This window comes from Trachinotus anak, unplaced genomic scaffold (assembly GCF_046630095.1).
Source record: "Trachinotus anak isolate AG129_WGS33_773 ecotype Australia unplaced genomic scaffold, CSIRO_AGI_Tana_v1 ptg000003l, whole genome shotgun sequence".
In the NCBI taxonomy this organism is placed as follows: domain Eukaryota; kingdom Metazoa; phylum Chordata; class Actinopteri; order Carangiformes; family Carangidae; genus Trachinotus; species Trachinotus anak.
In genome coordinates this window covers 17155180-17443537 of record NW_027273854.1, presented here as the reverse complement: position 1 = coordinate 17443537, position 288358 = coordinate 17155180, and the positions used below count along the sequence as shown (strand labels likewise).

The window sequence follows — 288358 nt, the reverse complement described above, 5'->3', positions numbered from 1 at the left end:
GCCAATAGCTGCCTAGCTTAGCTTAGCAAAAAAAATGAAGACAGAATGACATTCACAATAATATAGAGTGTAAAACATTTCTTTGTGTCATTACAGCACTTGTGCTTTGACATAATGTACTTTTTGTACAGCTTACATGCACACACACCTGCTCTTAAGAGCTGCTTTGGGAGACACATGTAGAATAATTGAAGGCCAAGCATAGAAACACTCATAGAAAAACTCTCAACTTAAAAGGTCGATCACTGTCGGGGAACAGGGGCCCAGATTTAAGTGTGTTAATTAGTGAGCTTTAGAAGTGCTGGTAGACAGGTTTTTGTACTTTCGGACAGAGCCAGGCTAGCTGTTTTTCTTTATGCTAAGCTAAGCTAACCGGCTGCTGGTTGCAGCGTCTTCATATTCAGCATACAGACATGAAAGTTGCATTGATCTCCTAATCTAACTCTTAGCAAGAAAGCTAATATGCCTACTAACTAAAATGTTGAACTATTCATTTAAAATAAAATGATTGAATCAGACTCGCTTCAAATTGTAATTTTCTAACTTTTCAGCGAGTACTGGTCGGATGCAATGAGTGAGGACTCATGTATGATTTTGCAGCTTCTGCTTTAATCATTTAATCTGCACGTTGGCTAACATACCAGCTGGTTCATTGCTTTAGGAACATGTATTCCTTGTTACATGCTCAGTATAGAAAATGTGTATGGAAAATATCCTGGTAAAATCAGATGACAGTTTTCCAACATGTGTCATAAAGTAAACTTCTCCTCTGACCTGTCCTGCCCTCTCAGTGCTTGTTTTTTCCTTCCCTCTCCTTCTCTGGCACACTTACATGAAACGATGTGACATATACGCCACTTGGCTGTTCATCCAGTGTGCCCTACAGTTCCATAAGTGCACTCATGTTAGTCTGTGTGGCTAGCAGGACTCAAACTCATATCCCTTCTAGTTGTTTAATGCATAGAGCATTGCATTAAACAACTAGAAGGGATACAACTTTATAGTTTGAGTTGTTTAATGTATGCATTTGACAACACAGGACTTTTCTCTCTTTCTTCCTGCCTGTTACCAACGCCACTTCCTCCTCCGTGCATCTTTTTTCCTTTCTTGCTCCCTCCATCTCTCTCTCTCTGTGTGACAGTAGTCATGTCAGAGTAAGGCTGGCTGAAGCCCTTGCAGCAGTCAGCCTCTTTGATGTTGAGCCCTGCTGAATTAGGCCATCACCCAGCGGTGCTCTGCTGCCTGCCTGCACACACACACACACACACACACACACACACACAGTAAGCTTGCAAGCACACACATACAAACAAAAACAAACGCATGCTGGCAGGAAAGCATGCACATGCAAAACAAAGTATACATGCTGCTACTCACACTGAAGTAGTGGGCACACACACGTAAACCACCAAATAATATGCACTAAGTAACAGGTCCACAAACATTTCCTGTTCTCAATCTCACAGTTTCTGTCTTCACATACACATTGTGGATTACATTCATATACTGTAAGTCCCCATTTCCTTCACCGCTTCTCTTTAATAAACATAAATTTGAATTTTTATGAGTGCCTGTCCTCTGAGGCCTCTATACTATAGCACATCAAAAAACACGCACACACTGATGAACGCACACACACACACAGGGAAAAATGTAGGACATTCAGAGAGAATTTATTCAAGAATACAGAATACAGGGAAGAATTTATTCTCTTTCAATCGCCTCTCTCCTGCTCTTACAGTACGCTGGTATGAATAGTACCAAAGTGAGTAAGGCAAGAAGCCTCTTGAATTACACATAAAACAGGCTGGTGACCTGACACTCCATAAAATGAGCATGATGTGTTGGAAATGGAAATATACACTCTGTGCACAAAAGGGAGAAAAGAGACCAGGCTCCCAAATCATATAGATTTTTACTAAGTGAGATTCTCATGTTTCCCCAAACATTAAAGATGCACTAATCAATATATTTATAGTCGAAATGGGTTCAATTATTTTGTATAATGTGAAACTTGACACTCATACTGACAAAACCGCAGAGAATTATAACTTGACTGCAGTTCCTCTCCGCTCTTTTTAGCGTCTTTCAGCTGATTGCCGTCATTTTCCAGCCCACAGCTTTACTGTTTTGGTTCACGCTCACTTCTCTCATGGCGGTGTCGGGGTGTGGAGGTGAAATCCCTTTGATGGTCCTTTAACTTTTTGAATAATGTCGTCATCAGGTCAAAAGTTTAACTAGTACTTTATGTGAAAATGCTTCATCCTTAGCTGTACTTTGTGTTTCATGCTCATTAGCTACAGTTAGCATGTCAGCAACACTTGCTTTTTCACTCCAGTCAGAACAGCAGCCCATCTGCATCCTAAAATCATACGCTTGAAGCTGATGACTGTCATGTTCATATAACTTGTGATTTTATTCACTTTGGATACAAAAGTGGAATCACGGAACTCTTTGAGACGTTCAGCAGTTTTCACCTGACAAAATTAACAAATAAGCCAAACCATCTCTTCCATATCCAGTATTCCCTATCCCATCCAATGCCTTGTTAGCGTGACTCACTACGTAGTATACTGTAACAACACAACAAAACCTCTCTCTCCGTCTCTCTCTCTCTCTGTGCTCTCTGGTGGCCGGGAACAGCCCTGTGGTCAAACTGGAGACCGGCCAGGGATCTTTCCGTCAATTAGTTGATTTTTTTTCCCTTGTCTATCTCTGCCGTCAACTCTCCCTCTCTCTCTCTGTCTATTTTTCTGTTCTTCACTGCGTCTCCCTCTCTGTCTGTCTCATTATTTCCACTGTTGTTGGCTAGATAACGCTTGAGAACATAACATCTGAATGTAGGGCACTTAAAGAGCAAAAGCTATTTCTTTAAATATGGTTATTAAACAATCACTCAAAAACTCCTGTGAACCATACTTATGAAGAGCGTACAGGTGATTTTTAATCAGTTTTTGTTTGTGTTTACTTGTTTGGATGGTTGACTGAAGGTCATGCAGCTTTACATTTTTATTTTTGAAGCGTTGCTGATGATGAGCGAATGAAGAGAGCAGGTGGTACCAGCCGTTCACATAAGACAATAGCAACCCACATTTGACGCACACACGCAGTTACACCCACATAAAATTACAACACACAGTTGTGCCTCCCTGCACTCCACGCCGCACACAGCGTGTCATCACTGCATATCAATTACACGGGGAAGTGAAGATCTATTTCTAATTCAATCAGTCAGCGCTGGTGTCACATCCCTCGCTCTCTGGCTTTCTCCCTGCCTCGCCCGCACTCTCCGCCTCGCTCTCCTATTTCCCCCTCGCTTGATTCTCACTGATGCGTCTCAGTCATCATGGGGCTGGTGGACGCGGGTGTCAGGTTTGTGTGTTTGTTTATGCCTGTGTGCCTGTGTGTGTGTGTGTGTGTGTGTGTGCTTTTATTACCCTGTGGGGAACGGTTTAAGTTTTAGACTTCTGGAGAAGTGAGGTAATCCTGGTCTGACCTTGTTTCTTCAGAGCCGGGAGTGTTTTACAGTTAAATATGCTATTTGGAACATTTTTAAAGTGGCGTATCATTCTCAAATTAACTTTTATTCCTTGGTTCTGTAACATAATAAGGCCACAGAGACTGTTTGTGTCCTGTGATACAAAATCAAAACTTAACTTTCCTTTACATTTTTTATGTAAAACTGTCACCGCTTGACACTGCATTTACTACAACTGCATTATCAATTTAGCAAACAGTTGCCTATTTACTGTACACATCAACACTCCTGGAGCAACATGAGATCACCTTCATCACGCTCCCTTTAGCTCTGTTTTGTTCTCCAAACAGAATATTATCTGGCTCCTTAGCTTCCAAATGCTCCACTAAGTTCACCAGCTACTCACTAACAAAAACCAAAACAATCAACTGAAAGACACTAAAAAACAAAAAGCTCTGTAGAGTTGAGGGGAACTGCAGTCAGGTGATACTCTCTTGATACTCTTCTCAGCCACTGCGTTCCTCCAAGCATTTCAGTCCCTGCACACAAGGCAGTCACAGTCCAGTGTTCTCGTCGGTGGTTCCCCGATGGTGGAATGAGCTACTAAATGCTATCACAGCAGGAGCGTACGCCCCTCTCTATCTTCAAAAATCTCTTAAAGACTCATGTCTTCCAAGAGAACCTTCTCCGTCTAACACCCTACCATGCCTAACTAGCACTCATTACACACTTTCAGTTCTCCTCTTCACCTGATCTCCTTGCTCTTATTGAACAGATGTAGTACTTAGTATTTACTTCAGGCTCTTCCACTGCACTGACGCTTTAGTGTTGTCCCTCTTCTGTAAGTGGCTTTGGAAAAAAGTGTCTGTCAGATAAGTAAGTGTATTGAGTGGTATGAGTAAATGTAAATGATTTTTGTGTGGATTTGTGACACCTTGTGAATTGCACATAGTAATTTGATCCATTGTCATAAAAACATTGACTAGTGCGGCTTTAAACTCAGTTTGAAAGAATGAATATCACCCTTTCTGGAGCACGAATATTTTTTTCTAATCCACCTGCAAAACAAGAATATTTTCCATGGGCTGCTGGGAGTCACATCAATATTGAAAAACTTTGAATGAAGAAAAAAAGTTTTCTGCCATGAACAACACATTTTGCATCTAGCTCCATCATTTACACTCATCAAATTGTCAACACATCATCAGGTGACATATGCAAACACAGATAATCAATAACAAAATGATTCGAATTACCAGGATGTGGGCTCTCAGTGCACCAAAGTGTATGAATATTAGCACCAGTCGCCCGGACCATTATAAATGCAGTGTCAATGTTCAGATGTACCTCCAACAATGTTTCAGATGACACTCAAGTCAAAGAACTGATCGCTTATACCAATGAGGACTCTTATGGGAGGATAATAAACATATAATAAACATTACATTTTAGTTAAATCAATAATACCAACGCATGGGGAGAAGGTTGTGGTGTTGACATGAGTGCATCAGCAGAGTGTGTGTGGTTATAATGGCCACACTTTACACCTGCATGAATATAATTGGATGTTAAGAGTCAGCCTGTAGCCAGACAACTGATCAATCAGCCAATGATTGTAAAGCATGAATGAAGCAGCTGATGCTAATCAGCTAATGCAGTTACTTCAATGCACAGCCTTAACAAACTCAAAGAAATGTTAATCAGTGTGAAAAATAAAATAATCAGAATCAGTTTAAGACACAACATAAAGTATAAATGAAAGCAATTTAATATACTTAACTGGATATTCAACAAATGACCTAGTTTTTCTTCTCTACCTGACACCTTGTTAAGTGCTATAATATAATACTGCAGATATTTCACAAATCCAACTCTGTGGCACATAAAGTAAAACTGTCGCTGTGGTTACATATATTTACAGGAGCAGTGATATAATCAGATCTGTCATCTTTAGTGTTTAATGTAATCTGTAGAAAGAGGGCATATACTCATTACCTGTTTACATATTTCATGCAACATTATGTTTGTGTGTTATTTTGCCTGTCAGCTGTCCTTGTGTGTATTCTAACTGTGGGCCTATTTTAAGTACTGTTTGCCTCTGTCCCTGGTAACCTGCACATCTAAAGGCTTTATGAATATATTTGTTATTTTCAGCAGAAACATTATGTAATGAGGACAGATAGAAATGCACAAATGGTTATCGAGCCTCAGCTAATCATTACATCCATTCTCTCTAACAGGGCTTATCTTATGTCACATTCTGGGTACAGTGTACAAACAGTGTTTATAGACAAAGTCTCACAAAGTTAAGTCAGGAAAAAAAAAAAGTCATCTTAAGTCAGTCCTCAAATGCCACGTGGACTTATTGGTGTTCTTTTAATTGTGTGATGTTGTTACTCACAACACTAGTTTATGGAAACATAAACTGGTTTGGATTCTCTGGCTGACTTTTCAGATATTTGTTTAATACATTTCTCTCTCTCTGTCTGTCTCTCTCTACCTTAGATCACAACCATCTGAATAATGCAGCCTTGTCTCCCCTGGGTCCAGCCATGGCCTTGTCTCACCCTCATAACAACCTGGGAATCGGCTTCAACAAGTACACCTCACTCAAGGCCGTGGGTGAGTAGGATTACACACACACACACACACACACACACACACACACATGTACGCTGACTACATGGAAACATATATTACAAACACATGTATGCATGTTTGAATGAGGTCAGTGAGACCAAACATTGTACAGTGTAAATAAACCTGAGTTAGGATGACAGAAAACAGAGCATGTCCTCATCCTGATGCACACTCTGAGCGGGAGAGTGGTGAAGGGAGAGCGAGCGCCCATTAAGATAATATATTTTTTATGAGTCTGACTCCCTGTTTAAAAGCTACAAATTATTCCTGATTTCCTCCAACCTCAGGATAACTACATCATGGCAGTCTTGATGTCAATATTATGACCAAGTTATGTCGCTGAGAAGAAAGATAGCACATCTCCTCAGTTTCAGCAATCTCCCCTTCCTAAATATGTGTGTGTGTGTGTGTGTGTGTGTGTGTGTGTGTGTGTGTGTGTGTCCACCAGTGTAAATATATATAACTGAAATCCAGTGTTTTTAAAACAATGACTAAATGATGTTCTTTACCACCACAGTGTGTAAAACAGTGCTGCAGTAGATGTATAGATGCAAAGGGAAGAAATTTCTTCTTCAGTTAGAGGGAAAACCTGTTTGCAAAGCTCTTCTTAGTGAAAGCAGCATAAATAACAAGACTGGAAACAGACTGATCATGTAGCAGAATGTAAACTTTTACTCTGTCTGCTACAGCTAAATACAAACTACTTAAAAGCTGTCACTGTTTAACAAGAGATTAGCAGCTACATATGCAGACACACACACACACACACACACACACACACACACACACACAACAGAAACACACAAAGGGTTGGTTTTATTCTGTTTGAAACCACGTGTTCAAATACTCCAAAAATAAACATAAAGAGCAAAACCAATACAAAAAACAAGGTAAACTGAATCCAACATGGACCTGGACATGCAAAGACAAAAAATTAAATTAAATACAATACACAGCAATTGTGTGTTTTTCCACTAAAACTAATGAGCTACATAAACCATTAGACATATTTATACTGTTTATAGACCCACTTATAGACCCAGGCTCTTTGGATTAAGTGGGTGTTGACTGGTCCCATTCACATCAAGTCAATCTCTGCCAAAACTGCAACACACCACCACTTCATCAAAATCACACACTGGTGTTATCAGTCAGATCAAACTGCAAATGCTACGACACTGGTTTCCTGACATATCTGTGTAACTCAAACTCAGTATATTCCCGTTTCATAAGGCCTCATAAAAAATTATAGTTTGTAAACACAAAGGACAAAAATATTGGGTTAATGAATTGCTTATGACATAGCTAAATAAATAAGTGCAGAAATGTAACTGATGTAGTTTTCAGGGAGCAGGACAGGTCTCTTAATGTTCAGACTTTTTCTGTACTTTGGTCTATGTTTCAGAATTGTCATTAACTACCTCCTGTGATCTGAATGACGTGGTGTTACATGAATGGTGCATTAGCTTTATGAAACTGGGGAAGTCCTGTATTGACTAAAGCATTAGGACATTAGGATCACTGCTGCTGAACAAACATGAAAAAAAATCTGTCTCTGTCAGCCACTATAATGCTGACAGTTAATGACAGCTTGCCTCTCTGTAAATAGTAATTGTAACTTGGCTTGGGGGGATAGGGAGGTACGACGATGGTACTGATGACATAACTTGTACAGGAGTGGTTCACAATATAAAACAAATAATATATGGACATGTTTTTTTTTCTAATAATCATACAGAGTCTAATTTTAGCATTTTTTAAAAATCACTAAATGAGTACAAATAAGCATCACACTCCAAGATACACACGGTTAGTTGGGTATTAGTGGGGAGTGAGTAACAGTATTCTGGACAGCAGCAAGTTCAGGCCTCAAACTTGCCCTCTGGCCACACTGACACACACACACACACACACGCACAAAGAAAACACATAAATAAGCATACACACCATGTCCTTTGACCACAGAGCCTAAACACACACACTTCTCCCTAATGTACAGGCACACATGAGGGGCGCAAGCATAAACATGTACATAGACACACATACACACTTACATACGCTCTATCATCCGATCACTGCAGACAGATAAGGACACGGCGACGATGATGAGAAGCGACAGCCTGACACATGTACATTTACTGTTCTTTGGCACAAAATACAAAACGGAGACAGGGCTGCCCATTATAGCTGAAGATCATCAGACAGAAACTGAACACGTGAGACATCCAAAGTTTCAAAGGACAAGGTTGTTGTCATGTGAGTTTTTGCAGAGCGAATAATGCTCTTTAAAATAATAACAGTGGCACATGTACAGCTTCAAATTCCTGATAATCAACCTGATTTCAGACAATGGTAGAAAAATGCAGGCATCTCATTCCTAGGTAAGAACCATTGATTTAGCTTAAATTCAAACTCTCACTAGCAGATTTTATCAGCGTTTGCAAGCTAATCTAATTAAGCTAACGTTAGCTCCATGAATCGGTTGAAAACACTGTCTCCAAATGACTCTTTAATGTTGCTATTAAAAAAAGCAGGCTATGATAAGGAAAAATATAAGATCAGGCTGTTACTGTATCTTCCTCTAAGACCCTTATTCCACCAAAATTAGCGAGTATAAGTGGGTTTTCCAAGCATGGGTAAACCCGCTAATAAAAGCCAAATCACCCCTTTTCTACTGCCAGTTGAGTTTGCCTTTCTGTTCGGACTGAGGACACACACAACTGCATGGAGCGATGTCATCACGTGCACTTAGAGCACACACACACACACACAGTGGAGGAAGAGTGAGCTGCTAGCCACCCTGCAAACTGCTAAAAGTCTGCAAAAGTGTTGGTACCTCAATATGAGATGTTTCGATTGGTGTTTGTGTTTTTAGAACTTTCGGAGCTGCAGCTCACTCTTTTACCTCTTAGCGTAGTGTAGCCGCGGTGTTTCTGGTGTAACAACACCGTGCTGGACAGGTGACAGGCCTGTGTCTGTGTGCTCTGAATGACATCACATCAGGAAAAAAGGCGAAAATTAGCGGGTTCACCCGGTAGTTGTGTTTACATCAATCCTGATCGGAGCCGATAAATACCCAACGTTAGCGAGTGTTAGCAGATTTTTTGACCAGTGGAAAACATAAACCTCTGTAGTTTGGCTCACATGTTTGCATTTTCAAAAACTGTGCTTTCACTTTTTCCCATTTCAAGAGAAAAGGGCTTACAGGATGAAGATGTGGTTGCCAGAGGCAACTCCACATCTCAGATAACGTTGCTGGACTATACATTTGCCCAAATACAATATAGAGCAAGAGCTGCTAAAGTTAGCTTAAAACTCTGATAGTTTCCAGCACTGGCTTGCACAGTTGTTGAAGTAGCCTTGAACAAGGCCTTTATCTCTAACATAACCTATAATCCTACATATGTAATAACATGGCTTTACTACTGTAGCTAGAGAGTTAGCTAGCAGGATATGTTAAAATATGCTGCTTATGGAGCAGATAAATGTTTAATCTATTTCTTACATCGTTACTATTGTGTTTTCTTTTTGGAAGTCTAAAAAAAAAAACCCTCCAATCTCAAGATACTCAGCACTTCAACATATGGAGAAATCGAAACCTAGTCCTATTGTGTCTTGTTACGACTGCTAAGCTATGTTTAGCCAACGGTCAATTAAGTCCTGCTTTGAAAGAAACATTTAATCACTACTGTAAAATCTAGTTTTTAAAACTCACAGGCAGAAATTGCAGCCATTATGACATTTAAGTGATGACTTACAGGCCACAGTCAACTGGCCTTTTTCAGTGTTTTTTCTTTTTTTTATTTTCGGAAACATGTCATTAACAATCAACATTAAAATAGAATAGGACAGAAAATAATTTCAGATAAGACAATAAAGAGAAAAACTGAGGCCAGCAAATCGAGCTAAGCAAACTGACTGAGCAGGAGAAGAGCAGGAAAGAGAGAAGCACATCTCATTATTCTGCTCAGTGAGTGAGAAACAAAGGCCGATTGCAGCAGCGGCAGCAGCAGCATCCCCCCATCCACTGAACGATGAGCATCAGCCACATTTCACCGAAAAATACTTCAAAATAACAAATCCCTCACACAGTGAGGTGCAATGCTCTTGTCTGTTCTCTCTCGACATCTACGTATCTATGTTCAGACACTGAACTGCTCCTCTCTGCGCACATTTGTTTGGTGAGTGTTCTGTTTTTGTTGTTCTGTCTCTATCTAATACACACACACAAACACACACACATACGCACACACACACGCGCACACACACACACACACACACACACACACACTTCAGTCCCAGTACAGTGGTGTATCATGCTTCCTGCCATCAGGGACGCATGTCCTTATGTGCCTAACATCTAATACAACACAGGTACAACACACACACACACACACACACACACACACACATACACACACACATCAACATGCAGACAGTACATTTTGACACACACTTAAATTCTCATCTTCTTTTATTGTCTATGTCACCAGCTGTTTCTCTCTATCTTCAGTGCACACACCCACATGCATATGCAACATATGAGTAGACTCACTATTAGATCCCAAATAATGACAATGGCAGTAAAATGAATAAAAAATAAAATCAAATAATAGAAAATAGAAAAAACAATGGCATACAGTCATAAAGTGTATCTATTTTACTGCTTTATGTTTTATAAGATGAACAATCAATTGCCCTTTCTTCATGACCATGCCCAGTAACCAAATTCAGGGCAGTGGTGAAATATTTCACCATAAAATAGATTCACATTGTGACAGAAGGTTCAGATCTATTTTTAATTTCTGTCTTATAATTTATTCACCCCACTCAGTAGACTTGATGTACAATTTTAAAGGAATCGTTCAACATTTTTGGAAATATATATTTTGCTTTCTGCCAAGAGTTAGTCGAGACTGATACCACTCTGATGTCTTTCAAGTAAATACAGATTTTCTTTAGCTTTGAAGGTTTATCTTTAGACAGAGCCAGGGTAGCTGTTTCCCCCTGTTTCCACTCTTTATGCTGAGCTAAGCTAACCAGCTGCTGGCTGTAGCCTCATATTTACCACACAGACATGAGAGTGGTATCGATCTTCTTATTTAACTCTCAGGGAGAGAGATGTCATCCCAACATGCTTCAAGTCAACCACCATCATCCTGGTGCCTAAGCCGTCACCTGTGTGTTGTCTGAATGATTACCGCTGTGTAGTGCCCACATGTGTGTAAGCTGCTATTCATTAGGTTTAGCTAAGTCTTCAACACAATCAACCCACAACACCTGACTGTGAAGTTAGACCTCCCTCTGCAAGTGGGTCCAGGATCCTCCCTCCGCCACTGTCCTACCTCACAGGTAGGCTGCAGTCAGTCCATATCAGCTTCTACACCTCCAGCACCACCTGGACTGTGTGATCAGCCCACTCCTGTTCTACAAATGACTGCACTGCATCAACCAGCTCCAATGTCATCATTAGCTTTGCTTTGCAGTGGTGAACAACAACAATGATGAAACTGCTTACAGAGGAGAGGTTGACCTGCACTGTGGGGTAAGACCAACAACTTTCCCCTGAACATAGGGGAAATGAAGGTGGTTACCATCGACTACAGAAAGACACGCTGACCATCAATAGTCAGGAAGTTCCTGTGAGTGTAGATCACAGAAGACCTCTCCTGTACCTCACACATAAAAGCAACAAAAAAGCACAGGAGCGTTTCCACTTCCTGTGTCAGCTGAAGGGGCTGAACCTCCCTCCAACTGTCCTCACCTCGTTCTGCAGCGGCATCACTGACAGCATCCCCACCACCTGCACCACTGACTGGCAAAGTCTCCGACTGTAGGACCTCACAGTGAACAGTGAAACAGCAGGAAAAAAAACATATCACAAAGCACAGTGCACCTGCAGGGCCCTCAGCATCTTAAAGGCCTCCACCCACCGCTTCACCCTACTACTATCCTGCAGGAAGTACCGGAGCATCAGGACCTTCTCTACCAGGCTCTGCAACAGCTTCTTCCCTCAAACTGTGAGAATCCTCAACAGCTTGCACACCCCGACCAGCACCTGCAATCCCCTCCCAAATGCTCCATGAGAATCGATATTTTGCCTCTAGAAATTAACAACAATTCAAATTATTCCGCTAAGCATGAATAGAGGAATATTGGTCTAATTTTCACCACCTCTGTCGTTTCGCTTTAAGAAACTGGCCACCTATGGTACACAGAAACAAAATGTACACACAATCCAATCATCTTTTCACACATGCTTATCAGTTCTCTTGCTGGGCTATAAACAAGACACCAGGTCCAGAGATCCTGGCTGTGTGGGCAAAGTCATGGCTAGGACACACAACAGCTTGGCTGGGACTGCTGACTATTTGCCAAGCGAACCAGCAGGAATCTGGACTAAGCTGCTTCCTTCTTAAAAACATTACAGCGGTTAACAGCTCAAGTTTGATTACTAAAATGTCTCTTGAAAAGCAAGACAAGAGAGGCGAAAATGGAAAAAAGGAAGCAGTAAGTACAAAAGGAATAAAAAAGAATAGAAGAGTGGAAGGGCAAAGCAGATCAAAGAGGTCGGGGAAACTGTGTGGCAGCAAACCTGTGCCAGGTGTGACAGCAGGACTCAAGGCCCGAGCAGCTGTGATGTATCTATCTTAAATGAAGTAGTGAAAGGAGTGAGGAAAAGTGGGATAAAGATGTAAAAGGTTAGTAAGACAGAGATATAATGAACAAACAGAATCTGAGACCAAGAGGAAGAAGAAGTAAACTTAGTAAATTTAATCCAGGTTGGTCCACGGTAGCCATGGAGACAGGCTCATAAATTGTTCATCTTTGTTTTAATTTATTAACCTCATGTTCATTTGGGTGTCATGCAACTTGGAGCTGTTTTCATTGAAGATGGAGTTTGAAAATACAAACAAATACTTCATGTGTGATTCATAGGGCTCGATGCATGTTATTCCCCAGTGAATGTCAGGTCTACAGGAAAGAGAAAAGACAACACAAGACAGAAGGCGGAGGGATTTTCTTGAAAAGGGTGTGAAAGGCTCTGTGCCAGGCAGCTAGGACTCCAAGTTCTGGGCCAAGACAGCCTGAAGTCTTTAATTAAAGTCTAACGATCCAAAACTCTGAGCACTATTGGAGATAATGTAGAAAAATGGCTGTGAAGTTAAATAATATCCAATATTTCTTGATGCAAGATCACCTAGGACAACATTTTTCAAAGGTCAAAGAAGCCAAATTAACAAAATAATTCGATTTTTACAAGGAAACATCTTCCTAACAAGCACAATGAATTACTTTATAAAACATTGTCATGAAAATGTATCCAGGGACTCACTGATGAGGTGTTTCACTCGTTTTAGCAAAAAAATATTTTACACTCAGTGAGAGATTTAATTATTAGATATTTCTGCAGTGTGGTTGCTGCACTTTTTTTTAAATAAGTGCTTCAGGTGAAAAAAATGGGTGAAATAAGTTTTGGTAGATTTTTAACACCACATGAATTGGAGCGATCTCAAATTCCCCAAAAGATGGCTTTGAAGATGAAGGCATTCCTCCAACTTTCTCTGGTTCAAAGTTTTTTTTCTGTTTCTTTTTTTTTTTTTTTTTTTTTGTTTTGCACTTCAGGGTGGAGCTCCTTTATAGGCAGTTATCAGTGATGAACCTGTGGAGACTAATGAGGTAAAACATGTTCTTGAATTCTTCTTCACTATAGTGAGGTGGGAACATACGAATTTGAGGAAACATTTGCAAGTTGTGATTTTGTGGATTCTCTTGCAGGATGTGATGTTCTCTTTATTTAAAACTCCAAAATGTGCAGGACTTTCCTGTTCCATTATTAACAGAGTAAAATGCGCTACCATGCATTGCTTAGAACCCACAGAAAACTATTTTAAATCATGTGGACATCCTGAAGTTTCCAGAAGTATAAAATATATCAGTCTGAATTTCATCAAAATGTGATAAAGTGGTGCAAACGTAGACATAAAATATTTCAATCTGATGCAATAAGAACATGGCATCTGGGGTTTAAATATTTCATTCACTTTATGACGTCATACAGCTGCAAGGAGATGTTGAACAACCAGTTACAGAGCACACTGTCATGAAAAACATGGAAAAAGAGGAAATACAGAGGCAAAATAGAGTGTTTAAGAGGTTAAGGGTGCAGCTCAACATACATTGCGTGGCCTTACATTACAATGGCCAGGATATTGCATATGCTGTCCTCAGTTTATTAAGGTTAGGAGGGGGTGGAAAATGTCTATGAAGAAGTTGTGAATTGGACAGAGAAAATATAATAAAACATAAATGATAGACCACAGGCCAAAACCACCAGAAAGCAGAGAGATTACTTGGTTAGCTCTGGTTCCATTATGATGTTAAAATATATACTGAGCAGGTTTCCCCAGAATAACTGCTCAAACATAATTAAATAACATTAAAAATAGAGCAAATAGAATACAGTATGTTGTCAAACTATGAAATCCTTTGGAGGGCCCAACTTATGCAGTTATAATGCGGTGGCCCAGATTGGGCCCACGGGCCTCGCTTTAGGCTGCTGCTGGATAGAGAGCGAAAAGCTGATGTGGTTCACTATGAAATAAATGAAATACAGGAAGAGAGAACGGAAAAGTAGAGAGAGAGAGCGAGAAAGAGAGAGAGCAGATGGAGGATTCTGTGAAACGGAGAGGAAGGCACATAACACTGTCAGGTGCTACTGCTGACAACATGTGTGGAAACACTCAAATGGACAGCAACAGCAGTTGTTGTGGGAAGAAAGGGTGTGTTTTATTTATTGTTTCTGTGCCGCCCCAGATTTTCCTGCCCTGTCCAGAGACTTGGAGCAGTTTACCTTCAAGTTCTGATGCTGTACTGTAGTTTCAGCCGCGGTGTATCACAGCCAGGAGACGGACACTGTGTCCACAATAATGAATGGACGTTCCCACAAAACTGATTAACACTGAAACTGCACAAAATGTATCTATATCCAAATATTTTTTCAGATATCTGTAGAAATACTGCTGTCGTTCCATGAGCGTCACATTCTGTACACACACATATGTATCAAGCCGCTTATTCCCTTTTCAGTGAGAGAAGAATGTATGCAAATGTGTTCGTTGCCACACAATGCCTGAGTTGCACACACGTGTCCATAAACGTATGAACCCACAGACACAGACACACACTCTCACACATACACACTAATCCTCAACTCGTTCCTATCTTGCAGAATTTGAATTAAAGCAAATCAATTCCCTTATTCATTCCTTCATTCCTAGTCACCAATATTGGGACACTGTATTTTTTTCTAAAGAAAAATATGCCTCATGAAATAGGCCACTTTAATTGTTCGGCTATTTGAGTGATTAAAGTGATTAATTCCATTTTTCTTCCTCTGTTTCCCTTCATGTCTCTTACATCCACTTCCACAAGTCCACAGGGCAAGGACCTCGTCTTGACTTGGGCACGCATTTTGATAACTGATCATATTTAACCTTGGGACAAATACATTTGCTATTGCTGCTGTTTTAAACATGAGCCTGCCACGACTTACAAAAAATAATTACTGAATTTAAATGCATCAAATATATTTAATATTCAATTGAACATTTTATACCTATTGCAGAAACAATAATTACACATTCTTTATACATAAATAGTATAAAAATGGGGTCAGATTTCTTGAACATCTCAAAGACCAGAACTTTAAAGGTCCCAGTATCACTCTCCAGTGGGATGCAAATTCATGAGATGCAAAACAAATTTCAGTTTAGCTCAAATCAGCTGCTTGCATCATCTTGTTGGTTTAACATTTAGATTGATTGATATTAAATTGATTTGTTTGTCCTGGAAGTGGAAATAGTTTAAAATATTAAATATCTTGAATTAATAAAACCAATTTCTATATCAATAAACCATTTAACCTTTAAAGGTGCTTTGTCATGTTTTACGAGAAAAGATCCAGTTAGCAGGGCTTTGTGATAAACAACAATTGGTCACACACTGGTTCTTGTGTTATTTGATGGTGTGAAGAGAAAACCAGGACTGTATTTAAATCCTTGGAGCAGCATCGAGAATTTTACAGAAGGATTAAGTCTGTCTCCATCCTCAACAGCTGGTGTTGAAGTGCCCCGGAGTTACGCAATGGACCCACAATGTGAAATGTTCAATAAGCAATTACCAGACAGTGATAGCGCTGAACAACTCTCTGACGTGTGAGCATGAGACTACTCCTCCAGGTGTTTTCTAGAAGCACAAATATAAGAAGGTGCTCTCAGTCATCTCGGCTACTGTAAATTGTTGGAAATGACTCAGCAGCGGAAAAACAGGCCTCTGCAAAACTTCATCATTTTTTCATGAAAATAAGACTTCTGTTTGTGGTGTTTATCTTTTCATTTGTACAGTAAGTGAATCGCTGTTTAAGCTTGAAAAGAGTCTTAATCAATTTTCTTTCATAAGATATTGGTGTATCAGCAACCTTCCTGTACAGTATGGAGTCCAATCTGACTAATAAATAACCAATAAATGGCTATATCAGATTTATAATAATGACTAAATATGTCTGGTATCGAGGATCCTGTATGTGAGTGTGTGTGCGCGTGTGTTTTGTTTTTTTTTTTCCCTGATTGAGCAGAGCATGATGTTTGTGCATATTATTTCCTAATTTGGTGCCATGGTGACTTTTGTGTGTGTGTGTGCGTTTGTGTTTGTGTGAGAGTGCGTATATGCTTACAAACATCAGGTTTTTTCTGAATGATTACCATCAGGTGGAGTGGCTCCTGCGTGCGCGCAAACACATTTCAGATCGTTATTGTTCAGAGGTGCTCCAGCTTCCTGTGTAATAGCAGAGAGAAATGTGAAGCAACATTCAAGCATGACACCATTTGACAGTCACACAATGAGTCACACAGATGAGCCACCTGCATTGTTAGATGCTGATATTTGGCTGAATGTACGTCGCAATGTCGTGGTAGTGGTGTACCTTCAGTATGCTGGAATTTGATGACCCTCACCTCAAAATGTGTCTTCCTCTGTTCAAGCATTTGATACTAATCCACTGTGATGGATAAAACAATGTTACCTGTGGAGGGAGGGAGATGGCATTAACAGCTCAGCATGGATAGCTGCTAATTTTACACTCATCCTAGACCACCTACCTTTGTGTCTGTACTCATCTGAAGTGATTACTTATCTGTCCAGAGTTTGGACAAGACAGGATGTGAGGATGGACTGAGACAGATGCATGCAGGGACTGATAGTATTTTTAAACAAAATTTTTCTATGAAATGTGGAGAGTGTCTAAGGAAACGTTATTTTTCTAGTATAATGACTTGTTCTGATATCAATCATTTCCACCATTGCAATGCTCATACAGGGAAAGAAAGAAAAATTGCTTAGTACTGGGCATCCCATAGTCATACATCAAAATAAAATTATGTTGCTCAGAGTTAGCTTCCAAATCCACTGCCAGTCCAACGGCAGAAAAAACAGTCACTGCACCAGGCGCATGGTTCAAAAGGGTTGCACTTAATCTCTTAAATAAATATAAATATATATCAATATCAAAATATCAAGTCATAACTAACTAGTCTTGAAGATGAATGAAGAGGTGTGTGTGGTTACAGTTTAGCCTGGTTCCATTTTCAGGTGATTAAATGAAGGTCATGTGTGTAGCACTGTGATCCGGCACAGGAGTCTGGAACAGGTGCACAATGACGACAGTGGTACAATTATGCCAGGATGTGCCCTTAACGTAAATACATTTATACTGTGCGACTGACTTCAGATCAGGCTTTTACTGGTTAGTTGTGCAATGGCTTTCTGCTGCTTTAAGACAGCAATGTGCAAAAAATGCGCCTGACCACACCTCAAGACACCACACCCATGGGTGCTCAGATGGGTGCAAGGCTATTTGCTTTTTAAACGACGTTGCCGCTGGATGGGAAAATGACGACTACGTCGGTCTGAAACTACCAAAGACATTTGAGTCATGCTTAGTACAACTTTGCTCTGGGTGTAAGATGAGGCCATCATCATGTGCATTTTAAATTTGTCAGTACTGTGGTTTATGACCAAATGCCTGCCAAACTGACCTTCCCATTAGCTTCAGCTTTACTTTGTGCTGATGTTAGCATTTCACTCAAAGCACTGCTGTTTAGGTACAGCCTCACAGATCTGCTATCGTGGCTGTAGACTCTTTTTCCAACATCATCCATGCTGAAGCCATAGAACTGCTGCAGAAGCAGCCTTTGAAATATATTTACAATAGACCAGTTTTAACATTTTCAGCACCACAGCTACAGCACAGTGTCAGATATCAGAAGATGAGCACTATAGTTTCTCATCATAACGCAAAAATGTGTTGTTCATATGTTGAATAAGAAAATGACATGTACACTTTGTCTGGACAAACTTTTGAAAATGATGAACCAGTGTTGAGTTCCCAGCTCCATAAACTTAAAGTCTGACTATGATATGAGAAACTGAATCACTAGCAGCACCCTGTGTGTGTCAGACCGTCCTGGAAATGAGTAAACATCATGAAACCCGAGATTACTCCCCTGGAAAGAAGAGGGCCATGAATACGTTAAAAACCTGACTAGTTCAGATTTTGGTGCTAGTTTGACACAATTTGAACCCTGAGTCACCTGCAAAATGAAAAAATGCTGAAGTACTGCGACCAAAGGTCCAACTAGTTCTGACAAGGACTGAACTAGAAGAGGAAACTGATGTCTGATATCAAGAGGATGCAATAAATGTTCAAACAGCTTTCCATACATATGTCAATCAAATAGTGGTGCCACAAGAAAAGTCAGAGGATCACCAAAGTCTGTAGGACTCATTCTGTGATCATGAATCAATGTACAGAATTTCATGGCAATCCAAGCAACAGCTGTTTTGACATCGTTTCGTCTGGTGGTGGACTGACCGGCCAGCCAACATCACCATCAATAAAACCACACCACTATCATGGCTACAGATTTAAATGGCCCTAAATTTGGTGAAGGGTGCACAATCACTTGCATTGGATTCAAAACACACATTTTAAGACTTGGACTTGACTTGGGATTTTAGCAGTGATTTAAGGCCTCGCTGAATAACACAGAATAACTTCGACCCTTCTCTGTGACACACTGGAGGTCAGTGCTGACGCCTGTCGGTCACTGTACAACCTGCATAACTTGAAATGTTTGAATTTTACCTTCCTTACAGAGAAGCCTGCTTCCAGTTCCACATGTCAGAGGCAACACAGTTGAGTAAATGTGAACTGTTCTCAGTGGTGATAGGACACTTACAAATGTCCTCACTTCAGCCTCTTTCTTCTTACCTTGGATTATCCTCTTCTATTCAAGAAGATTTTTCCTCTTTTTCTAAATAATGTTTTCACAGTCAGTTTTATCAGCACACAGTGTAAGTCATATAATACAGGACATAACCATCACTTTGGTGTAGTTACCCACATCTTAGCTATTTAATAACAAGTGCAGTTATAATGTTTTCAATGTAATAAAGTTTTATTTAATATTAAAAGTTGCATCCAAGAACAGAAATATAAAAACATTAACATAAACAATAACAACATACATTTTCTTCAGACCATGCTCTATCAGGGACGGGGGGCATGGGGTAAAGGGAAGGGTAGAGAAGGAGGAAGGGGGTTGGGGGTGTTGGAGGGAAGGGTAGAGAGAGGGAAGGGAGGTGGGGGTGTTGGAGAGGGGAGGGGGGTTAAAGGGAAGGGTAGAGAGAGGAAAGGGGGGTGGGGTGTTGGAGAGGGGGGAGAGATATTCAGAAGAAGGATTTTTTGAGGATGCTGTTCCTGGACAAGCAGTAACCATTGGCCTGCTCGTACAAGTGGCTCCTGTTCTTTCCATACATATCTTTGAGTCTGCAGGCCTCTCTCTTCCTCTCCATGTCATCCTGTTTCTTTACAAACAGTCCCGACTTCAGCCTCTTCTGCAGCCAGTGCAGGGCCCTGGAGGACTTTGATGTAGCTGTTCATTCATAGGGGAAAGAAAAGGTGATGAGAATATTAAAAGATGCAGCATTAGATAAGTAGAAAAATGCTATTTGAAACAAATGGATACAAATGAGTTACATACTCTCAGACTTGAGGCTTGTTCTTTCAGCAGTGGGCTGGAGGGTGCAGTCAGTTGGGTGGATCTCCTCTTGAACAGTCACGCTGTGTGTTTCCTGTTCTCCAACCCAATTGTTAATCAGAGTCTTTCTTTTACTCTGCTCCTCGCTCCTCACCTCAGAGGTCAGGCTCTTTAAGCTGGTTTCAGCCTCCTGAGCCTCCTCGCGCCTCCTCTGCTGCTCCTTCTTCAGATCACTCAGAGTGAATCTGGGTCTTGTGATGGGCTCCTCCTTTACCATCATCACTTTTTTCCATCGAAGCCTCTCGTTTTTAAGTTCCTCCAGTTTTTGTTTTTCATCATTTGCTCTCCTCTTTGCCTCCTCTCTCTGGTTGGCCTCCTGCCTCCTCCTCTCCTCCTCAACTGTTTCTCTCAGCCTCCTCATTCTTTCAATTTCTTTGTCTCTCTCTTCTTTTTCTCTCCTGCATCTCTCAAGCTCTTGCTGAGCAGCTCTTGTCCTTCGCTCCATCTCTATTTCTCTCAGCTCTCTGAACATTTTTTCTCGGAGATGCCTCATTCTCTCCTCAGGGGTCAGGTTGCTGATGCTCTCAGTAATCTCCATTTCAGCGTGGAGTTGACTCTGGTTCCTTACCATGTTGCTCTTGTTCACTTGTACAGGTGTGCTCACTCTGTGTCTGTGTCTTGCAACGGTGTTTGGTAAAGTGGTGCCAACAGAGAGGAGAACAATACAATAAGAACAGTGTTGGAACCTTGGAACAGTTCCATCCATTATTACGATGCTTTTATTTCATCACGCTTCTGCTTCTGGAATGATCAGTGTGTTAGTGCAGATCTCCAGTAAGCAAATGTGTAATATGCTTCAGCCACTGTAAAAGCACTTTTAAAAAGTACCCCACGAATGTAGCAGTTGAGGGTGTCATAAATGTTGAAGGTAACCAAGCTCTAAAAACACTGGAACCTACATTTCCCATAATGCAACTCCCCACACCTCTAGTTTGTAGCTCAGACTTTGTCAAAAAATTGTAGTTGTCATGCTGTCACAGACTAGTCATAGCTTTCCCAGAGCCACATAAACATAATACAACTTTTCACAGGCTGAGCTGTACTCATCATCACTAGTAACTTGACTCTGACATGTAAAATTGTTGGAGTGCAACTTTATAGACTCTTGCTTGTGATTTTAGAATGAGTCTGTGGCTTGCAATTGACCTCAGAAATTCAATAAATTCAATGTTTTTAGCCACACTAGCAGCATGGTCATACTGGTGCAATGGTGATGTTGGTTGGAGGGTCAGTAAGTTGTTCAGTCGGCCCACCGTTTTGATTCAGAGTGAAACAGTTGGACAAATATTCAATAGATTTAAAGTTAAATCAGTACCCCATCATTACATCAAATTTTCTATTTGTCCAATAGTGTTTCTTATGACTAAATACCTGCAAAACTAACACAAAAACTGTATTCATTAGCCTACATATTGGCCAATGTTAGCATGCTAACACATCAAACTACACAGAAACTACAGAGAACAAGGAGAACATTATATGCATTGTCATTGAGAGGCCACCAAAATTAAAGAAACTCAGACAACACAATATACGTATGTGTTATTTGAAATGTATCCACAACCATTTTGGATTCAAGGCCTCTCCACAAGATAACAATCCATCTAGCTATTAGCTGAAAATGTTACTGTGACCACCATGAAAGCCAAAAACCAACCATTACAGCTGTCTTGCTTTGAGGAAACATCTGGTGAGTGAAACATGGTGTACAGTTGCGCAATATGCTTTATGTTTTAATTCATTAATCATTAGTGAATATTATACCAATGAGAGTGACTACAATCTCTCAGTATAACTTGGTTGTCAAGGGGCGCTATCCACCCCTCTTTTGACACCCCAAGCACCACAGCACAACATAATACACAGTGTGTGCCAAACTTCCTGAGGTTTCAAGCATCCCACAGGGTTTGATTAAAACTCAAAAGCTTCACTATTGAGCATCATCAAGGTCTTAAGACCTTTCTCACCAAATTTTAGGTGGATCTGGTTAACCTGCTAGGAGCCGTTTGTATAGGTAAAGGGACAGGGTATAGGTATAAGTATGGGGCCAAAAACTTCCAGTTGCCAGCACATGCATTTTGACAATGAGTCAGTATTGGCCGGTACAAGTGTTCAGGCCAGGACTCCTATCCAACATGTGAAACTTGGAAACAAATCTGATGATGTGAAGTCGAGTTATAACTGTTTCTTTTTTATCTGAAGTTTAGAGCAGATTTGACCATGCACAGTGTCCAGCTGCTAACCACTTCCTGTTTCCTGGCAATACATGAAAATTGAATGCCTCACCACAGATGTGAAACAGTGGGGCTTTTGTTTTGAAGGGGTGCACCTTGCCACACCCATGCCCAAGACCCATATCAGACATTTTCACCACATCTGACACATGCCAACCTTTGAGTTTTGGAGCATCGCAAGCACCTAATTTTTGCTTTTAAAGATATAAAATAATAATAATAACAATAATAGTAAATATAATCATAATTATAAAGATGAGACTGGAAGAGCAGAAGGAGGAGGAGCAGGAGGAGGACTAGATGATGAATGAGAGATGAGCTTCCTGCAGTAGAGACAAGAGATGTGGTTTTAAGTCCATACAGCTATGAGACATAGTAGAGTTTTAAAATAACTCTGAGTGTGTTGTGTTGTGTGTGTGTGTGTGTGTGTGTGTGTGTGTGTGTGTGTGTGTGTGTGTGTGTGTGTGTGTGTGTGTGAGCTGTGATTCACCAACACATACTCTGAAACATACTTTTTTGCAAGAGGTGTGGAAATGTAGGATTTTTTGCTATACCTTGTGTGTGTGTGTGTGTGTGTGTGTGTGTGTGTGTGTGTGTGCGTGTGTGTGTGTGTGTGTTTGTGTGTGTTCAGTTGCTGAGGTGATTTACAAAGCCTCTAGAAGTGAACAGCTTCTCTCACTTGGTTTGATCAGCTGCTAAGTGAATCAGAGAGAACAATGAGATGGTCAGAGAGATTGTTCATTGTTTTAAGGCCATCTGGAGCAATGCCCTGAGAGGGGCCCACACACACACACGCACACACACACACACACACACACACACGCACAAACACACACACACACACACACAAACTAATTGGCTGTTTAATATAACATGTGAAAAGATGTGTCTATGTGAGATGAACTTTTTCTTCACCATCAGTTACAAAAATAAAACTGTTACTTTGCACTGAATAAAACTGCTTATCATTAGTATCCTGTAATTACAGCTTGATACACCACTGACTGATTTTATCACTAATTGTCTCAACTTTTCATTGCTGTAATTTAACCATGACTCTGTTTTGCTTTCCCCTCCTCCCCTGTCTTTCTGCCCCCACCCATCATCCAGATACGGCTGCGAGAGACTACTACAAGAGCTACCCAATGGTAGATTACACACATCGCCAGTCCCCTCCCACTTTCCAGCCAATCAACTTCCATCCCAAGGACAAGCCCTTCCTCCCGCCACCCGACATCCATGCGCCACTGGCCATCACCATCAATGCCTCCCAAATCCCCAAGCCTAAGATCTCCAAGACCAACACCCACCCGCTCACCTCCAGCTCAGCCTTCAAAGTATGGGACCCCAGTAAGAGCCATGCCCCACACCCGGTGGGCTCCCACATGACCCTCCAGGGGCAGCAGCATCATCCCATCCAGCAGCAGCAGCATCAGCCGCTGCACCAGCAGAATAGCCGTCGCCAGGCCTACTCCAACAAGAGGCAGTTCAGCATCGAGACACTGCCGGAGCTCTTCTCTCAGCCGCTGGGCTACGGCCACTCGCCACACATGCACCCGAAGCACAAGGGACTCCCCACCAACAGCAAGACCGAGGTCACTGTCTGAACATGGGGGTGAATGGGTGAGCAGACAGAAGAGGAGACAGTAAGGGAAATGTTCAGATATCTTTTATATCCACGGCCGTCATGGCGAGACGGGGGCAAGAAATATCGTATCTGGAATTTTTTTAACTGCATTCTCCGCATCACTGTTGACAATACTAATGATAATGTGAGTGATATCCTCTGTACTTTCATTACCACTGGATCATAACAACAGCAGCAGCAGTGAAGCTGTGCAGGTGGTGGTTTGGCAGGTGCTGGCTCTGACTCTTTGAACCCGACGGCTCTTCTAAATAATTGAGTGGCCTCTCAGTGTGTTGGCACAGCTCTGTCCTCCTTCTCCTCTCGACCCCCCCCCCCCTGCACGTCAATGACACCATGCGCAAAATGTTCAAAAAACACTGAAGACACTGTTTACCACACAAACTAAACCAGACTCCGAGGCTGTCAGTGAGCCTGGTAGGAGAGTGTTTCCCCTAAGACTTTGGCTTCCCATCAGCAGAGACAATGCCATTGTGTTGTCAGCTCCCATTGCCCTCCAGCACTCCGGAGAGTGAGATATCAGCCTGGCAATTTATACCAGGGAGGAGGGTGGTGGTTTTGGGGTGGGGGGGTTTTGTTCATCTTATTCCAGGGGCAAATGAGATGAGAATGATCTGAACCATGTGCACACACGCACACACACACACACACACACACACACACACACACACACACTGCTCACTTTTCAACAACTACAGAAGGTTCCCAGCAGTGTCAGAGACCTCTGGCGCACAAGCAGACACACACACTTTTCTCTCCACATGCTGATCCTCACAAACTGGGGAAATGAATCAGCAGCTTTTTTTTTGTCTGTATTTGTAGTGGTTTCTTGAGCAGCTAATACCAGCTCCTGTCTATTGTGTTGCTACAGATGTTTAACTCTAAAAAAAAAAAAACCCCAGGATGTGTTAAAATGACTAAAAAAAGGGGGGAGGGGGCAAAAGAGCCCATGTATCCAGAAAGGTCATTTCAATGTCAATGCATTCTCTCTTCACACAAAGAGTTTCACAAATGAGACTTTGTTGAAGACAGAGAAATATCAGCCAGTGCTGCATGCTGGCACAGGCATTTTGTCCCCCAAGATCCACCATTCCAGTAATGATTAACTCCATGGTGTGTGTCTGTGATGTAGGAAGAGAAAGCAGTGATGCGTTACAGGAACACCTTTCCCCAGTACGGCTAAGCCTAAACACAGCTGTGTGAGGTGTGTGTGTACTGCTGCAATGCTAACATAATCTGAGTGGCTGAAACCACTTGTCAGTGCGCTGCAATGTACTTCACCCCCCAGTTAGTGGAATGCTTCAACACCCGCAATCAATGACTTGTAGAATGAACCGAATCCATTCAAACAAAGATCCCGTCTTTGGAATGGAAATGGTCAAATGTTTCACTTTAAATCTGTATCATTTATTCACAGCGTCCACATTACAGTGATTGTTTTTCAGTAACGAGTAGTGTTAAGGATCAGGTTACAATTTGTGGCAGGTGCGCACACACCTGCAACCCTTTTTAAAAAAAACCTTGTCTGTGGAGCTTCTTGTTGATGATTGGTTCTATTTATTTCCCAAACACTGATAATCAGAAAAACAACATAGTTGTAAAAATCAGAAAAACACAAAAGAAATGGTAACATACAGTCGCTTTAAGACTTTTAACAAAGAAACAGCATGTTCAGCTAGTTTAGCTGCGTACTTCTACTGTGAGCTTACAGTAGATTTGTCCATGACAGTGTCAGAGGTCACTCCGGTTTGTGACTTGTTCGCTGTCTCAACAGGAGTCTGATGGGGCATTGTTATAGGTTTGGTCTCTCTGTGTTCAGCGGACAGACTCGGTGTAAGGAGTGGAGGCGCTGGACATGTGAGAAGAGGATAGATGCACCTCTCGCTAACTCCAGAGTTGTTGTATCCACATGTTGTATCTTCTTAGCTAGTTAGTGACTGGTAGGAATCCCCAGGTTTGGTATATTGCATGCAGTCATTGGGCAAACATTAAGATAGCTGTTGATGGTTAGTATGTACCTCCAAACAATAGAACAAGCATACTGTGTATAAAACCCAAATCATTTATGTATCTACCTGTTTAAATGCAGACATTTTACATATGGGTGTAGAGGCTTTGAATTTGTTGAGAGGAAAGTTCTGGTATATTTAAAGCTGGCGTATTTCCCAGGTGAGCAGTGACCACAGGAACGCCGCCATGTTCCTGAGGTACATTATCTTTTAGGACGTTCCTCTGCCTCCATTCTTCGCCTTTCCTCTTCCATTGGATTTAGCTCCTCGTCTGTATCCAGTCCGCCATCAAAGTGAAATGATGCATGATCATCCTTGTGATAGTCCTCAGGGTAATCCGCCATAGCACGCAGAGTTTTTTTGGGTCTCCTTAGAAAATTTTAACTGCAGTGAAAGTAAGATTCACATATGTAATCAAATAGGCACATGCAGATGCATAAGCAGGGTGTCCTGGATGTAGGTCCTTCTGCAGTTACCCTGAGTGACTTTTACAAGGAGCCAATCATGTTTACCTGAAAGCTGTTGGAGACAGATGTACCCAGATATATGTTGCTTTGCATCATTCCTCATTTCAGCAAATCTCTATAATGGAGGTAGCAAGTGTAAAGTTAGCACAATAGACGCATGTATACACTAGGATGAAATATACTGAAATAACTCTTTAAAGGCACCGTTGAAGGAGCTTGGCAAGTTACAAAAGCAATGAAATGACTTATCTAAGCTATTACTTTTGCTGACAAGTAATTAGTAATGGCTTTTTCAGTGAGTAATATATTACACTTGTCAAGTAACTTGTCCAACATTGGTTATTGATGGCTTCAGTCTAGAAATTCAATATTGCTCTCAGCCTTCAGAATCCCTTACTTCCACACCACATATTCTCACCTCCACCACACAGACCAGTCTGTCTCACTGATTGAATTCACCTTCATTTGTTATCATGAGGACACCAGCTATGCTGCAGTGCATATGCCTGGCACATGCTATAGCACATTAGACAGGTGGTGGAACGCAATCAAACAGCGGCGCTTACCAGAGTCACACACTGTTTAGCACTTTTTCTTGTGCTCTCTGTCTCTCTTCCTTTGGTGATCTGTGTTTCTCTCACTCTGTCATCTACCCCTTCGACCTCCCTCTGTGCTTCCACGTCCACGGAGGGTTGAGCGATGGGTACTAAGCGCTTGTCTGATTTTTGGTACCCAGTGCACCAAGCTGTTGTAAACCATGATATTCTCACTGGGTCCCCTTAGCATGTGAGTGTAAGTGTGTGTGTGTGTGTGTGTGTGTGTGTGTGTGTGTGTGTGTGTGTGTGTGGGAGAGAAGTATAATTAATGACAGTCAGTCACAGCATGGCAGACTCCAGATTTCCTCCCTGGTACACAATCACACTCACACACACATGCAATCACTCACACAAACTCCAGCATGATTACACTCACTATATACACACAAAAGGAAACACAACCAAACTAGCATCCACAAACACGGGCTGAGACGTGAATGACCAGATGCTTCGCGATATATTATTCACATCTGGAGATTTTAAAGTGCCAGCAGGCAACCTTAAAAATGAAGCACGTGGATTTTATGTAACAGAGATTTTAATTTTTGAATTCATTGATTTAATTTTTTTTTTTTTTTACCTGCTAGCAGAAACGTCAATCACCTAAATTCTCTAATTTGCATCTCAATTTTATGGAGCTGTTCATGTACACAAGCACATAAAATGAGCAACGGAGTAAAACTTTCATGAGAGAGAATAAATTAGCAATATAATGCGGGTTTGTAATGCTGCAATGGCTTCTCCACTTTACCACTCCAAGATGTGAAAAACCTGTTAGGCAAGCTGTTGGAGTGGTGCTCGGAGCTGCTGGCATGCTTTTGTAATAAGGGATCAGCAGAGAATGGGGATCATGAATACAAAAGCATCAATGGGATATGCACAGTGTGAATATGCATCAAACACATCTGCGCTTATGCTCACGCCAGCACTGCACAGTATGTAATGTACCATGTTGCAGGAGGTTTCTTCTCCTTGGCTTCCCAGTCTCTTTGACTTTTATTCCCACGAGGCGCCACACTTCTAATGGGTCACTTCATATGAAGAGCTTTCTGGCCTCTAAAAGCTCTACCAAAATATTCTGTAGGGTCTGTCCTTAATCACTTGGAAAGCATTAGAGGTTGAGAATTAATGAGGAATGACAGCGAGTAAACAAGCAATATGCGTCAGTAAAGCAATAAGCGTCCAACCGTCCTCGCCCCATCTTATCTCTCTGTTTGTCCATCTATCTGAAGCCCCCCTCTGAGTTTAGGGGTGGGTGCTAATGAGGGGGCGGGTGTTGAAACCAACGGGAGAGCTGATGAAAGAGACGAGACAGAGAAGAGAAATGGAGTTGCACGGACACAGCTGATAATGGCCATGGTTGTTTTTCATTCAGATTTCTCTGGGTCATCTGAAAACATCAATTCTGGGTTTTATCTCTGAAACAACCAGCTTTCAAACGCATTCTGTGACTGTGGTTGAAAGAGAAAGTTGATCTCTGAATTGCACAATTTCACAATCAAATTATTGTCTTGGAGGAACAGGACCTTTTCAAACTCAACTTCTGGGGTTTTAATGCTACTGCTAACAAATAGCACTGGAGGGTTTAACACAATTGCAACACTGGCACCAGGAGTGGAGTCCTTCAGGACCAACAGAGCCTGAGGACAAGCTACCAGCAAAAGTTAAAGAGACTGACAACCTCTTCTCAACTTCCCCCCACATTCTGTTGGCTGGCACGACTCAGAATGATTGGCCTACAGAGTTAAAGTTTTTATTAAGCACTGTGAACGGCTGATTCTTGAATATCCTTTTGCTCTTTGGGAGATCCACATCAGAAGTGCCACAGTTGCACCAAGTGATCGTCCTGAAGTGCTGGAAAGCAGTGTCACCTTTTCATGTTAATTTCCCTGCGGTCAGACATCCTGCATCCAGGATTTTTTTTTTTTCATCCACTGCTGGATGGACTTCTATGACTCCCTTCAGGCAAAGCAATGTCTGGAAAAACAGCTGGTGAAGCTGAATAAATTGGACTGAAAAGCCTCCGATGAGCCACATATTTTGCCTCTGTCATGGACATTGTAAATACTTGAACACGTGCACAAACATACATGCACATACACAGGAAACAAGGAGGTGTACACAGAGGTGTAACACTAATTATATCTTCCATACAATGTCCACAACTTTGTGGTATGAAACAGGACCAAAAGCCTTGAATCGGGAGAAACTGAGTACACCTAACTGATGCTGAAACATCCAAAACAGTGAGAATGCTGAGACTGTTTTGGGTCATCAGCTTAGAGTGCATTTACTCAATCTCTCCTGATTTTAAACAGACTATGGCGTCGCTTGCTCATCTCAGAGCTAACTGACTGTTGTTTGTAAAACTTCCTCTATCTAAAAGAAACAATGCAAGTATTCTACTGCAGGTTATCTGAATGCAACCTAGTAGACATACTTGGGCTCCATGATCCCTAGCAATATATAGATTATGGTGTATGGTTCAATTGTTTCTTTGTTTCCTGTCAAGTTTGTTTGTTTTTTGTACTGTGTTTTTTGAGCTCCTGTCAAAAACAACAACAACAACAACAACAACAACAACAACAACAACAAAAAAGTTCATTTGACCAATGGAAAGTTAAAAGTGCTTCCAGATTTTAAACTCATGGCACCCTGCGCACCCTTCAGCCTTCCCCCTGACTCACCTTCCCTAACCACCAGAGGATGTCATATGTTTGAAGCTTGTGATCTTTTGAGTTACATTGTATGGCATACATGCATACATGTGTTTGATGTTAAAAGATATTGCATTGTATCCAAGTGCTTTGCCAACACATTAGCTGAAAGATGAAAGGAAGATTCAGTGATTTCTTGTACAGCTTTTGCATCTGCAAAAAAAATGAAAAAAAAAAAAAAATCATGCGTTGTTTCATGATAATTTGTAACAGGCAGCAATAGGCTGCCTTGGATTGCTATGTACTACTTGTGTATATATGTATGCTGTACCACTTGTCTGCTGTGAAATTTGTTGACTACTCAGCTTATATAAGGGCTTTTTATAGATATAAAAGCAGACTGGGCAATCTGACGTCACTCTCTGTAACTCAATACAAATTTCTCTAGAGGTTTTTTTGTTTTTTAAGGGATGAAGGGATATGAACTGAATTTTCATGCATACAAAATGCTATATAAATAAAGTTTTGACTGACTGACTGAAATGTCCATAGGCACTTATACGACGTTGGCCCATGTGTCTTGTTTGAATAAATCTTTCAAGAAATACAGCATTCATTTGTTAATCGTAACCATGTGTACTGGCTGTTTCTGTTCAGCAGCGGCTCCAGGTGAAAAAAAAAAGAAAAAGAAAAGGTATGTTATGTCTTTGTTATGTCAAAGTCCAGCCAACAATATTTCCTTCTTACAGGAATTGGTCAACATTTGCCACTTCACTTTCTACACAAGAGTTAGATGAGAAGATTGATGCCACGCCTACTTCTGTACAAGAAATATGAAGCTACATCCAGCACGCAGTTAGCTTAGCTTAGCATAAAGACTGGAAATAGGGCAAAACAGCTAGCTTGGTTCTGTGCGAAGGTAATAAAATTAGCATTCATGCACTTCTGTAATATTTAGTTTTTTTAAACTTGTACCACTTGTACGACCACTGTGTCAAAACCACACATGATTGTACACTGATTTAGTGCTGTACTGTTTTTTGGCCAGGCGCAATAATTTCCTGGAGACTTTATGTGAACCACAACATCTCCAGTTCATGTTGGGCCAGCGACCTTCATTGCATATCATTTTCCTTTTCTCTCATTTCTTGACATCTAACTTCTGTGGGCTCTCAAATATAGGCATAAAATCAAACAATTAAATTGTTGTCACATGAGTTTGCCAGTCACCCAGCAGAGACTCCTGGGCGTCACTGTGCTCAGTCAAGAAATAGGCCATAACCTCCCCTGAAACCACAGCCTGTTCTTTGTACAATTTGTTTTTTGAACAAATTAAACAGATATAACAAGGTGCCCGGTGAGCTTTATACAGTAACATGTCTACACAGAAATGTTTCAGTCACATTTTTTAGTCGTTCATCTGTGCAAGTCTGATGAAACTCAAACACTTCTATTTGAATAAATTCCAGCTGTTTAAAGCTCACATTTTACTCAGATTAGCTGCCCAAGCCTAATTTTCTTTAGTTTTACATGGGGTGCTACAGTGATCATGTACTGGGCCTTGAGCACTGGAACAAACGTGGGTGACGTACAACTCCACACTGTGTTTGAACAAATCCTGCGTAGACACACACGGACTACTGAAGCTGCTCCTAACATGTTGCTCACGCTCCTGTGTAAATGTGGTGTTTGAAGTGCTAGTATCGAGATTGTGTTTCCTTAGGACAGAGCAAGGCTAGCTGTTTGCCCCTTTTTCCTGTCTTTATGCTAAGCTTAGCTAACCAGCAGCTTGACTATACAGACATGAGAGCGTATTGAACTTCTCATCTAACTCTCAGCAAGAATGTCTCCCAAAATGTCAAACTGCTCCTTTAAAGGAAAAATCTACTCTAAAATACACAATATATTATGTACTATTTATATCATTATTGTGACAACAACATTTCAATGCATTGGGTCTTGTGAAGTTCATTCTAATATAAACTATAATGTGTGTGTTTAAACACATTAAATCTGTTCAGTGTTTAAATTGCTTAGCACAGACAATGTGACATCATGTTGAGTCATTTTTGGGACATTTACGAATTTGTGTGATCACATAAAACATTTTAAAACATCAATAGCAGACGACGGTTTTTGGTGTCATGTGTAGGTTCAATATTTTATTGATATAGAGCAGTTATACAAAAATAAATCCAAAAGACAGCAACAGTAGTCTGACCTGAATGCAGTCACTTTATATAAAAACGTCAGCTGACATTTATCAAGTTCAGGCTTGCTGGGGCTTGTCAAAAAGTTTCCTGAGAAACACACACACAGAAAAAAAGTAACTTAAATGAGTGGGGAGGGAAAGTGGGTTCAACACCAGGGTAAATTGCAACGCTTCATCACAAAATAACCCTACAAGCGATGACGGCAACAGACTGAAGATATAAACAACAACAGAATTATCCAAGAATCAAGGTCTCCTCCAAAATTTCCCCTGATGAAATGGCTGTGACGGCGACGCTTGTGACAGTACCAGCAAGGGAACCACCACCTCTTACAAGCAGCAGCCCAACAGATCTGCTTCAAGCTTTCATTTGACCCAGTTTGGGATTTCCCAAGCAGAACAAGCTCTCAGTTTGCCTGGTAGGTGACACACATCAAAACAGTAACAACAGAAAGTGTCATCCTCTCACATCACCTGTGTTCATTCTTTCTTTCTTTCTTTCTTTCTCTCTTCTCCTTCCACACCTCATCTCTTTGTCATACACAGCCTAAAGTCTGAGTCTCCAAAAGAGGCATGTTGTCGCTTAATTTGTTCTGACATCATCTGAGACTTGACTGGATGTGTTTCCTGTGGGTTATGAGCGAGCTGGCAGTCTGTGTTTTAGAGCCCTTAAGTGTGTGATGTCATCCGTCAGCACGTAAAAACCTTTTGCGTTTGCGCCTTGCTTCCTGCAGCCTGTCAAAAAGACCATTCCCCTCTTTCTCCATGCACACACACACACAGACACATGCACGTAGTGGAGGTTAAAGCTCAATGTTAATGCATTAAGAACAGTAAAAAGCCAGTTTAATTAAGTAGCAAGTTGCAAGAGAGACGATACACATTTATTGCAGGAGTCAGTTTCAACCGCTCATAATAAGTCTGGCCACTGTATTTCACTGACATGCTGTAACTAATTGTTTCGTACTTCCTGCCACAGCAACTTCACGGCTGGATCGATACTCAAATCCAGTTAAGGAGGTCTGACTCAATTAATTGTCAACCTGTAGCTTAGATTAAACATCTTCTAGATGAAGGAGTTAATTGGTTTTGACACTGATAATATGATTGCCCATCTCTCCCGCAGTAAAGATACAATGTAAATTAGACCTTTAATCGTTTTTGACCTGGAGAGACGTTACAGTACAGAGAGAGGATGAGAGACACAGACAGAACAAGAGAAAGTGATTTGACCTCTAAAAGTATTGTGTTGTCTTTATATTGACCATGTGTACATGCAAACATTAGAATAGCTAATGCTGTCCTTTATGCACACGCCCGAAAGAAATAGAGCAAAATAAGCATATCTAATGTGCAAAAAGTAAGCAATGTGTAAAAGATGGGAGTGAAATGAGCACAGATATTCACACATGCGGTCACACTGCAGCAGAACAAGGTAGAAAAGCGTGACATGTTTATTGTACATGCACATAAACATGACAATAGCTGCACAAGCAGTCGACAACCCAGGAGGTAAAACAGGATATATGTCACTGGAGGCACATTGAGCCTTATAGAAAGACAGAATGGGGAGGCGCTTTTGAGTTTTGATACATGATGATACACTTTCCTGTTGGTCCTCCCAGAGGCTTAAAAGGCAAGTTCACAGCCTTTCTGCATATTTTATTTCAAAGAGCTCTTAAAAAATAAAAAATAAAAAACTACAAGTAGTGCAGAATAACCCTCTAATAAAGCCTCTGAGTTTATGCATATTCTCTACATGGAAAAGCCTTGTCCCATATTCATTTTCATCCAAGTAATTTAACCCACTGGAACAAGTGGTCACATTTATTTATTACTGTAAGAAAATTACAACAATACATAACAAACATATCAGATGCCCAAAGCATGTAAAATTCATTACTGAGTAACATGTAACGTTGCTTGATGATGAATGTAAGATAGAACATATTGAGGTGTTCATCAGATAGAAGAAGACTGCTGCCTCAAGGACGACATTTTGAATTTGTGTAGCAACTTGAAACAGCCGTCCAAGGATGCAACATACTACTCTTGTGTATGTACGTGTGTGCATGTGTGTGTGTGTGTGTGTGTGTGCAGGCAGGGCAGCGGGCATCATCTCCAGCTGTCATAGATGTCACAGTTCATTTGTGTGTCTCAAGGGTTTGGACCAAATCCATCACAGAGAGCAAAAAGCCAAATGCCACAAACCATGTCTCTCTCTCTCTCTCTCTCTCTCTCTCTCTCCCTCTCCTGCCCATGGCGGGCATCCTGGGGCACAGTACCAGTGTATAAATGTTCTTATTCAGGTCAGAGGATACTGGAATATTGCATTACCGCATTCCCATGACTTATTCAGCCATCCAGCTAATACCAATGCAGAGACTCTGCTGCATTTTAGCAGCAAAAACAAAACCTCTCAGTGACTCTGTTGTCTAGAGATTTTCAGCAATATAATTGTTGTCTAGGAATCTATTACATAAAACTGTTTTCTGTATCCAATCAATAGGCCTCTTTTAACAGCAGACATTTTTTTCATTGGTTGGAGAAGCACTAGTGTCATAACAAGTGTTACAAGTGTTAACTAATAACGTCGACAATGACTGAGTGAGTCCTGACAGTGAGGCAGCATTTTTCTTGTTGAGTTAGCGAAGACCAAAACAGAACCAAAAGGAGACTGAATATTGGACTTCACCTGGTAGCCAGAAACACAACTGACAATGAATGCTAATAATGTTAGCATTAGGTGTAAAGGTATCAGGTTGCCAGTGTTGCAATTTGTTTCTTGGACACAAGTGGCCAAGTTCATGTTGGTTTAAAGCCCCTTTGTGTAAGTTTTATGTTTGGAGGAAAAGATATATTCTGAAGAACAGTGGTTTCCAACCTGTGAGCCTGGGCCCACTGGTATTGGCAAGTGGGCCGACAAATCATTTGCAAAACAGTACGATTTGGGTGATTTTGGTGAAAAGATGTTTATTTTTAGCCTCCATTTTGTTACGGGGTCGGAGGCGGGCCGCCTGCATTACTGAGATTTAAATGTGGGACTTGGAAAAGGTTGCGAACCACTGCTGTAGAAAGTGTAGCACATAGGAGGTTAATAGATGAAAAGTTAAAGCAATCTTAAAGTAAAAGAAACAGTAAAAGTGCAGTGTTGATCGACAGTCAGATGAAAATAAACTGAGAAACAAGGAAGTCAAGAAACATTTAGTGCTCTATGGTGCGTCCAGCCAAAAATATTCCTCCCATTGCAATATGGAGGCAGCACTGGCATTTCCCCAGCCCACCTTTGTGCATCCTACTGATGAATGGATTTTAACCAGCACCTGACAGACCCAGATAAGACAGGAGCCTCCACACAAAGCCACTCTGTGCAGTCGATAATGACAGGACAGAGAATCAAATGAACGAAAGAAAAACACACACACACACACACACACACACCAAAAACCCATAGGAGAGAGGAGGGTGAGAGGGGGATGAAGAAGGGGAGGAAATATCCCCTCTCTGAAGAAATATTGTCAGAAAGAGAATGAGACCGTGCCAGATAATAGCAGGAGAAGAAAGGGAGGACAAAAGAAATCTTAGAGAAAAGGGAGATGACATTTCCCGCTGCATGGGGAGAAAGTAGGCGAGAGACAGAGAGGCGAGCACAGTTGCCACAGAACTAACAGAATAGCACATAAGCTGTGGAGAAAGAGCGCTGGACTGGCAGAGGCAGGAAGAACCAAGAGGACAGCTTTAAGTCTGGTGCTGCAGGAGAGAGACAGACAACCAGAGTGAGCAGCAGGCGTGTGGAGGTTAATCCAGCTAATGCTCTGGTCGACTGGGGAGTTCACAGCTGGAAACAGGGCCACAGAGAGCTGAGGAAGTGCTGTGCCTGGTGGTTTGATGGGCTAAGTGACATGGAGAGCTAAAAGCATGTGGGTTTTATGTGTTTCATTTCCAACCAGTGGCCAGTCCACTAAGCTGTTCCATTACTCAGACCCTTACCCCCTTTTTTATTTTATTCATTATTCATTCATTCATTATAAGGAAAGTTTTCTTCTTTTCTTTTCCTCTTCTTTTCTTTCCTTTGCATCTTTTGTTTTGTCTAGTCATATCCTGGTCTCCTTTGCTTTGTTAGATCGGATACATTTTTGACTATTATCTTCAGTTTTGGTTATAAATCTGAATACATGCAGCATGAATTCATTAATAAGCTGCTGAAAATAAAAAATAGATGTTCAACAGAACTGTGATGATGCTGTGTAGGGTGGGGATTCATAATCGCAGGGGTAACAGTGTGACACTGAATATAATCAGAGACAGAAGGAGACTGTCAATTCATGTGCTCATGGAAAGAAAGACACACACTGGTGCACACTACACAGGCTTTTTACCACACTCACACACATATTCAATCTGTGCTCTTTTATTCATACAGTGTGCAGTCATCAGCATCCTAAAGACATCTCTCTCTTTCTTGCTGTCTAATCTTCAGTTAGTATATTCTCTCTCATACAAGACACACACACACACACACACACACACACACATACACACCTCCACCAATCTGGTCAGCTCTCTATCTGCAACCAGCTGTCAACACACAGTCAGGAATGTAACAGGCTGACAGAATATCTTTAACTGTATTGGTGCATGAGTGTGTAATTGTATCATTTAGTGTGTATGGTGTTTCAGTGAAATGCCCACTGGATACCTATACACTGATTAGAAGTGTGAACAATTTTGTCTTCAAGAGGCACTTAGAAGGAGACAACACTACAAGTATTTCTTAAACGCACAGTATGTAACATCTGCTGCTAGAGGTCTCTCGATCAAAACAATATCAAAAGACGTAAAGTAGCATGGGATCATGGGAGTCTTCACCACCATTGCATCAGCTTCTCCTGGTTTGGATTCCTTCAGTGTCAGTCATTCAGGGGGGTTTTACTGGGAGCTGAATTATCTGTAGAGGTCTCCTTTCCAAAACAAACAGACTATATTGATGATTATAACCATTAAAAACACTGAATAAAGCAGTTTCACATTAAAAGTCATGGGAAGGGCTGGGAGCTGAGACTGCTAACCTTTGTTTCCATTGTATCTCTGATAACTTATGAACCAGACATTCAGGAATTTTTTACCAGCAGCTGAATTATTCACAGAGATATCCCTCTGTTCAGAACCAACGGACCAAGAGATTAAAACTGGTAGAAACACAGAATACAGCAGTGACGCCACTGACAGGCGACCAAATGAAACGGACAATACAATGATTAAAATCACATATTTTGTTAGGTTTGAGAATTGCTGGAAACATTTGGGATAAAGTACACAACTCAAAAAATACAGAATATAACATAGGACTAGTCATTTTAGCCAGTGTGAGAAGTTACATATCATAACATTAAATTGCCAATTATATCACTTAATAATTACAGCGAGCATTAATATTATCACTAAGTAATAAGACACAAGCACTGAAATAACAGGAAATGATTTCTGGTGAGTTTGTTGCAAACTAGCTTACAGCTAACATCTGTGCACAAAAAAACAATCAAATTCACAAGGTAAAAATTCACTTTGCTTTTAAATTTTCTGGAGGCATATTGCTGTTGTCCATCCATCCATACATATGGCTCATTCTCGTGGACATGATAGCTCGGTAATGCCTTGAAAGAACTCTTCAAATTTGGCGCAAAGGATGAACTGATTAGATTTTTGTGTTCAAAGGTCAAAGGTCAAGGTCACAGTGACTTCACAGAACAGGGATTTGGCCTTGTGAACGGAATATCTCCGTAATACCTTGAAATTTGGTAAAAACGTTCACATGGACTCATGGACAAACTGATTAGGTTTTGGTGGATAAAGGTCAAGGTGACAGTGACCTCACAAAACATGTTTTTGACCTTGTGAATGCAATATCTCATTAACACCTGGAGGTAACTTCTTCAAATTTGGCACAAATATCCACTCGAACTCAAGGACGAACTGATTAGATTTTGGTGGTCAAAGGTCAAAGGTCAAGGTCAGGTTTGTGAGGTGTGACCTAACAAAACACTCTTTAGCCATTACTCAAGACTTCACACAGCAATTATGACAAAATTTCACACAATTTATATGACCCTGGATGAACAAGGACGTAATCTGAAACTAGTCTGAGTCACGGAGGCATACAACTGTGAGGCGGTAATTTTAGTTTTCTTTGTTTTTGACTTTGTTTACTACATACCCATTGTGATATGACTGCATAGGCTACACCTGTTAATTCCTGTCTGCACCCTGTAATTATTTCATATGTAATTTAACATATGCAATTTTAAAGTTTTTGCAGTATGATTTATTTCTGAAATTTGCCCTGAAATGTAAAATCTGTTACCAACCTCACTTCCTGTTACCTATAGTCAGCACCAGTATTTTACTGGTGCCCCTTATGTACAAAATATTTAAACCATAATTTACAGCCTCTAATCTCAAGTGTGGCTCTATGTATGCATTGGCAACTAACATTGGCATTTTAGTACTTGACTGTGTATGTTCTTTTATTTCTGTATGTAAATATGGCAAAAAAAATTCCTCAGTGGACAAAACTAACAATATGGACAAAAACAGAGAAGGAGGTGTGTCATGAGGAAAGAGAGGTAAAGATGAAAATGAGGAGAAGACTGAGACCATTTAGGGAAAGCAGGACAGAGATACAGAGATGGTTGAATCTGTAAAAGTGATCCTCACTTTTACAGATTGGCTGCGAAGGATCTGGCCATAGGGAAAAAAGGAAGAAAGAAAAAGGGAGACAGAAAGAGGCAGAACAGTAAGTGAGATCAATAGAGGAAGAATAAAGGAGAAAAAGAGAGATCAGGTGAAAGATGGCGAGCAAGAAGGAAGACAGAGTTCCACAGAGATCATGGTGCTATTAGATGGATGTCCTCCATCAATCTGCTCCGTCCAGTGCTTCATAAACTCAATTAAACTGGAGGCCTCCTGAGGAGGAGCACTCTCTTTCTCCATCTATCTATCTAAATCTCACTCTCCACCCCTCCCCCTCTGATCTGGTGGGAATTCCACCAGTTTGCGCCACTAATTCTTTACCTCTTCAAAAGCACAACCTGCCTCAATTGTCAGGGGCAATATAACAAAGGAAGATCCACAACTGTTCATATATCATCTACTCAGCAGCTTTTGTTGACCTCAGATTTAAAAAAGCAGGTCCAGGCTTTTCAGCATTTATCTTATTCTTGAATGCTTGATTTCTTTATCTGCTTTCTATCAAAAACAAAATGTTGTTTAAGGCCAAATTTTACAGTTTAGATCAAGAGACCCAGATTTTTATTACTGCAGTAACAAGTCAAATTCCACTTGCCTTCAGCGCCAGAACAACAGGGATATAAAAGAAAGAAAAATAGAGACAAGCTCTCTGGACTACTTCATAAAACGCCGACAAGCCCCGATCAATACATCTGCTTTAAAGGGGAAATGATAGGAGATGGAGAGGTAGGCGGCAGACAGCACATAAAACCTGATGGATAGACAGAGCCAAGACCCACTGCACAAAATTAATTAAACTTAAGGAAATTCATGGTGATTGGACACATCCATATTACTCTGGCTTGATCAGTGTGTGTGTGTGTGTGTGTGTGTGTGTGTGTGTGCGTGGATGATAATGGAGACTTTACCATGGAGTGAACAGGGTTGTGTATAGCTGAAAATTGAATGGAGAGTGTGTTTGCGTATGCTCTCACTCCCAGCCAGTAAACCAGTCAGTCATCAGGAGGCAAACCACTAAGTCTGTCTGGTGGTCAGTCACTCTGGCCTGAACTGGAAATCAACCACAATTAATCACTGAGTGTCCACTGGGAGCGTTTCTTCCCATATGTTAACTTTTATGTCTCCACTGAAGCTTTGCTGAGTGTGCAGCCGATGCCCGCTGACTTGCTGGGAGTTGCTTTGGGAAACAATGACCACACACACTGAGAGCGGGAAGTACACACCTCCTTCAGTTTTGTGCTCTGCATGGGGAGTGAAGCAGCAAACTGTCTATCACAAACCTGCCTTTAATCCTTGGGGTTACTGGTGAACCTCATGTTCCTGTACTCCAGTTGACCTTCAAGACATTTTTAGCCATGCTGGCAGCACAGCTCTAAGGATGGCACCTGTCTATCTGTTGGCCAGTCATCAGTCCACCATTCTGGTCCGGACTGAAACTTCTCAGAAACTACTGAATGGATTGCTATGATTTTTTGTGCACTGATGGTCCACGGAGGATGAAATCCTACTGACCTGTACTGTGGCGATCACCATTAGGTTGACATTTTGTTTTCTTTTAGCAAAATATCTCAACAGCACAAACATCCATGTTGGTGATTAGTGTCACAATAATTTGTCCTTTACTTTGGTTTAAGACCAAATACATGCAAAACTGATGACTTCCATCAACCTCAGCTGTACTTTGTCCTCAGTGCTGATTAGCAAACGTTAGCATGCTAACACATTAAACTGTCTCCGAAATCACCCTCTACTCTCTATATATTACACTATATAGTGAATTCCCCCTTGTCTGAATGTATAATGATAATTATTATACCCTGTATAGTGGACTCATAGTATCCCACAATGCATCATAAGTAGTGTACAACCAATAGTCACTGACCAAGCAATATATACCATCATGCATTGCGCATGAAAGATTGAAAAATTTAGAAAATTACCCATGTAGTGTCCGAAAGTGTTTTCAATTTTACAACTGAGCTTGCTATAAAGTCCTCTACATAAAACTCCTGTATAGTGAGTAGGGAGGAGTGAATGAGTGAGTGATTTCGGACACAACCGGAGAACATGGTAAAAATTATATCTGCTAAACAAAAGCATGTTAGCATGCTGATGTTAGCATTTATCTCAAAGCACCACTGTGCCTGAGTACAGTCTCAAAGTATGGTTGCACACCATCAGTCTTCATTATCAGCAATTTATTAGCAAATCTTTAGCTGTTGTTATAAAATATTATATTATTCATATTCTGCTGGATTCTCAAATAAATAGTTGACTCGAGAAGAAAGCAACTCTTACAACCACAAAGGAACTGGGGTGAAACTTAAAATTGGTAAATCATTTTTTTTCTATCTGAAGTAATTAAAATAATGAGACATAAGTAAATAATAGCACCACTGCTTGACTGCAGATGCTTTAACAGCTTCACAGATTATAGTGATTCATGTTCACACAAACAGAAAATGGAAACATTAACTCAAATACACTCAAATCTAGTTTGATGCTCACATTAAATGCCATCTGCAAAAACAGTCCCTTCCTACTTTTATTTAATTTGAACAAATACCCAGAGCTCTCATTCTGGTCTAATGTACAGAACTACAAATACAATGTACAGCACGATATGACTCATGAGTGATTATGATTGCATCCTGTCACTCTCCATCACGACTCTCTTAGTGTCACTTTGAACTAATCTACCCTTGCACCACTTGCAGGAGCCGCAATTTTTCCACTCAATTACCGCCATTTATCTGCCTCATCTGAAGCTGTTGTTTTCCTGCTCCACAACAACTAACCTGTCTCCCACAGTGATTCAGTCAAAAGAGCTTAGGAATTGGCAGAACAAATAAATACATGAAATACACGGTATCAAAAAAAAAAAACAGGTCAGAAATGTACAGAATATCTGATGTTTTAATTAGATTTTCAAGGTTTGAAGTTACTGGAAAAACCACACTGATGTTTTCAGTTGCCCTTGCTGATGAAATGTATTTTCAGGCCACATACAAGTTGTACTTAGGGTGAAAATAAATTGACTTTGGTCTTAAAAATGAACAAACATGCTTTGTTTTTCTTCCTCTCACAATAAACTGAACAAAAAAGCTGTTACAGCTGAAAAATACAGAAAATTCAAGTTTAAAAATTGAAGTTGTCTGATGTAATTTATCTGCGACCAAGTTTCTAGGCATATTATTGTTAAATGTGAAACATGATGGAGACTTGAGATTAAAGCTTCATTAATCAACATTTCTATATTAACTATGAATCAAATGATTATTACCAACTACCTACCAGTTTGAGATATTTCCCCGAGCAGTTGGTGGCAAACCAAAAAAGAGAGTGAAGAGTAAAGATTGGACTTGCATACATCAGGTGGTCGATACATGACCCAAAATGATTGATTCCAACCTTGAATAATCACATTGGAGGTTGATCTTAATGATATTATCATACTAAAACCATAAGATAGCTGAGGATAGAATAACTAAGACAGTGTTTATGTGGAGAAAATTACAGTTCTTCATGGGTGCTCTAAATCTATGCTCAAATGTTAACTTAATTAAAAGTAAAGTATGTTGTTAAAGCCAAAATGAAGCATATATATGTTAAAAAAAATTTTTAAATGGTTCTGATCATTTAGAAACCAAAAATCTTTGGTTGCACAGTTGAGAGCTGGTATTCTTCCTCTGACCACTGAGGTTAATCAATTCAGAAATGCTCCAGAGGAAAACAGATTTTGTGAGCCGTGTGATGTAGGTGAAGTGGAAGTGAGTCCCATTTTCCTTTGTACTGCACAAACTATGATGATTTAAGAGAGGTCATTTTCCATGAAATATTTTGGTGCTCAGATCATCAAAAAGTTGAACGGCTGTTTCATTCTGATGTGTTACATTTGCCAACATTATTTCTAAAGCCTGGAAAAGAGGGCCAGATGGATTATTCATTCATTTATTATTATTATTCATTTATTTCTCCATTACATAGTGTATGTTTACTGTTGTCAGAAATGTATGGATTTTTGTCCTGGTTTATGTGAATGTTTGGTATCCCATAAGCCCACGTGGGCTCATACTTCATGCATTCTTTTACGGAAGAGGTACTCTAGGTACAAATACCAAGGTGCCCTCTCACAGTATTATCACAAAGACGTCTCGTATCATTGTAGAGTTGTCTTCAGTTTTGGATTTGGAATAAGGCATCGCAGCATTATCGTTTTCACTGTCACAAACAACATACAGTTGCTTTCACTTCGGCTCTCTCCACTTACATTGGATAAACACAAAGCATGTCAAATGACATTGGGAGAAATGTAGGAAATCAGCAACTGAAATGCAAATACACAGCAGCTTCAGCTGAATAGATAAGTGGAGACAATCAAAACCAACAGAAAAAATAACTTGGCAAGTATTGCACATCACAAACAGCAGTTTAACAGAGTAACATAATGCCACTGGGAACATTTCCTAACACTAGTTAAAAGCTTAATTGCTGTAGGCACGCCTGTCCATAATAAACCACTTCTACAGTTCTTCCACACTTTTTCCATTCAAATTGGTCTCTTTTATTTAACAATACGTCAGATTAGATTTACATTTAGATTTACAAAGCATCATTATTCTGATTCCTCATGCAGCTCCCACATTTTAATCAACCACTCTTACTTAAAGACATCTGGCACCTGTGAGCAGCTGAATTAATTTATTATGCTCAGTTTTACAGTTGGTCGTCCTGCCTCTCACCATGTGCCGCAATGAACGATTCGATCCCATTCACTTAAGTTTAAATCAGTTCAGTCCAACGGTCTTTGTGATTGCTGAATGAGGAACAGTAATGCTGACGCATTCAAGCGCATAAGCAGCATTGTTTTAGAGACTAAATGAATCCCCTCCCCTGTAGCGGAGGATTAGAAATTAAAGATTGAAACCATGCAGAATATTCTGACACTTTAAAGCTCCAGTGTTCATAACTCAATAACATGCTATTATACCAGTTAATGTTAGATAATTATTATCAGAGCAGGTATCTAAAAATGGAGAGTTAATAGGGAGTGTGTGTCTTTCGCAGCTTCTGTGTTGAAAGTCTATCAGTGCGTGTGTGTGTGTGTCTGGGTGGGTGGGTGTGTTGGGTGAATATCTGTTGTTTTGGGGTCAGGTTGAGAGGATCCGACTGCTGTGTTGTGCTGAGTTTGGCTCCAATTAAAACTACAACACTTGACAGCAGCAGACTACAAAGTCGGAGAAACTGCAGCTCAGTGCCTTGTATACTCCCTGCGATACAATTCTCCCTCTGTTTTTCCTTCTTTAGCCTCTGTCTCCCTCTATATAAGATCAATCTTTCATGATCTGGGTTGGGAGGAAAATGCCACATTGGAGCAGCAAATAACAAAACGCTACAGCAAAGAAAAAGATCGTTAAAGCAAGAGTTGAGCAAATTTGGGTGAAAGGAATAAACTGTTAGACAGAAATGTATGAAACAAGACGGTATAAGGCTTTGGGATGATGTGACAAACAGCAACAGATGCAGCAAAGGACAAAGAAATGTAGAATAATTATAAACACACTCAATAATGTGTACTGTAAATGCAGACACGTGAAGATACATAAATTGAGCATAAATATTTGAATCTGTGCAATTCTGGCTGTGTTGAGTGTGTGTGTTCCTCCCCTCAGGTCTGTTTCTTTGTGTGGATCTATCTAATTCTGTTTGTGTCCCCCTCCTCTCATTCTCTTGACTCCGCTCTCTGTTTCTTCAGTGTGCCTCCCTATCTTTCGCTCGCTGCTCTGTCATTTAGTTGCTCAGGGCTACTTGTTTCAGCTCATCAGTAAAGTCAACTATACAGCGCAGGGCTCGGCTTTCTGGCACTTTGTTCACATCTGAGAGAACATCAAAACCTTCTATGGACCCAGCTGCTGTCTTTATCCACCCCAAGAAACTATACCACAGTTTACTTTGAATTTGTCTGAACTGACCCATTGCCATACCCGTTGCCTGAGCAGCGATTGTCCAATTATAGCTTAGCAAATGAAACTAAAACAAAAACAAAAGAGCCGCAGTGGTGGCATAATGATTAAAGGGGTTATTTGTACATTTTCTGTGCTGCCAAACATGGTTTCTTGCGGGAGCGGGCAGTGGTGGTGATTGTCACTTGTCAAGGGCTTCGGGCCATGTTTGCATTTACCAGACAAGAGGTTGTGACATGCCCTTTGAGCAGCACCACGTCTTCATGGCAGACAGGAGGCTGCGGTGAGTCGCTATCGGAAAGACAAGGTGAGCCTTTCTACCTCTGGAGACAGCTCTTGGTGAGTAAAGGATCTCACAACCTTTTTTCTGGACTGGTAAGCAAACAGCTGTTAATGCTAACACAGGCTGTGTGGCAATAGCAAAATACAAATCGCTCCTTTAAGGTGCATGCTGCATAACCACAACATCCATGGTTTGACACTAATTATTTTGTATTAATTTTGAAGAATCATCACTGTCAACTGTAGAGATCTTTGAAATGTGACACATTGCACTGGGGGAGTGTTAGCAGAAAGTAGCGTCCATGTCATGGACACATTCATTTTTATGGGCACTATGCTGTATATTGTATACATTTACACACTCCAAATTCAGACATTGAAATAAAATGCCAAACAATAAATGTAGTGCACTATATAGGAAATTAAGAGTGAAATCAACCTTAGCTAGCAATCAAGTAACATAAGCTAGCATTGTCCTACTCAGCTAGCTAGATACAGCTAATAAAATCTGCCAGCAACAGTTCATTTCTGTCAAGAAAAACGACAGTTGGCGGTTTGAGAAGAGAAGCTTTCTATAATTTACATATTTCCAAAATGGAGGACCCATGGTTTCAAAAATGTTTAAGTTATTGTAAACCAGAAAGCTTGACAGGCCGCGTTAACAGTAACTGGCGGCTGAGCTTAGCGAAGGGTTAGCGCTCTGACTTGCATTTTGAGACGGAGAGAATATGTTTTAGTTGCATGACAATTTTTTTTTAATCTTGTGAACTGAAAAACGTTCCAGCGTTGGCGGTGCGGAAGTGCATTCTTCATGAGCGAAGAAAGAAAAATGTCTGCAAAAAGATGAGACAGGGGACTTTTTTGTTTGTGAGATCATCACTCATTCATGGTCGCTGGAAGTCAGTCTCCGACTCTTGGATAAATGATTGCTTGGTTTGCCATGGCAAGAGGATTGTGGCTTGCTGAGGAACAAAATATTTTTGTGGTGGTACTTTTAGTGGGGAAAATGTCCTCAGTTTACATTAACTGAATGCAGCACTCAAGACATGGTAAACTACCTAAAGGGGAAAGAAGTGGTCTAACATTACAATTTGTCTGTTCACTATTTCTGATGCTTCCCTTTCCTCCAACCACAGGAACTTCTGTTTTACTCTTTTTTTTTTTTGCCTTTCTGTTTCCTGTCATCTGGGGACGCTCCTTTATCACATCTGTCAACCCCTGAATGCGTTGAACTTTTTTAAACTTGATATTTCTTCGTGCACTTCTACTTGCTTCCCACTGTTGTCTGTCCTTGCCCCTGCTCATAATTTGTCTTTGCTCCTCTGTCTTTGTAAAGTATTAGTTCAGGTTTTGTTCCACAGACTTTAACCTTTTCAAATTGACAGACAAAGTAAGTCAAAGAATTTTTTTCTCAGAGGTTGAAAAACACAACTTGCTTGGATAGTCAAATATGCTGTTGTGCGTCGTGCCCTCCTCTTCCTGATGGACAGGCTCCAAAATACTCCACTGCCCACCTGCACCTAATCATTACCTTTGGTCCTAACTCAACCCGTGTGTGTGTATGTTTGACAGAGTGTGCATTCAGTGATAGCCCTTGTCTTAGCTCATCTTGATGCTAGTGCCTTTATCACAGTTTACAAGTACATTTTGTGAGTTTAGGTTTCACACCTAAAGAGAGAGGACATTAGTGGAGTCGCTGTCAGGGCAGTGATGTCCAAGCATCAGCCCAGTAAAGTTAGTTAGAAGGTCAATGGTTTGTGTTGTGCTGGTAAAGAGATGCAAAATCCTTTCAGCAACACCTGAAGTACATAACATTTTTGATATGATCCAAGAAAATATATTGTATGGCACATAATGACTCCATTCACACACGACAGTAATACCACACATACACACACTTGATCCCACTAGTATGTGTGAAAGTTTGAATTATCCACATAAAACTGGAGTTGTGTTTTGTTGATTGTTCAACAGTTTTGACAGAAATATTTATTGTTACAGAGGCAGCAGGTAAAACTACCTCTTCCAGATGAAAAAGGAAAAAGCCTCAGTGTGAAATGTTTTTTATTTACTGCTTTTCCAATTTTTTTTAGTTCATGATGTATTATCTGAAGATACAGGGCATGTGCACTAAAAATGAGAATTTCACAGTAGCGTTATTAACAATAGAGATGCTGCATTTCTCATCCACTGCAATGGGCATGTGTAATGACTATTTTAAAAGGACAAAAAACTAAACAAGGAGAAGAATTTATTTTTTTAAAAACTGACTTTACTCCTTAAAGAGACATATAAAAGTGTATGTTTCTGTGCTTTATAATTCTCATGCTGGTGCCCTTCACCCAACAAACTGTTGTAATTACAGGTAGCAGACTTGGCAGCGCTGGACCATATTTGTAGCCAGACTTTCTGTAGTTGATCTTGCAGGACCAAAGAGAAAAACAGAGTACCATTGTCCATATTCATTCTATTTTCAGTGACAATTTTATAACCATTGTGAAGGTTTTCTCTGAGGAGACATTACAGTGTTGGATGCAGAGAATTGTCTTCATGAGGACTGCCAGCTGGCTGAACTTCTCATCTTTCTCTGAAATGCCCCAGAATCTGTCCACTCTCTCTTCCACTGGTGCAGTATCTCCTTCCTGTCAGAAATCTGGTAGTCTACCAGCTGCTCTCTTAGCCTATCTGCGTCAAGCCTTAGCTCAGGAAATATGTATGTCAGTCAGTCATACATATATGTTCATGTATGACTGATCATTAAGTGTTTTTGTGTTTTTTGTGTCCTAATAATTTCCTAGTGGCACATTTGTTTAATGAGCATTCACATCAAACAGAATATATGTATCATGTTTAGAAATTGGAGTGGACAAATCACATGCAATACATCACTACTTGTAACCCACATTGCACACACACACATTTTCTAGTGAAAGCTTCTGGCTCAAAATATGCAGGATTCTGGCTGTTATCCTTCAGTGTCAGCTCACAAGATTTTGCGTGTGTGTGTGCCAGAATGGGTCCAGATGTGGAAGTAGCATCTAACAGTCATGCTGTATGTGGGCGAGACTCAGGCCCTGTATACTGAGAAGAAAGAGACACAAATATGTGGGCCAAGTATTTTTTAGAATAATTTTGTTGTCCGAGAAGTGGCCTCACAATAACCAGCCACATCAGCATGCTAACATGCTCACAGTGACAATGCTAACATGGCAATGTTTATCAGGTACAATATTTGCCTTGTTAGCATTAAATATGAAATACAGACTTGGCATTAGCCTCATGTATTTAGTCATAAATTTGGTTCATCATGTGGGGACATGAATCTGTTGAAATGGTAGAAAAAATGGTGACCAAACAGACCAACAATGCCATCCACAGAACTGCGCCACGAGCATGGCTAAAATAAGCTTAAAGGTAACATTAATTGCAGTAACACTTTATTTCAATGGGTCAAACGGGTATTACATGTATATTAATACTGCTAACTTAGTATTAATTGTAATACAAATGTGGTTCATTAGTAGCAAGGGTGCTATCATAATAGCTCCCTGTTATATCGTTTCCCCAGACTTTCTGCTGTTCTCTGACACTGCACTTTGTCTTTTAACAGGAGATTACTTCTACCCTCAGAGTGCCTCTCCTCCCAACAGATACAGCATCCTCACGGCTAACACGCCAGTGTGCACTTATCTGATGCATTGAAGTGGATGCTCCAGTGTCACATCTTTTCACATGGTCAAAAATTTGTAGTGACACCCCTAGTTACAGGTTTCATGAGTGCAAAGAGATTTCTCTCACAGCCTCCACATCAGTGAGCACATGGTGTGTATGCTGCAGTTGAGTCAGCTTGTGCAGTTTCCATCTAAAATTTGAAGAGACGGTGGAAGGTCCAAATTAACGTGCAATAAGGATATACTGTATTTATATCTTTCTTGTCTTTTCTAGTGTCTTTTCTTTTTGTCTTCTCCTGAAGGAATAGTTTTGACATTTTGGGATTTACGTGTTTTCACTTTCTTGCTGAGAGTTAGATGTCCATACAGTAAATATGAAGCTTCTGCCAGAAGCCAGTTAGCTTAGCTTAGCATAATAACCGAAAACACAGGGAAACAGCAAGCCTGGCTCTTTCCAATGGTAATGAAATCTCCCTACTAGCACCTCACCAGTCACCAGTGGTTCACCAAGAGCTGGCAGTAGCTTCATATTTACTGTACAGATATAAGGGTGGTATCAGTCTTCTCATCTAATGAATAAAAAAAAATCCCAAAATGTCTCATTGTTCCTTTAAAAGGTAGCATCACACAATACAGCCATCAATGATTCGCTATCTAACTGCAAGTAAAAAGACATGAGAACAGAGATTTATCAACACATTTTGTTGACTGGATGCATATCATATTTGATCTAAACTAATCTCATTTAAATAAATGAATGAGGCTAAATATATTTGCCCTGATGTAATCACAGCTGACACACAACAAATACTTTCTTCATGTGTTATTAGGCAATTAAAAGACATAATAAATGCCAATGACATTGATGATTTTAATGAGTTTGTTTTCACATTTTCTAGCAAATTTGATGGGTTGGTTGCTGTGAGTAACACTATATGTTTCATATACAGAATAGTTTGAGTTATGAAGGGCAACAAAGTGCAGCGATGTCTTACACTAACAAACAAGAAATGACAACAGTAAGGATGACTAAAAAATATATATATATATATATATATATATATATATATATATATATACATACACAGAATCCAAACAGTGAATGTCCAGACTCAAGCACTGTAAGACACATACATTTCAGAGAAAGTAGTACATTAAAAACAGTCCAAACTACACAAAAAGCTACAGCATTTTCAATCATGATCAGAATTTTAAAATGTTCAAAATAAGCCCAAATTCCCAGAGGATTTTTAAATATGTATTGTAATAGTCTTCAGTCCAACAGTGTTTTGTGTGTCCCAAGCATGATAATAAACATTAATCCACTGTGTTGGTGGTGTTCACTGTGCTTTATATCAAAGAACACCAAAAGAAATTTAAAATCCCTGGGACACATTGTTCCTTCCAGACAAACACAACCCCATTCAACTGAAATCACCACCATAACAGCTGCATATTAACTCTGTAGCCAAACTATATAGCCTCTGTGGTTAATACTGCTCTGAACTGGTGCCATCAAGTGGAAATTTTGAGTAATGCAAAATGACTGGTATGATGAATTTAAAGCTTCCAGGCTTGTGCTAATTTTAGTAAGCTATATCACAGTCTGAATCAAAACAGCATCTAGTATACCAGTGTGACTGCAACTGTCTTGATATGATGTTTTATAATGTGAAGATATTATTTGGTAAGATGGCCAAGTGAGTAGAAAGATATTTCATGTGATTGACAAAAAAAATCAGGTCTCATTGTTGCAACAGCCAATGTGTCATTAATACCCATTCAGACCTCAGGTGTAATTAGTGTTACTCCCTCTGTTATCTCCTGCTCCTTTCTCTCTTTCTTAACCTCCTTTCCTTCTCTCCATCCATCATCGTTCCCTCTCCTCCTCTGTCTTCCACCCTCCCTCTTCTCCTCAGGCGGAGTCCACAGGCCCCAGATCAGGTCCCTGTAGACAAAGCCACCACAGTTCTGCGACTGCACTTCTCCTAATGAGGGACAAAATGGGTTTGCTGTCCTGATTCAACTGTAACACTGGCTCTATAGCGGATAAGACCACAGATCGATTTAGCTGTGGAAATGTGTGTGTGTGTGTGTGTGTGTGTGTGTGTGTGTGTGTGAAGCTACATCCAGCAGTCAATTAGCTTAGTTTATCATTAAGACTGGGAACAGGGGAAACAGCTAGCCTGGCTCCGTTCAAAGGTAACAAAATCCACCTATCAGCACCTCTAAAGTTCTCAGTTGTATAATCAAAATCTGAAAAACAAGGTGTAAGAAATTGTGGACACCCAGAGGAAAGGAAAATTCAAAATAAGATCTCTTTGTCTAGCCTATTTCTCCTTGACATAATTGAGCTCAAGTTAACATCAGCATAAGATTTTGACCATGTTTTCGTATTTCTTAATCTCAACTCCTAAGAACCAGACTTCCTTGCATCTCAGCCCAAGTCCAATTTAAGTTAAGCTTAAGATACTCTTTTTCTCTTTCACTGCTTTGATCTTTTCTGAAATAATCAGCTCTTCAGATAACACTAGGATCCTACAGAAAACTTGATTGGCTTATAAATGACCCTGCACAACACCTGAAAAATGTGATTGTGACCAAATGAAGGCCTGTAAACACAGCAAAAGAACTCCTGCTTTTCGTGTGTTTCTCATGTTATTCTCAAACTGGACAGGATTGATTTCTTAGATCTTGATCTTTTCTTTTGCTTCTTATCTCTCCTGAAGGTAGTTTGGGAGAAACAGGTCAGAATTTAGTAATCTCCAAAGAAGAGCTGATTTATTTCTTAGACAAAGAAAAGACAGCAAAATGTTGCTCTGAAACTATTCCTTCAAGTGATATTTTGATGATCAAAAGTCTAGGTCGCTTAAAGTTCTAAATAGTAGATTAAAACAGGCACAGATCATCATGTGCACACACACACACAAACACACACAGACACGGGCGTATTCACAGATGTACTCACCAACACACACACACAATGTCCAGATGGGACAACCCAAGGGCATTTCAGGAAACAGCTGCAAATGGTGACTGATGCAGCAGAAGGTCTCGAGGACAGTTCAAGTCTTTATATACACTTATGCATCTATGTATTTATGCAAGGACATAGCAGTTATCCTGGCCTTAGCTTGACGTAGACAAGGAGCACACAGCAGCTGTTGACCCAAATGATTCCAAAACGGTGACCTGGCCAGCTGGTTGGCCATTCCCGGGCTGGTTGCCTGTGGTGGGAGCTGACAAGTTAGAGGGGGGAAATAAAGGGAGCGAGGTAGAGGTGGTCTGAAGGAACAGATAGACTAACAGTAGCAGAGCGGGACGAATTCAAAACAAGAAGGACACACCCTAATTATTTTGCTTACTTCTGCAACTCAGCGTCAATCACTGACAATGTTCTTTCATTTCAGCTTTAAGCTAACACCAGCGTGATATGTTTCTGCCTGAGATAAAAACAGAATAGGGGCGACTCATACATTACTCAGAAATGATTGTTCTGGTTGTATGCGTTTGACAAAATCAAAAACCGTGACAGACAAAAACATAGTGACATGCAGAAACCCTGGTTGCTGATATGCTTTTGCTTCACATGACTGCGTCTCTAAAGTTATCTTAAAAACTCAATGGAGTACTTTGTAATAGCTGCAAAGTCTAAGCCCATTAGAGCTGGCAAGCAAAATGGATGATGGAAAATGATAGAGGTTAAGGAACAAGGTCAAGAGAGTCGGAGGAGGAGGCGAGGAGAGAAATGAGAGGAGGCCTAGAAAGCGGAGGAGGTGCAGCCAAGCAAAAACTCCATGGGTAATTAAGGATTTTGAGAAAGAGCAAATAAGGAAGAAGTGATGAGAAGGCAGGAAATAGGGGTGCGACAGAGGAGGCCAGAAAGAACAGGTGGAGGAGATAAGGTTGAAAATAAATATGGAGAGTGATGGTAGAAAGAAGGGAAGAGGAGCAAGAAAAAGAGGGAAGAGAGTTAAAGGATGCAAAGAAGGATATCGTCTTTTCGTACATGCTAGAAGAGGTTGCTGCAACATATTGACAGTCATTCAAACAACACAAGAAAGTATCTGTCATTGCAACCAATACATATTTTAACAGATTATTTTAGCATCAGCCTGGTTTATAAGTACTGCTTTGGCCAAGATTGGCCAGAAAATCTGGTTCAGATATTTTACTGTGGTTTAGCTGCTTGAAATAGTTTGACTGGTTTTGTTGCTTGACTTTACATCAAAAGAGATTTGAGGACTGTCCATTTTACTGTACGAGCTTTTGCAGTGCACGTGTGCAGATTCATACATGAGATTTGGGATTATCGTCTTGCAAAAAACCAAATGCAGGAAACATGACAAACTAGATTTTCAGTTACTCAAAAGTAAGAACCTGACACTCGCCTACTGTGCACTGCATACATCAATTATTCCTTGCTCAAAGTGGCAGGGTAACCTTCAAAAATGGTACATGAATCCCTTAATTATGCATATCAGTGCTAAATGAAACATTAAGCAGTGGTGATGTAGTTCTCCTGGCAAAACCTTCAGGAGAGCGCACGAAGATGCAGCTTTTAAACACTTACCTTTTAAAAGCATCCCTCTATTCTCTGCCTCTCACCTTTGATCACGCTCACAAACACAGACATCAGCACACACACACACACACGCACACGTTGAGGACACTCTTATGTAGTATATCAGTAGTTCTTCTCAATGGGAGTGCAGTTGCTGTTAATTATATCACTGTTGTTTTCACTGTCACTCAAGCTGTTAACAATTTTTTTCACTCATATTGTGAAATTCCTTAAAGCTTCGCTAACCAATATTAACTCAGTGAATGGTAATATTGGTCTGTTTGTCAGTGGGTCCACCTCTGAACTCACATTTCCATTTGTCTAATACTTTGGTTTATGACCAAATCCCTGCAAAAGCAGTGACGTTCCAAACAGCATTATCCTTACTTTGTGTGTAGTGCTAGTTAGCAAATGTTACCACGCTAACATGCAAAATTAATGTGATGAACATGGCAAACATTTTACCTGCTAATTGCTGGTAGTAGCATTTATCTAAAAACTCAGCTGTGCCTAAAGCCTCACAATGTTTTGAGCATGGCTGACTCATTGGCTGACTTATTATTATTACTTACTATTATTAGTAGTAGTATTATTATTATTATTAGTATTATTATTAGTATTATTATATGTACATACACTGTATGTAATGTGAAAGCATCACTATTGGTGACAGATATTTTAATTAAAATATTTTAGCAACTTGCAGCTCATTGTGTTGGTTTTACACCCTGCACATTCACCCTTTTAGTTCAGTGTCACCTTGTCATCAACATCTTTCCTAGCGACAGCAGGCAGCTGTTCTCAGTGAAAAACACTTTTATAGGGGTAGCAGGAGCTAATCAATGACACAGAGAAGAATACTGGACTTTTTTCACTTCCAAAATCCCAAAAGACACAAAATAGAAACAGAGCAAGACGACATGGTGTCCAATTGCAGTATGTGTGTCTGCTGAACCCGCTCACTCTGCTCAGGACAGTTTTGGAGCTGCTTTTTAGATCCATCAAATTGCTTGGACACAAGGGACTTCCACTGCAGGGCCATAACCATCGGGATGGAGTTTTATGGTAGCTAGTAAGGGTGGACGTATGATTTGCTCAGGGCACGTGACCGGCTTCAGTAAAGAGATTACTGGATGTCTGACACCTAACGATATGAAATACAGTGCTGCAGGAATGAGTCCTAAAACCCAGAAAAAAGTTTGCAGCTTTGGACCCTGGTTCCCTCATTCCAAAGTCTATGATTTCTTTTTGAAATTTTTCACATAAATTCTGTGACATAAAATATGTCAGCAAATACCCCCATTGTGATTTTCTTAAGATTTAAAGTTTCTTAAATTAGGCAGTTGCTAAGAAATGGCTAAAGGAGACTACAGAGGCTGTCTGGCACATTAAACTTCATCATGCCAAACATGAAAATGAATCTACTTAGCAGTTCGCCTTTACTGCCTTGATGGGTTTATACTTGGGCAAAGGCTTTTGTAGAGAAGGTAAGTGTGCTAAAGCAATTACAAGCTGGTGCTGGTGACAGTGAAGTCATACAAATATGGTGTAATTCTTTTGTAGCCTAACATTAGCTTTTGTATTTAGGCTTCAAAAAATCTGTCAAGTTTATCTTGCTGAACATAAGAGATGGAGGCTCTGTGAACATTTTTAAATGACTGCTGAAAACGTATTTATTTAACTTGGTTTTTAATTAACTCTCTCATATTTTACAGTTCTTACTGGTCCCTGTTTTTATTTTTCCTGTTTCATATTTGTTTTGTGTAATTTGATTGTCCTTCTATTCCCTCTTATTTTATTGTACTATTCCATTTTTTACTGTAAAGCACTTTGAGGTACATCTCTTGTATGAAAAGTGCTCTATAAATAAAGTTATTATTATTATTATTATTATTATTATTATTATTATTAACAAAACGTGTAAGTATCATAAACTTTTGTTTGTCACAGAGCTTATTTTCTGCAGTAATCTAAAAGCCAATGTAAAAATCCCATTGGCTTTTTGTCAAGGGAACCAGGGTGCATGACCATGTTGGCTTACAAAAATATGTCATACCTACAGCACTCAAGAAATTTTTGTACATATTGTCCAGAGGGACTGCAAACTATCCAGACATGGAACCACCAATGTAGGTGCGTCTGAGCAGTTTTCCTGTAGCCTAGCTTACAGTAGGTGGAGAAAAACTTATCAATCTCAAATGTTTTCCTTGGTTTCTACAGTGCTCCTAATACCATGGTAGAGACAATTTTACCCTGCGTCAGAGACATTTTTATGTTTGAACTTGTTCATGGATCTTTTATTTTGATGGCACAAGCAAGATGTCTGAAGATGCTAATGTACAAGAACTTGTAAAAAGGGGAATGCATGTGCAGCACAGAGAAATTTACAAATGCCCAAACCACCAAGAAGCAGCAGAGCTTCTGTTTGTTTACACAGATGGTGTACACCATGGTCACATCATGCACACTACATCAGCAGTGGCAATGTGAAGTCTTTCAGGTCACGGACTTTGTAACATCAGAGCTGGAATACTGATTTGATCAGCCTGGAATAGTTGCCCCCCAGAGAGAGAAAACTATAATAGATAGTGAGAAGTCTCACCTAGACATGCAGCTCTCTTGTGGGTGATCTTACTAATGAGAGAAAACTCAGAACAGCCACTGACAGGGCACATTTTGGGAGGACTTCATCCACAAACTCAGGAATTGCTGAGAGAGGTGGAAAAGTTTATGGAGCTGTGAGGTCCTTCTATACAGTTCAGTGGCTACAAACATGGTGAATGAGACCCATACCAAAACAAGACAAACACACATGGCTTTGCTGCATGTCCATCAGGACAGGTTAGACACGAAAGTTAGTCCATAATTTTTGTATTTTTTGTTATTGATGTATGGTTGTAATTACTTTGTACTATGAATGAATGATGTTTTATTTAATTGTGGATGTTAGGAATCCATAAGAACATTTTATATCAATAAATAATAGGTGACTGGTCCAAGATAAGTTACATTGAGGGCAGTTGGACTTGTAGATCTTCATCAAGCCCAGTTGCCCTCAATTAAACTTTTATTGGAAAACCATGACCTGGATGACTAAGAACCTACACAGAGACCTTGTAGTAATTTAGCAAAGTATTTACAAAAATATGAAAATTGAACTGAACTTGATTAACTGGTATTGTTTGTTATTGACAGTTGTTATAGTTGCTAAAAAAAAAAAGGTAAAAGGTATAAAAGAAAATGTGTAAAGATATATATTTGAAGATTGTATAGAAAAAAAGAAAAATGGACTGAACTTGATTAACTGAGGAACTAAATGGATAACAGGATGTATCTAGTGTTTGTGCCTATACTGGTAAATTATGATATTTAATTGTTCTTGGTCACTTCAATGTTTGCTTCATTTTGAAGATATTTCATATTTCATTTGATTACGGTGGTCAGGTTGTTGATAGAAAGTGAAAATAACTTGTAACCCTCTTGTAATGTGTGTGTAAGGAATGTGTGTATATGTGCATACATAGTCATGAAATATTTATTCTGTGTAGCATCCCTCAACTGCATGCTAGCTGATCAAAATGGTGGAGCTTTTAGCATTTAAGGAGCCAGATATGTTTCTCAGGAGCTGGTGGAGACCAAAACAGAGCTAAAAGGAGGATGATTATTGGACTTCTAGCCTGAAAAAAAATGTTATGCTAATGCTAATGTTACTTGGTATCTCCCACATGAGTGAATAGGCATGTCCACAATATAAAGTTTATAAAATTATAATATTAATGTTTAAACAATAGCATAATGTAATTGACTTGTAATTTTCTTTTATTTAACTGCTAGACTTTATTTATTCTTGTCCAAAATGTAAGCTAGTTGTTTTTTAGGGACAAACTAGCTAAACTGTAGGGCACCATGCTTCAGTTTTCATTTAATAATGTCCTACTACTCTTATACTAATAGTATGCAGTGGCATGTGGTGACTTTTAGACATAGGCAAGCAGAGCCAAAGAATCAGCTACAAGCACCACTTCCACCTCGGTATCGTTGAAGTTAATGTCTTTTTTTAGCTTAGGTCAAGCACTGCTCGCCTTGCCTGTCCTGACAGCACACTGCTAGTAAAATGAGCTTTGCACCACAGCTAAAACAGAGCCCATAAGAGGAGAGGCCAAGTCACCCCTATGTGTCACGGAAGGATTTGTCACCACAGCAGGACGGCCGGTGTGACTCACTGGGTTTTGTCACAAAGGTACTGCCCTGCTAACAACTTTGGCAAAGGCTGACAGTACCCTTGAAGTTGGAGAGAAGGTGAACGTTTGTCAAATGTCACATGAACACTCATAATTGTGCTACTAACTGAGCTGATTCAGCTACCCACCCGTGGGTAGCAAGGACAGGGTAGGTCTGTGTGCATTTATTATCCACTCTCTCATAGGAGGGGATCCTGATCTAGAGGCCATGGACCAAGTTTGCTTCACATCTGTTTGCACAACAGTTTTGCTCCACAGTGAGATATCAGCCATCTGGGAAAGTGATACCGTCTTTGACATCATGATTGATACACACAGAGTTTAGGGGACAAAATGACAGCACAGACGAGACCTGGTATATTTGAAAGTCAAATAACTGAAGTGAACAAAAATTATTAACTTTAATTACTATTGTGAACTTGTGCCATTTGTAAAATCTATTAATCCATATTAGAAGAAGTTGGTTTTAAATGGCATGGGGGGGGGGGCTTAGGGCCACGGAATACAGCCAACATAACATATTTCCATTCACATTAACCTTCATCACTCATTAAATTGGTTGTTTGTCAGTATTAAACCAATTAAAAGTATTATTTTCCATTTTTATTTTCAGTACATTCCCTTTCTTATTAACCTTTTGTGTTTTCCTGAGAGCATTTAGCATTTTACTTCCCCCAAAACACTTCAACAACTGGGGGTTGTTGCAGCATCATTTATTGCTGGTTAGTGCCTGGCTTATTGGGTCTTGATGGCAATGTATGAATACAAAGGGGGATACAGTGATATTGATTCACTACTTGGTTAAAAATGTCATGGTTTGTCCTGGGGTTTGAAACAGCAACCTCCTAATCAAAATCCATCTGTCTTGAAGATGCACCTGTAGCTACAGACAGAGCAACACTGCCTCTCTGTGGACACTCCGAGAGCTGCAGTAAATTTCTAAGTGGGCACTGTAGAAACATCAGAACAGGTGACATTTCAAGTCAATCTGTCCCTATATTAGCAATATGACATACCTGGGCATTTAAAAGATGAGGCTCCCTAGAGGGGGTGATCACAACAAAACATTCTTGCCATGGGAAACTTACTGGATCTTCTGCCTCAACACCTTGTCCCCTCATGGTTTACATTAAGCCTTTTTTGTTAGCATATCCTATTATTATAGCCCCTACATCCATTTCTAGTGCCTCTGACACAGATATATTGTTTTCCTTTTTCTTTTTTTCCTGATTCCCCCCACGATAGATATGTACATATGGAAAAACAACCTGTAATTCAAGAATATTTGTGATATTCCACTAGGTCTATTTGTAGTTTTTTTATATTTGACTGTCGTTGTTAACGTTATTACTTAAATTATATTTGTATTGTATCTCTACCTACCTACTAACAAGGATATTTTGACACATATCAATGTGATGTGCACATGACTTCTTTTATGTAAATTTCATTAGACCCCTTTTTCTTTTTTACATTGATTGGTTTTTACAGTTAAATCGTAACATAAACCTCTAAATAGTCATACTTTTGCAGTATTTTGAAACTGTGAAGTCCTTCAAATATAATTCCAGAAATGTGGAATCTGTCATTGTATTTCTGTCATAGGTTAAATGTCACTGAAGATAGCCTGAAGCTATTTAAAATGGTCAAGAATACACCAGAGTCACAAATTTGCAGTCAATGGCTTTATGTATAGGTCGAATTACAAAAACAACAAAAACAATTACACAAACAATACAAACAATATGCATAGGCATATCTACAATAGTTAGATTACTCAAATAGGGAATAATATCCATAAATATATCTGTTGCAATTTCACATTACAGGTAGCAGCCAGCAACAACACACATTACAGCAACAAATGGTGACTTGTGCAGTAATACATTTCAGTGGTCTGGTCAGCATGTCAGTTAGTTGGTTGGCAGAAGGCAAAATAACAGAGCCCAGGTTCACCTGAGCTTTCTAGCCTCTTAAAGGGGAATTAGGTGTAATATGTTAATCTCTAATAGTAGCCAAATACTTACAAATGTCAGGTTACACTTTCAGTTAGTGACTGCTTGGAAGGTAAAGAGTGTGTAAGGTTTATTTATTGCAGGAGAACATGATGAAGGTTAATGCTGGTTTAATCACTCTTTGAGACTTCTTGTTTTCCTGTGCTTCTTTCATCCTTCACTCTGTTTGTTTAAGCAGGGAAAGGCTCATGAGGTTCAGTGTGGTCCATGTGTGTAACATCATCTTAATCAGATAAACCCTAAAGCATGAGATCTGCTGTGTGTATTATCTTGAAATATGACAGCTATGTGCTCTCTCTGTTGGCAGAGTGCAGCGGATAATGCACTCAGATTATAGGCTGTGAGTTACAGTACTGGATCCAGATGTTGTTCAGTCTGGAATATTTTCAGCTGCTTATGTTTGTAACAGTTGAGAATTTAATTCATTATGTGCATCACATGATGAATATTAGTGAGTGTTACGTTCAACTTTCTTCTAATTTCTTAAGATTTTTCTGGACCAAGCAAACTAACTATCAGATCTCTAATGCAGACTGCATAGGAATATACCATCTGTGCTATACTATAACCATGCCAACACCCAACAGTGTGACTGGAACCAAGTGGAGGGAAATGAAGGCACAGAGGTGTGTTGTATATCAAACACACTCTGGTGGCTGTTAAAGGACTCGAGCAGGTTGTTAATAAGTCGACAGTGCAGGACGTTGCCCCGCATACGGTCACCTCTACGTTAAAAATATCTGTGGATGTGCAGTTGTTTAAAATTTCCCACATGGCAACTGGAGCACATGTATTCTAAATAATTATAGAACAAGTGTATCTGTGATCATCAGCTCCCTCTGGAGCTGGTAACACAGGCCGAGAGGCACAACTTATGTGATATAACTGGGCTGTGATGCAGGTCACTTTTAATTATATGACAGAGTAGATTTAAAACCTAAAACCATACATCCTTGGTCATTTATGACAAAGAAAACTGGTTTTATTTACTTAAACTTAAAAAAAAAAAAAAATGGACCAGGATTGTCTGGAAAATGAATTACAACACTGTGGAATTGTATCTTGTGTTTTCTAACTCTGCCATTAACAAATGACACCCAGTGTTTAGTTTTGTATACACAGAAATAACTGAATTTATAGTGAACTGATCCCAGCCCTGCTATAAAGATAGACACTCAACAAAAATCATCTCTTATATAAGCTTATAACCTCTGAGCTAGTTAGGCATCAATCACCTGCTGTATCACAAACTCTGTGACAACTGGAATGATAATGTAAGGTACAGAAAGTAAGCGGCCGCAAAGGAGCAGGATTCAACAGAAACACAGACGATTATTTTAGGTACAGGTAGGTGGGTTGCTGATGGGAAAATAAATACAGGCTACCAAATAACAAAAAGTAAAACAAAGCATAAAAAGTGCAAAATTAACATCTGATTGACAATAAAAGATTCAACCATCTTTTTCTTCATTCCGTTGAATTGAATATTTTAAACATATCTATGCAAAAGTGTACACTCAGATTAATTCCATTGTAGTCAGCAGCAGATGATTCTCACAGCAGAAACCATGAATGAAACCTGATATGTCGGGAACTAATTCAAAAAATGTGGCAATACCAAATTGGAAAAAAAACAAAACAAAATTATTTTATAATAATTAGCTTGATGCACTAATGTGCTAAGAGGTATTTTAATGTTGTAGATGCTTTAATTATAGCTATAAGATATGCAGTATTTCCATATTGAGGAGTCTAGGTTATATAGTCTTGTAAAATGTAAATACTAAAAGTTGCATTGCCTCAAATCTGTTCAGTAAAATACTTTGTGAAATATACTTTGTTACCATTCACCTCTAAAAAACCTCTCCACAGATGTATTTCTGAGGAGGCAACATTCATCAAACTGAACTTTCAGTGTCGGAAAATAAATGATGATATCAGGCTGTGCTGGTATAATGCAAGACTCCATCTGGCCTTCATTACTGTCCAACTGCTTATCAGTACATTGCATTAGATGTCAACTGACCAAGGCACCCTCAAGCTTCATGAAGAGGGCAGTGAATTGCCACTAAGTAGTAGTTCATCAGCCAACTAGATTTTAAGGAGGAAATGATACTTAAATAATGAATTTTAAGGATTAACTGATCATCTGTGAGTTATAGCAATTACCTTTCTAGTTTATTTACAGAAAGAAAGAAAAAAGAAAGAAAGAAAGAAAGAAAGAAAGAAAGAAAGAAAGAAAGAAAGAAACTTCTTGGTGACTGACTACAATGGAAGTAATCTGGTGAACACTGTGACTCGGCTGCTCTCTCAGGTTAGATGTTTCTTCCCCCGTTGATGACGTTACCTCCTGGAGGAGCGATGTGGATAGAGTCCAGAATGGGCCGCAGTATCTGGCCAAATGGCCTGGAGATAGAAGGAAGAGATTTGATTTGATATTTTAAACTTAATCATAACACAGTTGTTGCACTTTTGTGTGTGTGTGTGTGTGTGTGTGTGTGTGTGTGTGTGTGTGTGTGTGTGTGTGTGTGTGTGGGTGGGTGGGGTGTGAATTTTGGTAACAGTTGTATCACTGTTCTTTCAAGGTTTTGCCAGTAAAAACATTTGAGGAAACCACTTCATGTCCACACCATACCCCACTTTGGTACCATGCACTGGAGCATCTGTGAGGCAAATTTGTCAGGGCATCTGAGCACTTATTGTTAATTTTCTTAAACGAGTGGTTGCAGTTTAGTATATTTTCATTATTAATTCAAATCAAATTGAAATTAGTTTCTGTTGCTGGAAATCAGGAACAATAAGGCAGATTGCTGCGCTGGAATGATGAAAAATTGCCTTCTCAGAATATACATGAAACAAGTTTATATGCATTGAGAAGAGGTTGGAAACTTTTACAGAATTTGAATTGTTGAAGAAAAAAGTACTCAATTAATGACTGAAACTACTCAGTAAGCAGATTTTGTGAGTTGTACAATGCGTTACATTTTAGCAACTCTGGTGTCAGATAAATGTAGTGGAGTAAAAAGTAGCATATTTCCCTCTGAAATGCTGTGAAGTAAAAGTATTATTAAAAGTATTAAAAATTAAATACTTAAGTACAAGTATTTTAATGTTGTATTTGAGTACAATACTTGAGTAAATGTACTTAGTTATTTCCCACCACTGGTCTTAAGGAGGAATGAAGAATATTCTATGCTTACTGCAGGTGAAGCTAAGGTACTCGTTACGCTTTAAGCATCAACTGTAATTCCCATTTTTGCTGGTGCAACTAGTGCTGCCTGTTCCCTCTGAAGTGTAGCAGAGTCACTCTGAGTTTGCAGTAGAACTTGTGTTTCCCCTATGACTGACCACGTGACGGCTAAAAAGAGATCAAAGTGAGCCCAGAAAACTAGTCCAAATAAAACCCCTCCGAGGGCCACATCACATTAACTTTTTGGTTCACTTGCAGGGTTTGAAATTTTCTGCATTTTAAAGTGTAACTTCAGTCAAGATGGCATGACAGCATTTTGAAACAGACATGTTTTATAATTAATCCAAATGTTACATGATTTAGTTAGGAGGATATTTTAAGTGCATTACTGCATCTGCTGAGCCACTGTCTTGCTAAGACTTTATTGGGGCCCAGACATGATCATAAGATGATTTGACTGAAGTCAGGGGCAGCTGAGGGACTGACTCACGTGGAGAGGACTTCGGATGGAAGGTCAGTGATGTAGGAAGGGATGGTCCTGCCCGTCAGAAACTGAGCCACCTCATTGGTGAAGGTGTTGCAGTTGTGCTCAAACAGACGATACCTGTCACCTCTAAATCAAGAAGGAATAGAAGAGGGTAATTCAATAAGATAACAGCTTTCATGCATTGTGACAAGCATGAAGTCGTAATGATTAGACTTCATATATAAACAACTAGTTGCTTCTCTATATGAGAGAAAAAGGAAAACTGGTATAAAGAGGAGCCGAAGAGCAGTCACCCCACCTGTATGTGCTTTCTCCCAGGGAAGAGAGGTAATCCATGAAGATTTCCTCAGACACTTCGGTCTCACCCAGCTCCACTACCGTGTCTGGAGGTCCCAGCATTGTCCCACCCTGACAAACATACAACATACACAAGAAAAGTGTGTCACAAAATTTGATACATTCTGCGAGGGCTATTGAAGAAAATAACCAAGTCACTGATATTGGATTGATCCAAGACTTACTGTCTCTGAGAACTGAAAATTCAGAGGTCTGAGGATCATCTGACCTTGATCCTCAAAGACAGATTTGTATCACTCTAATCTCAGTGCACCCTGTGATCATGCATTACAATCTAGTGGCTTCAGGAGGAGACATTCTTTGTGGATATTTGCTAAAGGCTAGATCACATTGAGGGAAGATACTGGCAGCACAGTTGGACTGGTGTTTGATAGCAGAAAAGTGTTCCGCTATTTCAGACATCAGATTTTATCAGTCCCGTTACAGAACAAGGGTGTCTGTCTAGAGCTGTCATTTTGCACAATCATGTAAAAAAAAAAAAAAAAATTTAACTCATAAGAAGAAGCTAACATACCAGTTTCTCTACCAACATTTATTTCTGTGGTCTAGTTCATTTACCATTATAATAAATGCAAACATATCTTTATAATTTATATATTATTTTGATTTTTCTATCTTATTTATTTGATACTCTATATATTTTCTTATTGTCCTTGAAAAGACCAAAACCAACACGTGTGTATCCCATCAACAAGTATCTCCTTTGTAACCACAGTCTAATATTTCTTATTCCTTTGGGCCATAGACGTCACTGTCATCCAAAAACTATTAAACACACATCAATGAGCCACACTGTTGCACTAAATAGACACTGTAATTTATTTTGAGTCACTCCCAGCTTCACCATCCTGCTGCCATAAGCACTAACAAAACCACCAAATGTGTATTAATCCTCAACTGAAAGTAGTCCCAAACAAATACACTATTTACTTTTGTTTTAATAACATTTGATAAAAACCACACTGCCCAGCTGGTTCTTGACTTAGCAGCAATGAAACTACTATAAAACTAAATAAAACTACTGTATGTGTCTGTAATACAAACAGGGTAGGGAAGTCAGAAAGTATTCACAGACCGAGTAATGCATTGTTGATTTTTGGTCATTTCATGGCATTTATAGACAACAAGAAAAACACCAGCACGTTCTTTTAAAAATGAATCTCGGAAATGCAGGAAATTACAAACTGAATTCAGGCAGGTCTTAACACATCAGCACAAAATAACACCGGAGAGCATGGAAGAGCATGTGCATCATTGGTGATTTCCCTGCAGGCTTTCTCGCGACTGGCAACATCTCAAAATAGATAAGTTTGTATTATGTCTTGAGCATGACAAAATTGTATTTTATTAATATGTGGATTTATAAACAAACAGCCCATATGAATTTTTAATGATTTAGTTTTAGCAGAACTGTGTGCTGACAGTCGGAACTCATAATCTGAATGACAGGAATCAAATCAAGCCCTTCCAGGGTATTAACAGGTCTCTCTGTTGTACCTCTTAGTTTGCAGGTATAACGTGGCTGTTTCGCTTACCAAGAAACTTCCTTAGGATTTCATATCTAGTGGAAGGAGGCCACAGGCTTAGCACTAAAAATATTTGACAGTCTGTTATCGTCTGTGTGTGTGCAGCAGTCTGAGATAGATGGCCTACATCTCCTTCATGAGCTTGTTTGATGAGACTTGTGAAACAGGAGTCAGTCCCCTTGTTACAGACTTACCGGTGAACAGCTGGAGATCCCCTCCCCTCCAAAGAAGAACTCATCTCCATATGCCACTATAGCCGTGTGCCTGGAAGAAAAGCACAAAATTAACACAGGGGGTGTATCCAGGTCAGAGCACCTTGGTGTTACTCAACATTTGCAGTCGCAGCTATTTAAAATTCCACTCAGTGCATTTTTTTAAACCAAGTAACAAGCTGCAAATATTCCAAGCTTACCATGATAACAGAATTTGGCATCATTTGAATAAATCCTACACTTCAAAACAGTCCAGCCTTGGCTAGATCCATGCTTCCTTATGTGTGATGTGCTATTTTGTGACAAAGCATTGCAATTTATTTTTGTGGTGTCTCCCCTATCCTACAGCCCCCTTGTCTAACTCTGCTTTACTTTGTGATTTCTTGAATTTGACAAAATCTCTTTCAGCAAAATCCAAAACAACGCTAAGCAACAAATTGAGGATAGACACAGACACACTTCCAACAGCTGTTTTCAACTGTGCTCTGTGCTTTACGGGAGATTTTTCAATCTTAATTGGGCCTACACCTGACTGAGCCACACATTACATGAGAGGCAATGTTTTCATGAGTCAGAGGGCGACCCAGTTATGAAAAGAGCAGAAAGGAGAGTCATACCATATACCGTCCAGTTGCTTTCCTGTAAGAGAAAGGACGGAAAGTAGTGAGAGGAAGCAGGTAGCAGATGATATTTTGTGCAAGCACCTCATGCGAACTGAAACTAACAAGTGGGGCAGTTTGATGTCAGCCCACAGATGTCAACGATCATAATGCATATGAATCAGTCACGCTTTACTAGATATTAACAAATTAAAATTAGTTTTAAATTTACGAGCTTTCGATAACTTAAGGTCGATACAAAGCACGACAGAGAGGGAATCTCCACCCGGTATTTGTTATCATCACTTATTTGTCCCCAAGGCCAGGCTGCATCGGATTTTTTATCTGTACTTACCTAACATGATGGGGCTGAGGCTGCGAGCCATTCCTCTCGATAAATCATAAATATACAGTTGTACATTGTATCGCGTAGCATTTTTATCCATATTGTAAACCTTCAAAATATCTTTTTTTTAATGTTATTTTTCTGTTAGCTGGCTCAGCTGAGCTAAGGATCTAAGAGCACAGCTGACTGGTGGGGGGGGGGGGTTCTACAAGAATGATGTCATTACGTCAAAACATCGTTTCCGTTTCAATTGCTTTCAAAATAAAAACTTTTACGAGCGATTCCAATAACACATGGAAAACTTTCTTGAGGAATACCTTTATTTTGAAGGAGAATACATATTTTCCGGTTTTACCCCGTTATCTCTGAATGACTTGACACAATTTCATCACTACAGTTGACAGCGGTCTTTTGTTGCATACGTATGTTTAAAGATGTTGATACAAAGAAATAAACAACTCTGGGACTTTTTGTTTACTTTTGTCAAAAGTGTCAAAAGTAGGACGCTCACACTATAGTTATATGTGTGTACGACATGATTACACTCTCCGGTCCACACTCCGGAGCAGGGGGTGGCAGTAAAGGGCATAGACCGCCGTTAAACACCCAAATTAGAGCAGTAGTTAACACCAGCCACAGCCCTCTGTGCTTCTGGACCAAAATAGACAGTTGAGTGCTCAGCAGCTGACATCAACTAGAAATGGCTGCCACCGGAGTTCTTCCCTTCATAAGGGGGGTAGACCTCAGTGGAAACGACTTTAAAGTAAGGATTTTAAGCAATGATCTATGACTTTGTATCCATAGCTCTTCAGCTTAGCTAGGTGGCTAATGCTAAAGTTAGAGGCTCTGAGCAGCAAACGGCTAAGAGCTTAGCTCGCTGAATCATTAGCTTAGCTTAACGTTAGCAGCATTGGGCGTTAGCCAGTTGTCAGATGTTTGACTTGGACAGAGCAGAGTCTGACTGGTTTTAGCCACAAACGTCTCGTCTGGCGGTTAACACAGTTATGCTTAAAGGAATTGGTCTCCTTTGTTATATTTTATTAACTCTTAGATTGTACTTTGTAGTTTGGGATAACGTAGCTCCTATTTCCAGCGTCACATTAGCTAGCTAATTTAGCCACAGTTAGCCACAGTGTTGGCTAACTGAGGCTGTCTGTTAGAAGCACAAGCTCCGTGTCAAAACATGTCAGCTTTATCCGCGTTTAACTTAGATAACGCTGCGGCCCAAACCAGCGTTGGCTGATATCGCAGAGTTTGTTGAGTAGCTGCAGTCGCACAGTGTCGCCATACTTGTAAATTTTGACCCACTTTGTGAGCTTGGTCTGGAAGGCTGGAGAAGCAGCCCGGCAGGCAGCAGTGACAGCTGAGATCACCTGGCACGAACCGACTGTTTGTGTACTTAACGCTAGCTGCCATGTCAGTATTTAAGCAGTAGATATAAACTGGCGAAATAACTTGTTTATCTGTTAGTCAGTGAATGCCTGTCGGTTAAAATCTATTTTCAGCCAGTCTGGGATGACATCATTTCCTCAAAATGATCTAGGGCCAAAATGTGCCTTAGATCAAAACGACTGTTAAAGGAACTCGACAAGTTTCCTGTGTACCATGACTGTAAAAGATAATATAGACCGATTATCACAGCTGGCCACATGTCTGCTGCATTTACTCATCTAGCTGATTTGCAAATGACTGAAGATGTCCAGATTTGTGCTCTCACACTCAGCCATAATGACAGTGAAACCAACGGGGCTTTGAATTGCATACGTCGAACAAATAGATGGAAATTTACTATGATTTTGTAATTCTTATTTTTTTGCACAGTGTTTTACTTCATTTGTTGTTTGTGTATTGAAGAGATTAAACAAGTTTTAGTATGAGGGATCTCCTGTATTATCATAACACTACATCCACATGTCCACACTTCAGGTACAAATGGTTTTGGTAAATAAATGTCACTTGTATGTTTTGCAGGCATTTTAATCTAGTTTTTTATTGCAGGCTCCTCCTCTCCCATCACACTGCTGTACTGAAAAAAAAACAAAGCATTGGTAACCACAGTCAATAGAAGTATTATTGTTATCAAAAGTCATTTATATCTCTCCCACTTGTCTGTCCTTACAGGGTGGATACTTCCCAGAGCACGTCAAGTGTATGAGCAGTCTGCGATGGCTGAAACTGAACAGGACAGGACTGTGTTACCTCCCAGAGGAGCTGGCCTCTCTGCAGAAGCTGGTGAGACATTCAGGCCTGTTTGCTCATTATTAGCTTTGCCTCACATCTTTATACATAGAGGCATTGAGTCAAAACGTTTTATACATGCGCCACCTGATCCACAGCTGATTACTTTGAAGCTGGAGAGAATTCAAAAGTACCACAATCATAGCTATGTAATTGTATTGGTATTGACTTAAATATTTGTAGAAGTAGTACTAATAATATTAATAATAATAATAATAATAATAATAATAATAATAAATGTATATTGTTAGTCTATTGAAGGTATTTTCATTGTACATTCATTTGTTGTACATTTGTGTTGTGATGTCAGCCTAGATGACCTAATTCATTTTACCATTTATGAGTGGTTTGTTGAGGGCAGTGTTGTTAGTGTCTGGGTCAAAACATGCTAATATTTAACTTTCTATGTGTGGGTAACAGAGGAGATCACACCAGACTGATGCATTTCACCAGTGAAACCTCACCTGACCAAGAGCACACACAGCCCTGCTTTAATCCTCACTATCTCTGATAGGATTATGTAATCTAAGTCTCCAAAGCAGTGCTCAGCAGGCCTCGCTGAAAAGATGATCTATGCTAGCATGCTTTATCTCACCAGGTGTAGGCAAACAGATGAGTGTGTTACCATGGCTCACAGTTGCTGTTTCTGGGGTGTGTTGAACTAAACTTCTGCTTTGGTTTTATCCTGTTTGCTGTGAAATAATTCTGTTTAGAGGCAGCCAGGCATCTGTGTACATGTAGTACATTGCTCAGCAGTGACCAGGGCACCTTGTAGGGTATATTTATGATGTTTTAGATTATTATGTCGAATTTGTGCAATGTATTGTGTGTCTGTTAACAAAACCTCTGCTTTTCCATCTTCAGGAGCATCTTTCAGTGAGTCACAACAGCCTGACCACCTTACATGGGGAACTGTCCAGCTTACCGAACCTACGGGTAACTGATACATGCATCAGAAAATATGTATAAAGCACATGCAGAATTATTTTTATTAAATACATTACAACCTTAAGCACAACAATTATCAATTGTTTGCTTGTCATGATGATTTCAGTTTATTTCTTTGACAAGTTTACGTGGCCTAATCACCTTCTTACCAGATTTATCCAACTACACTGCACTAAAGGTGTTTCATTATGTGTGCAGGCGGTGGTAGCCAGAGCAAACAACCTGAAAAACTCTGGAGTCCCAGATGACATCTTTCAACTAGATGATCTTTCTGTGTTGGTATGATAATCTCACACCATCTCTTCTTTTCTGTTTACTATACCCTTTAAGACCTTCACCCACACTTATTCCCCAAATATGCTTTCTTTCCTTTTTATCTGATACACCTATCTACACCTGTCATCTTCCCTTTTTTCTATTGTCTTCTATTGTCTGTCTATCTTTCCTGTGCCAAAAATAAATCTGGCTTGACAGTATTAACAACAAAAAGTTTTTTCACACTTTTCCCTTCTTGTCCTTTAGGACCTGAGCTACAATCAGCTGACGGAGATCCCCAGGGACCTGGAGAACAGCAGGAACATGCTTGTGCTGAATATGAGCCACAACAGTATTGACTCCATCCCCAACCAGCTGTTCATCAACCTGACAGACCTGCTGTACTTGGACCTGAGCGACAACAAGCTTGACAGCCTGCCACCCCAGATGAGACGCCTGGTGCACCTGCAGACTCTCATCCTGAACAACAATCCACTGATGCATGCCCAGTTGCGGTAAAAAAGACTTTGTTTCTAAATGTTATTTTTGTAAATGTAATTATTCTTTGACATCTATTCCTCATTTCACACATTTACACAAACACCCAGAACATGCTAGGTCCCATGTTAAATCTAGAAGTAAGTAATGAATGTAGTGATTTATCTAGTGCTGCTCTGACTGTCTTTGTGTATGTGTGTCTGAGCAGCCAGCTGCCAGCCATGGTGGCATTACAGACCCTGCACCTGAGGAACACCCAGAGGACCCAGAGCAACATGCCCACCAGCCTAGAGGGACTGACACATTTAGCAGGTAATGCATGTACACAAACAAACACACACCTACATTTTTCACAAATACTTTTTTTTTTTTTAAACAAACATGTGCTCCTTCCCACCTCCCCCAGATGTTGACCTGTCATGTAACGACCTGACGCGGGTGCCAGAGTGCCTCTATTCACTGGGCAGTCTGAAGAGACTCAACCTGAGCAGTAATCAGATCTCTGAACTCTCCCTCTGCATTGACCAGTGGACTCAGCTGGAGACGCTTAACCTGAGCCGCAATCAGCTCACCTCACTGCCCGTACGGACTATAAACATTACACAGCTGTATTTATAAACCACCCCTTTCCCGCTAACAGTGTGTAGGAAGTTATGTAATTGGATTGCTGCAACATTAAAACCACAAATGAAATTTCATTCATTACCTATTTTAACAGATGAATAGCTCAAAATCAGGGAAAATAAAACCAAATATGTAATACGTGGATTAGTGTAAATCAGCTCTTAGAAGACCACATTGATTTACTGACTAATTTCTTAATCTAAAAGCCTTTGTTGCTAGAATACTGTGTTGTTGATCAAGTGGTTATTTGATGCACTTCCCTTTATAATTTCTGTAGCATTTAAACTTTTCTCATGTGTCTCTATCCAGTCTGCCATCTGTAAGCTGTCCAAACTGAAGAAGCTGTACATAAACTCCAACAAACTGGACTTTGACGGGGTTCCCCCGGGCGTGGGCAAACTCTCCAGCCTCACTGAGTTCATGGCCGCTAACAACAACCTGGAGCTCATCCCTGAAGGACTCTGCAGGTGGGCTTTGGCAGAGTTGTTCAACTGATATATTCTGAATTGGCTGATCATACAAGCCAATTTTATTTGGCAGAAAAGGTCAGGTCAGCATGAGTAAGTCTTACAAACTGAATTCAAGTGTTCATCTCATCAGAAAATAAGCTACCTACCTCTAAGGCTGAGTCAAAGTGAATTTTACACAGCCGATTGTGGAAACTTTTATCATCACATGTTATGTGAATAACAAGATAATTGTGGTTTCGTGTTGTTTTCTAGGTGTGGCAAGTTGAAGAAACTGGTGCTGAATAAGAACCGTTTGGTGACGCTGCCTGAGGCCATCCACTTCTTGACTGACTTGGAGGTAAAATATTACCCTGCTAGTCAAGTATATTGCGTTAATATTAGGTAAATGGTGGATTTATGTGGGTTTCATTACTTTTTAAAAAATGTCGAGCCTGCAGAAAAAGAGAAGTAACCTGGTACTAACCTCCCTCAGGACTGGAGAAAAACCTGAGGATAGTTTTCATCTCATTGAGTAAAACACAAAGCATGTGACTATAAACATAAGATATGGTAGAGAAAATAAATGGGATAAAGCCATTTAAAGTAATTGCAATAAAAAGTGACATAGGAACATTTTAAAGGGAAAAAAGTGCCAGTATATAGTGTTGCAATAAATTAGATGAAAAGAGAAAAAATCAATATATGATACATTTCAACTTCCTGTAGGAATATTATACAGGAGTTGATGATTGTTTAAGTCATTGAGAGTAGTGCTCTGTGATAATGATTACATCATTGCAAATTTCACAAATGTCACTTTGACTCCACAGATTGTTTAAACCAGGGGATCTCTGTCAGCTAACCTGATCTCATTAATGTTACTTCCCGTAGGTTCTGGATGTGCGTGAGAACCCCAACCTGGTGATGCCTCCAAAACCAGTCGACAGAGCAGCAGAGTGGTACAACATTGACTTCTCCCTACAGAACCAGCTCCGGCTGGCCGGGGCCTCGCCTGCTACTGTAGCTGCTGCTGGAGGAGGTGTGTGTGTGTGTCTGTGTGTGTGTGTGTAATTGTGTGTAACTGTGTGTAGAGCTTGTATATGACTGCGTCGGACTATATCAATGCTTTTGTGTATTTCTTTAAATCAGTATCTGTTTCTACACGTGTCCAGGAGCCAGCCCGCGAGATCACTTGGCAAGGAAGATGAGGCTAAGGAGGAGGAAGGACTGTTCTCAGGATGACCAGGCAAAACAGGTGCTGAAGGGCATGAGTGACGTCGCGCAAGAGAAGAAGAACTTAGAGGTAAGTGGAAAATAAATAAATAAATACATAATAGTGGAAAGAAAAATAGATACGAAGGCAGGATATGTTCTTATTAGTTTGGTTGTTGTTTTCCTGAAAACTATAATGGAATAATATTGGCGAGAAATGGATAACAACATCAGTTTATTTAACTACTCTGTGGGGAGTTTGATTGTTTAGAAATCTCTCTGTTAACCTTGAGGAGTTGAGGAATGAGTGGAGGAAGAATAAAAAACGCATGAGGTTTGACTTGTGTCCCATTTAGCAGGAGAATGGGGATTTGAAATATGGTGATTTAAAGATCCGACGCTGGGACAAGAGTCTAGAGAAGCCTCAACTGGACTACTCTGAGTTCTATATGGAGGATGTGGGGCAGGTAATGTATGTGTGTGTGTGTGACAGTAGTCAGCAACTCCCAGATATACGTGTGTGTGTGTGTGTGTTTCTGTGTGATTAAGAGGATGTAACCTTGACTTTCCTGCTTCCTTTCTTCTTTTCCACATATTTGTAGAGAACCCACCAGGTTATAAAAGTGTATAATATTTTTTTTTTTCTTGAATGTTTATTAGAATCTGTTTACATATCTCTCTACAGGTTCCAGGTGTAGCGGTGTGGCAGATAGAGAACTTTATTCCCATCCAAGTGGATGAAGCTTTCCATGGCAAGTTCTATGAGGCAGACTGCTACATCATCCTCAAGGTAACATGTAAAATCTGTCGACATTTACAGTAGATATTTGTCACAGACTGTCATTGCTTAGATTTGCATCAGACAAATGCGACTAATCAAACAAAAACAAATGAATTAGTGGAACACTGTAAGTTTTCATGTACAGTTCATCCTCAGTCAGAGTCCCTTCTCTGTGTATCCCGCTCATCTGTCTCGCATTCTTCTCTTTGTAACGTAGACCTTCCTGGATGATAACGGAGCGCTGAGCTGGCAGATCTTCTACTGGATCGGCCAGGAAGCCACACTGGACAAGAAGGCCGGCTCTGCCATCCACGCCGTCAACCTCCGAAATTTCCTCGGAGCAGAATGCAGGACGATAAGGGAAGAGATGGGAGACGAGAGCGAGGAGTTCAGCGCTGTATGTATAAACATGATGTACATATAAATAAATATATACAGAGACACACACACACACACACTCACACACAGATAACTGTAATATTTAAGAAACTTCTGACACTTTGATAAGATAAATTCACTTGATATAAAACTTTAAAATGCTCTGGAGCTGCATAGACCTTCAGCAGTTATGTGCCTAAATGAGGTTTTGTCTTGTGTGCAGGTGTTTAACAATGAGATCTCCTACATTGAGGGAGGAACAGCCAGTGGATTCTACACTGTGGAGGACACACACTACCCTGTCAGGTTAGCTGGAAGAAAATATATCTTGCACTGATTTCATTTGTTGTCTTTATTCCTTTGAAGTCGAATCAAACGTCAATCAAATCTTTTGTTATTTACCTTTGGCTTTTATTGTCTTAATATCATCAGTGATGAGCTTTGTAGCTTTGTTTTGAAAAGCTGTTCACAAACCAGGTTCATTTGATGTCTGAATTAATTGCATTTGCCTGCATATTTGGCTATAATTAAGTGATCATTCTGTGACGTGAGCTCAAGTATCTGTTTGGTCTGAAAACATTTTCATCACATTTTAACCCTTTTGTGTTTTCATCAGGTTGTACAGAGTCTACGGCAAGAAAAACATTAAACTGGAGTCTGTACCTGTGAAGGCCTCCTCCCTTGACCCTCGGTAACTTACAAACCCTGCCTTTTATACCATATGACACACACACTTGCATATTTTGCCTCACCCTCCAGCATTCATACACACACACATACACATACACACACACACACACACACATACACACACAGACACACTCTCCATTCCTAATGCTTTTGGTATCCATCTTATCTCTGTTTGACGTAATTAGTGCATTTACTGTCAACTGGCAGTTGATTTGTTGCTCGTTTTATTCCACTGCTGTTTGATGCTGTATGTACACTGTCTCGTTTAGTGTAAAGCATTGTGTCCATAACGTCCCGTCTTTCTCTTGCTTTGGCAGCTTTGTCTTCCTGTTGGACACAGGGCTGGAAATCTTTGTCTGGAGAGGAGCCAATGCCACACTCAGCAGCACCACGAAGGCCAGGTGAGACACAAATCAAGTCCTAACACAAACTTTTCTGCCACTTTGTTGGCAGATCTCAGGTCGGTTTCCTTGTTAGGGACACAACCAAGCAGCCCATTACTGTGGTGATTCAATGTAGTGTCCATGCGTTATTGTCATCTTCCAGGTTATTTGCAGAAAAGATAAATAAGAATGAGCGTAAGGGGAAGGCAGAGATCACAACCCTCATGCAGAACCAAGAGCCTCCAGGATTCTGGGAGGTGCTGGGAGGACAACCAGAGGAGATCAAGAAACACGTACCAGATGACTTCTCTCCCATCAGACCTAAACTATACAAGGTAAATCCTTTTAATAACCTTTTTTCAGTTTGTTGTGGACTACAGTAAAGTATACATGCAGATTTGAGGTAGTGTAGGTGTATTGCAAAATCCTCAGTGTTGTAGGAGTGTGTGTGTAGGAGGTTTCCTTCTGCTTGATCACTGGCTTGAAGTCACGTGTAACCATATTTTTGTAACTGGCCCGTGATTCTTTACAGTATGTGGGCTCAAAAAAGTTTGGAGTCAGTTAACAGCATGTGTCAGCCTTAAAAAAATGCTCTTACACTTGCTCCAGTTTTTACATGAGAATTTTCAGGCAACAGCAGGTTGCCTGAAAATTATGTGTGAAAAGAGGCGAAGTAGCTGGAGGCCTAAGTATCTCTGTTACATGAGATAGGACAATAAAAGGCACAATACCGTTTGATGTGTGTGAACAGATAACGATGCTCAGCAGCAAATCACAGTTTTGTTTATCACTGTCCCATAGGTGGGCCTGGGTCTGGGCTACCTGGAACTGCCTCAGGTGAACTACAAGCTGTCAGTGGAGCACAAAGACCACAAGATCAAACTGGACACCCTCCCAGAGCTCAGACTGGTATGTTTATCTGCTCCATTATCACCAAAAGCCAGTGAAACCTACATCCCTCGCCCACTTCTTGTTGCACTGCTCTGTTTTCTACTTTACTTCCTATTTCACACCCTCCTCTTTATCTTATTTCCTTCCCTCTCATCAGGTGCAGTCTCTGCTGGACACCAAGTGCGTGTACATCCTGGACTGCTGGTCCGATGTGTTTATCTGGATCGGGAGGAAGTCTCCCCGTCTCGTCCGAGCCGCTGCCTTAAAGCTGGGTCAGGAGATCTGCTCCATGCTGCACCGGCCCAAACATGCCTGTGTCACGCGCAACCTGGAGGGCACCGAGTGCCAGGTAATAAATACAAAACAACAGCCCTGCTTTACCTGCTGTACTGGTCTTGATCTTTTGTGTGTGGATGTATCAGTGCATTTTAATGGCCACTTGCAATCATGCACAACTCCGCATGAAGGAAGAAAATGCACATCTTATGTAATGATGGTCTTTAAATCATATATTTTACAAATACTTCATGAAATATATTAGCATACTAGCAGTTGTTTACTATTGCATTGAATTTGATATGTACAATAATATGTTTTAAACTTGTATACTTCACTCTGCAAAATGGACCTTTGTGTGTCTCTATCATAATTTCTTGTATTCGTCCTCTTCCTCAGGTGTTTAAGTCCAAGTTTAAGAACTGGGATGATGTGTTGAAAGTGGACTACACCAGAGCAGCAGAGACTGTACAACAGAAAGACAACCTGCAGGGCAAGGTCGGTGATGCATGTGTGCGTTTGCTCAAAAATCTAATTGTGGATTCTTTGAATAGCAGGCTACCAGTCAAACACTACTGATGAACTGAAGCAGGTCCAGTGGCTCTTAAGACACTGGATTACTCTCAAAATATTCAACGACAAAAACAGTTATAGAGATCCATAGTTATAGACATAAACGTATTTATGTTTACATAAATACATATTTTATGATATGATCATTTTAAATAATATTATATAATAATATAATATATTATCATATTACATAATATTTTTTATTATTACTGTTTGTTTATTCTTTGTTTTAAGAGTACACTGGCTCTTTAATATCTGACATATTTAATATTTGAATAATAAGTGTGTGTGGCCTCTTATGTCTGTCTACATTAAGTGTTTTCCATGTTTCCTCTCACAGGTGAAAAAGGATGCAGAGAAGAAGGATCAGATGAAAGCTGACCTCACAGCTCTCTTCCTTCCCAGACAGCCAGCCATGCCCCTCACTGAGGTAAACACACACACACACACACACACACACACACACACACACACACACAGATAATGTGTCTGATAATGATAATGTTTTCTGTCCAGGCTGAGCAGTTGATGGAAGAGTGGAACGAGGACCTGGATGGCATGGAAGGATTCGTGTTGGAGGGAAAGAAATTTGCTCGCCTGCCGGAGGAAGAGTTTGGGCATTTCTTCACACAAGACTGCTACGTCTTCCTCTGCAGGTGTGTGTCTGTGTGTGTGTGTGTCTTTGTGCTGATGCCTAGAATCAAGGAGGAAATTTGTGGCTTGAGGTGCACATGTTCTGTGAAATGTTCATTAATACAGACTGAGTGTTAAAGTGAGCTCTAATGTCCCTGTGCTCTCTCAGATACTGGGTGCCTGTGGAGTATGAGGAGGAGGAGAAGGAGAAGAAAGAGGGTGAAGGTGGTGGAGAAGGAGGACATGGAGGTAAAGGAGAGGAGGAGGAGGAGGACAAACAGCCGGAGGAGGACTTCCAGTGTGTGGTTTACTTCTGGCAGGGCAGACAGGCCTCCAACATGGGCTGGCTCACCTTCACCTTCTCCCTGCAGAAGAAGTTTGAGAGTCTTTTCCCTGGAAAACTGAAGGTGTGGGGAAAGATGACCTCTCTTAAAAAAATGTTATAATCCTATGTACTTTCATCACTGTGATTTAACAGTTTTATATAGCATTGACAACTGCTTCCTGTTTTTGCTGTTCAGGTGGTGCGTATGACCCAGCAGCAGGAGAACCTCAAGTTCCTGTCCCATTTCAAGAGGAAGTTCATCATCCACAAAGGGAAGAGGAAACAGAAGACCGACTCTGCCCAGCCCTCCCTCTACCACATACGCACCAATGGCAGCGCGCTTTGCACCAGGTTGATATGCTGCCTGTTGTCAGATTTCTCCACACCAGCAACATCACAAGCACTGATGTCCTCCAGAGATTATTTTTAACCTTGTATCTCTTTCTCTTAGGACCATCCAGATTGGGACAGATTCAAGCAATCTCAACTCAGAGTTCTGCTTCATACTCAAGGTTGGAATATATATATAATTTATTAAATCTCTGTATCCCACCAGAGATTTTAGTTCTCTCCTTCTTCTCTGGTTTATTTGTAACATGGTGTTTTCTGCAGGTACCATTTGAGAGCACAGACAATCAGGGCATAGTTTACACCTGGGTGGGCAGAGCTGCTGACCCTGACGAAGCCAAACTGGCCGAGGACATCATGAACAGCATGTTCGATGACACATACAGCAAACAGGTAAGTTTGCATACACGTGAGGAGCATGAAATTCCTCTATTCACTTCTCTTAATTTCGCTTTTAATTTTCAGTCTGTGTGCAACTTGACATTCTCCCAAAAAAAAAAAAAAGATAACTTCCCCTCACACTTCAACTATCAGAAACTTCAGCTGCTTTCATCTCTTACTCTCTGATGTTTCAACTTTTAACTCTGAACCATCCAGTTCTCCTTAACACACCCGTGATGTCATCGCTGCTCTCTTTGTTGTGATCTCAAAATCAAAAACAATACTACAACCTCCCCCAGTGTTACCATGGTAATGTGTAGAAACACACAAGGAAGATACTCCATTTTCAACCAGGGATGAATAGGCTCTAATCTGCCCCCTAGTGGAAATACTTTAATCTTCCAGATGCACACAAACTAGGCAACCATGTGAACAATGACACTGGCTTTGCAGCTAAGTGACCACATGAATTCAGTTTCTTTCAGTTCTTGAACTTCAAGTGAATCCTCAACTAATTTCTGTACTTTCATTTTAACTGCCACTTAGACTTCTTTCATTATTTTAACTATTTTAAATGATCTAACAACATTTCAGCAGAATATTTTCTTTTTTTTTCTACTTTTGTTCCATTCTGTGTACAACTTGAATCACTCAAAACATCCTCTCACTGATAAATTCCAGTGTGAAGTATTCTCATCCATTGTCAAGATGGATGTTTTAGCTTTTGTGTAATGTCTGTTTTTTTGATGTGTATTTCTGCATGTCCCATGATGACTGTCCATTATCTATATGAATGTACTTATGTATGGTTCATGCGTGAGCTTGAATCTGTATATTTTGTCATAACTAATGAGCCAATTTGTCTCCCAGGTAATTAATGAGGGGGAGGAGCCTGAGAACTTCTTCTGGGTGGGGATTGGTTCTCAGAAAGCTTACGATGAGGATGCAGATTATATGAAACATGCTCGGCTCTTCAGGTGAGTGACCATTACCTGTTTTACAAGGGGTTATTAGAAATTAATATGTAATACTGTCAGTTTTTTTTTTCTTACCACCACTAATGCTTCTTCTGTGGTGTCCTCTCTCTTTTTTTTCTTCCCTCCCTCTTTCAACACTTTCCTCTCTCCTATATTCTTCTTTCCCACCCCCTCGCTGCCTCAGGTGTTCCAATGAGAAGGGTTATTTCTCTGTGTCGGAGAAATGCTCAGACTTCTGTCAGGACGACTTGGCTGATGATGACATCATGCTGCTGGACAATGGCAAAGAGGTAACAATAAATGATTTGTCTGACTCTCCGCAGTTGGATTTCATAATCTCATTTTGTACAGTACAAGTGATTCTCCTTGTTTTCTCTCAGGTGTACATGTGGGTCGGTACTCAGACCAGCCAGGTGGAGATCAAACTTAGTCTCAAAGCCTGCCAGGTGAGCGACAACCTCCCGTTTGTGTTCTCAAATTTTGGTTTTATACATTGGTGTCTTTCTAATCCCTCTCCTCCTCTTCCTCACCAGGTTTACATCCAGCACATGCGCTCCAAGGACAGCGAACACCCGAGGAAGCTGCGACTGGTGCGGAAGGGAAACGAGCCCCACTGCTTCACACGCTGCTTTCACGCCTGGGGAGCTTTCAAAACTCCCCCCTCATAGACAAACACTCTCTGAACCGCGCACATGCTCAGAAATGCTCACACCCTACGTACAGATTGATTCGCTGCCATGCTATTTTCTACCAGTAAGATAATGATGATGTCTATGCCTATAACCCAGCTTTACCTGAGCTTCCTACCTTCCATCCTGCTCGTCGCTGCTGCTCAACATCGTTCTGGCCAACAGGTTACTGTCTGAGTCTGCAGACAAAAACAGTTTAGCACAACACCCCAGTCCGTGAGATTTCTTCTGGTTAAAAAGGCTGTTGTCTCCGTTTCTGTCTTTGGGACAAATATCAGTTTTTCTACAAGTTTTTGTTTTTGTTTTTTTTTGGGGGCAACAAGTCTAAATACTGATGTTGAATGAAAGAAGAGAATTATGTTTTGAGATAAAATAGATCTAAGGTGTACAGAGGCTTTATAAAAACCCAAAGGGAGGTGAATCCCTGAACATATCGATCTGTTTTGCTGCTTTCACATGGCTCGTGCTGCATGGTCAGTAGTTTCCAGTGGAGGAGGGATGAGAGCTCATGACGACAAGAGTCACTTCTCTGTGCTTTAGTGCCATTTTTGCGCAGCTCATTGGAAGCAGTTTAGGCCAGATAAATTGATTTTACAGTTTTGTTTTTTCCCATCATTGAGGGACTGAACAGAAAACAGCACTATAATTGTTTTTCTGAGGAATGTTGGTTTATATAAATATATATATTTTTCTGTTATGTGGACTATACATGGTATGTGTGTGTTTACCCCATGCGCCTTTACTGAAATCAGTCTTGTTTGATCTCTGTCCTCACCTTCTCTAACTTGACCACTGATCTGAAACTTTGTTGTATGAGATCTGTTTCAATTGTGCAAAGATGAGGCGACAGTAAATTCCTTAGCCACATTAAAGTTATAACAGTTACATTTATTTGGCCAAAGAAATCTTGAGGTCAGCGTGCAAGTAATACATTGTGAGACAGAGCTTTGTTTTATGTTTAAATGTGCAATCAGTAGAGCTCGGGAGATCCTGAAATGAAATAACAATACTGTGTTTTTCTACATTACAGGCTGCATTCAACTAAATGTTTTAATTTCTTGCTTTTCTGGAGTGGAGGAGATAGGAGGAGGAGCTGGAGAGCTTTTTTTCCAAAACTTAAAGTAATCATTTTTGATAAAGTAAATGCATGATGTTTGAAAAGTAAGACCGTTTAGTCAGACATCTATCTTAGAGTGTGGCTTTCTTTTTCAAACAGGTTTTGGAACAAAACTCGACTTTTATTAATTTACAAATTTTAATGGGAGATCTCTTGAACCATATCAGAGACATATCTTAACATAGTGACTTCAGGTTCCACTGATCTCGGATCAATAGTTAATTTTTTACGGTTAACTGGTGATCAGTGGAGCCAGCGTCAACTTTGGAGTACAAAACTGCTGCATTGTGTTTCGTGATCATGTGACCTGTATGCAGGCATTGGTCCAAGCAAGATATCTGTTATTCCCAAATGGCTGCAACTTTCATTTAGTTTCTTTACACTATATTTTGTGGGGTGAACTGTATGCCTGTTAGTGTGTTGGGTCCTACACAGGTGTATGTGTGTATATGTGCACATGCTCCTGATGCCACCTGCAGATGCTTTATTTATGTATTTTATATAAAAATAAAATCTCACATCGCATATTTAGTCATCTGGCTTTGATTGGTATCTAGTGTTCATAATTCAGATGTTTGAATTAATTAAAAAACAAATCCAATGAGAGCACATTAATTTATTCAGTGTTTCCTTTACACTGCCAACAGAACGTCTCCATCTACCATCAAACTCTGCTCACCAACATAGGTGGTTTTTGCTTAATTGGACCATTTTTGGATGAGGTTGGGAGTTTTTACGTCATTGAACCCATTATGCTAAAAAAAAAAAAAAAAATCAGTGGTACAGTGTCCTACCCTAGTCAAAGGAAAAGTTCAACATTTAGGAAATACACTTATCAGTTTTCACTTTCTTGCTCAGAGATAGGTGATTCATGTTACCTGTAGCCAACAGTGAGTTACCGCAACCTTAGCATAAATAATGGAAATTTGAGTTCAGTTAGCCCAACGTGTAAAACTCTAAAGTAACCACACAGGAGACCAAGTCCCACAGAGAGAGTAAATAATTTTATTAACATTCACAATTCTTCAGCCAAAAATGCTAAATGACCCGATTAAATTCCTACCCACGAAACTGAATCACAAAGTAGAAACAAATTCATCTTAACTGTGGAGTTAAAAAGGTGAACCGTGCCATCTGTAGTATGAGAGGGTTAATTCTTTGTGTCAACCAAATAACCAAAAAAAAAAACGAGTAAAAAAAAAAAAGCATGAACATGATTCCTACCTTTTGAGCTACATTAGTTAGTAGTGAGGTCCCTTTTTTGACTTTTCATTTCCTTTTACATAAGGTGATGGAGAAGCTAGGAGTACTGAGCGGTTTTTAGGCTACGACAGGTTCTAACTTTTTACTCTATCATCGGCTTACCGTTATAAACCTGTCTTTTCAGGACCTAGATATAGATATTGTATAAATTTTTGTTTTTTTATACAGTGAAATTTAAAAAGAAAAAAAAAAAAAAACACAAGGGGGTCAAAAGTACTGGTGATCAAAGCGCTGCATCTTGCCATTATTACCCAGAATGCACCAATTCACAGAAACCCAAAACAGAAATCTCCTGGGTGCATCACAATACATTACACTTAGCATCCAGACTGACTTTGCTTCCCCCGCCACACTTCCCTGAGTCCCGTCAAGAAGATTTCTGCATGAGATGGTGAGGAGGGAGGATTTAACATAAGACACTTCATTTTACCACATTCTTTACCTTCATCTCCTTCTTTAATTCCAAAAATAATTCATCAATCCTGATTTTACCAAACAAGCAGAAAATGAGGATAAAAACTGAAATTTTATTCTCAAACTGGTCACAATGAGCTTTGAGCTCTTCACACAGGCTGTCGATCTGAGGGGTTACACAGCGATACTGTGACTTATCAAATGGTCCCAATGAGCAGAGCCTTTTTATTGTAAAACTGAGAGGACAGTGCTGCGGTCACACAGATGTTTCACTGAGTGAGGCTGGTTAAAAAATTCACTGCGGCTGTGTTGTACCATAAACCCCCCATGTCATACTTATGTGACATCACCGCTCTCTCCCTCCTCACATTGACACTTGAGCAGTTTTGCCTGATAAAAAGCAGAATTTAACAAATTTAGATTGCAGTTTAGAGAAAACAAGAATGTATTCACAACTTAGACTATGCATTTTGCAATAAAGGTATTTCAAAAAAGTGTCAAAAATATTACTTCACCAAAATATGCTCTAGTCTTAAATCCATAGCACCACCTTCACGTGCCTCTTCACCAGCTGGTTCCCTTTGAAACCACTGTCAGTTCTTTCCTCCTGCATCTCCCCGCTCTCATTTGTCATTAAAATGTCTTTACTTTCTCCAAAAGCCATACAAAACATATTTAACAGAGCACCAATCTCTGCGATACAAAACACCTTCAGTATCTCAGTCCTCAGTTTTTTTCCTTCAGTACCCGGAGAGTAGAGAGCTTATTAAAACCTTGGTGAAAATGTGCTTCTGTGGAACAACTCTGGTTTGGAAATAGTTGATTTATGCACCACCTCCACCCACATATGACACTGGGTAAGGCAATTCAACTGCCCTTACTGGCACCTTAGAGGGGAAGAGTAGAAATGCTACAACTTGTAATACTCAAATATTCAAAATACTTCATTTGCAGGTTTTGAACACCACAATGCTCCCTCTTTCAGTCTCGGCTGGATATCTTCAGTTCATACACAGGGTCATTCACAGGGCTGTGGTGTTGTTAAGCACGGTGCAGAACAATTCATCACATCTACTGTGCATGAGGAATCAACAGGCGCGTTTGGCAGCAGAGCACCAATTCCAGTTCCAACTGTGGGGGAAAACTCGGACCGATACAGGCACACCACAAAACTGTGGATAGAAAAATAAAAACATAGAAACATCACCATTAAGTCTCCTATGCAGAAGTTGCCAGCCCTTTCTTCGAAGGCTGAGCCACAGTCATTAACATGACCACCTCCACTGGCTGGGGAATGCCCTGGAACCATTGAGTCGCCCTGGCTGACTGATCACACTGAGCGCCAAGATGGATGACGGAAATCTCAGCCTTAAGTTCTTGAAATCCAAATCATCAGCTTCTAGTCCGTCCAGAACCAGGCTATCCTCAGTTGGACTTTGTGTCTCCAAGCGGGACGTGATGTCATGTTTCCAAAGTGGTTACAGAAGAAGAAGATGATTTAGTTCTTCCAACAGAAGAAGCCACAACAAGAGTCTTTAATGTTTTCTTTGTCCATAGTGAGGCTTTCCTCCCAGTTTGTGCCAGGAGAGTGCAGAGTGCTGGCTGGGGGCTCCACAGTGGGCTGATGGGAGGTGTTTGTGGTGCAGCACTGAAATCCAGTCCATCCAGTCCACTTGAGCCCCTCCCTGTAATACTTCAACGGCAATCAGAGGATAATATGAGCAAAAACATCACCATGTTACATTAAGACAACTTGTTTTAAAGACCTAGCTGAAGGACTACAAGGTGACAGACTGACTAGTTAGTCCAGGTAAACAATGAAGCCTCCTGGTTTAGCACATGACAGGACACGTGTTAAATGACCCTGGCGAGAAGCAGGTATACCTTTAAATTTGTATATTTCTTGAAATTTTAGACCTTAAGATGTGGTGTAAACCGTTCTCGAATTGTTTGTTGAGATCTATTACTACTCTTATGTTCATATGTAGACAGATCAGTGGAGGCCAGTCACAGTTCAAATTTTATCAGAATTTTAAAACTAAATTACACAAATGCAAATCACAGGCAAACAGAATATCAGGAGCAATTTACCTGATTACTGAAACAGCCAATAAATCTAATAATCTAATAATTCTAATAATGAAGTCACAATTAAAGTCATTTAACAAGCAAAATGCTTAACATTTGTTAGCCTTGCTCTCTTAAATGTGAGGATTTGTTGTGGTCCCACTTTTGGGTTTTGGGTTTGGGTTTTTCAGACAAATAAATTTAAGGATTTCACTTTGGGCTCTGCTAAATTAAGATGACATTTTTCACCATTCTTTGGTGTGAATGATAAATGATTAATTAAAAATGGAAATATATGATTGATATATATATATATATAATTTAAAGACAAAATTTCAAATGTGCACTTAAGGTGTATCACACTGTATTTTCAGAAGGCGCCACCAGGGGGCGGCATAGTTTAAAAAATGAAGCAAAAAAATGTTTACAAATGGTTCAGGGAAGGAGATGTAAACAGCAATCACCTACTGATTAATGACTCGTGTGAGTGCAGAGGACCGTAACTGGATGGATGAGTGCAATTGGTGCAGAGTAGGTAAAAGTCTCCACCATATACTCATCACGTCACACCATGTAAGGCTTCTCTCTTTCACAAAATGTAATGATGAATGCGTCAGCTGTGATGATAAGCCCCTTTTCCCCTAATTTCTCCTGTGTAAAAAACACACTGCTTTATGAGGAACTCAGGAGCTGCACAGAGCTGCACAGTAGAAGGTAAAGTTCTTTAAACTGGATAACGTTGTCTGTTCTACATCAGGGTTGAGCACAACTGGTTAAAAAAAAACTGAAAAGAACACTAGAATAAAATAAGAGATAAATGTGAACACTTCTATCTTGGTAAACTGGTCCTACGAAGAGGTTACACACAGAAATAAACCCCGGTGCAACTCCAAGTAGAGTACAAAGAAAGGGAACAAATTACCCAAGCTTGAGTATGAGACACAGAAATGAGCACAAGTGTGTTGGTTTGCCCTCAGTGGAAATGATTTCTGCTCCACTGGCTTTTCAAAGACACAGAGTGGGAAAACAGAGTGGACGGCTTGTTATTGGAATGCAGCGCTCAGACAGAACAACTCTTTGAAGTTTGCACACTCTGGACCAGCTCCATTAGAAGCAGGTGTGTGTGTGTGTGTGTGTGTGTGTGTGTGTGTGTGTGTGTGTGTGTGTGTGTGTGTGTGTGTGTGTGTGTGTGTGTGTGTGTGTGTGTGTGTCTTATACACAAGCAAGTGTGAGCACATGCATCTTCTAACACTGTTGAGTTTATATGAGTATACAGCTGAGTATACGAGACTTCTTCTGTCTCTGTTTGTTACCTGTTCAGTTGATGAGGATGCCAGTCGAGCGTCCCTCCTCCTCTTTAATGTTCTTTAGGTTGTTCTCTGCTTCGTCCACAGTGCTGCAGGACAGACACGCAAACCACAAATTAATTCATGAAAATCAAAAGGCTAAGAGTAATATGAGCTGAGTGAATGTGTACATGTAAATGTTTATGCCTACGTTAGGAAATCCGACGTCCTCCACGGTGAGTTCTCCAGTGGAGTCGAGGGTGAGGTCAGCACAGCTGAGGGGGGAGTCCAGTGGGGTGTCCAGGACAGGAGAGGACAGGGAGCTCAGAGGCTCCTCTGTTTGTCCTGTAAGGGCGAAACCCAGAGAGTCAGGGGCTGAAGTAGTTTCTGCAGTGGGGTGACCCCAACCAAGAGTTGAAATAGAGTTGAATGAAATAAAGCTGAACAGAAACATGGAGGTCAGCAGCACTTGTAGAACAAATATACTGAAATCTTGTCTGCAGTTCTTTTTATAAACTGTGTTTTGTTCATTCACTGGTTGAGCTGGAGCTGAACTGGTTGGTCAGTGAGCACAAACACATGGTTTGATATTAAAGATTATTTCCATGTTTTAAAATCAGGTGTAAAAATTAAAGCTACTTTTAACATATTTTTATATAAACAATGGGTTAAATAACTACTTGTAATTTGAGAAGAGTCATTCATAAAGAGAACACCACAGAAACTAATCACCCAATTCTGCAGTTTCGCTCAACTCTGCCTAGTTTTTTTGCTTCTTTTAGCTGTTGTGGTTTTCTGCGACCTGCAACTTTACCATTTTGGTTCATTCTCACTGGTCTTGTAGCATCATTGCCAGACACAACAGGCTACTGATTTCAGAAAAAAAAAAACTGTATACTACCTGCCCAGCACCAGACAGAAGACACACACAGTTAGCGATTAGCTGGTGAACAAAGTGGAACATTTGGCAGCTAAATAGCCAGATACTTCCCTCAGGAGACCAAAAACAGAGCTAAAAAGGAGAGTGAGAAACACAGCTCTAAATGAATGCTAATGCTGCTCTGTGTCTGATGGATGTGTAAATAAGCAAGTGCTTGGTAACACATTGACAAATTATCACCTTTTATAATGTTGATATGTTCAGTGTTCTTTGTTGTCCCCCCAAGTGGCCAAAAAAATGCACATGTAAGTAATTTGGAGGTCAGAGCTCTCTGAGACAGTGGTAAAGCAGATTTGGGAAGTGACCATTTCACAAAAATTACTCAAGTCAAGCTGTTCAAATGCTGCCACAAACCCTTCCTCCCGTACTTTGAGAAAATAAATTCATTTTTTACAACACATTTTCAAACGAGGGTGGTTAAAAATTCCCTTTTGTGCAAAACAATTTGTGGCAAGTCAGAAGTGGATGGGTCACCATCAAAAAGAGAAACTTAAATGCTAGTTAAGTCTTTCAAATCTGCATTCTCTCCTATAAACTATTTTCATGGTGCATTAATGCTTACAATTAGTCCAAATGGGAAAAACCATTAAATCATTCTGTGTCGCCTGCCTGGATAGTTATTAAAGTCTGAGGTTTTGGTGACAGGGCTTCTAGGACATAAACAAACCCTACTCCGGTCGCCACAACAACCATCACTTCCTGCCAGGGAGGGAGGTGCTTGGCAAAAGAGGGCAACTTGGGCATACTGAATGGTTACCATGGAGACAAGATGGGAACTCCTGCAAGGCCCGGTTGGGGTTTAAGAGGTTCTGAGAGACAAGAGAGTGATGAAGTGGGAGAATAAAAAGGGGGAGAGACATAAAAAGAGGAAAGCATGTGTGTGTGTGTGTGTGTGTGTGTGTGATGAGACCTACCCTCAGCCTGACCCGTCTGGTTCTTGTGGGTTCCATTGGCCTGCGGCTGCGTTGTCGTACCATCGCTGAGGAGACACATGAGCACACAGAGTTTACTTTGGCAGTAGACGGAGTAATAACAAAGCAATAACAGTAAAAGAATAATTTCTTTGGTTTCACATGGAGCTGAGTGCCTCAAGCTGGTAGGAACCCAAGAGAAAGTATTATGAACAATAGGTTTAGTGGTTCCCAATGTGGGGTCCAGGGACCACCAAGAGTCCTTAATAGGCTTACAATGGGCCCTCAGAAAATATGAAAGCTTTTATTTCAGAGGAAGATGAGAGGCAGACTATTTTACCATATTCTCCATATGGAGGCATGAGTCCCTGTAACATTTCTGAGTGTAGAACATATTCAATGATTTCCCTGAAAATGTATTATCACAATACATAAATATTATATAAAATGATATATTGTGATAGAGGTTTTTATCCATATTTCCAACCATTACTTTGACTTTACAATTTGCTACTTCAAATCAAGAGATATGCAAGTTATCTAAGTCAGTGTAAGAAAACTTCAGGTGTCCTAGAACCAAATTTTGCCCAACAGGGATCTGCAAATGTTCATGTACGTTGGGGTCATTCAAATGGAAAAGTTTGGGGGCTCCTGTAGGAGTCAATTAATACATCAGGGATGCAAATTGGTAGAGGACAAGCATCTAATTTTGACCTATGTGGGTAAATAGAAACTGTGTCCTAAGTGTGTGTGTGTGCGTGCGTGCGTGTTACCTGGCAGGTGTGGGCTCTAGCGGTCGGTCCAACTGAACAGAGAAGAGCGGCTCAGTGAGGACCTTGGCAGACAGTGAGAACCTCTCGTACTCTGAGGGAGAGATCAGGTAAAAGCCTGTGGGGAACAACACACAAACAATTAGACAGTTACGACTTAAACTGTGAAAACTGTCCACAGTAAAATGTCCTCATTATCCCATGGAGAGAGAGGTGCTGTTGTTAGCAATAAAACTAAATCTGTAAGGCTTGAAACCAGTGTGAGAAAATACTTTTCTGATCTGAGTGAACTGACCCTTCATCTGGTTTAACTTTCCTCATCTCTCCCTGCATCATGTCTCGATGTGTTGTCTTGTTTCGCTGAGTTAAAATGTTAGTCATTTTCAAAATACAAATATCTTGTGACTGCCAGTGTGTGAATGAAAGTATTTTCACTTTTATCAGTCCAGCATTTTCTCCTCACCCTGTCCGTTCTTGGTGAAAACGCAGGATGCAATGCCGCTGATGTCTTCTTTGCGGATGCAGTCGTAGCGCACCTGAGGGCACACAAAGAAGGCATCAATAAGATGTAGGGGTGGAGATCACACATATGATAACAAGAGGGTATCACAATATCACGAACACATTAGGTGCCCCATAAATGTACTGCATCTACCTCTGTTTTAAAGATGGAATATTTTGATTTTTAAAGATAATATTTCTGTAATGTGATGAATCTATGTCCGTCTGCACATAGGCCATCATTCCAAAGTAGAAAAGCCATGAACTGGCAAAGTACATGATTTAAAAAGATCTGTAAAAGTATGCACATAATCATACTTTTGTCAGTGTTACCAATAACACAATCACTATAAATAGCATTAAAATGCGAATGCACACACGTAAACCATTGAAGTCAGGCTTGTGTCACAAACACAGCCGTACCCCTGAACCCCACCTGTGGTCGGAGGCCTGGTATGTTGAAGAGGTGCATGTCTCCCAGGTTGGTCAGACACACCAGTGTGTGTTCACTGTAGTCTTCCTGAGCTGTGGAGCTGAAGACCACCAGGGCCACCTTCCTCACCCGACAACCTTCATGTGCCGTCAGCTTGAACTTGGTCTTTGCACTTACCTTGGGGAGAGAGAACACCTGGAAACAGAGAGTGAGAGAGAGAGCAGAGGAGAAAAAACAGCCAAGATTTAAATTTTAACTTCATTAGTCTTTGACAGTTTCTCAAAGACAAAGAGTTTCTCAGTCTCTACCTTGAGCTGTTCCTCTGATGCAATGAGGACAGAGTGAGCGTTGGTCATATCGGGTGCGATGGCGAGGTCCTGGGAGGCTTCGTACGGGTCCGGTAACGGTTTCCCCCGGCCGTCCAACACACAGATTGACACCACAGGAGCTCTGTGCATCAGCTGAATCTCTTTACCCAACACTGCTTCCACACACACACTGCTCTCACTCGCTCCACCCCGTTCACACACACGTCCTGAGCCCACACCGGGAACCTCCAGAGCGTAGGCGTACACACTGCCCGAGTTGGTGCCTGCCCATAGTGTGGGGCCATGGTGTGTACCTGGTGCAGACAGGAGGATAATAAATAATGAAAAGTCATGAAAATAATTTAAAAAAATACAGAATCAAGCTGTACTGTCAACGTTCAGTCCATAATCTCCACCAGTCAGTAAACACACCATCACGCAGGAAGGTGTCAGCGAAGCAGAGACATCGGACCACTCCAGACAGTGAGTCGTCTGCTGACCGGGGTTCAATCCTTCGCTGTACCGGAGCCACTTCCTCCTGCTCTGCCAAAGCAGCGTTGGCCTCTTGGACCTGCACATATCACAATCATAACATTCAGAAATTCATTCAGTCCTCTCAGTGTTCTGTTCCCTCCTTCAACCAAAGAGGGTCATTTACCTTGCTGGTGGGTGTGGTGATGGTGCGTTTCTTCCCCGACACCCTGCTCTTGCGGATGCGTCTGAAGCTCTGCCGTAAGGACTTTTTCAAGGACTTGACTCTAGACAGGGGGCCCTCCATCGCAAGCGAGTCATTAGGGTGCAAGGTACACCTAAGGGCACATCGAGAGAGGTAGAGTTGCTTTTTGAGATTGAGTATAAATGCTGAAATGCCTGGTGAGCTCAGAAGAATGAATATTAACATCCTGAGCTGTGTCTGTGTGTCCCTAACCTGGCCAGCACAGCGTTTCGTCTGTGGTAGTCAAACAGGCCGAATCCATGACTCGTTCCGAAGGCTATCAGGTTCCACTCTGCATGCAGCGCCACCGCCGTAACGGAGGCCGGAGGCATGCACTGCACCAGCACCAGCGGCTGGAAGCCTGGGGGGAAGGGGGCGGGTTTAAGGCGCGGCTCCAGTCTGTCATGGCCCTTCCAGGTGAAGCCTTCCCTGTCCTGCAGCAGATCAACCACGGACACGTCCACCAAGTGGTCCGAACGCTCGTCGCTCAAACCCAACACGATCACCTGAAGAGATGGAAGAAGTGGGTCATTCAGTTCCTATGCGTTTAAGCACTAGCTTTTGTTTTTAAAAGTATACGAGTATGCAGGAGACACCTGTAGCAGACGTTAGTGTGACAATGACGCAGTTTTCAATTTATTAGCACCTAAATGAGCTCCTCTGCTCCAAAAAGCAGAAGACTGAAAATCCACTAAAATCAAAAGCATTTCAAAAAAGGAGCTTTAACAAAAAGCCAATAATAGCCAGTTAATAATCAGCAGGGGACACTGTCAGAGGTGTGCTCATTTTACATTTAGTTGTTCATCTGTGAGCTGTAGTTTTTACAGCATGCACCTTTCAGTGCACCAGAGCCTGAACATTCACTTACCAGAGAAGTGATTTTCTAAATGTGGTGTAGTATTCATCCATATTCATGTTCTACAGAAGATGAAAGCTAATGTTTTCAGATCCCCTGACCTTTCCTCTAGCACCACTATCAGTCCAGAGTTTCCTCTTCTTCACAGAAATATCTGAATCTCAGGGGCAGACAGTCAGGAACCCAGCTGGGGCAGAACACTTTCATTTTGGACACTTTCTGTGCTTTCTTCTAGCATCACCCTCAGCCAAAATGTCAACTTTGCACACAAGACACCTCACGCCTCAGTGGCATGAAATTTGCTAAGCACTCTGAGGCTCCCAAAAGAATAAGCCTTTTTCATTTTGACCCCAAGGATTTTCCTGTTGTGTTACCATCGAGGACAAACAGGACATTTTCAATCCCACTAATACAACAACCATATCAGCAAAACTGTTCGTACGTTGTTTGTTCTTATTTAGTTTTTTGGCATTAACACTCACATACAGTTTTAGGGGATTTTCAGTCTTGTTACAAATAACATACATCTGCTTTGCTGAGTGCCTAATAAAGTGTAAGAGCTCTTTTCTGATTGCAGCTGCAGCTCTCTGCCTGCCGATCTGATCAGCCTGTGTGTGTGTGTGTGTGTGTGTGTGTGTGTGTGTGTGTGTGTGTGTGTGTGTGTGTGTGTGTGTCTTTACCTGTCCAGCAGTTCCAGCCACCACCAGCTTGTTGCTGTATTTGCACAGACTGATCTTCTGGATGCCCAGCCTGGGGTCATCACTGTACGGGTCAAAACAGCCCACCTACACACAAACCAAACAAACACGTAAATTGGAGTTAGTTGGATATAAGTTAAGAACACCATGCACGGACATCTTTATTTGGAGTTTGTGGTTTATGTGCATCAACATCTTAATCTGTTTTACTCCTTTCTGGTGATTGTTGATGCTTTGACACTTTGTTTTTCTAGATGTGCACAACAAGAAAAAAAGGGTGATGCAGCGACACCAAGCCACTTGATGTTATTGCAGCTATATCAGTGCCACCAAATTCTGAGGCACATGATCTACAGCCAAGCAGTGTTGCTGCAGTGGGACAAACACTGTGCGCATTTATGTCAAACAAAAACTGTGATGCGTCTTCTCTCACATCTATTTGTGCAGCAAGGTGGCAGCTGCTGTTTGTTTCTGATGGTCCAGGATGCATGTTTTCTTCTAAACTCTTCACCCCTTCACAAAACTTGTAAAACAGTGTTGGTTCCCTCTGAATAACTGAGCTGAACAGGCCATAAACAAATTCACTTCAGGCAGATAAATGTCAACATGCCCATCTGAAGCTCTCCTCCTCCTCCTCCCTCTACAGCAGCCCCTCTCCACCTAATCTCTGCCAAATGCCAGGACAATCCCCCGTTTCCCCTCATACATACTCAGCAAAACATGTGCATTAATCTGTCTGTCTCACACACACACACACACGGAGTTGGAATTCCAACAGAATCCCCTCTCGCATGGGAGCTGTGTCTTGGCAAAACAAGGAGTAGGAGAAGTTGGTCACTAACACACACACACACACACACACACACACACACACACACACACACACACACACACACACACACACACACACACACACACACACAAAGAGTGGGCTGATTGGTCTGGTTTTCATTAAAGAGGAGGAAAAAAAAGGAAAGGCTCTTCATCCCATATGAGGGCCACATTCCTGAACATGCTGCTCTGTTACCACAGGATACATGTGGAAAGGTGGGTGGAGGTGGGAGTTGGGGGGTGAAAGAGTGAATAGGAAGAAAAGACGAGAGTAAAGGGAATGGGAAAACAGGCCTGGGAGGTGTGTGTGTGTGTGTGTGTGTGTGCGTGCATGTCTGTGTGGACACTCAAGATCAGCCTCTACTCTTTTTTTATCCATTTATGATGCCAGATAATATGTTTGTATCTCAAACCTCCACCTAAACACAGAGAAACATTTCCAACTGCAGAACTAGTTCATTAAAATATTCATTTGCTTCATGACCCATCTTCCATTTCCTGTCAGCATCTATCTGAGCCAAATTTCTCAGCCAGAGTTCCTCCCTTGACATGAAGTCCTGCTTCCCGGTGATGAATCACTTCATTTCAATAAAATTCTGCTCAGAAAACAGACCATTAAAACAGAATCCGACAGTGGTTTCTTAAGAGTCAAGTCTTAACAGGAACAATGGGGTGGGATCTGTCTGAAAACCAAACACATGAAAGCATTCAGATGGGAAAATTAGGCCACAGATGTAGCGTTACAGGACTGAGTGTGTGTATAAAACACACACAGTTTGTATTCCCCAGGCCTGTAAAATACAACCCCGTGCCTGATCTTTAACTCTCTTATCCCTGCTTCCTTTTAGCCTCTTCTCATGCACATCTCCTTAGCTCTCACCTTCCTGAAGGGAGGCCATTCCTCCTCCTGCTGCATGTCGGGGTCGTCGCTGGGGTCCTGAGGGTCGTCACTGGGGTCACAGTCAGTGTGGAAGACGTTGGCTGTGCTGAGTTTGTACAGTGGAGTGAGAGCAACGCCTGATGCATCCCAGAAGCGAACAGTGCCGTCCTCATGGCTGTAACACACACAATTCAAAGAAATATTAATACAAAAATACAATGACGATCTAAATGTATTCCAGTGCAAATCGATCAGGATTGTGTTGATCTGTGTGTATGTGAGTGTGGCAGTTACAGTTTTGTTTAAAATGTGATGTCTCCACAAATTCCAATCAAACTGTTTCACATCCTTTATAAAGTTGTTTCTTATTGTGCTCTGCACCAGAGCTACTGCTGCTGAATGTCTGTAGAAAATTCTGCCAACTGTCCCAGGATTTTCTTACTGTCATGGCAATGCTCAAAAATTTCTGGTTTCAGGACAAGTCACATGTAGATCCAGATTGATTCAGTATTTTCATGTGGTTCAGATCAGAAACAGAAAAAAAACATCTCCATGCAACTTTTAGTCAATTACACTGAACTAGAAAGCAACAGATTTGTGCCAGACAAAAAAAAAAGAAAACTAGATGCATCTGCAGTGTGGATGTAGCCTGTGAGTGTTTAAGTGTCAGTGTCAGTGAGTGTGTGTGTGTGTGTGTGTGTGTGTGTGTGTGTGTGTGTGTGTGTGTGTATACCCTGTCAACAGCAGCTCTTGTTGTTTGGGTGGAGGCGCCAGGTTTTTCCCTCCACATATGGGCCAACTCTGCACGAACACAAAAAGATGGGAGAAAATGTAGGACTTCACCATATTGAAAAAAGCTGCAGAAGAAAAAATTACAGGATTGAACTTGACAAAACAACAACTTATTTCCTAACCCTTTCAATTTCCACTGCAACCCCAACTCAAAATTAACTAGCCCTGACACATATGTATGAGCATGTGTACACAGAAACACACAACTAACACTGATTCTGTTGACTCTCCTCTGTTATAGTGCCAGTCTCTCTGGTTAGGCCTCACACAGGCAGACGCAGCCGTGATTTATGAGCATACCAGCTGTGTGTCTGTGTGTGTCTGTGTGTGTGTTTAGTTCAATCTGCCACTGATCAAACAGCTGATCTGAGCTACAAAGACTTTGCAAAGCCCTTAACTGCCAACACCTGCTCTTAAAGTTCACACACTACCAGCAGGCTGATGGTCGCACTCCTGTTGGTTTCCTCGGAGCTGACGAGCTGCCAGCCCCTGAGCTCATATGAATGAGCACCATGAGTAATAACATGCATTTAACCACAACATCCTCACTTGGATCAGTTTCACTTCATTTATTATCCATCTATAAAGCTCTCAATTCGTGAGGAGAGGCAGCAGCTGAGTCTTGATATGACACCTAACAATCATTTGGTGGAAAGCCAAATTAAATGCTGCAGCTTGAATCTGTGAGCATGCAGGTTTGTATGTACTAAGTTCATACTGATTAGTGTCGATGGCTATATTTAAAGCATGAGTAGCTTGGCTGGCGACACTCTGTTTAAGGTGTTCTCACGTTAAGCTGCTTACATACATCCTTGGTTTGCTGTAAATGAATATCCCTACTGCCATGAATAAACCAATTTACAGAAGAATCCAGTTCAGCAGTGTCCTGCCAACAGCTGCAGTGCTCCACCAGTAACACAGTATCATCTGACTGAGCAGAAATCAAGTCTAGCACATGGAGAAGAAACTTTTTCATGATGCCAAAAGAATGGGTGAGAAACAAAAGATCAAAAGCAACTAAATCAATGCAAATAACAGTACTTTTTTTCTTCAATACAAGAGTTCACTGAACATATTTCTGGAAAATTCAGCCGTATTATATGTTTTCCAGCCAATGTAGTTAAAAAGAGGCAAGTGAAAGACACAACTAAACCACGAAGCAGGGAAAGTCCACGATGTATGAAAAGATAGCTGGCACTCTCACACTTCTGATTTCATAGTGTTTCACACACTCTGATAATGGGCTTACTTGGGATATTCTGAGATATTTAAGTTAATGGAAAAAAATGGGTAAAGAATTTAGTCAAGCAAATGGTTTAAGAGAATAATTCAGAGTATTTAAAACATTTTAAAGAGTACTGACAGCTACATAGTAAGGAACTTTAAGTTAGGAAACATGCACTCACACACATAACAGGTGGACAGTGACTTATTTTATATTTAACTGTACTGTGCAGATTGCAGTCTGCTTCTCACCCTGTGCGTGTGTTGCAAGCCCTGCTGAGCTTTGCCGGCATTGACCAGCCTCTCCCACAGTTTAGGAGGGACGCTGGAGATGTGGCAGGAGCAGGTGATGGCTGAGGAGTGGAGAGGAGCCAGGTAGGGAGTGGGCAGAGAGGGCCACCCAGGGGTTTGGAGGTCGATTACAACCAGCTCCTCTTCTAGTAACACTACCAATGCCGACGGGTCATCAAACTCTGTAAGAATGAGAGATGAGACAGAAAATGTGTTGAAGGGTTGTTGTTTCTGAAAACAACGTAAATTCTTAAATCAGTGCGGGAGAAAACACTGTCAAGAATCCACAGGTCACTGATGTTGGCCAGATCCTCACCTTTCTCTTGTTCTGTGCTCTGGACAGTGAAGAAGTCGATGACTCGTGATGTGAAGTCGAGAGTGACGTGGTCCTTGTCCTGCTGAATGGTCAGACAGTGGCGGTCACCATAGCTGGCTCTGGGCATCCCTCCACTGTACAACAGCACTGGAGAACTGGAGCGAGGAACACACAGAAGCATTTTACCCATCCATCATCAGGGTCAACACAGCAAGAGTTTCCAGTATAAGAGGAGAGGAGAACCATTAGTTTTTCTAGAATTAGCTTTGATTTTGAATTTTAAAAACAAAAATTTTATTTGAGAGAAAAAAACATAAATCAGTATGACAAAAATCTAGGTGAAATCCAGACCATAAAAATACCATTTACCATACAAAGACTGTAGTTTTCTTTGTAACTACTTAAAGGGACTTGAGTATTCAACATCTCATTTTCTCACAATTCCTCTCTTCAGCTAAACTAAAGACAATATTATTCTTGGGGCAGGAGGCAACAACTTTTGGATTTAAAGGGACAAAAAAATCCAAGTGAAAAGAGGCAAAAAGAAAAAGAATAAAAAGAAAGGAAGAGTAAAAATGTTCTGGCACTGGGAACTAAAATGCTCAGTGTGACTGCAGGAATCAAATGTCCTCATACAGGAAAAATGTCACAACATAAGGCTTCAGCACTCACCCTGTCTGTGTGGTCCTGTACAGGATCTTGCTGATGGCCTTGCAGGGAAATGGACCTGGGACAGAAAACCATGAACAGTGAAGTTACAAAACATTAAGAGACTGCAACCACTGAAAGCAGTCAGAGGAAAAATGTGAGTTAACAAAAATTAACAAAAATTTTCAGGCAGAGGTTTTTAAAGCTTTAACTTTCCATACATATTATTTAGAATTATCACGTGTGTGGATCATTTTTTAGTCACTCCAGCAACAAATCTGACTGAACAGACCCACCCCCTTAACCATGACCCTAACTGTCACCATAACAACAAGCCCCTATGAGTAACAATATGTCATCAGACATGGTTCATTTTACCATTGTCAAACAGACCGTCACCTCCACCAGACCTGGGTGATGCTGTGCTTAAGCATGCCTTCAACATACATTTGCTGGGAAACACAAATGTGTGGACTGTGTGTGCGTTTCTCACCATATGGGATGGTGGAGGACACTGGCTGGTGATTGTAGGTGTTGCCACTGGTAACGGGCCACACAGAGTAGCCCCCATCATTATGGGAACTGACAAACAAGCTTCCAGAGCGTTCCCACACCAGACTCTCCAGCTGCTGCAAGGGGGGGGTCGCACAATGGCGCGCGCGCACACACACACACACACACACACACACACACACACACACACACACACACACACACACACACACACAGAATTGCAGCTTAAAAATATGTATATAGATAGTCCATTAATAATGTTAACACGCTGACACCTGAAGGAGTTACTACTGCAGTAAGATTACAATCAAATGCATCCTTCAGGAACTAATAGATTACTTTATGTACTTTTTCAGGAAAGTACATCAGTGTGCACTAAACTTTTCTCTGTAAACCAGGTACCTGCTTGCCCAGGAAGAGCTGGTCGGCATGACGAGTGCTCAGGTCCCATAGGACCACCAGGCCTCGACTGTAGCCAATCAGAATCTTCCCTGGCTGCTGAGGATGCTCCTGAAGCGATTCCACCGGCCCTAAGGATTTCCCACATCTGTAGTCATCTGGCAGGCTGCACACAAAAAAAAAAAACAAAAAAAAAAAACATCACCCATTATCCCGCATATGTAGTTTAACTGTAATGCTGCATATTAGACATTACAACTATGAAGGAGCCTGGATCAATGATGGCTGATGCTTTTTCACATATTCTGACAGATTGAAGAGAAGATTGACTGGGAAGTAGATACAGTAATTGATCACGAGTCAGTGGACGACTGGAGGAAGATCAAGGAAAACATCCACATCTGACAACAAACAAGACCATCCTTGAGCACAGACAGGAGTTATCATGTGACTGAAGATCCATATTTTGGTCAAATGATTATAAGAAAGCCAAGAAAGCTCCACATATTGGTTCCAAAGGTCAAGACTGAACTTCAGTGCTCAGGTTTATTTCACACTTGCTATCATCCAGGCTCATCTGAATGCATGTTAAGGAAGGGGGCTTGATGGAGAAACTGTCTAAATCCTGACTGACACGATGAAATGCACAATCACTTCTCAACAGTTTCACAAAATGTGAAAGAGGGAGCTAATAGAAGGAGCAAAGGAAAGACATGTGCATATTCATAATCCAGTTGGTGAGTGAAACAAGGGAGTGGACATCAATGAAACTCCAAGAAAAAAAACAAAATTATATATAACATAATCAACACAGAGCACAAACCATCTGTACAGACTGATAATACAGCAGACTGCTCTCTCCCAACAACAACAACAACAACAACAAGCTGGAGCTTCTGAACTAGACATTCCTCTGAGGCAGCAGAGGAATGTGGAGCAGGACACACCCGCGAGATGTCAGAGGATTCCCTCAGCGAAGGACAGAGAACAGAGCGGGAGAAGACAGAGGAGGAGAGAGGAAGCAGCAGAGACGCAGAAAATGACTTGAAAATAAACAAACAAAGAGGGAGGGGCAATACAGCACTGCAGGTTTCTAGGCTCTTAGCTGTGGATGAGGCAGAACCATCGCAAAAGAGATAGGCAGACTGGGTGAAACCCACGCGCACACACACACACACATACACACACACACACACACACACACACACACACAAACACACACACAAACACAGACAGACTTCCGATTGCTTTGGTAGGGTTCACTGAGGAAGCTCCTACCTCCGGAAGTACAGAGGCAGAAACATTCCCAACAAAGCATTCCATTGTCTCTGTCTCTCCGTTCACAAGTATTTTTAGGGAATCCAGCATCCTGCTACAGAGTCCCGATGACGAGTCTCTGTGTGTACATGTGTGCGTGTGCATGTTCGTGTGCACATCGGAGAAACAGCTGAAACACTTCCCCAACCGGAACACCACGTTTTGGCAGCCGGTACAAAGCCTCACTGTCTAAAAACTACCCTCCTTTGCACACACACACACACACACGCCTTATCAGGGCCCTCGTTAGGCCTCAGTTCTGCCCACTTCCCTAAACAAGCCTAGTTAATGAGGGGTTTGGCCAACCAGTGAGACAGTCACACAGCAGAATAAAAAAGAAACACAACAGAGGCTCTGTGATACACTGCCAGAGTATCAACACAGGAATGCAGCAGAGACGGTTGTAGCTCGAAAAATAAATAAATAAAAAAAGTTTCTTGTATGTACAAAAAGAAAAAAAAATGAATAAAAATAAACACTACAGCATGCATGTGTACAGGTCCATGATAAAGACACTTTGCCAGTTTATCGTTGGGATCTGCGCCTGTGCTCTGACACCACCATCACACAGGGTTTTACTCAAGTGCAGTTCTGCTCAACTTTCACACATGGCTGCACACGACTGCATGAATGTTTGGGGGGGTGGACAAAATAACAGTTTATAGTCTGTAGCCCTGTAGAAAAACATGAAATGTCTCTGACTGAGTGTTGGCAGGGGTCTGTTTGTGACAGCAGTTTGCCCTTGTTTATGCAGTTTCTCAAGGTTTCCAGTGTGTTTTGGCATAGTACGAACTGTCAGCCATTCCCATTTGCCACATTATGTAAGTTTATGTAAACTGATGCATCTGTTGTAAACAGATGAATCAGCAGTTCATGCAGCCTTTTGTGTCAGGTTAAAAACTTGGTTCCAAACCTTAAGATTTTCTTAGTTATATTAAATGTTCATGTCTGAATAAGCAACCTGTGTCAATATTTGGCAAGACAATCTGTTTACTATTTATTAAGAGTTTAAAACATTTAGCAGCTTTGTCAAGACAGATGCCAACTATCAGATTTGAATCAGAGCATCAATAGACACAAACAGCTCTCCAACATTTTAAATCAAACGTTGCTAAATCCTGATTGGTACACTGCAGTATGTCATAACTTTGTTCAGCCCCCCCCCCCCCCGCCCGCCCACTGAGAAAAACATTCCCAGGACCTTAAAGAATTCAACATATTTGCAAGTGAATTGTCAAGCAAAAAGCCAAGGTTTTCTGAGTTTAACTTCACTGATATTTTCTACAAACTGTAGATATTTTGTTGCACTGCACCTTACTTTTTCCCCCCCAAACATCTAGTCCTGAAAAACATCTGCTCAAACTCTTATCCAGGATTTACCATAAATATCCAATGCAACAATGACCCAAAACAGGTGCCTCTACGTGTCAAGTCTGTGCTAGTTTCAGCAAGTGCAACAACCCAACCAAATCACTAACTGCATCTGACTCAGTGCTCCTTTCTCACACCACATCCATAAAACGTCTATTATTTAGTACGACTTGACAACTGGCACTGAGAATATTGTTCGCCAGTTTTACAATATGTGATGTCTCTTGCTCCCTTTTCTCTTCTCCTGACAGTGTACCAGAGATCTGACTTTTCTCATGATCCCTGAACCACATGACCCTGACCTGTCTGCTGCTGCGAGGGTCAACAGGGATATTTGTCTCTGTGTGCACGTGTGCATCCGACCTGCTCAGCTGGAGCTGTGAGTGGAGGAAACTAGAGTGTTTCAAGGGAAGTCGTACTGTGATAGGGATGGAGGGGAGAGAAGGTGGCCAGAGAATGAGTCAGGAAGACAATTTTAGGCAGAGTGACAGAAAAAAATACACAGGATTAACATGGGAAGCACTTTACAATGATTGTTATCGAGTGCCGATATAAAGAATATGAAAGATTATTATTCTTTCGATGTGGATTGTTAATAGTGTTGTGTCTCATGGTCTCAGTGATGTTTCAGAGGGTTTTTCTGTCCTACACTCAATAAATGTCTGCGCTAAAAACTGAATACTTGTAATTTATTCCGTCAGAAAATCAGTTTAACAAATTTATCAAACAACAGTGTCACTGCAGAATCAGCAGCATCAGATTTCAAAAAGATCTAATTGAAAATTTTTCCTCTGTCCACTGACTGTCTGTGGTGTCATTGACGCCAAAGACTCACCTCTGCGTGACCTGATCCTGCAGCAGCGTCTGGTTGTCTTTCAGTGAGAGGCAGGGCAACTGCAGGAAGTACACGCCCCCTCCTTCAGTTCCAATGCAGAGCAGGTCACATGACCTCAGCAAGAGGAGGACAGTCACCCGAGTGGCACTGGGAGGAAGAGGAGGAGAAAGAGGAAGAGTGAAGCTGTAATCGCATTCGCTCCCCATATATGTATCTGGTGATAACTGTGACACGCTCAATCACAAGACCAACGCACAGACAGATTGAGAGAGGGAGGTGGGACTAACTCCTCAAATTCTACAGGCAAAAACCAATAATACTAACATCTAAAACAGGATAATCAGGCTCTCATGTACCTGCAGCTCTCAATGCCAGGTCTTCCTGGGAGGCTGTAGTTGCCCACTTCCTGGAGGGAGACCACACCCTCTTTCTTGACCCCTCCCACCTCTCTGGGGACCCCTGCCACCAGCTCCCAAAGGTGAATTGTGTTGTCATCCAGCAGTGACAGCAGACGGCCCTACGACAGAGCAAGTCGGACATTAATATCACAAATCAGTTTGGCCACCATTAACATATTGTTACTCACATAACAGGATTTTTTTTTATTTTAACACTTAGAAAATACTGGCATGGAGCTCGCTCACCTGTCCAGGCAGGAAGTGGATCTGTGTAACTGCAGTGGTGTCTTTGTGTAGCCCCGTGAACTCAACACCTGGGGCCCCATACCTGCAACGATCCCGTCAAGGAAATACACAGCATGGCAAACGTTTACAGTGACAAGACCAACGCTGAGAAGAGCTACACAACAATCCACCACCAGCAGGGGGTTGAGTCCTTATGATGGTTTTTTGACATAAATTTGGTGGGTGTAACCACTTTTTAATACAGTATAATAATACACGCATTATGAAGGTTGTAGACATGCAGAAACACTGACACAAGTTACTTAGAGCTTGGAAATATTCACATGTCCCATTATTATATTTTATTGACTCAATAGCTCAGAGTTGATAATATGATGTGGGTGTGACTGTTGGCCCCTAATAAGAAAATATCACAGGAGTGCAAGTGATGTCTGAAGAAGGTTGAAGGGTCGATTGTTCATTTTACACATTAAGAAAATATGGTATAGTCACACCACCAGGAAGAAACAACATTTAAGAGTTATCACAATATGTATTAAAATCTAAATCTCATAATACTGACAATTCTTTATAATAATACTTATAGTATCTGCCCCTTTCTACCAGCTCCACTGTAACACTGTTTGCTTATAAAGTCCAACAGAGACACAAAACATCAGACCAGTTTATTCATTCCTCTTCTCTCTCTTCCTGGCCAGTCTCTGTCCTTGTGACTCTCATAGCTGCAGCCCAGTATAGCACTATGTGTCAAGCACGGCACAGACACTGCCAGGGTAAGCAGTTAAGACTCCCATCATGGTTTAAAAATATGCATTACTGGTAGGGTAAGAGATTTTGGTCAAAAAATGCCAACCAAATGGCAGATGTTATTTCTGGCTGCGTGGAAGGTCACGGGCTGCACAGGGACCAGTCACAGAAAGCACAAGTATACACCTACCATATTCCTCTGTCTCCTCCAGACAGGCACACACTGTACAACACAATCTGTACACAGTGGTGACACACACACACACTGGTGATGGAGGGAAATCTTAAAGCATCTTTCCTCTCTTCACGACATTTTCTTTCAGTGTAGCATTAAAAAGTGTGACTGTGAGGACAGAGCTCAAGTCTATGAGCGCAGTTAAACCTGGTGATTCTGAGCTGTAAACCAGAACAAACATACTGGTGAGGTGTAATAGCAGGGAAGAAATCTCAACACTGTAACAAAGCTCATAGTAATTACCAACACCAGATGACGCAGATGCCGAAAACCACCACTCTGTATGTGTGAGTGGGTATAATCAACAGCAATCTTCACAGAGCTCGTCCTTTGTTAGCCCAGTAAATGAAGCCGAGCTGATAAAAAGAAAGACTACTCTCCAGAACTGTGACGCCATGCGCACAACTAGGCTAAATTGGGCTAAACTGTGAATTAGCACACACCCGCTAGCTGCTACACACAGAGACAGAGACGCACGCACACTTGTGAGCAATACTGACACACTTGAGCACACTGCTTACATAAGCCTGTAGGAATGTGGATTAAAAATGCAGAAAAATAAGAGGAAATCTGAGAGTTCTCATGTTTGTATACGATTGTGTACAGAGCTGGTTTTCTCCGTTCTCTTCTTCTCATTGCCTTCATTATTCTCAGTTCGATCTGAGAAAAAAAATAAATATCTAGACAAATGTCCTCCTCTTTTCATGTTTTCACTCTATCAGCACTGGTCTTTTCTTTCCTGTTCTCAGAATGCCCAGAGACAACTATCCCCAGATCCAGTTATTTTCAATTCCACCATCCTCTTATTTCCCTCTCAGCTTTGTCCCTCTATTCTGTTTGATATGCAGGAAATCGTGAAGGAAGTCAGTGATATTCCTTCAGCACCGTTCCCCACTTTCAATTCAACCTCTCTTCTCCTCGACTTAAATCCCTCTTTGCTCGTTCCCTCCCTATGCTGATCCCCTGGAGGCCTGGCTGAGTGTTATAACAGCATTCCTACAGTGTTGTCACTTCCTGTCCCTGGGTTTTATTCGCTGCAATAACACATGCCTCAGACAGCTGGAGGTGGAGGTGTGAGAGGAACATTCACTCATGGGTCATAAACCACAAGTCCAGATAATGGGAGAGGTAGAGAGACCAAGAAAGATAAGTGAGAGACAAACCAAACAAACCACAGTTATACAAATATGTCTAGTACACTGAAAGGAATAGTTTGACATTTTGGGAAAAATGCTTTATTTATTTTCTTGCTGAGACTTAGATGAGAAGCTTGATAGCACGGCTACAGAAAATAGCTGGTTAGCTTAGATTAGTATAAAGACTGGAAATATGGGGAAACAGCTACCTTTGCTCTGTCTAAAGGTACCAAAACCTGCTTACCAGCACCTCTGAAACTCACGAATTAACTCATTATATTTTAATCCTTACAAATACCAAGTTTAACAATGTCAATTTGTAGTTTTAAAGGGGGCTATGCCAAGAAATTGTTAGTTATGATTGTCATTTTAACATTTCAGCTTTTGTACTGGTGGGCAGATTTTGGCAACCTTTGACCTTTGGACACACATAAGCAAGCTGTTTCCAGTCTTTGTGCAAAGCTAAGCTAACTGGCTGCTCATATAACGCTCAGCAAGAGCATATTTCCAGATAGGGATAAGTGATATAATGTTAAATATTGTGTGACAATAGAAAAACGTTTATAGCTTAATGTACTGCACACTTTTCATGGTAATACTTCCATCAATTGGACGTCACTTTGTGTTCTTCCCCGCAGCACAGATGCAGGCAAGAAATGTGCGTAAGGCAACACAAACAAACATGGTGGAGAGTGAACGTGACACAAAAAATAGGTAAAATCTCATTAACTAGTTTCATTGTCAAGCTGCACACAGCGCATTGATTGGCTCAGCCGCTGAGCTCAGCTACCGCCTCAAGTAGAATCTGTGGGAAATTCTGATTAAAGAGCATTATGATTGGTTTTGATATTTTTGATCATATTCACATTTTAGACCTATACTTATTCTGTTTGTATCTTTAGATGTAGTATTTTCTATTCATTTACATAGTTTAAATATTTTTAAATATTTTATTAATATTTGATTCATATCACACAGCACCATTTCCAGGAGGAATGTTCAATAAGAGGGGAAACTGCAAATACCACATGTTGTAGGCTGTGTTACAACAAAGATAATTAGAGACCAAAGAAAAGAGAGTCAGAAAAATGTGCATTAAAACAGTGCCTCGAATATGAAACTGACAGGAGAGTAAGTGATCAGAGAAAATCAGAGCAGATTATAAAAGATCAGAGGGACTGAAAACAGATGGACAGCAGTGGTTTGTGCCTGTATCCCAGCTATGTAATGATGACCACAGCTCATTCATCACAAATCTATACAGCAGCTCCCCCAAATTTAAGCTGGCTGGGCCAAAAAAGAGCGCAAAGAAAGCTGTCAGCACGTGGAGAAAAAAATAAGACCACTAATGACTATTTAAGACTGTGTCAGGGCCTTGACACTTGGCTGGTCTGTAGCACCTCTGACAAGAACCAGGCCACTAACCATCTCCGATTTCAGATGGTCATTCCACAGAACCCCAAATAAATATGTCTGACAGTCAGGAGAACAGCTGTACAGCAGAGGTTTTTATTAAAAATTAAGAGGGAAGTCAAATTAAATGTACTTGATGAGCACAAGTGAAAAAACCTAAAAGCTCAAATATGGCACATGGTTCTCAGATGACACACACACACAAACACACACACACATTTCCTGGTCCTGGTGATGTCAGAAGACAGCTGGTGGAGGGATTCCCGGTGATGATGTCACCACATCCTCACTGGGGACGGCTGTGCATATGTGTGTGTGCCACCTCAAATTAAGCTCCCTCCCCCATTTGCTGATTGGCCAATATTACAGGTCCTCTACAGTGGTGGGCAGATAATAAATGTGTCACCCTTCCTCCCTGCAACCAGAACAAAACAAAAAAAAAAATCAAAGTAATTGTTTTTTAACTTTGTTAAAAATCACAAAGGTTTCAGTTTCTCAAAGCTGCTGCTCAATGAGAGATTACAGTGAGTGTTCCCATATCACCACATTACCATCTTGGGTTAGCCTGTTAGCATGCTAACATTAGTTATTTAACACTAAACAGAGTAAAGCTGACACTGATGGGACTGTCATTACTTTTACAGGTATTAAACCAAAGTATTGGACAAATAAAAAGTTTTGCAAACTGATATTGAGAGTAAACATCAGTGGATCACCAAAGTTATCACAATTGCTTTTTGGGGGGGGACAATGAAACTAGTTAATGAGATTTTACCTATTTTTTGTGTCACGTTCACTCTCCACCATGTTTGTTTGTTTGTTGCCTTACGCACATTTCTTGCCTGCATCTGTGCTGCGGGGAAGAACACAAAGTGACGTCCAATTGATGGAAGTATTACCAGTGCCAGTTCCCTTCCTTAGTTATTTCACTTCTGATAAACACTGAGGACTGATGAATCTGCCATTTCAAGATATGCCACATAAAAATATACTTAAATTCAAGATGTGGGAAAAAAAAAAAAAAAAAAAAAAAAGAGAAAAGAAAATACGGAATGACAGATGAAAGAAACTGCTGCTAACTCTCAGGATGCCTCACTAGAAACATCAGAGGCTTCTTCCACTTTTCAAACACACACACACACACACACACACACACACACACACACACACACGCCATAATACCAAAGGCTAAAGGCAGGCCGGTCAGTGCTGAATAAACAACTAGAAACACTGACCCAAAACAGTAACTCAATGAACATTGAGCGCAATAAGCAGCAAGCACACACTCAAAAGTTGCACACATATATAAACAGTTTTGAAATAAATATTCAGCGTGTTCCTTAAAAAGTCACAAAAATCTTTGAGCGACCTGTTGAATGACACTGGTTTAAAAGTGCTGATCTGTGCAAGGAAACCATTCATCCATCTGCATGTTCTGAGTGTATAACACACAAAGATTTGCTACATTGCTCAGCAGACAACCCTGAAACGCACACAATGGAGGCCTACAGTAACTCATAATCACTCACACACACACACCCACACAGCCACACAAGTGCAATTGCCCGGTGATGCAGAGAGCGAGCGTTAGCAAGGATAAAGCGATTTCACGGTCTGAATACAGACAAACAGAAGGCATTGTCCTCCATGCGGACACACAGACAACAGCCAGCACACCCTCTCTCTCTCTCTCACTGACACACACACACACGCATGAACGTGACAGAAGAAAGGGATGGACAGGAAGGAAGGATGGATCGCTAAACCCAAGCATGAAAGTTGTCCACACACAGAAAGACAATGAGACAATCTAGGCCAGAGAAAGGGTCAAAAAAAGTTGAAAAATGCATCTTAGAGTTTAAACTTCTGAGGAATCATCTGCAAGCATTTTCTCCAACTCCCTTTCCTCCCTACACACATAGCATCACACACACACACACACACACACAGTTACAAAGTCTACAGACGTCTGGCAAAAGGCAGTCTACAACGAGACAAGCCAAACAACTCCACCCACACACTAGAGAAACAATCCCGTCTCATTTGCATCCTCTCCCTCAGCTAGTACCTCTCCACCTCCCACACTCCCATTTCTGTCCCACTCACTCAGTGCACGCTCCCCCCTGTCACCGCAGCGCTCAAACTGGATGTACACAACTGTCAAGTCAGCAGCAAAACACTACACCAAAGTACAAACCTTAACTACAACACTACAAACATTCACAGTCCCCAGAGGATGGACTGTAATAATGAATTTAATGACTGGAACAACTTAGGAGAGTGCGTTCAACCATGATGTCGCACCAGAAGAACTGAGCACCACTCCTTCACTTCTCTGAGAAAACTGTCACTACCTGTGCTGCCTCTATCTACAGGATGCCATACACTATATGAGTAGTGTCATGGGAAAAAAAAGGTAAGGTAAAAAAAACAGAAGGTATAATGAAATATTTCAGGAGGTCAGGGGTCAAGATCCCTAAGTATTGGCTCCAGGGATTGTGATGTCAGTCAGTCTTCCACTTTGGTCCAGACCGAAATATCTCAACAACTATTGGATGGGTTGTTAAAAAGTTTTGTTCATTCACTTATGGGGCCATGAAGATGAATCCTACAGATTTTCCGGTGATCCCCTGCCTTTTTCTCAAGCCGCCAACATGAGGTTGGGGTTCTGAGTGAACTATCTCAGCAACTACTGGATGAACTGCCATGGAATTTGGTACAGATACTCATGTCTTCCTCAGGATGAAAAGTAGTTACTTTGCTGATCCCTTAACAGGTCAAGATACAAATTTGTACAGCCCTTTATAACCTGAGACCTGCAAAATGAATGTCAATTCAGTGAGCCTCAGCTGCACTCACCTGTGCCAATTCGGAAATGTTAGCGTGCTAGCAAACATGTTTAACATTGCATTTTGGGATTGTTAGCATACATCATTTTTTCTATATAGTGGATACATTTCTATTTAAAATTTCAACACTCAAATAAAATGCTGCCCAGTAAATACACTATAGAGTCCATAGTATGGAGAGATTTCAGACAAACTCATTGTGAGCGCTACGATTACGCTGCAATTTTTTTTTCCCCTCACTTTCTCTTGTCGAATTCAGTCACCCATCTCCACTGTTTCAACCCTTCAGCGGTTGATTGTTTTTACACAACTGTGACTTGCCAGTTCAGATGAATGTTTTCTTTTCCTCATCATTCAACAGCCTATCCACTCTGTGCAACTCGGTGAGACCCCCCCGCCCCCCTTTATCCCGACAGACAGATCCCTTCAACTTGTTGCCAACTGGGCAGGCGAGTGTGTGTGTCCATTCATCTGTAAGTGTGTATAGGTGTGGGGGCTGAGGCTGAAGAGGAGGCCAGCATAGACCAAAGAGAGGGAAAGAGGGGGGTGAAGAGGGTGTGTGAGGCAGAACAGAATAGAGACGGGAGGGGGGGGTTTAAAGGTCCTGCGATTCTTCAGGAATATCAATGAGGAACAAGCCACAGCCAGGGGACCAAGTGACAAATGGAGAAAAAAAAAGACAAAAAGAGAGACGGACAGGAGAGAAACAAAACAAAAACATCACAGAAGGAGCGAGGAACAGAACAAAGGACCAGAAAGAGTGGGCAGTGCAGTGACAGACAAAATACTTTATATGGCAAAATAAGCGGAGAGTAGGCAGCGTGTGGGGGAGAGGAGAAGTAAGGAGGAAGAGGTGAAGGGTGGGAGGAATGAATTGCAATGATTCGCTCGTAACTATGCCATTGAATATTGACTTACAGATTTATTCAACACAAACAGAAAAAAAAGAATGTAGGTTATATAACATGTGATATTTTGTAGTAGTCCACAAATTAGTCTGTAACACAAACCACAGTCTGTGCAGCTAAGCATGAAAACAAATTAATGTGACAAATGAAAAGCTGGAAATGGCAGGAAAAGCTGGAGCTGTAGTATAACTGAAAGGGAAATGAGTGGTACCAACAAGCACATGGGGAATTTACTGTTTTCACCACAAACTACAAAAATTTTGTTGACTTCGAGGAGGGATAAACAATTCAAGATTCCTTCACGTTAAGGCAAAGCAGCTGTCAGAGTCAACTTGGGGCACGGGTCAAGTAACCAGGGAAGCAAGAAGAAGATTTTTTAAGTCAAGTCAGTATTCGTCTGTACTGATGCACTGCAAAAGAGGATGATTCACGCTGCGACAGTGCAACTTTCCTTTGAATTTCAGACGTGTCCAAAAGTGACGGCCAAATGGCCACAGGATGACATCAGCAAACACAGCTAGACCACAGTAACTATGAAACTGTTGCAAAAATCTGAAAGAAAAAGAAAACAAAGATGTTAAAGGCAAACACATTGCAGAGCAACTAGTCAAGAGATAAGACCCCATGAATCAACGCAGGGTGATCACGCAGTGTGTGTGTGTGTGTGTGTGTGTGTGTGTGTGTGTGTGTGTGTGTGTGTGTGTGTGTGTGTGTGACCGACAGGATGTCAGACAGACAGGGAGAGCTGACAGCTGGAGCACACCCACAAGCACACTGATCAAAGCTCTGCTGTGTGTGTGTGTGTGTGTGTGTGTGTAAATATTAGCTCGTTCGTTGGTTGTTGGATCATCGATACTGAAGCTTCACGGCCACAAAGTTTCAGTGCGATTCAGCACGTACTGCATTGCCCTGATGAAACCATGGCACAATCACAGTTTCATACTGTTTTAGACAACAGATGTTTGTGTGTATGTGTGAGTCTGTGTGTGTGTGTGTGTGTGTGTGTGTGTGTGTGTGTGTGTGTGTGTGTGTGTGTGTGTGTGTGTGTGTGTGTGTGTGTGTGTGTTAGTAACAGGTACAGTAAGCTGTATTTTTTGACCTTTTTACCCATAACTGATGTATTTCTACCAACAAACTCTGGTGTGCTGAGCTGCAGACTTTTAAAATCCTCCAGTCTGCAAGCTCTTCTCATCCCAGGCAACTGCGCTGGTTGTCTTGGAAACCAATTCAAAAGCTCCCTTTATTAAGACTAGACTCAGCAACAAAGCTCTTACTCACCCAATCTGCGCACACTCACTCGCACACGCACACGCGCGCACACACACACACACACACACACACACACACTAACACAGAGGGAGGGTTAACCCAGGGCAACGCAACATGCATTCCATGACAGGAGACAGACCCCTCAAGATCACCCCGCCACCCCCACACATGATCTCTATCGACAAACACACACAAAAAACTCCACACCACATTGTCCCCTTCCCTCTGCTGAGCCCCAGTCTGTGGTCGAAGCAGAAACTCTCAGGACGTAATATGACTCTGCCTTTATAAACACGCAGAGAGTGAGAGAAAGAGAAAAGGAAAGAACAAGTGAGAAACTGGAGCGAGAGGCTGAAAGTGAGCACATGTGAACAAGAGGAGAGGAGGAGAAATCATGCCAACACCGTACACAGTAGTTCAGACCAAAAAAAAAGCTCCTCAAATTGTGCAATTTTCCACTCCTCCTTTGTAATTGAGTCAATAAACCAATAAACTCTACATCTACTCAGCCAAACTTTCTGCTCCGACCACTCAACACACACTGTACGGCACAGCTCAGGCATCAGTGTGTGAGAGTCGAACCACACATCTGGAACTACAGGCTGGAGTTGTGTGTGTGTGTGCGTGCGTGTGTGTTACAGTGCGAGCAGATATGCTGGCAGGAAAACTCTAGGTCAAACCCAAGTCAGTCAGTCTGTGAGATTATCAGGGAATCTGGACACACACACACACACACACAGACGTAAAAAAAACCACACGTTTGTTAAAAATGAAGGCTGTTGCTTCAACTCAACCTGATTTTCAGAACAAAAACTGTCGATCGCTTGCTGAGGCCCAACATTAGTGATGAAACTATTAGTTGATTAATAGATCAACAATCAAGTAATCATTTCAGGAATCAGGAAAAAAAAAATTCTGCTTCCAGTTTCTCAAATGTGAGGATTTGCTGCTTTTCTTGTGACTGTAAACAGAATATGTTTGAGTTTTGGACTGTTGGTCAGACAAACAAACAATGCCCCCTTGAAGACAATGGTAGAGGAAACACTGGATGAATATACCAACTGTTTTCTTAATTAATCAATTCACCATTTGGTCAGAAAACAGTGAACAGTGCCCATCTGATGATGTGATGGGCTGAGCTGATTCATCTGTTCATCTAAATGATTTTACAGGGCTGAATAGGTGAAAAGAGGTAAATGCAGTATTTGAGGGTTTTTTTTTTTTATCAAAAAAAGTAAAATATTAATCATCATTTTGTGGCTGAGACCATCTGATCTAATGAAATGAACATGTGAAACAGGACACTGCAATCAGTTACATTCTTCTTCCAAACTTTGCAGATATTCCCTGAGGGTCTGCATGCTGACTTTCCAGAAATTCCAACAGCAGCTGGGACCTTGTTAAAAAGTAGCATGGCTGGGCTGCAGTACAAGTCATTCTGTAGGTGTACCATGCAGTCGAGTTATTTGGCCTCCCCCTCTGTCTTTTTCACACTCCCTTGTCTTCACTGCCTCTGTTTATCTCCATCTCTCCCCTCCTCCATCTCTCCGTCCATCCATCTTTCTCTGGGGTGCAAGTGCCTGGTACCACCAGTCTCTCTCTCTCTCTCTCTCTCTGAACACTGCATCTCAGAGAGCCAATTCTCCAGCCTAATGCATCTGCACACACACAACCAGCCTCCCTTCACTCACTGATAAATCTGTACATACTGGCTGAATAACCATACACAGTTTGTTTGTATGTGTCTGTGTTGAGAAATCCTGTTACATGCTGTCCACTGCAGCTCATACACTCACAGATGAAACATGCGAGACAAACGTGAAACATGTGAGGCAGACATGCAAAACCAACATACTTAACATCCTGTACGCTTCCACATATATATGCCTTTCCTGCATTTTCTAAGGTAAACAAGAGGGAAACCAACACCCAGCAAACCTACCGACAACGACACGTCAACAGACTGATGTTAACCTGACACTAGCTACAGAACCATCATGACAGAGTTGGCAGCCACAGAGAGATAAGCCTCTGAGCTGCTGGAGTTTTTGACACAAGTGACACCCTGAGTCAAATTATGGCTTTGTCGCAATGCACATCACAAGCCAAACCAGTGCTCATATCCACAGCAGCTCCACTCGGCTCTCCAACTCATTCTGTTTTGCTCAAACATAAAGAGCCTCACACCGTCACTGCCAGGATTGGTGGTTCAATTCTCACTGACCACAAATTACAAAAATGCATTTATGGTTTCTCTGGGACTCCACAGTTTTTGGGGCCTTAAGTCTCATTTTCATAATTCTGGCCAACGGTTCAACCAGCCATAATAACATTATACTCATCACGTTAATTGCAATGATCTGCAGTTGTGGTGACGGTATTACATCAAGAGCAATCTGATGATCACACAAGTTGTAAACAAAGCCCCATTTTGACCATATTATCTAAACCTCTTAACCAGTATTTACACTGAAAGTGAGTGCACCTGAAATGCCCAATGAACAGAGAAACTGAGTGCTCACACTACTTCAGTTAATACTGTAAGGCTCTCTGTTTGGGTAATAATTCATGTTTGCCTTTAATTTGTCTTCATAAAACTGATGGTTTGTTTACAACGTGCCCGGTCATTCATGCTGCTTGCCGTATTAAATTCCTCTCTAGAAACATCACCATATACCTCAATATCAGGCATTTAGTTAGATTAGTTAAATGTTACTATAAACCATTGAAATTACGGCCACAACTATGAAAATATAACCCAAAATGAATAAATAAGCAGTTCTTGAGAATTGTCAGTTCAATAGGGAATGACAGATCAGTCCTCTTCACTTCATTGGTGCAGACAGTGCAACTTCCCCCAGAGACAGACAGCACACACACAGCAACGCGCTGCTCTCCTGAACTGTTATATAAACAGCTCTGCTGCAGACACAGCTGATCAGTTTTTCCTCAACATTCATAGCGCGCTTTGAGCAAGAAATCCCAACAGCGCTGTGAGAAAATGGTAAACGCACAACCCAACTTATAGCTCAATTAGCCTTAAACAGAACTAGAGTGTGAAACTTCTGTGTTGTTTGAATCACAACGACAGCAGTGGGGTCTCATCCTTCAGCATGCACAAGAGACAAACTCACTGCAGAACGTGAAATCAAAAGAGCATGACAGATGCATGAAACAGTGACAAACCTACAGCAGAAGACAGCGCGGCGGCTGCACTGCAGAGCTGATGTAGAGATAAACAGAGCAGCACTTCAAAAGATGCAAAGTGACAACGCTGGAGGAAAAACAGTTTCTGTTCTCTACTCGACACTGTTCAAAGGGTTGCTTAGATAGTTTCTGACCTGCAAGTCTCAGTCGGCTGGATTTTCAGTCGCGCGGTCCAGTCGTATGTCACAGGCTGTCACAGCAGTTTTCAGTTTTAATTAGATGGGATTTAGACTATTAAAAGGTACAATCTATAAGATGCATGAGCTCAGTGATGATAAAGGATACACTTTGATGGCTCCTGACTTTGTGCCGATGGCCATAAGTTGCAACTTGGGGTCAAAGGCCAAAGCGCTGGGCTGATGTGGAAACCCATGCTCCACAGTCTATAGGAGAGAGAAAGAGTGGGAAAGACAGACAGATGACAGAGAGATTAACAGATGACACAAGAAAACACATTTAAATTTCTGACATTTTCCCTAATGCACCCTTCTATGTCTGTGTGTGCTTCTGCCTGTCAGACTGTGTAGCCAGTGAGGCGTCTAAAAGGGAGTACTCCCTTAATAAAGTTGGAGGAAAGTTCTTAAAAAGCCCTGATGGCAGCAGCATTGCTTTATTCTAACGCTCTGTAGGCCTTGTTAAATGAGATTAACATAAATTCACAGCTTTTCCCTCTGCCCATGTGAGTAGAAGGCAAGACAGCTGGGAAAGCATTTAGCTCTACAGAGAAAAAAAACATGTAGAGAGATACCTAAACCTTTCTTACAGAGGTGGAGTGGACTTTTAAGTTTTTTTTAGCCATAGACCACTGAGCAGCTTCTGTGACAAACAAATCTAGACGTACACTTGGCAAATCAGATATGAGGTAAAACATTAACCTCATGTCCATCTTTCTTTAAAGTGCCGATCCAATTACACAAACACACACAGTCAGACAAACAAAGTCACATCAAAGTAACACTCCTGTTGAGAGACCACCTCTGTGATAGTTGTAGCAGCTGGTGCCAAACTTTAAAAAAGCGTGTGTGTGTGTGTGTGTGTGTGTGTGTGTGTTGTCACAGAGCAACATACACTTCATGGACATTATTCACCAATTCAGCCAACCTGAAGACACAATGTTACACTGGGAAAGCAAAGAAACGTGTCCCCCTACGCACAGTAAATGAAATATCTTTGGGTTTTGACAATACATGCAAACTGAGGATGTTGGTGATGGATGGAATTTTTGACACTTTATAGACACTGGTGGACCAATCGAGGTGTAGAAACATGTCAAACACGATCAGGAGAAATGGGAGGCACATGAACTAAAGTGTCACAGCAAAGCGTCTTAATACGTGTGATATTTCAGTTTTTCCTTCTTCAGAAATTTGCAAACGATTTCAACATAAGGCCGCAACACAAAGTGTGAAAAAATTAAAGGGTCTAAATACTTTCTGAAAGCAGTGTGTTTGAGGTTGTATTTGTTCGTGTTTGAGTCAGAGAGAGTTGTACTGTTGAAGGTTTTATAAAGATTGAGGCCATGAACCAAAGCATGACGAAGAAAACAACCAAAAAATTATTCATAATAATTCTTAAAACCAAACTGAGAAAATCAATAGTGTCAAAATTTTGCAGTTGTATATTTTTTGTCATATTTTCCTATACATTTTTGCACTGTTTTTCTAAATGCTCGTGTTTGAGTAGGGGTCATTTCGTTGTGTCACCCACTATGCGTGATAAACTCTGGCTTTCAACATCAAAAAGTTTGGACGGCGCTGTGCTCAGGAACACTCTGCTCTACTTTTTGAGCGACACAGTGTGCAGACAGACAGCGGCCTCAAGGCCACCGCAGTGCTCAACTTTGCACAGTGCAAGTGTGTTGTGTGTACACTGTAGACAAGTCCAGACACTTTTGGCTAAGTTTCAGCTCCTCCAAAAGATCACCTGCAGCTGGTATTTGATATGCACAATTATCAATACATTCGTGAGGCTTGACAAATACGTGCTGCAACCTACTTTTAGGCAGAGACATCATCAGTTATGGGAATCAAGATCTAGGTTGAGTTCAGAACTGGTTCCAAATTGTCCGAACCAGTGGAATCGTATGCCTCCGAGCTCATCGATTCCTTTCTGTCAATGCTGGCATGTTTTTCTGACAGCTGTGCATCGCAAACCGACGACGTCAAACTCGTGCGTCTATGCTGCTGGAAACTTGCAACAAGAACAAGTCAGAGTGGAGAGACAGAAACGGTCCCAATGGTGGCTTCACTTCACAAAGAAAGATGACGACAGTGCTGGTTGTGATGTCTGTAAAATGGTCTTTTCAAGTGAGAGCGGAAACACCAGCAATATGCTGAAACATCTTTCTTCACAACGAAGCCTTAAATTCCAGGAATGCCATGTATTTGACACTCTACGCACTAGTGCCACTGCTTCCCAACCGAGCAGCACTTCTGTTATCCAGCGTAAATATCCTGTGTTATAATGACATTATCACCACACAGACAGGCTTAGCAGATTTTTCTTTCATTAAGGAAACCTGGATGAAGTCGAACGCTGTACAAATATTCAATTCAATTTCATCCATTTTAGATGATGATGATGCTACAGCATCTCTCAGACCACAGTTGCATTGATGCTGAAAACCCAGGTAGGCCTACCTTTTTTGGCCCAAACTTAAAACTGATCAAGCAAGAGATTAAAAAAAACAGACCAGTAAGTAGAAACAATATTGGCATTGGTATCAATAAAATCTTATTGATTCCCATCCCTAAACAATATGCCGCTTCCTAAAAGTGGATCTGAAAGTTGTTCAGGCCAGGGAGTCTTCAGCAGACATCAGCACTGGCCAGGGGGGAATGGTGCGTTTAAATGTTAATTCAAGCTGCAGGAAGCTGAGATTTACTGTACATGAACTGGTTTATATCCATGTGGACTGATGCCAGAGTTGAGCTGTATGAAACCTGACACTCGCGGTTTCACCCACAGACCCTCAAAAACTGAAACTAGAAGAGGTCTGAGGTCTCAGCACAAGAGGCAGCAAGGAAAATACCTCTGCAGGCTGATACATACAGTGCTGTGGTAGCCTCTGTGAAAGAAGAGTTGACACACTGACAGCCATCTTGATCAATACCTGAAGTGGGGGTCGCACTGCCCGCATGAAGCATCAGGCTGCTGCAACACAACTCACACTGATGCTGTTCATCTGAAGCCTGGTGATCCCTGCGGCTGACACGATCAGCTGCTGGTGATTAACTGCAGTAATGTCAGGTCTGCAGTGGCAAGTCTCCCTGCTTCACTTTGAACACGGGCCTCATTTGGGTGAAAGCCAATTAACACGCCAATTAACAGCTGAACAACACACACACACACACACACACACACACACACACATCAACAAAGCGCCCTGCTCGTTTAAGTCCGGCACTGAAACCTATGAGCAGCAGTAAACAGCTCACGGTGCTTAACTTCAAATCCGGTCCCGTTTCCAGAGAGAAGAGTGTTTTTAGTTTTGGGGAGCAGCAGGGGAGGAAACCCCCTCTCCCTCCCTCCCCTCTTGTCCCGTTACTTTACCTTGTTGAAGGCGAAAAGCTCCTGTTTTATCTTCTCTCTCTGCGGGTCGGTGCCCTGCCGACGAAACCTAAACTTCATCATCTTGAAGCCGGGCGGGGGGTTAGGCGGGACCCGGTGGGGGGACGGAGAGGAGAACACGGAGATAACAACCCGGGGATCGGCGGCAGGAGCGGACGATGCTAAGCTAGCTAACCGACTAGCCCATGCAGGCTGAAAGCGGGGCTGCGACGCTGCTGCTGCGGGCTGCGGCTCTCCTCCCTCCTCTCCTTCCTGGAGCTGTTTAGGTCGTGGTGGGTTTGACCACAGCCCCCTCCCCTCTCCTCCTCCTCCCTCCCCCCCCCCCCCCCCCCCCCCCCCCCCCCCCGCCCTCCGTTCCTGTTCCCGGTTCACACGGACCCCGTTATTGTTAACCAATGAGGGCGAAGAAATCTGCGAGCAATTTACACGGAGACGCCCACGCAGCCCAGCGCTCCGCAGGGGGACGCTCGGTTTGCAGCACAGGACGCGCCGACTACCACAGTCCCGGCGGCGCGCATCAATACAAGGAGATAAACGGCGAGTCTGTTGCATTGAATGAAGCTGTCAGACGGTAAATAGAGTCGATTAAAGCAAAGCAAGTGAACTTGTTCACCTTACATTGACTAATTGTTAATCGTTTACAACTGTACTTTTTGTCAGACCTCCTAGGATTTTTTTTTTTTTTTAAAGTTTTGCTTTCATCCAAAAATAAAGGACATGAACTAATCCTAAATATTATACCATTATTCACCTCTCTTATGTTGTTTATCTGTTTTTGTCTTGTATTTTATCTAAGTAAAATAAATAAACAATTATTTATGTTTATTTACTTTATGTCCCAGACTGGTCTTTGCTCTCTTGGTGTAAATGTTTATGTTTGTGTTGTTGATGAAGTTATTTAAAAAACAGAACCAAATTCAAACCAAGATACTTTATGCTACAAACTTTAATGTACAACATTTTTCACATTCCCATCAATTATGTACAGCAACTATTTACAAAAATATATACACTGTATAATATATATAATATAAATCATTTTTCTTAGTGCAAGTGTTCATGTGATGTGGCCTCTAATGTTGTGTGAATGTAATGTAATGTAAATTAAGTTAAATTTAAAAAAAAAAAAAAAAAAGAATTTATTGTAACGTGGCCCCAAACCTAATAAATGATGTCAAATATGTCAAATTACAGGCATCAACTTATGTTAAAGGGCAGCTATGGTTAAACTAAGTTTGCCGGTCATTTACTTCAGTTTCACACATTCTAGTTTCTTTGTGCAGAGCCAACTACAGCAGGGGTTTTTACCCTTGTTTAGTGCAAGACCACAACTATTTTAATTCAGTGTTGCCCAAGGATCAAGGCTAATCAAATTATACTATTCTTCTGATGTGGGAAAGTTAAAGTTAATTAAAGGGGGCTTGTCCATTGTCGTCTCTGCCCCTTGAAGCAGTCATCGCAGACAAGATCTCTAGCAGTTCTGGCTAAAAATGTCAAACTAAAAAACATTCATAATGAATCTGACTCTCAGTTTCTATACCTTAAACAGCATCATACACACATACATGTGTTTCACTCATTGGTGTGCATGTGTGTACAGGTCTCTGCACAGAAAGATGAGTGAATTATATACGCCCAGAGTCCATTACATGATTAGTCAACCAACAGAAAGTTAATAACCAATAACTAATTCTTTTAATCAAATATGCCTATAATTTTCCAGGTTCCATCTTCTGAAATATAAATATTTGCAGGTTTTCTTAGTCTTTTATGACAGCAAACTTAATATCTTTTGGTTTTGGACTGCTTGTTTGATTCAATGAGCTCACAAATCAAAATTATTACCCCAAATAATTAATTGAGAAAATAATCAGCTGATTGTTGATAATAAAAATTCAATACCACCCTTCTGGAATACAGCTTTTCCCACCAACATCATCACTGTACATTCATTCATCACAGAAATATTATCTTTAAGTATCAAAATATTCTATCTTTTAAACAGAGGTAGACACAGTATATTCGTGAGGCTTATAATGTGATTTCTGTGTGTGTGTGTGTGTGTGTGTATGCGTGTGCATGTTTGTGCTATAGCAGTGTGATTTCACTCGGTGGCAGAGTGAGTCTCTTTTCTCTGACTGACAACATGTTCTCCATGTGCATGGCAATGACTCGGCACAGCTCCAGGCCCTGGAAAACACACACACACACACAGATATAGAAATAACACAGCACTTAAGGTACGGATGAATTACATATAAATATTTATATAAATATTTTTACCACGTTTCGAACTGCATGTATTTGATAAACCCCTCCTTCTCTCTTTGCCTCTGTGTCTTATACACGCACATACCTGCTCCAGCTGCAGCTGTGTGATGCGCTGGTTGAGCAGGTCTCCTATCATGATCTCAACGTATGGATAACTAGAGCCTGAGGTTGGTCTCTGGGTGCGAGTTGACTGGACCTCCTTCAAAGGGAAACGCACCATGGCCTCCTGGTCACACACACACACACACACACACACACAAACACACACACACACACATATGCATGAATATGTAAACAAATAGACATGCCAAAAATACACAAATATAATATACTGACATATATTGAGAGTCAAAACATATAAAACACAAGATTTAGTATCTAGGAAAATGTTTTTCATGTTACATTTCCTCCTCTGTGTGGTTTGTGGGTTATAAAGTCAACAAATGAAAGGAAGGACAGAGGCAGAAAGAAAACAGCAAAACCAGCAGAGGGAGCCAAATACTTTGTTTTGAAATGATTAAATCACTGCGGAAGTTGCTTTTTAACCTAAATAAGTAAATACAAAGTGAAATGAGCACCTGTCCTGTATCATATTCATTCTATTACACACATCCAGTTGCCCACTTCCATATTTTGCCAGCTGGTCCTGGAATATGAAGCATGCGACATTACACAGACTGGATTTGTGTTTGAGTGAATGATCTGTGAGTGTTTGTCTGTAACATACATGAGTATCCTTGTTAAGAAAGTGCAGTCCGTTCAGATTAACAGCCAGGATGCACGGGGCGTGGACAGATGCAGAGCTCGAACTCTGGATGTAGAAGAAGGAGGAGCCGAACATGGGGAAGGCACTGACCAGACCTGGGCAAAAAAACACATGAAGATGTCACTTCTAATCAAAGTCAGTTATTGTCATCACCTTCCAATACAATTTACTAAGTCGACCTACTATGCAGCACTGTAACTTACCATACAAACAATTATCTGGGATTAAATTTGTGCCTTGTCTGTCAACTGTTTCCGAGCAGATGTTTTTGCTCAAATATGTTTATCTCCCACTAGATATGAACGAGAATATCCAAGTGGCCTCTCTATTAATTATGTGAAACTGATGAATAATATAAGTGTCTATGGAGGCTGATCTGTCACAGTCATATCATAAGTTGCTTCTAGAGAGACACGCATACTCTAACATGCAGAGCTGCAGACTTACCAAGGAACTGTGCACGGGCCTGGTGCGGGTTTAAGGGCTGGACCTGCTGCATGTGTTGAGTTGTCATGTTCAGCCAATGCTGTGAACCTTGTTTGCTGTAGAACTGTGGGGGGACACACTCCTGCACCTCACGACTAATAACACACACACACACACACACACACACACACACACACACACACACACACACACACGTTAGTATGCGAGGATGCATCTGTGAGTGTGTATGTGCATGCTCAGTATGTGTTCATGTGTCTGTCTTTGTAAGTCCAGCTGTTTGTCACTAACACTGCTAGAAAGGACAGAAAGTAAGTATTTATGATCATGTGATGTATCCAAGGAACAGACATTGGTGAATGAATGCTGTACGTGTATGTCTGTGTATATTTACAAGGTGGGCAGGTAGATGGTGTCCTTGGCACGGTGCTGTAGGGCAGCCAGCCTGGCGATCTGCTGCAGGTGCTGTTCGCTGGCTTTACCCTGAGGAACCACACTCAGCAAGGCCTTCAGGTAGTCTGGCAACACCTTGGTGAGAGACACTGAAAATGCTATTTTGTCTGTCTTGCAGTGATTATTACACTGAATGTCATCCGCTACAAACGACAGCAGTCAATGGTCAAGTAAACTACACAGCGATATTCAAATTACATGTTTCAACAAAGGCAACATTTCCCAGAGGGAGAGAAAAGGAGAAGGGTGTTGATCTAGTCTCCCCATGGCATATTAGGAGAAAGTGGGATATTGTAATACTGCAATAGGGACTATAGAGATGATATCTCCATGTTATCTGTGTGAATTGCTGGAAGAATATGACACTGAGTGTGACACTGCCAGAACTGAACAATGTGGATTAACTGGAAACAGGAGATCAGCTGTCCTTCATTTCATATAGGAGATCTCTACCTGGTTATAGTGCATGGTGACATAGAGTTCATTGTCTAGCTTGAGAGCCAGACTCCATATGACTCTTCTGAACCACAGGCTGTAGTTGGCGTCCACTGGTTCTGCCTCTGTAGCAATGTCCAGGATGTACTCGCGCTTGTTTAGAGGACGCACATTCTGACCTGAACAGAAATACAGCTCACTGAATATCTACTTATCCATATATTGTATCCTACATGTACTGTAGAACAGTGGTTCTCAACCTTTTTCAAATCAAGGACCCCTAAACACAAATTAGATCACAGACCCCCTTTTCATAAGATGTTGTCCCAGGGTCCCCCATTTGAGGAGACTTTTGATTTTAGATGTTTTATTACAGGAAGTATTTGAAACCTGTGACCAAAATAGTCATACAATCCGTCACTGTGTAACTTATGGAAGGAATTATAGTGAAAATAAATGATTCCCCTTTTTGCTGGGGAACCCCAGGAACCTCCTCAAGGACCCCTGGAGGTCCCCTGACCCCACTTTGAGAACCACTGCTGTAGAATACTGGACTTGATCAAGAGCATTTGAATTTCAGATCTTCACCGTAACGGCTTGATCACGTCAAGCTAGATTACCTCTGTGTGTGACCAAAAAGATGGCGTATTCATCCAAAGCCTCCACCCTGTGTAGTCCCATCTCATAGCAAAGCTCCTCGATGACATCCAAAGCTACCTGACATGAAAAACATCAATTCACAGTAAACAAAGGTGTAGCTTTTATGTGTAACACTTACAGTCAGCCGCTCTCCAGTGAGGCCGTGTTTTATCTAAGAACACTACACAACAGTGTAAGGTTGTCTTCTGAATGAGCACAGTATCTGTTCACTGGATGTGTGTGTGTGTGTGTGTGTGTGTGTGTGTATGTCTGTGTGTGTGCCACTCACAGAGCATGTCTTGATTTTCAAGTGCCTTTCGATGCCACCTGGCAGCAGGAACAGCTGTCTCTTGGAGCTCCGCCCAGCCTGCACACAAACAGCGAATCAGAGGGAGACGTCATATCAGTTAACGTCTGTACAGCTGAGAGCTGGAGAGCAGCTGCTGAACAATGTCACATTTAAACATGAAAGATGCTTTAAGTAGAAAAGTATTAGTAGTTAATGGCAATATCACCATTGTGTACCAATGCATTATGCTAACTGAATGCTGAACAAACTACTGTGAAATAAGTTTTACAATGTTCCATCCTTTTAATCAATATATTGACAATAACAGCAGCATTTATGACCATATTTTGACATATTCAGGGGAACATATCTTTACATTTAAGATGTTATTCAACCGTACAGCAGTTATAAAAACATCAGTTCCTATAGTCATTTGGGCTTGTGGGTTCCTGATTGGTTTAGTGGATATTTTAACAACATAAACAAGTGATCAATCCATACATAAGAAGAACACTGCATGGCTGAATTAGAGACCAACCAGCATAGCTTTGAGTTCCATGCTGTTGGGATACTGTACACGTCCGCCATATTGAAAAGTCCTCCTCAGATTCTGCTCACACGCCTTGGCAATACCTGTCAAGTCAGAACAGCAGCCAGTCAACACATACAACTCTGATTAAATCACTGGTGAAGGTTGTTGATGCATCTTTTCCACTGATGGATGGGTGGTCTACCTTGGTACTGCACCCCGGGGCTGGCGCACGCATCCTGCAGAAACTTCAACAGAAACGGCTTCATGACGTCAGAGCAGCGATGGTAAGATGTCAGGATGTACAGCAGCCTCCATCCTCTCTGACAACTATCCCTACACAAAACACACGCACAGACACGACTACAATTTACAGCCTCCCCCCCCTGGACTGTGCAGGTACTGATTGCATCTTCTCTGGTCAGCATTTGATGTAACGTGTAGATAAGTCTTACGATTTGGAGCTGGTGTTGGCAGTGACTTGTTTCATCACCTGGCAGTAGGCTTCATCCTTTATCAGGCCATGGTCGCCACTTAACTAGAAGATCGATTCATGAGCACAGGAATGATGAGACACATGAAGACACACATGTACACACAGGAACACACATCCATGTGTTCAAATAAATCTTATAAAAATATTGGGGATATTGTATTATACTAATAAATGCATCATGTGTAAGTCAGTTTATCTTTTCTCTTTATGATCTGAATAGTGTGTGTGTGTTTGTCGGTGTACCTTCAGTATGGTGGTGACCAGATCCTGCTCAGTCTGACCTTTCAGTGGGAAGTCTCCCATGAACTTCATTATGGCTGGACAAAAACAAGCCAGTGAACATGGAACACCATGCATACAAATTTATTCAGATATAACAGAAATATAAAACAAAAATCTCAGATAATCTTTATTTCTCCTTTTACTTCCCTTCACCTCTCCCTCTCTCAAAGATCTGATCTGATCTTAAGACCTGTATTGCTTTGCTGCACCTCTTGTCTACCTCCTATCTGCATCCCTTCCTCACTCTCATACTCTCCTCTCACCTAAGAAGATGTCAGTGGCGACTCTGTTCATCCCGCTGTCTGAGAAGTCGATCAGAGACTCCTGGATCGGAGACTGGAGAGACAAACACATAGGAAAATTCAGGTAAGCTTATAAAAGAACACAAATATATGGATGTTGTTTCAAGATTGTGCTTAGAGGTGAGCGCAGATGTTTTACCTTGGAGAATTTGACCATGTCAAAAGGGTCCCTGCCCTCCTTCCCCTTTTTGGCTTTCTGATCACTGTGCACAAAATACAGGCAGCACTGTATGTGTATACATGTCTATCTACTTTAGACCTTTAAAATGAGACACATCATTTCACACCATTTGGGCAGTTTGTGTGCGTGTGTGTGTGTGTCTGACCTCCTGTTCCTCTGTGCCTCTCTGAAGTACTTCTTGGCAAACTCAGCCATGTGGTACTGGCCGCCGTGTAGAGGCAGATCGTCCAGTTCGATGCTCAGACTGTCCCCATACATTTCATTTACTACCTGATCCACACACATGTACCCACAGAATAAAGAGCTCAGCAACAGTGCCACTCAAAGGAACACCAGAGATGTAATTATCTACAAGATATTTCCATTCCTGCAAACCTAAACATTCCAATGCATACTGTATAAACACCAGCTGATACCATAATGTAGGGGTATTATTGCTGCTGAACTTGCTCTGGCTTTGAGCCTGTTATTCAGAGTCATTCAAGCATTTTACTCTATCTACTGTTTTTCTGTAGTGATGATGATTCTTTGTTGCACTGCAGTTTGAAAAATGCTTCTGTAATGTGAGTAAATAATGTCCTGATGTGCACCTCTGTGGATAGGTCAAGTTCATGGGCGGCTACCGCTGAGCCCATTGCTACAGCAACAGCAGCAGAGGCAGCGACTCGTCCCTGTCTGTCTCGAGGCTCCACACGCTCAGCAGGGAGAACCAGAAAGTCTGGAGCAGCCACAGGACGGACGTACTCACTGGGAAACACTCCAGACTTTCCATACACAGCCCCGAACCGCCAGCCTATACACACACACACACACACAACATATGTACTGTCACTGAGAGGTTCATATGCAAACACAGAAATGCAAGTGTTACGCACAAAACCAAAATGGTCACATGCATCACACAGATAAAACCTCAATTAAATCAATTACATAAAATAAAGTTTTAAAAAAAACAGAAACACAAAAGTTGAGGCTCTGCTATAGAAACAAACACATACCAACCAGCGAAAAAGAAACAGCAAACCAAACGCACACTCAGACACACACAGCAGAGAAACAGCCCTGTCAAACCCACCAAACTCAGGAGTGTCTCTCTTTAGCTCCTCCAGAAGCATGACCTTCTTCCTCACTATACAGCCGTAGTGTTTGCCTGAACACAGATGCACGCATATGCACATGGACACGTGTGCACGTGCACACACATACACACAGTGACATGAAGCACAAAGAAACAGAGGCATACTGTACACGGCTGACACAAGCAGAAAGCAAGTCTGCAAAGTTACCACTGTGCAGGTTCCTGTGTGTTTTGTGTGTTTTTATGCGTCTCACCAGCCTCCAGCCCGTCCATGTGCTGCAGTCTGATGATGTCTCCTTTGTGGAAGCTGAGCAGAGTCCTGTCCTCAGTGATGTAGTTCCTCACCGCCACCACATACTCTGAGTCCTGACACAGACATGACATGCTGATACTGACATATACAACTATACACAGTGACAGACGGTGGAGGTGTGAGCAAGATATTATCACGTTCCTCTGTGTCTGTGTGATTTACAGTTTGCATTCATGTGTTTGCTGGTGTTTGAGTAACCTACTGTAATTTAAGTTATACAAAAAATGAATTTTGTACCTATTTAAATTTAAAAAATAAAGAAACCAAGACAGCAACATTTCAAATTTAACACAGCTTAAGTTCTGAATGAGGTGTAGGGCACCACACCAATTTGACACACAAAGATTAATTTACTTGTTATGGAGAGCACTATTCAGCCTTTGAGAACAGTTTCTTCCTTAGGTTTGAGAAAATAACGCTAATGATGTCGTCATGACATCATCTGGGTTATTGGACTTGAGATTTTAAATTTATGACAGACAGCGGATGTTACAAATTTAAGGCGTGGAGTTTAAAAGATGTGGACATTTACCAGATAGGAGAGTCTAAAAAAGATGCTATTAGTTACATTATGGTTGGTATGGTTAGTTGCATTATGGGAAATGTAGGATCCAGTATTTTTAAAGCTTGACTTATACTCTGTTCTGGGAGTGAAAGTTGGGATATCTTCACCTCTGCTGCTTCAGTTTTGGTCATTTGATCAGAATCTGTCTCTTGTGAGTCCCCCGGCTTCATGAGAGTGCAATGTTAAATCACTGTAGCACCTTTAAAAGAGCTTTCCGTCAAATCATCCAAATTCAACAAGCTGGCCGCACCACACAGCTGTTCAGCTGATGTGAAAGTCCAGACGTCAGAGAACTGCTGTGTTGTTCTGTTATTGTTTGCACGATATTGTTCTGTCATGCTACGACTTTATTTTATATTTCTATCTTAGCAACACTTTTAACCTTCTTTGTTTTACTTAATATGGAGATAAAGTTATGCTCAAATATAAAACCAGACTCTCTCTCTGTTTCTCTCTCATACACACACACACCTTCTTGAGCTCTGTGAGGAAGTAGTCGATCATGTGTTTGACCTGCGGGGCCTTGGCGGAGAACAGGATCAGCTTCTCGTTGGTCAGGTTGAACTCCAGCATGTTCTTAGATGGAATCGACACAAACAGGATGTCCGAGTAGCTGCAGAGGAAGTCATATGCAAAGCCAGGGAGTCAATGTAAAGTCACACAGAAAGGGAAGAGGGGTCTCAGGTCACATCACTTGGGCATTTAACACAGAATGACACACAGTGTTAGATAAGGCCTCGAGACTGATCATGTATCTGCATTTTATCACTATGGATGTTCCATTAATAATAAAATAATTAAAATAATCAATAAGGTTTTATGTTATTTTTTTATGATGACATCACACACATCATGTCTGTGTTTTACTGTGAGTCTCACCTGTAAGGCCTCAGCACTCTGAAGTAGTCTGACGCGGTAGAGCTGCTCCTCACCATCTTCAGCAGCTTGATGCCTCTATGAGACACAGACAATACCTGCACCCCTGTCCCCACACTGCCCTGGAACACACACACACACACACACACACACACACACACCGTAACAACATACCAAGACATGAAACTGAGGACAGGCACGTAATGTAAGCTGTCAAGTAAGAGCCTACCTACAAGCCAAGAGGAGGAAGTAAGCTGCCTTGGATTAATTACTTTCAGAGGGAATCTTTGCACTTGGTTCTGTGTTGAATTTAACTCACAAATGTCAAGAGAGGGACGAGAACTCACAGAGGCTGGAAAGAGGCGGGAGAAGTAGATCTCCCACGAGTCTCTGGCCATGGTGACCACTTTCTTCTTCACGTTCTCATCATGTGTTCCTGAAACCTGATCCACCTTGTTTTCCGCTGTCAAAGAATCAAATGAAGAGTTTAAATTATCAAACGTGTGAAGTGACACCCTAAGGGGGTTCATCTTTGTGTCACAAAAAGGCTTTAAGACTCATGGAGAGAAGTGTACTGTCTGGGGTAGGGAAAGTCCTTCAGGGCTGTGTGTTAGTTTTCTCATACCAAAGAGAGCTTTCATCTTCTGTCTCTCCTCCTGGGTGATGCGGATGCAGGCCTCAGAGAAGGTGTCATGTACAACCTGCAGAGCAGATGCAAATTCATTCAGAAATGTCTCATTCATTTATTCCTGCTGTAAATTACTTAAATGAACATTAAAGCAAAAGCCAAAATCATAATGGGGCTAGATGTACTTTTTCCTTTACAATAATCTTGACTCTTAGATGCTAGATTAAAGCTTGTCAACTTTTAGCATTTGAGTGTCAATAAATAATTCCCATCTTAACTATTCACACAATTACAATAAACTAAACTAGACATTCTGAGGTTTGTGCTATGATGAAAAACTAAACCTGTGATTTAACATGATAAATGAAAAAATAAACTTACTAAGAAACAAATGGAGAAATGTAAATGAATATTGAATACATAAATCAACCTGTTTGAAGATCAGGTCCAGAATAAGTGGATTGTTGAAGGTCTCTCTAGGATAGAAAACCTGCAAACAAAAAAAGATCAACAATGTGAAATACTTATTTCCGTGAAACATGCTGACCTTTAAGCACAGTAATGTGGTTAAATGTTCAGTGGAAGCAGATCTAAAAGGAGAACACACATTTTTACAGTGTTTGACTGGCAGCTTCAGTGCACTTTGTTGTAATGCTGTGAAATTTCAATATCCAATAGATTATTTTTGAATTCCTAAACAAGAAGTCCCAAAACCTCTGCAAATTTTGCGCTTAAACATTAAACTTCACCTGACTTCACCTCCTGTGAAAGAAGATGGAATATTCTGGCTTTTACAACAGCTGAACAGATACTGCTCAGACACCGGAGGAGGAAACATCCACCTCCTCATGAAGAATGGGCTACAGAGGGTCACATCTCTCCACAGAACAAGTTCAATCAATGTTACGTGTCAATATTTTTCTTTTCCCTATTTTGGATGTAGGGTGTGGGTGTATGTGGGTGTTTTGTTATGTTTCCTATTAAGTGAACTGATGTTTGTCTCAGTTTGTTCACTTGTGTTTGTGTGTCCTTACATATGTGTGTGTGTGTGCGTGTGTGTGAGTATATACACCTCTTTCCTCATGTAGAGCTTCCAGGGGACATTGGAGTATGTGTAATAGTCATCACTGGTTCTGCTGTGGAGTTGAGTCTGAATGATCTCCTCCTCTACTGGCAACTCTCTAGAGACTGGAAACATGCACACACACACACACACACGCACACACACACACACAAGTATGTTCTTCCCATAAATGTTCACATGCATGTGGAATCATCATGATCCTTCTACCATTTTGTCTGGGGATTTTTAGAAAAGTTCACCTGGAGAAGGGGCGGGGCCTATGTTAAAGCTAGTTGGCCCTGCAGGACGAGACTTAGTCGTCTTGGTAACCTTTCCACTTCCCTCCTCTTTATGTAGAGAGGACTGAGGCTTCCTTTGAGTCTGAGACATTAAAGAAAGTCAGATATTATTTCAGTTTGTGCGTGTATTTTTGTTTGTGTGTGTGTGTGTGTGTGTGTGCGTGTGTGAATAGTGCTGTAGGAGGACAGGTAGGGTACCGGTTGTGGTGGGTTTGCCATCTGGTCTTTAAGAATCTCCATTGCTTCATCATGAGGGTCTGACTTCTTTGTAAACATCTTTCCATCACCTTTTCTACACACACAGGACAGTAACAGATAAGACACCACAGCAATGTGATAGTTATCAATCCTTCTTTTAGCTGAGAAAACCACGTTTGTGTTGCTGTATGTGTGTGTGTCTGTGTGTTACTTTTGTGTGGCAGGTCCAGTAGAAGTTGTTGCGCCGGCAGGCTGGTGCTGTTTGATGATGTCTTTGATATCGTGGCTGGGCTCCATGCGCTCTGTGTTATTCACACTGGATCGGACCACGTCCTCAGGAGGGGGGCCGCGTGTTGGACCTGGAATAAAGACCTTCTATTAGATCAAGTGCAGCTGTGTAATTCAACAACAGATGAAAAGGCAATTTCAATTATTTCTGCAGTGTTTCATTAAATCACACACCGCCAACAAATTGATTCATTGAGTTTGGTTGATACAAAAATGTTACAGCTCAAAAAATGTAAATTGTAAAAAAAAAAAAAATAAAAAAACTGAAATCAATTTAGTCAACAGGAATTCATATCTGCAAACTTGACAACACTTTCGAGGAAAAATTAATAATAGTAATAGTGTCAAAACAACAGCTCAGTATGGGACTAGCTCTATGTCAAAGCAAGAGGAAAGCAGTCAGTATTAGTATTTGAATAAAAACAGACACAGTAAAGTGATATTTTCTGGACATTTTATATTTTTATCAGAAAGCGAAAACAGAGAAAGGAGGTCAGGAAAGGAGGCAGAGAGAAAGATGAAATAGAGGCTGCCAGTTGGATTCAAACTGAGGTGGTTCATGGTTGCAGTCTTATATTTCAACAATGGCCCCTTACAGTGATATTTTTGGACTTCCTACACTCAGACTCAAAATTCCAGTTGGATGCAATGGATCTTTCCAACCTCAGATCACAATGCATTAATATTTTTCTTTCCACTCCTTTTTGAGTATGTGAGTAACTTTTTCATTCAGAGAACCCAGCTAAAAAATGCAGAGGAGCCTCTGTAACCATGGCATTCACACCACACAATTAAACCTCCAGTATCAACTTTAATGTTAAACATACTCGTTTTGCGCTCTACAGCAGCAGGGCCGGGCTTGTGCGGCGACCGTTCACTCTCTCTGGCCTGCAGAAAAACGGGAAGCGATAGAGCAGGGTATGTATTTATTTGCAGTATTTCTGATTTTCATACATACTGGCAGGCGAACCCACATGTGTGTATTCACACAAACAAGATATAATGTGCTAATATGGGAAAGCCCTGTGTGTGTGTGATTACTCACAGGACTGGGTGTGTGGGAGCGCTGCTGTAAGTGCGTGTGATGTTGTGAAGGCGGTGACTGGGGGGCCGGGGCAACGGGGGGGAAGGAGGACAACATCTGCTGCTGGATCGCAATGGCCTGCATGGTCATCTGCTGGGCCTGTCACATGCACACACACACACACACACACACACACAAACACACATACACACACACACACACACAATATATATATATATATATTTCATGTATATATCATCATTTTACTGTACATTCTTAAAATGAAAAATATACATTAGAATGGATTGTTTTATGGTGGTTTAGTGGTTTTACTTCATGTGAATGGTCCGAAAAGCAACGAACAGCTGGGATTTAAAATTATAATTATACTTCACTTAGTATCAGCTTTTCTCATGTCAATTTTTCTTTTAACTCAATTTGTTTAGTGTTAAAAGAATAGTTGGACATTTTGGGAAATACATTTATTTGCTTTCATGCCAAGAGTAAGATGATAAAATCGATATCTGTCTCATACAGTATCTGCGCAGTAGATATGGAGTCAATTAGCTTAGTTTAGCATAATTAGCTTAATTTAGCATGATAACTGGAAACAGCTATCTGGCTCTATCCAACGGTGACAAAATGCAGCACCGATGTTATCAGTCAAACAGCAGAAATTCAGGATTTAGTCCAGCACATATCCCCTACTAAAGTGGTGAATTGTAATTTTTACATTTCATTTTCTGTGTGAATTAAACAAAGAAGATATAACACTCTAATTAGTGAGCTTTCTACAAACAGGCTGCTAGCTGTAGCTTGATATTTACTGTACAGATGTGAGAGTGGTATCGATCTACTCATCTAACCCTTGGCAGGAAAGTGAATACATGTATTTTGCAAAATGTTGTGAACTTGACCCAGTTAAATATTACAGTTTTACAGCCAGAACTTCAGCCAGAAAGTCATTTTACTGAATATGTTTTAATTTTAATATCAGAGCTGTTGAGAGAAAGGATATGTGACAAACCAGAATGATGGCTTGCTGGTTGATAATGGCCTGCTGCTGTTGAGTCAGTACTGCCTGCTCCGATCCTAGAGAAACACAAATACATAAATATAGACACCATGCAATAAAGATGATTTTGCAGATGCAAAGTCTCATACACAATCCACCACAAAGGACCCAGTAAACTCCTCGGCTTCAAACAAAGCACACAGCAGAAGCTCGCATCCTATAATATAGATATTAAAACATCGGGTAATTATTTGTCATCTAATTTACTGTAGCGTCACCATGCCCACACGCTTCAGGCCAAACATGCTGGAAAACCGAACGCACATCTGTTTATTGTACCTAGTACACCTGTCATCCCGGGCAGGCCTGGGACTACAGGTGTGGCTGGGAGAGAGGGCACCCCTGGCAGACCAGGGACAGCAGTGATATGAGATGTTACATCAGCATCTCTATCAGCAGCAGGGGAAGCAGCGGGTACACGAGAGGGTGACGGGGTGGGTGCTACAGGTGTGGCAGGGGTGGTGGTGGGAGAAGTCTGCTGGTGATAGGGGTGTTGGGGACGGTTGTATTGGTGGTATTGTTGCTGCTGCTGCTGCTGCTGCTGCTGCTGTTGTTGCTGCTGTTGTTCATGGTGATGGTGGTGGGAGGAGATTGGCATGGCAGGGATGGGTGGCATCATTCCTCCTGCTACTGGAAGCACGGGCACAGCTTGAGGAGCAGCAAGCGGGGAACAGAGTAAGAGTTAGGAACTGTGTTGCCTCCAAGGATCTGCCTTTGTTTTAAATGGACTTAATGGTCATCCTGGACAGGCAAGACCTGCCAATCAGCACTTCACAATAACAGAGTAAGACTCAGAGTAAGTTTTGGCATTTTACACCAGATATTTTAACAATATTTTAATTGGAAACTGTTGCCAACACCAACGTTTAAGAAAAGTTGTCAGAATGTTCATTCTAGTGATTATTTTTCATATTAACATACTGTGTGTCCACTGATATGTCATTCAGTGTGCTATGTAATAATTGCAGTTGAGATTTGTCTTAAACTAGTGTATTGGGTTTACAGTACACTGCCATTGTAGTAGAAGAAATGTTATAGACAAACATTTATTTCAAATAACATAATGGATGCTTTACCATGATCTCAAGGAGTAAAATGTGTTCGTAAAATGTGTTGAATACTGGACTGTTTTAAAAATAATAAAATAAAATAAAATGAAGGTAATGTGGTATGGATTGGGTTTGATGGGTTTCTTTTTTTCTATAATAAAGTAAGGTCTCGACCTTACCCTGTAAAGTGCCTTGAGAAAATGTATAATATGATTTGGAGCTATACAAATAAAAATGAATTGAACTGATAAAAGGCTATCAAAATGTATGTGAGATGCAAAGATTTAGAAATAAACTTTTGGATAATTCCCTCCGTCTTTATTTCTTCCTGTCACTAACATCACTGTTGTTGCTCTCTGTACTGTACATTTCCAACAGGGAGACATGATTAGATTAGAAATTAGCAGCTCAAGTTCGTATTTTTGATACAATGGATGATCTAAAACTTGACACCTGAACATTCAGAAGCCTGAAAAAAATCATGGTGAAGAACAGACGGAAAAGGGCAGGAAAAAGCAGGAGCTCCGCTGGTTAACAGAAAAAGAGCGATATATGGTAAATGTGTCCAGATGTTTGGAAAGGGATTTTTAATTGTGAAATGTAAAGTTTTACACAGCCACTAGGAGACACAGACAAACAAAACACCCGATAGAAAGAATGGCAGAGAGAAAACGAACAGAGTAACCAGAGTGTGTTTGCTTGAGATAAAGAACAGTATGTGTGTGAGAAAGCGAGGGACAGATGCCTATAGACAGGGAGTAAAGGAGTCACCTGTGGTTACAGTGAATGGCTGCCTATGCATTATCCATGAGGCCAGGCTGCTCATTACAGCCTCTAAACGACAGATTAAGGTTGGTGAACCGTGCACCTGAACCTTTACACTTACGTCCTGTTCAGCATCACTGAGCCGCTTCACCCCTCACCCTTAAACATGATGGGAATAAGTACTATAATAAAAATATTGCTAATCATCTGCATCACATGATTAGCTTTTTCACTGCTGTATTTTTAATCATTCATCTGTGTGTGTGCTTTCTCCTGGTGTGCTTATTGTTTCACTTTTTACTGTTGACCTGATCTCAGCAATTGCTTTACAAGTGAAAATGGAAATGAAAAATGGAGTGAAAAAAGGACAGATGAAAGAAGAGGGGGGAGGAGTGCTGACAGTGGAGTCAGTAGGAACACACAGCTGAGGACAGAAAACTAGATGTCAAAGAAAAACTCGTGGAGAATCTGCACAAACACCAGACATGACAAACAGAGACACATATCTTTTACCTCCAGGATGTATTCCTGGTGGGTAAGGCCGGCTGGGGGCTGCATGACTCTCCCCCTCTCCTCTTCCTCCTCCTGTGATGCCTATACCTCCTCCTCCCTTCATCCTTGCTGACAAACTTCCAGTTTTTTCCATGTCCTGGTAGGCAGGAAGAAGCAGGCGACAAAGACTCAGCGGAGGGAAAAGGATGAACGCAGAGTTTTAGAGTCATGAAGAGTCAGACAAAAGTTTGTTAGAGAGAGAGAGAGAGAGAGAGAGAGAGAGAGAGAGAGAGAGAGAGAGAGAGCGACTAAGGGAACAAAAGAGAGGGAGTATATTGAACTGGTTGATTCAGACCCTCGCTGCATGAGTCAGCAGAGCTGGAGGAACTGAATACGCTCCAGGAAGTACCGTACACACTGGAAGAGAAGCCCCAACATACACATGCACACACAAACACACACGCACAAGAAAGTCTGAAAGAAAGGTGTTTGCAACATAACAAACGTGGGGTTTGTTATGTTCCAAACAATTTTTGTCTCAGTAAAACAAAACCAAACAGTTATTTTCCTGGGAAAAAACTAAACTTTAAAAATTCTCATTTCAAGTAGCAGCAGCTCTGTCCTGCTTCAACAGAAAGTCCGAGTGAATCCAAGGTCTGATAATACCACCCAATTCTGCAAAACAGACTTTACAACAAGGTCTCCGGGACAATATTTATACACGAGGTATTTATGTCACTTTAAATAGTTTCTTTGAGAACTCCTGGTTAACACCCTACACATACTTGCACTGACTGTACTTCCTCCCTGTTTACTCCCTATGACAGGACTTTTTTTTTCTACTTCTTCTGCTAATAAAGAAACATTCTACCGACAGTCGTCCCAGGAGAGATGTGCATGTGTGCTGCCTGCTGTTACAGTCAAATACGGTAGGTCACTCAGTAACCTAATCATCCCTCCTGTCTGCCCCATTCATACACAAACAGAAGCGGTGGATCACATGTTCCATCCATCCATCAACACCCCACCTCCATTCACACTCAGATGGCAGATCAGGTGGAGGGGGAGCATGACGTGACAGTTTTTGTTTTTAGCTTTTAGTTTTTTGTTTTTTGTTTGTTTAGACTAACAATATTTCCCTTTATAATTATTAAGTTCTGTCTGCTTCATTGATTTATTAGTGTGAAAAATGTGGTTTTGAAATTGCTTTGTCCAAAACTAATATATTCAGTCTACAGTGATATGATATGATATGATATGATGATATGATATGATATGATATGATATGATATGATATGATATGATATGATATGATATGATATGATATGATATGATATGATATGATATGACAGAAAGAAACAGCAAACGGTCATATCTGAGAATCTAACTAGTAAATATCTGTTTTACAGTGTAAAACATCATAGGAGAATTTAGTGGAATCAACTTTTTTTTTCATCACTAGCCTTTTTTCTTCAAATTCAAATTTCCACTAATTACAGAACTAATAAAACATGACTTCTTCTGACTTTTGTGGCCAAAGCAGAGGTGGCTTCTCAAACTGCAAATGTGACTGTAATGTTTGTCAGTGTGATGAAACGATTGCTGACTGAACTTAATTTCTTAAGCTGAACCAGCTTGCAGTGTTTTAGAGTGTACTTGATGATGAAGTAATTAAGGAAGTCGCCATTTGAGCTCTGTAGTATTTTCGAAGCAGAGGGGAAAGTATAGTTGGGTGTGTAGTTTAGATGTGTGTGTGAGTACTCACTATGCTGCTGTCTGACAGCACAGGGTCGAACAGACTGTCCAGGTAGCGATCCATTCCTCTCTGAGTCTGACCGTCACTGAACGCATCTGACTCTACTGGACACAGAGAGTAAACAGAAACCATAATTATCTGACCACAGTAAGGTGTGATTGCTGTTTACTGGTTTCACATCAGCAGATAACTATATACACCATATACAACATACACTCTGTACTCTGTCTTAAGAATATATGTCCACAGAAGCGAAGGTTTGTATATATTTGGGTGTGTGTACCATGGCTGTAGTAACCGTCGGAGTCAGGCAGACTGTAGGCCGGTCTGCTGCTGCTGCTCAGAGGAAAAGATGGAACAAGCTCCTCATCTGAGTCAAAGCCACTGCCAACCAAAGCACTAAGAAGAAAGGAGAGGAGAGGTTCATTAGTTAGAAGTAAATTGATTTCTTTTCACATTCGTGTGTGTGTGTGTGGTTTGTGTACTGACAGGCTGGCATTAGCTCTGACTCGAGCCGGGTCGTCAGTGCTGATGACAAAGTAGCTCTTCTGCTTGGGGAAGTCGGTCGGAAGCTCCAGGTCTGCAATCAGGTCCATCACGTAGTCATGACCCGCTAACTCCACCCATTGGCCGCGCTCCTTCATCAGAATTGAACTCCCCCTCCACCAGTCAGACACTCCCCTGCAAGAGCACACAATTCAAATACCTGCATGTGCCTGTTAATGCTGCACTCAAAGCAGTTTGTACTTTACAGTGTTATATGTTTGGACATTTTGCAGTAAAATCTGGTCCACAGGGAGGTTTTTGTTTTAAATTACGGTTAGAAAGACAACAGACATGTAGGTTTGAGCAGGGCAAATAAAAAAAATATAGAATGGTCCAAGAGATTAATTCACACACATAAACAAAAAGAGGGCATAGCACTACACCCAAAAAACATGAGCTGAAAATCAAGTGACCATCCTTAAATGAACATGCGATAGAATGAGCACCTGTGGCGCAGGACGTCTCCTGCTAAATCCTCTCCACTGGTCCAGGAATGGACCGGACACAGGAACGACCCTCCTGCAGAGAGAAATGAATGAATAAGGAAACTAAACAACATCTGCAGCTGTTTACTTCCATTGTGGTGTTGAAGTCACAACAAACCGTTCAGAACAATGCAAGAAATGGTGCAATTTAAAGACAGAGAGGGTTGAAGATCCATCACCTGATCCTGTATGGCAATAAATAATCAATGATCAGGGGCTGTTATTGAGCTCACCCAACTAAGGTGATGCCAGCAGCCCCTGCCATGCAGTTATCCTCACTTTTCTTTGAGCTGTGAGCTCATTTAAAACGAAGGTGAGAACAATGCTAACATGATATTTAATCATCCTTTAGTTTTCCTTTGCTCATTTGAAAATAAATTTAGAGAGATGTTTGCATCTCAGCGTAAAAGGAAAAATTACAGTTAAAACTACATAACGTAATGTTCAACGAGGCAAGATGCAGCTCACCATCAAAACAGTGCACGTGTAACACCATGTTAGCCTTCTTCCTATTGGCCGTCCACTCCAGCAGCGACAGCGGATAGGTCCTTGCTGTCTCAGGGGTGGAGCCTGAGCCTAATTGTGTCTTCTGATTGGCTTGGATGAGTCTGTGTTGCAGTAGTGCCTGGCAACCAGCAGGGGCGTGGTCTGATACAAATCTGGACATGAAAAGGTGAAAATGAGGTTTTACATTTTATTGGAAAAGAAACTGCCTCCACGTCCCTGTTGTGTTCATGTTTTACATTAAAGTTACTTATTAGATCTTCAAAATTCTAACTAGTGCCTAGGAATTACCCAAATCCTGTAATGTGTGTGTTTTTGTTTTTTTTTTATAATTGAGGTATAAAAGTAAAACTGAGAAAAAGGTGATATTACAAAACTGAGGAACTTTCCTGAAATTTTGTTTTGTGCTTGTTAAAATATATATTGACACTCCCATGAAAATCAGTATGGTTTGTGGACACACATATATAAGAATTATTATTATTATTTTACTTCAGTAGATATTTGTCCATCTTGGGTGACGGGGTAAAGCTGCAGACGCACGCCAGCAGCAGCAGCCAGCCTCTTTCAGCGTTGTCAGGGTTTACATTCCTCCACACCTGGTTGACAACCTGAGACAGGATCTCATCCCGTAACCCTGGAGACGTCAGGCCCCTTTGGATGATGTAATTCCCAAACATGTTTTCCTGCGCCCCGTTCAAATGAGGGTCCCCCATGAATCGTAATACCTGAAGAAAACAAATTACAGGCACACGTACTGAAAACCAGCTCTGATTAGATAGGTGATATTCAAGTGGCAACCTCTGAGGCTGAGAAATGAAGCCTCTGCAGTCCTTCAAATGGCCACTTGAGGTTGGCGCCAAAAGTGAGTCAGTCCCCATAGACTCCATTGTTAAGATGCCCAATTGCAGAGCAGAAATAAACATGCTTACAGCCAAAAAAAAAAAAAAAAAGAAAGAAAGAAGTTTTTGGTCCCTATAGCTAATTTCCTTCTTCATGACGTCCAGGTGGTGAATTTTTGTATAACTTACCTATTTAAGTTTTATCAAGTTTTAAAATTATGCATAATTAAGGGCGTGGCTGTTTTGAGTGACAGGTGGGTGCTGTCACAGTTGACTAGGAGCTGAGTGTCTAGCTGTTAGCTGTTTGCTTGTTGTCACCTCAGCTAATTTGAGTCACTGAATGTGACCTCTAGGTCATCCTTGTGGTGTTTGTGCCTTTTGGTGGATTTCTGCTCCTGCTTATTGAAGTGTGTGAAATTCTGCTTTTATTTTATTTATATGTTATCACTAATTAGCAGGTATTGTGTCTGCATTCACCATACTATACCTGGCTTGGCTTAGCTTGTTAACTAACTAATTAGCCAGCAAATGAATTAGCCTTTGTGCCTGTGTACTGTGTACCATATTTTCACTTAGTCTTGAGTGTGTTGTGTTGGGTAATACAAACCAATAGCATAGAAATGGCAAGAGAGAGAAAGGAAATGGACATAATGTAATTTTTTTCTGATGTCCTGTTTGCCTGCTGTCTTCTCTCTCTTTTTGTTGCATTTAAAAAGGTGTTTCACAGAACAACAATGATGTGGAACCAGGAGACTGTCCCTGGTGTATAACAAAAAATACGACACAGTGTGAATCTGTATCATTGTGAAGTGCAGCTGTTCCAGATCCACTTTTCAGGGAAGAGTTTAGAAAAGCAGCCAGCCTACCATGATGAAGAGCTCCAGAGCCTCCCCTCTGAGATCCTCTTCTACACGGGTCAGGGGTGACTCCAGAGGAGCCATTAACATCCCAAACTTTGGTTCCTAGAGAAACAAAAAATGACAGTGTCGTTAGAAAGCACATGAAATCTAGACATCTTACACAAATACTAGACAATCTAAAATCCATTTCAGGGTGCAGTAACACAGTGATGTGGAGGGGCAATGTTGGGGAATCCTCATCCTTCAGTCCTCCCTCATTTATTTGCATTGCATTTATGTCTTAATTCCTCAGTTCCACTCTAGTGGGATAAAAGCCTTCACCTCATTGTTGTGATTTTTTCACAAGAAAGTTTTCTAAGTGAAAACCCTGAGGAATAGCTACACACGACTGCTGAAAGGGCAGCTCAAAATAACACACAGCACTATTATTTAAAGCTCATCTGCAGTCCTGAAGCTGACTGTAATATTCTCATCACACTGATGCACATCTCACCCTGAAGTAGATCTGTACATAGCGGTAGAACGGGTAGTTGTTGATGTCCAGAGGCAGAGTGAGTTGAGCCTCTTCCTGGATGTGAGGAGCTTGAAGCAGAGCCAAACAGTCTGAGTGCAGCTCCCTCCTGACTAGAGACAGAAGTGTGAACGACAGGTCAGTCACCGTACAGTGGATTTATCATTCATTACATCACAATGTATACAGAGTTTACTATTACATGTATTTTGCAGATTTACATGACTGTATTATTGCTGTTTCAGCCGACTAGACATTATAAGATTTTAGGACATAAATCTGTTCCAAAATCTTTTTAAAAATGAAGGTAAGTTTAACACATTTCATCATGGTCTGGAACTAAAGTGCTCTCAGGCATTTGGCTTATGAATGATATGTATGTATATCAGACAGACAGACAGACATCTACTCACTTCCTGCTGTCTGCAGTAAAGCCCCAAGCTCTGCAGGGATCACCAGGTGTGTCACGTTCACCACTTCCCTCTTGGTCAGCTCCTGGAAGAGTTACTGTTTTGAATTAATCTGCAAAGGGACCATGAATTTAGAGAGGTTCTCAAGTGATATGTTGGTCTCCTCTGCCAAAACCCTCAAGTATTGTAAGAAAGAAAAAAGAAAGTGTATCCTGTGTCCTGTGTAAATCCTCTCCAGACTTCCATCTTACCATCTCTCTCCTCCTCCTCTCCTCTTCAGCCTTCCTCTGTGCGTCAAACTTCATCTGCAGAAGGATCACACAAGTCAGTGTGTAATATATTCATGTTTATTTACAGATTTTCTTTGACAGCACACACATGACTGAGAATATAGTCATGGTCAGGTTGCCTCATCCCCTAAATATGAAAGAAAACATAATGTCATTTTAAAGCACACCACATGTACCTTGATGTATTGCTTGCGGTTGACATACATGTGGACGAGGGAGCGGAATCGCACCAGACTCTCCCTCATTTTCACGTAGTGCTTCCTAGAAGGCAGAATGAGAACTGGAGTACCATGATATCTTACATCACACTTAACGCTCTAATAAACTGCTTCAAGACATGTGTTTTGTGACACATACAAAGAGGCAAACTTGAAGACATGCTACAAGTATTTTCTTACAGAGGCCACCGTTGCAATGTTTTTGATTTGATTCAGTAGTTTTCCATATCAAAAGTTTGCATTGAAGTTTCCTTCCCTCGGTTTGTTGATTTTGTCATCATTATCTTAGAGGCATAATTCATTATTGCCTTATTTCATCGCCCTTTTAACCACAACAAATAGAGCAAATGAGCCATAGCTGAAATGAATGTGGGCTCTAAATTTGCTTCTTTAACATCCAATATGATAAAATATGAAGGTGTTGTTTAAAGAAGTTTGGGGCGCTTTGTCTACCATCGATTTAAATGATGATCCCTTTAAAAGTACCATAATGTACCATAATTTTGATAATTATAATATATATATATCAGTGTATTTGCGCATACCTTAATTTGACTTTCTCACTGCTACACCATGTAATGAAGACGAAATGTAATGAAGTTTTCAATACCACAACTTGTTTACATAAATGCTTGTCTGTCAAATCAACGACACAAGGCTGTTTACTTGATATCCTCAGATTAGCCGATGGTTATGAAGGTGGCAGAAGGGCTCACCTGGTGAGGAAGCCTCGGCAGCGCGCCTGCAGCCTGATGATCTTGTTGCGGAAGGCCACAAAACGTTTCCTCACAAAGAACATGCGGGTGTAGCGCTGCAGGGTGAGAGCGGCGAGGTGACGGGAGCGCTCCCGTTTACACTCCAGCAACTGGTAGATGTCCTCCTTCAGAAATATCTGGCATTCACACACATGCGTACATGTCACATTCATGCACTATTAAAAAAATAAACCATGGCATACATCAAAAGTTGGAGTTGACGGTTCTCATTCAACACCATGACACCTTGGATTGCTGTTTTTTTTTTTTTTTCATTTGTGAAAAGGATCGACATCAACAACGTGGAGGAGAATCTCACCTTTGTCACTCCGACATGGTAGACTCCTGGTCTGAGGGGACACAGCTTACTGAGCATTATCACACAGTTCTCTCCATTTGCAGCTGGAAGCTCTCGAATCCCCACCAGGGACTTATACCTGAGGGGGGGGGGGTGTCATTCACATGTATGTACACACACACCTACAAACGAAGGCATGGGCTTTAAAAAATAAAAGCAATCATCTTTTGGCATGTAGCTCACAACAGGCCCTCCTGGTAATCCACCTTATTATCTTATTTCAAAATGTTCTGTTCTTCTGTGTGTCCCACACAAACCGCTGACACTTCTGCCTGAAAGAAAAGTGTTTCTCCTTCTCTGTGGAAAAAAATCTAAGAACTGTCTACCAGATACTTGATGTTCACATTCAGAGCAAATGAAAACTTTTTCATTAAATGCAGTTGCAGATAAGTAAATTAAAGTGTCTTAGGCCTCCAGAGCAGCTTCAATGCTAGATATTTCTGCATTTATTTTGATGGTTTATTTCATGTAATGTTATTGTCCACATACACAGCTGTGGAATGGTACAAAAACAGTGCAGTCAATAAGTATGAATTCTCTTAGAGATTAACATGTGCCAACAAATTTGTCTCAGAGACGTGTGTGAACCGGAGACCAGTGTGCGGCAGAACATTAAGGAGTCAGACATCATTTTGATGATGATTTGCTTGTGCATTAAACAGCCAATCACAGAGCTCCCCCTGTGGAAACTCTTGCTCTCTCATATGTTAAAACATCTGTTTCATCCTCAGGGTTTGTATATTCTGCAGACCGGTGTGTATTAAACCTTCATTAGAGCCTTCCAGGTTTCAGTGATCAACGCTGTGTGGACGTTACCTGAACAGGAAGATGTAGAATGGCATTCTGACCGGATATCCCTCCCTACGGATCCTGATGGTTTCCAGTACACCAGAGTGTCGCAGCTGGCTGCTCACCAGGTCGTCTTCAAACACACCTGGTTGCTGAGGTATACATACACATGTAAGCAAGAAAACTGTGATGTCATATCCTGCATGTTACATGCCTGCAAATGATCAGCACAAATATAAAATGTTTGAAAATCTACCTTCATATTGTTTGGCTTAATGCAGCGAACAAAAAAAGGATTGCACCTGAAATGGAAGAATAAACCAAATGAGCAATAATATCAATTACCAGCTTATTTTCTTGTTAATATAACTAATGTGCAGCTTAAATAATAATTAAAAACATTACTGCTCATTACTCATAACGAAAAAAAATTTTGACATTTTAACATTTTTAATATTTTGATATCAATTATTTATCTCCACTTCTCTCTGCTTCACCTCTCCATCTTCTCCACTAGCTCGAGCAGGGACTGTTGGAACTTGTTGCTGACGGTGGGCGCTTGGTATTTTCTGGTGACTGTGCTGCTCTTCCTCATGTGACCTCCTCTCTGCTGACCCATGACCTCTGCGTGAACCAGGAACAGGTTCGAGACCATCTGGATGCACACAAATGCACACACACACACACACACACAGCATTTCTATGTTTTACTGTAGTTGTTAATGTACATATGAATGAGATGAAACATTGCCTTTCATGCTCCTCTCCTCTCACCTTGTTCTTGCTCTGGATGAACAGATCCAGGACATCCTGGCGGACCTGGTCGTAGTTCTTATCGAGGAACTTGTAGACCTGCATCACAGATTAATGCAAGATCTGTCAGGGTTCAGAGGAGGACTCCCTCTCTTTATGTTGCTGCTTGTCTTTATTTGCTCTTCCTTTATGTATTTATAGCCATGATAGTGGCATTTCTCTATGGATGTCAGGCAGTGTCATCTGGTCGGTTCACCACTTTGATGATCCCCTGATGTTTTTAAGTTTATTTTATTTTCCGATATGTTTTATATATGACTGTTGTATTATTCTTTATTGCTTTTACATTGCTCACGTGTGTTTAGACTGTACAAAAGATTAATCCTTAATGTTGTTATGCCTTTTCTTCCATGGAAAATTGTGCAGTAAATGCTGGCAAAAAACATCTGGTGAGAATGAATATTTGGTTATAAACCAAAGTGGGGGAGAACCAAAGTGAACGTCTGTACCACATGTCATAGCAATGCATTCAATAGATGTCGAGATATTTGGATCTGTTTGGATTTGATAGTTCAGTCTGGATTCAATGATGTTAGCATGGCTAAAAACAGGAGCATACAGATCAAATGATATCAGTGACACAATAGATGTCAGCCAATCAAATGCATCGATTGCCAGCAGCAGGTTTTGTCACTTGAGACGATCCAGTGACGAGCTGTTTACCTGGTAGGTGACCCGGCCAGCAAAGTGTTTGATGGTGAACTCAGGGAGTGGCATCTTTGGCTTTAGATACAGTGGATTGTTGCCGTGGTGATAGTGACACTTTTGGAGGAAAGTGTGATCCGTTGCCTGGCAACCAATCAACAGAATCCAAGTGTCATGTACAATAATTTACTGTGAGTCTGTAACAGATGTATGAATGTGTTTCCCCTCGCTCACCTGTGGGAAACAGCTCTGGTCATCCAGAATCCTCAGTATCCCATGAGGCTTAGCAGCAATGAGGTCGATGCAGGGCTGGTTGTCACTGAATGGGATGTCCTGCCAGGGGATCTGTTCCCTGCTGTACTCCTCCTGCATGGGGGATCACATACAGTACATGTACAGTATGTCATGTACAATGTACCTCCACACAAGACTTTGTGTGTCTTGTCGTTATTTCTGTCAATCAATAAATACATTATTTTATATAATTGAGATCATTTTGTATGAATCTGCATGTGTGTGTTCAACCATTTATGTGTGTGTGCATGAGCAACGTGAAAGATGTGTGCATGTGTGTGAGTATGTCCCCACAGGTGTATGTGGACTCACCTGTTCTCCCCTGAATACGATCCTGTTGAAGAAGAACTGCAGGTACTCATTTGCATAATTAATGCAAAGCTGCTCAAAGCTGTTGAAGGCCAGATCCTGTTGTACCACACACACACACACACACACACACACACACACACACACACACATTCACAAATACACACACATGTAGTTGGTGATTCTTCATGTCTAATGATTATTCTGTCTACTGTGAAACACCAGGAAGTGACAAACAGGTGACAAGAGGCCTGTGACAAAGCTGACTTACCTCAAATCCGTAGATGTCCAGGATGGAGATGGAGAGGGAGTGTTGGCGAGGGTACACCTGACCGTTGATCCTCTCAGTTAACCAATGGAAGAGCAGCGAGTACAGGATCTTGGCAACGGCATCTCTGAAGAATAAAGATTTGCGTGTGAAAGACAGACAGAGCGTGGGACAAGAGTTCTGGAGGGAAAAGTCCCTTCATAGGAACAGATACACAAAATGCACATATCACATGTCACTTTACAAAAAAAAAAAAAACAAACAAACAATGGGAACAAAAGATCTAATCTGGTGGTATTTCCCTTTCAGAATGGTATTTCATGTGAAATACATCTGGAGGGAAAAAATTAATTGAGAATACAGTCCACGTCTTGGGTGTGTGTGGTGTGGGTACTGTCTCTCACCTGGCATCAACAGCACTTTCCACAGTCAGTGGAGTGTAGATCTTGTCCCTCATTGTCTCCTGTGGAGAAGAGGTTTTGATAACACAGCGGTCATTAAGGCAACACATGTTATGTAGAGAAGAGGATGGTGAACTATTTCAGCATCATGACACCTACTTCATAATCTAAATGCACTCAAATCTCCTTTTGTCTTGTTGGTTATGAAGTTTTACTTGTAATCCTTCACCTCCTCAAAGCCTTATAATTTATTTCAAATATTTTATTGCTTAATGTTTACAAGTAAATATAGAAAGTCCATACACCCTCTATGTTGCCTTATCAGACCTTTTCTCAGGACTGTGTGGGCCTGTGCGGATTCAGCTTGACTGACAGGTGCCTCGCTCTGCTGATAATAAAATAATAAACTGAATAATGGCTGAATTCTGTTGAGCTGCTTCAGTTTTCTGGGTCCTGGCATTTATTTGTCTTTGACTCTTTTGTCCTCTCCTTTGCCTCCTATCTTTTCTACTCCCCACCCTTCTCTTTCTACTACTGTCTTATTCATTGACATGAGTATCTGGGACTTGGGGTCCAATCAGATAAAGAATGTTTTGTGGCTTAAGCTTAAGTTTTGTGGCCTAAATGCACTTGATCATCACACACACACACACACACACACACACACACACACTTCATTCAGCCATAGGAAATTCTTGGGTACAACTCTTCCTCTCTCCTGTTACATAGGAGCCACCTTTGTAATTAGAAATTCAATTACACAAAAGGCTCTTTGCATAGCATATAAGAGCCTGTGTGCATGGAAAACATATGGTGTACCAGTCTAATGTGATGTATTCGTCGGGATGAGTGGATCTGCTCCTTCTTTTAAACCGGACCTTAAAACAGGATGCTTAAAAATCATCAGGGAAAAAAGTGATTTGTCAAGAGGACATTTAATGTGGATGACAGAAAAAAAGATTTTTCCTAGGATTTGCACTTGTTGGCTTATACGATGTAAATGGAACAAGTGGGAGAATACAGTGAACATTGAACTGGGTTATTGTACCAGATTCTTTTGCCAGTTTCTTTGGGTTTTTGGTGTTCGAGCCACTTATGCCAGCAGGGTAGATCAGTCCGAAGCAAAGAGGAGCAATGCAGCTTAGAGAGCTCTGGATGGGAGAATGACATCTCTTCTGCTTATTTAACACAGCTGACAATGACCGGGAGAGAGAAAGTAATCTAGTGAAGCCAAATATCTACAAAGGTTTTTTTCTGATTGTTGGTGTTTTCAAGTGAGTTCTGGACTTCAACTGTTGGCTGGTAGGACTCTGAGGATTTCAGGAGATTTAATATAGAGACAACAAGTGGCACCGGCTCCTTCCTTTGTTTTTCTTATGTGACTAAAGCTGCAGTGTGGAATATTTGTCTCCCCCTTCTGGCAGTGAAAATAATTACACAAACAGCACTCCTAAAGGAGTAAAAGCCACACCAATGGTAATTTGTGTTTGTTCTTGGTGTGTATTATTTTTATTTATTTATTTTTTTTTATGTGGAGCATCAGAAAATTTTCTTGGCCGCTTCCTAGATTTTTTCCACCGTACTCCAAGTTGCTCTAATTTACTAATGGTTGCTCCCCTCTTCAAGCCCTGGCAAACCAGTCATTGCTGATTTATGTAAAATGTATTGCTACAGGTGATCCAGTGCGTCGCCACAGAAACCAGATTTAAAACACTGGATTGTGTGAACTCACTTGGCAAAGACTTGAATGTAAAGAACGTTTATTTATATGTAAAAGTCCAACATTCCAGCTTTAGGGGATCAATCAAACAACAGCTACATGGATCAGAATTAATCATATGGAAATCTAGACATAATTATGCTCCAGTAAATTTGAGCAAAAAAAAAATCTCTATCTTTGGACAAAGAAAGCATGATTCATATTTGTGTAATTCTATGAGAAAACAGAATTATTAAAAACTGAAATAGCAACAAACAACATAACTGCAAAGCCCTCAAGGCACAGTGCACTCACTACTGGTGAGTGTAGCTATTTATAAGAGTAATACCATCCACAATGACAGACTGCAAACAAAAGGATGCCTACATTGCCTCCAAAATAGTCAACAGTAATTGCACAAATACTGTGTGTCTATTTATGTCTGCATACTACATATGTACAGGATTGTACCTGTGTGCATTCATGCTTGTTTGTGTGTTGTCAAGAGTGTAAGAAATATGTCCAAATAATCTAATAATCTGATTCTGTTACCACATAGAAACTGATCTGCACCATGGATAACGGACACTCCGCTCTACATGAGGTCAGCTGTGATTTGAGATTTGACCAGCAGGAGGTCAGAGTTTAAGACATCTGACTCATACAGGAACAGGAAACTTAAACGTCCAAGACGCAATGTAGAATGAAAGATGTCAGTATATCAATATAGATGAGAGTAAAGTTAAGGCTCATTATCCTCAGTTTTAAAAAATAAGTAATTTTTCTGTTGTAACATGCTATCCAGATCTGCTAGTTACTTTAGCTTAGTAGTGGCAAGGTGAATGCCCATAACAAGAGGTATAGCCCTGGGCCCATGGCTGGCACCCATACACAGTCCAACCATGTACTAGGTTTATACCCAGTTTGTTTGGAAAAAGTCTCTAAATCTAGCAACAAATGCGCTACGTTGGTATCACTCTGCCAGATCATTTTGAAAGAGGCAGTCAGTCAGTCCAGTAGCTGGCCCCACTGTTGCAGTCCAGCCAAAAAACAACAGGACAACAGGCATTAAAGCTTATCCAAACAAAGAGCACTGACCTTCATCAACCACTGATTCATACTTTTTAAAATGAACAACAAATGAGAAAAGCAGGAACCTTTTCATTTTGCTGTCTCCTGTTGCCCACTTTTTTCTGTTCCCACTGATTGAGTTTGTCCTTGGAGTGTTAGACACCTGTTGTCAAACATATCCCAAAACTAATCTTAGCTAGACCAAGAAACAAACAATACACCTTCCACCTGCATGCAGAAACTATGGATCTATGAATTTCTCTATTTCTCTTGCTCTGACTATCATTCCCCAGTGGAAGAGAAGTATGAGGTGCGACAGTGAATTATCAACCTGTTACATACAGTACGGATGGTTAATTATAAACAGGAGAGCAGTCAATAGACGATAATATCCCACAAACCTCTGGTGTATAAGAGTTGTCAGCTTGCATAGAAAAAGTCCACCAGAGGAAGTCAGCAGAACAAGACAACCACACAAGGAGATTGGTGACAGCAGCCTGCCTCTTTCTTGTCTTTCTTTCTTTCACTCAGTGTGGGAACAACAGGTGTGTTTCCTTTGTGTCTGGGTAAACGACACTGGGAGCCATACAATGGCTTTAACGTCAGTACATATGTGTGTGTGTAAGCAAGAGGGAGAGACACTGGCGTACTGTCATGTTGGCTGCCTGTCACCATTTGGTCAAACTTGACTGACAACACAATAAATAATCATCCATCACAGGAATCACATGATTTCAACCTTCAACACTTTTGGTTTTTAAGCAGTCAATGAAAACATGATTCTCACATTGTTCTTAGTGTAAATATAAACACACAGATACAGATATATTAATGTACATGCACATAAAACACTTAAATACTGACTGTGACTTTGTAGGTGATGGCTTTCTGTAGTCCTTCTGGTGAGATCTGCAGCAGCTCTGCCACCACTCTGATCTCCTGAGCACTCACCACTGATGCCACCTCCTGGCCATCAGCCTGCAGTGCAGCAGGGAAAGGAAAAACAAACTGAAAAACAGAAAAATGACTTTCCTTTTTTTCTCTTGAAAATCACCATGTTCTCAATAAGAAACTGCATAATAAATCCATGGAACTAAAATCTACAAATCAAGTCAGGAATCATGGTGCATTTATGGACTTGGACCTAAATATCAACAGCCACTTGATGACAAGTACAACATCAGCCTATTAGCACCTTAAAAACAGAGCAAGAATTAAAGGACAAGATACAGAAAAAACTTGTTTTCATACATTTATTTTCAGCAGGCTAGACTATTATAATGGTGTCCTCATAGATCTTAGTAAAAAATCAGCCAGACAGCTGGAGCTCATCCAGAATGCTGCTGCCAGAGACCTCACTAACACCAGGAAAGCACATCACCACGGTCCTTAAATCACTGTGCTGGCAAAGGATAGATTTCTAAAATCCAACTACTTGTCTATAAAACACTAAATGGGGACCTCAGGCCTAAATACATATCTGATTTATTTGTATGTTATGAAGCATCCAGAGCCCTCAGGTCATCTGGGACAGAGTTCCCAGAATCCAAATCATGCAAGGTGAAGCAGCTTTTAGTTTCTATGTTCCCCACCTGTAAAAGAAGCTTCCTGACTCTGCTAAAACTGTCAGCTCATTTAAATTGAGGCTTAAATCATCGTTGTTTGTGTCATCTTACCAATAAATTACAAATGTAACCTCAATGTAACCCTCTTCTTTTCTTTAACAATTTATTGTCTGGTTTTTATTGTTTTTAAATAAATTTTTATGTCTTGTTTTTGTTTTATTTTAAATGTCCGACTGGTGCTATATAAATAAACTTGCCTTGTCAGAAAGATGAAGAAAGATCATGAATGAAATAATACCTCATGTCTCTGAAAGTAGACATTGCCCAGGTGCAGTATAGAAGAGAGAACTCTAAAGATGGCCGACTGATCATCGGGGGTAAAGTGAAGGATCTCCATGGCGGCAAGCAGACGCAGGAAGTCTTCTCCATCTTTCTTTCCTGTTATTCCACAATCCCCACCCTGAGAGTGAGAGAGAGAGAGAGACAGAGAGAGAGAGAGTGCAAGGTAGTCAGAAGTGAAGATTTAATTACAATATGTGATGTACCTCTTGATCTGAGTGGCTCCATCTCCACATGACACTCCTGAAAAGTCTTTCTCACAAACAGGGAAGATATCATGCTCCACTGTGTCTTCTACCTGGTTGAGGTAATAGTAGGTCTCCGCCTCTTGCAGATAGAAAGCCTGTTTCTGCTGTGGGGGAAGACCTGCCAGCATCTCATAGAAGATGTGATAGTTTCTCTCATCTTTGGCCTGAAGCAGAAAGTACACATTCACCTCAACACTTCAATATACATTAAAAAGTACAACATATAAAGTGTCATCTTGTGTCTGTGTGTCTGTATGTGTCACCTGGAAGACGATACGGGACTTTTCCAACAGATACTGAGAGGTTATGGCACCACTGATCACACCACTGGAGACAGAGAGAGTGAAGGTGGGGGGGGTCAAAAACATCAGCAGGATTAGATTAAAGGAGAGATGGAGGGAGATGGGAAAACAGAACCTTTGTGTATTTATTTCATACTCACTCCTCTAGAAAGACCTCTATGTATTTCCCAAAGCGACTTGAATTATCGTTGCGCACAGTTTTGGCATTTCCAAAAGATTCCAGCAGAGGAGCTGCCTCAAGTATCTACCACATATCCAAACATACAGTAAATCAACAACCTTTGGCAGGAGGGGAGCAAAAAATAGGTAACATGACAGAAACTGCAGCCTTTTAGCACTATTATTTAAATCTGACGGTCTCTGTAGCATCAAACACAATCAAACCTTTAAAACCTATTTGAGCTGAAAAATTTGAGAACTTAAATCCTTGTCAGTCAAGTTGTGCACAGATTGTATAAGAGAAAGAAAATTCACAAAACAAACAAAACATCTGGAATGAATATTGTCACACACCACAGCAAAACACAGCAACCTGCTATTCTTATGGCCATAAGTGAAGATGAGTTGTAAAATGTAAAGCACAAGTCATGCAGGGAACCCCACTACCTCAATCTGCACCCGGGGAGAGCATCAGAGAGACAGACAAACATTACAAAGACACAAAGAGGTATAAGTCATGCTTCAAGGTACAAATGTGTGTTTGTGTACCCAAATCTGCTGGCAGTGTGTGTGTGTGTGTGTGTGTGTGTCTGTGTCTGTGTGTGTGTGTGTGTGTGTGTACCTGTTGCACAAGATTGTATTTGTGATGTATTGCTGCTAGGTAGCGAAGGACTAGCTTGGTGGCCTCGGTTTTCCCCGAACCGCTCTCCCCACTGAAACACAGTAGCACACATTCACTGGACAGAGGTAACAGCCAAGTAACAGACTCAGTGATTTAAACCGCTAATATATAATAAATTGTTCCAGGGCTCTGCTGAAGTGATCACAGCTTTTTTCTTTGCATCTCGGATATGCAAAGAAGATTTGAATATTAGAAGCAATGGAAGATCAGTGTAAGAAAAAACTGCCCTGTTATCAGTTTCATGGCAATGCATTTTTCCACTAATCCAATGGGTTTTTTTTTTTTTAATCATAACAAGTGGGAGAATTTTCTCAGACAATTCCTCAGCATTTAATCCTTCAGTATGTCTGCAAATTTGAAAATCACCAAATTAGGGCAGTGATGTTTTGAACCCTTTATTGATATTGTAAAATTTTATTGGTAAAACAGCAAAATAAGGACATTTCATGACATTTCTGATTCACATACTAACGATAAGATCAACCAGAAGCATGAAATAAACTACTACTATTTTTAAGTGTTACAAGAACACTAAAGTGTCACTTTATCATGCACACCTCTACAATCTCACGTAATTCAGTAGAACTATTCAGCCATAATGTCTAGTTTTATGATGCCTACTAATATAGAGAAGTTAATAAAATTAGATGTTTTAGCACTGGGGTCATAGTTAGTAATGGTGTTTTAATGGATTATATTGAGAGTCACTGAGTGTAGAGTGAACAGAAAATCTCTAAATTACTGTATGTGTGGTTATTAAGTGGTTGGCAGAACAGACAAGCATCACAGCTACAGACAATTAGCCCTCGACAAGTGGTTAATGTTTTTCCTGATTCAGACCAAATCATAAAACAACAGAGAAAAATTGTTATTTTAGAGACGACGATGGCAGACCACTGTTCTACTATCCACATCTACACATACTTGTTTTTGGATTGCCTCATGACAAACCTAGTGCCAATACTTCGTACTGTTTAATACTGGGCAGGATGAACTTTCTCAATTTGCATACTAGCCTGCAAAAGTGTGACAATCCATTTGCTAAAAGTTACAATACAGTTATTTAAATGGCAGAGTCAAGGCTCTCCAAAGCCAAAGTGTGAACATTATCCGCACTTTGAGCAGCACTACACCCGGCTTTTATTAATCACTTAGAGTGTGCATGATCCTTCTCACTGCCGCATGTGGCGTGTTTGCCTTAATTGACTAAGTGATGTGAGACCAGGCTAATCTTGCATTAGGCAAGGCCTCAATTCCACTTTTGCGTTAAACCACCTGAAACGCTCTACCACACACACACTCACACGTCCTGTGCTGCCAACAGCTTAATGCTAAATACCACCATTATGTAAGCTTGGCCGAATGGGGGGTGAAGGTGTGTGTGTGTGTGTGTGTGTGTTTACGGACACCAGCACCTTGACCACATTCCAGCATAAGGTTTCAGCTAACGGGCTGGTTAGCTAAAAACCGGGCCATTACTGGTCACTGAACACCAGACCTCAGTTACCCCATAACACGCACTCAGTGACACACACACACAAACACAGGGTCCACACACATGCACTCGGACCCACACACACACATCTGAAACATAACCTGTTCCTGGCCCAGACCTGGCTGGGCTTTCCTTACAGGTGTCTCCTTCCGAACACGGCTAGAGTGTTCCAGGTGTGTGTGATTGTGTGAATGTATTGATGTATTTGTGTATTGTGTATGATTTAAAAGTGTGTAGAGGTACAGTATGTGAGTTCATGCTTACATCTGAGTTTGATGTAAATGTATTTTTTGTCTCAAAATGTAAGCTTTTGTCTGGTTACTTCTTGAGGAGTTTTGACATAGAGTAGGTCTGTCTGTGAGAGACTCTGTCTTAAGTTTGCTGGCCAGTAAACCACAGACAGACACTCATGAATTTACAAACACTAATCCAGCTGGAGTTGGAAACCTTACTGTCCAAGAAGCCTTGTGAACATTTTGTACAACAAAGTTAAACCGTTACAAAACCTTAGAAGCCCACAATTTACAAAGCAGCTCCAACTCATACTTCAGTGTAGCTACAGTGGACGAAAACAGTATGTGGAAAAGGGAGAAACAATTCGGTATTTTGGAAAGGAAATGAGAAATAAATTACACTCCAAGTATTTCTGTAAATAGTGGAGATCTACATGGTACAGCACTGGGAAACAAAACAGTAAAAATGGTCTTAACAACCTTTTTCTAGTTGTGTAGTTAAAGGGTCAAAGGAGAAGAACAGTCGACACTTCACTGTGTAATCTAAAGAGTTGACATCATAATTATAATGGTCTTAGTGTAATATTAAAGATGTTATTTATGTTGGCTGGGAGCAAAATTTCAGCCCTGTTTATTTCAAATAATGCTGTGAAGAAGAAGACAAATATGACATAAGTAAATCTTTGGAGTGTGGATGTAGCTCACATACGTACCCAGTATTTACAAAAATATGTGTAAATTACCTCAACTTCCCTCTAATATACCCACTTGTTTCCTCCTTGTTATCCACAGCCTTGTTTTCTTACCTACATTTAAGTACCAGTAAGAATCAGTAAGTGGACTGTATTATTAAGTGGTACCAAAATTTAGAATGAACTTCAGTGAACTTTTATGTGTGATTTAACGTTGCCCGGAAAGTGATTATTGTGAATGAAGATTATAGATTCAGCCTCTTACCTGATTATTATGACCTGGTTGTGTTTGGCATCCATCATTTTGGAGTAAGCAGTGTTTGCTATGGCAAACAAATGCCTGAAGAAAAGAAGAAAGAGTAGTTCCAAAAAGATGTCAGATACTTAAATAGATCACAGCAATGACCTCAAACTCTCTGTGTCAAAATATTATTGATCCATTCTTTCCATCCTCATGTCTTTTGTTTTTACTAAAATTCCTATTTACCCTTTCCCAACTTAATTATTTACCAGCACCATTCTATTCTTTACTGCATCCTTTACTTATAACATATCAGTTAACCACACAAACCACACAAATAGAAATATTCTGTTCTGCTTTAAAATACAAGGGTAATGACAATTCTAGCGTTCAGTTTGTTTGTTTTCAGTTTACTGTCTCTGCAATTTGAGAGTGAACATGACTTACGGAGGGCTCTCTCCCAGAGCATGACCCTTGTACAGCAGCACCATGTCCGTGCCATAGATGTTGTACATCTTATAGGGGTTCACAGACACCAGAATACTACCTATGTATGTCTGAAGCCAACAAAAAATTAAGGGATTAAGAAGAAGCTCATAATAATCGGATCTGAGTTTAGATAGTTACCTATATGATTTGATGTTCAGATACTTACATAAATGAGCTCTCTCTCAAACCTTTTCCTGATGTTCAGCAGAACAGCCCCTTCATGCATCTCCCTGGTCAGAGGCAATAATGCAGAGTTACTAAAGGATGTTATGGAACAGTACAACTCATACCACCACCCTGACCTTTTCTGCATGTTTGAGCAGAAAACCAACTGAATTCACATCTGGCCTTTCGTTAAAAAGGACTTCGCCCATCCCCTTGATCATTCTTTAGTCATGTCCCACCACTAGACAAAACACCTTTCAGTTTCCAGAAGTAATCCACAATTGTCATGGCTTTGAATCTTTAAATCTATTATTATTGGTGCACATTTCCCACAGAGCACACTGCAGTACCATTTTTTGAGTTTCCATACTCTGATATGACTGAAATACACTGAGTGCAGTTTATTACTTCAAATCCTGATGGAGTACTTGGATCTGACTTTTTTTTGTGTGTGTGTGTTTTACTGTTGCACTTTCCCCTTGTAGGGCTCTCCCAGACAAACATAACTCATGTGGGATTTTTTTTTACTTACTCTAGCTGTGTCATATCCTCCACTCCATCTTCCTCTCTTTGCTCTCGGTGAGTAATGGTGGGCAGGCTTCTGATTGAGTACATCTTAAACACATACAGTGCATACACTCAGAAACAAGGACGTGATACAGGTACATAGGCCATCGGATAATGGATACATGCATAAATACAGGCACCCATTCATTCACAATCAAGTGTTGATTCTCCTTTTTTAACTATTCCAAGGTTTATTCTTACCACAGCCCCTGTTTGCCTGCCCCTCACTGAAGAAACATTTTACACAGTTTATCTTATTTGTTCATTGTGCCCTAGTCATGTTCTGCTCTTTCAAAAACTATCAACACATCCCCTAATAAGTTTACATTAGTCCCCCTTCTGAAAATCTACATGTGTGCCAGGTTTTCACCCTAACATTACACTTGCAACTGCATGATTATACCATAAAGAAACACTAAACAGTCTTACAGGAAAGAGCCCAATGTTAACTATTGCGCCTACTTGTAGTGTGAGTCATTAAAAACTTTTACCTTGTCAAACCAGTTCCCCTGTGGTTCCCCCTCCCTGCTGAGATTCCACTCCCCTGGTTCATGCCCCACATGTCCCTGTCCCATCAAGCTGTGGGGGTCCAGCAGCTCCCCGTCTTTATACATGGACCACTTATTGAGGTTCTGTACTGTCCCATGAGGTAGAACCCTCTCTGCGTCCCACACATCCACATCTTGCTGCAGTCCCAATCCTTCAACTCCAGAGCCATGTGCCCAGTGCTGTTCAGGGCCGGATCCCTGGACCTGGGGTGATACTACAGCATATGAGGAGGGGAGGCGGAAAGAGGCCCCTCTTAGGTGAGGGTTCTGGAGGGCACCAGAGAGGTCAAGCGAGCGAGGTTCTGGAGTCTTTGGGGCACCAAGCCGTGTCATGATATTGCCATCAGGGAGACGGTACTTTGCCCCACGAAGGTTTGGGTTCTTCGATAAAGCATTAGACAGGTCAAGTGTTTGGGATGCTGAAGAGGCCTGAGAATGCATCATCAGAGTTCCATCTGGCAAACGATAGGTGGCAGAGCGCAGGTTCTGGTTGCGGAGAGCATTGGAAAGGTCAAGAGAGCGTGGCTCAGTGGTATCAGCAGAACCAGGCTGCCTCAATAGTGATGTGTTTGGGAGTCTGTAGGAGGCCCCCCGGAGGCTGGTATTTAGCAAGGCACCAGAAAGGACAGGACCAGAGGAGGCAGAGGAGGAAGCTTGAGTTTGGTTCCTTGAAAACAGTGAAGATCCTTCTGGGAGTTGGAATTTTGCTTTATGCAGGTTAGCATTCATAAGGGCACTAGATAGCCCTGGTGATGATATTGCATGTTCAGCATTCTGAGTTTCCTCTCCTGGACGTGTCAGAATTGAACCATCTGGTAGTCGATAAGAGGCCTTACGAACATTAGCATTGAGAAGAGCTGAGGAGAGCATGGGGGAGGAAGGGGTGACGGGCTCAGCAGCTGGCTCATTTCTTGTAACCAAACTGCCATCTGGCAGACGGTATGTGGCTTTACGTACACTGGGGTTCAAAAGTGCAGAGGAAAGCATAGGTGAGGAAGGGGAGGGTGCAGGTGTGGGCTCTGTTCTGGTTACAAGAGTGCCATCAGGCAAACGATATGTGGCCTGTCTCAAACTGGGAGTGAACAAGGCAGAGGACAGCATTGGGGAGGATAGTGGTGATGGACCTGAGGAAGGTTCAGTTGGTTCAGTTCTGGTGACCAATGAGCCATCAGGTAGTTGATAGGTGGCCTGTCGTAGGCTTGGGTTCTGTAGGGCATTGGAAAGCATCAAGGGTGACAGCCTCCCACCACCACTAACACCACCTCCTGCATCAGTGGTAACTGAAGGCTCAACAGAGCCGCGTGGCATTGTCAAAGTGCTGCCTGGAAACCTGAACATGGATCCCTGGATTTGGGAGGTCCGGAGGCCACCTGAGAAGAGTGGGGATGAACCTCTGATAGTCCTTTGTTGAGGTGTAGGGGGAGGAGGAGCAGGTGAGGCAGAAGGCATGGGAGAAAGGTGTCGCTGAAGTGGTGAGGCAAAGGAAGCATTACGTAGCTGGGAGGTAAGCATAGCGGACGACAAGTGTGGGGAGGAGGGTAGAGAGGATGTATGAGGGGCCTCAGCCTGAGGGGGTGAGAGAACTGTTGTATAAAGGTTGGCATTGCGTTGTAGAGGAGATGAGTAGGAGGCACTGCGCAGGCGGGAGTTCTGCATCAAAGCACTGGATAAACCAAAAGTGGCATGGGGGCCCACCTCCTGGCTTACCTGTACTTCAGCTGATATCTGTCCTTGCCCACCAGGTATAGGGGAAGTGCTTCTCTGCAAAGATGTTGTGTTACTGGTATTCTGCAGATAAGGGTTCTGGAGCGTGCGTCCTAGATAAGGTGACGTGGGTGCTGGTTGAGGGAGGTTTTGAGCATAGACTCCATGCTGTGTTTGGGGGGAGGTTGGTCTCTGTAAAGGAGAAGAGTAAGCAGTGGTGGAGTAAGGAATGGAAGATGGACCAGGAGAAGGATGAAAGGGAGGACCTACAACCTGAGGGTTTGGTAAAGCATTGGTAAGCATTGGGGATGGGCCTGGTTCCATCATTGTGTAGTCATATTGAGTGATACTCTGAGATGATGGGAGAATGCCAGGAAGAACACTGGGCTGAAGTGCTGAAGGTTGAAAAGATGTTGGTCCGAGACTCTGGGAGCTCATAGCCCTGTGGGGCAAGGGGGAGGGAGGTTGAGACAGATAGTGCATGGGAGAGGCTGAACGGGAGGGCAGAGGAGATGGATGCTGCAGTGGTTGTGGAGATGGAGGCCTACTCTGCAACCTACGCACTGATATCTGGGAAGAGAGAGGGCCACTCTGTTTCAAAGAAGGCTGTGGTGAGACAGGAGGCCCTGGAGGATGCGCCCTGAATGACTGCCTAGATTGAAGAGAGGGCTGGTTTCTGGGCATACGGACTAGTGGCTGCCCCCTACCGACAGGTCTATGGAAGCCTCCTTGGGGAGTACCAATTCGCTTTGACTCTCTTAACCCTGTAGGCCGGGACCCTGTCCTGGCTAACATGGGTGTTCTGGCTATGCCCCCTATCTGTCCTGAGGGAGAGGCTGGGCCACTATGGATAGAGGACCTGAATGGAGCTACATGCTGAGTGACAGGTGCTCCATGTCTACTGCGTCTCTGTAAGTATGGGTTTGCTGGAGAGGGTTTTACAGCCCCCATGGGCACATGACTTCTACTTCCTACACTTCCTCTCAGCCTGCGAGTAGAGGACCGGGTGGGGAGGTTGCGACTGGTGATACGTGATGAGGAAGGAGAAGGAGGACGATGGGGAGAGGTGGGACGGAAGGTTTGGGGGGGAGACTGAGATCTCTCTGGTAGAGGGGGGCTCCGTCTTTGTGGGGATGGTAGGGGAGGAGAGGGGGAATGCCTCATCTTGGATGTTTGTTTTCTACCTTTGAACAAGTGTGGTCTGGTAGATGGCAAAGGCATCGCATCTGGAGGGGGATGCTGTCTGAAAGAGAGTCTTGGGGAAGGTGGTGTGCTTGCTCTCTTCCGCAATGATCCACGGGGTGAAGCTAGGGGGCTAGAAAGTGGGGATTGGGGTCGGACAGTTGATGGACCCCTGCGCAACCCAGTTCCCCCCTTCCCTCTTACCAGGGATGGTTGAGCCCTAGCTGGCATCCCTCTCCTGTGGTGTGGTGGAGAAGCAGGTGGACTGGTTGGTCTCCGTCTGTCAAGTGGGGAAGTTGGCCTTTGGCCTGCCACTGAGGCCCGGTGTGTAAGCCCTTTTCTATGTAAATGAGGGGAGAGATGGGGGTCTGGCTGGATGCCTGTTTGGAAGGTCAAATGTTGTGAGAGGTGGGGTGAAAGAGGTGACATTGCCCTCACTGATCCTGGCCTCAATGACAGCTGTGGGGATGGAAGGGGACTCAATCGTCGCATTGGCCTAGGTGAGGCCACTGGTGAATGCATTGGTGAACGCATCAGTGGGGGCATCGGTGGCTGTTTTGGTGTGACCAGTGGTGACATATACCCCATCTGGAACATTTGTGGGTCTTGGGGGAGGGATGGTTGGTAAACTTGGGGGCCCAGTTGTGGTGGTAGGGGAGATGGAGGCAAGTAGCTGGGAGAAACAATGAGAGGAGGGTGAGTAGGCTGAGGGAAAGGGATGTGCTCTTGTTGAATGATCATAGCTGTTGGCAAGGGGGCTTGTATAGGAGGGATTGGGGTTTGCTGTTGGTTCATGACAGTAGAGTAATGGGATTGCGAAGGAAGGTATGTGGGGAAGGGCTGCTCATATTGTATATCTGAAATCATTTCCAGATTGTTGAGGGCAAGAGCTGGGGAAGGAGAGGGACACATTTGGGAGGATGGTTGAGAATGAACAGGAGGAGGTGGCAGGGTTTCCACCTCTAGTCTGTCCTTTCCAAATAGCCTAACCTGGGGCCTGGGGACCCTAAACTGCTCAGCTGAAAATGGTTCAGCTAGAGGGTAAGACAGCTGCTCCTGTCCATATAGCTGCCCTGTCTCAACTGGATCCAGCCCAGCATCCATACAGAAAGGTTGCTGATAGGGGTTGTACATAGCAGCAGGGTCTGTATATCCCAGCACTGTGTTGTTATATAAGCCTGACACAACATCATAACCACTACTCATCATGCCATATTGGCCTGACATCCCATAGTCATTACCCATATTATGGTCAAAGTAATCTCCATACAGTTCAGGGTCATATGAGTCATAGAAACCATACATGGCATCACCATAGTAACCATATGGCTCCAGTGCATACAGCATTCCATCTTCACCATAGTAATACTCCATCCCTTCATCCTCATAGTAATCTTCATACTCATCATCGTAATAACCATAAGGGTAACCCAAGTCATCTTCATAGTAAAACTCATCATCGTAATAGAAGTTGCCCTCATCATCATAGTAACCATATTCATCTTCCCACTCCTCATCATCATAGTAATCCACTTCCTCTTCATAAGGGCTGTATGGGTCATAGGTCATGGGTTGTCTCAGGAAGCCTCTCGGTCTCCACCTGTCTTGGTAATCTTCTTCATATCCATACTCATCATCATCATACTCATAGGCCTCATTGTAATAATGTGTCTGTCTCCCTCTAGTGTCCCTGTTAGCAAATGACAGACGCTTTCGCCCCTGTCCTCCTGCTCGTGCCCCCAATCGACCTTGAGCCTTAGTAGTCAGGAACCTCCCTGTCAGCCAGTTAGTTGCTGCAGCAATCCTTCCTAACATCCAACTTTTAGTCTTAAACTCTGGTCCTACTTTCTTTTTCCCAAACATGCCTTTGAACTTCCCTCCCAATCCCTTTGCTTCTGTTGCCATTTTTCCCTTCCCCTCTAAGCTGGACAGATTTAATGTCTTTTTAGGAGGTGTGGTTTCTTTGACAGTATCATTTTTTTTATTAAACATGCTGAAGCCAGACAGACCTGGCTTTTTGTCAGCGATAGCTGATTTAGCCCCAAACCCAGAAAAAAGCTTGTTGGTGCCTAGAAGTGGTTTACCATCCGCTGGGGGCTTCTTTTTCTTGGAGAGTCGAAGGAAGAGACGGGAGGTGCTTTTAAGGTTTCTCTTTGGTTTTGCCTTTTCTGGTTGCTGTTGTTTAGAGGCCAAACTAAAAGGAGATGCTTTTCCTGTGAGACCTGTGAGGGCTTTGGAGGCTCCTTTGAGTTGAGACTTGGCATCTGCTGTCTTCTGTGCTTTTGCTGCACCTATGTTCTTTTTCTGTCCTTCTGCAGCAAAGCCCATCATGGCCTTAGACGCTCCTTTGATGTGGACATCACTCATCTTTTTCAGGTTTACTGCACCCATTCCTTTCTTCACCTGGGGCTTCCCCTTCTCTTGGTCCACCTCTGGTGACTGTTTAGGGGGAGGTTTAAAGCCCTTCATAGCCATGGCCTTGGAAGCACCTTTCAAAGCTGCTTTCCCTTTACCTTTATCCAGCTGTGCTGGCTTCTTGGTAACTATTTCCTCCTCGGTCTCATCGCCCTCTTCTTCCTCACTCCTCACCTCTTCTTCCTCCTCCTCTGACCCCTCCTCTGACTCGCTGACAGGTTTCTTTCCCTTTCCCTTCTTCCCATCATCCTTCCCTTTCCCCTTAGCTGGTGGCTCCTCTGCCTTTTTCCCCCCTTTCTTATCATCTTTTCCTCCCTTCTTTGGCTCCTCTGTCTTGCCTTTCTTTGCAGCTGATTTTGGGTCACCTTTTTTAGGTGGCATGTTGTCTCCTAACTCAAATCATTCTAAACAAGATAAGAAAGGACAAGTTTCGAAAATGTGCTAATGCAAGTCAGTATCAATGTCAATGTTGATATGCAGTCTTGAAATAATCCAAGTAGTAGCAACATCCTCTCATTCCCATTTCTTTTTTACGTTTTCTCTCCTTTTTCCTCCCTCTGATCCATCCCGGTGACACCCTAGAATTACAAACTCTGTCCCAAGTCAGTTCTATAATGCACAGTGAAACAAAAACAAACCACAGGCCTTCAAAATACGATCTAGTAATGGAGTCGGAATCTCAGCCATCAGTGCTTGCTCGCATTACAGTACGTCTTCAATCCTCAGCAAAAGAGCTGTTGTCTCTGTGTGTGTAAAAAGAGGTGGACACCTGTCTGGGAGTGTTCAATTTTCAAAAGCAGGTGCTTATTGAATCTAAAATGTTTTATGAAAAAACATAATCTTACGGATTACAGTGTCCCTCAGTTTTATCCATTATCCGTTAGACTTTTTCACTTCGTCCTTAAAAATGTAGTATCCACCATAACAAAAACTTTTCTAATTCCCAGCCTTGAACCTCTTCATAGATTTGTAAGTAACTGCCCGGGGTCGTACATTGAATAAAAGACCCTGCTATCCCAGTGACAGAGTCTGTGTAGTCCTTTGTGTTCCTCCCATTGTTAGTGCGTCCTGTGAGTCCAGCAGTGAATCCTCATCTTGGCCGCCGTGCCAACTTTGGCAGGATGTCCCCCCAACAAGGAGAACCGATGAGTGTGCGTTGGTGCGAGTCTTGGCCTTCAGGGGTGTCCTCTTCTTTGTCTGAGAGTGAGTGTGTATGTGTGCTGTATTTGTGGTTGTATCCTCCCACATCCACGTCAGCTTGCCTTTGTGACCTCCTGCAACCTTCTGCATGTCTCTCTGGTTACTGCGACTTCATCCATTGCCACGTTTGCCTCAGCTTGAGGCCTCCCCATATCCTCAGCACATGTCTACACACATATGAGCATATGTATTGTATGTCTGTGTGTGTGTGTGTGTGTGCATTTGCATCAGAGTGAGTGCATCTTAGGTTATAATTGCAAAAGGCACCTTAATGTCCCAGCTATACTGCCACGGGGTAACCCTATCTGCACGCTCGCTCCTGTATGAATAATGCAGACTGGCTGAGCTGTTGCTAAACTGTGTCTGAGAGGCGAAGCCACGCACAACCAAAACACACACACACACATACACACACAGACCCCTAGCAGCAGCAGGGATCACAGCTGAGAGTGATGATGTTAAAAGATACAGTTTATAGTTTATTTTTAACTGTTATACGACTCAGTGTTACATTTCATTCATTCACAGCAACCTTCCACTTAAGTCATCACATAAATCAAAAACCACTCACCAGAATTTATATATTAGAGGCTGATTTAGAGGGATTAAAAATAATTAAAAAGCACCAGTCTTTTCATGCCATTTTCTTCATCTAGATACTGCGAAGATCTTCTAAATGTTCAGTTTTTTTAATGACCCTATAAAGGCCATTAGGCATAATTCACTCATACTATGCTTCTAAATTTTAATATTAATGGCTGTCATTTAACAACTACGAGATCCATTGGAATTACGCTTAATTAATATAAACCTTGTCATTATTGTTGTCATCACTGTGGCTGTTTGTTATACTTGCCTGTCTAAAAAGAAAACACACACATACATTCCATTTGCATACATCTCAGCCCCATCAGTAAAAGATGTGACATGGAGTTGCGGGTGTGAGGTGTGATGGTATTACAGGATTGATGATGCTGATGTAAGTTCATTGGGGATGGTGTGATGTTAGCTCATTGCTGATGCTACTAATGCTGATTCTTTGATGATGGGCTGATATTCCAGGAGGTCATCTCAGTGGCAGATATGAATGATTAAAGACCTGCCCTGTGTTCTGCCTACGCAGCATGGATAAAACATTCATCGCAGGCTGCTCTAAATATATCACAAAGGGTCAACCCTGCCCTGGCCTGCTCTCCAACCAATATATTATACATATGGGCTAGAATCAGGGGTTAACAGCCAGACACCACGGGCAGATGGAAGATAGAAGGCAAAAGGCAAAGCAAAGAAAAACAAACTTGAGCTTTTTCTAATAACTGTAAGATAAACACTCAGACATTGAATGTAGGCATTTAAAGACATTGATCTTCATGAAAATAGCAGATTATATCATATAAAAAACAGAGAGATCTTTATCACTTATGTCAGTTGCAGTTAACAGGTCCACCTTTTCCACTATCTAGACTTTGAAGCACTAATAAGCTTGACCTAAGATAGCATCTGTGCAGAAATCTGTATCACATATCCCCAGGGGCAACGACCATGACAAAACTCTAACTGTCTGCAGGCTGCACAGCAATAACAACAACAGCAGCTGCCTGTATCATCTAACTGTAGACTAGGATGGGGCACCGAGGAAAGTTCAAAAGTTCCTTCCTGCTCCTCAGATGCACACACAGTGAAGGTTGTTGGTCGCCAAACAGGCAAAGAGACACACAAAGAGATCTATCTGATATGTGTGATATGTACCTGCTGTCTGGCTGATGTGGTCTGTTGATTGAGTGAAATAGTAATGAATAGAGCGCAGATGACAGAAATCGAGGAGGTGGAGTAAGGGAGGGGAAAGAGAGCTGGGCAAGGGTCAGGAGGGAAAAGAGAGAGGTGCTGATGAATGAACTGCAGATTACATAAATGCTGAAAAGATGCTGAACAGAAAAAAAATTGGATTGATTGAGATGAAAGAGAGAGAGTCACTGACAGGAACTGATAAAAGGACAAGACAGAAGAAAATTAAAGAGATTGAACGACAGAGCTAGAAAAGCGAAAATGGGTAGAGGAAGAAAATGAAGATGGAGATAGATGGGGGGATGCAGAGAGAGTGATACAGGGGGACAATGGAGAGCGAGTGAGTGAGAGATGAAGGGGAGAGTCTCTTCAACTGCGTGCCAATCACTGACAACACGCTTTCAGCAGACGCACTCAGCGACACGACACTAATAAAGGAGATCACCTGAGCAGAGCACAGCCAACAGGCTCATTTAATGACTGTGGGCACGCACACACACACACACACACACACACACACACACACAAGAAGGTATGTCTCATAATGGAGATTGCATGTGATCAATGAATGCAGGAACACTGAATCATCTGGAGAGACTATCTGGAGACTGACAGCTACAAATACACACACACACACACACACACACACACACACACAAACACATACACACAACTAATCCTGAACAAGACTAGTAGTTTACAGAAATACAGGAAGCTCTGTGAGGCTGTATTTAGACAGTGGTGCTTTGAGCTAAGTGATAACATAAGCATTCTGATATTCTCACAATGACAATGCTAACAAGCACCCCACCCCCCAAACATTTTGGTACACAACCCGCTGAGTTGTTGACATCATATAAACATAAAGGGGCAGACAAAAGTAAATGTTTGGTTGATATTGAGAAACTGTTGAACCATTGTGTAAATTCACGAACTGCATATCAGGTTTTTGCTAACATTTAATGTATGTTATGGTATTCGGTTGTAATACTTAGTTGCTGTTCATGTAGAGTGACCTAGATAAGTTAGTAAAGTTATTGATATCAATGTGTTCTTTTAACATTCTCAGTAATTAAGTACAGCACATCTTCTTTGTAGCGTCCATGTTGCTTCCACGTCCTGACTTAAAAGCACATGAACACACCAAAGTCAGAACAACAACCTCCCAACTCAGGAAAATAGGAAAATCTAAGGAACACATGAATGCAGCATAATGTTTAACCATGTTCACCATCCTAGTTTTGTGTGTTAGGATACTAATATTTGCTACTAAGTACTAAACACAAAGTAGAGATGAAACTGATGGGAATGTCATTTGTTTTGGTGAGAGCAAACAATGATGGGGCTAGAAGAAGAAAAGTCAGGGGATCACCAAATTTCATGACAATCCACCAAATAGTTGTTGAGATATTTCACTCTGGACCAACATAGTGGACCAACAGACTGACATAAACCACCCCGAGAGCCATGCTGCTATAAATACACTAAAAACGGTGACTGCAAAGATGATACAGTGTGCAATGAGGGTCAAAGTCACAGCATCCTGACTATATTTAATCAACATTTCACACTACCCCTTTTTAATAACTGCCCCTGGAAACATCTTATTTGATTCTATAAAAAATGGATGTTAAATATAGGAGGAAAATGATGGACAGACTGAAAGACAGTGACAGATGGAGAGTGTCTTTGCAGACTGAGGTGAGACCAGAGAATGAGGAGACTGGACTCAGGTTTCCTGTAAGCCTTTAAGCCCCATTCAGGTCTTAACCTTCGCTGCCTGATTACCCTGCAACTTGACAATGGGGAGACGCCGGCGGCTGCTAACACATAGAAGACAGAGGGTCAAACAGCAACACCTGGCTGGATCAACTGCTATAAATAGACCCAAAAATAAGCTGCTCATTTTGACACTAACATGTTACAAATATATATGAAAATAAATATATATGTTATAAATGAATTTAAATACTAGTGTTTAGTGGTAGTTTCAAATGAGTAATATCTTATCGAATAAGATAAAAATCATCAGACTTTACATGGACAGATACAAAATGTATCTATTTCTAGATCAACACAATCACAAGCTTGGGTTAAGTGTGCTTTCCAAGCCACGTCCCCAGAATCCACCACAATAACTTCTATACAAAAATATCCAGAAGTCAGTCAAAAGGAAAAAAAAGATTAATTATGTCTCTGGGTATCTGTTATGCAGCAGTTTTGACTGATAAATGTTTGAAAATGTCACCAAAATGATGGGCAAACAATAAAAGTTCAAGATATTCATCAGGTCAATGAGTGTATTTTAATACCACAGCACAGAGCCAGTCCGTCCAGGTTTCACAATGGAGGTAACTGATAAGTTGGTATTTTAACTATCAAGTTATAAATTTGTAGAAACATTTTTTAATTGATAGCTCTAATATTATAACACCCTAATAAGGTCAATGCATGTAATTTGTACATTTGTGCATGCCAGATGGATTCATCAGTACTTTGTAAATGAAGTATACAGTATGTAGTAGTACAAAGCTGGCAGGCTTTAATCAACTTTATATACTTCATGAAGGTTAATCCAGAGAGAACTGTCACTGATTGTTATTGATGAGTGATAATTTCTACTTAATTTGAAAGAAAAGAAGAAAATAATATTTACAATTAATGATGTGTACATTTCTACCATTCCATCGTATGTGTGAACAGAAGAAATAAAGAAATGAGTTATATACTTTTCTACCCCTTAGTGAAATGAGTGATAACACCATTTTCCATCCATCCATCCATTATCTAAACATCTTATATTTAGGGCGGGGCACACCCTGGACAAGACGCCAGTCTATCACAGGGCTGACATATAGAGACAAACAACCATTCATGCTCACACTCACACCTACGGGCAATTTAGAGTCACCAATTAACCTACTGTGCATTTGTTTGGACTGTGGGAGGAAGCCGGAGTACCTGGAGGGAACCCACTCCAAAACTCCACATAGAGAGGCCCCGTTTTAACATCTGGAAAAATCCAACCAATGAACTCCTCATTCTTACTTTTCTGTCTCTACAGAGAGCCGCTGGACAGCTTGAGCATCAGTGGTAGTGTAAACCCATTAAGCTATAGCAAGTTCATCAAACAGACAAGCAGGGTAAAGCTGTGCAGACAGATGTGGTGAACATTTAGATTTAATTGGACAAAATTATTCAAAGCTTTAAGCCACATCCTCCCACGAATATGTACGATGCATGACATCTATAAATATACTAAGCATTTGGTGTTGGAGTAGCTTACCTTATTTGTCCTTTTGAGTAACAGTGACTGATATTTAGAGCTCTTATCATCCACAAATGTCAAAGTGTCAGATGAACCCACTCACTATCTGGGCCAAAAAAAAAGACTTTCACTGGCTTCTGTGAGGCTGAACTGACTCCTGCTCCTCATGTGGACCCTCTGCTGATGTTTTATATCCCTCTGCCCACACACACGCACAATTCACTTCAGTTCCCTTAAATTACATAGACCATTTGGACACACAATGGGCCATCAATGGTAAACATATCCTCTGTTGCTTCAGTGAAGCTTCAGTGACTATCTATACCTCCACAGTACAAATATACCATAGTGACTGGAGCGAGAACAGAGGGGGTTCAGGTATAAGTTTACTTTTTACATCAATCCATGCATCAGTAGTGCAGCGATTAGGTTTCTTAGTAAACATGCTGCACTTGTACTGTTTGGGCAGGTTCATTGTGCGTTAATGACAGAATTACACAGACACACACACACACATACAGTGCGTTATCATCATCCTGCACTGGTGTCCGAACGTCACAGCCTGAAGAGTGATTTGTTATGAAACCTCTGCAGTGACAATAGGTTGTGAAACATTTGTGTGTGTGTGTTTTGTGGAGCCTTATCAGAACACACATACACACATACTACAAAAAGCCTCCCTCTCTCCCTTTCTCTCTCCTTTTCTCTCTCTCTCTCTCTCTCACACACACACACACACACACACACACACAATTGCCAGTGCAGGCCTACACATCAGCTAAGAGTGTGATTATTTTGTAAATAAAATGTTTTTAGACAGTACAAAAATAGGTTTAGCTGAACATCACATTTTTAAGGAAAACTGTCTAAAAACATCAGATTTTCTTGCACCTCTGTTCTCATATTTAATCTTTTTGCGCCATGACTCCTTGCGGCTGGTGCCACAACCTTTGCATGTTCCATATTCTTTTCTTTTTGTGATGTAATTCAAGGAGTCGTGGTCATTTCTAAAGTTACTAAAGAATATGATGAATATGTATTTATGGGATGACACTGGCTTCCTCTCTCTCTCAATGCGCATCTCGCTTGCAAGGGAACCTATGAATGAGTGAGTGTCGGATTAGTGTTTCTCTGTGCAGCTCTGCTTCTTTATGTGCATCAATGGGCTAATTTATCCCCTAAACAAACATCAGTGGACAAGAAGCACAGACAACGATCTGACCACTTGTCACAGGCCTTAAAAGAGATGATCGTAACACAAAGGTAGATGTACTGCAGCACAGTCTGTCAGTCTTTACCTTATGTAAAACACAAAGGTACAAATGCTCAGTCCATGGGCATAACCAAGACTAGTTATTCATGTGCTCACAATATCCCTGTTTGCTTGTAAAAAAAAAAAAATAAAGCTCTATACTGGTCCACATTTGAGTCTTTTGTAGTACAGAGTGCACTTTTGGTTTGGTGAACAAAACTTTAATTGTGAAGCAGTAAAACTCGAGCTAAATAAACAAGGATTTTCTGCATATACGTGGGCTTAAATCTGCTTTGTCTCCATCCATACTGAGCCAAAATAAAAGTTGAGACAACACTTGTATTGTGAATTCACTATTTAAATGTTCTTAATATAACAAGGCTGGCTTCCTCATCAATTATTATATGCTGAGTCATAAAATCATAGTGTGAAAACTTTAAGCTGATGTTTAACCTCATGTGTGTTACTGTCTGCAAGATCCCTCCTAATACTGAAGAATAACACTAAGAATCTGGCTCCTAGTTAAACTCCTCAACTCCTCATTTATTCCACCACAGGCCGATTTAAGGAAAACTGTCACTTACAAAAGCAACATTTTGTCATTCCGCCCTACAGTGAGTCTACGATTAGCTGAGTCAGGCTTTTCCCTCTTCAGTCTCTCACTGGTCAAGCAGACTGTGTACCGAGATTCTCAGCGCTGAAGCAGTTTCTTGTAATGAGCAGGTTGAAGCAGAAGAGGGCAGAAGAGACAAAGTAATCGGGCTCCTGGTAGCTCCCTCAAACACTGAGAACATTGTCTATGGCTGGTATCATGAGTGTATATTCTATCAGACAGAAAAAATATATATATTATGGTTTTAAATAATAATCAGAAATAAATTCACTTGTTTCTCTCCTGGTCCTGAACAGAAGTTCATGGGGGTACTGTTTTTTTCCAGTGACACTTTTATACAGCAGGTGACACTAGTTGATCAGAGAGTTGTTTGTTGGCTGAGCGATGGCTGTAGAAAATGTACACACATATATTTTAATATCAGATAAGTTGTGAGTTTTTGTAAAGCCTGCACCACATTCAGTGCTAATGCAAAAGCAAAAATAACACATAATAGCATTAACATACCATCGTCTTTTAGCAGAAATCTGGTTTTAAAGCTGAATTTCTCTTGTAAATCTACAGTAGCTGTCATTTCCTTCCAGGAAGAAAAAGCAACACATATCTAATTGCTCTCCAAATCATGACAAGGCACTACTAGAGAAGGTAGGTAAAATCTTCCAGGAAGAGCTGATTATAATTTGTACCATTTCTACCATGATGTAAAAGCAAACATGTAATTAATGCTGCCCAACTAAAGGGAGAGGAGCTCTTAGGTTTCAGTCACTTAAGCATGCAGTTAAGAGTCGTGGAAGCATTGCTGGCTCTTAAAGTCATACAGTATGTGCTCAGTCTCTGATCCGGTTACTGGTTAGTCCCACACAAAGGCTATACCCAGGAAAACTTGTATGTTCAGTCAGTTAAAAAGCTAAACTGAGAGGTGGTAAACTATTTTTTCTGGTGCCTCAGTATCAGTAGCTGTGACTTTACACCTGGAATTCAGCTGCTGTTTTTACAAGATGATGTACACAACATGACCAAAAGATTCATCGACGCACTGCAGTTAAGTTCAGCCCAGTCTCTAATATTGCCTTTTAAAAACAAGTAGGTTGGATTAATGTTAATTACACCTGGGAAAGCTCCCACGCTACACTGAATCTGAGTGGTGGGAGGTCAGCGTGTGAACTGTTTTCTGCTGCTTTGAACTCACTAGGACTAAACTTACTTTCAGAAATTCATTCTTTAAACACCAAACTACATGAAGGCAAGGTTTATAAAAATAACTCCAATAAAACACACAGTTCTTGCTTGTGTTCACTCGCTACATACACACACACTCACACTCACACTTAGCCATGCCATATGGAGCCAAGCAGCATCAAGTGTCATGCCTGCTCCACACAATACACACCCAGTCGACCGTACCTTTGTGTTTTCTTTTTCTCCACGATGTTATCCCTCCATCATTTCTCTCCTCTTCAGGTTATTCCAAAGCAGAATCTCTCCATCCATGACTCACTCTGACGAGACATCTTTACGGCATCTTTAAAGCCAGCAGTGTCAACTCACGTCCCCCCTCTCTCGCTCTCTCCTAAAGCCTCCCACTCAGTCCTCCTCTCCTGGACCAAAGAGATGCTTGTGAATATTTAATGGTGGTATTGTGCTTGTGTGTGTGCGGGTGAATGGGGAGCATTGGCAGGGAGTCCATGCTTTCTGAAAGAAAAATGGTCAGGCTGCCTTGGAGCACCGGGGACAGCGGCACAGACAGCAGGGCAGCAGGGATGGGGGCAGTGACCGACCCTCACCTGCACAGTCCAGCTGAGGAGGCATCAGGAGATAAAGCAGTGAGAACTTACTGTATATTTAATGGGGATTTTTATCTCATCATATGTAATGTAGATAAGTACAATATAGAGGCACTTTCTGCTACTTAATACTATTAAGTTACAAGTTATTATAGACCATAATACTTTCTTGATATTTAAATACAGAACTTTTACATGTGACAAGAGTATTTCTACTCTAGTATTGCTACTTTTTCTTCAGTGAAAGGTACAAATATTTCTTGGATTGGATGTTTCATCTTCACTGTGCAAAACTTATATTTTCATATTCATCTGCTAATGAGCACGAGCTGGTTGGTGGTTTGGAAGCCAGTGGTCCAGTGTGCAACTTAAACGACTTCATTTGAATGCGCATGTTGCTCCATTTCTGCTGAATGTGTAAATAGGCCACCATTTGTTAAGTTGATATAAATGTATAAGGTCACCGTTGTGTCTGATTCTTCCAAACAGCCAGCCAAAAACATTACTGTTAGATACTTTGACCTAAATATTATTATTAAATACTAACATAGCTAGTTTATTTTTAATGGAGTAGATGGAAATTTTAAAAGCAGTATTTTAACTTTTGTGAGAAAAAAAGCATGCCAGACAAGTTCAAGCAGTGTAATTTCATATCTTGAAATATGCCTGGAGGGGATGAAGGTGAAACTGATTCAATAAAATAAACACAAGGACTTATTACTTGTTTTATGGACTTTATTATTTTGCCTGTTTTCACTCTCAGAATTAATGTATCTTCTTTATCTTAAAAGGTAAAATACACCAGTTTCTGTTCACAACCAACTCAGATCTGGCTTCTCTTCAGTTTTTTGTTTTGTTGATTATCATATACAAAATAAGAATGGTGGTTATTTTCCATTGCTGTATATCTACTGTACAGTACTTTTTTCCCCATTTAAACTCTTCCTGCTCAGTCTCTCCTCTGTCCAGTCAGAAGCTTGTTTTTACTTCTTAACGATCTGGATGACGTCCTCGTGCTCCATGATGTGTGTCAGGCCGACCCTCTGTGGGCTGTACTTGGTACTGGTTCCCTGCAGGACCAAAAGAAGAGAGCAGAAACAATGTGTTTCAAAGGTCTTAAATTACTGAACTGGATTTTGGGAACCAAGTTACTGATCACTAGTGACTGGTGCACTAGAATAACGCTTTAATAAAAAAGGCATGATAATTACTGAATTAATTGTACAATTTAACAGTAGCTGTCGTAATAGTCACATTTGTTGAGGAGGTCTGAAAATGAAACATGTTCTCTCTTCTGCATCTGCTCTCTGCCTCTCATGTATCATAGTACAGTAAAACCAGCTTTAGCTCAAAGGGTGATCTTCACTTAGGAAGTCAAAGTGAGCAAAGTGCTGATAGTACCGAGTGTTTCTGTCTGAGCTTCTCATCTTACACATCTAAACCAAAGTTCCCCAATTATTCATTTCAGGAAATTATGCAATATGTGTCGGAGCCACTTCCACTGTCAAATTTGGGTAAACACATTTCCAGTGCAAACATCTCTGCTGCAGAATCCATGTAAAATTAAAATATTTCACAAAATGTAAATATGTACAACATATTTGTAACAAAAACATGATCATGATTTTTGTGCACCACTGCAGCTCTAATGCCACCATTAGAGGTACAACAGTCACTGTGTGCCTGATGCCCCACACTCATAACATCTACAAACTGTTTGTTCTTATGCACAGGTCAACATTAGAGAGAGATGGTTCAAACAGTTTATGGGATACAAGGCAAACAAGTACATTTTCAGAAGGTCAATGCCTCTGAAAACCTGAACTTACCCAAACGAGGGCATATTTGAACTGGCTGGCTAAGGTTCTGTGGATTCGATGGCACTGCAGAGAGAAAACAAAACAGGCGTGTTTATGACCATTCATATTGATTCTTTACCTAGGTATGCTTATAATGCACATATGAGTGTTCTAAAATGGTTAATCTAATACATGGATATGTGCATACATAAGCATTTTACGTACCACATGTTCTACACTTGCTCCTCTTCTCATGATGATGGCATCATTAAAGTCTGGGCGCTCTTCATGGAAAAAATAAGAAATTTATTTAAAAAAAAGTGAATTTAAAACCAATGTATTCATCGTGTACATGTAACAGACTAATAGTTGACTGAGGGCAAATGTGAGTGTACCTCCTCTTTTCTTGGTATAAATGCAAATCAGAGCCAGGTATTCCCACAGCGTCTCCAAAAGGTAATCCAGGTTCAGTTTCATTCCACAACTGAAGTACACACAAGCACAGAAAAGGGGGAGAGCAGTTTAACTCATTTACATATATGCAGATGGAGATATGACAGCGTTTGACCAAAACTACTCTTAATCACACCTGATGACAACACTGTGAGGTCTGTGAGCCAGGCGGTCCACTTCCTCAATGGAGATTTGATCCACCTTATTGTACACCTGTAAATCACACAAACAATATGTAAGGTCTCTAAACAGTTAAAAGATGCAAAGCCTTGACATAACATCCTGATGATTAGTGACCTACATATAGACAAGGCATGTAAACTCTGTTCCCAACGATGACATCGATGAACTCGTCTGGTGTGCTGTCCTCCCTGAAGAGGACTTCTGCATTAAAGATTTCTGAGGAGAAGGGCTTAAAGAAATTAACCAGGTGCTGTTGCCAGTCATTGAAGAGTGAAGTCCATTAAAAGCTTAGGAGAGATTGACACATAGACACTTTGGATTTCCACAGTGGTCCTAAGGTAAAATGCCAATTTTTTCATGACTTTCCATAACCCTAACCCTAACCCTGCTTAAGTCAGATAGCTTCCAAGGTTTCCAACATGTTTTTCCTGTGTTTTGCAGACTGTTGTTTTATAGTTCAGAATAAAAGGTTTGAGGTGTAAATAACCTTGTAAAACAAATTCTTGTAAAGCATGCAAGTTGTTAATTCCATGTACCTCTACTTAACCCAAATATTTTATCCCCTGATTTCCTTGTATGCACTACATTTCTACAATCTACGATATTCCACAAATTCCTTTACTGGTGGGAAAAACTAGAGACAGCAAGAGAGAGGGAGGGACAGACAGAGACAAGGAAATGTTCACGTGTCTGTCTCCTCTGTCACTAACAGAATGAAGGATACTGTATTCATGAAGGATGAGCTGAACGAGTTTCTCTGAGCATTGGGTGAGAGGAACTGTGGAGTTGTAGGAGAGGCCGCCACCTTTCTTGGGCTGCAGGGAGAGACCACAGAAGTATATATAATTTGACAAAGTTTAATATGACATTTCAAGTATTTCTTTTTGAAGATGACAAATCTTTTTGTTTTTGCTTTTGAGTGTTATGTCAGTTGGTTTGTCCATCCAGCACAAACAGAGCAAGGTAGCTGGACAACTACTGAAAAGGTCATTTGGTGGTCATTTGGCCAACCAGTGGATCCCCACCAATTTTATGTTCTCCCACCATCAGGTCAAAAACAACCAACACTTAACATGGCATCATATCTTGAAAACTAAGCCAGATCTTTGTGAAATTAGCTGCTGATATTCGTGGTCTCCACGAATATCACCAAGAAATGCAAAAGGATGAGAAAATGGAAACAGTACCTTGAAATAAATATTGGGTTTTGTCCTGTTGAGTCTGATGCCCACTGACTCCAACTCTTTTTCTAGAAGTTCTCTAGAAAAAAAATAAAAAAATAAAAAAATAAAAAAAATAAATAAATATATATATATATATATATATATATATATATATATGAAAACATTATACTCTCATATCCCTACAATCCCTTCTAACCAACTTGCTTACACACAAAAACAGAGAGCCTCACATACCTCTGAACATCTCCTTTGGTAGCATCCAACATCATGATGACAACATCTGCTGTCCTGGCAACAGCAATGACCTGCCGACCTCTACCCTTACCTACAAAAAAGGTCAAAGGTCAGTATATCACTATGGCCTGGAAGCTAGGTCTTTTCTCTAAGCTAAAGGAATCCTTGCTGTCACAATCAATATTTCCGACATGTAGGCCATGCCAACCCCCCAATGATTACTTATTTGTTAATCATCCATTAAGAACTGTGATAAAGTTAAACCATAACAGCCAAACAGATACATTACAAATCTGCAATTCCTGCTCACTTGGGTCTCAAACAATTTACAACAACATGAAAGTTATTATACCTTGTGCAGCACCCTCAATGATTCCTGGCAGATCTAGCAACTGGATGTTGGCCCCTTTGTACTGAAGTGCAACAAATAACAGTGTAAATGACTCATTAAGTTGTTCATCACCATTTTAAAGTTGCATATGAGAAGATATATATTGGTGTAAGGGTATATGTTTACATCTATGACACCAGGTATGCAGGTGAGGGTAGTGAATTCATAGGAAGCAGCTTCACTGGCAGTTGATGTCATCAAACTCAGGAAGGTGGACTGCAGGACACAACAAAAAGTAATATTAGACCAACACATTGAATCTTTAGCACTTCACAGACTGCTGGCTTGGTTAAATGCTTTGTTTGTTGAAATACAGTAGAGTATCAAGACACATGGTCCCAAAACAAAGAACAGCATATTCTGTTGGATTATTTCATTAGAGACCCAGAACAACAACCCATCATCCACCATGTCGACGTACCTTACCCACAGAGGGAAAACCAATAAGGGCAACACGGGCATCTCCTGATTTCATGACATCGAAGCCCTCACCTTTGGCCCCCGCTGACTTGGAGGGCTCCAGAAGCTGAGCTCTGTATTTGGCAAGCTTGGCCTTGAGCAAACCGAGATGGTACTCAGTAGCTGGAGGAAAGAAAGACAGAAACAAATTGTAACTCAAGGGCTTATTTTGCGAGGTTTGATGACACTGAAGGTCAATTTAAAAGGGTCAAATAATGTCCGAATTTTACTTAGAGATGAAAATGATAATGGAGGATTGTTCTTTTATTGTGGTGATTACTGGGTGAGAACTGTTATCAAGCTAAAGGTGTCAATTCACTCTCTCCTTGAGATATTAATGAGTAACACAAGGCTGACAGCACACACACACACACACATACCTGTACTTCCATCTTTGTGGGGACACTCATTGACATAATGCATTCCCTAGCCCCTTACCCTAACCTTAACCATCACACCTGAGTGCCTAACCCTAACCCTGACCCTAACCTAAACCTAAACCTAATTCTAACCATAACTCTAAAACCAAGTCTTAACCCTCAAAATGTGATTTGAAGGTGTCTCAAAAAGTGAGGACCGGCCAAAATGTCCTCACTTTCCCAAAATGTCCTAACTCTGTTAGTAAAATACTTTATTTGGTCCTTACTATGTAGCAAGCACAAGTACACACACACACACACACACACACACACACACACACAGCTGGCTGCAAGTTCATCCATGATGTAGCTAACAGTTAGCCCCAAGTCTGATCTCTCTCTCTCACCTTTGTTTTTCTGTGTCCGAGAAATTTCTTTCTCTATTTCCGCGATTTTCTCCAAGATCCCCATAGCGGCGGTTCAGGTGTTGTTACAGCTGCTCTGTCGGGGAGAAGATAAAAACACAAACGTGTCACTGAACAGTTGTTAGCTTTGTTAGCCTCCCGGCTAACCGGCTAACAATGCTACTAAACAGTTGGCAAACGGACACAACAACAACAGTGAGTCAGCAAGTAGAGCTCTAAATGAGTATCCGCATAAATCACATGCAATGTCAAGGGTTTAAAATGTAGTAAAATGATAGATATTTACACTTTGACAGAGGCTACACTCGGCGGCATGCACACATAACCGACATCCCCAACCGGAACACGTTTCGTGCCTGTAAAAGGTCCGGGGGAAACAAGGAAACTCCGTCACTCCGACGAAACTATCGCCTCATGCAGTGGCACCGCTAACATCGGTCGTCGGGACTCAAGAAGTGTGAAGCTTCACCATGACGAGGACACGAAATTAAATACACATAATGCGTCCATTGACGGGTGGTGCGTGTCTCCATCGCAGGTCCGTCGGTCATTAGCTAATGTAAGGAGCGAACATGGCTGCGCCCACAGGACCGAGGGGATCATCTGCCTCCAACCCCACCGGGTTTGAAGGTTTCCCGTTTGCTGTCGGTGGACACCCGGAGGACAGCTCCGGTAAAGGGCAGGAGGAGACCGGGGAGGTGAAAAAGAAGCCGTGCAGGGCTTGTACGGACTTTAAATCGTGGATGAAGGTCCAGAAGAAACAGGCGACAGCTGCTACACAGGTGACATGAGGTCAAGGCGGGTCGGCAGGTTTTCTCCGTGAACTGTGGGAACTTTTATAGTCATAAAACTCGTTTTGACCAGATGATGATTTATGATCTGATATGATTTGTTTCTTCGTCACTGTGGCAGAGCTTTGGTGCTGCATTACAAAGTATACCTGCTAAGAGATGGCGGCATGGTTGTCAAACCAGTGCCCAACCTGTGGAGCCACAGCTCCTTGGCACCCAAGTGTAGGACATTTGTATATTTTACTTTAATTCTCGATAACTTTACAGATTATTTTAATAGTTAATAGTTGACGATTCGTTTTCTTTGGGTCGAACAATCAATTAATCGTGTCTTCACACTTGGTCCAAACCATTCAATATTATATTCAATATATCAGTTATATTCATTTCTATTTATTACATTTATTTGATACTTATCTCCGAGACCCTGCCTGTAGGACTGGACAGTAAAGATATAAAGGCTACTCTGGCTTGTATGTCTAACCACAGCCACAGCCACAAATCAACATTAACCACAATAAAAGACATAATGCAGTTGGCTCCCCTGCCTGTGTCTATATAAATTACCAGCTCATTGACTCTGCTGTGCTTTGAACATCTACTCTTACCCTTCAGGAGGTCCGAGCTGCTGAGTCAGAGCCACAAGAAGACCCACAGTGTCCACTGGACAGGGGGGAGCTGGGGCGTAACACCTGGTCCTTTCTGCATACCATGGCAGCGTATTACCCTGACAATCCATCCACCAGCCAGCAGCAAGAGATGGGGCAGTTCATCAACCTTTTCTCCAAGTTCTTCCCCTGTGATGAATGTGCAGAAGACCTCAGAGAAAGGTCAGACCACAGTGCTCCTTTAGATTGAATATACAGTCACATATCGGGTGTTGTAGCGTCTTAACTTGGAGCAGAGTTGTGCAAAAGGGTCTTAGAAGTGGCTTTGCACATTTCACCCCTTTATCTTCAAAGCACAATACTATGGCCACTATGCCACATGGTTTTAGGTTAATAAATATGTATTTTAGCTTCATGCCACTGGTTTTAGTTTGTTTTAGTTTGACATTTTTATCAACGTACAGAGATTTAAACCCTGCTTGACATTTTTGGTCGCAGTTACAATATCTTTGCATTGAAATGCAGTTGAGAGCCACAGCTCTATTGTCTTCTTATCCTTAGTTTTAGCACAAGCAAATCTTCAGCTATCTCATCTCTTACTTGTAAGTTGTTAGTAGGTAACATGAGGCAATTTTAGAGTGACATCATTTCCTCTCCACAGATTAAAAACTAATCAGCCAGACACCAGCAGTCGCCACGCTCTGTCTCAGTGGTTCTGTCATCTCCATAATGGCATTAATATCCGGCTTGGGAAGCCTGAGTTTGACTGCTCCCGTGTGGATGAGAGGTGGAAAGACGGCTGGAAAGATGGTTCCTGTGACTGAGGAATTGTGCCAGGAGTGCTGAGAGATCTGAGGACCGATCCGAGACCCGAGAGGAGAAACGTTTCCTGTCAGTGCAAAACTTTGTGTGGAGACGCCACAAAGACGGAGCTCAGGTCTCTGTGGTGGAGAAACTTCATGGGATGAGAATGTGTGGTAGTCAAACGGCTTGTGTTGCTTTGTCGTTAGTTGATACAACTGATCTGTTAATAAAACATAATTCCTCTCTGTTTCTCAAGTTCAAGGACTAAGACTCATAGTAAAATAAGTTTCACTGAACCAGCTGTTATTCCAGTTTATTGAGGAGATTTAAAAGTTTTGAATAGAAATTCAACAAGCAGTCTTTTGTGCTTGAAAATGTGCAGGGACACATCTTCTCAATGCTCTCTTAAAGATTTATTTGCTATTTTCTGCTTTGCTGTATTACCAAGCAGACTGTAACATAAATATCTGTTCACATGCTACATCTTTTTTTTTTTTTCTTTCTTACATTGAATTCCAGACTCAAGCTTGTGTTTTTGACCAGTTTCACTTATGGATTATCTTTTCAGACACAACTGATTGAGTAGTAAGTTATTTACAACTGGATTTATTGATTAAAACTGTGGTTTTCTGGTCTGTTATTAGTTGTGTTTTGAAGTCTTGTTTGAACCTGAATATCCACTACAACACAAAATATCACATATTTTTAAATGTTTGAAAAGTATTTATCACAATACTTATATTTTACATGGTAATGGGTACAGACTGTTTTTTCATTGTAATACCACACTCAGTTTGTGTGTTGTGTTTGTTGTGAAGTACTTTAGCTGGAGAGTAAGTTGATTTATTTGCATAATTCAGCACTGAAATTAGAAATGATTTAATTTTCTAATTAAATTATCATTTGAGTGTGATCATTTACTTGTGCTTCTCTGTTTCGTGTCGGTGTAAACAGTTTTTCAGTCAAACAAAACAACCACATTTGAAGATACAACTTTGGGCTTTGGTAACAGGTAATTCTTAACCGAACCAGTAAAGGACACACTTACACAGTAAAACAAGTCCTCCACAGCTAATATATGTTTTATTGTGGTCATGATCACTTGAAAGGTTTATGTAGGATTATATAAACATCCACATTCATCCTCAACCCTGGTCTGAATTACTTTTCTATACCACCATGTTTATGCTCCTCCTCTAATTAACTTTTATGTGAAAATATTGAACTTTGATGTCACTGCCCTCTAGTGGCATGAGCCATGTATGCATGATATTGTACAGGGCAGCCGCTTCAATTAGCCATTTTCATAACACATTTCATCTAATATTAGTGTGTGACGTCCCTGGGTTCACAGCACCCTTGGTACAGGACTCGACTCTTACTGAAATACTTTAGCCACCGAGCAGCAGTTTGTGTGAATGTTTCAGGTTTTCATTTATCTGTGAGGCGGTGTCACATGCAACATGTTAGGACTGTGATCAGAATTGTATTTAATCAACTGTTAATTTAATGTTTTAGTACATTGTGTTAGTACTCAGAATACATGGACTGGGCAGTCAAGTCAAGCCAATTTAATTTATTTATTTACCTCAAAGGGGGTTTACAATGGATCACCTTATCATACAGAAACCTGCAGTAGCTGAGTGGTTCATTTTTATGTTAATACAGTTCAAGTAAATGGTCATTGTTGAGGCCATGTTAAGTGGAAAACATCCCATGATAAGTGACTTGTGACTATAATATTATGTGGTATTTGGCGCAGCTACGTCATCATGGGGCAGTTTTCCATGCCATGTGTTATAAATTATCAATGATGTCCGATTCAGGCCATCTCAGTATATTGTTTGTAGCCTTCAGTCCTTGAGGTTCCCACATTTAGATTTAAGTGAACTGATCTAGGGAACTGTCACAAAAGCTCGGGGCTGTGGCTGCTGGTCAGGACTGTGAGGTCATGCTCACTGTGTGATATTTATCTTGGAATGTCGTGGTTTTAGAAATGTGCTGGGAGTTTATATCCCACAATAAAAAAAACTTGTCATTTTGTAGAAATTTTATTGGCTGATTCCTGTACATTACAGACTCAATATGGGACACCCACACAGATGTTTTCACTTATTTTGATTAGACTCCGTCTCAGTGCACAGGCCAAGCTTTCTTGACATCTCCCCGACTGTCCCTTTTTCCACCTCTGAAGGCAGGGACTATATACGCCTTTATCATTCTTGTTGGTGCATTCAGTGTTTCAGATAAGGGAAAACTCACCCCCTCTAAAACTAATGCAGGTCACAATGCATTTGTAGATCAGTTTGGACTGAGACTTCACATTTTCACCACAAAGTCTGCATTGTCAGTAGGGACAAGGTGTACCATTCAGGGAGCATCTAACGTGTCATTTTGTTTAAACCATAATTGTGAACAAACCGTTCACAACAACCTCTGACTTCTGAGTCACAGATATAAGGGGTCTGATATCGACAATATCTCCCACTTGGTGAAAAGAATTACAGATGTCAGCAACTTGTTGGCACCACTGGCAGTTACATCAAAATAAAATCCAATATTACCACTAATGCAATTGATTCGTCTTATTTTATGGGAGCTGCACACTGTCTGCATCTGCACTTGGTAATGAACTGCTAGCCTACAAACAGGCTACATGACACAGCAAAAGTAGCTCATTTAGTTTATTTAGGCTATCTGACGTGGTGAGCACTGGGGCTGACCATCTTGAAATAATGTGGGAACACCCCCATTGTTTTTCTTGTTACTCCCATCCTGCCAACATTGCAAAAAATGCAGCTTAACATTTGATTCCATCCACTTGCATTATGGGAAACGTAGGATCCAGTGTATTTGGAGCTTGGCTTTAATTTTGACCATTTTTTTTCCTCCAGTGTGCACTAATACTAAATCACTGGAGTGGCCCTTTAAGGCATCGACAACTTTGCAGTAAAATTTAACACTAAGATTTAAACCATGGCGTCACGAACCAGCCACAACAGCCTCGCTTATTGTGCTCCTCCACTTTATTTTACTCCCAGTCTCTCACGGTGGCTCCCATTATTTTAATATTTCCGTAGGACTATCACAAATGGCCAATCCCATCACAGTGCGAGGCGCGGGCACGATCGCTCATGAACGCGTCCCGACTCACCGCGTCCGCCGCTGTGCCTGCGCGCCTCTGGGTGCGCGCAGGACCCGTCCCTACAGCCGCGGAGCAGCAGCGCATCCATCCTGCCGTGGAGCCGGGAGCCTGGAGCTGCGAGGAGCGCACAGAGAGAGCCACAGAAGATGGACGGAGTGGGATCGTTCGGAGCGGGCCGGGCCGGGTCCGCCATCGACCCGATTACCTTCGCCAAGCAGCCGCAGACCATCCTCAGAGTGCTGTCCTGGGTGAGAGCGGGTATTTTACGGTACTGCTGTTTGTGTGTGTGTGTGTGTGTTTGAGGGGGGGGGGGGGGGGTCCCTCTCTGTTGTCGTTGCGGCGTGAGACCCGTGACGTGTTCTCCCTGCAAATAGAGACCCTCAGAAATCCACCGATGATTGATGAGCAGGGTGTGTGAGTGGAAACCATGAAATGTATGCCTCTTAGTATTTGGGGTGTATTTATACAGAAATATACCGTTCAGGGTGTAACCCAGGCCTGGTGGTTATCTGACACCCTGACCATGAAACTGATCCTGGTACAGATGTTTAATGGGGCAGAAACCACTGTATCCTCACCTATCCTCATGTTTTTTAAAGCTTGCCTGTCAGTGGTTCAGGAGCACAGCCTGGGATGTGCAGTGGACCGGACCCGGGCTGTGTAGAAAATAAGACATCTCCTTGCTCATATCCCTCAGCCTCCCCGACCCCGTTGTTCGTGGCAATCATTATATTATTTTCTCTAAAAACATAACTGTGTTGCTGGCCTTACAAACCCGCTTCGTTTTTAATCTCTAATCATGTTTCCATTAATGATTTTTGCTGATTTACCCTAAACGGTCGTCGTCCGTCATCTCACCTGTGATTGGTCCGTGGACATCATTACGCACGCAGAGCCGCGGAGACGCGTCGTGGCCTGGCGCTGGATGTAACGCATCACCTTTGGGTGACACAGAGAAGGTCTTCTTTACCAGTGTGGAAATCTCTGAAGCACAACTAGGAGAGCTAAAAAAAAAAAAAAAAAATGTCAACCGTATTTGTTTCAGGTTTCACAAAACGAACATGTTGTGGGGTTTTTTTCTAGCGTAGGTGAAGAAGTTAAGACAAGGTTTACTCCTGAGCCTCTGGAGTCTTACAATGTTGGTGAGGCCACTTTAAAAGCATAGCATTTCAAACTACCAATTACTTTAAACAAGGAGAAGGTGAACCACGGCAAAACTACACTACAGAGAAATCTGGTTTGGTTTACTAAAGCTATTCAGAAAAGGTTGTTCAAACTGCCATGTAAAAAACATAAAAATTGACAGTGTACATATGATATGAAATTACAACATACAATACAATACAATAAACATATAAAAGACACAAAAGTAGGCCTACCAACTTGTCCACAGGTCATACGTAAACCAAAAAACTAAAATACCTCAGTATTTATGGGAGAGTGCTGGAATATCAGCTTTGGTTTTGTTTATAGTAATTGCTTAACTATGGCCGTGGTGATTCGTCCTCAGGCTGAGATTCAAGAGGTTTAGACATGATGAAGATGTAGCTGTGAGACTACACAGCACCTGCACGTACGTTTTGCACATGCACTACACAAAAATCAAGTGTGTGGTGTGGACCGCCTGACAAATGCATTGCCTCGGGTCAGGATGACATCACGGTTTAATTACAGTAAAGAAACAATGATAAAATCTAAATTTAAAAAAATCATTCCTTTCCTTGTATGGCCTAATATTGTTAACAGTTTCAGTATTAACTACACAAAAATGAGCCACTACACAGTGTAGCTGAACTGCCAGCAAGCTTCTGCAAAATAGTTAAACTACTAGATGAATTACATGTAGTTCATTAATCCCCACACTGGAGCCTAAATCTAGCTTTCAGTTCAGACAGCCCACATCAGTCATTTTAAAACCATCCTGGCTGATGGGCTTTACATTTATAATTAACCATTTTGCTGTTTGTTGGTGTATTTTTGCCATCACTGCTTCAGGGTGGCAACTGTGCTACATCACACTCTCACTTTCTTGATTGAAACAAAAACAACTCATATTGTCCTTACATTGCTAAAGCAGCAGTTCTCTTCATCTTTACATCACCCTAAGTAAAAAAAAATCAAAGTATAAAGCAAATGAGACAGTTGGAGGGAACCTGAAGCAGTGTCAAAAATAATCAGTAGTTGAATTTCCTTTCAAACTCAGTGCACATACACTGTCATAATCAAGCAAAAACCATGGTGAAAGTTTCTCTTTACATTAGGAGAAGCAGCTTAAGCAGCTTTATCATGCTGATTCATTAAAAGCACCCGAGTGTGTATCTGCTCAGATTATATCCACACGTGATTAGTTTAAAATGTGGACCCAACATTATCCCATTGTGTGCACCTCCACCATCATATGACCCAAACCCCCAAGTGTGGGTGCATTTCTGAGTGTGTGTGTGTGTGTGTGTGTGTGTCACACGGCCCTGTTCTGCCAATGTGTGTTAGTCAGCTGATCAGCGTCAGTGTGCGACTCCAGAACAGAGGGAGGGAAGAAGACAGAGAATAAACTATAGAGATCACATGTAGAGAAGGGCGTTATTGATAGAAATGAGATGGAGTAATGGGGGGAAAAATGTCATAGCATGAGATACGACAACCTTTACCACAATTCCTCTGTTGGTATACACACCGCCTGAGGACGGTGTGATTCTGAAGGGGAAGTGAAGCATCCACCTCTTCAGTCAGTCACCGAGAAAGAGAGGAAATTAGGTTAATGCTTATGGTCTGAGCACGCTCAAAGAGACACTCTCTAGTAGTACTGCCACAGTCCTGTTTCCAGTGAGCCTGCAACAGTGTTTGTGTTTGTTAAAGTGAGTGTGATGTAAAGAAAATAAGACATATGGTGATAGTTTAAGCAATAATTTGTATGTTAATATCCTTTCTTTTTTCTTCTGCTTTTACCAACAAATCTCCCTCGTTCCATTTTCTCTCTCCCTTGTCTCCACCCTCTCCTCTTCCTCTTCTGTCCCCGTCCACAGATATTTTCCCTGGTGGTCTTTGCCTCCATCGTGAATGAGGGTTACGTCAACATGGGTAGTGAGCGTCTCCACTGCGTCTTCAATAAGAACGCAGACGCCTGTAACTACGGTGTGTTTGTGGGCCTGGTGGGCCTGCTGGCGTGCTCCTTCTTCTTCCTGCTCGACTACAAGTTCTCCTCCATCAGCTCCGTCAAAGACAGGAAGAAGGCTGTAATGCTTGAGATCGGCTTCTCAGGTGAGGAGGCAGCCATGGGAGGTCGAATTTAAGTTTTTGATACATTTCAGTGTCAGAGAGCACAATTTGGACATTTCATAGTTGGCCTGTGATTTGTCAAATGGCCAGAAGCAGTGTCGGTGATAGGTGTGAATGTTATTTTACAATGGGAGTGGGCCTTGGATATTCAGTTAGTATACTGCAGAGACACATAAGACATAAATAGTGTCCTTGTTAAGTCTTGATCATGTTGAAAGGCAGGATTCAAACGGCTGGATTTCCCCAGAATACCAACATTTAGCCGAACTAGACGCACTTCTTTGTTTCAGATGACTGCTTTCAAGCACCAGAAGAGACCAAGAGAAATGAAACCTGTAAACTGACATTGCAGTTGTCAGAGAAATGAGAATATTTTTAATTTCTAAAGGGAACAAAGAAAAGCCTCAGTTGGTTTGGATTTGAAAAACCAATACCTGTTGGTGATTGTGATTTTTTTTGCCTCCTGTTTGTAGAGTTAAGACGGGAACTATCTTTCTTTCTGCTGTAACATAGTGTCACGGTTCCTCTGGCAGGTTTCTGGACCTTCCTGTACTTCGTAAGTTTCTGTTTCCTGGCCAATCAGTGGTCACGGACCACACCTGATGAGCTGCCACTCAACCAGGGGGCAGATGCAGCTCGGGCAGCAATCGCCTTCTCTTTCTTCTCCATAATCACCTGGGTAAGGATATGCAACTGCACAGACATGTACACACAGGGGCATGCAACAATGCAGACATGCAATAAACAGTAACACAAAGGTTTTGGCACACAACTAGAACCAGAATAAAGGCTTAGTCTACTGAGCAATAGTAGGTAGTACAAAGTTATAAAGCAAATCCTTGTCCTGCAAACTCCCTAGAATCAGCTAGGCAGGTCCAGTCAAGAGTGTTTCATATGTTTTCATTGCCTTATTGTTTATTTTTAATACATGTACCCAGAACTCCCCAGTAGTAATATTGATAAGAGCGGATTTTCCTACTAAACTAAACTAAACAATCAGGAGGAGGAAAAGAAATCGCCAGGACATTCCCATTTTTCACTGAGCTATTTGACTGTCCAAAGAGAAAAGTTAATGACACTTCAAACAAAAGCTCAGGATTAAGGCCTCCCTGATCAGTCGGGCCCCGGTGCCTGTGCCTGGTAGGTCCGTTTGATCCATCCACGACCTGAACTGTGAAAAATAATCCATGTCTGAATAAATTGAAGGTGAGAAACTGGTCATGCATCTGCTGACTCACAGTTATTCACAAGGCTTGTGAGTTTAAAGGCATCAACATCTTTGTCTGAACTTACACAAATCGTTTTGGACATACAAAAATAACATTTTAGAACATTCGCAGGTTTGCTTTCTGGCAGAGAGTCAGATGAGAAGATTGATACCACTGGCACACGTTTCCGTTAAATATGAAACTATAGCTGGGAGCCAGTTAGCTTAGCTTAACACAAAAACTGGATACAGCCTGACTCTGACCAAGGATAATAAAATCGATCTACCAGTACCTCTAAATCTCAGTAACTATTACATTATATCTTTGTTACAGTTTTGTTGAATTTGTACAAACACATAATGTGAAAAAGACAGTAACATATTTAACATAGAGACATGAGAGTGGTATCGATCTTCTTGTTTAATTTTACATAGGTAATTTCTTAATTTCTATAGCAGCAATTACATCATATAAAACAAACAATGAAATTCTGCTTTTAAAAGTGGTTTCTTCACTAATATCTGGTTATTAAAAACTGAGCTGTCATGATTTAGTCTGGCTTATTTTGACTTGTGCAGTACCTAGAGTGGGTTTTTTCTGATTTTTTTCATCTATTGCCCCCCTCTCTTTCCCACCCCCCTGCCCCTGTAGGCTGGTCTAACAGTGCGTGCGGTCCAGAAGTATCTGCTTGGTACAGACATGACCCTGTTCACCACGGAGCACATGGACGGCGGCGCACCCACCCAGCCTTACCCGTCCAATTCACCAGGAGGTGGCAACACTGAGACCACAGAGACCTACCAGAGCCCACCATTCACTGAGAGCAACGCAGCACCCACATACCAGGTTCCCATTTACTAGATAAGATAGACCTGATGGTGGAAGAGGAAAATCGGGAGAGGGATGAGATGGAAGATAAAGAAAATTGCTTTCTGTGATGTTACACGTGCAGTTGTTTATGTGTTGATCTGAGCTGAGTTTTCAATAACTGTTAAAAAAAAATGGCCTCTCTTTCTTTGTTTCCTCCTCTCGTTCCTGTTCCTTCCTTAACATTCCAGCTTTCTCGGCACTTTTCTAGACCTGTGTGTTGAACTCAATTTCCTACTTCAGCAAATCCATTGTCCTCAGATCAGAGCAGATGAGAGAAAAAGAAAACAAGAAGAGGAGATACAGAAGAGGAGGCCACTTTGCAGTATTCAAACACTATTTTGTCAAAAAAAGAGATGAAGGAATTAACAAGTGAGTGACTCCACCACAGAGCAGTATTAGATTACTAACTATAGCGCAGAGGACACTCACATGCGGCACCTTCGTCTTACTCTTTTCATTCATTAAAGTGTCCAATCCCCTTTCATGCCAAACAGTGACGGGGAATGTTTCTTTAGCTACAGTACGATCTGGTCGTTCCTCCCCTTTTCCCTGCTGCAGTTAAAAGTGATCATGTGTATTAAATCTGCATGTTTCCAAACTTAGAGATCAACTAAGTGCCATACTGTACTGCGTGTCTCAGACAGTGACTTAATTTAGTAGATTTCCACATGCTGTAAAAAAAAAAACAAAAAAAAAACAATGACGACAATGTTTTGTGACCAAGTGCAATATCTCACATTCTTATGTAGGTAGGTATAAACTGTACTATAGGTAGGCTAGATACCATCAGATTAGACCAGCTTTAGGCACTGTCTCAAATTACTTACTAGTCTTTGGATTGTACTCACAAATCTCAGGCAAATGTGACACATTGAAATTGTTTATCTAAATTGCTGAGCTTGGTAAAGATTGGAGTAGTTTGTAAGATATACGGTAGATGTTATGTTGAACCGAGGACTCTTCATCCACAAAGCGTGTTGCTAATTTATAGATAATTAGTATTATTGATGAAGCTGTTATATCAAGTATTCTTTAGTCTTCCTTGATGTTGTGGAGTCCATTGTTTTAACTCAGTTTAAAGGAAAACAGTTTTACAATACAAAATATTTGTCAAGTACCTTGTCACGATAGCTTAACATGTGATTCTGGTTCATTCACATACGAAGGACAGTTTTCGCAGTTTGATCGCTCTCAAGATTCAATGGGGAAACCATAATCCACAGCGAATCACTTTTCAGTCTGGTATATTTCTGTCTCAGGCATGGATGGATTACTGAATGGGCTTACCAGGCACATGGCCAGGGGCCCAAGGGGTCAGGTCGTCCCCTTTGCTGGAGCCCTTGTTTGAAGTGACTGTTAACATTTCTTATTGGTAAATCAATCAGGACTATGACAAAATTCCTACAAGGTGAGGCAAAATGACAACAAAGAGACTCAAAACAACCACAAACAACCACAAACAACTACAAAGAGACTCAAGACAGCAACAAAGAGACATGAAGAAGTGAAACAAAGAGACTTGAAATGACAAAGACTTTCAGTGTGGGGTCTTGCCCCTGCAAAGATAGCTGGGGGGGCTCATTGGCTTGTAATCCACCCATGCCAGGGAATATATTTAGTGGGTTATTTGAGACAGTGTCCTATGTTGCGTGTCGTATGTATAAAATGGGGGCGAGTGGGGAGATTCTGGGTAAGTCAGGTCTGTTTATGTTTACGTTTTAGAAGCTGCCAAACTGCCCTGTGTTCTTATTGCTGTCTTTTGATTACCATATTACTACTATGTTGTTACTGTCTATGGGATTTTATGTAATCACAAAGCAGGGGGTGGCAACAGATGAGCTTTTATTCAGTGAGAGAGGTCAGGTTGTTGGATGATTCAGTACAGTCTCAGGCAAAAGAAAAAACCTGTTTGTGGGAGGTTAGGGATGCTAGCTGGCTAATTCATTGATCCTGCAACCCCGCCATTGAGGGAGATGGGTCGGAATTTGTTGCCATGGGGACAGGGACAGGGTTGGGTGGATGTGGGTCACTAATGATGTAGATAGTAATCATGCCAACTATGTCGGTGTGTAGCAGTGTCTCTGTGTCGTGGTTCACGTGCACTCGCCATCAGTGAATCTGTAGTTTTGGTGTGTGTGTGTGTGTGTGTGTGTGTGTGTGTGTGTGTGTGTGTGAGTGCATGCACGTGCAACAGGTGTGCATGTGCACGTGTATTAACATGCATGAGAGACCGTGATCCATGTGTTTGTGTGGCAGTGTGTGAGTGTGTGCAGTTAATTAGTGGTGCATAAAAGTTTTTTTCTCAAAGATTTGTTTGTCTGAGTTTTAGCGCAGAGGAGGAAACCATTAGTCTGTTTCACCATTTAATAAATTCCCCAAAAGAGAATTAGTCTTTCTGCTAAATATATTATATCAAGTTATATGTCAAGTTATGAAAAGAAATGATTCTTTTTTTTTCTATCTTTTTTTTTGATGACAGAGCCAAATATAAAACTTCCTGTTTGAGTGATATGATTGACCTGTAGAATGCCTTGCCTGCTCCTCTATCTGATCCCATGTAAACAGCGCCCTCTGCTGACCAGAGAAGGCTCTGCAGCAGCAGGACAACTGCGGTTCCCTGAGTTTTAAAAGTAATCATGATAATAATGCATGAAATTGTTCTATAAGACTCATTATATGTTGAATACTATGTAATTCTTAAGTTGACTCCAAAGTGTTTTACAAAGTGAGATTTGCCAGCAATCAGTGCAGCTGACAGGATTCCTTCTTGTGTTATATTAATCACAGTTAATGGTCAGAATTGTGCACGAAGGCTGATTTACTTTATGTAATGGAACAAAACACAAAACAGGAGATGGTATCAAAGTAATTTCTTATATTTCGTGAGGTTATTGGCTCATAAAGTCAGGTAAGCCTAGTTGTAAAGAAATAGCTCTTAAGGCAAATGGGAATAAAGCCCTTTCTGTTCCATACCTTCCTATTTCAAGCACTTATAAGTATGAAAATAATTTCAAAATCTTGTAGAACAGAGCAAAGAGTAGTCGTTAAGGATTTACATGTGAGCATGATTTTCTGCATTTTATTCACCAGACTGTCTGCGAGTGGGTAGTTAAGTGAGTGCTCGTGATAAACTGAGGGTTTTCCAGTAGTACTTCCTTTCAGGATTTTGTTTAGGGAAAGGGTGCAACAGTGTTCGGTGCTGGACTGTCACTAGGTGGGTTTTAGGTTGGGTTGATTTGCAAATACTTTCAGGTACTCGGGTGCATGGTTGGGTACTGTTAAAACTATTTGGTGCAGTTAAAGGTCTAAACTTGTGTTTTTTTCATGTTTTAGCCAGTTACCAATAAGTCATGTTCAGTAAAAATAACGTCCAGCTATATCCTGAAGACATTTTTAGATGGATTCCCCACTGTTCAGGATACCGTTCTGATATGATAAATATCATCTTGCAGAGACTTGAGTCACTAAATGTGCCATTTGACCTGGTGCTTTTCATTACATGCAGCTTTGCTTATTGTTCGTATTTGAGGTCCGACTGTCTGACACGACTGACTGATTCTCAGAATTCTTCTTTGATTCTCAAATCTCATGTCCGTGTTGAGCGAGTTCAGTCCAGACCCCTTCTCACACGTGCACTGCCATGCTGTAATAACTAAACTACACAATATTAAATGGTATAATCCTGAAGACTTTCATGAAGTCAACCCCATTTTGACATTTATGGTTCTGCATCTTTCTACAATAGGCAGTAAATGTATTTAAATTCTGTACTTACTCCTCTATAGAGTATTTGCATCATTTCCTGTGCTGGATTTAAATTGGATTCAAGTTAAATAAATATTAATAGTGACAGACTTGAGTCTCTGCAAGTTTGTTTTCCTTCCCATAGAAAGGAAATCAATTTAAAATCTTATGGTCAGTAATAATGTCAAGTTTGAACATGCTGAAATATGAGAAACCACCAGTATAGTCCTTTAAATGTCAGGTATTACTGGGCTGCTAGTATCCAGTTAAGTGGTTGGGTGTGACTGGGGTCTTGATGGAGGTATTGGGTACTACTGAGGTACTGTTGGGTAGTTTGGGGTACTGTCAGGTCAGGTTGTATTATTGTTCTCAGTGCTTCAGTCTCTTCAGTCAGTGTGGTAGATAAAAATAATAATACAAGCATTCTCTGTGTTTTGTGCTCTGGCCCATGTACACTAATGTGGTATTGGTTGATTGTAAAATTCAGTATGTTATTGAAGTAAATGGAACCTGTGTGTGATGATGTCCAGGGTCTGGTTTGTCCTGTACTACTGAAAATAAAAAAAATATATATATTAATAATGATTATTTATTAACTACAATGCACTCTTTGTTGGAAATACTTTGTTTGACCAATATTAAAGGGGCCGTCGGCACCAAAATCAAAGTTTTATGTGATCATGCTGTCGTTTTGTTAGACCGAGATAAAAGGTTATGATATGTATTAATGCCAGTGCCATCAACTGTGGGTTTTCCAGTATAATACATTGCATCAATATTACAAATTGTCCCCCGTTAATACTGATGATAAAAAACAAACCCCATTGATAAACAAACAAGTAAACATTGATTTTGTAGTGTGCTACCCCTTTAACATGTTTCTTCTGAGTTGTTTCTTCCTGTTCTGAAGGTGTTTGACCTCTTCAGTGTAAAAACGCTGTGTACAGAGATGTGTGTCACTGTCTATTAGCTGAATGTGTCTGGACTGCAGTCTGACCGTCACTCCAATAAAAAAGATAACATGTTTTGGACTGCCTGTTTCTGTGCCTGAGTTTAATGTGTGAAGTTTGTTCCAGTTTTTTAATTTCATTAAATTTTAATCAACAACTAGACCTGGGATGATCTCTTTCAAAATGTTCACTTGGAAATAATTCATTTCCTGTCAGTATTTCAGGGATGAAATAAAGATCAAATAATTGAAAATGACAGTTAAGTAGAATTATTAAAATAGTTTGCATTCAAACAATTTCCCCACATTTTATGAAATTACATAATACCACTGTAGTTTTGTTTAGCTAGTTTAGCTTTCCACATATATGCATTTATAATACACCACTGTTGCACAAGTAGCTGATCAGGAATAGGCACAGCTCTTACACATAATGTAAACAAGATTATTGGGGCTGCAACTATTTGTATTATCAATTAATCTGCAAGTTACTTTTTAATTAATGTGTTATTTTGGTCTATAAAACATTTTGTCCGACCAACAGTCCAAAACTCACAGATTATTATTTAATTATAATCTAAGGTCAAGAAAAGATGCAAAGTCCCTCTGGACAACTTTTAAACATCAATTTTTTAGGTGCATTTTTGCTTGAAAAATGATCGATAAACCATTGTAGCTCTAAAGATCACGTTACATGTTACTTTGTGACATGTCATCTCACATGCATACACGTTTGGGTCTTTCTCCATTTGTAAGGACCCTTGTTGACATAATGCATTCCCTAGCCCCTTACCCGAATGACAACTAAATAACTAACTCCACCCCCAACTCTTACTCTAACCTAAATCTGAAATTTGAACTTTAGTCCTGAAGTAGTGAGGGCAGAACAAAATGTACATGCACACAGGTGGGCAGTACTGCAAGCTAAGGCTCCTGAGGGAGAAAATGGACAGATTGTGTATTGGATATAACCAGTGCACGCTAACAAAGAGTAAACATGTCCAGAGTGTCAAAGGTTGAATTTGAATGTGTAGGGGTGAGAGAGATGCTACTGTTTTATGTTGCTGGCATTATGATAGCATAAGGCATTTATTAATCATAACCCATTTTATAAAGAGATGTACACCGTAATAAAAGCTGGAAACTTAAATAAATACAAAACCACTGGAAACCTAAGTGGTTATCATCCCATCCTACCCCTCATCCTTAAAAAGCAGATATACTATGTGAAAACTGTTGAAAACAGGCAAGGACACTCTTTGATTGTTTAGGTCTTTAGTTTCCATTTGAAACCTTGTGCAACAGCACCGCCCCGATTAACTAGTCCATCTGTCAACCAGTGAAGCAGATCTACCGGTGAGTGACATGAACAGAATAAATGAAAACAGTATAGAAAAGCATTTAAACTGTGAAATAAAATTTGTTCTAATTCCTGAAGCAGCTTCCTTCCTGTCACTCATCCTCTGACATGACAGGAATCTATTCACTCAAATACCTAAAACGCCTTCCTCTGCACGAAGCAACCAACAATTAAAAGCAATTAAACAGCTAAACTTAAATAAATATGGTTCTAAAATGTTGAAATGAACATATTTGTGTTTATTTTGTTATTTAACCAAGCAGCCCCTCTGGGGAATTATACATAACTTTATCAACTCTGTTTGTTGACAAAAGACATTTTTGTTATCAGTTTGAAAGCACAAAGCATGGTACAAAATGCAAATCAACATTATTTTGTATTAGGGAGCAAAAAATTATTCAAGTAAAGCCTTTGCTCGTCTCTCTGCTCTCCTTAAATAAATCGATAGTTCTGGTTAGATGTTGCCAGTGCCAGTGCCAGCTGGAGACGTCCTCACAGGATGCGAATTGAAAGAAGAGGTGAACTGGAGCAACCCTGTGTGTCTAAACTGTAAAACCATTTACACAAACCTATCAATACAATCCTCAGCAGAAAGTAAAAACATCATAAACCATCTTAAATTCTCCTTCAACGTGAGATATAGGCCCAAGCTCCTCTGAGACGTGGTCATACAGTAAGCAGGCTGCTGTTTTCCACGCTGGCTCCTGCACGGCTTTGACAGGGCTGCAAGGGCAACTGAAAATCTGCCTCACAATTGCAAACAGAGCAGAGGTAAAACCACGGGCTAGCTAATGATGCGGCTAATTGACTGCAAGGAAGGGAACTCCTCAGTCTCCCTGATGTGAAGGGTCTTGTGGGAGTTGAAGTCTTTGGGGGCCAGTACCTGTCTGCAAGTGGGGCACACCTGGCAGTCCAGCTCAGCTGCTACGTTAGCCACCGTGGGAGGTGTCTGCCAGGCGTTCTTCTTGTTCTTGTTTTTCTTTCCTCCTCCAGCCCCCGACTGTTTCTCCAGGGCCTTACAGTCTCCGTGGGCAGTCAGCAACTCCTGCTGCTTGCCAGTGTCCGGCAAGAGCACCAGCAACTCATTGAAGATGCGGTTAAAATCATCTCCGAGCAGGTCCTTACAGCTGCGGTGATACTGAGCTGCTGTGATCACACCCTGGGAACAATTACACAATTCGAGGAGTAAAATGTGCAATTAATGGATGAAAAGGTGACATCTAACAAAAAAACTCATGATCATAACTTGGTGAATACCTGTCTGAACTGTGCAGAGTAGTTTTTGAACTGGTTGAACTTTGACTCATCGTTGTGGAGGTACTTTCTAATGGACTGGATCAGCTCCAGGTTCCTCTGCTGGAAGTCCTCTGGCACTAGGTAACCACTGCTTGACACTTTGGGGGGCCTAAGGGTGGAAAAAAAGAAAAAAAGGCCAACAGGGTGAGCACTTTTAACACCAAAATCGTCGTCAAACACAAACAAATCAAGAGGAGATCACATAAAAAAAAGCAGTGGCTTACAGGTTGACTGCAGAAGGAGCAGGCTCCACCACATTGCTGTTGAGGGGGATCCCAGTGAAGCCTGGGGGGGGCTTAGGGGCTGAGATTCCCAGACCGGGTGGAGGTGGGGGCATTGTGGAGGATGGGGCAGGAGCTGAAGCCTTCATTGGGAAGGAGGTCTTGAAGCCTGACAGATAAAGACAGTGTGAGCTACTACTTCTATCACCTCCTATGACTTGAGTCAATGGGTGCAGACAGAGCCTGGTTTTCTCTCCATTTGAATTCAGCACAGAAAAACGACACAAGCCAATTGTGGTGACCTGAATCGACAGTTCTGTGAAGCAACAAAATATCATCCACGCCTCTGTTGCCAGATTACATGTTTTAAAAAATGCTGATATTTTGGCCTGACTTTCTGATGTTAGGGGTCGACATCTGTCCATCTTTGGTTTTAGAGGGGTTTATAAGATGTGCTGGAAACAAGGTGTGGGCCTGTCTCTCCTCTGCTTTGCTCCGTGTGTGTGAGGGGTAGAGATGTCACGATATGAGAAATTTGGTAGTGAGTATCAATACCAAGGAGATTCCATGATTATCAACACAAAATTCAATACCACTGTAAAAAACAAGAGGAAAACAACAGAGGCTGCTTCACACACAGTATACCAATACACACACACACACACACACACACACACACACACACACACACACACACACACACACACACACACAAACCTCCATAAAGTACTCAGTACTAACCCTAACGGTAACATTTCAGGACATGAACATTTTGACAACACGTTAATACAACATGTACAGATAAATTTGAGGTGATTCCTTCTGTCATTTGAAATGCTCTGTGGCACCATTGGCATTCTGGCTTTTAGTTGTCTTCAACTTGTCCACGTGAAATGCAAAACACCTCCACACACCAGTCTTGGCATGTTTTCTTTCCACAAGTCGTGGCAGACCTGTTGCTGCATACGCAACACGTATTGTTGTTATTGTTTTTTGTGCCAAGTCTGACGTCAGACTACAACACCTGCAGGGTTATTATACTGCCCACGTCAGTCCCTGAAAATCACATCTCCACTAAATATAACATGCACAGTACCGTCGGTACTGTAGCAAAACAAGCACTGTCACATTTTCAAAATTTTGCCATCGACTTGGTACCAAAGTATCAGTTCCCATGACATCTGTACTGTAGTTTCCTGTACACGGTGAAGGAGAAAGCAGAGGAGAAAAAAAACTACCTTAAATTACAGCAAAATGCTGGAGCAGACAGATGTCAATTCAGCAAACACCAGCCTCAGTACCTCAATACCTTTCAAAACTGCCACACAGACACACGTCTCCTGCTAGGATTTAATTATAGTAGACTGTAAAAACTATAAGCAGAAAAAGAGAAAATGTCAAACCATCACAAAAGAATATTGTGGATATTGGCATACTTGTTGTACCTGGCGGAGGTTTCTTGGTCATGAGAGCAGGAAACTCTTCTTCCTGTTCAAGAGGGGGGTCCGTGTTAGGATGAGGGGTTACTGCAGCTGCTTCCTTGCTAATAGGTGGTGATTTCTCAGGGTGGCCATTAACCAATCCGCTCGTCAGTGCCGCTGTCACAGTGCTGGAAAGAGGTTTGTTGCAAGTTTTCTCAGGGACATTCTCCTTCTGTGCAGCTGTTTCCACTGAGATTGTATTTACAGTTGTTGTCGTGGTTGAAGACACAGACGTAGAGGGAGCAGCCGTGTTCTTCTGCTGTTTTTTCTTCTTGCTGGCTTTGGAGGTAGGGAGATCGGTGTTGGTGGTCGGGTTTGAAGGGCTAGAGGTCGCAGTTGGGGGTTTACTGTTGCCTCCTTTAACAGTGAGCAGAGAAGAGATGTCCAACATGGTGGGCACTGAGCGGAACTCCTGCTGCGTCATTCCTCCACTCTCATCATCTGAGAAAGGAGGAGACCGGGTAGATGCTGCCTTCCCATTATCTCCTACTTTCTTTTTCCTCCGTGAAGATACAGAAGTTGAGGAGGAGAGGAGCTGAGGGCCAGAGGATGCAGATGAAAAGCTAGGGGGAGGTCTGGAAGAGGGAGGAGGGTGAGTGATGGGTTTAGCCACGGCAGTATTGTTGGACCATGCAGAGTTGGTTCCTGCTGCAGGTTTGAAGGGCCGGATTTTGGACACGAGCGCTGGGAAATCCTCCTCTTGGAAAGAAGAAGTCTTCTTAGGTTGGGCAGAGTAAGCTGGGGTCATGGGGGATGCAACAGCAACAGCTGAGAGGCTAGGGAAGTCATCTTCCTTCAAAGCTGCACGGGCTGCTGGAGCGGCTGCAGGAGCTGGCTTTACACTAGAGGAAGACACACAACAAGAAAGGAAATGAAGATTTCGGCAAACCAGAGCATATGATGAGAATATCAGTTTGTACTGTGTGAAAAATATTACATGGAGGTTGCAGCTATGGCTCCCAAAGCTGGGAAGTCGTCTTCTTCTCCTGGATTAGTGCTCTTCATTGTTCTTACTGTCAAAGAGGTGACAATAATTGTGTCAGAATCACTACAGTTTACCAGTCCTTTCACGACAACACCTAACAACACATTCACTGATTAGTACATTTGAAACTTTTTTTCACCTGGAGGTTTGTTTGTTGGTTTAATGTGTCCGGTCCTGTGTCTGGGCTCTTCTGGTTCTGTTCTCTCCATCCTCTCCTCTCTGGGGTGTTTGGGAGCACTCCTCTCCTGCACCGCCCCTCTCTCCTCCTGTCTACGCACTGCCATGGACGCCCTTATAGCAGCTTCCATCTGCCTGTCTTCGTCTTCTCTGCATGGACAAGCACACACTCCAGTAGAGTCAAAAGCAACAACAAAACCAATAACATGACATAATTGCACCATGATTGAAAATAAACTGGAAATTTGACTGCAACAGCTGCTCAATTGTGGAATGTTGAACAGAAACAGCCTTAGTGGAGCCTTCAGAGACTTAAGTTTTACATTTCAATACTGAAATTGCACAGAAACAAACACACACACACACACACACACACACACACACACACACACACACACACACACACACACACACACATACTTGCACTTCTATCTTTCTTCTTCTAACTGAGTGCCTAACCCTAACCCTAACCTTAACCTAAACCTAATTCTAACCATAACTCTAAAACCAAGTCTTAACCCTAAAAATGTGATTTTAAGGTGTCTCAAAAAGTGAGGACCAGCCAAAATGTCCTCACTCTATTAGTAAAACACTTCTTTTGGTCCTTACTATGTAGCAAGTACAAGTGTACACACATACACAGACACACAGAGCAGCAGTACAAAGGTGATTGTCAGCCAGCCATTTGTTAAATATTTTCCACGTTCACTCCCCATCAATTGCACCGGACGCTGATGTAGTCAACACAGAACTGGTCACTTAGACTCACCGAGAGTATCTCCAGCTCTTCTGTCCCCCATGAGACCGTCCTCTTCCTCCTTGGTTGTGACGCGTCTCCTCGTAGTCCTCGCCTGTCACCAGACCTGAGGACACACGCATACTGCTTTTACTCACATTCACTTCTTCCAAACTACATTTATATCAACAATAACTTCCAGTGGAATGGCAAGTGTTGTGAATGGGTAAGTCTCCCTCATACAGACCCAAACATAACATCGTCACCGACCTTCATTTCTCCTCTGTTGTCTCGGGGCGTAGTTGAACTGCAGGTCGATGTGGCGGTTCTGTCGAGCCTCGGCCCGGTTCTTGCTGTGTGCTGCAGCCTTGTGGGCCTTATAGTCGATCTCAGTGCGGAAAGCATGGGTGAACTGTTCTGTGGCACAGCGGCCTTCCTCACACAGGTAGTGACTCTCTCTGAAGTGCTCACTCAAGTACTGATAATCGCTGTCAACACATTTAAAAATAAAGTCTTAACAACCGGCTTCACCTTTCTTGCGTTCAGTGGATGATTCATGACCAAACAGGATTTCTGTGTGAGAAACAGCTATACACACCTGTAGTATTCCTGAGAACCGTCTGCGTCACAGAAGTGACAGAAGAAGTGGTCCCTGCGCAAGTGTTTCAGCAGCTCATCATTATCAAGGTAACGGTCATCGCAGAACTTGCAGAGCGGGTGTCCTCGGTGACTGGTGTCGTCTGGGTCTCCATGTGTTCTGTGACGTGCCAGTTCCTTACGGTTGTACCACTTCCGCTCATGGGAGAAGATCTGGCAAGAGAAGTAAAGTTTACAGAACAGGGGACTGACAGCATTGTTGATCTTGATTTTTTTTTTTTTTTTCCCCCACAAACTTGCTCACCACCACACATTGGATTGGATTGCATCATCTGTCATAGTTGGACTGGCCATCAAGAGCACTAAGAAAAGTCCTGCTGCATCGGTGGGCCGTCAAAAAAATCAATTTTACTGTTTTTACTGTCCCTGCCAGGCTCTTTACTGAACCTCTCATTCATCTGTACCTGTCATTCAAGGTGCGCAGAGTGGCTGCGTGCACATGCTGGGACTGGGCTCACTGGACAATGACAATGTCAGCCCTAACCAACTCAGTCAAGTCAGTGTCATTATTGTTAGGGTTACTGTAGTTATTTATTGTTAATTATTTGACACGACATGAAGTAATGGAGTTGTGTATATATTGTTCGTTATAGTTATACAGTATTATCTACTAATTAATTTCAGAAAGCCACAAACAACACATTCCAGGAACAATTAGATGTATCAGTATTTACTGATAACTCCTCAAGTTGTTACACTTATTTAAATAACTGAAAAAAATGCTTGTGTTATTGCATTTAATAACTGAAGTTGGCATTGCACTCTTCATTTTCTGTAACTGACTACTGTTGTTATGGTGAAGTACAGTTGACAAGGACAATACTTTGATGTGCTCAACTGGCGTGAAAGTAAATTGCGTATTTCAAGCACAAGTAGCTTAATACTAATCCCCAGAGTATTTATTTGTTAAAAACAAAAAATGTAATGATTTTTGCCACAATTAGTCCTCAGCTCCCCACATGAGATGTGCATCCTGGCTGTCACCTGATCTTCTTGGTGGTACAACATCATATTGTATTTATGTATACAACACTGGCAGTTCAATTCTAAAATGTGGTCACACCGACTATAAGTAAACCTAATTACAGTCTTCAGTGTGATCAGTTTGTTAAAATTGACTAGGTATACCTTGAGATGCTTTGTGCAGAGTTTGCAACAGAAGAGCTCATGCTGCTTCCTCATGTGCTGCTCCAGCTCCTCAAACCTGGAGAAGATCTTAGGCTCTGAACAGCGGACGCACTCTGACAACAGCAGATGCCTGATGAAACACACACACACACACACACACACACACACACACACACACACACACACACACACACACACACACACATGATGAGAAACTACAGTCTGGATTTAAACCAAACCAAATGAGTTATTTTCACATAAAACACATAAAACTGCTTTGGTCAACACATGTATTTTAGACTGAGAAGCCTTTATAAATGGGAGACAGAAGAAGAACCAGTAAACACAAGAGCACAGCGTGGAATATGTTATCATGAGGAAACAGCACTGGAGGCTTTTCCAAATGCACGCTGCTACTTTTAGTCATACTATTTCTGTGTGGTTGTGTATCTTTTCACCATGATTCAGTCACGTCTGAACAACGGTCCATGTTTTCTTTTTCACATTTTATATTACTATATTCCATATGGTTAGTTTTGGTTTTACAGTACTTTACAATTTTGTGAGCGGATTCAAGAACTTTGCATGTGTGCTTCATCTCTCTATACCTGGTATTGACTAGTTCACAGACAGACATGTGTCTGACGCCGGCATGTTGACAATTTGGCAAGTAGCCTCTTCTATATCCTTCTCCTCTTAGCTTTTTATTGTTTTTATTAATGGGTGACAAGCCTCTCTCAACTTCCTGTAATTGACCCAAAAAGTCTGAACGATCCAGAAAAAAAGCACCTTTCACACCTCCTATTGTGGTTCAAACCAAACTGAAAAGTCCACAAGGCCCAGACCAAACAAGGTAGGTGTGACGGCACACTTAACCTTTTATCCTGATTATGAACAGACGCATCTGGCCAGCATTTGACAGGTGGTTGCTGACAATTTCAACTTAGTGAAACACTGGCCAAAGAGAAACAATCCTTGCTAGTCTATGGGCAACACAATCATAAACAGTAATGCAGAAGAGTACCTGTACTGGGCATAGATCTTCTCGTTACCAAAATAGATATCGTGCTTCTTCTCACAGGGAAACTGCTGGTAGGGCAGAGACGAGAAGGCATCCAGTTTTTTCACGAACACCACCTGAGAACAACGTGATAGTCAGTAAGAATGTAAGAAATTATGAATATCTCATGCCAAACACTCTCTTTGGAGAAAATGGAGGGTAAATAAGGCTGTAGTGTCGTTTTGAAATAACTACTAGCATTCTTAGGCAAGTTTTACAAGTACTTCAACATCTTTAGAGGCTGAAAATAGTGCTCATGTAACAATGTGACAACGACATTATGTAATGCGTTGGGAACCCTATGGAATTATGGGAATGCATTCACTTTATAAAAAAAAAAAAAAAAAACAGTTATATACACACTTATACATGCGATATTAAACAAAGCAGTTCAAAACATTTTAATGACATTAAAAATAATGTCTGTTTTCGGGAAGTTGGTAACAGGTATGTTTTCTATTGAAGGGAGTGGTACTCACTAAGGCCCTAACTGGTAGGAGACTGTCCAGCTGGGCTGACAAGTTGGCTAAAGTCCATTCAGCTGCCTGAATCTGACTGGACCGATTTCCACGACGGAGGGATGACTAGCAGACATATAGCAGCCACTTTAAAAAGATTTACAATTTAAATACAAAGCAGCCGAGAAATAAGTAGTAACTAAGAAGCCACTCATTGAACTTGCTCACGCTGGTTAATGTGAAAGTTGACAGCTGGCATTTTGTATAACAGTTCACTAAATCACAAACTCATTGTCACATTAAGTAAGCAGGATAAAACCAGCAACACCGCCCGACCTAGCACACTGTCAAGTGCTCACATACAGAGGCCAACTCGTCAGCTAGCTCCACCTGATTTTAGGCAGAGCTAACTAGCTAACCTGCATTCATAGACTGGCTAGTGTTAGCGTTAGCTGCCTCTGCTAAGCTAATGACAGCCCAAAAAAGTAGTCTGAGCAGTTGGCAGGCACCGTTGTTTGATATGTCTTATTCACATCACTGCTTTTCATTTATTATGAATCCAGCTAAGATGGCACGATTCAAATCGAGTCTATTTTTCTCTACTATAAGAGCACCGGGACGATGGGCCTAGCTAGCACCACCAGGCGCCATCCCCGAGGTACAGTAGCGGAGCAACGCGCACCTTGTCGAGCTCCTCCCGGCACACGGCGCAGTACTTCTGCTCGCACAGCACCCTCATCTTGGTGGAGCAGCGGTAACACACCGGGTGGTCGCATTTTCCTAAGGCGAAGATATCGACTTCCTGGCAGCACAGGACGCAGTGTTTCTCTGTCTCTTTTGTGGGTGTTGGATCCATGTTGGTGAAGAAGGCACAGCTCACCCTTAATACTATTTGTTATTGCGGACAGACAGCCGCTGAAGCGCTTACGTAAGTATGAAAGTCTGCGCCGCCGCCGCGTCACGTCCCTGGTGTCGTTGGCCGATCTGTATAACACGGGGATGGGACGACCACACCTGCACTGCGGCGCCGCGGGGCCCGGACACACCTGTGCAGATCTGCGCGGAAGATTGTGACGGCTCCACGTGTGCAGCACCGTGTGTGCCGGTCTGAGCTGAAGCTGATGTGAGAGACTGAAATGTTAACATGTGCCTCAAAGTGCAGGTAGTTCTCTGGATTTTTATAAAGATGGAAAAAAAAAAAGAGAAGAGACCATTTGATCCATGATACGACTTTATAATTCAATTTTAAATAATACATTTACATTCAATAAATTATTAGTGCTTTCTCGGACTTTGATAACACCAAGATGGAAATTATTCTTTTCAGATTCAGATCAAAGAAATCTAAATTAACTTGAGCACAGAGAGCAGATGGGGAGGAAAGAGAGCATCTCATTCACACAGTAGAGGTGACTAATGCTGCATTTCCTTTCAAATCGTGTTTCACACGTGGATAGATCACACTGGGATGATGTTGGTAGTGCCATGAATCTCAGGTAGGACGATGTTTTATTATAGATATGCAAAAGGTGCAAAACCATGTCGCACAAATACCAAATTTAACTCCTGCTTTAAGAACTTGGCTTCAGTAAAAGGTACTATCATGAAAATGTAGTGAAGTGTTTTAGTTTATCTCAGGATACATTTGTGGCATCCCAAAAGGATCAATATTAGGTCCTCTTTTATTTTAAATTTAAATGCTGCCTCTAGATGATGTGCTTTTACAAATTTGGCATCAATTATGATGGCTTTGTAACACTTTCTAAATAAATGCCCTTGTCTGTCAATTCCCTGACCCCAGTTTATGATGTGGGTTTTCCATCAGATATGTGAGGTCTCAACTTAGTGGAACTCAAGACATCATCAGGTTTATCTGAAGACATAATAAGGTTTATCGTGAGGTGTTTGTAAGGAAGATAACACAAGATTTTTTATCTATGGGTCGTCATTACATTCATTAATATTAACTTGTAAACTTCATCATGGGACAGGCAGGCATGGCTGTGTATGTCAGCATAAAGGAGACAGGAGAGTCTTTATCTGGTGATGTTAGAGTTGGTTGGTTGTGTTGATGTAAAGATCCTTCTCAATGGGCCGTGGGCATCAGGCTCCCTCTCTTTCACTCCAGACTCTAACCAGCTGTGGTCCTCTGTGTGTGAAGCCGACTTACTAAACTGAAACTGAGAAGCAAGATGTGGAGGTGGTGTGTAGCTTCTCCGTCAGTCCTCCGTGGGGGGAGTTGTATCAGTCTGCTCTCCTGGACTGTGGAAGTTCAGGCTCAGCCACAGACACCGGCTTATTCGGCAAAGCTGTTGGACTCAGCTGCTCAGGTGAGAGAGGAGCTGCAGCCTTGATTAGGTTTCATTTCTGCTCTGATGAAACTTACTGTCCTTCCAGAAATGACAGTCTTGTTTCCATTCAGAGTCTGATGATGTTATGTTGGTGAGAGGAGACAGCCGCTGTGCTGATACACTAAAAACGAAACAGTCTACTTCCTGAAAACAGAAAGTGTTGCTTTTCTTTGTCTCTCTGGTCTTGGATGGAGGGTTTGTGACCGCATATAAGCATATTCAGTGTTATCAATCATTTTCATCATTTCTCATTTCAAGACATCAAGAGAAAATCAACAAGCTTCACTTTTATCCTTAACAATAATTTTCTGTAGAACAGTTACAGACAAAGTGAGTGGCTTTATGAGACGTACAGCCTCTAAATTTAATAGGTTTAACAGCAGCTGTTGTACACATAATGTTCAATTGATGTGATGACAATGCATCTGTTTCAGGACTTTTACCACTTTTTATTGTCTGACTGGTCATGTTTTCATCTTGTTGCTGACTCAAACTGTCATTATTTCTACAGTAAGGTACAGTACGGCAGACATGAAGCACTCACAGACATCTGTCTATATTTAACTAGAGAAAGAAGGGATGTGTGTAGTCATGTCTTTTCAGGACACCCAGGCAGACAGGAGGGCAGTGAGCTTGACGATAATAACCTTGGTGTTTCCAGTGTCAGGTGACAGATTTCCAGGGTGTCCCCATCATGGGCTCGATAAACAGTGATTCATACAGTTCATCAGTGCTTTCATGTAGACAAACGTCCATGGTAGTGAAGTGTTTTGTTAGCTAGCGTTTCTTGTAGTGGTTGTTGCTCAGACCCATGACTCTGAAGGTACAGCTGGCAATCTTCTCATACAGAAGGAACATGAGGGCAGCAGTCAGCACCGTCTGCAGCAGTTTGGCTTCCAGGCCTTTAAACAGGCCCAACATGCCATACTTCCTGCAGCAGACAATCAGGGACAAAACAGGAAAACTATGTTAATTATTGATATCTTTATGAGAATGTATTGTCTCATTGATTTTTTTTTTTTTGCACTTCTCAAAAGCATTAGAAAGAGTTGCATGATTGTAGTTATAATAATGAATAGTAAATAGTTTTTAAAATTCAGACCTTAGGAGCAAGTTGGAGGCTAAGAGTATTCATAGCAATATCAAGTCATGTTTACAAAATATGTTCTAGGTTAGTGCACATGTCATTTTAAATTATGTAAAAGGCTAGTTGAAATCTGATTTCCAGATATACCCAACTACAAATGGCTGAAAATGAATGGTTGAGTTGGTCATTGTCAGATTACCAAAACCAGTCTGGATACGTGAAAAGCAGATTTGCCCTGCTAGGATTGATGACAAAGTCCTTGAAATTCAACTGCTACAGCCGTTCCAAGTCAAACATATGCTTCAACATTACATTATTAGCTATATATAGGTCAAATGCAGAAACTTAAATGGAGCCATAAAATTAGACAAAATTGAAATTGCAATCTTATTTGAAAACATAAAAATGTACTCTGCGTGTGTAAGTGTGTGTGTGTGTGTGTGTGTGTGTACACACGCGCACCCACCTCACTCTGTTGACCAGTAAACACTTGATAGTCCTTAGACTGGACAGTAGTTTTGACTCGGCTGTTGACTCATTGAATTGACCAAACTGTGAAGAATTTTGTGTGATTATAGCAAAATATGTGGCAATTATAGCAATCTATAGTATAAATGTACTGTATACACATAAAGCCTACCCTCAGAATGGACTGTATGGTCTGCAGTGGGTATGTGACAGTGGTGGCCACAGCTTTGGCCACAGCGCCAATGATAAAGACCTCAACAGAAGACAGCTTGTCGGGAAAAAGAGGAAAACATTTTCATCTGGCACAAATCTGCAGGTTTTGCAGGAATTCACATCGTCAGAGGAACAGTGTTAGCCTAAATGTTTGAGGAACATGCTTGTGTAGAAGCTTTCCTGGATTTAACTACAAGGTAAAATGGTAAAATGAATAAAGAACAGTCTCCCCTTCTTAACCATGACCATCAGATTCTTCTTAACTAATACATTTATCCAAATGTCAAAGTGCACGTAGTGTGAAATCGTGCATGCACAAATGCTCAGTTAGTCTGTCTGGTTACGTCTGCGTCTACATTCCCTCTCACCTCTGTTTAAGCCACGCAGAAAATCATGTGAACAGATTTCCCACATCTCTGTATAGTGAATGTCTACTCATCCAGAAAATGGCCTGACCTGAAGTAACTACTCTCCTTTACTTTTCAATTCAATTTTACAGGTTTTCAATAATGACAACATCATGCTAAAATGCATGTTGCATTATTTCTACATTTGAGGTGAGGTAATCTGACTCATCTCGTCATGTCACTAGCAAACAGTGAAGAGTTCAGTAATGAATCAGGATATTTGCATATGGTATACAGCAAGTTTAACATATTTTAGACTTATTATATGTATATAATTAAAGCGGCTTTTTGTAAGTTTTCTCTGCCACCAAATGTGGTTTCTTGTCAGGAGCAGGTGGTGGTGATTGCATTTATAAGACTTATATATATACTTATATATATGAGAGGTTATAATATGTCCTCTGAGCAGCGCTACATCTTCAGGGCAGATTTGACGAAGCACTGTGGCGCTATTGGAAAGGGAAAAGACACGCCAAGGCTAGCTGGTTATCATGCTAAGTCCAGTAGGAGAAAAGATGCAATAGAGACAAGAGTTAACACTGGCGGACTGTAGCTTTACACCTCTGGAGACAGCTCTTGGCGAGTAAAGGAGCGAAGTTTGATGCTGAAATCGCAGCGTTTCTTCTAGACTGGTATGTTAACAGCTGTTATTGCTAATGCTGTCTATGTAGAAATAGCTAAACTTACAATTAGGTCCTTTAATACTGTATTTAGTTTTAATTTCCAGTTTAAACTGTACTGTCATGTTATAAGTGTCTTTTTTAAGACTGAAATAAAAAACCATTTGATATCCACATCTGACGTAGCACTGCCAAAAATGTTTCTGTTAGGTGGTGGTGCACAAAAGTTATATTATTATAGATACTTTATGAATAATAAAAGCGTCATACTGAAAATTTCAACTCACATTGTCCTACTTAGTTCTTCATATATGCTCCTCTCTCCTCTCTAACCTACTTCCATGATTTCAGTACACTTCCTTTTCCTTCAAATATTTAAATACTCCCATCCCTCCCTCATGTTCCTGTTTCTCACTCACCTCCCTGGGAACTCCTCTCCTCAGCTGCCTCTTCAGGCCTTCATAAATCATGAACTGGATGGCAGGGTTCAGCACCAGCAGCAGGGACGGGAAGGTGCCATTCCACAGAGCTCCCACGCCCTCATCATGGATGATCTGTACAAATGCATCTGCAAGAATAAAACAGTTTGTTAGTAATTATTGGAAAAGAGGGAGAGAAAAAGGGGTCATAATTCAAGACCATCCAAACATGCCACGAATGTATGTGTGATGAGGAAAATACTGACTCAGAATAAATTATAGGAACATAATAACCATGGTCAGAAAATGGCTATTTACCCAGAATGCCGGAGTAGTTGGTGGGCCGGATGTCTGCATTGCGAAACTTGGAACCTTGAAGCTTCAGTCTGGTGTTGACCACCCACAAAGGAGTGGTAACTAGTACATTGACAATACCTGGAGAGTGAAGGAAGCACATGAAAATCAAGACAGTGTGACCAGAAATGTCACAAAAGCAAATATAGACCATGGTTCGTTTCAATATTTGCAAATCCCTAGAGGACTGAAACGGCAATGTGGCTGACACAGTTAAGACAGCTGGAAGTAATGCATAGTGTATGCTAGCTGAATTAATACGATTTAATAAAACTAGTGTTTTGTATCTGAAATGAGCATCTCACCTGCAGCGATGCCTATGATTAAGTCAGTGCTGGGTGCTGACTGCTTTCCCCTCAGCCAGCTCGCCTTTAGGCTGTGGAAGCAGTAGAAGTAGACAAAGTTGGAGCAGCACAAGCTGCAGATGACCGGGAACCATCCTCTGTAAGGGGCTAGACTGCAGGAGGTGGTGGGGGCAGGAAACACAGGAACACATCTTAGAGCACCTCTACTGCTGCACCGCAGTGTTTGTGATGTGTAAGCGTGTACCATTATGGCTCTGACATGTTTTAAAAGAGAGCAGCGATCACTATGACCACTATGAGGTGAAAGGTTAAAGCCATTATTTGTAGGACTTGAGATATTTTCAACTTTAGTGCCGACATTTTTAGTATCCAAGATGAACATTTATACAGAGTACATATGTAAACAACGGCTGTGTTTTTGCCTATATGAACTGACAAAGCTGACACATATAATCAAGAATTTACTGGCATGCAACTAGGGGCCCAAATCTGAACATTTTCCCACTCACAGTCCTTCTTCTTTGATAATTTCTGTCAGAATGGCTGGAGTTGATTTGGCCTTCCTATTTTCATCCACTGGACACGAACACAAAACAAGCTGTTTTAAGTAAATACGTCACAATGATTACTATAACCACTGCAAATAACACTACATTTCTGCTTGTCCTTACCCTGAAGCCGCAGTCTGGCAGTGTCCAGAGGGAAGAACACTGTCATTGCAGTCACACTTCCCTAAAAGAGGACACAGTCAGTGGTGGAAAGACAAAGATTGTACGTGCCATTTTGTTTCATATGAGAAAGAATTCACGCCAAATGTCATAGAGTAATCTAATAATTTAAAGGGATTTAAGTATCTATAGCACAAAACACACACTAAGGTCGAAGATGCTGTATTTTCGATATGAGCCTAAAACATCATTCACTTCGGCAGGTTTGGTAGATTATTAGTAACACTTGCTGTTGGCGAAAGAGGTGAGATATTTTATGTGGCATGTTGCGCTATCAGGTCCAAAACAGCAGGAAACGTTACATTTTGAATGAAGTTTTGCATGGAAGGTGTAACGCCTACAATAAAGCTTTAGCTTTACACACTCAGTGGCAGAATGAGTAGAGAAAGTTCAGGCTGACTTACCACTGCTCCAGACACCGCATGAACCAAACTCTCGTACGAGAAAACCTCGGAGCTCATTCTGATCGGGATTGTTTCTCTGCGCTTTATTTCGTGTTTCCCACCAACAGCTCGGCTCCTGTGTCTGTTGTCACCCCCGCACCCTGCTGGTGGCTGTTTTGGTCTTTGAAGCTCGACTTCCTTGTGGCTGACTTGCAGACGTTGTTGTACAGAGCGCGAAGGGGGTTGTGGGTAATGTAGGTCTTTCCAGTCTGAGCCACAGTCCGGTCTCCACCATTTATTTCTGCAGCCTAGCATTCAAAATATCTTAAATTCCTTGTTATTTCGCCGTCTAGGAAAATGTGTAGAGTCCACCTCGACAGGAATCCAGGGACAGTGGGATCATTCATTGTAGGCTCTGCTATAAGTTTCTGCATTTATCCGGTAGCATTTGTGGGATTAATGAGGATCCCGCCCAAGATACTGAGCATGTTGTAGCTATGTTGTTACCTTTCACCCATACATGGAATATAATAACACAGATTCAACTTTACACACACATTTTTATCATTGTCTTTGCTGGAAATTTGCACTGCACTGTATAGTGACTTGTGCTTTTGCATCTTCTTTCTATTTTCTTCTTTATTTACTTCATCATATTGAGCACAAAAATTCCCTTGCTTCTGTCCAGATCTTCCCTCAAATATTGCAGAAAAAGAGTAGAGTTGGTACAGTACAGTAGGAAAAGTCTACTCTCAAATTTATAGCATTTGCTGTCCACAAAAATTGAGAGAAATAGCCTGTCAGACCTCCTGTTTGCATGTGTTGCTATATAGTCACTGTTATTACAGTTAGATTGCATGAAACAGAAACTTCAATATCAATCCACACTTAATTTGAATGTGAATAAAATACCTAGAACTGACTTCAAGTGTGATCTAAAAGAACCCACGATAGACAACCCAAAGATTCATTTATGTGTTTATGGATTTGCAGCAGACCAAGAAACATCAACTGTGGCCTGTCACTGGCTGGAAAAAGGTTGTAACTACACCACCATGACAGCTGTCTCAGGGTGTGGTGACAGAACATGAGGATATCAACCAGTAACACAGGATTAAAACTGCACAAGAATAAAACTATGAACTGCACAGCGCTGCCATTCATGCTGTGTAGATCAACAGGCAGCAGGAGTTGCAGGACAGCCTCAGACCTCGACGCGTCACCCTTCGGCTGCCGCACAAATACTTGATCTCTGTTTGCAGAGTCAGCTATTACACCAGCAGGGTCCTGTGTGGAATGACTGCAGTGACGTGTGTCAGCTGTTCAGGGCCCAAGAGGGACCAATCTGGTACAGAGCAGCTGTTTTTTTTCTGGTAATGGATTGTATATTCAGATTGATAAGGCAGTCCTTGCTGCCACTGAGCTCGTGCCGGCCTCTGTCGACCTTGACCCTCTGGCACACTGATAGCCCTCTCTTCACAAATTAACACCTGTGCCATATTTTTTATTTTTCTATTTTGCTATAACTGACTTTATTGTGCTCTCAGGTACATTTAATGGCCTGTAAGTATACCTGCATCCTTCCCCTGATTGGTATTTTTGTATTTGTCATGTTGTGCTTTCCTAAGGTTTAATATGTACACATATTAACAATGACATAAAGTGTTTTTCTATTTTATTTCTTAAGGGGGACAAATGCTTTTTATGGACACTGTCAGTCAAAATGCAAAGAAACATACAGTATGGTTAGCTTTAAAATTTTACATGTGATTTCATATGTGTCAGAGCCATGCAGCACATGTGACAAACACACTGGCTTATCAGCATGTTTGAGGACAAAACAGTTCAACTGCTGCTGTTTGAATCAGAGGCAAATATCTTATAACTTTGGCACATCGACCTAAAATTATCTGCATGGTTAGATAGATTGGCAGGAAAACAGAATGGTCACTGATTAAAAACTATTACACTAAGTAGGAAATGAATGACATCAACCCAACCCCTCACTTATAAACATAAACCTGAGCAAGGCACTTGTTTGTCAGCTACTGCAGTGGAGCCGCTCACTGACCCACTGCAAAAACTGGTTATAGTGGTCGAGAGAGAAACAGTTTAAAAGCTCACACACGTTTTTCCTAACACAACGGTACTGACTGGTTTGTGAGGGGAAGTAAGGTAATAGTCCACTTCCATACATGGCATTTAAATGCAACGCAGGCGGTCACTGAGATGGAGGTTACATGCTCAAAATGGCTTAGTTAAGTTAACAGCTAAAATAAATTAAAATAAATAATCATACAAAAGACTCCATCAGTCTCCAGCCCATTCACTCAGCCACTCCTGACACTGCCTCCTCTGCTCCTCACTCTCCTCCTCAGTCCTCTGTTCCTTGCTGCGTTTCCTCCTCTCCTCCACTCTTCTCGCTCTTTCTCTCTCCTCCTCTTTAATCTTCCTGTCCTCCTCCACCCTGTGCTCCAGCAGGGCCTCCATGGTGGCTGACAGTGTCCGTAATGAGCGCTGTGGGAGCCACTTGGGATCCACCATGGGGAGAAAGGGGTCTCCAGCAGAGACAAGCAGGGGCTGAGGTTCCAGTGGAATGTGGAGGAGGTGGGCGTGCAGCATCATGCGGTACGGGGCGTCGTCCGCTCCCGAGCTGTAGGTGAAGTCCCCGACGATGGGGTGGCCTATGGCGCTGCAGTGGACCCTTAACTGGTGCGTTCGGCCTGAAGGAAAAGGTACAGACAAGGAGCCAGAGAGGGAGGGAGAGTTTTCACAGCTGTGCCAGAGCATTTTCATGGTACCTCAAGTTAAAATGATCTATCACTATAGTCCTTTATCCCAAGTAAGAAAGATGGCACACTGGTGTGGTTATTTACCAGCCAGTCACAGAAGTAGAACAACAGAGCATGCTTAATTAACCAGTGAGGGATTGATTATATTTTATATCCATTTTAATTCTCTATAAATTTGGTTTAATGTATGATGAAGGTGGTTTACCACAAGTGAGGTGTATCCAACACCAATGGCCAAAACAATCTACATAAAAATGAATTATATTATACTCCATTTCATTCTGTTCATTTCAAGTTTTTAAACTAAGAAAACTTGATGACTGTTCCACAAACGTAAACTTTCTCTAGTACCATTTGTTTCTAAATGAATCCAAGGTTGAAAAGGCACATGTAATCACATTTTGTCGCCTCACATTCGAAAGACGGTTTTGTGCAAAGACAAATCTTTCATTTCCCTTGTATCAGAGGAAACAAATGAGTGTTGTTACCAGTGAGCGGCTGCAGTAGCACCTTGGTGACAGGATCTCCATCATACAACCCATATTCCAACACTGTCAGCTCAGTCTGGCATGGCTTGGGGTTCTCACAACCTGACGACAGAAAGATGGGAGGAGGATAAGCAAGAAAAATGCAAAAATTACCTCTGGTTATTTTTCTATTTGACTGATGAACTTCTGAGAACCATAAAATGAGTTGTGTCTGTGTCAGCCTAGTGGAGTTACATGAATAGGTAGGCAGTCCACTATCCACTATTTAATGATTCATCTCCAACTTTATTTGTCAAAAATGTATTGAACAAATTGTGTGGTTTCCAATCAGAATTTTAAAATCAAAATACCTGAATTTTATCCACGTTCTAAATCACAAACTCTGTGCAAACCAAGCCAGATTCACGTACCCTGTGTTCCCTCAATACACATCATATGTGTTTTTCCCTCTGAGGAGTTCTTGCCAATGGAGAAGTCCAGAGTTTGTGTCTGTTCTTCCACCCAGCCGCGAATCTAGGAAGCAAAGAAAATGTTGAATTAATTTTATCTTTACAGATCTTTATTATCACAGACAGACAGATACATGGCACTAAGTCTACCCTGTGTGTGTGTGTGTGTGTGTGTGTGTGTGTCTGTGAACAAACACAGTGTTTATGTTCCATACCAGGGCAAGGTAGGCTTTGGTGACAGTGCGGTCCTTGAAGCAGCGGTAGGCCCTGCCAGCAGCAGCCTTATTGAGGGCAACACAAAGAGCCCCACTGGTGGAGAAATCCAACTGATGACAGAACCTGGTGGGAAGAGGAGAAAAATGATGAGAGACTTTAACTCTTTATGAGCACAATGTCTGTGAGCTGATGTTGTTGATAATAGTGTGATTCTGACCTGAATCCATAGTACGTGCTAGGGTCTGCCAGCTGAGGGAAGTGATGCCGAAGTTGTGCCTGCACGGTGTGTTTCTCATACCACATCTTGCTGTCGATGCGGATGTCCCAGTGCTTGTCCACCACGATGTAGTCATCACTCTGGTACAGCACATGCAGGCCCTCCAGGCTAGCAGGCTCTGTGGTCATGATGTGCAGCGATGGATTGACACAACTCATGCAGCCCTGTGGAAAGGTGGATGACTATATATTTATGTATATATGAAAGTTTTAGCCAGGGTCTCTGAACATATTTCATATTTTAAGCAAAATGTACGTTAGGCATCCAGTGTATTTATCATCTTGAGTGGCTCATTTCATACTGGTATATTATTTTGTATAGTGTCTTATTGTTTTTTTGGTTACCAATACTTTTATGGGAAGCAGCCTTTTAGTGTTGGAGCTGGTTGATACTGAGATAATGTCAAATACGTTGGGCAGTTTAATCTGCAACAATGTGTCATATTTCATAAATTTATCATATGTTAAGTCAGTAAGTAAAACCTCTACATACACAATAAAGTTTCAAGCAAAGTTAGTAGAGGGAGAGAAATATGTAATATGTAAATGTAAGAATAATGAGGCACAAAATGGAAACACTACAATAGAGAGAAGTATCTCAATTATGTACTTCAGTACCTATTAATGTAAATATAGATTAAGTAGTGGACATGGGCCAAAATAGGCAACAACTGACTGGAAGAACTATCACTGACAAAGTGGTTAATCAGCCACAGCAACATCAATTTCAATTGACGTTTTAACAACACTGTATTTAAACAGATTAACACGTTTAGGACTTTAAGAAAAACAGGTCGTATCTGCTCTTGTCTGAAGCATTTTTGTTTGTAAATAAATGTGTGATTTCTGTGAAATCAGTGTAAAGCACAGGGACACCGCCCCATCCAAAACGCTAGGAAGACAACTTTCTGGTTAGCATGTTAGCACCGTTAGTTTGCTAGCTGCTGTAAGCTAACAACGTAAGGAAACTAGTTACCTGTCAGACATAACACTGCCAATATCCGGACAACTACCACGGGTAACTGGCCACAACTAATGTGTGGTATGTTTTTTTCGACGTACTAAAAGTAGGCGCACATTCACAGGAAAACAGGGACGTAAACAAAACCACGAGTGGCGCAGTGAGGACAGAGCCGCTCCTTCTTCTTCTTCTTCTTCTTCTTCTTCTTCTTCGTTTGACCTGACGGAGAGAAAACACTGCGGGAGGTGAAGCGCGCCGCCCGCTGTGTGGAGCAGCATGGCCGTCACTTATCTGGATGACTCTCCTGGGTTCAACGCAGAACAGCTGTTTTTATAAACTGCAGTTCAGGTTACACATGTCAGGGGTTATGATGTAGGTAAAACTATATATTTAAAGGCTGGATTGTGTATCATAGATTATATAGAGTGAATAAAAGTATAAAAAATAAATAGAATCAAATAAAAATACAGTAGAGACAAAGGATAGAACCATAACTATAGCCTACTATGTGCTAAATATACACTGCACAATATTATAATACATAGTACATTAGTGCAAGTCAGGTGAATATTCCTAAAAACTGTACAGTAGACTACAGGACTGTGCATGAATAATATATAAATCATTTCTGCAATTTATATTAGATATTGTTATGCATAGATTATCAACAGATTAATGTGTGATGTACAACATGTGTTGCATAGCGTAATAAATAAAAGTTCAGGTGGGTATTCAGTCCTCTCTCTTTACACAAAATAAAAACAAATAAATATTAAATGAATTATATTTAGTCCATTAGTCCATGTAGAGGCCAGAAGTAATTCACAAAAGTCCAAAGACATACAGGTAAATGCCAATCAAGAAATAAATAGTTTCATCTCCTCCCCTGACCGTTTGACCAAGATCAATTTTAAATGGACATAATTATGGCAATGCCATTGTAAATTCGCATGAATTTAACCAGAAGATTTAAGAGTCCATCATCTTGACACCGGATTATGTTCAGTGAATTCGTTTCATCTGTTTCTGCTCTGTCAGTAGCCACTGTTCCAGGTCGCTCACCCGCTGTGATGTCCATAATCCCTCACCTCAACCTCACCTCGACACTTTTATCTGGAAAGGGTCACTGGCTCTGATCACGTGCTGGATCCAGTACTGTGAGCATGTGGTATCTGAGATCATAAAATGCTGTTATGTGTTGTATCCTGTTAAATGTTGTAGTGCTTTGCAGCTCGGAGCCTCAGTGCCTTGTCCTTATACTGACACTGCATGTTAAAAATGCAGGTTAAGTTTCTGAGCTCCAGAGGCAGGGCCAGAGCCTGCCTTTACTTTGCTGTACAGTTAATTTATGTTGTATTAACTGAGATGTGCATCAAAATACAACAGTGAATATGAATAAACCAGTCTTTGAATCGTCAGTAGATATGTGAGCCTTCTCTGTAGTTTACAGCCTGAGAGGGGTACACATCACACAGCGCGGCAATGTCATTCATTATTTGAATCCTCCAACGGGCACCAGGATCTCCTTGTCATTTACCTTCTGTAGATATTACACAGAGGAACATGCAGACTCCAGACAGACAGAAGCAGCCGCTGGGCTCTGGTATGTCAGTGAGGCCACGGTGCTCACCACTGAGCCACCGTGTTTCCCTGTGACCTCCTACAGCAGCTGAGGTGTAGGAGTCTCAGTCTCAGTTGGATCTCGACTGTGCTCATGTTATTTTTCCATTTCTACAGCTACACACCACTGTAAATACAACAAATATGACAACAAAGTCTAATAAGATCTGGGTTAAAACATATTCTATTTGCTTAATGGTTGTTGGAGTTACAAATGGTAGTTCTTTATTGCCATTATTTCATATTAGAATATCTAAAGTGTTTGGCATTTCTCACTCTCAATAAACAGCGTCTGCTGAGTTCCTCAAATGCTTGCTGGGTTTCTGGAAACAGGTTTGCTGCAAGGATCTTCTCTCTGTAATCTTGAGATGTCACTGGCAATGAAAAACTTGTCAGTATCTGCAGGTTCAGAAGAAACCTCTCAAAGCACTCCCCCAGCGACGACTGCGGGGAACATACAGTGCTGAAACACTCTGGTTAAATAAAGAGCAGGGTCTTCCAGTAATCCCTGAACGTAGCCAGGTATGACTGTGTTTTCAGCTAAGCAGATCAAGAATTGTTATATAATTGGCATTTCATAACCCAATCTGCTTCCCCTCGCGCGTGTGTGTATAAATGACACAGGTGTTACTACAGTGGGAAAGTCAAATGCATTATGTCCCTATAGATGAGTTTCTGGTTATTGTTGCATAACATTTCAGAGCAAATCATCTCAGAGAGCTGAATGGCAGATTGGCGTGTTTACCTGGACATGCACCATAACAAGAAAGGATAGCACACACACACACACACACACACACAGATGCACGTGGCACTAAGCAGTTTCAGTGTTTCGTCACAAACATTTCAGTCAGATGACAGAAAAGATGAAGAGGAGAGAGCTGACAGACATTATAGACAGTCATGATGATCCTTTTCAATAACAAGGATCTATCTCATTGATAAAAAACTTGGTATTATTTTACTCTATTACCTATAAAAATATCAACCATTAACTGGAAATATTACCAAATTTAAGATTATTTGCATGTGAAAAGACCAGAGGACGTTTTTTTTTTTTTCATCTTTTGTTTTTCCAGCTCCATGATTGAAACCTACCTGGATGTCGTGTTTCCCTGGATTTAACTGACTCCATGTTGTTCAAGCTGACTTGCTCCCTCTTGGATTTATTCTTTTTACTCTCTGGATTTTTTCAGCAACTGAAACACTTGGTGAAAGACTGGAACCAGACTACCAGTAGCCTGTTTTCTTCATCTGGATGCAGTGTTTTGCAGCAGAGTGAAATATGTCCAATTTAGGGAGAAAAATCACCTAAACCAACTTCAGTTGATGATACAAATTGTGAAGGATACAGATTATATAACCATTATCAATTTTACCAACAACGACTGTCCTTTAATTCAATTTACTTTAGAAAGAAGAGATGTGGTTTGATCTGGTGTGATTTTCCAATTTCAAAACAAAGCTCTTCTGGCCCTCGCATGCATTTCTGCGCTCTGTTACTTTCTTAGACTTTTCTCTTGCACCTCGTCACAGCATCAGTGCTGCTAATTTTTCTGTGCACCATGCAGAACAAGTCTTTTCTCCAGGCGCGTTGTGAGGAGCCCATCATGACATCAGACTGGGGTTTCCTTCTGCTGCTGGCTCTGCTGCTGCTGGCGCTTCTCTACTTCTTCCTTTATCTGCCAGCTACAGCCCAGCGAGCCCTGCTGGAGCAGGCGCTCAGCAGCAACAACACCACCGCCGCAGTACCCACACCCGCCAAGGAGGACTGACTCACAGATGGATAAGACAGATGGAGAAGAGCCTTTTCAGTGTGCGAGCAGACATGCGACAGTGGTGCAATAATAGACACTGTCCTTGAGTAGATGATGTGGATTATCCAGCTCTCAAGTGTGATTTGAATCGTCCCCTAGGAGAAAATGATCATATGAGGCAGATTGTTTTGGTTGCTGCGCAGTTCTAACTCACTCAGTGATAACCTCGGCATGTGTAGAGCTCTGTTTTTTAAATTGCAAATCTGTCCCTATACCTGATTCTATTTTCAGCAACTGTACAAATGAAAAATGGCAACAGAGGATTAAAAATATTATTTATCCAGGAAAAGAAAAGGTTTATCATTGGTAACTGCTGTTCACTACTAAAGAGGATTTAAAGAGATTACTGAAAATTACTGGAGAATCTACCTGAAACTGTCCAGTTGTCCAATAGTCAAAACAACACTATATTACTCACACATATGCACATTTAAAGCAAATGTTTGACTCACAAATCTGTGCTTGTTTGCCTCCTTGTCAAAAGTTAGACGAGACAATTAATACCACTCTCATGTCTGTAACACTAAATCTGAAGCTACAACCAGGAGCTAATTAGCTTAGCTACAGCTAAGCTCATTATAAACACAACCTGCTGTTATACTTTGACGCTGTACGTATCAAACAAATAAGATATAACGTGTTAAGAGCTTAAGAAGGGCTTAGAGGGATTTCTGTCGAGCCTGGCTTGCTGTCGTCCCCTTTTTCAGTCTTTGTGCAAAGCAAAGCGAACCATCTGTAGCTTCATCTCTAACACCCAGACATAAGAGTGGTATCGTTTTTTTTTTCCTCATCTAATTCTTGGCAAGAAACTGGAAGTGAATTTCCCAAGATATTGAGCTTTCATTTTTAAAACTACAGATATACTGTACTACATTTTATTAAACATATACTCTAGATATATTGTTCTCTTATAAATAACCCTCTTTTGATGTTGGAACAGTGCTGGAGTTCCTGTTTTCAAGTTCAAGAGCTGAAAGACTTGTAAGTAACAGTAAGAGGAACTTGGATTTGGTTTCATCATGAGCTGATTTCAACATAAACCAAATGTCATCATTTGAAGAGAAACACTGATTTACTACATGGGTAGACTCAATCAAAAGTTTAAACCTATGTACTGTTTTTCAAAGAGTATCAAAAATCCGACTTTACACAAACTCCTTTATCTTGAATTAAAAACTGGTAAGGAAACAGAGGGAGATTACATGTGTTGTATAACTCTGGTGATAATAACCTTTGTTATGTCAGACTGTAGTATGGAGGCAGCACAGTGAATCATTTGCACACCCAAGTGTTTCAGACAATTAGAAACTATTAATAGTAATTATATTTTCAAGTTCAAAGTGCAGGATGCTGTTTTCTTTAATGTCTGTGTGAATTTTTTGACAAAACGCAATGAGGCATGTTAAAAATCTTCACTTGGCACATCACTGTGTGAAACATTTTACTTGATGCTCTTGTATACTGCAGTTTAATATGTAAGTGTGATCATAGTTCACACCATGCTAATAATGTAACATAATAAAACAGACAATAAAGAAGACTGATTTCTGTAAGTTCTTCTCTGTTATATGTTACTTTCAAGTTACACACAGGAAATTCACAGGTTTTTGCAGTTGTCATGTTAATTATTTCCTCATTTGATTGGTAAGTGCTGGACAAATACTTCAAAGAAGACATCCAGCTGGTTGTTTGAACTGCCTTTATTAAAAGATACAGGATACTAGACTTGACACCAATATTTGAAGATGCAGCACTTGATTGTTACAGGCTCGAGGCATTAGACACAGACAGATTTTTCCAGCCATCTGTGCCTTTAAAAATATCCCTGTAAATACTGTATCTGCAGTATCTGGCAACCATTGACATCTGGATATTGCGTCAGTACCTTTTTTTTTTTTTATCACATTAAATTTTACAATAAAGTTGTAAAAAAAGGAAGAGAGAATCTTGTTAAACCATGCAACACCCAACAAGCCAACATTTACAGTTAGTCTTAGATCACAACGATTTCAAATGGTTTCAATGTTCAATATGCTCAGCAACAATGACAATATCATATCCAAAGACTTAATACAATAACGATATTTTTTATCTTTTATGGGGAATTAATTCATCCCTTGATATACTTCTCTGACAGTACTCCATTGTCTTCCAGCTACCATCTTAAAATGTTTCATTAAAATGTTCAAAACTGATTTTTATTCACATCTCATGTCCCTGGTATAGAGAGGTTTAGAAAGGGCTAATTTTGTTTATTTTTACTGAGTGAATGGTATCAAATCCTAAAGGACATTCATGCATCTCTTTCTACAATATACACAGTTCAGTTACAGTCTTTAATTGGTCTGCTCTTTCAAAAAGCTCCACAAAGACTCGAGAAAACTAATGCTTTGAAAGCAAACACAACTTTTAAAAAAGTTTGATAAAATGTAAGTCCAGGATTTTATGCATGTAGTGCACGTTGGGAGAAGAGGTGAATCTGAATTGTTTCAAAACTGTAGTTGATTATGTATACTGATGTAGAAAAAAAACGTGTACTCGATTTGTTTACTGCAAAAAAAGTTATGGGGGGGGGGGGAATCATTAATATCATGATATGAAAGTAAGAGAAAACATATTCATCAATCAATAGACTAATCAGTACCCTAGGGCATGGAATAAAAAAATATGTTGTAACTAAAGAAATACATAAAGAAAATACATGAGCTTACTGACAAGTTACATTTCTGCCTCTTAAAAAGTTATTTTCTCTTCCTTTTATATTTTTAAAACTGGGGTTTTCAAAATCTGACACTTGTCTCAGACAAAACTGAGACAACTGGATTTTGTCACTCTATGTGGGGGATAATCATGCTCAAGTTTTGGAACTACACCTACTACAACTACAGGAGCGTCTTTTTTCTACAATTTGTAAGTGGTTCTATGGACATTTTTGCTTAGGGTGGATATCAGAGATTGTGATATCTTTGGAAGTGTACGTCACACTGAATCTAAAAATATGTGTATCGCGTCAGTGTGTTAAGATTTGACTAAGTTATGACAGAGAGAGGGATTGCGGCAGTCGGGTGCTAAGGGTTTTAAAGTCCCTGAAATGCCTCCATGAGCTGTGTGTCGCAGCCCCTGCTGCAGCTCCAGCTGATCTGAACCACAAGAACCAACTTCCCATTGTTTTCAGATCACCACCTCACATAGTATCTTTCTCCTGTGCCTCTCCCTCAACGACCCCGCCTCAGCTCTCTGTTAATGGTAAAACCTTCGTCAAATGTTCCTGCTGAGCATTATAGTGCCCTTTGTGTTCATATATGTCATCTCTTCTTTCTGGGAAAGTCTGTTTGACAGATACTCAAGGTTTCTAAGTGTGCTGCATCCAGTTCAGGGCGTCTTGCTTCAGTAAACTGAACAACGTTGCAGTATATCATGGCTCTACAATATTCATAATAATATAGGAATCTTACAGGCTACTGAAAACAGCAACAACAGCAGCTCCTGCAGCTCACTGATGCGTGTATTTCACTTTAGCTGTAGCAAGCCATTCAAAGACTTTGCTATATTGTATTTTCCTTTGTGCCTCAAGTGACTTCCTTTAATTGCCTGGTTTTCAGACCATCCACTGCTGCTGTATGAAGGTATGGATACACGACGGGAGTGGGGAGGGGACTGAAAGTAAAAGGAAATAACTTAGGATGGATGGGATATATATGTAGATATAATGCAGGGATAAAAAGGGTGGGGGGGGCTCTCCTCTAAAGGTCCCAGTTGCTCTCAGGTTTCAAGAGACCTGCATTAAACAGGCAGGGAAGAAAATGTAGAAGAGGAAAATAAAGAGGAAGAGGAGAAGTAGAGCCTCCTGTTTTGGCCAGTGCAAAGGCTGCTCTCATAAAACAATGTGGAGGTGGGTTAAAGAAGGGAAAGAAGAGAGGGAGGTGAAGAACAGGAGTGAAAGAAGGGAAGAGAGTAGCATCATCCCTCTCTCTCTCTCTCTCTACCTCTATTCATTCCAGTCCTTCTTGATGTCGAGGTTCCACTCCCAGGCCAAGTAGATGTTCTTGTCGTCGTCGATGAAGTGGGACTTGATCTGATAGTGGCCGCGTGACATCATACCTTTGGGTGCCTCATCACTCGGGCTTAGAAACTCGTGCTCTTCTGCCCTCGGACCGTAGCTTCCCACCATGTATGAAACCTTGTCCACTGCAGGAAGATTTGAAACAGACACTTAGTAACCTTGGGCTTTATTCATCCATCTGCATGATACTGTGATGTATATATATAGTTGCCTGAGCAAATCAGCAATCATTTGATAAAGTAACTCATCATATACTGTAGCTCCAATTAAACTGGCTCATCCAGCAATGGCCTTGGAATCAGCTTTATTTATTTAATTCAGCTGGTGATTATATAATTACTCATAAAGAAAAACCTACTTCTGGTTTGATGAGGAGCTTAATTATGACAAATGGCTGAGATATTTGAGTTAATCAACTGTGCAAACAACAATTTTCCAGTTTTTCCTTTTTTTGTCACAGTAGTGGAGAGTAGTGTATTAAGCCCATAAACTTAGAGTTAGGGATGACACAAGGATGTTTCATGAATATGGCCCCATTTATTTCATGCTCATGAAAGGGTCATTTGGGAAATAAAAAATAAAAATAAAAATCAATTTCCCTTGATCCTACTTGCAAAACTTAAAAATAAAACCTCTTTCACAAATATCTTATGACTTAAAATACTCTTAAACTTAAGAGAACTCAAGATTATATAGTTTGTTCAGTGTTGATCGTTGATGACTGTGGTACAGACAGGGTGGGAACACATCTTGAGATAAATGTTTTGAAATGACGGCCCAAAAATATCATTGGTCATGATGAGTAATATGTTAGATGAAGCATTATCTAATAAAAAAAAATGAGAGTAGTTTCACATTGGAATTTCTCATGAAGATATGAAGGATTTAACTCAAATGAACCGATCTTTCGTTCTTGTGGGAAAAAACCACACGTGTGACTAAAATATTTAAACTCTGATTGGCTTTTTCTGCCCTGAGCACACATGTGATTCATCATGTGGTCACTTCAGAGCCACTCCTAAAGGCTCCTCCTAAACCTCTCTGCAGTGAGTTGCTTGATAAACGCGTCTTAATTTTCACATTTAGCCAAGAAATGTTGTACACCTCATTTGGCTCGATGAAGTGTAATTCACAGAAGTTTGATAAATATGGGCATGGATTTTAGAAGATAGGTCGAGGTTCATATACAATTACTTCTTAAAAAGTCTGATTCCTACTTGTAAAAATAAGAAGCAGAAGATAAATGTGCGCTCGCCTGCAGGATAAATGCCATATTTTTAGGTATAAATGGGGAAATTGTAGGTTATGAAACACTTCTTCTTTGCAGTCCATACAGTAAATGACATGGATGTAAAATGATTGACATTAATTTGCTTCATGTCTTCTCATTAGGATAGAGGTAGTCTTGTATTTGGACTTTACAAGGTAATTTACGTTTGCCATATGAAGGCTGTAGTGAACTTACCTCTTATTCCTTTCCTGTAGGTCACATGATGGTACCTCAAGCCAGCAACGATTTCTCTTTTCACCTGCAGACACATTCAGTTTCATCAAATCTTGGCATGCATTTTTCTCTTGGTAACAAATTCACACATTACAGAAAATTTGCACTCTCCAGTTCACAAAAATGCATGTATTCAGAAAGATTTGGGTGTTTGTTAGTGGGAGGAAAGTGGAGCACGCAGGGTAAACCCACACAGAGACATTTAGAAGATGCAAACTCCACATAGAAAGAGGCTTCAAGCTAGTTGGCAGTATCAACCCTTATTATACATTCAATAACATTATGTGAATATATTTTTCAATTACAGATAACAGTATATCCAGATTAAATTTACAGTGCCTATTTTTCATGCTTATTATTTACGAATACCACACATTGAGAGAAGACCACCATGCTTACAAGAACATTGTATCAGTCAATGACACACAAAGATTAGTGAGTTTATGTGTTCTGGGTTAACCCTAATCTTCTATTGGGCCCTTTTTAACAGCTAAAAAAACACAATTAATATTATTTTCATAGCTTGATACTTGGGAACAAACCTATTTTTGAAAAGATAACATTTTTTAGAAAAGACTTCCAGTTCTTCGGTTAAATACAACTGACGTTTATATGCTCTGTATCTGTGGTTGGTGTTGACTGTACTTCTTCTGCAGCAGTACTCCTCCTAAATCCCACGTAATTCTTTTTGTCTGTCTGTTGTTAAAGTTTTATAACAGTTTGGTCCCAACAGGGAGTTGGACCTCACTGTGCAGAATAATATATTGCTTTTGTTTATCTGTGATGCAGATGACCTTTGGAAATCATATGGGATATACATATATTACTGTATGCACAGCCCATATAACATATGAAACATGAAGTATAGTTTTATTTGGTTTTAACTAGGTGAGAAGAAATGAATAAATACACATAGAGCAGGTCTGTGTGACCTCAAACAGTGATGAAGTAAATCAAATGTTGAGGGTGAAGCTGAGGGCAGTGAAGCTGTTTGTCCAGCAGGTGTCCTCAAAGCAGAGTGGAGTGAGTCGCTCTCTGAGCCATTAGGTCATTCTCTGCACATCTCCCTCTCCCCTCAGGACCCGGTCCCATGGGGACCGCCTCCAGTCTACTCACAGACACTAACACAAACACTCACAGCCATACAGGCTCTTCATTTCAAGAAAAATCTATATACTATAGGGGGAATTAGCTGCCACTTACTTATTTTTTATTTATGCCGAATGACTGTAAATTTTTTACTTGTTTATGATCAAACTGTATTTTTACAGCGTTCACTCAGATGTTAGTGTCCTATTCAGTACAGAAATATTTCCCACAGCCTTTATCACCCTCAAACCACTACAGGAGGTTGTAGATGAGCCAGTATTCAGCCTGGGCCTGAGTGTATTGACGTAGCTTCACTGAACTTTAGTGATATAAACAACCAGTTACAGCTACCACTGAATCGACTGTAGTTCCCAAGGACAACTCTAAACACTAAGCTAAACTATTAAAAATCAGCCAATGGTGATGTATCTTGCATTTCTGGGTTGATATTGTTGTTTGTTGGTGCATTTTTCTTATTCCAGCGGCTAACTGGGCAAATACAGAAATATTTAATAATTCTTAATGTTATCATTGTTGCATAAACATCCTTTCTAGCCTCTTGGTACACTCCTTATCTCATGTATATCTGCTGTGAATTTCCTTTAAAAAAATCTCTCATTCTCCCTGCTCTGGGTTTATTTATTGTGGATGTGAGGGTGCAGCTTGGGAAAAAAGCTGCAGTGTGTTTATGTGAGTGTCGAGTGGTTTATTTGTGACAGAGAAAGGAAGGAAGGAGAAGAGAATGGAGATGTGAGAAAATGATGATGGGGAAAGAGATGAATCAAGAGAGACATAAAAAGGGTAATGCTTGGCTGGGGACAGTGGCATGAGAGCATAATGGAACATTTTGAATGTGTTGAGTTTTGGGATTGAATCACAGCTATCACTGATTTCATACAAGAAAATAGAGCTGTAGCAGCCCTGCCCTCACTATCCAGCTGTGCTGAGTTTTTACTCATTTCTACCTGATTTACAGTGAGAACTAACAAAACAGGACTAAGATGTTCGCAGCTCAGTGAAGATGTGATTGAGCTAAATGCTAACAAGCCATAGTTTAGTGTGTTAGCATGCTAACATTTGCTAATAAGCACTTGACACAAACTACAACTGAGGATGAAGGGAATGTTATTAGTTTTGAGGGTATTTGGTTATAGACCAGAGGATTGGACAAGTACAAATTTTAGAAGATGAGAAGTCTTGGGATCATCACGGTTATTCCTGTTCATCCTGACGGGACCAAATGTCATGTCAATCCATCCAGTAGCTGTTGAGACATTTCACTGACGACCACAAATGTCAACCTCATGGTGGTGGTACAGGGAAAGTCAGGGGATCACAAAAGTCGCTATGATACATCCTCTGGGAACCATGAATCATCAAGTAGCTGGCGATAAGTGAAAATTTTCACCTACTGGTGGCCCTACAGGAAAAGTCCATCAGGTCATCAAAGTCTCTAAGGTTCCTCCTCTGGGCACCATTTGTGTCTGTACAAAAGGTAATGGCAATCCATGCAGTGCAATAGCTCTTGGGATATTTGTGAAAGACAAACATGGCAACCTGCTAATGGCGCTATAAGTAAAATTCAAGGGACCAACGTCAGCAGGTTTCATCCTCAGGGGACCATGAATGTTTTCATCTCTCCAGTAGTTGTTGAGATATTTCAGTCTGGACTAAAGTAGTGGACCAATCAATTAAACTTAAATTACAACTGTCTAATTTTAGAAATGTAAAAAATAATCAATTATCTGACTTGAGAAACAAACTTACTGACATTAAATGACAAGTTGCTTATCTAGCATTGATCTTTACTGGCACTATGAAACAAAACACTACTGAAAAGTCTCATTAAATATGATAATGGTCTTGTTTGATATTATGGTTTGATTGTATAGTACATAGTGGCTGACTCAGCATAGTCTCTCTCCTCTTCTGTCTCGATATCACTGACAGTAAATACCCGATCATCTGTTTGTTCATTCACATCCATGCACATATACATAGTGATCCATCCATGCTGTAATGCACAATAAATCTCCCCATCCATAACATAGCTCTATGACTGCATCTATCCATCTTACCTTAAAGTGTATCTTTAGTCTGTATTTCGCTCCTTCCTGTAAGGAGAAGCTCTTCTCCTTCAGAGCGCTCAGGTCTCCTGCACACACACACAAACAAAACAGCAATCAAACATCACTCATGGTCAACATGATACGTATGACACCACCTGTGACAGTATCTCCGCAGACGTGTGCCGTACATGATGATATCAACATGCAAAATGATTCATTTTACAATCACACTGCTGCTGATTTACACATACAGAGAATGTGGCCTTCACAAACTCCTGCAAATATTGTGTATATTTGAAAAGGTGTATTTAGATTTTTATTTGACATTTCTGGCAACTAGTAGTTTTGTTTTTCTTGTTTTTCTCCACACTTTTATTTACTGAACCTTTCATTTTTTGAATCTCCATATGAACATAACATAACAAGGAGCATGCAAAGATTTATTATTATTATCTGTATTAAATGTTTAAAAAGATATCAAACAGAACAGATAAAAGAAAACAATGGCACAGAATGCCAGACAGAAACAAAATACACACACACTAAAAGGAATTTGGCCCCCAATAAGAAATAAAGTCACGTAGCTATATGGGAAATATGAAACAAATTAGTTGTGCGCACAACAATAAAAGACAACAGAAATAATAAAAATTAATAGTTAGGTTTAATATAGTAGCAGTTGGAAAAATTCAGTACAGCATGTTTGCTTAGCGGTGTACAACATGATAAATGTGGCTCACTGCATAATAACACTGTTTAAATAAACACTCAAACCAGGGATTTGGAGCATTTTCCTCTCGTGTTTTCAGCTAAATAAGACAAATGGATATCATACTTGAAGGTGTGATGCCAGTACAACTGTGACACACATACAAGTGATTTAGTGTCGCTGTTAAAACCAGAATGGCTACAATAAAATTGTCTTTGTTGTAGTGCGGGGTTGAATGGGTTCATATTGAGAGCAAAAAAGCATCCTGGGTTGTTGTAAAAGCACATAGCAATCAGAAATGCATCCCCCGCCTAATCACTTTATATCTCAATTTAAACCCAACCATCAGTCCTGAGTGCTTCCTAATGGACAGAGAGAAACGGAGGAGGGGGGAGATGAAGGAGAGATAGAGGAAACTGGGTGAATAAAAACAGACAGCAGTGATGTGCGGAGGAAGAGAGGGAGAGAGGAAGAAGACAGACAGGAAAAGAAAGAAAGTGACCGACAGATAAGATCTGCACACACACACAGTGCAGGCAGTACATTGCTCACTCAGAAATGCCGTGTCTGGTGTCAGAGGTTTGATTCCCACTGGTGTTACCCATATTAAATATGTATGCGCTTGTGGCACATTTAGGCACTTCACATAAAAGCCTCCAACAAACAGCATATTGCTTTTGGTGTATGAAAATCTATTAACTCTGGTCATGTTGACTGTCATGTTTTAATTGAAAATCTACACGTCCCCTTACTCCACCACATTAAACACTTTCAGTTCCATTAGATAAAATCAAAAATGTATGTCATCGAGCTAATAAAGCTGTTCCTCAGTAGCTGACATTTGGAGATTTTCCACTGCTCCATCTGTGTCTATGTCTTATTTCATTTGATCCATCTCCCTTTACAAACTCTTCCCTCCGATTCCTCTCCCCATCTTTCTTCTCCTGTCTCAGGAGACGGGAAGGAGAGAAAAGATGCTGGCCTCCCCGGGGAGCGTCTGACAGAGAAAATAGGTCAGTGTGGAGAGCTGTCTACCTGTTCTCCTCAGACACACACACACATGGGTATGCGAGCATGCACGCAAGGATGCGTATGTGCAACTGAGTACTGAATTGGAGCCAGAAAAGCCTGAAATATTGGAGAATGAATGAAAAATCCCCCTTACACTATAATTTACTCTGTAACCTATCCCACAATACATTCCATAAAATGACAAATATTTTGTTTTCTTTGTTCCATTAAAACATCACATTTATTGTGATAGTTGCATCAGGTAGCCACCAGTAGACATGCATTTAAAACCTGCAACTTCATGTCTGATAAAGATTCACCACCAGAGGTAAGTAAATTCTGTATTTGTTTGGGCTGCACAGTAACACATAAGGTGTCTCTCACTTTAGAGGAGACTAAATAAAATAGGATAATAGAAAATCTTTTAGGTTTAGGTTAGGGTTTAGAATAAAATGATCATTCAGAATACATGGTCAGTTCATAAAATCCAATGCATTATTGTTGATTAAATTACCCAGTAGGTTAGCAGTCAGTAATAAACAACTTAACCCAACAAACAACCTACAGCCATTCAAGCAGCTCTGTGAGGCTCTGTGAGGCTAGGAGCTAAATGCTAACGTCACCATGCTAACATGCTCCCAATGACAAGGCTAACATACTGATGTTTAGCAGGTATAATGTCTATCATCACAATTTAGTTTGTTAGCATGCTAACATTTGCTGATTAGCATTAAACACGAGCAGAGCAGAGGTGGTGATGGGAGAATGCATGAAATAGTTTTAGGTATTTGGTAATAAAGTATTGGATAACCTGAAATTATGACCTCATAATAAAAGTGTTTAAGGGACCATGGAGTTTTGCACCAAATTGTATGGCAATCTATCCAATAGTTATGAGGATATTATATATATATATGGATATATATATTAATCAGCATTAAAGTGGTGGATGACCATCTGACAGCTGGACAGACTGGCATTACTGTCCATAACTAGGACACTAGCTTAAAATGCTGCCTACATATAAATGTGTCAGTAATAATAAGCCAATGTTATAACACATATAATAAGTGAGCAGTTTAACTTTGATACATCAGGACACTTTTGATCATAATCCTTCTGTTTTTATGTAAACAATTTTGAATGCAGGGTTTTCACTTGTAATGGAGTAGTTTACATTGTGATATCTCTACTTTCAGTTACATACATATGAGTGCTCCACCAGTTCTTATCAGAATATGGTGGTCAACAGTATCAGACAGAGCAGTCTCATGATAAGTCTGACTTCATGTCAAATAAGAAGCTGTTCAGAACCTTCATCGCTGCAGTTTCTGTGGAGTGATTATACATTAACCCAAAGTGAAATTAGTTAATAAGACCTTTGCAAATGAGCATTAGGTTTATTAAGTCCAGCCGAGAGAGAGAGATTAGAAACTGGCCTGGATTAAAACAGTCATCCTCTTTCTCTTCTGCTTTTTGAACATGGACGGCTTCATCCTGTGCTACTCAAATAGCAGAGGTGACAGAAGAAATTAAGGCAATTGTTGAGTTTCTTTGAATTAATCCCACATTTTCTATTCACCCCCAGCACACTTTGCAAAGATCCCTTTCATCATTACGTCTGTGTGTGTGAGTGAGTAAATGTGTAGCAGCGTGTAGCCTGCTCCACAAAACAACCCTGGGAACATGAAAGTTTAACAAAGCCAGTGCTTGCATTTAGGGCACCAGAGCACTGAGAAGTCATAGTGAAGGATATTGCTTTGTGTAGTGTGGTCTGGCAGGGAGGCAGCACAGTACAGCTTGTGATACATCATATATCATTCTCTTAAGTGTTGATGATATGATTTATGATATAGACGCATTGTGTTAAACTTTACAGCATAGAAATATGGATGTTTCGTGTTTTATGAATAGAGACAGATTTAAAAAATCAAATATGGATCATGAAAAAGATAAAGTTTGAATATTGTGTCATTTCAGAACTGAAATAGAACAGAAATGGGGTCCAGGGGTACTGGACTCCTGTCATTAAAATGAGTATTATTGTAGTGAAATTGCCTCACATAAAAATAATGGTTTACACCACATATTCTGTAGTAAAATGTTACAATCCTCTTGAAATTTGATGGGTAACAAACACTTTAAGCCAAACTAGGTCACAGTTCTGTGCCTCCAGTATGTTTTTTTTGCCTGGGTGGCCACATTTGGCAATGAATTTCTATCTCTGGTTGTCTTATTGCTGTATCCACTGAGACACGGAAATACAAGTTGTTTTTGTGCTGCCAGCTGGGTCTGATGAAAAGCATTTTTCATATTGCAGTGCATAAACATTCAGGCCATTGATCGAAGCACAAGCAGCAGTAAGAGCTGAAATAACAGTGTCAGTTCTTGTGGAGGATTAATCTGAAAGCAAAGTGATAGTCTAATAGCAGTGGGCCTGCACTCTCCTAACGTTAAAGAGGTGCTGATAAGAAGGCAGGGATGTAATGAAGGATAACTAAAGCAGAAATTAAGTCATATATTCAAAATGAGGAAAAGCAAATATCCTAAAATTGACTGAATGAAACTCATCATTTTAATATTCCATTGGATCAATTCAATGATTCAAACACTTTCAAACTCTGTCAGTGGATAATTTGAATCATCCCTACAGAGAGAGCATTATCTTGGTAGACTCAGTTTCACTGCCTGCGTGCTACAGGCAAAGATGGATAAAGATCTCTTCCATTCATATTCCTGCTTACATGCTACAGGGGCATTGCATGGTTAATGAGTCAAGGGTCCTCCTTCCACATAATGTGCCAATTTCATATTTAGAGTACCTGTTCAGTGGCTGTTCGCACAAACAAACAAAGAGCACTGAAGATGTTGTGACAGAAAGAAAGTTATGACAAACTGCAGCAGAAAAGTCGAATGCAGACTGGTTGCGGTCATTTTTTTGGTTTGACCATCATTTATATTGATTATGATGAAAACGAGCTCACCAGAGCAACTGCCTAGATTTAGGAAGCAGGAAGTCACATGATCAGATGTCAGGTTGTAAACAAACTTACCAGCTATATAACAATACTTCCTAATATAGCTAATCAGTTAACATGACCTGGACCCAGGATGCACAGTTTAACCAATCAAAAATCAATCACCTGATTTTAGTTTTTGCTACTGTAGATAGCAGTGGTTAACACGTTCTCAGACCTCTATAATGAACTGTAAATATTTCTGTAATGGAATACAAATGATGGCCCATGCTACAAAAATAAGACCAAAGATGTAATAAAGTAGAAATTTTTCCTTTAACCTCAAGGCTTTTGAGATAGAGTCTTATTTGTTCCTATCAACGAAGCTACATGATCAGTCATTGGAGGTCCTGAATGTGTTTACTGAAACCAAATTAAGTATAAAAAGCCTCAGAGGAAGAAGAAAAGAATTTACACTATAAACTGTAACTAGACCATGAAGGCTCTCAGCAGTTGTACTGGTTACTATCCACCTTTCCTTAGAGGTTTGATGTACTGCAGAGAGCTCATAACAGATACTGTATGTACTAAGAAGTTAAGGTTGAGGCACACACCCAAACAACAGCACAAAAATCAAAGGTCTGATAGGACGACCAGTCCAACATGCAGTGAGAGTTAGCATCTCCTTTCTCTCCTTCACTTACACTCTCAGAGTGTAGAGCAATTACCTCTACGATGGTGCAATGTATCTCACCCTCTGTTTTGCCACCTCTTCTTCTCTCTCTCTAACGTCAACACACACACACACACACACACACACACACACACATGCACAGCAATAAATGTCCATCATCAATTAAGGCACCATGCTGCACTGCTAACAGCCTATAGTATATAATAAGGTCTCTAATGCTTTCAGCTACGGACGGAAAGTCCATTTCACATCCAGCCTGGTGCCGGCTCGGCTATCTGACTGAAACAAGATATACCAGCAGGTCTGATTATTACACCGCTGCTTACTCTATAGATTTATGATGGGAGATGCTTTTCTCTCACACAGCATAAGGCTATTTCTCTTTTCCCTCTAGTTCTACAACACAAACACACACATGCATGTTTATCCTATTTAAACCATATGAATTAAACAATTATTTGAACTGCTTCCAGGGGAAATACACAGAGGTTTTTCAGTTTTTTGGATGGACACAAAATCTTCCTGCAACACTAGAAAACAGTGTTACAGTGAAATCAAGTCAGTGTCCAGAGTCAAAGAACATTTCTTGTATTGGGATGAAGGCTCTGTCTGCTAAGTGGAAGAGCAGACACTGTATTGTAGGAAGTCAGACGATACAAAACATCACATGATGCTCCCAAAAGCTTTAACCTTTACAATCTAATCATCAGAGGTCCTTTTTCACCGAAGCAATTTTCAAGCAGTGGTTATGTGTAGATTTATGGCAGAATCATGTTTCACAAATGGTAATTGCTCAAAAAATTCATATAAACTTATTAGCCCACCAGGGATCCCAGAAGCTCCTGCATGAGTATGCCGTTTGTTTCCATCAATAAAACATGTCAAAACTAAGGAAGGAAATGATCTCATGTTACAAACATGTTGCAAACTGGCAAAAGGGGCCCTTTATTACAGTCTCACAACACTTTTATGGAATTACCATTACGAAATGAAATCAAAATTGAATTCAATTAAATGTTTTCTGCCCTGTACTAGGTATAAACCTAGTATATGGCTAGATGGTGTATCGGTGTGCACGGGGTGCTGTTTGTGTTCATGCAGACACATAGGGGATGTGAACATACACAGCAAAACAAATGATTAAATGCTATCTTAACATGCCAGAATTAAATACATCGAGAGCAATGGTTAAAATCCTGGTGGGCTGCCACATCAGAGAGCCGGTCAAAACATCAGAAACACCACCAACCGGGAAACAGTCAGTCAGTCAGCACAGCCATAAAAGCCCTGTTAAGAAATAAAGGGATTCTGTCCACTGAAACGTTAGAGGGTTTTTAATTTGAAACAGTTGGTCAACTTACAAGTATTGCTGTGATTTCAACAGGGAAAACACATCAACCTCTGAAAGGTAGCAATGGCTTCTAAAAACTACGCTGATATATTATAAAACTAGTTTTCAATAGCAAATATATTTTAAATGTAGAGGAATACCACACAGATTACATTTTTTAATCAACGTTTATTTATCTGTATTATGTATCTATAGTCCTTTCCTGCCAAACCAAAAACATTCATGTTTTTAGTACCATATTTGCACCAAGCAACTAAACTAAAACTAAATTTTATGGTTATTTTTATGCAGCTCAGTACTTGTTTAAGTTTCAGGAAAGATCGTGGTCTTTAATTATTGAAAAAACACAATGAGGTGCGTTGCTTAACCAAAATACACAACCACCTCAACTTCCTCCCTGCAACTTCTCACAGGATGAGATCTCATGAGTTTTAGTCCCTAGTGTTGGTAAAGCTCCAAAAACACTGCATCCTGCACGTCCTATAACTGGGAACTGGATAGTGCAGTTTATTAAAATTGTTCTGCCTGCTGGACACCCACATTTCTGAAATGTGCAGTTAGTGATGCAGCTCCCTGTTAAAAAATAATAAATCTCCAAACCAAGCTGAGATAGCCCTGATAACATCACCATGACATCATTAGGGTTATTTTCTTAGACTTGATAAACCACAGAAGACATTATTCAACCATTTCCACAGACTGAGTAGCACTCCTCATGAAGAGCAAACTAGACATATCATCAGTGGAGTGCCCCTTTAAGTTCCACACTCCCAGTTTTTAATACAGTCTTTGTGTTAAAAATTTGTAGTGCCTTAGCCCAATGCCATCTCGCTCAAGTGATTTCCCATCTGCATATCATTTCCTGCATCGTGTATCACTGAAACCAAATCTGAAAAATTACATCTATCTGCTCTTGAAGAACCGTGTCCTCTTCCCCTCGCATGCAGTTCAACAGATCTTCCCTTACACACTGAAACATGCACATTAAATGCTGTTAGGTAGTTTCTATCTCTGTGTGTGAATCAGAGCAAACTGCATAGTACTAAGTCAGCATTGCCTAGCAACCAGGTGACCTTTCTTATTAGTCTTAGCAGTCTGTGATAAGGCCTTTTTGAGTGTGAATGTGAATACAGTGGGAATGTGTAATTGTGTGTGTGACAAGCAAGAAAACAAGGAAAAATCAAAGAAAACCCTGGAAGAAACACACACAAATACACAAATAACTTGTCCCGTTTATGTGACATGCCCTGCACACAAATCATGATAGGTGAACTTACACACATAAACAGACACACACACACACACACACAGTGAGAGAGAGACAGAGAGATTGATCTTTTCCTCAACTTTGTCCCCTGTAGGTAATGACATAATCTCCTTGCAGCCACCTGATTACCATGCACTGCAGACACACACGTGCACACATAAACTTACAGACACCTCATTCCCCTTTCCTGCCTGTCGCTCTCGCCTGCACCCAGGGGAAAATGTCAATACTGCCCACTAAGCAAACATTTAGCTGTCTCTCCTCTCTCAAGCATGGACACACCCACTGCAGTCTTTCTGCACGTAAACTGCAGCACAGTGGGGTGGGATGCCTTGCTCCAGAGCATTTCAGTCTATGAGAGGGCATAGCAGCACCATACCACATCCACATCTAGCCAGGGTTTGGGGAGAAAGGTGATGATAGCCAAGTGAATACGAGAGTGCTAAAAGGGAGGTGTTGCGTACCTGTCAGGTCCATGGTGATTGGTCCAGGAGCTTCATCACATAACAGGGTCAGCCTGGTCACCCAGACATTAGGCCCAGAGAGGTCTGGAGGAAAACAGTGTGGTTATTACAGTAAACACACATTCACTTATTTTTCATTCACTCATTCATATATTTGTTTGCTTGATCATTTTTTTAAAGGAATGGTATATTTCTTTAATCACACTTATTCACATTCTTCCCAAGAGTTAGTTGAGAAGATCAATAGCCACTCTCATATCTGTCTGTTATGGAGCCACAAGATGATTAGCTTAGCTTAACAAAAAAGACTGGAAGCAGCTAGCTGGGCTTATTATATAACACATGATACATCACCTATTGAATCCATACACAAACACAAAAGTTGTGGTGTTAGGGGAGACTGTATTTCTTCTGTCTTTGTAATGATGGTATGAGTGATTATGAGATCTGGAGATTAGTATAAATGAGACTGAGTCTACAAATATGAGGCTAATGGTTTTGTGACACTGTACTTATGAGCAGTTGTGTTTTGAGCTAAAAAAAAAACACATTTAATGTGTTTACATGCTGAACACAAACAGCAGCTGAGGCTGATGGAAATGACAGTTTTACATGTATTTGGTCATAAACCAAAGTTTAGTCAGAGGATCAATTCATACTAATGTGGAAATGAACGTGTGCATCAAACTGGTGAGATAATTCAGTCTGGACCAAAGTGGTGGCCTGATGCCATTCCTGAAGCCACACTGTTGGAATGGTTATAAAATATAAATAAATATAAAATAAGTCCGTGATATGGAAGTTGAAATGACAAGACAGACATTGTAGTTATACACGTGATATATCACAGTCTATAAACAGCTGTGTAACTATAGAAGAAAGTAACTATCATTCGTATAGCGGACTGGTATCAGGATTCAGCAGATTAAGAGTCCCTCTGTTTGACGATAAATCCTCTTCTCTCTGCTTTTCCCACTGTATTCGATGTTACGAAGGGTGGTGTTGAGTTACAGCAGTGAAGGAGTCAGAGCTATTCTACTGATATCAGCTGTCGTGGCCGGGCTGCTGGATTAGAGATGCTGAGGCAAGCAGGTCTGTTCCTGTGTGTGTGTGTGTGTGTGTGTGTGAGAGAGAGTGTGTGTGTGTGTGTTTGATCAGAAGTTGATGACTCCAAGGAACTATGTACCAAGTCGTTATATTGAGTGAATGGTATTATTAAAGCTGCAGTAACACTGGATACCAGTGTGAATCACCAGCTCTATTACCTCAGGTAATCACTAACCACATACACACACACACACACACACACACACCTGCTGTCACTGGACCCATCCCCAGCAGGGTCTGCTTGTACTTGACCAGACTCTCGTCATCTTTATCCAGTTCCTGAATCTCTTGCAAAGACTTCAGAGCCGGAGGATTGTAGTTGAGGTTTCTCTCGTCCTCTTCCTCCTCGATGGGCAAATCCTTCTTGTCAGCCATCAGACCTTCCAGAGAGAAAGGAAAAGACCATTAAATATACACTCTTACATGTCGCTCTTACAGTTTTTGTCTGACTTACCCCCGCACTCCATTACAGAATTCAATTCCCTGTTTCACTGACACCATCTCTCATATGTGGTCATTTTAATTTCCTTTAAACTGGATTAAAACTGTTAATTACACAAAAGCGTATAGGCTACTGTTTCGACACTTGGAGAGCAAGAAATGGGATGTTTCAACCACGTATTTAACACTTAAGTATTTCAAACATTTATCCTTTAGGCTACTTTCAGCATTTTATTTCTATCTTATCTTACTACCTCAGCGATTACAGCTAACTATAAGTAAACAGTAAATAGTTTACCCATTTATTTTAGCTAACAGATACTTCTAGTTAGCTAACTATTTCAACCATGTATCCATTTAGACTTTCAACTGTTTCTAGCATTACTTTTAGTCAACGTTTTCAGTTGTTTAACTCTTTCAAGCATTTATCCATTAACTAGTTAGCTAACAATTACTTTTAGCTCACTGTTTCAGACACTTTTAGCTAACAGTTTTAATGAAGGTAAGATAAATAAAAGAAACACCTTTGAAATGCAACACAGTTCAACAGCACAACAAACGTACATTGTCCAAAATCATCATAAAGGTTAATAAATTGTTTTTTCAACAAAAACTCAACAATATAACCTTCATAAAGGCCGAACTTATCGCAGGACTCTTGTATTAGACTGCATTAAATTTAGCTGAGCGGGCTGATTAAACTGAATGACTAAGAGTATTTTCCAAAACCAAAATATAATTTCTGCTTTTTCCAATTAGTTGTTACTCCCCAGTCTTTCCCTACCCATACCCTCTGACAACAGATGTGACCTTGGTTGGGAGTCACCGAACTAAACTACGGTCACAGTGAAAGAAAACATGGGCAGTTGGACAAATGGACTGGTTTGTTGGGAGTATAAGCTTAAAGGAAACGGTTAACCTATAATACACATGGCTATGAAGTAATCTCAGTTTAAGATTTTTTTTTTTATATATCAAATAACTTTGATATTTGTGCCATATGCATATAAAATAACTTAACATATCAAATAATTACAAATAAAATAATAAATGCTGACTTCTGTCTGACAGCAAGGCAAGAAACATTTAAAGCAGGAAAAGGCAAACAACATTTTCAGCAGAGCTCATCAGCAGTGAATATTTCTGTTATAGTTCAGTGACTGAAAACCCAGCCAGCACAGGCGAGATTGCTTACTGTCTGGGATAAGATATATAACTCTGTGTAGGCCAGCTCCAGCCATCCGGGATTTGATTTCATCAGGGATTTTGATTCAATACTGAGTTTTCGATAATGTGATAATATTCGATAATGTGTTCTGGAAGCTTGAAATTTTATTTTAGCATCTCTACCTCATTCCACCTCCAAAGAGTGATTATATGCAGACTGGTATAGTTGGAATAACTGGAAGGATTCAGACTTTCAAAACCATAATCAATAGCAGTCACAAGACAAAACTGTCCACATGTTAAGAGAACAGGAACAACTTTGAACCTGTATCACAATAAAGCCAAGACATTTATACCAGAAGGAGAAAGTACAGCTCAGGTGTTTATTTCCCAAGATGCACCGTCGGCAGGAATTGACAACCATTTATCATTTTCACACTGAAAAAGATGTTAGAGCAGATCAGATATTTATATGTGGAAAGAAAATGAGCTTGAAAAGACTTTAAATTTTGCTTTACATACTAAGGAGTCCATCAGAGTGGAGTCCATCGCGTCAACATTTACATGATGCTGTGTATGACTTCATGACCATGTAAAATGCTTACTTTGATACAGATCATTTTCTACAATAAAACATTACACGATTATGATTACAAATCCACAATGCATACCTCAAGACTCCAAGAGACACACACACACACACACACACACACACACACACACACACACACACACACACACACTTTGTTGTACACGTCTGTTTACTGACTGTAACAGCCTTGTGTAATAGCCTCTGGTTCTGTTTTTACTGTTCATAATGAGACGGCTCAGTGTACATCAGCTCAGAGCTGTGTGTAGAGGTAATTGGATGACACAGAGAGTACACAAACACACATACACACTCAAATCTTGTCACAGACACACTTACTAAGTGCATAAATGTACACAGCCACAGTGTGTTAGATTGTGTGTGAGTGGAAATCAAATGCGTTAATGACGGATGTGATGACCCACAGCAAGTCTCAACACACATATGCACACATGCACCCGTACATGCTTCTGTGTTTATAGCAGCACCCCACCCAGTCAGGGCCAAACTCCACTGCCTTTGCCCGTCACCATGGCAACCCTTTCAACTCCCCTTGCATTGACATCACCTTTGCTGTTTTATATGACTGAATATACACAGTGGAGCGTTTAGTTTCACTTGCAGCAAGAGAGATTCATGGTATATCAGTTTTAATAAACTGCACGTGCATGCACGCACGCACACACACACGTACATTACAATAAATCTATATTTAATGGGAAGGTTTCTTTCTTGCCGGTTATAATCCCTTGGTTGTAGTTTTTCTAGTGCGGATCGTTTTTATAATGTACAGTGCGTGTTTTCTGACTTCAGAGATAAGGCTGGTTGTCTACCATCATTAACACAGTGAATGGTAAATAGCAGCTAATGATCTTCTAGGACCAACACATGGATTTATACTTTGTTTAGGTGATAAGTGATGTGATGTTTTTAAATATGCTTACCAATATGGATTATTTACAAGTTTGTAACTGTGTCCCAACACATTTTCCCCACAGTTTATCCATGGAAAGAAAATGGATGCCTGAAAAAGCTAGTCTGTACTTAACTAGGTGGCATCTTCCCTCATATTTACTTTAAATTTTTCCCTATAATTGAGAAGGGACACTGGGTAGACACTGACAGGTTAATTTCCTCACCCCACACTCTCTTTACTGGCTGATTGATTACTACCATCCCTGCATATGTTTCCTTTCTCCAATATTCCTAATGTTGGAAAAATGTTGAGAAAGCTTATTTTATTCAACTCAACAACTTCTTAGATGTAAAGATTTCGGTCTGGCTTTAGACCACATCACTGCACTCAGACTGCAATACTGTGGTAATTGGTTGGTTCTAGTTCTGCTTGATCTTTCAGCCTTTTTAATGCTGTTGATGAAAAACACGGGGTGCAGGTTAAGTTGTTGCCACTGGTGGTCGTGAATCTGAAAGGATCACTGCGTCACAAGTCACATCAAGGCAACAAATAGATAAGCATTTTAACATCTCAAACAAATAGCAAGAATTAGAGTTCAAGATTAAACCTCAGCCATTCATGTTTTTCTTCAGCTCATGTGAAGCACTTTGAATTGCCTCGGCATTTGAAAGCTGTTATACCAATAAGGTTACCTTGCCTTTCTTTGTAGAACAAAACTGAGGTGTTTAGCAGAAGAACAGATGCCTCCCTGTTTTTCCCGCTGCCATTGAGAAAGAGACCTTTTAAGAAGTTTTTCAGCACAATGGAAATCCCAAATTTACCCATTCCTATATGAACAACCAGTCCAACTTCTTTGAATCTACATATCGCATATATTACTGACAACAACTAATTACCTGTTAAAATCTCAGATGGTGCCGTTTGTGCTAGTTCAATTAATTTAAAGTATGAACAATTATGTAAAGGAAGTTAAAAATCATATAATCAGGTGGCTCACTGAAGGCTCATGTTTCAGTCAATCTGTTTCCAAGCAAAGTAGCCAAATGTCTGTAAATGTCTGGTTTGAAATATTACTGCAGAGATCTATTACCGATTTCTCCCTCTCTCTCCTACACAAACATTAAACTCTGTAGTATGTCAGATATGGATGGTACATGACTTCATAAATGATTCACCCTCCTGTATTTACATATCAAACTCTGTAGTCCACCCCCACAGGACGTGCACGCACACACATGTACACACACACTGCAGCGTAAATGTGTTTCTGAGCTGCTATTAAAACTGGTTTCCTCTCTGACATCTGAGAGCTCCTCTTTGATCTCCAGACTGCTGACCTGTCACAGTAACTGCATCAATTAACATTTATTTTGAAAGGCATGGTTTGTTCCACGCAGAGACAGAAGCTTGTACAACTGCATATTTTAATGTGGATTTCTTTTGTTGTAGTTGCAGTGGCAAGCCCTGCAAAATTTCTCCTTTGTTTTCACCAGTTTAAATTGATTGAGTTAATGACAATGCAATTAATCTGATCAGAAGTCTGATTATTTTTCTGTTGCCAAAAAAAGACAAAATGAAAAAATGAAAGTTTTGCAACAAACAACAGTCATCTTATTGTGATATTGGTTACTATGGAAGATTTTCAACTCTTTTTTTCTGCTGGCCAAAACATGTAAAAACATGCAGGGCTAAAACCCTCCATATTGTGTGAATCTGCCATTAGAAACAAGCTAACGCTATCAGAAAGCCAGCAGTGTGTGTACGTGTGTGTGTGTTGGTTCTTGTGCATGTGTGGACATGTGTGTGCTCTTCCAACTGCTTCAGCCCCCATCTGTGATGTGATACTGTATTAACTCGTGGATTTTCTTTGATGCCCGTAAAACCACGTCACTAACCCAGGAGCTCCTGCATCATCACGCGTATGGAGAACAAGTGTAAATTAGCAACACAGAAATTTCATTAATTTATTTACTCTTTAAATTTTTACACTAAAAGAAAACTGAGAAGAGGCATGTGTCAAAAGAGAGATGCTGTTGGGAAACAAACAAACAAAAAGGGTCCAAACAAAACAACTAAACAGGGCCAAGACACTTGTCACCGATGCAAAAAGACCTGCTGTGCCACTGTGTGAGGATTTATTATTTATGTGGATTTGTAGGCTCCTAAGGGTGCCATGAACCTCATAGTAAAAAAAACTTAAGATTCTTTTATCTTCACTGTTTTTACTTCATTAAATAATAATGATTTATCTTCATGTGTCTGTATAAAAACAACTTTATATCAACCACAGAGTGACTTCTGCCTATCATCTGCCTGGTTTTAATCCTGCTGTTAAATCAAACCTCATTTACCACAAAAAAAAAAAAAAAAGACCCTAAAACCCTGAGGCAGAGGATCTACAGCCTGTATGGGTATATGTAGTACCACAAGACACAGATTCAACATTCATCTGCTGGTATTTACAGCTAAACCAACAACATGGTTAGTGAAAATCAACACAACCGTCTGCTTGGCAGCGGAGAAGTAGCTTCAGGGGAAGAAGGATAAGCATGCGAAGAGGACTGCTCACATGAGACCTCGAAAACAGAAAACACACACACACACACACACACATAGACACAAGGCACAAAAATTAACATGCACACACTGAACACGTTCTTTTAATAGTTCCTTGTTGACACGTACCTTTCACAAATGTCTGTAACCAGAATATGACGTGTTGCATGTTTTCGTATTTGGTTATGTCTTGTCCTTGTATACACTTCCTGTTTTATCCTGATATCATTAACTCTCCCTCATTAACTTCCTGCCCTTGTGTGTTTCCCACGACATTGATTGTCTGCCCCGCCCTAATGTCTTGCACCTGTCTCATTGTCTCGCCCTCCAAGTGTATTTAGTCTGCGTTCTCCTGTCCCTGCTGCCAGTTCGTCTTCATCTGTTGTGTTAAGCAGTCCAGCCTAATTTCCCAGCGCAGTTTGTGTATGATTATAGCTGACCTCTCCTCAGCCTATGCCCTCTGGGTCAGTCTGCCATCTATTGCTCTCCTGTGTACTGAATATTGTTAAGTTGTGTGTTCAGTGCACAACAGCCAGCAGCCAGTTAGCTTAGCATTAAGACTGAAAATAGGGGGAAACAGCTAGTTTGGCTCTGCCCAAAGGTAACGAAATTCACCTACCAGCACCTCTAAAGCTCAGTAATGAACACCCATATGTTATTTGCTTAATTCATACAAAAATGGAAGTGAAAAAACATCAGTTTGCCTTTTTACGCAGGGTTATGTGTTGGACAATTTCTTGAGATATTCCCTCAGTCTCTGCTGGTTGCCTGGCAACAACTCCAAGAAACAGTCCCACTAATTGACATTTCCACACTAACAAATGAGATATAACTTGTTGTTGGTTGGTGGATGTTGTTGTGTGACAGCGACAGGCTAGCTGTTTCTCCCTGCTTCCCGTCTTTATGTTGAGATACGCAAAGCAGCTGCTGGTTGTAGACTTATAATTAACAGACAAATATGAAAGAGGGATCAATGTGCTCATTTTATCCTCCACCAAAAAAAGAATAATCATATTTCCCCCAATTTAAGGGATTTTTTAAGCATGTGCAATTTTTGTGTTAATCTGAACGATGTAGGCTCTTTAAAGTTATGTATCATAAAGCCGGCATTGTCTCACAAATCTAAAAATAAAATGTTTAATTTCATTGGGACTTTAAGTAATCAAAGTGAAACTGCTTTCCTTTTGCCTCAACAATCTTCCTCTGTTTTCATTTTCACTTCCAGGCTTCCTCCTCTTTCCTTAACCCAGATAAGTGTTCACTGAGTCAGGAAAACACCTTTTCTCACTATGTGTGTCTTTGCGAGTGTGTGTGATATGAGCTTTGATTTGTTGTTTTTTATAGTCCTCTGAGGCCCACTGTCACTGCTCTGTTCTAATCCTATAACAAGACCTCTGGGACACTGAAACACACGCACATACAGTATATACAAAAAGACATACACAGCGGGAGATAAAAAAGGAATCGTTCAGGGCTCTGCAAAGCCGTTAACAGCTTTTGCAATGAAGGAAAAGGCCGTAAAAGTGAAATGATCAACGTAACAGCAGTACAGCAGGCCACGCAAGCAGGGTATGCTTCTATCGCCAAGGGTGCTGTCGGTGCGTGGCCTTTTCTGCTACAACACAACCAGAATCAATCTACCACCTGCAAGATTTCTGTGCGGCGCTGCCGACATCCCGTCAGCACTGGAGACACTCATACACTTCATCATGCCAACCAGCCAGTCGCAGAAACCTCGTTTCCCACGTTTCCTTGCTAATGAAAGGCTTACATGACAAACAAATGATACCAGCTGCTGAGAACAGTGATATCACTATGCTCATAACTGACACTGCAACCTCTGTTTATACAGTATTTAGCCAATTGAACACACTGAACACTGACACACACACCATTCAATATGCTCTGACTATAATTCTACAGATGTTAGTCGTGATTAGAGGGCGCTGCAGATACTCAACTAGGATTTAAATGTGTTTTGCAGTTTTAAAAACTGCATTATCTGTATGCTGTCGTATTTGCTGTTAGACCAGAATTATTTATTATTTAATACACTGATTTTTTTTTTTTTTTTGACTGATATTTAATGCTTTTTTTTTTTTTTTGTTTTGGTGTTGGATGAAATCTTTACACCCGCTCACTGTAGTCATCATAAAGATTATCATGTGACATTAAACCACAGCATCAACATTTTCTCTCTCAACTCTAGGAAACATTTTTAAGACAAATAAAAATGAAGAATCATAATTCAACCAGGAAAATGTCATAAATTAACGACCACCGTGAGACCACATAACTGGCTGATATCTGGCATAATAAAAAGCCACTACTGGTGTGATACTTAAACCATATTTGAGCCTGACTGTGCTTAATTTTATGCTGATATATACAGTATGTACACTTTTTTCACACTTTGTTATGTTGCAGCCTTATGCTAAAATCATTTAAATTCATTTTTTCCCCTCATCAATCAAAACAATTCCCCATAAAGACAAAGTGAAAACAGAAATTTTGATTTTTTTTTTTTGCAAATATATTAAAAAGGAAAAACTTAAGTGTCACAGACTCAGTATTCAGACCCTTTACTCAGTAACTAGTGAAAGCACCTTTGGCACCTTTGCACACCTGAATATGATTTTACAATTTTCAGGTCTCTCCAGAGACTGGAGAATTAATTGACTCCAGGTGCCCATTCCTGCAGGAGATGACAGGTAGAAGGAGGGAGGATTGCCAGAGAAAGCCAGAGAGAGAAAGAGGAAAGGAAGAAAAACAGCTGTTGGAAGGTGAATCTTCAGGCCCAGTCTGAGATCTTCAGCACCCTGGACCAGGTTTTCATTAAGGATATCTCAATACTTTGCTCCCTTCAGCTTTTCCTCAACCCAATCCAGTCTCCCTGACACTGAAAAACCATCCCATAGCAGGACGCTGCCACCACCATGTTTCTCTGCTGGGATGGTACTGGGCAGGAAATGAGCAGTACCTGGTTTCCTTTGGACATAAAACTTAGGATTGAGGCCAGACAGTTCAATCTTGGTTTCATCAGACCAGATAATCTAGTTTCTCACAGGCTCCTTTTTGTTGTTTTTTTTGCAAACTTTCACTTAGGAGAGGCTTCAGTCAGGCCACTCTGCCACAAAGACCAGATCTTTGTAGTGCTGCAGTCATGGCTGTCCTTCTGGAGGTTTCTCCATCTCTACACAGGATCTCTGGAGCTCAGCCAGTAAGACCATCAGGTTCTTGGTCACCTCTTTTACCAAGGCCCTTTTCCCTTGAATGATCAGTTTTGCCGGGCTGCCAGTCCTGGCTGTTCCAAACTTCTTCCATTCAAGAATTATGGAGGCCACTGTGCTCCTGGGAACCTTCAATGCAGCAGAAATGTTTTTGTAGCCTTCTCCAGATCTGCGTCTCAACACAATCCTGTGTCTGGGCTCTGCAGAAGGTTCCTTCCACCTCATGGCTTGGTTTTTGTTCTGATATTGCCATTGCATTGCCAGCTGTGAGACCTTTTTTAGACAGATATGTGCCTTTCTTAATCATGTCCAACCAATTAAACTGACCACATGTGGACTCCAGTTAAGGTGTGGAAACATCTCAAAGATGACCAAGAGATGTGGAAGACACCTGAAGTAATTTTCAAGTGTCATAGCAACATAACAAAATGTAAAAAAGTGAATACTTCCTGAATGCACTATACATCAGACACTAAACTGTAAATTCAGTTCACATGCAATTTTCCCATTACTCCCCTGTCCGAGCAGAAATGATAAAAACTAACTCAAAAACGAACTCGTTACCAAGAGCTACATAAGGTACACCGGTAAATAAATGTGACAAATCTGTTTATAACGTAAACGTAAATTTTTAAAGAAGAAATAACACAATCTTACTCTTTGAATTTAAAAAGATGAATTCATATGCAATAAAACACACCTTTATTCACTGCAGGGTTTTGCTGGTACAGCCTTACTGGTCTGGTATGACCAGGTGGCTAATGCTAGTTAAAGTATACAAACCTTTGACAGATCATCTTTAAGCTATGTTTTAGCTTGTCAAAAATAAACATGGCAACAGTTTTATTAAAACACTGTGCCTCACTAGAATTAATGGAACTTGTGTCATCCTCTCATTGCAACTTGTGGAGACAGGAACCCTTACATTATTTTACCACTGCACAGCCTTGGTTTTAGATTGTTTACCGTATACATTTTCTAACTTTGTCTATTAAAGACCAACTTAACACCTCAGCTTTAGCTGGAACACCTTTCTTCACAAATTCATAAAAATGTTTAGGGAACACAACAAATCACTGCATTTTCTCTGACAAATAGCCTTAATTACACAAAATTGTACACATACATATGTATATCTTTCGTACTACAGTGATTTTCTGTTTGCAGCCGAAAAGTCTGCTGCAGATTTAGTGGACAGAACAGGACAGAACAAAAATTAATGTACATCTATTGCTGTAATCAATGTCTTCCCTTGTTTCTCTCACACACACACACACACACACACACACACACGCACACACACTGTAATACATCCTGAGCTGCTCTGTCAGCCTGGTTGAGACAGCAGGTTGTCTAATTGACTGACTTGATTGGTCTCGTAGGTGTCTGCTCACCCGGACAACCTCATTTATCACTACTGGGACAGAAAAAAAGGGGCAGGGATGACATGAGAGGCAGATACAGTTCAGATACACTCACAAACTGACGTACAGGGGTTATGTCATTTAATCTGACAGTGGGAAACAGAAGAGGGGACACAGGGAGGTAAAAAAGTGAGGGAAGCAGGCAGAGAATCAGGGAGGCAACGGCAATTCAGCCTCGAACAAATGAGAGAGAGAGCAGAGAGGGAAGAGAGATGGGGATGACTGTGCAAGTTAGAAAAACCTCAGACTATCTTGTGATGGGATCAGACCAGCCGCAACGCCTCTCAACATGCTGACGCTGATAACCCGTACTACTCTGTAGTTATTTCTACATTATTACATGCGTACTCAGTACTCATGCATCGGACCACACCCATCTTTGAACTCAGCTTTTATTTTAGATCTCAGCTACACACCGGTACAGTTTCTGACTGAATCCTGCACAGTTGTGACACAGTGACAAAATCTGTCCAGAGTCAGACTGTGGTAGTTCCCACTACACTAGGTGTCTCCAGGACAACACACACACACACACACACACACACACACAACAAAACAATACCAGGCATGCAGTCACAGCTGGTGATGAGGACAGAGCGATTGTAGAAAAGAGGAGGAAAGAAAAAAGCTAGATTTCAATTAGCCTATATATTAATGTGTGCTGCTTGCTGCCTGCGCTGGTGTTTGCTGATTGACAGCTCATGGAGAGTGTTCTGCCACATGGGCCTCACCCACTCACCCACTCTCTCTCTACCACACACACACACACACACACACACACACACACACACACTTTGTAAAACATCCTGGGCTGCTCTTCTTTCTTTCCCGGTAACAGCTGCTGACAGAACATCTCGATCTCAACCACCAACATGTCCCTTTGTTTCCTGTCCTTTGTTTACCCCTCTACTTCTTTTTCTCTCCTCCTTTCCTGCTGCCTCTTCTATTTCACATCTTCCACCTACTCTATACTTCCTCCACTGTCCATTTATCTTCTTCTCATCCCTCTCTTCCTCCACCTCCTCCTCTCATGGTATCTTCCAGTTCACCTCCTCTCACTGCTCTTCTTTTCCTCCTCAGCCTCCCACTTTCTCCAAACCTCTTTACCTTTGTGCTTCTCCCCCTCCTTCCCTCCTCACTTTGTCATTTTGCTCGCTACTCTTGCCATTTATCTTCCACTCAGTCACCTCCCACGTTCCTATCAAAATCTCCTCCTCCTCGTTTTTCAAAATTCAATCCCAGCCAAGTGTTTTTGACAAGATTTGATGTGTCATATCCACAAAAAACCTGCTCAGAAATTGCACAGTTCCATTAAATTTCCCAAGTACAGATTTTACGTGCACTAAAGCAAGTTTAGCAAACTAAACAACGAAATAATGACAATATAGCAATGTTTTTTGCTCTGACTTATGATCAGCTAATGAATAAATGTTTCAAAGTGGTTTTGAGTTCCTGAAATGTCTTAGAAACAAATTTCTTCAGTGAGTAAAAAATCAATCACAGCTGTATGAACTTTAATGGTCCTCAAAAACTGATCAATTCTATATTTAGGATTCAAGATGAGTTTTCATTGGCTTCAACCCGATTGAGTGTCCACAGTTTAAGAATGGAAGTATAGTTGAACTTTCAGGAGCAGGGACTAAAGCGCCAAGTGGTAAATCTGCAGCAGAAACAGACTGAAAGCAGCGACACAAAGATCTACGCTTCATGACTCCTTGGATCCAGACTGGAGCAGGGTGATCAATTCAAACCGCTGCTTGATCTTCACAGAGTTAATGGAATCGATTATTCATGGCTTTCTTAGATCTTAAATCACATCTCACTTCCACTTTCAAGACCTTCACTTGGAGAGGATCTCTCATTTCCCTCTGTTTGTTGTCTCGTAATTGTCACTGTGGTTTTACTGCCTCTTCTCTCTCGCTCTCTCTGTTCCTGTGTCTCTCTCAAATTACTTCACTCATTTTCTGATTTATTTTTTTTTTTCACATCGGTCTTCCTCACTCGTTTCCTTTTTTTTCTTATCTCACAAAATGCACACTCTTACACACACACCCATGTGAGGGGAAACCCCAGGACTGTTCCACCATCTGTAACTGTTCAGCAATACTGCAGTATAGTGAACACACACACAGACACACACACAGAGAGAGAGAGAGAGAGAGAGAGAGAGAAAGAGAGAGAGAAAGCTGACTGTAAGGGACTGTTGCAAATACAAAAGCAAAAATACTGTTAGAAGTAACAGCAGACATCGGTGACATCATTTGACTCCTGCCTACGCTGTGTCATTCACGCACACACGCACACATACACACACACACACACACACACACACACACACCTGCTCCCTAGTGCCAACATTCACACACACCCTTTTGTGTGTGTGTTTGTGTTTATATGTGAGCAGAAACATAATTACAAAAGCTAGCTAGCAACACACATGCACAAAACACACACACACACACACACGCACGCACACACACACACACACAAACACACACACACAGGAGATAGTGTAGCATGTGATCAATAGCTATTGATCTGCCACCTTTGGCTTGTCTTGGCAGCGCTTCATGTTAGACATAAAAATGTCCACACCCACCAGGATTGAGACATATGGCACACACACACACACACACACACACACACACACACACACACACACACACACACACAGAAAGATCCAAGCACAAACACAGATCGTTCAAGCTCACACACACATCCAGGATTTAAATGTTATATCTATATTTATATATAAAATAGACATTGGAATCACAGTATAAAAACTTGGATCACTGAAGTTATATTAATTCACTAGAACATGCAAACACACACACACACACACACACACACACACACACACACACACACACTCCATTGCCTCACCTCTGTAGCACATAGTTAGCCACAGCAGCTCGAGCACCTGACCCCCAAACTCACACACGTCCAATCCCAGCATGGTGCCTCTCTGTGGGGCTGCACTCTGAGCGACGGCTGGCAGAAGAAGAACCAGAGAACCAGGGAACCTCCACAGGTAGCAGCGGAGTAGTAAAGCAGGGCTGAATTAAAGAGAAGAGCATCCACAAAAGTCTTGGATTGGAAAGAAAGGGGGTCAGGCGAGCATCTCCACCCCGGAGGAAAATACCAAAAATGTAGTTGGAGGGGTAGAGGGGGGAAAGAGGAGAAGCACCGGTGTGAGAGAGACAGAGGCAGAAAGGCAGGGAGGGTATCCTTGGGTGTGGGTGTGGATGAGATGGGGATGTGTGTGAGCTAGAGAGAGAGAGAGAGAGAGAGAGAGGGAGAGAGAGAGAGGATGGTGGGAGGGAGTGAGGTAGGGTGAGGAAGGAGCAGCAGACACCAGTAGCAGCCGGCTTTTTTTGCACTTCTTCTTCTTCTCTTTTGTTAAGTACAGCTCAGTGATCACAAGAAGAAATCTAAAGGCTAAAATGCTAACTGTCAGCTGTTTTTTTTTTTTGTTTTTTTGCATGCAGTGGCAGAGAGATGCTGGAAGCTAACGGTGGCAGGCAGACGCTGGTTTAGCCGGCAGAGCTGCAGCAGCATGTGCGTGTGTGTGCCTGTGTGTGTCTGTGTGTATGTGTGGTACTCAGACGCTGGCTATCGATTCGCAGACGAGCAGTGAACCCCTCCCCTGCCGCCCCCCCCCCCCCCCCTCCCCCCCTTGCATCCCTCCCTCCCCCCCTCCCCCTCGTGTCATCAACCCAGAGACTGCAATGAGCTCATCCTTTACCTCCCTCCCTCCCTCTCTCTCTTCCCCTCCCTCATTCACTCTTCCTTACCTCCCCTCCCCTCTGTTTCTCCACACCTCATTCCTTCTCACGCATCCCCCTCCAACTCTTTCATGCTTTTATTTCCCTCTTCATTTTTCATCACTTTCATGAATTCTCGTGTGGTGTCCACTCTCTCCCTCCACCTATTCATCACTGTGTCACGCCATCTCTCTCTGTGTCTCTATTTATCTTATTTCCCCCCTCCCACCTCTTCGTCTTCATCCTCTTCTTTATTTTCCTCTGTCTTTTAGTGACCACACCCTGTCAGCAGTATGCTTCAATCAGGACTCTGACTCAAATCTTTTTTCCTCTCAGTCTTTTTGCTACTATCATTTTGTCTTTTTTTTCTCCCAGTCTTTTCTTTTTCTCTCTTCTCTTTTTGCTTTCTCCTCCTCTCTTCTGATAGCCCTGGTGCAATGAGAGAGGCTGTAGTACTATAGAATACAAAATGGGCTGCTTCTCCTACTTGACAATCAGACTCACTACCTTTCACATGTCTGCACGCACACACACACACACACACACACACACACACACACACACACACACACACACACACACACACACCTCGTTAATCTGTCATTCAGAGGTTGTCCAGCTCTCATGTAGTGTGTTATTGGAGACAACTTCTCTCTTTCTCTGTCTCTCACTCTCTCAGACTCCAACAAACCTTTGTATGACTTTACACCCAAACACACAGGAGTCAATTAAAAATTTAACCACGACTGGGATTTGAACAAAATCTACAACTGAATCCATTGAAATTACCCTGCCAGAAATGTGCCTGCAGTATTCCAATGAAAGTATAACACGATCTACCATAAAGTGACCCACATTTGTTTTGTCACATTACAATTTGTGATTAAACTGAAGACTGAGACAGACACAGTGCAGGTTTTTATTAGTGCAATGGGCCAGTTTGATAAATGAGGGATGTCTGCTTGTGTGGTTGGAAAGAAAATGAAAATTAGAGAGGAGGGAAGTGAGAGAGAGAGCGGCGATAAAACCACTGAGGACAAGGAGAAACAGAGCGGCAGCTGTATCTTGATGCAAACTTAGTTTGATTGTCTTGACTTTCTCACGTATGTGTTTATAGGTTTGATCATGAACAGATATAGATTTAGTTTTTAGATCTTGCAGGAAACATCATGAGCTAATTAACACAAAATCAATAACATGCCATTTCTTTCTTAAAAATAAAATTTATGAATATTGGCACAATGTATCAGCTATTAACAGCTTGGCTCCAAAAATATGGACTCTGGTGTCGTCTTTCTACGTTACATTCTGTTTTCTTCATCTTTGGAATAAACTTTGCCATCCTTATTGACAATGGTGAATACTGGCATCACGTCAAGTATCTATTGGGTGTATTTTATAAGACAAAGGGAATCTACTGAGCTTACAAAAACAAACAAAAAATAGCCAAAATACAAGAAAAATATAGTGTTTGAAAACTTCCCATATGTGTAAACGAACATCCTACAGCCCTGCCTACAATAATAGTCTTAACTTATTGTGTTGTAACTTAGTTTTGCAAAAGCAAAGCATAGAACAAATAAATAATAAAGATTTTTTTTTTTTTAAAGCAATCATATTTCACTTATTCAGCAGCCGAACACACTCATGCTATTCTTTCTACAATGGGAATTAAACACTGTGGTTGTTTACGGTACACTAATAAGACGTAACATACCATACTTTTTATCAAATTAGACAAAAACTAGAATATGTTCTTAATCACACAGTAAACAAAACACAGTCATACCCAAAAAGACAGCAGACATCTATACTGTGTCTAAATTTGCATACTCCCACACTCACAGTTGCTATTTTGAGTACATAAGGGCATTCGCACTGACAAGTATGGCAACATGCTGTGCACTACAAGTACCAGGATAGTGAACTCAAAACGGTCAAAAAATTAAATTTTTCAGGTCCAATTCTATTCCATCCACCTTCAAAATATTTTTATTTTAAGCGATACAAATCAAATTGAGATTTTTGGTTTCTAACCCGGCTTTCAGTATATCAGTATACAACTGATCATTTGTGGGGGAGATTGCTTTGTGAGCTTCTTCCAATGCATTCTTTTTTTTTTTTGGTGTAATCATTAAATTTTTTTTTTTTTTTTTCAGATTAGTTGAAAAACTAGAAAATTTACCTCCCGGACTCTTTCAAAGGACTTAACTTCACTGTTCATTTCAAAAACGTTTTGTGTTTGAGTGTTAATCATTTCAATTCAATTTTCATTTAAGAGAATTAGTCAATTTCCACATGGAGGGCTTGATATGAGAGGGCCAGTGATTGTTACATATCATGTTGTGAATTTTGGACCTTCAGCATTTGAAAGCACTTCTTGAATAACCTGAAAAGCATCTATTCTTGATTATGATTTTTAGTCAGTTTGAACAGAGAGTGTAATTTCTATCCCCCCTGAGATTCTTATCTCCACACGTCACACAGAGCCTTTAACATTAGTTCAGTCTACTCCGGTCTAGTTTGGGTTTGAGAGCAGCATTAATTTCACCTGCCATTATCATGGGCTACATGCATATTGTAAGACAATAGTATTAAAACAACTGAAAAGGGACAGACTTTGTATTCAGATCATACAAATGAATACTAACTACAGGCTCATTGTAAATGTATCTCCCTTCAGAGTCACTATTAGAACTACCTAGATACCATCTTCTACTTTTATGGTTAATCCTGCTGAAAAACCTGTCCTACCCATTTTTTTAATTTATATGCTTCAGAGTGTGTAAGGTGAGTTTCTTGCAGTAAAGCTCTTTTTGCCAAATGGTATTAAATTCTGGTGCACTTCACTACTCCACTTCACTGCCTACATTCCAGCTGGAGACTGTTATGCATTTTAAGATCTGTCTGCTTGGACATTATTAACTCAAAAAGACATAATACAATGATGGCCTACATAATCATCTTATCTCCAACACCTACCTCATCTTTGCAATAACTCACAATCATATATTATTAAGTTTTGGGCGTAAGTCTATTCAAATTGTGCAGACCACATGTTCTTTGTTCTACAGACAAAAGACAGCCATTTCAAGTCCCCAGAATCTTTCACCTGTCACACCTGGGTGACAGACCAACCAGCTGCTATTGGTCACAGTGTGGCATGAAACGCAGGGTGTCACCAGACCAACAAAACCCAGCTGAGCCCATTTGTTCCCTCTCTCTGGCTCAAATGTAGCTGTGGGAGCAGCACTGCTGTTACCTGGAACCTGTAACCTGGAACAGCATGGCTACAGGTCAGCTCACAGCAGACTGCTGCACCACATTCTTCTACGACACAAAGTCTGCTAGCTGATTTTTACAAACAACAGGAGCCACGAAGCAGAATTAGCACTGAGCGGCTAACACTATAGGGAACAAAGGCACAACCAGTGAGCTCCTCAGAGACACAGACACCACCAGCCAGACAGGCCTCGAGTCCACCAGGAAGCAACACAAACTTGCAGCTCACTCGCACCTTTAGCCTACATTAATTAGTCTCAAACAAAGAAACTCACTCTCTCTATGCCACATGGCATCTAGCGGCCATCTTTGAGTCCACCATTTTATGTAGTTTCCTTTTTTCTTTTTTCTTATGGTCTCTTAGAACAGATGAAGGATTTTATGTTTGTTCTGTCCAAAATTTCCCAGGATGTTGACGATCTGTAGATTATTCCTCTGTGAATAGTTCTCCAGATAATCCACCTTCTAAGATAACTAATTTGTCAAGAACTTGATTGACTTGAACTGGGAATGGTAGATCTTCCACATCTGATAATTGCTCCTTGGTTTGGTTAATGTGAGCTGTCAGGCTGGATACTGCAGCTCTGATTCAATCCTGCTAGTTACAGCTTGTACTGTTGGAGATGTCCCTTTATTTTTTGCTGCACAGAACTGAACTTAAGCATCATTTACTCTGACCAGTGAGGTGTGCTATGGTAGTGTTCGCGGTTCTCTTCCAAAGTCGACGTTTTTGGCTGCATCTTGCATGGTTGTGACGCTATCATGGCCAAATGAATTTATTGTCCTCTGAGCTCTGAGTGTTTCATGTCACTATTATAAAGACTATACCTGATATATTGCATTACATTTATATGTAATGCAATATATAACTACAGGCTGTGCTGTGTAATCAAGCTATGATAGGCCCATGTTGGTAGCATTAAATGTGGTGTCTAATTCAGTGTCTAACTGTAGCAAGCCTTGGATCTGATATTGCATTGTATTTGATTTCTAATTAGACTATGACTTACATTTCAATAAAAACTGGGAAAATCGCAGTGTTTTAAAACTTTTGACTGGTCATATATTTAAAGCTAAAAATTCAAAAGGCAGAGCTCAAGCAAGGGTCTAAAGCCAAGAACAGTCCCCATAGGCACAAACTGAACCTATTTGTGCGCCGATATCATAAATGAAACCTGAATAGAAATTTCATCCAAAAGCCCTTAAGGCTCAGTCATTAGTATGAAGCACTACTGGAGGTCTGTCCAGAAGTGATGGAGAGGACATAAGTTAAGTAAAGTTGATATTTTAGCCTATTAATTACAAATCATGTACTGAATGTACGAGAGATAGCCACATTATCACTGCAAATATGTAGCCACATTTATTTAAAAGACGAGTAACAAATTGCCAAATCGGACCGTCTGAATTTAGGATACCTGCAACCTATTATACTTCCTTCCAAGTCTAGTTGTATGTTTTTTGTAATTTGTAGATGCAGGTGTAGACAACAATCCTTACTTTGCAATCCAAAATGTTGAAGTCAAGCGCAGCCTTTTTAATTTCAGAGGGAAAAGAAAAATAGACAAAATAGAAGAATTCCTCACAACAGTATTGAAACCGTAAGTCATTTGGTTCTCTGAATAACATCACATAGTGCTGAGGTGGTGCCCTTCATTAAGAAATCCCCTCAAACTGGCAAAAAGTTCAGCCTTGATGTATAAATCCATCATTTTAAAATGGTTAACGACAGTAAAAACTGTTTTAAAATCATTGCCGTGCCCTACCGATCACCCCTGTCAGTGTCAGCAGTGGGTTCTTTCTCTTGTCTGTCCTAAAGCAAGCAGTGCTATAAACCCATTATATTCATATTGCTTTATGGAAATATAAATCAGCAGCAGTGGTTCCCGGTGGGGTGAGTGGCATCTATAAAATGTGTGCTTGAACAAGGCAGCCATGAATGGTGTCATAAAGAGTGTCTCAGTATAAAAAGCCCCCAGGGTTTAGCCATGCATGGCCACATTTTTTTCCACAAACAGGAAAAACCTGATAAAATGCTCAGCAGGGACAGGCCAAGGACCTGCTGTGCTGAGGTATTATCTTCATAACATGATGACAATAGCTCATACCCTCAACTGAACCAGTCCATCACCCATCTGTTCAGGTAGATGCAGAGCTACTACTAAAAAATAATGTCTATACAATGACAGTAATTCACATGTAACAAAGTATAAATGGCCGACATTAAAGAATTATTTACATTCTTGCTGAGAATAAGATAAAAACATTGCCACCGCTCTCATGTTTGCATCATGCTACAGCCAGCAGCAGCTTAGCTTAGCTTAAAGAGTGGAAATGAGGGCCAAACAGCATCACTCTTTACAGCTACAACTCACTGATTAACGTGTTATATGTCACTTGTTTAATTCCTACAAAACAAAAACAGTGACTGTGAAATCAAGTTGTAGTTTTTATCAAGATATAAAGAGTTACAACATGTTTCAGGTCTTCATGCTACGCTAACCGCCTGCTGCGAATGGTATCACTCTTCTCATCTAAGAAAGTGAGGAAGCATTTCTCAGATGTGATGGTGGCAAAATGACAAGTTTGTAAGAGGGTAAGTGAGACAGAAAGTAAGTTTTAATTTGAAGTTCCTACTGTTTAACTACAGAAAGGCCTGGTTCAATAACGTTATGCCAGAACTTTCTCTAGAAGTCAAAACTGCATGACGCTTCCTTGGTTCTAGGAAAACACAGTCGTAGTTTTCTCTTTTGCTCTTTCTAAAATCACAGTCATGTTATTTAAAAGAAAAGCACTCCTATCATCACGATAAGGTGTAGGGGTGTTGTTGATGACCGGAGAAAAACAATTATCATACAGTACCACACCTCAAATTAAATTCATGCACTCATATCACATGGATTTGCAAATGTAATCTGCATTGATTTGGCAAGTTATTCTATTAAGCTGCGGGGACATGAGCTGTGGTAATTGCTTTCTCTCTCTTAAACACACACACACAGCCACACACAGACACAGTATGTAAGCTATACACTTGGGGTGCATGTATAAGCAGTGTCTAAATGGTTTTCTGGCAGCTTACTGGGTGGGGAGCATTTATCGCTGCTTAGTGTGGAAAGAATATCCCGACTCATGTGGAGACCATTCATCCATAACTGCCTGATTCAGTCAGACTGAGAGTGACTGAATAACCCAGACACTAATTCTCTGAGGGGATGAATAATAATTCGATGTGGTAAAGGTAGTCGCAGGGCAATGATGAATGAATAAATACAAAAGGTGTTTGTCAAGTGATCACTGAATAAAATCAGGGGTGGCAATCAAGTTTATTAGGGGATGAAGGAATGACTAAGACGCATTTTGTCAGGTGATGAGTGAATACATGTGAATGTATTTGACTCAATTTATCAAAGGAAGGAGAAGGCAGCATTAGCAATAATGGACTGTGTAATATATCATGATAAAGTTCACATGGTGTAGCTACACTTGGTAATGTACATATAAAACAAATACAGCACTTGTTATGTATCTTGTTTGTTTGTTAAGTGCTACTTAGCAAATGTTAGCTAACTCTTATGGTGCAGCGCTGCAATCAGTCATTATTTGCATTACTATTTAACATATTTATTTATTCAATTATTTATTCATTTATTTATTCAACACTCATGGTGAGGTTTTTAAATTGGTTGTTCATGTCAAATATATTCAATATAAATCAAATAAAACCAGCAAATTCTCACATTTGAGAACTTGAATTCATTCAGCAAATGTTCAGAATTTGATAAATGACAATGATAAATAATAAAGTAATCAACTAATTATTTCAGCATTATGGGTCTGCTTAGGGACAGAGAGGAGATTAAATTGTGTTCTGTGGATCTCAATGTTGTAAAAATGCATGTCGTGAGGAGCAAGGAAGACAGGAAACAGTTGTCTGGTCCTGGATGAAAACCAAGAACCAAGAAAAATAAATGGGTAGTGTTTTTTTGTTTTGATGAAGCAGATGCTCAACCAATAATTCTGTTTCTGAATATTTTTTGATGGTTATCCACTTTGTTAAAAAACACCAGTATGAAGTAAGCACCAAACTAATTCATATCCTCATCTTTTACACTCCAAAACTAATTATGACTGCATATTTGCTCATCCTAAATTTAATCATATTTAAAATTTAAAATGAGTTTTACCTTTTCAGATGAGGGTGGGAACTCTTCACAGAGGTTGTGCTGGCCAGAGAAGTCCCATCTCACAGCTCATTTTTTACACTGACGGGTGATTTTTATACCCTGACAGCTGATGGTAGGCCCTCCCCTCCCGGGCCTCAGATCACACTCCCAGTTTTGTCTTCTTTGCTGCAAAGGACACAAATGCAAAACTGGACAGAGTGGACGCTGCAGTGACTTTGTAACACTATTAGAAAGTAATGAAACGGGCTGGCCAAAACATGGATAGCTGGTTAGCATGCTAACTTCAGGAGAACAAAAGCTAGATAATTGTAAATAGATGTATGTAATAAACTTGCAACTGAAGAACATAGAACTAATTCCTTTAGCTTTACAAACAGTTGAGATATTCTCTCAAGCCACAGGTTTGCCATTTAACCTTGACAAATGTGAACTTATGAACATCCAGTACTGTTCCTATTCTTCATGATATATCTGTCGAGAAAAAATACTCTGTACCTTGGAATTTGGATAACAAAATGTTCAGAAACCAGGGAGAAAAGTAATATTCATGTAATGATAACAAATGTAAGAAAAGAACGATTGGTTGCAAAGACACTTGACACTGTTTGAAAGAACGCTATTAACAAAAATGGAAACAATATCAAGGCTGATATATCCAGCACACTCCTTAGCTATATCTCTCAAGGTTATTAAAGAAATTAAGAAATTAAATTTTAATTTTATTTGGAAGGATAAGGACCATTATATCAGAAAAAGTGACTTGCTAAAAAAATTCTGAAGAATGTGTGATAAAAGCAACAGATTTAGAAACCATATGGCATCAATCCTTTCTAAGGAAAATGAAGAGCTGTGGTTCACCTTCACTTGTGTTCATTTAGTTGGGAGGCACTGATTTTTTGCTAAAGCGCTTTTTTGAAATAACCAAACTACCTGTCAAACTGTCTTCATTCCACCAACAAGCCCTGTTACAATGGAAACTGATTTACAAACACAATTTCAGTCCTCACAATGTTCATCTGTAACATAACAAAATTATGTTAAGTAAAAGAAAATCTATATTTATGGAAGACAGATGAAAAAACAAATATGGTCAAATGTGCATCTGATGGACAAAAAGGCTAATATACTGAAATTGGATGAGTTTAATAATAAATATGATCTGGGTTTCTCTAAGTAACAATATGAAGGTAATACAAAACATTCAAACTGCTCTCATCCAGTTAATCCAAAACAATTTAGATTGCACCCCCACACCTAAGTTACAATCTTAAACATACATCATGTGGAATCTTTAGACCAAAAATGCAATGTTAAAGACTAAGTCTGAGCCTCCACTCCAACAATGTTCATCCAAATCTAACACACAACAATCCCAATAAGCCCCGTTGGCCCTGGAGCTCAACTGAATATACAATGTTTAAACCTCATCCTTTATACCATTCTCTTGGGTGGAGGGTCCACACTTTTTCTCCAAACAATTTCTCTTTCCCGTGGAAATACTGGTGTCTGCACCTGTCATCTGAGGCCTGCCAATTGCTAGTAGCCTTTTTACCAGGGTGCCTTCACGTCTCAGTCACCTAAGGTGCCTGTATCCTAACACTGGTCATCTGTGGCAAGAGCTGCTGAGAGCTGTACTCCCCCTCCTTTCTCACACCCTTATCTCCCCAGGTGGATGTTATCACACATTTTCTCAGACCCAGTTACAGTTACTGTGACAAACTTCTGATCATATAATTTCATCATTAAATATAATCACAAATGATATTCTAGTGCATAGATTAAATTTTTGATATATCTTATGGCATATCTTAATCGTGTTAGATCACATAACACATTGCAGAATGTATTTTGATGTTGCTTGATCATTTTATATTACTCTGTCTATCATCTTAAATTAAAATTACCGCAACACAATGTACCCTGGTTTAAAGAGGAGGACACTTAATCACTTAATCGCAAAAACTTTGATAAAACTGAAATATTGAATATAGGAACATAATTTCCTATTCCTCCCAAACACAAGGAAATACATTTTGAAACTGTAAATAAATGTGTCCCATAAATGAGTTCATCAGAAATAAATTTAAATTTGATGTTATCTATACAACACAAATGTAGAAACAAAAGAACAATTGTTCTCTTCCTGTGACTCAGTCCAAGGCTTGTGGAGATCTTTGCATGATTGGATTATTTCTAAAACCATAAATACAGATTTATTCTCTTGAATAAAGATGTCTATGAGAAATATAAAAAATATATAACTGAAGCAGGCATAGGGTGACTGAAGTTGAAGCCCAGAGATTCAAAATCAAATCAAATCAAATCAAATCAAATCAAATCAAAGTACTTTAATGATCCCAAACTGGGAAATTGTTGCGTTGCTGCAGCAGCATAACTTACAATATGTACAATACGATACAGAAAGTAACAAAAAAAAGTACACTATTTCAATAAGGGCACAATAAGGGCTGTGAGGGCTGAGAGTGTATTTACAGCTGTGCAGGGTGTTAAAGAGATAAGAAATAAATAGCAAATGAACAACAATAATCAACAACTGTGCAGGGTGTAACGAGGTAGATATAAATAATAAATAAACAGTTAAGGTGCAGTTTGGTGCTGGGCTATACAATAAATCCTTTGTCAGACAGATTTGCTGTATAGGGTGATGGCTTGTGGCAGGAATGATTTCCTGTATCTGTCCCTTCGACAGCGGAGCTGTCGTAGTCTGTTGGAGAAGGAACTCCGCTGTCTGTCCAGTGTTTGGTGGAGAGGGTGGTCAGGGTTATCCATGATGGATAACAGTTTGTTCAGTGTCCTCCTCTCCACCACGGCCTCCACAGTGTCCTGTTTGCAGCCAATAACGGAGCCAGCCTTCCCGATCAGTTTATTGAGTCTGTTGGTGTCGCTGGCTCCGATGCTGCTCCCCCAACAAACTACGGCGAAGAAAAGTACGCTGGTGATCCATGGCTTGTTGTTGGGGAAGCAGTGTACAGTCCGGGTTGGCATGGTGGTGTGTTCACAGAACCTGATGTATTCAGTGATGCAGTCAGTCATGTTGTTGATGTCCTCCCCGTGTGGCTCACAGAGTACATCCCAGTCCGTTGTCTTGAAGCAGTCCTGCAGTGCCTCAGCAGCCTCCTCCGTCCACATCCTTACCGTCCTGGTGTGAGCAGGATGCCTCTGAACAAGGGGGACATACTTCGGGGTTAACAGGACCAGGTTGTGATCCGATCTGCCAAGGGGCGGAAGGGCTGTGGTGTTGTATGCACCACTGGTGTTGGCATACAGCAGATCCAGGGTTTTATTGTCTCTGGTGGGGCAGTCAACATACTGGTGGCAAGTTGGTAGTAGCCTGTCCAGTGTGACATGGTTGAAGTCCCCAGTTATGACGGTGAAGGCATTGGGGTCTGAACCCGTGCAACGGTGGAGGTGATGACGTCACAGACCGTCGCTGCATCAGCTGTTGGGGGGATGTAAACAGCAATAACAATGGCGGACGTGAACTCCCGTGGCAGATAATACGGCCGCATTCCCACAGCCAGCAGTTCAATGTCCGGGCTACAGAGACGTTCCTTCATGTCCCACCACTTCTCGCTCACGTACAGTGCAATCCCTCCTCCCGCTGCTAACAACGTCCCTGCCCGCCCGAACAGTGCTGAAGCCGGGTGCCGCCACGCTGTGGTCCGGGATGTGCGAGTGCAGCCATGTCTCAGTGAAACACAACACACTGCACTCCCGGTATTCCCTCTGAGTGTTAGCCAGCGCGGCGAGCTGGTCCGTCTTATTCCCCAGAGACCTCACGTCCCCATGATAATCGCCGGTACATCTGGGCCTGGCTCCAGCTCTGCGCCCCCGGCGTCTCCTCCGTTGCCATGAATGCCAACAGTAGCCAAAAGACGGCCAGAAAAGTTTTAAAAAAGAGAAAAGTCATTGTCTCTAGTGATTTGACAATGACTGACAGAAAAAGTACCCGTGGACAGGACGGAATTAAAAAAGAAAAAGAAAAGAAAAAAAATACAAAAACAGAGGAGCCGCTGCAACAGGCTGCCACTTAGTACGGCGCCATCTTGAATCAGAGATACGTTTAAATTTAAACTGGACTGCCATGTCAGTTGACAAACCGTCAACAATAGTATGCTAATGTTAGTATGCTAGCATTACAGTGCTAGCATCAGCGTTATGTTAGCTAGCTAATATAGCGAATGTTAATGTGATAGGCTAATATTAGCTAATTTATTTCATTTTGTATTAATTTGCAGCTAACAGTGTTAACTGGCATGTTACATGTTTTTTTTTCAGCATAAGTTTTAGGCTAGGGGACGTGTATCTGTGTCAGGAGGTTGGGGGCAAATGTTCAAGAGTACTGCTGTTTTGAGTGGAAGATGTATTTAAGGAGAGAGAGACATGGCCACTAATCTTCATGGTCTCTCTGTCTCTACTGTTCTATCTGTTGAAATCAGCCACCAACAAAGTAAGTTTGTTTTTAACAACACCATTCAAGAACTTAAACTAATCTCAAAATACAGGTTTAGTTCCTGTAGTTCATCAAAAGATTGTTTGTGTCCTGGTAAACATCTTGAGGTGGAAAAGCCCTAATAGTAGGGGAAACACAAGTGTATACTTTCCATTTGACCACCCTTGCTTTGTTTTTAGATTTTAGTTGTTTCCTTTCTGCTGTGAAAACCAGCCCCACTCAGCCCACACATTGCAGATTTAGCCCTGGCTCCTCTGAACTCCCGGTTAATCCTACTAGAATTACGGCCTCATGGTTGTATGCCTCTGGGACTCAGACTAATTTCAGATTATATCTCTATTCATCCAGTGTCATATTAAATAATAACCATTTGTGTGAAATTTTGTCATAATTGCTGTGTGACGGATGATAATACCTTGACCTTTGATCAACAAAATCTCAGAACCTGCCAGATATTATGAAATCCATGTCTATTTTTGACAAAGCCATTTTAATCATTACTAACAAGGTTTGGAATATATAATTCTAATCTTCTGGCCAAGGCCTTTCAGAGTATTTTAATATGAATGAAATGAAGAGCATTCATTTGGTGGTTTGTATGGTTTCAGAATTAAGGTTATTGTTGCAAGTCTTAAGGATGGAGGGAGTACTCCCTTCAAGTAGCATTCCTTATACATATCCAAAAGTGGGACCAGAAGTTTCTCTCCAAATCTCTTATGAAATTCAACAGGAAAGCCATCTGGTCCTGGTGCTTTCCCACTCTGCATACTTTGAGTGGCCTCCGCTAATTCCTTTGTTGCTAGACAGAGATCCAATTCCTATTGTTCATTTTCTGACTGAAATTTCAACCAAACTAAGAAAGAATTTTGACTCTCTAGATCATTTAAACACTCTGATGCATACAATGACTTGTAAAAATCCCTAAGTGTCCATCACAAGTGAATCACAAGTAAATCCAACTACAGTTTGACATGTAACAAAGGCTAGTTTGTGGTGGTGACATGGCTCATGTAAAACACTCAAAACTGTTTTTACATTAAAATATCAGTTCACACTTGTATTTATTTATTTGGTTGGTTTTATTGTGGCTCTGGAATCAGGCATATGAGCTGGTCCTCATCATACCACTTAATATCATCTCTGGGGTTTGACCAGAAGAACTTATTCACTCCATTGTTGTGCATGGATTTGACTTGCACAGTGCTTTCATCCACCTGCAGGATGATGCCAGGATAGGGTTCATCATCATATCTCTCAACACACCACTGTCTGCTGCAATGCCGTTTGATGGCATTGGGTCTGAACTCTTTTCCTGTTCGACAGAATATATCTATAGCTACAAAACTTACCTTCTCTAGACTGTGGCATGGATGGTCAAACACCCCCTCATCGGCCTGGCAAAAACATCTCTTCTCAAGTTCTCCTCAAAAGCTTTGAATGAAATCATGAAATAAATGAGAAAAGTTCTTATTGCTGAAAGGAGACAGTAGACTTTCCATGTTGCCTTCTTCATAGATCTTTGAGAAAAATGAAGATGAATCATACTGATGTCATCAGTATGATTTTATATACGGTTACACCAGTGACATGACTCCCAAGGACCACAACTTTTATGAAATTATTTATAATAATTATAATAAGTTGTATTATTTTATTTATTATTCTTAGCTGTTTTACCTGTTTTGGTGATGGGTGGGAAACAGGACGACCTCGGATTGCACTAGTCCTTGTCTGTCTCTTCAAATCCTTAAGTTAAATTTAATACCTTTTAATACCTTTTTTAATACTTTCTCAATATTTTTTAAAACCAACACGACACTGAGTTGCAACTGTTTTAATCGGCAACTTTTCTAACTTTTACACTGATTTTGAGATTTATAACACTACACACTCTTGGCCAATACAACAGAATTTAAATAGGGAACATGGGTCAACAGAATAGATTTAGAGACTCTGAGACTGTGATTTTGAACACATCTTGCATTTTTTTTACTTCTTGAATAAAAAAAATAATAGATTATATAAAATGTTCAATAAAAGGATAAAAGTTCCAACAAACTGGAACTGGTGAACTGGTTATGCCATTACAACCAGCAAATGGACTTGAACCTGTTTAACACCAGTGTCTAGACACCACAGAACCTCGGCGCGCAGTGTTGGTGTGGCGCCCGGAGTCACCCGGGGATCTGCTGTCGATGTAGCCGTAACGTTGGTTTGGACGGTGGCACTGGTTTGCGGTGGTGTAACGGTAGCAGCAGCACAGAAAGTAGAGATTGATAACTGCTCTCTGCGTCCGTGTATTCCAGATTTATGGCCATTGCTTTGCATATGCGACCGGAGAGCGTTAACCCCCATCCAGCTGATATCTGTTTGGTTTTTTTTTACAAACCGAACAGTTAGTCTGCCAGTTATTCCCTACTACAGGCCTGAGCCAGTCTTTAAATGCCAGGTCCTCTAGCCAGTTGTCTGAGATCTTGCATTTGCCCATGACGACAATACATTTGGTTGTCCGAGCGTAAGATAGGCCTAAGCAAATAAACCTGAGGAGTTTGACGAGCCAGCCAATATCCAGTTCAGCGCGCAAAACATTTGAGACGTCGAACGACCATTGAATATAACATCAGTATCATAAATATCGCCTAACTAGAATGACTGAGCCTTATCCCATATTTAAAGAAACTTACATGAACTTTAGCAGATAAACTTTTAAACACAAATGGACAACTCGTAGTTTGAAATAAAAAATCTAAAATTTAATACCTAAATTTAAAAATGGCATTTAATACATTTTAATACCTTTTAATGGCCTTAATTTTTGCTAATTTTATTCACTACCTTTTAATACTTTTTAAAAACCCCACGGACACCCTGTAAATAGTGAGAAAAACACAAGTCTTCCAGCTTTCAGCTATTACATTAATTAGTTTGGTTGGTGGTTTGGAGTTTATCTTGAGATTGTGGCTACATTTTAAAGAAAATTTCTTACCAAGCTCATAGGCTTTGAAGACAATTAGCTGTATGCACATGACAGTTAATGTGTACCCCTGACTGAGGGGAAAGCCCCAGGATGTACTTACCAGGCATGTTAGGCTTCTATGAATTGTCACGAACAAATATTGGTGGACCTTCCAGACATGGTCTCCTTCGATGCAGTGCAATGTCAGATGTCTGAAAATCAGAATGGGAAACCAATAGACTTTTGATTAAAGCAGTAATTAATTTCAGCATTTGAAGTTAGGCTGCATTTTTTATTTAATTTGTGACATGGACAAATACACTATTTGATTATATTGCAGCAGCTGTTTAATCTTCCCTTCATTAAGATTAAAATGTTCAGTTTTAATTGAAACTATTTGAGGTGTGTTGATTTTCATGGTCATTTGAAGGGCTGTAATTTCTGGTGCTGTTAACCTGCATTAGTTTTATCTGGGTGTACATTATAAAATGGCAAGTGAGTATATTTTATAAATATACAAAATTCTGCATGTGAACATACCCATTTATGGCCATTGAGAGACGGCTGTAGTTGATGGCACCTCATTAGATCAATGCAACTTGGACGCATCTCCAGCAGAATCTCCGCTTCACAGTGCAATAAGAATAAAGTTTTTAAAGGTTAACAAATTAGTGGGATTTATGTTGAGAATTTAAAAACACAGACAATGCATCCTTCATAGCATAATTGTTGCAGAATCGTAGCCTACCTGTGTAAGTCTATGCTGTCTTTTTTTTTTTTTTTTTTTAGCTTGACCTATTCCATTATAAAACATGGTCTTATGTGTGAGGGATGTAGGATATTCTACAGTTTGGTAATGCAAATTGACAGTCTGCATCCTCTAATGTGTGTGTGTGTGTGTGTGTGTGTGTGTGTGAACGAAAGTTATAGACGGAGTGTATGCCACGATGGACAAGTAATCACAGCCTACTACACTAAATGCTTCAGTAAATTACTTTTTACTCTGTCGGAACGCTGTTTAATCACTGAACGACCCAAAACCGAGATATTTCTTAGTAAAATCCCCATATCCCACGGGTCGACCCACGCATTATGAACAGGCAGGGAGAGTGCAGGTGGGGTGGGACCAACTGAGCTGGTCAACCACAGTGGCTAACACGGTGCCTGAAACCCACCAAAACACCCGAATGAGCACCATGCTCTCACAACCAAATGCAACCACGTTAAATCTGAACTTGCACACTCTCAAAACTAAACTTACAAACACAAAAAGACTCCGAAACTTAATAACTGAAGTAAAATAAAATCTCACATTGTGGAGACACACCTCAAGACTCCGGCAAGCAGTGCAGTAACCTCAGTGCTTCATTACTGTACTTTTTCCACACTTGCAATGTAGCTAACGTTAGCGCTGTCTCTGTATTGGTACCTACAGCTATGAGGTGCAGGGACCTCATCAATATCACTGGCCGCCGGTGTCTAGAGGATTTTGCAACAAACCCACCCTTAACAATTATGTTTACCAATTAAAATTTTATACATGTAATGACTGCAAAGCCAGAATATCTATATAATATTAAGCCAAAACACTAACTTTAAGGACAGCAGGTTTCACATCAGGAGAACAAGAGATGTCTTGACACATGGACAATCCCTGCAAAAATGCCCTGTAGACCCCGTTCTTTGCGTGGAGTGTGTGCAAAGACCCTAACTTGGCCTCAAATAAGGTCCTCCTCTGTCCAAAACACACTTTTGAGTTTTGCCACTGTATGCTTTCTGTTGAGGCCAACTTCACACGAAAACGTAACAGTTAGTTGAAGCAAATACTTTGCTATAGTTTACAGTTCCACTAAATATTTTTTGTTCAGTTAATTTATAAGTTATATTTAGGTGGACAATTTCAAGTTTTTGTTTTTACAGTGTACTGAGCTTGTGAGGGAAGAACTTAAATGGAATAAACAAAAACTCACTAACTTCAGAGTAGTGCAGCACTTCTCTTGGAGTGTGGAGTTCCTTGGAGTTCCTGATAAAACACTCACCCACTTAAGGCTAATTGGTTTGTAATGACACCTTTAATGTGGTGGGCCTTCTACACAAACTTACAAACTTGGTGAGATTAGGTACGCGGCTGATGTAGAGCCAGATGAGCCACCCTGCACACACACATACATTCAGCATGTAGGAAGGACTGATACAGACAGAAGCACATTTCTTCATTGTCATGCTCACATTGTTTTGATGCAGAAGCTATGTGGTCATAAAAAATATACATGCATAATGAATCACAACTTGTCAATCAAAACTATTTTATTATTAAAGTGAATATAATAAATAAGCTGTACTGTAGGCTCTACTTAAATAATAGTCAACTATTTGGCTGGCAGCAGTGCTTATGGAAAGCTCTGATTAAAGTGACTTTAATTTATTTCATGTTCCATGTAGAACCTAGTGCTTAATGACTATGTGCAAACACAGATGGGTTCTCACCAACTGCAGTATGTCTTAGTATCACAGTTACCACAGAATAAACCACTTAAACTACATCCACACGTGAATCACAAGTAAATCCAACTACAGTTTGACATGTAACAAAGGTTAGTTTGTGGTGGTGATATGGCTCATCTAAAACACTCAAACTGGTTTTTACATTAAAATATCAGTTCACATTTTTATTTATTTATTTGGTTGTTTTTATTGTGTTTTTTTGTTTGTTTGGTTGGTTGATTTTTATTCATTTATTTGGTTTTATTTTGTTTGTTTGTTTTAGACACACACGGGTTTATATGCCTCACAGCCAGGTTTTGGTTCAGGCCAAAGTTTTCAGGCCTGAACCAGAACTTGGCTGTGAGGTGTTGAGGTGTGAGGTGAAGAAGAAAGAAAGAAGAAAAAGAAGGGGGAAGAAAGGGAAAAGGAAAGGTAAGGATTAAGGAATTAAAAGTCCAGATGATTAGTTTTTGGACCTCTGCTTGACAGCATTTCGGATAGGGGGGAGGTGGGTGTTTGATGGTGCTGCACAGGCCCGCTGGTTCTTCAAGGCGACAGATGCAGAGGAGCGGCAGGACTGTTGCGGGTGGATGCTTTTAGTCTCCTCACATTTGGGTTCCAGTTTTTTACGATTCTGCTGCTGTTCAGTAGTCAGAGGTTTAGCAAAGGAAATTCTCTGCTTCCTGGTAACAGCAGAGAGATCGCTGGACCCGTCCATGCTAACAGTGGAACCAAACCCTCCTCCAGTTGAATCCTTTGCAGCTTTACCTGTCTTGATAATGGGTGGGAGGCGGGTTGGCCTCAGATTGTGCTGGCCTCCGTCTGTCTCTTTGGACCTGATTGGCAGGTTTTTCTGCTCTTTCTCTTGGACTTTCTTCCGTCCAGGGACACAGACAGGCTGAGGCATTGTAACACTCTTGTTACAGACGACAGATGCAGAGGAGCGGCAGGACTGTTGCAGGTGGATGCTGCTGGTCTCTTCACATTTGGGTTCTAGTTCTTCACATTTCTGCTGGTGTTCAGTAGTCAGAGGTTCAGCCCAGGAAATTCTCTGCTTCCCAGGAACAGCAGAGAGATGACTGGACCCGTCCATGCTAACAGTGGAACCAAACCCTCCTCCAGTTGAATCCTTTGCAGCTTTACCTGTTTTGATAATGGGTGGGAGGCGGGTTGGCCTCAGATTGTGCTGGCCTCCGTCTGTCTCTTTGGACCTGATTGGCAGGCTCTCCTGCTCTTTCTCTTGTATCTTCTTCTGTCCATGAACACGGATAGGCTGAAGCATTGTAGCACCCTTGTTACCAACAACAGGTGCAGAGGGGCGGCAGGTATGTTGCGGTTGGATGCTGCTGGTCTCATCACATTTTTTGGGTTCGAGTTTTTTATGGCTCTGCTGCTTTTCGATACTTGGAAGTTTAGCCCCACCAATTCTCAGTTTCATGGGAACAGCAGAGAGATGACTGGACCCAGCCATGCCAAAAGTGGAACCAAACCCTCCTCCAGTTGAATCCTTAGCAGCTTTACCTGTTTTGGTAATGGGTGGGAGGCAGGGCGGCCTCAGATTGTGCTGGTCCTTGTCTGTCTCTTTATATCTGGTTGGCAAGGTTGCCTGCACTTTGTGCTGCCTTGGAGGTTCGGCCTGTCTTATAGCCCTGCTAATTTTCCAGTCTTTCCACAGAGCCATAGTGGCATTGTAATCCATGCCTACTGCCTCTATGTCCCAAGTAATCTCATCAGGTGTCTCAGAGTCCTCATTGTTGACTTGTGCGTTCTGGCAGTCAAACCATTTTGGTTTCAGATTTTTTCCACTTCTTTTCTTGATGCTACCCCTGGTTCTTTTCTCGCACCTTTTCTGCTTTTCTTGCTGTCTTTCTGCCTCTAGCCTCAGCTTTTCCTCATAGAGCCTCTGCCTCCTCGCATTCTCCCTGATCTTCCTCAGTGTTTCCAGGCTTTCTTCAGGGAGGTCTTCAATTACCTGGAGCAGTAACAAAACATGGTTCTCAATACCACACAGCATCTCCAGAGTGTCCAGGTAGTGCGCTCGCTTATCTACGAATCTGAGATAAATGTTTTTCACCTTTTTACCAAGGGCATCCAACATAATGTCCTCGTCAGCTGTTTTTAAAGATTCATGGATCCAAACCATCTTTTTTAACATGGCCACTCTCATCTTTTCTTCATTCAGTTTATTCCTGCTCTCATTTACCTGCAATGTTAGTAAGTCATCAGCCTCTTTCGCTTTCTTCAAGGTGTTCTGCAAGGTATGCCGGACTTCGTCCAATACGGGCTTGTCCTTGTTGATCTTATTAATCAGGGACAGGTTCTGGTCTGTCAGACGTGCCATTTCATCAAATACCTGCTGATAATCAGAGACTTGTTGCTCTGGCTTCTCCTCATATTCTAAACTGTGATTATCCATTTTAGGATTTGCGACCACTTTTCTGATCATGTCTTCCTGGGACTTCTGCCACTCTGAACACATCAACTTAAATATAGTGTTTTTGTGTCTTTTACATTTTTTTAACATTTTCTCGAAATTGGCAGATTCACTTTTTATGGTCTCCATTTCATCATTTAACTTCTCAATTGCAGCATTCATCTCCTGTTTGAGTGTGTGCTGTTTTTCATACAATGTTTCAGCATCTTTAGTCTTCTTTTCAACTGCCTTGAGAGATTGTTCAATTTTGTCATTTTCTAACACAATCATTTGTTCAAGGGGTTCAATTTGTCGCTCCTTCGCTGCTATGGCCTTGTCCAGCTTTGTCATTTTTGGCCTGGTCATGGGCACATATGTATCAAACACAACTTCCATCTTAACAATAAGAGTAAGCCCAGGTTTTGGGTGCGTAATAATATCTTCAGGTCAGGACTGACTCTTGTCAATACACAGCACTGAGGATTTATGCAATTCTCTCTTCAGACAAACCTTAAAACTGATCTGTTTCAAAGTTTGGTGCCTTTGTTCTCAGTGCTCTCATGCTGTGACATCATCACATTCCAAAGCCTCTGATCTGAACTACTGCCCGTCTTCTGACATCACTTCCGGTTCGTTTCCATGACAGCTGTATAGCTTCTTGAAGGTTTAATGCGGCCTGGACGCACGCCTTAAAATGCAATCCAAACAAGCAGAGCTGAATTTACACGTTTCATTTACGCTATTATTTGGGGCGCTGCTCTGACAGTAGAGCTATAGATGAGAGAATGGGTCAGTCTCATGTTATTTCATTGCCCAATGCGTTTGAGATCAGAGGTGTCACACACGTGCCTAGTCAGAAACGCAGCCTCTGATTGGTCGACAAGTCAGGAACACAGCCTCTGATTGGTTGCCAGACTCAACCCAAGGCGTCATGGGATTGCCAGCAGACCGCTAACAACAACTTTTACTGTTTTTTTACGTCTTGATTCTTTCTGAATGGACATTTCTGATGGTTCATCCATTCGGGCTGTTTAAAGAGGAGCCGGAATGACAGCACAGAGCAGCTGCCCTCACTTTCTTTCTTTCTTTTTTATTATTCTTTTTTTTTTTATTACGTTAGAAAAAACACGTACATTATAGTTAACACACGAGAGTAAGTAGTTCTTTATAACCTAATACACAACCGGTCAAACGTTTTATAACACATATTTCCTCCAGCTGTTTTTTAAATTAAAGCTGAGAAAAAAATAAACAATTTGAGATTTATTAACAAGGAATCATGGAATCTTCTTTGTGTGATGAATGTAATCTGAATTTAACTCTTGTTTTTCAGTTATTAGCTAGGTCCACATCTTACTGGGGAAGATCACCATGGTAACTTATGTTGAAACAGGCAAACTTGAAAGGATAAGGTCAAAATCTATCGACAGCCTGACTGACCAGTCAGATTACTAGAAAAACTGAGTCATCAGTGCTTCAGGATCCCAACGGGATCAAGAGTTTACATTTTTTGTTGTTTTGTTTGCGGCAAAAACCGTGAGATCTCCCCCATGCATGATGAACCAGTCTGTTGCACCCATACAGACTTTACCTGCAGCATCACTCAATGCTGCCATGTGGTGTCAACTTGATGTAGACTACAAATAAAAACAGCCATATATACACGCAATTGATTCCCCCTGCAAATATCTCAAAAATGATGGTGAGAAACTTTATCAAAATAATGAGTTAGTAAGGCAAAATCGCAAAATAATGAGAAACATTCTCAAAATATTGACTTAGCAGCTCAGAAAAAACGAGAAATGTTCCCAAATTAATAATTTAGTACCTAAAATTAATGAGAAATGTTCTCAAAACATGGTAATGTGCTAGCTTCCTACAAAAAAAAAAAATAGACAAAAAAATAAACAGCATCTCGAAACTATTCACAAATTCATTGTTTGAGCCGACCTCCTTCTGTAAATGATGTATTACCAATAATCAATATTATCCTGATTAAGGATAGCATGCACCAGCCACCCATGTTGCCAGATGCCAATGACATCTAACGTTATCTTTTACATTTGATCGAGCTCATGTTAATCTTGTTGGGGTTTAGGTTCTGCTCTTTCTCTTGGACCTTCTTCCGTCCAGGGACACAGACAGGCTGAGGCATTGTAACACTCTTGTTACAGACGACAGATGCAGAGGAGCGGCAGGTATGTTGCGGTTGGATGCTGCTGGTCTCATCACATTTTTTGGGTTCGAGTTTTTTATGATTCTGCTGCTTTTCGATACTTGGAAGTTTAGCCCCACCAATTCTCAGTTTCATGGGAACAGCAGAGAGATGACTGGACCCAGCCATGCCAAAAGTGGAACCAAACCCTCCTCCAGTTGTATCCTTAGCAGCTTTACCTGTTTTGGTAATGGGTGGGAGATAGATGACTACTATTCATCCCCGAAGGGAAATTAGGTTGTTACAGCAGTCCGGTGTATTAGAATACAAAAATACAATAGAATGGAATACTGAGGTAGACAGAATAGAAATAAAAATACAGCATGGCAAGATATAAATACCATAAATAATAATATACTATGAATATGCATATGTAAATAGAAAGTGCAAAAAGAAGGATACAAATATTGTATGAATATGATATATAATATCAATACGGAGCGTGTGTGATATGGAGTGTTGTGATGATTTAGAGTGCAAAGGGTGACAGGTCATCTTGTGTCATCTTGGCTCTGACAGAGGTAGATGAGTTGTACAGTCTGATTACAGGCTGAGGCTCAGGTTGAAGAGGTGCTGGAGAACTCCACAGAGCTGGCTGGAACATGCCTTCAACACGTGAGGGCTGATGCGGTCCGGTCCAGCAGCTTTCCTCTGTTTGAGCCTCTCCAGCTCTCTCCTCACCTGGCTGGATGTGATGTGGAGTCCAGACTGGGGGGTGGGGGATAAGACAGGGCCTGAGATGGATGTCAGCAGTGGGTTGGGGGGTGGGGGTGACGAGGGTGGAGCAGAGAGGTGTCTGCTGTAGGAGAGGGTGGGGGGCTGTGAGGATGTCCTGGGGGTGAGAGATGTGAAGAAGTCAGTGGTGAGTATCAGCGGGGGGGAAGGGGGTGGGGATGACGGGGGTGGTGAGGGGTTGTTGCTTGGGGAAGCAGTAGAGGGGCTGCCGGGGGTGGAGGGGTTGGAGTTGAACCTATTGAAAAACATGTTCAACTCATTAGCACATCGTTCGTCCCCCTCAGCTGCACCCCCACCTCTCCTCTGGAAGCCGGTGAGCTCTCTCATCCCACTCCAGATGTCCCTGGTGTTGTTGTCCTCCAGTTTGTGCTCCAGTTTCCTTCTGTAGTTGTCCTTGCTCTCCCTGATGCTGCGTTTGAGCTCCCTTTGTACCTGCTTGAGTTCTACTCGGTCCCCTGATCTAAAGGCCCTCTTCTTCTCGTTGAGAAGGGTCTTCAGGTCGCTGGTTACCCATGGACCTTTTTAGTGGGGATGGTGTTGTCAATGCAGAACCCAATGTACTCAGAGACACAGTCAGTCAGGCCATCAATGTCCTCACCATGTGGGCAGCCACAGACTGGCGGGGCGGCCTCAGATTGCGCTGGTCCTTGTCTGTCTCTTTATATCTGGTTGGCAAGGTTGCCTGCACTTTGTGCTGCCTTGGAGGTTCGGCCTGTCTTATAGCCCTGCTAATTCTCCAGTCTTTCCACAGAGCCATAGTAGTTTTATTGTGTTTGTTTGGTTGTTTTTTAATTTTTTTTGTTTTGTTTTGTTTTGTTTGTTTTATTGTGTGTATTTTTTTTTTGTTTGAGACACACATGGGTTTATACGCCTGACAGCCAGGTTTTAGTTCAGGCCAAACTTTTCTGATGTGCAAGTTCTAGAAATCACCATGGTGTCCTGAAAAAGAGGTAAGAAGAGTAAAGAAGAAAAAAAAGGAAAATAAGGTGGCAGGACAGGTCTGGTCCAGATGTCTGGTCCAATGCTTGACAGCATTTTGGATGGGGGGGTGGATGGGTGTTTGATGAACAAGCGCGCTGGTTCTTTAAGGCGACAGATGCAGAGGAGCGGCAGGACTGTTGCGGGTGGATGCTGCTAGTCTCTACATATTTGGGTTCCAGTTGTTTACAATTCTGCTGCTGTTCAGTAGTCAGAGGTTCAGCCCAGGAAATTCTCGGTTTCATGGGAACAGCAGAGAGATCACGAGACCCGTCCATGCTAACAGTGGAACCAAACCCTCCTCCAGTTGAATCCTTAGCAGCTTTACCTGTTTTGGTAATGGGTGGGAGGCAGGGCGGCCTCAGATTGTGCTGGTCCTTGTCTGTCTCTTTATATCTGGTTGGCAAGGTTGCCTGCACTTTGCGCTGCCTTGGAGGTTCGGCCTGTCTTATAGCCCTGCTAATTCTCCAGTCTTTCCACAGAGCCATAGTGGCATTGTAATCCATGCCTACTGCCTCTATGTCCCAAATAATCTCATCAGGTGTCTCAGAGTCCTCATTGTTGACTTGTGCGTTCTGGCAGTCAAACCATTTTGGTTTCAGATTTTTTCCACTTCTTTTCTTGTTGCTACCCCTGGTTCTTTTCTCGCACCTTTTCTGCTTTTCTTGCTGTCTTTCTGCCTCTAGCCTCAGCTTTTCCTCATAGAGCTTCTGCCTCCTCGCATTCTCCCTGATCTTCCTCAGTGTTTCCAGGCTTTCTTCAGGGAGGTCTTCAATTACCTGGAGCAGTAACGAAACATTGTACTCAATACCACACAGCATTGTCACACCCGTGAGGGTGGCTAAGAGTTAAGGGAACCTTAATTACTATTTATAATACTAATTAAATTAATGAGAAAAATCATCAACAAAATACACCCAAAATAAACATGCAAATAACTAGTGGCCCTACCCTTTTTGTTCCCGTTCAGTACATAAACTCTTCTGGCATCAGCCGTTCAGTGAGTTTGAGCATAGTCAGCGATGGGCGATAGAATGAATAAAGAGGGAGACTTAACTGGAGGAGGGACGAAGCGTGCATTCACCCCTCCACTTTCCCACGTAGCATGTCTCCCTCTCTGTAGCAGCCGGACGTCTATGGTCTCTCTGCTGCTGCTCCTTCCTGGTGTGGTCCAGCTACTGAGACTCTTCTCGTCTGCTTGGGTTCAGTCGATCCGGCCATAGGCTGTCGTTCTCTCGGGCTCTTTCCGCCGCACCGTCTGCTCCGCGCCGCTCTTATTGGCGTCTCTCCTCCCCTTTTTGTCCCCACACACCTGGCTCGCATTTTCTCCATCACCTGGTTGGAGGTGGGTTGGGCTCGCTGCTCCAATCAGCATCTGTCTGTGACACACGTACACACGCCTGTGACAGCATCTCCAGAGTGTCCAGGTAGTGCGCTTGCTTATCCACGAATCTGAGATAAATGTTTTTCACCTTTTTACCAAGAGCATCCAACATAATGTCCTCGTCTGCTGTTTGATGCACAATATATGCACACCCCTTCTCATGCACAACATGGGCCAAAAATGAACTGCATTCAATTTCCAGGTTATTTCATGCTGAGTTTTTCTTTGCTCTATCTTTTGAAATCAATTTATTTTATGATTGAATATTCCAAGTATTCTTTAAATATCTTGTTTTCAAATTACCATAGATCGTTAATTTCATTTTTTCTTTCCTACTTTATGAACAAAAATACTTTTTATATTACTACACATGGGTCATCCAAGTGTGATTTAAAATTAAATGTCTTAATACTATAATAATAATTTGTTTCAAGTAAGTACTTTAGCAGTGAATGGGGCCAAACAGTTATTTAATATTTGCAACATGTTTGTCATTTTGTCACACACTCACATACCTCCTGATAACAGATAACATGGCTATTGAACTGAACTTTATCTGTGGTTTAACAACTGTAAACTGGTGAAATGTGACCAAACAAAATAAAACACAACTGAACACATCACTGGAGCACAAATTGCCATCTAAATTTTTACATGCCTCACAAATGATCACTAAGTGTTTGTGCTCCTTGCACACAGGCCTGGTGCACTGGGAACACCAGCTGCTGGCTTTTCTGTCTTTCAAAACTGGACGGATCGCGCACCTCTTCCTCTTCCTTTGGCCCTCCTGTCTGATGTCCTCTTGTAGCTGGGTGGTGGCTGTGTTTTTGTGACAATCAGAGACTTGTTGCTCTGGCTTCTCCTCATATTCTAAACTGTGACTATCCATTTTAGGATTTGCGACCACTTTTCTGATCATTTCTTCCTGGGACTTCTGCCACTCTGAACACATCATCTTAAATATAGTGTTTTTGTGTCTTTTACATTTTTTTAACATTTTCTCGAAATTGGCAGATTCACTTTTTATGGTCTCCATTTCATCATTTAACTTCTCAATTGCAGCATTCATCTCCTGTTTGAGTGTGTGCTGTTTTTCATACAATGTTTCAGCATCTTTAGTCTTCTTTTCAACTGCCTTGAGAGATTGTTCAATTTTGTCATTTTCTAACACAATCATATGTTCAAGGGGTTCAATTTGTCGCTCCTTCGCTGCTATGGCCTTGTCCAGCTTTGTCATTTTTGGCCTGGTCATGGTCACATCTGTATCAAACACTCCTTCCATCTTAACAATAAGAGTAAGCCCAGGTTTTGGGTGTGTAATAATATCTTCAGTTCAGGACAGACTCTTGTGTTTTTATACATCCTTAGGGATGTAAAACAAGGTTTGAAAAAAAAAAAAAAATTCTATCTTTATTCTATAAAGAAATATTTATCTGTCCACTCAAGAGTACTTCATGTATTCTGTACTGTAAAAAAACATCAATGTAATAACATGGTAGTTATATAGGTATAGTTGTTCTAATCTTCTTCCGGCTCTCAACGAAGGCGGACGCATCTTCCCCCTCTCTCCTCTCCCTTCTTTTCCCTGCTTTGCATCTCACGTCTCGTCCTGTCTTGTCTAAACCTTGGAAGCCTCTCTCCGCACTGCTCTCTAAATCTAAAATCATGGAATTGGTCAACTGGTCTCTCAACGCAATTGACAGGATCTTCTCGACGAGAAGCCCGGGTTCGGGGGAACCTGTCTGCCCTGGCGGAACGTACGCCGCTGGTTACATGAGGGACTCCTGGGAGCAGTGGAGGGTCGTGTGCCTGGCGATTCTTTCCGTTGAGGACATCGAAGATCTCTACATATTCGGAATTGTGATATCAGGCTTTCTGCTGATTGGATTAGGCATTGCCCTGGTGTATCGGAAAATTCGGAAGACGGTGACAGCAGTCCAAATCCCCACGCTGCCCGACATAATTGATGGAGTGAGTAAAGCTGTAAGCACTCAGACTGTGATTGTGAACCGCAACTTGGGAACCACCTTGGAAGGAGCTGTCTACACCCTGTCTGTGGTAATAGACAGAGCTGTTAATGCTCAGACTGTGGTCATAAATCGCAATATGGGCAACATCTTGGAGAAGCTTGCAGCTTTGGAAAGGAGAATGGATGGAGATGACCAGAATGGACTAACAGAGTAAGCCGTGTCTATTGAAATACGACTGCTCGCCCTAACCCAAACAATCATAATCTAATCTGCGTTCCGGCCCCCGCAGCACCGGCCTTGGCCAAGGCCGGTGCTGGAACAACTCCCCCACGAGATCGCTGCAGTGAGACGCTTCTACTCCTATCCCTCCCTCCCCTTCCTCCACGGACACCTGTTGATTGTTGACTCCGTCCGGGACCCGATCAAGGTCTCCCTGTCTGTCGGCCATCTTGGTTTCACTGACTACTTTTTCCCATTGCAATGACCAGCCAATGGGATTTTTTTTGTATGGGATGATGCAATAGCTTCAACTAGAGTGGACTATATGCAGCAGTGCCCAAAATTGCAGGCATATATAGAGAAAAAAACACTTTTAAACAGCTGTACACTGTAGTGACCTCTATGCATGAAAGGGTTAAAATGCAATCCAAACAAGCAGAGCTGAATTTACACGTTTCATTTATGCTATTATTTGGGGTGCTGCTCTGACAGCACAGAGCTATAGATGAAAGAATGGGTCAGTCTCATGTTATTTCATTGCCCAATGCGTTTGAGATCAGAGGTGTCACACACGTGCCTAGTCAGAAACACAGTCTCTAATTGGTCGACAAGTCAGGAACACAGCCTCTGATTGGTTGTCAGACTCAACCCAAGGCGTCATGGGATTGCCAGCAGACCGCTAACAACTGTAACTATTTTCACTCGGAAGAGTGGATAAATAATTACAGAATACATTCACTGTTTGATATATATAATTATAATTTATTTTGCCAACTGTCCAAAAAAGACAGTCCAGTTTAAGGCTGGATTACAAAGCTTCAAAATACGGATACGATTTAATCAGAGTCCTTGAATGGACATTTCTGATGGTTCATCCATTCGGGCTGTTTGAAAGAGGAGCCGGAATGACAGCACAGAGCACTGGCCTGGGGTGCTGCAGTACCCATCCCCAGGTCAGCTTCTTTGGTTATTTTCTGCATCAAAGGTGTGTTTTAAACTCACTTGGCTAGTTCAGGTTTAGAGCAAAGATGAGGCCAATTAACTTGGCATGTGCAGGTGACTGATGGCAAGTCATTAAGTACTTCCACAACTTCTGTGGCGACCCGAATGTCATGTAGTAGCTGGAGAGGATCCTCCTTCACCCGTATGATGAACACTGCCAAACACCGTTCAAGCTCTTTCAGCCTCATCCTTCTGAACAACCTGAAAAAGACAAAACATTTATTACAAATGACTGAGAAAAAAGCTTTGTACTAAAATACATCTAAGACCAATTCCACATATTAAACAGACGGAGTTAGAAATAAAGACCTGCCTTTACTTGCCTACACTTCTAAACATAAAAGACTTTTATTGGTGTAAGAAAGACATTTAGTCTCCTCTAACTTTCTCTCTGAGTGATCATTTTACAGTAAATACAGTTGAAATCACAGCTTAGTCTTTGTCTTTCTGTTAGATGTTTTGTCAGATAACGTTATGGTTATAAAATCAGGATTTGACTATAGGCGGTCCAGACATGTCCTAGGTTCTGACCTAGCCTTGTTGTATTATACATATCTGAGGACTAACTAGAAGATAGAGAATTCCACAATAATTATATGTATGGTATGCCTTAAAATGGGCCAGCAGCGTTTCTAAAACGCTACATTTTCAGGGCTTGAAAACTCCAGAGTAGTATGGATGGAAGCGAAAACGGAGCAAAAGAGATACTTTTTAAAATGAAAATGTAGTAGTGTAGACATACAGCAGCACCAACCCAGGATAGAGACACAACAGACCTGTATTACCAGTCTGCACAGCAGCTAGCAGCTCGTCCTTTCTCCCCTGAGTCTGTGTATGTGTTTTCTAAGTGGATGCAGGGTGTCCACGGGGTTTTAAAAAGTATCAAAAGGTAGTAAATAAAATTAGCAAAAATGAAGGCCATTAAAAGGTATTAAAATGTATTAGACGCCATTTTATGAGGTATTAAATTTTAGATTTTTTTTTTTAAACTATGAGTTGTCTATTTGTGTTTAAATGTTTATCTGCTAAAGTTCACGTAAATTTCTTTAAATGTGGGATTAGGCTCATTCATTCTAGTTAGGCGATGTCTATGATACTGACATTACATTCAATGGTCGTTCAAACATTTTGCGCGCTGAACTGGATACTGGCTGGCTTGTCAAACTCCTCAGGTTTATTTGCTTAGGCATATCTTACATGCTCGGACAACCAAACGTATCGTCATCAAGGGTAAATGCAAATTCTCAGACAACTGGCTAGAGCAGCGGTTTTCAAAGTGTGAGGCGCGCCTCCCCTGGGGGGCGCCAGAGAGCTTCAGGGGAGGCGCGGCAAGAGAAAAAAAAACAAACCTGAAAAGAAAGAAGAAGAGTGTATACGTCTGGCGAGGGGCAAAATGGATCGTTTTTTAGTATCTAAAGTGAAAGTGAGAGAGGGCACAGAGTCTGGGGTGAGCAGAAAACGGAGGAAGTATGACCCTGATTATTTAAAGTTTGGCTTTTCGTGTATTGGTCCTGATGATGCTCCGCTGCCACAGTGTGTCATCTGCAAAGAGGTGCCAGCTAACGACAGTATGCGACCATGTAAACTCCGGCGTCATATTGAAACCAAGCACCAAAGTTTAACGACCCAGCCGCGGGAGTTTTTTGATCCGAAACTTAATGAATTGCGGTCACAGAAGAAAGTCATCGAGTCGTTTGGCACCGTGAACACCAAGGCAACTGAAGCATCATACCGCGTAGCGTTACGTATCGCGAAGGCGGGAAAACCCCACAACATTGGTGAGACGTTGCCCCTCCCTGCTGCCAAAGATATGTGTTCGGTACTAATGGGCGAAGCTACTGCTACCAAGCTGGATGCCATCCCGATGTCTGACAACACCATCCAACGCCGCATCTCTGACATGGCAGCTGATGTGAAAGAACAGGTGCTGGATGCTATCCGTGAGAGCCCTTTCTTCTCCATTCAACTGGACGAGTCCACTGATGTTGCTAACTGTGCACAGATAATGGTGTATGTACGCTTTATTAAAGAGCTCGATGTCCAGGAGGAGTTTCTATTTTGCCGTCCTCTGCCGGCTCGCACTACAGCCGCAGAAATCCTCAAGGCTTTGAATGACTTTATTCAGGAAAATAATATTGACTGGAGTCGCTGTTGTGGAATATGTACTGATGGCGCGAGGGCAATGACAGGCCGCCACAGCGGTCTGGTGAAACAGGTGCAAGCGGTTGCGCCCGCCGCTGTGTGGTCGCACTGTATCATCCATCGCCAGGCTTTGGCGACCAAGAGGATGCCCAAAGAGCTGCACGCGGTCCTGGATGAGGCAGTAAAAATTGTCAACCTAATTAAATCACGTGCCATGAATGCCCGTCTCTTCTCCACCCTCTGCAATGAGATGGATGCCCACTTCCATCAGCTGCTCCTGCACTGCGAGGTCCGGTGGCTGTCGCGGGGCAAGGTCCTCACCCGCTTGTGTGATCTGCGCGAGGAAGTCCTCATGTTCCTCGCCGAAATCAACTCCCCACTGGTGAAGCATATGGAGGACACAAAGTGGGTTGCAATGCTGGCCTATCTGTCTGATATCTTCGACCGGATAAACACACTGAACACCTCTCTGCAAGGCAAAGAGTGCCATGTCTTTTTGGCACACGATCAAGTCTCTGCATTCAGGAAAAAGTTGGATCTGTGGTGTGCTCGTGTTGAACGGGGCTCGGTGGAAATGTTCCCAACCTTGGAGGATGTTGTGGAGAAGACAGGACTGCAACTGGACTGTGTGCAACAAGTAGTCATTGCACATTTGAAGGGGTTGCGTGAGCAGTTTGGAGACTATTTTGGGGAGGAGACCTTGGCAAATCAGTGGGTGAGAAATCCGTTTTCTTTCCCAGTGACACCCCGTGATGGACTGACCTTGCAAGAGGAGGAGGCCCTTGTCGAGCTGAACTCTAATATGGACTTGAAACAAAAGATGAGTGAGGTGTCACTTGCACACTTCTGGCTGTCTGCTGTCGAGTTCCCCGACCTCACCAAAAAGGCTGTAAAGGTGTTCATCCCCTTCACCTCAACTTACTTGTGTGAGTGCGGGTTTTCCGCATTGACAATGATTAAAAGCAAGTACCGGTCACGGCTGCGGGTGGGGGATGATCTGCGTTTATTCCTTTCCACAGTGCATCCCCGCATCAACCGCCTGTGCGCATCAAAGACACAGACTCATTGTTCCCACTAAAACAGAGGTGAGCGAAATAAGGTGGCAAGATTGGTTTATTGCCGTCTTGGAAAGGATTTACGCATGATGTTGAGACCGCGATATGAAAAGCAGCGCTGTACATGGTGCGCAGTGATGCTAAAAATCTCTGATGTTGATCTGTTTATTATTTGATTTGAGGAATTGCACAGAGGCCTTAAAATGAATGTATTCAAAAAGATGTAAAAAAAAAAAAAAAAAAAAAAAAAAAACAAACAAAAAACTATTAAAATGTGAAAAAAAGATGTTAAAAACATACAGATGTTAAAATGTGTTTAAAAAAGATGTTAAAAACATACAGATGTTATAATGTGTGTTTAAAAAAGATGTTAAAAACATACAGATGTTAAAATGTGTGTTTAAAAAAGATGTTAAAAACATACAGATGTTATACTGTGTTTAAAAAGATATTTAAGCACATACACAGATAAAGATGATTAAGATTAAGATGTTTACAAAAATAAAGATGTGTATAACATTTATTGTTTAAAACCTTTTTTAAGCCTGTGTGGAACATACAAAATAACAACAATAACAGTAATAATAGTAATAATAATTAGGGGGGGTGAAGGGGGGGCGGCATGCTTTTGAGTTCTCTTAGGGGAGGCTCACTATCCCACACTTTGAAAACCCCTGGGCTAGAGGACCTGGCGTTTAAAGACTGGCTCAGGCCTGTATTAGGGAATAACTGGCAGACTAACTGTTCGGTTTGTAAAAAAAAACAAACAAAAAAACCAAAAAAAAACAGATATCAGCTGGATGGGGGTTAACGCTCTCCGGTCGCATATGCAAAGCAATGGCCATAAATCTGGAATACACGGACGCAGAGAGCAGTTATCAATCTCTACTTTCTGTGCTGCTGCTACCGTTACACCACCGCAAACCAGTGCCACCGTCCAAACCAACGTTACGGCTACATCGACAGCAGATCCCCGGGTGACTCCGGGCGCCACACCAACACTGCGCGCCGAGGTTCTGTGGTGTCTAGACACTGGTGTTAAACAGGTTCAAGTCCATTTGCTGGTTGTAATGGCATAACCAGTTCATGTAGTGAATTTTTATCCTTTTTATCCTTAACTTTTTTCCTTTTATTGAACATTTTATATAATCTATTATTTTTTTATTCAAGAAGTTAAAAAAAATGCAAGATGTGTTCAAAATCACTGAGTCTCTAAATCTATTCTGTTGACCCATGTTCCCTATTTAAATTCTGTTGTATTGGCCAAGAGTGTGTAGTGTTATAAATCTCAAAATCAGTGTAAAAGTTAGAAAAGTTGCTGATTAAAACAGTTGCAAATCAGTGTCGTGTTGGTTTTAAAAAATATTGAGAAAGTATTAAAAAAGGTATTAAAAGGTATTAAATTTAACCTGAGGATTTCTGTATAAACCCTGTGAATGTGATGACAATTCTACCTGCAGGTGTTTGTGTCTGAAGGCAAACTCGGCTGGCAATGAATAAGGTTAATCACCTTTTTGTAGCCAATTTACCCGCATTTAAAACACCTGTTTACACCCTCTAACTTTGGTGTAAAATAAGTGTAAGAGGATAAATACTGTTCATCTTCCAGTGTATCATCTAACTCCACAATCAAAAGTGATGACCAAATTAACACTATTAAGATATGAGACATATTTTGAGATATGGAGCGAGTACACACCTGATCAGAAACTTCTGTAGCCTATGTCCAAGGATGCCAGGAATTGCAGTTGGAGTGGATGTAATTCTCAGAAAGTCATCATTGAACTTTAAAACACAAAACAGCACATGTACATGTTACAATGGCTGACAACACAAGTGAGGGGAGTGATATTGAAGCAAATTACAGCAGTCACCTGGATGAAAACAAGACAAAAACTTCAGAAAAAATCAGCCACTGATTTCAACCTGCCCGGCTGCCAAACACTCAGGGTCAGACATGTCGGAGAAGGCGAGCCAGCATCAATCTAGTCCGAGGTAAAGATTCACCTGATGTGACGCTGTCACTAAAACCTTTATTTCTCAGCCTCTGAGGCAGATAGTCCACGTAACAGAAACCATTTGAGACCTTATACCTTTGGCGTGTATTGTAAATCATTGCCTTTACCCTAATGTTCAACGTAAATATATAAATATATCTCAATAAACCTCAAAAACCAATGAACTGAACTAAGAATGTGGAGAAATGCTTGTTTTTCCAGCCATTTCCGAATTCAAAGGCAAGGCCGATAATTTACAATACAAGTCAAAGGTTTAAGATCTCAGATGGTTTTCATTTCATGCTTCTATCTGCGTCAGAGGCTAAGTAATAAAGGTTTTTTTTTTTTTATGAATGTCAAGTTATTAGTTTTCAAACAATGCTTAAGTCTTAGATGCTTTTTTAGAGGGTGCCTTATGGTTTGAAATGAGTCGACATTAATTTTAGTTTTTCATTAAGTATTTTGACATTTTCTAACTCTTACTAAAGCTAACGTTATTTGTCTTCATAAATCTGTTGAATTAATCACACCATCCTGAGAATATACACATACTAAACAAAAAAACAAAAAAAAACCTGGACTGAGACAAAAACCAAAATAACCAAAATTTTTACTTTTAATACTTCATTTCTGTCAAAACTATTCTCTAAATGCTGTAATTTCTATTTTGGTCATTCCTATTTATACATACATGCAAATAATGTTCACAGTTGCTCATTTTGCAACTTACCAAATTCAGCAGCTGCAAAACTTTTTCTGGAAACAACAGTAAACCTGTTAACATAAAAGAAAAGGTGTATTGTACAACACTGCATTATACTGCCAGATAAGAAGTAAGTAAGAATGTAATATGAATTCTTCCTCTTCAATCAGTACTCACTGCCTAGTATTTAATATTGTGTCTTCATTTTTAGTATTCATATGAATACACAATATTTATAATTATAAATATTCATTTTTTTAGTTTCAAGAGCAAACAAGTCATTTAACACTTCCTGTTAAAAGGGAGTTTTTCCTCCCCCCTGTCGCCAAGCGCTTGCTCGTTGTGGGAACTGTTGGGTTTTTCTCTGTAACAAAGTAAGGTCTTGACCTTACCCTGTAAAGTGCCTTGAGATAATGTATATTATGATTTGGCGCTATACAAATAAAATTGAATTGAAATTGAATTGAATAAATGTACGTGGAAAACACAAGTTTCCTAAAAAAAAAACAGCAACATTTCGAACTCTTACCTTGTTTAAAAGATTTTTCTCTGACAAAGGACAGTCTTCACTCACCAGTGGAGGTAATGGCGGACAGCAAAGTATGATCCGATGTGACAAAAAAATAAAATAAAAAATCATCCGATGTGACGTCCTGTGGTCATGTGACATGAAAATACCATTTAAGCAGTGGCGGGCCGAGCATTTCACATCTAGGCCTTCAATGGAGGTGACAAACAACATGCACTGTACTCACCAAAAATACTGATTATTTGTACACAAAATCCATCCTCCTTTCTGTCCTCAACAACAGCTCAGTCCCTGCTGTACAGGGTTATACGGTTCCAACAATAAGTCCAGTCTGTCCAGTCGTATTTCTGGCAAAAAAAGATTTTGCATTCTCAGTCGATGTGCATAGCAGTGTATGAATAATGCCATAGGTGCCCTCTCCTTAACTTTCATCTGCACCCCATTTAATCCGGATGACATGACCGGCGCCCCATCAAAACACTGTGATACAGCTTTATCCAGACATTCATAACAAACGACAATAAGTGCATTACTCACGTCTGTCGTCTCCTCCAGGCTGCTTCATTAATCTCCCTTTTTATCTCTTCCCCCATCACTTCAGCAATAGTATTAATTAGGTCGTTTTGAATTTTGCCTGACGTCCCGCAAAACACTTTGCTAGCGGACAGGTGGTAATGTAAGTCTGTGTTGTTTTCAGTCCCAAATAGTTAACTCTGTCTGTGGATCCTGCGCTTTCATCGTGTCCCCTAAATGAAAGTCCCTGTTTGAAAATATGACACAATCCATCGGTGTTTTCTCCCTGGTTTTCTTCACCTGTTCGTTGTGGAGCTCCGTTTCCTTGCTCACCTGTTCGTTGAGCTGTAGGTCCACTCCGGCTTCCGTTGCTTGTGAGTGTCCGGCTGTGCTTTGGTATCCCGCTGCTCCCTTGGTTAGACAACTCGAGTTTGCAAATCCAGTGTGGCTCCAAACACCAAGTCGATCTGTTGCGAATAACAGGCTTTCCCAGCAATACAATTAGCAGCGCTCCTCGGAGGCTGTAAGCCGGGGGCACCGCTCGTAGTTACCGGATTGACAGTGGCGGGAAAACCCTTTCCCCGGCTGGGACAGGTCTGCTAGCTTCGGGGTTGGCCGACCTTCTCTCACGATGTCCAGCTTGTCTTGAAAAGTCCGTCTTGAAAATGGCTTTGAAAGTACATCTGCGACCAAATCAATTCCCTCTCCCCTGTCGGCCACCGTGGGTTGAAAAAACTAAATCTTAAATCTTAAATCTACACGAATTTGTTTTAGCTTCAGCGGGTTGCTACAGATGCGGTTCGCTAGCAAACGACTCTGTGGCCGTCCAATCACAGGAGTGACGTCATCGTGTACCTGCTGTTGGTTTCCCCAGCTGGAAATCTGATTGGTTAAAGCAAGTTTCATTGCCATTTATTTTAAGCGACAGGCGCCAACATTGTTGATTCTGAAGGTCAAGGCAGATTTATTTTATCCTGGTAACACATGATGGCAGAAATATGATTGGATAAAAGCTGTAACATAAACATACACTACTGGATGCAGCTCAACCAAGAGAAAAGCTATGAAATGAAGAGAATAGACTATTGGGAATTATTTTATACATATTCATGAAAAAATATTTTAATTAAAAAATAAAACATAAGTCAGTGATTTTGACTTGTGTTTAGGCCAGCAGAGAAGGCCTTGCTGGCCTTGATGGCCCACCACTGATTTTTACATATTGTCAGTGTTACTGTTGGAGGCGATCTGTGCAGACATGCTATTGCATGAGTTTTCACTGCCACATCGGTTTCAATGGCTTTTAACCGAGACATGTAACTGGCTGAACTTCTTTAAAATCCACTCTGACACTCGAGGAATATTATCAAGCGCACAAAAGATGAAGACAACTAAAACAGGACAGGAATTGTGTTTCTAAAATCAAGATGATTACCAAAAGGTCAAACTGTTTCTCCTTTCAGTCTTACCTCAAAAAATGCAACTATGATGGCCCCTACCATGACAATGGCGGAGTTGAGAACAGCCCAGAGGAGGAGAGAGATAGACAGGCCCCCCACCTCTGTAAACTTCTCTATGTCTGTGTGGTCAGAGGTCAAGGAAAGGTCTGGGGATACTGATAGCACATGGCTGAAATTGTTGGCTGAAATGTATTCAGCAGGAGGTTGCTGAGCTTAAATTAAATACATTACTTAAATTAAATACATTGCAGTCAGATCCTTAAACTATATCTCAGGGTGTACCTCATAAATCAGCCTTTAAAGCTCCATGAGCACACAACGTCAGCCAGACTAGATTTGCTGTGCCAGACACACATAACAAAACGCACATGATGAGCGTGAGGCTAAATAGCATTTTATCAACTGTTAACGCCCCACACACACTGCTTGATACGTCAGGTGTAATTTTAACCCATAAGCATATATACATATATATATATATACACACACACACACACACACACACACACACACATATATATATATATATATATATATGTGTGTGTGTGTATATATCTATATGGCTGTGCATAGCAGTTTCTAGGCTGATGTGTTAACATCATACAGATGTTGGAATCCATCTTAGATTTATGGTAATGGTAATGATAGTACTGATATTTTACTTAAGTTAATTTAAAATAAAAAGTCTTTGGCTGGATATTTGTGACTCCTGAAGGCTGAGAGGAAAGGGCTCCAAACAAATTCTTTTAAGTGAAAAGGTTGGAAATTACAAGCATAAAGTCCACAAATAAAGTAATATAAAACGACTTTTGCCCTTTGTAAGTTTCATTTTGTGATGCTTATGATACACAGACAACACCTGTAGTCTGTGATGGATGTGATTTCAGCTATCAAGAAGCAAAAATAACAATGGAAAAACCAAAATGCCCTCATGGACAGTTGTGCCAAATTTGAGAAAGTTCATTCAAGGTGTTATGCTCTGACCTTCAACCTTTGACCACCAAAATCTAATCAGTTCATCCTTGAATCCAAATGAATGTTGGCATTCTAAGCTTGTGAGGGAAAAATTTTAAGAAACAAAAACTCACTAACTTCAGAATTATGCTGCACTTCTCTTGGGGGGTTGTTTGTACGCCTGAATCAACGCAGACTCTGTGTTGGAGGGCCTTATATAACCCACTCTCACTTAATGGTAATTGGTTTGTAATAACATTCTTAACGTGGCGGGCCTTCCACACAAACACGCAAATGGGGTAAGAGTAGGTAGGCAGCTGATGTAGGGCCGGATGAGCCACCCTCTCGGGTCGGGGCTTGCACACACACATTCAGCATGTAGGAAGGACTGATACAGACAGAAGCACATTTCTTCATTGTCATGCTCACATTGTTTTGATGCAGAAGCTATGTGGTCATAAAAAATATACATGCATAATGAATCACAACTTGTCAATCAAAACTATTTTATTATTAAAGTGAATATAATAAATAAGCTGTACTGTAGGCTCTACTTAAATAATAGTCAACTATTTGGCTGGCAGCAGTGCTTATGGAAAGCTCTGATTAAAGTGACTTTATTTCATGTTCCATGTAGAACCTAGTGCTTAATGACTATGTGCAAACACAGATGGGTTCTCACCAACTGCAGTATGTCTTAGTATCACAGTTACCACAGAATAAACCACTTAAACTACATCCACACGTGAATCACAAGTAAATCCAACTACAGTTTGACATGTAACAAAGGTTAGTTTGTGGTGGTGATATGGCTCATCTAAAACACTCAAACTGGTTTTTACATTAAAATATCAGTTCACATTTTTA

At 41.0% G+C, this 288358-nt stretch overlaps 15 protein-coding genes across 23 annotated transcripts; 5 read left to right on the top strand and 10 right to left on the bottom strand.

Annotated features, from left to right (window-relative positions):
• Positions 1 to 5800: 5800 nt before the first annotated feature.
• On the top strand, positions 5801 to 24638 carry LOC139618346 (protein shisa-8-like). The gene is made up of 2 exons (XM_071474205.1): positions 5801 to 6100; positions 23622 to 24638. Exons 1-2 carry the CDS (start codon positions 6031 to 6033, stop codon positions 24116 to 24118), a joined length of 567 nt encoding a protein of 188 aa, XP_071330306.1. The 5' UTR covers positions 5801 to 6030; the 3' UTR covers positions 24119 to 24638.
• Positions 19361 to 21929, bottom strand: LOC139618344 (uncharacterized). The gene is made up of 2 exons (XM_071474202.1): positions 20221 to 21929; positions 19361 to 20112 (listed from the first exon to the last, which is right to left on the bottom strand). Exons 1-2 carry the CDS (start codon positions 20981 to 20983, stop codon positions 19907 to 19909), a joined length of 969 nt encoding a protein of 322 aa, XP_071330303.1. The 5' UTR covers positions 20984 to 21929; the 3' UTR covers positions 19361 to 19906.
• A 34597-nt stretch (positions 24639 to 59235) lies between the features above and the next one.
• Positions 59236 to 66512, bottom strand: desi1a (desumoylating isopeptidase 1a). Its single transcript, XM_071474201.1, has 6 exons — positions 66307 to 66512; positions 65970 to 65991; positions 65335 to 65404; positions 63556 to 63665; positions 63261 to 63383; positions 59236 to 61986 (listed from the first exon to the last, which is right to left on the bottom strand). The coding sequence occupies exons 1-6, from the start codon at positions 66395 to 66397 to the stop codon at positions 61896 to 61898; spliced, it is 507 nt and encodes a 168-aa protein (XP_071330302.1). The 5' UTR covers positions 66398 to 66512; the 3' UTR covers positions 59236 to 61895.
• A 225-nt stretch (positions 66513 to 66737) lies between these two features.
• On the top strand, positions 66738 to 81488 carry flii (FLII actin remodeling protein). 2 transcript variants are annotated; one of them, XM_071474199.1, is made up of 31 exons: positions 66738 to 67060; positions 68419 to 68529; positions 69400 to 69471; positions 69682 to 69762; positions 70006 to 70253; positions 70445 to 70548; positions 70643 to 70818; positions 71170 to 71327; positions 71583 to 71667; positions 72201 to 72348; positions 72482 to 72612; positions 72881 to 72988; positions 73207 to 73311; positions 73520 to 73699; positions 73904 to 73986; positions 74297 to 74371; positions 74688 to 74771; positions 74917 to 75088; positions 75555 to 75662; positions 75802 to 75993; positions 76320 to 76418; positions 76834 to 76923; positions 77010 to 77149; positions 77296 to 77533; positions 77648 to 77802; positions 77903 to 77963; positions 78064 to 78192; positions 79051 to 79157; positions 79342 to 79447; positions 79538 to 79603; positions 79691 to 81488. In XM_071474199.1, exons 1-31 carry the CDS (start codon positions 66998 to 67000, stop codon positions 79823 to 79825), a joined length of 3810 nt encoding a protein of 1269 aa, XP_071330300.1. In that variant the 5' UTR covers positions 66738 to 66997; the 3' UTR covers positions 79826 to 81488. The 2 variants fall into 2 exon arrangements, with proteins under 2 accessions (XP_071330300.1, XP_071330299.1); XM_071474198.1 differs by having other exon boundaries at positions 66739 to 67060; positions 72878 to 72988.
• Positions 81489 to 81945: 457 nt separating this feature from the next.
• llgl1 (LLGL scribble cell polarity complex component 1) lies at positions 81946 to 117833 on the bottom strand. The gene is made up of 24 exons (XM_071474200.1): positions 117503 to 117833; positions 114236 to 114333; positions 102187 to 102268; positions 101899 to 102059; positions 101543 to 101689; positions 98023 to 98185; positions 97601 to 97736; positions 97132 to 97186; positions 96460 to 96614; positions 96105 to 96325; positions 94570 to 94637; positions 93837 to 94011; positions 92108 to 92212; positions 90785 to 91077; positions 90515 to 90665; positions 90289 to 90427; positions 89857 to 90170; positions 89552 to 89743; positions 89078 to 89150; positions 88618 to 88732; positions 87848 to 87912; positions 86205 to 86338; positions 86021 to 86103; positions 81946 to 84333 (listed from the first exon to the last, which is right to left on the bottom strand). Exons 1-23 carry the CDS (start codon positions 117581 to 117583, stop codon positions 86065 to 86067), a joined length of 3162 nt encoding a protein of 1053 aa, XP_071330301.1. The 5' UTR covers positions 117584 to 117833; the 3' UTR covers positions 81946 to 84333; positions 86021 to 86064.
• A 538-nt stretch (positions 117834 to 118371) lies between these two features.
• myo15aa (myosin XVAa) lies at positions 118372 to 170879 on the bottom strand. Of its 3 annotated transcripts, none has more exons than XM_071474194.1 (64): positions 170693 to 170879; positions 155287 to 155369; positions 154756 to 154819; positions 154548 to 154657; positions 154125 to 154199; positions 151380 to 151470; positions 150739 to 150842; positions 150560 to 150623; positions 150347 to 150460; positions 150008 to 150169; positions 149009 to 149122; positions 145378 to 145436; positions 144977 to 145100; positions 144709 to 144804; positions 144337 to 144468; positions 144121 to 144246; positions 143419 to 143496; positions 143142 to 143299; positions 142901 to 142946; positions 142672 to 142796; positions 141817 to 141934; positions 141459 to 141634; positions 140701 to 140785; positions 140486 to 140539; positions 140238 to 140319; positions 139807 to 139937; positions 139320 to 139415; positions 138104 to 138339; positions 137576 to 137766; positions 137069 to 137141; positions 136566 to 136757; positions 136360 to 136475; positions 136086 to 136177; positions 134342 to 134477; positions 131967 to 132031; positions 130961 to 131098; positions 130743 to 130803; positions 129839 to 129986; positions 129628 to 129721; positions 129391 to 129511; positions 129140 to 129255; positions 128498 to 128557; positions 128065 to 128140; positions 127787 to 127902; positions 127443 to 127561; positions 127035 to 127176; positions 125940 to 126051; positions 125683 to 125757; positions 125198 to 125400; positions 124753 to 124877; positions 124566 to 124629; positions 124388 to 124460; positions 124086 to 124159; positions 123802 to 123884; positions 123552 to 123682; positions 123356 to 123450; positions 122818 to 122895; positions 122510 to 122606; positions 121908 to 122068; positions 121396 to 121529; positions 121005 to 121138; positions 120519 to 120652; positions 119877 to 120017; positions 118372 to 119710 (listed from the first exon to the last, which is right to left on the bottom strand). In XM_071474194.1, exons 2-64 carry the CDS (start codon positions 155367 to 155369, stop codon positions 119609 to 119611), a joined length of 6975 nt encoding a protein of 2324 aa, XP_071330295.1. In that variant the 5' UTR covers positions 170693 to 170879; the 3' UTR covers positions 118372 to 119608. The 3 variants fall into 3 exon arrangements, with proteins under 3 accessions (XP_071330295.1, XP_071330294.1, XP_071330296.1); XM_071474193.1 differs by having other exon boundaries at positions 118373 to 119710; positions 136086 to 136180; XM_071474195.1 differs by lacking the exon at positions 125683 to 125757 and having other exon boundaries at positions 118373 to 119710; positions 136086 to 136180.
• Positions 155384 to 163473, bottom strand: LOC139618340 (serine/arginine repetitive matrix protein 2-like). The gene has a single exon (XM_071474196.1). The coding sequence runs from the start codon at positions 161549 to 161551 to the stop codon at positions 155780 to 155782; it is 5772 nt and encodes a 1923-aa protein (XP_071330297.1). The 5' UTR covers positions 161552 to 163473; the 3' UTR covers positions 155384 to 155779.
• A 914-nt stretch (positions 170880 to 171793) lies between the features above and the next one.
• On the bottom strand, positions 171794 to 176984 carry drg2 (developmentally regulated GTP binding protein 2). Its single transcript, XM_071474191.1, has 14 exons — positions 176846 to 176984; positions 176542 to 176635; positions 175738 to 175898; positions 175443 to 175532; positions 175278 to 175338; positions 174926 to 175016; positions 174695 to 174767; positions 174232 to 174322; positions 173626 to 173723; positions 173461 to 173537; positions 173267 to 173355; positions 173097 to 173155; positions 172902 to 172955; positions 171794 to 172142 (listed from the first exon to the last, which is right to left on the bottom strand). Exons 2-14 carry the CDS (start codon positions 176603 to 176605, stop codon positions 172056 to 172058), a joined length of 1095 nt encoding a protein of 364 aa, XP_071330292.1. The 5' UTR covers positions 176606 to 176635; positions 176846 to 176984; the 3' UTR covers positions 171794 to 172055.
• Positions 176931 to 179675, top strand: gfer (growth factor, augmenter of liver regeneration (ERV1 homolog, S. cerevisiae)). The gene is made up of 3 exons (XM_071474192.1): positions 176931 to 177341; positions 177966 to 178180; positions 178620 to 179675. The coding sequence occupies exons 1-3, from the start codon at positions 177132 to 177134 to the stop codon at positions 178780 to 178782; spliced, it is 588 nt and encodes a 195-aa protein (XP_071330293.1). The 5' UTR covers positions 176931 to 177131; the 3' UTR covers positions 178783 to 179675.
• Positions 179676 to 181932: 2257 nt separating this feature from the next.
• Positions 181933 to 187961, top strand: syngr3a (synaptogyrin 3a). Its single transcript, XM_071474190.1, has 4 exons — positions 181933 to 182155; positions 184931 to 185165; positions 185717 to 185862; positions 187043 to 187961. The coding sequence occupies exons 1-4, from the start codon at positions 182054 to 182056 to the stop codon at positions 187250 to 187252; spliced, it is 693 nt and encodes a 230-aa protein (XP_071330291.1). The 5' UTR covers positions 181933 to 182053; the 3' UTR covers positions 187253 to 187961.
• Positions 187962 to 193532: 5571 nt separating this feature from the next.
• znf598 (zinc finger protein 598) lies at positions 193533 to 202473 on the bottom strand. 3 transcript variants are annotated; one of them, XM_071474187.1, is made up of 12 exons: positions 202196 to 202473; positions 201020 to 201132; positions 199996 to 200125; positions 198809 to 199020; positions 198481 to 198698; positions 198244 to 198337; positions 197437 to 197624; positions 197250 to 197325; positions 196277 to 197154; positions 194835 to 195000; positions 194572 to 194719; positions 193533 to 194473 (listed from the first exon to the last, which is right to left on the bottom strand). In XM_071474187.1, the coding sequence occupies exons 1-12, from the start codon at positions 202367 to 202369 to the stop codon at positions 194099 to 194101; spliced, it is 2772 nt and encodes a 923-aa protein (XP_071330288.1). In that variant the 5' UTR covers positions 202370 to 202473; the 3' UTR covers positions 193533 to 194098. The 3 variants fall into 3 exon arrangements, with proteins under 3 accessions (XP_071330288.1, XP_071330287.1, XP_071330289.1); XM_071474186.1 differs by having other exon boundaries at positions 193954 to 194473; positions 196268 to 197154; positions 202196 to 202435; XM_071474188.1 differs by lacking the exon at positions 202196 to 202473 and adding an exon at positions 201535 to 201647 and having other exon boundaries at positions 193954 to 194473; positions 196268 to 197154.
• Positions 202474 to 204136: 1663 nt separating this feature from the next.
• Positions 204137 to 209083, bottom strand: slc25a17 (solute carrier family 25 member 17). The gene is made up of 9 exons (XM_071474183.1): positions 208870 to 209083; positions 208409 to 208469; positions 208247 to 208313; positions 207738 to 207889; positions 207397 to 207513; positions 207079 to 207227; positions 205592 to 205687; positions 205418 to 205503; positions 204137 to 204795 (listed from the first exon to the last, which is right to left on the bottom strand). The coding sequence occupies exons 1-9, from the start codon at positions 208924 to 208926 to the stop codon at positions 204642 to 204644; spliced, it is 939 nt and encodes a 312-aa protein (XP_071330284.1). The 5' UTR covers positions 208927 to 209083; the 3' UTR covers positions 204137 to 204641.
• Positions 209084 to 210506: 1423 nt separating this feature from the next.
• rpusd1 (RNA pseudouridine synthase domain containing 1) lies at positions 210507 to 214234 on the bottom strand. 2 transcript variants are annotated; one of them, XM_071474185.1, is made up of 6 exons: positions 214046 to 214234; positions 213011 to 213252; positions 212793 to 212916; positions 212539 to 212641; positions 212129 to 212230; positions 210507 to 211571 (listed from the first exon to the last, which is right to left on the bottom strand). In XM_071474185.1, the coding sequence occupies exons 2-6, from the start codon at positions 213226 to 213228 to the stop codon at positions 211159 to 211161; spliced, it is 960 nt and encodes a 319-aa protein (XP_071330286.1). In that variant the 5' UTR covers positions 213229 to 213252; positions 214046 to 214234; the 3' UTR covers positions 210507 to 211158. The 2 variants fall into 2 exon arrangements, with proteins under 2 accessions (XP_071330286.1, XP_071330285.1); XM_071474184.1 differs by having other exon boundaries at positions 213011 to 213234; positions 214046 to 214231.
• A 4915-nt stretch (positions 214235 to 219149) lies between these two features.
• Positions 219150 to 287618, bottom strand: arhgdig (Rho GDP dissociation inhibitor (GDI) gamma). 3 transcript variants are annotated; one of them, XM_071474180.1, is made up of 12 exons: positions 284565 to 287616; positions 284063 to 284106; positions 283035 to 283120; positions 278225 to 278339; positions 263132 to 265364; positions 257309 to 257473; positions 248959 to 249131; positions 235959 to 236132; positions 234646 to 234729; positions 226202 to 226278; positions 222996 to 223059; positions 219150 to 221655 (listed from the first exon to the last, which is right to left on the bottom strand). In XM_071474180.1, exons 7-12 carry the CDS (start codon positions 249029 to 249031, stop codon positions 221456 to 221458), a joined length of 672 nt encoding a protein of 223 aa, XP_071330281.1. In that variant the 5' UTR covers positions 249032 to 249131; positions 257309 to 257473; positions 263132 to 265364; positions 278225 to 278339; positions 283035 to 283120; positions 284063 to 284106; positions 284565 to 287616; the 3' UTR covers positions 219150 to 221455. The 3 variants fall into 3 exon arrangements, with proteins under 3 accessions (XP_071330281.1, XP_071330283.1, XP_071330282.1); XM_071474182.1 differs by lacking the exon at positions 248959 to 249131 and having other exon boundaries at positions 284565 to 287618; XM_071474181.1 differs by lacking the exons at positions 248959 to 249131; positions 257309 to 257473; positions 263132 to 265364; ... (2 more) ...; positions 284063 to 284106; positions 284565 to 287616 and adding an exon at positions 241551 to 241681.
• LOC139609202 (zinc finger BED domain-containing protein 5-like) lies at positions 279532 to 281358 on the top strand. Its single transcript, XM_071463491.1, has one exon. It carries the CDS (start codon positions 279532 to 279534, stop codon positions 281356 to 281358), a length of 1827 nt encoding a protein of 608 aa, XP_071319592.1.
• Positions 287619 to 288358: the final 740 nt, after the last annotated feature.

Coding starts and splice junctions, on each gene's coding strand:
- LOC139618346 (XM_071474205.1), top strand. CDS start 6,031: ATGGCCTTGTCTCACCCTCATAACAACCTGGGAATCGGCTTCAACAAG. Junction 6,101..23,621: donor CACCTCACTCAAGGCCGTGG/GTGAGTAGGATT, acceptor CCCATCATCCAG/ATACGGCTGCGAGAGACTAC.
- LOC139618344 (XM_071474202.1), bottom strand. CDS start 20,983: ATGGATGGAACTGTTCCAAGGTTCCAACACTGTTCTTATTGTATTGTT. Junction 20,113..20,220: donor AACAAGCCTCAAGTCTGAGA/GTATGTAACTCA, acceptor ATGAATGAACAG/CTACATCAAAGTCCTCCAGG.
- desi1a (XM_071474201.1), bottom strand. CDS start 66,397: ATGGATAAAAATGCTACGCGATACAATGTACAACTGTATATTTATGAT. Junction 65,405..65,969: donor AAGCAACTGGACGGTATATG/GTATGACTCTCC, acceptor CTTTTCTTCCAG/GCACACGGCTATAGTGGCAT. Junction 61,987..63,260: donor CCATCCGAAGTCCTCTCCAC/GTGAGTCAGTCC, acceptor TTCTATCTCCAG/GCCATTTGGCCAGATACTGC.
- flii (XM_071474198.1), top strand. CDS start 66,998: ATGGCTGCCACCGGAGTTCTTCCCTTCATAAGGGGGGTAGACCTCAGT. Junction 76,419..76,833: donor AAGACAACCTGCAGGGCAAG/GTCGGTGATGCA, acceptor TTCCTCTCACAG/GTGAAAAAGGATGCAGAGAA. Junction 77,803..77,902: donor GGCAGCGCGCTTTGCACCAG/GTTGATATGCTG, acceptor TCTTTCTCTTAG/GACCATCCAGATTGGGACAG.
- llgl1 (XM_071474200.1), bottom strand. CDS start 117,583: ATGATGAAGTTTAGGTTTCGTCGGCAGGGCACCGACCCGCAGAGAGAG. Junction 101,690..101,898: donor CCTGGCATTGAGAGCTGCAG/GTACATGAGAGC, acceptor TCTTCCTCCCAG/TGCCACTCGGGTGACTGTCC. Junction 90,666..90,784: donor CGAAACGCTGTGCTGGCCAG/GTTAGGGACACA, acceptor ATGTGCCCTTAG/GTGTACCTTGCACCCTAATG.
- myo15aa (XM_071474193.1), bottom strand. CDS start 155,369: ATGTACTCAATCAGAAGCCTGCCCACCATTACTCACCGAGAGCAAAGA. Junction 143,497..144,120: donor CTGGCCGGGTCACCTACCAG/GTAAACAGCTCG, acceptor TCTGTGATGCAG/GTCTACAAGTTCCTCGATAA. Junction 124,878..125,197: donor AACTTGACCTATCCACAGAG/GTGCACATCAGG, acceptor TGTGTGGATCAG/GTAGTAAATGAAATGTATGG.
- LOC139618340 (XM_071474196.1), bottom strand. CDS start 161,551: ATGCCACCTAAAAAAGGTGACCCAAAATCAGCTGCAAAGAAAGGCAAG.
- drg2 (XM_071474191.1), bottom strand. CDS start 176,605: ATGGGGATCTTGGAGAAAATCGCGGAAATAGAGAAAGAAATTTCTCGG. Junction 175,533..175,737: donor GTTTTCCCTCTGTGGGTAAG/GTACGTCGACAT, acceptor TGTGTCCTGCAG/TCCACCTTCCTGAGTTTGAT. Junction 175,017..175,277: donor CATTGAGGGTGCTGCACAAG/GTATAATAACTT, acceptor CCTTTTTTGTAG/GTAAGGGTAGAGGTCGGCAG.
- gfer (XM_071474192.1), top strand. CDS start 177,132: ATGGCTGCGCCCACAGGACCGAGGGGATCATCTGCCTCCAACCCCACC. Junction 177,342..177,965: donor AGGCGACAGCTGCTACACAG/GTGACATGAGGT, acceptor CTTACCCTTCAG/GAGGTCCGAGCTGCTGAGTC. Junction 178,181..178,619: donor GCAGAAGACCTCAGAGAAAG/GTCAGACCACAG, acceptor TCCTCTCCACAG/ATTAAAAACTAATCAGCCAG.
- syngr3a (XM_071474190.1), top strand. CDS start 182,054: ATGGACGGAGTGGGATCGTTCGGAGCGGGCCGGGCCGGGTCCGCCATC. Junction 182,156..184,930: donor TCCTCAGAGTGCTGTCCTGG/GTGAGAGCGGGT, acceptor CCCCGTCCACAG/ATATTTTCCCTGGTGGTCTT. Junction 185,166..185,716: donor GCTTGAGATCGGCTTCTCAG/GTGAGGAGGCAG, acceptor TTCCTCTGGCAG/GTTTCTGGACCTTCCTGTAC.
- znf598 (XM_071474186.1), bottom strand. CDS start 202,369: ATGGATCCAACACCCACAAAAGAGACAGAGAAACACTGCGTCCTGTGC. Junction 197,326..197,436: donor ACCAACAAACAAACCTCCAG/GTGAAAAAAAGT, acceptor CCTCTTTGACAG/TAAGAACAATGAAGAGCACT. Junction 194,720..194,834: donor GCTCCTTCTGCAGTCAACCT/GTAAGCCACTGC, acceptor TTCCACCCTTAG/GCCCCCCAAAGTGTCAAGCA.
- slc25a17 (XM_071474183.1), bottom strand. CDS start 208,926: ATGAGCTCCGAGGTTTTCTCGTACGAGAGTTTGGTTCATGCGGTGTCT. Junction 208,314..208,408: donor TGCCAGACTGCGGCTTCAGG/GTAAGGACAAGC, acceptor GTTCGTGTCCAG/TGGATGAAAATAGGAAGGCC. Junction 207,890..208,246: donor ATTATCAAAGAAGAAGGACT/GTGAGTGGGAAA, acceptor CACCTCCTGCAG/TCTAGCCCCTTACAGAGGAT.
- rpusd1 (XM_071474185.1), bottom strand. CDS start 213,228: ATGAGTTGTGTCAATCCATCGCTGCACATCATGACCACAGAGCCTGCT. Junction 212,917..213,010: donor AGCACGTACTATGGATTCAG/GTCAGAATCACA, acceptor TCTTCCCACCAG/GTTCTGTCATCAGTTGGATT. Junction 212,642..212,792: donor CCAAAGCCTACCTTGCCCTG/GTATGGAACATA, acceptor TTTGCTTCCTAG/ATTCGCGGCTGGGTGGAAGA.
- arhgdig (XM_071474180.1), bottom strand. CDS start 249,031: ATGCTGGGATTGGACGTGTGTGAGTTTGGGGGTCAGGTGCTCGAGCTG. Junction 226,279..234,645: donor AATCACCATGGACCTGACAG/GTACGCAACACC, acceptor GTGTGTGTGCAG/GAGACCTGAGCGCTCTGAAG. Junction 223,060..226,201: donor GACTAAAGATACACTTTAAG/GTAAGATGGATA, acceptor ATGTGTCTGCAG/GTGAAAAGAGAAATCGTTGC.
- LOC139609202 (XM_071463491.1), top strand. CDS start 279,532: ATGGATCGTTTTTTAGTATCTAAAGTGAAAGTGAGAGAGGGCACAGAG.